The 288,358-nt window shown below is 33.7% G+C and overlaps 1 pseudogene; it reads right to left on the reverse strand.

Moving 5' to 3' along the window:
- Positions 1-23,018: 23,018 nt before the first annotated feature.
- LOC100617308 (phosducin-like protein 2) lies at positions 23,019-214,093 on the reverse strand (annotated as a pseudogene).
- Positions 214,094-288,358: the final 74,265 nt, after the last annotated feature.

A 288,358-nucleotide genomic window follows, 5' to 3' on the forward strand; every position in this document is an offset into this window, starting at 1 on the left:
TATTCATGGAAGCTTTTTTATGACAAAAAATTCAAAAATAACACAATGAAATGATTGGGAGAAATTACTATATAAATTGTGATATTTGAATGTAAGGTATTGCATTATGTTAATTTTGAAATGATAAATATTGGAAATGCAAATAAAATAAGGGAAACACGTGAAGATGAAAAGAAAAGAAAAAAGAATAAAAATAATACATACCATGACTACATTTAAAAATAGTCACAAAATAAAGAGAAAAAATCTCCAACTAAAATAAATCGATAAGGAACCCCAAAGCTGAGGATGTTTCTCTTCTCTTCGATTAGTTTATATAGTTTGTACTTTTGCACAAAATTTTAATGCATTCATTCAATTAAATAATTTGCTGGTGGTGATGATTACTAGGCATATAATAAAGAAAAGGGGATATGAAGTTATGAATGGACAACCAAGTTAATATAAGAGTATCAAAATAGGTCAAGCATCCTTGGTTTCATTCATTTATTCACAAGTCTCCAGAAACAAGAAGATGATAGATCCTCTTGAATCTGCCCTGTTTAGAAAACATCTAGAACTCTATATGCAGTTCTGAATGTCAGAGTGACAATGAGCAGAAAAAGAACAATTAATTTTGGAATGCCAGTATTATTTTTTATTAATGCTGTTTTAATAAAAAATTTTCCACCTAAGTTTTCCAAAATCATATGTCCCATATTGTCTCCCTCCCTTTTTTCTTCCCCCTCCTAAAGCTGAGAAGCAATTGTTATACATGTGCTAACATGCAAAAATAGTTCGATATTATTCATTTTTGTAAACAAATAATATTATAAAAGCAACCATCCCAAATAAACCCAAATAAACAAGGGATGAATCATGTTTTCATCTGCATTTCTACTCCCACAGTTCTTCCTTTGGAGGTAGATAGCATTCTTTTTCATAAGTTCTCAGAACTGTCCTGGATCATTGAATTGCTGTTAGTAGCAAAGTCTATCACATTTGATCATTCCACAATATTTTAGTTACTATGGATAGTGATACCCTGATTCTGCTTATTTCTCTCTGCATCAGTTCATGTAAATCTTCCCATCTCCTTCTGAAATAATTTTGTTTATTTTTCCCACAAGTACAATAATATTCCATTAGCATCACATAAAACAATTTGTTCAGCCATTCCCCAGTTGAGGGAAATCCCTTTAGTTTCCAGTTCTTTGCCACTAGAAAAAAAGCAACTATAAATACTTTTGTACAAATAAGTCTTTCCCTTTTTTTCATCTCTTTGGGATACTCAATAGTACTAGATCAAAAGTTATGCATTCTTTTATAGCCCTTTGGGCAGAATTCCAAATTGCTCTCCATAAGGGTTGGATCAGTTCACAATTGCACCAGCAATGCATTAATGCCCCATTTTTTGCCACATCCACTCCAGCATTCATCATTTTCCTTTACTGTCATATTGGCCAGTCTAATTGGGATGAGGTGATGCCTCACAGTTGTATTTTTATAAGACTTTTATAGGATTATTGATAGCTTTGGTAAACTGCCTAATAATATCCTTTGATGATTTATAAATTGTGGAATGATTTGACTTCTTATAAATTTAATTAAGTTCTTTTTATATTTGAGAAATGAGATATTTATCAGAGAAATTAGTTATAACTCCCTTCCCCCCAGTTTGTTGTTTCCCTTCTAATCTTGTTAGCTTTGGTTTTGTTTGTTTGTTCATTTGACATCTTGTAATGTTCTCTATCCCATTTGGTCATAAATTTGTCCCTTCTCCATAGATCTGACAGGTAAACTATTGTTTGTTTCCCTAATTTACTTAAAAGAATGCATAACTTAAATCACTCTTTAGGTTTAAATTATATACCCATTTTGACATTATCTTTGTATAGGGTTTGACACATTTATCTTAACATAACTTTTGCCAAATCATTTCCCAATTTTCACAAAAATTTTTTTGGTCAGATACTGAGTACTTATCCCCAAACCTAGGATCTTTGGATTCATTGAACCCTAGATTGCTAAAGTCATTTACCCATAGTCTATTCCATTGATCCACCCACCTATATCTCAGCCTGTACCAGATTGTTTTGACAATTACAGTTTTATAGTACAGTTTAAGATCTGGTACTGGAAGGTCACCATCTTTCACATATTTTTTTTCATTAATTTCCTTGATATTCCTCACCTTTTGTTCTTCTAGATGAATTTTTATGATTTTTTCTATTTCTATAAAGTAGATTTTTGGCAGTTTGATATGACACTGAGTAAATTTACATAGGATTGTCATTTTTTATCAAATTAGTTCAGCCTATTCATGAACAATTAATTTTTTTCTAATTGTTTACATCTAATTTTATTTGTGTGAATGTTGTTTTGTAATTGTGTTAATATAATTGCTGCATTTGTCTTGGCAAACATATTCCCAAGAATTTTACATTGTCTAGAGTGACTTTAAATGGAGTTTTTCTTCCAACCTTGCTGCTAAGTTTTGTTGGAAATATATAGAAATCCTGATGATTCATGTTAGTTTATTTTGTATTCTGCAATGTTGCTAAAATTATTAATTATTTCAAATAATTTTAGTTAATTTCCTAGGATTCTCTAAGTATACCATCATATCTTCTGAAAAGAGTAAAAATATATTTTCTTTATTGTCTATTTTAATTCTTTCAATTTGTCTTTCTTCTCTAATTGCTAAGGCTATAATTGTTATTACAATATTAAATAATAATGGTGATAATGGGCACCTTTGCTTCATTTCAGATCTTATTGGGAAGGCTTCTAAATTATCCCCATAGAAGATGATACTTGCTTATAGTTTTAAACAAATACTACTTATTATTTTAAAGAAAGGCTCTTTTATTCCTATGGTTTCTAGTGTTTACAATAGGAATTGGCGTTGCATTTTGTCAAAGGCTTTTTCTGTTATCTGTTGAGATAATTATACTATTTCTGTGAGTTTGATTATCAATATGGTCAATTATGCTGATTTTCCCCCAATATTAAACCATCCTTGCATTCCTGGTATAAGTTCCACTTGGTCATAGTGAATAATCCTTGTGATATATTTCTGTACTCTCTTCACTAACATTTCATTTAAAATTTTTTCAACAATGTTCATTAAAAAATTTGTTCTGTAATTTTCTTTCCATTTTTCATTTTCCTGGCTTGGGTATTAGCACTATATTTGTGTCATGAAAAAGAATTTAGTAGGATGTATTCTTTGTTTATTTTGTTATATAGTTTGTATACTATTGACATTCATTGTTATTTAAATGTTTGATTGAATTCATTTGTGAATTCATCTGGTCCTGGGGATTTTCCTTAGAGAATTCATGGATAGCTTACTCAACTTCTTTTTCTGACAGGGAATTATTTAAGCATTCTGTCTCTTGTCAGTTCAGGCAATTTTTATTTTTGTAAATATTCCTCCATTTCACCTAGATTATCAGATTTATTGTCATATAATTGGTCAAAATTGGTCTTAATTGTTGCTTTAATTTCCTTTTCATTTAAAGTGAAATAACTCTTTCCATCTTTGGTACTGGAAATTTGATTGTCTTTTATCTTTTTAAAATCAAATTAATCAATACTCTGTCATGGTCTTATTTGTTCAAAAGTTCTTATACTTTCAATTTTATGAATCACAGTTCATTTTTAGGATTTCCAATTTCGTCTTTAATTGAGGATTTCTTATTTGTTCTTTTTCTAGTCATTTTAAGTTGCATGCCCAATTCATTTATCTGCTTTTTCTCTATTTTATTGATATAAGCTCTCAAGGATATAAATTTCCCCTCGAGTAATGCTTTGGCTATATCCCATAAATGTTGATATATTGTTTTATTAGTGTCATTCTCTTCAATGAAATCAGTGTTTCTGTGATTTGTTCTTTGACTCACCCATTTTGGAAGATTAGATTAATTAGTCAAATTAATTTTAATTTGCCTTTCCATGAGTCCTTATTAATACTTTTTATTGCATTATGATTTGAAAAAGTTGCATCTATTATTTCTACTTTTATATATTTGGGTGTGAAGTTTTTATGCCATAATATTTGGTCAATTTTTATATATTTACCATTTGTTGTTGAAAGGAACATATATTTATTTTTATCCCTAATTTTCTCCAGATATCTATTAAATCTTACTTTTCTAAAATTTCATTCACTCTCTTTACTTCTTTCTTATTTATTTTTCTTTGATTTATTTAGTTGTCATAGGGGAAGCTTAAGGTCCCCCCACTAATGTAGATTTACTCTCTATTTCCTCTTTAAGCTCCTTTAGTTTGTCCTTTAAAAGTCCTGAATGCTGTACCATTTGGTGCATATATGTTAAGTACTGAAGTTTCCACATTGTCAATAATACCTCTTATCAAAATGTAATTACTTTCCTTATCTCTTTTAACAGATCTATTTTTTTTTTTTGCTTTTGCTTTATTGGAGATCATGATTGCTAATCCTACTTATTTTGTCTCAACTGAAGCCCAACAGAATTTCCTTCAGCCTCTTACCTTAATTCTTTGTTTCTCTGCCTCAAATGCGTTTCTTGTAAACACATAAAGTAGGATTTTGGTTTTTAATCTGCTTTGCTATTCTCTATATTTTTATGGATGAGTTCATCCCATTTATATTCACAATTAGGATGACTATCTATGTATTCCCCTCCATTTGATTTCCTCTTCAAATTCTGTCCTTTCTCTTTCTACTCTTTCCCTCTATACCTGTGTGTCGCTTTTAATAATTCCTCCCATTTTCTCTCCCTTATATTACTCTCCTTACTACCACCTCCCTTTTTATTCCCCTTCTACTTCTGTATAGGCTAAGATAGAATTTCATACTGTTCTTCCCTCTCTGAGCTAATTCTGATGAAAGGAATGATTAAGTTAAATATTAAGTATTATGTTTTAAATTTAAGTATTACCATAATCACGCTCATTCTCCCCACCACTATAATAGAGTCCCTCCTGTGCCTCTTTATGAGATATAATTTAGCACATTTTATTTCTCTCTTCTTATTTCTCTTAGTACAATTCTCTTATACACCCTAGATTTTTATATACCATCCTAAATAGCTTACTACCACACTCTCTATCTATATTTACTTCTTATAACTACTATGATAGTTATGACAATTTTTAAAACTTACATATATTATCTTTCCATATAGGAATATAAACAAGTTGACCTTATTGAAAGTGTTAATTTTTCTTCTCTTCCGTATTTACTTCATTTTTGCTTCCCCTGAGTTTTCTATTTGATCAAATTTTCTGTTTATATCTTGTATTTTACTCAGGAATACTTGGAAATCTATATTTTTTAAATGACCATACTTTCCCCTGAAAGAATTATACTCAGTTTTGATGGGTAGTTTATTCTTTGTAGTAAACCCAGTACTCTTGCATTCTGGAATATCATATTCCAAGTCTTCTGGTCCTTCAATGTGGAAGTTGCCAGATTCTATGCAATCTGGACTGGGTCTCCATGATATCTGAATTGTGTCTTTCTGGCTGTTTGAAATATTTTTTTCTTGGCCTGGGAGCTCTTAAACTTGGCTATAGTATTCCTGGGAATTGTTATTGGGGGATTTATTATAGAAGAAGTTTTTTCATGGGGGAGGGGGGCACTTAGTCCAAATCAGTGGATTTCAAGTCAGTTTTGGGGAATAAGCCTGCTTTTTCCTTCTTTATCTTGACCCAAGACACCAAGGAGGGATACTTTTTCTGTCATATGCAAATACACTCTTGGTGTCCCTCAAAGTTTTGTCCTTAGGAAAAGAGCACAGAAGAATAGCTCTTAAAAATAGCTCTTAAAAGCCTTTTAGCAAAAAGCCCTAAAAAGTCTCTTTACCTTCCAGTCAGGGTCTCCTTTTGTTTTACTATTATTTAAGTAGTAAACTTGTTACAAAGCATGGCTCACACTATGAAAGAACAATTCATTACCTATATCAAGTAGTTCAAAGTTTTGGAGTGTCTTTTCTTACTACTGTTCCTGGGTGCAGTGGTCCTTGCTCTTAGTTTGTATAATCTGAGATTCAGAGGGGAGATTCATCTTCCTACATACTTTTGGCATTTGGGCCTGCCCAACCTCTAATACATCCAATTTGAGATTCGTCAATACTATGTTCTTTGCAGAATTCTCCTTCACGATAAGAAACCTCAGAGCTCTGACAAATGAAATGTAAATGGAAGATAAATACTGGGAGAGGGGAAGGAAACTTTAAAATAGATCTGGAAGTTTATTTCTTGCTAACTATTTTGAGGTTATTTTTCTCCTTGATAGTAAACAAGTCTATTTGGAGAGGAATAAAGGATATTGACTGCACTGACATCCTGCACCCGGTCATTGGGTTATATTATTGTATTTCCTGATTGTTTTAAGATTTAATTTTCTTTTTAACTTCATATATTATTAATCTACTCAATACTGTTTTGTTACATGATTCTTTATTTTGTACGTTTGCTAAAGAACAAAATATTTTTGTATAAGCCCATGAATATCTATCATGCCCAAAACCTTTCCATTAGGTTCATCGAAGATCACATGTTGACATGTTGCCTTTTCTAATATTTTTGCCTTTGTAAATTGTCACATAGATGATGAAGGATGGACTTCATCATAACTGGTTACAACTTGTATAGAACCTTTGGAGAATTTAATGAGCTAAGAATTTAAAGTAATTTAATAGGTTTTTTGAAATGATTTTTAGATAACTAGTGGTTTCTGAATGGTTGTATTAAAGGTAGAGTACAAAATAGAATTTTGTGCTAGAGAAAAAAGCTTTATATACAACAGGAAGCCAAAAGGAGCTCCTGTATGCATACTCTTCAAATTAGTTTACTTCCACCAGAATAATCTAGACTTCCTGCTGATGTTCTAGACCTAAATAGATTTTCCTCAATAATACAGAGGTTGCTTTTTTTCTAGACTATTCTGCCAAATTTTGAAATCATGGCAGTAATATACTTTGTTTAAAAATATCTTTGCCAAGGTTGAAAGAATTGCTAAATCTGTAAAATTTGTGACAAATATTCATCAGTTAATAGGTATTTAAAAATTTCACATAGCAACTCATGTGAAATATGGTAGTGGATTTGTTTTCTATTGTAATTAACTGGGCTATTGTGAATTTTGGAGACTTTGGTACTTTCTTTGAATATGCATTATCTACTGTACTTGTACAGTACTATGTACTGTACTGTATTACTGTTTTATTTTGAAAATCATTTGCACTCACACAGTAGTTCATGACCAAGTTAAAAAGGAAATGGATCTTATTTTTTTAGTGAGGGACCTTTGAATTCTACCTCTCTGTGACTAACACAGTGTGTGACTGATTATAAGATATATATATATTTTTTTTTTATTTTAAGACATATTTAGTAATGTTTTTCCTTGCATATACAATATATTATTTGAGTTTTGTTTTTTCTCTCCTTTTTATATTTCAAACACATGCCAGCAGTATTGAGATTTTAATTAACTATTTTGATTTTGCAGTTATATAAGTTTAAAATATATTTGTCCTAATGTCAATGTGAACCCAAAAAGCTCTGGACAATAAAAATGATAACATTGATTGTTTTTTTTTTTAATTATGGGATTTTAGTTAATTTTTCTGTCAGATTCCAGAACAAAGTAATACAAAAAAAAAGCCACTCCATAGTGCCTATAGAGCACAAGGTCAAAGAGACCAAATCCCAGTGGGATTGACGAGATTTTGAGCCAAGATAAGAGGATTTTGACTTGTTTAGGGTTCGAGGTTGTGGCTGTTTTGACATACATCAGAATCAGGACTCCCTCTAAGCCCTAACAAACACCTCACTTTGACTTTCATTCTGACTCCTATAATGTAGTCCCTTTTCTGTCTTTCATAATGTGGGAAACTTTCTGTAGGCCTGGCTACTGATTGGGTAAATGCATTATTTCCTTAATTATTTTAATTGGGCCCTGATTCAAGTAACTGTTATAGGTTTATTTTTCCTTTACTTAGATTTTTAGCCTTAAGACTTTGATATTTCATATTTTATCCACGTGTTGTATGTTTTTATCTTTTTTCTTTTGGATTTTTTGATGTTTTTGATTTTCTTTTGCCAATTGATTCATATACCTCATAAGTCAGCAATGGATTCCTGAGTGAACCCTGAGTTTATCATCATCCACTTCAGGGGGACTGTGTTTTTGTTTTGAACTTTGATTTGAATTTGATAAATTTTAGCATAAGAAACTTGCTACCTCCTAGAAGGCGAACCTGTTTGGAGAAATCACTCTGAAGATACCTGCAAAGACTACACACTGGACCAGAAGATCCAAAGTGAACTTTGAGATATGGCAAATTTGATCTTTGGGGGTTGAATTTATTTGTTTTAAATGTATACTCTATGACAAAGGGATCTACCTCCCAATTGGCTTTTTGTAAACCTAGTAATCATTAATTTTGTTCTCTTTTCATTTTATCCACAAATTATTGCAATTTATAAGTTAGATATGTTTCCATGATCCTACTGGGGAGACTGATCTCCCAATAGCATCATAAGGGGTATGTAGAGTTGGAAATTTTTGAATGTCTAAACACTATATTAACTAGAATCCTTTTCCCTTTTCCTGTGTCCTCATATTTACATGATTTTATTTAAGTTTGCTCTGACTCCTCCCTCTCTTCTTTCTCACAGTCAAGTACTTTAGTTTTTTTATTTAAATAAATCTTATAAATGTAATACATTAGTTATTGTATATTAATTTAAAAACCCACAAAATAAAAATCTTTATTTTATTTTGATTTCATAAAATTTGACCCTTTTGAACTACACTTTTAAATTATAAATGGAATTTTTACAGTATATATATTAATATCATTTATATTGTATTGTATTTTTTATTTTGTTAAATATTTCTGAAGTACATTTTAGTCTGGTTATGCTGCACTGGAGAATATTGTGGTCTGAATTTTGCATCTGACACCTATACATAACTATTGAAGGAAATCTCATTGCTGAATAGGTCCTTTGTTTGCATTAAGAAAAATGTGAGTAAAGTTGGTAAAAGAGTGAAATTCAAAGTCAAGAGTTTGGTCCTAAAATCAATGAGGTGACACTAAATAGGCTAGATAGAATTGAGCCACGAGTAGTTTAATGAGAAATGTACCTCACTGACACATATAGTCTGTGCTTCATTTGTCAAATTGGTTATCCTCTCTGGGTTCTTTATATCAATTAAAATCCAGATCTGTATAAAGAATAGGAGACAGTAGTAACTAAATACAACTGAGATTAATGACAATCAGCAGTCAATTTGCACATATTAGGTGCTTAATATATGTAAATACTCTTTGAAGCCCTGGAAACACAAAGAAAAGCAAAAGTAAAGAGCTCATATGGTCACTTTTAGGATTCTTTAAGGCAAGGACCACAGGTAAATTAATAGGTAAATTAATAGCAGATGCTAAAGAGAGATAGCTATCTTTGTTGCTCAGAAGAAATTTAGTAACACTCCAATTACTCTATCTCTTAAATTACTCTGATTAGCCAAAATTGCATTACCAATTCTTGTTCCATAAGTTTACATTAGAAGGTGAAATCAAGATGGATGAATACAGGTAGTAAATCAGGTGAACTCTTTAAACATTGCCCTTGGGAAAAAGCTTTAAAACCATACCTTGTTGTTTGTAGTAACACATCATGTGACCTTGCTGCTGCTTACCATCAGTTGATCTTAGTCCCAGAGCCACAAATTGTCTGAGTAATATTAAGTGGAGTTTATAGGAGATCATTTGCTAGAAGTGGGTGTAGGACACAGTTGCATTGCCTCAGGTTTCATTTCTATGTAAAGAGTACTTCTGGTCACTCACAAGGTAGAAGTACTGTTCTAATTTCCAAGGTATAAAACAGTACTAGTTACACTTAGAGGGAACAGTGACAAACTGTATAGGATGAAAGGATAAGACATAAATAGGTACATATATACGTGTATATATATATGTATATATATATACATGCATGTATAAATACATATACATGTATATGTATATGAGCTAAAACTAGAGCTAAAAAGAGGTTAATACTAAAAGAAATGGGAAAAGAAACAAAAGAGGGTAAATTTATATGTGACAAAGAAGCTCATGGTGGGAAGGGGGAGAGCATCAATACACTGGAAAGGTAAAGAGGTTGGAGATAGGAAATATTCAACTCTTATGTCCTTTGAAATTGACCCAAAGAGGGAAGAAAAATCTAATCCATTGGGGCAGAGAATAGATTTGTGTCCTATAGGGGAGTAGAAGGGTAACAAATGGACTGGTGGGGAGGGAAGTAGTACAAGGGAAGGAGAGGGTGGGGAGTAGTTTTTGAAAGACTACAGGGAAAATAAGGGGGGAATAGGAAGGGATGGGGTTAGAAAGGGAAGTAAAATAAGGGTCGGAACTAGGGGGACTGATTAAAAAATAAGCATTGGTGTAGAAGGAAATAGTGAAAGAAGAAAAGGCAGGACCAGGCATACAAATCAAAATGCTGGGAAATACACAGCTAGGAATCATAACTCTGAAGGTGATTGTAATGAACTCACCCATAAAATGCAAGCAAATAACAGAGTGGATTAGAATCCAAAACCCTACCATATACTGTCTACAAGAAACACAAATGAGGAAGGTAGATACACATAGGGTGAAAGAAAGAGGATGGAGCCAAATCTATTGGGCATCAAATGATAAAAAGAAGGCAGGAGTCACAATAATGATATCTGACAAAACCAAAGTAAAATATATATCTAGTTAAAAGAATAGGGAAGGTAATTATATCCTGATTACATGCAGTATAGACAATGAGGAAATATCAGTACTCAACATATATGCACCAAGTGGCATAACATCCAAATTTCTAAAAGAGAAAATAGTGGTGCTCAAGGATGAAATAGATAGAAAAACTATACTAGTGGGAGACCTGAACATTCCTCTACCAGAACTAGATAAATCAAACCAAAAAATAAATAAGAAAGAGGTAAGAGAAGTGAATGAAATCATAGAAAAAATAGAGTGAGTAGACATGTGGATAAAAATAAATAGGGTCAAAAAGGAATACACCTTTTCAGCAGCACATGGTACATTCACAAAAATTGACCATGTATTAGGGCATAAAAACATTGTAAACAAGTGCAAAAGAGCAAAAATAATAAATGCAACCTTCTCAGATCACAATGCAATGAAAATAATAATTAGTAAGGGTACATGGAGTGGTAAATAAAAAATTAATTGGAAATTGAAAAATATGATTCTCCAAAACTGGTTAGTTAAAGAACAAATCATAGAAACAATTAATAACTTCCATTGAACAAAATGACAATGATGAGACATCCTTTCAAAACCTATGGGATGCAGTCAAAGCAGTGCTCAGGGGGAAATTTATATCCTTGAGTTCATATATAAACAAATTAAGAAGGACAGAGGTCAATGAATTGGGCATACAAATTAAAAAAAAACTTGAAAGCAAAGAAATTCAAAATCCTCAGATAAAGACTAAATTAGAGACCCTAAAAATCAGAGGAGAAATTAATAAAATTGAAAGTCATAGAACTATTGATTTAATAAATAAGACTCGAAGCTGGTATTTAAAAATAACAAATAAAATAGAAAAAGTACTGGTCAGTCTAATTAAAAAAAGGAAAGAAGAAAACCAAATGGACAATATCCAAGATGAAAAGGGAGACCTCACCTCTAATGAAGAGGAAATTAAGGCAGTAATTAGAAACCATAATGCCCAATTATATGCCACCAAATATGGCAGTCTAGGTGATATGGATGAATACTTACAAAAATATAAATTTCCTAGACTAAAAGAGGAAGGAATAAATTACCTAAACAACCCCATATCAGAAAAAAAATTGAACACACCATCAAAGAACTCCCTAAGAAAAAATGCCCAGGTGCAGATGGATTCACAAATGAATTCTATCAAACATTCAAAGAACAATTAATCCCAATATTATACAAACTATTTGACAGAATAAGCCAAGAAGGGGTTCTACCAAATTTTTTTTATGACAAAAACATGGTACTGATCCCAAAGCCAGTCAGATTAAAAACAGAGAAAGAAAAGTATAGACCAATATCCTTAATGAATTTAGATGCAAAAATCTTAAATAGGATAATAGCAAAAAGACTCCAGCAAGTCATCACAAGGGTTATTCACTATAACCAAGTAGGATTCATACCAGGAAGGAAGGATGGTTCAATATTAGGAAAACCATCCACATAATTGACAATATTAACAAGCAAACTGACAAAAATCATATGATTATCTCAATATATGCAGAAAAAGCCTTTGATAAAAAACAACACCCATTCCTATTTAAAACACTAGAAAGTATAGCAATCAAAGGGCCTTTCCTAAAAATAATAAACAGTATATATCTAAAACTATCAGCCAACATCATCTGCAATTGAGATAAATTAGGAGACTTCCCAATAAGATCAGGAGTGAAACAAGGATGCCCATTATCACCCCTATTATTTAACATTTTACTAGAAACACTAGCAGTAGTAATTAGAGAAGAAAAACAAATTGAAGGTATTGAAAAGGGCAGTGAGGAGACCAAAGTATCACTCATTGTAGATGACATTATGGTCTACTTAATGAATCCTAGAGAATCAACTAAAAAGCTACTAGAAATAACAAAAAAAACTTTAGCAAAATTTCAGGATATAAAATAAACCCACATAAGTCATCAGCAATTCTATATATTTCCAACACATCTAAGCCACAAGAATAAGAGAAATTCCATTTAAAATCACCCTACATAATATAAAATAATTAGGAATCTATCTGCCAAGATAAATACAGGAACTATATGAACACAAATACAAAGCACTCTCCTCACAATTAAAACTAGAAGTAAACAACTGGAAAAATAAACATTAGTTGCTCATGGGTAGGATGCACAAACATAATAAAAATGACAATCCTACCCAAACCAATTTACTTATTTAGTGCCATACCCATTGAACCACCAATAAACTTTTTACTGAACTAGAAAAAAAAACATAAGAAATTTCTTTTGGAAGAACAAAAGATCAAGCATATCCAGGGAAATCATGAAAAAAATACAAAGGAATTTGAACTTGCAGTCGCAGATCTCAAACTATACCATATAGCCTTGGTTATCAAAACAATTTGGTACTGGCTAGGAGACAGAAAGGAAGATCAATGGAATAGACTTTAGGTAAATGACCTCAGCAAGACAGTCTATGATAAACCCAAAGATCCCAGTTTTGGGGACCAAAACCCACTGTTTGATAAAAAACTGCTGTGAAAATTGGAAGACAGTATGGGAGAAATTAGGTTTGGATCAACATCTCAAAGATAACTCAGAATGGGTGAATGACCTGAATATAAAGAACGAAACTATAAGCAAATTGGCGAACACAGAATAGTATACTTGTCAGATCTTTGGGAAAGGAAAGATTTTAAAAACCACACGAGAGCTAGAAAAAAATCACAAATTAGAAGGGAAGCAACAAATTGGGAAACAATCTCCATTACAAAACCCTCTGACAAAGGTCTAATTACTCAAATTTATAAAGAGCTAAACCAATTGTACCAAAAATCAAGCCATTCTCCAATTGATAAGTGGGCAAAGGACATGAATAGACAATTTCCAGTTAAAGAAAACAAAACTATTAATAAGCACATGAGAAACTGTTCTAAATCTCTTATAATCAGAGAAATGCAAATCAAAACAACTCTGAGGTATCACCTCACACCTAGCAGATTGGCTAACATGACAGCAGAGGAAAGTAGTGAATGCTGGAGGGAATGTGGCAAAGTCAGGACATTAATTCATTGCTATTGGAGTTGTGAATTAATCCAACCATTCTGGAGGGCAATTTGGAACTATTCCCAAAGGGCGATAAAAGACTGTCTGCCCTTTTATCCAGCCATAGCACTGCTGGGTTTGTACCCCAAAGAGATAATAAGTAAAAAGACTTGTACAAAAATATTTATACCTGTGCTTTTTGTGGTGGCAAAAAATTGCAAATGAGGGGATGCCCTTCAATTGGGGAATGGCTGAACAAATTGTGGTATATGTTGGTAATGGAATACTATTGTGCTCCAAGGAATAATAAATAAATAAATAAAGTGGAGAAATTCTATGGGGACTGGAACTACCTCCATTAATTGATGCAGAGTGAGAGGAGCAGAACCAGGAAAACACTGTACCCAGAGACTGATACACTGTGGTCCAATTGAATGTAAAGGACTTCTCCATTAGTGGCAATGCAATGACCCTGAACAACTTGGAGGAATATACGAGAAAAACCACTATCCACATACAGAAGAAACACAGTGGGAGTAAAAACACTGAAGAAAAACAACTACTTGAATACATCGATCAAAGGGATATAGTTGGGCATGTAGACTCTAAATGAACATCCTAGTGCAAACAACAACATGGAAATAGGTTCTGATCAAGTATACAAGTAATACCCAATGAAATTTCAAGTTGGCTGTGGGAAGGCAGGGTGGAAGGGAGGGTGCGAAATAATGTGATTATTGTAACCAAGGAATAATGTTCTATGTTGACTAAATAAACAAATTCAAATAAAAAAAAGAAGAAAACAGCACTAGTACTTGCAGCTACAGAACAGGGTCCCTAGTCAAAGTTAAAGGGTCAATAGAATTCCTAGCACTTCTAGCTACTGAGTTGTAGAGACTTTTGTCATAATTCCAGAGCAAAGAAGAAAACTTAAAATTGTAATTGCATGAAAGTAGAAGATTTGGTCATAGTTATAAGGGGGAGATGAGTGCTTGTGGTCACTTACAAGGGAGCAGAGGCTCTTGTCTCAGTTCTAAGGCAAAATGGAACACTAGTGCCTAGAGATGAAGAACAGGGGACCTGATCTCAATTCCTGGGCCAAGGGGAGTACTAGCACATGAGACTGTAAGAGGGAAAATTCCATTCCTGGATAAAGACCAGAGTAGAGGTCAGAAGAGCTGTGACCACTATACATCATACCACCTTACAAGTACCCAAAACTTAAAGAACCCCAGAACTAGTCCTTAAAACAGCACCACAAAGTCCTGAAGCTTTGAACAGTATTCAATCCAAACTGGAAGAAGAGCTGAACTTTAGCATGAAATTAAAAGTCAAGAAATAAGATAGAAAAATGAATAAGCAGCACAAAAATAATCTAACCAGAAAATTTTATAATTATGGCAAAAAAGAAAGACACAAACTCAGAAGGCATCAATGTAAAAAAGGTGAGAGGGATCAACTGGGTGGCTGAGTAGATAGATTGCCAGATTTTGATAGAGGATATCCTGGGTTCAAATCTGGTCTTAGACTTCTAAGATGTACAACCCTGGGCAAGTCACTTAGCCCTAATTGCCTAGCCCTTACTTCTCTTCTGCCTTTGAACTGACATTTAGCCCTGATTCTCAGACAGAAGATAAAGGTTTAAAGAAATCATCAATGTCAAAACAACTACAAGAAAATATACAAGACCAAGTAATATATCTACTTGAGCTCAAAATGGATTTTGAAAATCAATAAAATAAAACAAAAAATAAAAAGGTAGAGGGAAAATAGGTGAAATACATCAAAGTGATGAAAGAAAATTATGACAAGAATCATCAAGTTAAGTAGAGGTAAAAAAATACTGAAATATATGGAAAATAGCACCTTAAAAAACAAAATTGACCAAATGGTAAAAGAGACACAAATATTAACAGATATGATGAACTTCTAAAAAAAAGCAGATTTTGCCAAAAGAAAACCAGGTACCAAACTTCACTGAAGAAAATAATTACTAAAAAATTAGAATTGGACAGGTAGAAGCTTTTCCCATTATATATGAAGAAACAATAACAAAGACAAAGAATAAAAACAAAATGAAAATGTGAAATACCTTATTAAAAATAAACAGAAATGACCTGAGAAATAAAGATGAGATCATTTAAAAACTATTGGTCTAACCAAAATCTATGAACTAAAAAAAAATCTAGACATCACATTTCAAGCAATCACCAAGAAAAGCTGCCCTCATATCTGAGAAACAGAAAGTATAATAGAAATTAAAAGATTCCACCAATTACCTCCTGAAAGGTATCTCAATATAAAAAGTCTTAACTGCTATTATAGACAAAACCCAGAGTTCTCAAGTCAAGGAGAAAATGTTTCAAACAGCCAATAAGAAAATTGCAAATATCATGGAACCATAGTCAGGATTACATAAAAAAGGGCAGTTTCCATTTTAAAGTAGAGGAGTGCTTGGAATGTGATCTTTTTTAAGGCAAAAACACAGGATTACAATGAAGAATAATCTAACTAGCAAAACTGATTATAATCTGTTGAGGGAGAAAATTGATATTTAATAAAATAGAGGACTTTCAAGGATTTCTGATGAGAAGACTGAAACATTTCAATCACATTTCAAGGGATCTTATGAGGAAATTGTCCATATGTCTTAGAAGCAGAGGGTAAAGTGAAAATAAAATCTACTTGTCAATTTTTAGAAGAAACTCCTAAATAAATACTCCCAGTTCCTTCATTAAAAAAAAAAATTCAGAGCTTCTAGGTCTAAAGAAAAATACTACAAGCAAAAAAAAAATTATTTATGGAGGAGCCACAATCACATGTGAAAGCATCTACACATCTTCTAGGACCAGCAGATTTGGAATATGATATTGAGAAGTAAAAAAAAAATGGTCTTACAGTCAGTCAATCATCATTTATCCAAGGAAAGGTCACTATATGACTACACAAGAAAAATAAACCTTTAATGAAATAAATGACTTATAAATGTTCTTGATGAAAAGACTAGGGAGAGCTTTGAATTGCAAACACATGAGTGAAGAGAAATATAAGGTAAATATGAATAAAAAACAAAAAAGCTCTAAATAAGGATAAACCTTTGACATTCAGATATGAAGAGGTAATGCATATGTCTTCCTTGAGCACTCTAACTCTGAAGGTCCTGTGAATCTTAAAAATTCTCAGACCCTACTTCATAAGATTTGGTTAAGACCATTCCCCATTTTTAAACAATGAAGGAACTTAGATCAGGAATGTGAAGACCTCTACTCCACCCCTACTTAAGCATGCTTTAGGGAAGAAACTCCTTGCTAAACAATGAAAAATACTTAAATCCATACTAATAGTAAGGCAAAAGTTCTTAAGCTGTGCCTATTTTTAGATCTAATACAAAAGGGTGCTAAGTACCTATAAAGGTCAGGCAATTTGTGAATTTACAAGGAGCAAAGAGGTGAGAACTTACTCAGAGGTTTTCTAGTGTGAACTTAATCAAAAGTTCAAGCCTTCTTAGGTGTGAATTAAGAATGGTCTGTCCTTTGGAAAACGTCTACTGTGATTGGTAGATGTGAGAACTTAGGGAGGTGACATAGGAGAAAATTCCCTTTAAAAGGAGACAGAAAGTTCTCTCTTGGGACAGTCAGCTGGGAAAGGCTGAATTGAAGGAGGCAGCTGGCCAAAGCTGCCTTGAAGGGTCTCTCTCGGGGCTCCCTCTCAGAGATCTTGTGGTGAGTTGATAAAAGACTGACTGATTCCTCCCTTAGGGAGTTTTAGCTTAGGCCGGCTCATGCTGGCCTAGGCTGGTATAGCCCTCTTTTCTCATTATTCCCTTTTTCTCTCTTTCTCTCTTTCTTTAATCCCTCATTTGTATTAATTAAAATCTCTATAAAAACCCAACTGACTTGGGTATATTTAATATTTGGGAATTTTTCCCTGGTGATCACCTTATATTTGATTTAAAAACAAGACACTGTCTTGAATACATATTTTCTGCGGTCATAATTTAAGCCAAACACTCTTTTAACTGTCACAGTTTAAGTCTTCCACTATTTTAATTATTATAGTTTATAGAAAGTATCTAATTTAAGAATGCCCGAAAGTGATTCTGTTATGTCTTGATGTTCTTGAGAAAGTAATGTAAAGAGAGAAGAAGAATGCATATTGGATCAGGAGAAGAAAGGAAGACTAGGAAAAATTATCTCATGTAGTCAGGGTGAACAAGTAGATATCTAAACAAAGAAGGAGGAGGGGATTAGGGGGAAGACCTGATATTTGAATCTCCTTTGAGCTGATTCAAAGAAGGAAAAACTGTATCTTTAGGCAGAAAAAGACATTTTACTTAATAGAGAAATATGAGGGAAAGTGGAGAGGAGAGCAGACAAACAGAGGGAGAATAGGAATTTTGTTGTTGTTGTTTTGTCATTTACAGTTTTATACAACTCTTCTTTGTGAAGTCTTATTGGAAGGGGATTTCTTGGCAAAGTTACTGGAGTGATTGCCATTTCCTTCTTAAGCTCATTTTATAGATATAGAACCTGAAGGAAATAGTTTAAGTGGCTTGTCCAGGGTCACTCATCTAGTAAGTATTTGAGACCTGATTTGAATTCAGATGTCCTAAGGGAGGGAGTAATCCTAAGAAAACAAACCCTAAGGATATATTTAAATATTTATATTTTTTCTGGGGCAAAAATGCAAATTTAAGCATGTGAAGGGTTAAGTTTTGGATAGGAATTTGAAAAAAGTATTGAGAGCAGTTTGGTAAAACACAAAACAGTTAGTTTATTTTGAGAAGTTTGGATTGGAAATAGGTGGGAGGAAAGTGGGAATATAGCAACCAAACTAGCAGCCTTAGAAGGACCTGAATTAATTTTGCCACTAACAGTTACTGATGATTTGGATCTATCCCTTTCCTATAATGACAAGGAAGTGGGAAAATATAAGCAAAAATTTAAAGCAAAACAGATTAATGGAGTGTCATCTGAAGGAAAACCCCTGATCCCTTGACATTTTTATCAACAAATTTACCAATCTATTCATTAAAATGGTCACTTTGGCACCCAGGGCAATGTGGACTCTGTTAAAAGGGTATGGATAGCCCCTAGTATAACCACTAGAGTCTCTAAAGTATTACAGCCTGCTCTACCTGCCAGGACTTTATTCAGCATGCTTTTTGTGGCAAAGCCTTTGGTGGACATCCTTTCACTTACAAATCATTTGAATGTTTACAGATCAGTTTTATCTCTTTGCCAAAAGCTGGACAGTATAAATTTTTTCTTTTCATAGTCGATCAGCTGATCAGGTGGACTGAAACATTCCCTACTGCTCAGGCCATATCTGCTTTTGTTGCCAAAGTCCTTTTAAAAGAAATTATTCCCTGTTTTGGCCTGCCAGCACGTATTGACTTGGATAGAGGAACTCATTTTACTGATTCAGTCTTATCAGAAATATTCATGTTTGGGGATAACTCCTAAATTTCATACACCATATCATCTGCAGAGCTCTGGCCAAGTTGAATGAATGAATAAATAACTTAAAACTATGATTGGCAAATTGTGCATGGAGACTCATTTAAAATGGGCTGAAATTCTAACTCTGGCCCTGTTTTGTCTCAGAAGCAGACCAAGAGGTGATTTACACATCTCACCTTTTGAGATACTATTTGGACATCTACCTATTTGGGCACAACCATTTACCCCTGCATATACCCCATTGTTTGGAGGGGATATAACCATTGCTACATATATCAGACAATTACAAACAAAATGGTGAGAACTCCACAACTCTGGAGCTGCTGTTCAAGCAGGCCCCATAGACTTCTCGCTTCATGATTTAAATCTAGGTTATAGTGTGTACATGAAGAATTTCAAATGTACTGTGTTGACTGAATCTGCTTATGATGAACCATTCAAAGTCTTATTAACTACACTGATAGCTATTAAAATTGGGGAGACGAACGTGTGGACTCATTGTATCCATGTAAAACAAATACTCTTTGTTGAAAATGAATAATTACTTGTACTGATTGTATTTGATCATTGATTATGAGACTTCCCTATTTATGGATCTATACTATTTTGTTGCATTTTACATGTGCCATACAGTATTTGATTGTTTTTTCTCTCATTTTTTTTGCATTTAAAGAATAGTTCACCAGTACTGAGAAGATTTTCTTTGAACTATTTTTGATTTTTCCAATAGAATAAGCTAATATGTCTATTTGCCTAGTATATAAATGCATACCCAAATCTTTAGACTATGAAAAACTGCCATTTATTGATAAATATTTTGGAACTATGATTAATGTTTGCATCTCATTCTAGGAAATGAGATAAAAAAGGAGGACAGACGTTATCTACTTAGTGCCATAGAAGCATATATTTAACACAAATAGTACCAAAAAGGGCACACAGGTCAAAAAAGAAACCAATAAAGGTGGGAGTGATGAATTTATATACCAATATGAAAGGACTTGAACCTAGTGTGAGAGTCGAGGTTGCAGTGCTTGATATATGTTAAGATGCATTTCTCCTTGAACCATACTCCTTGTGAAATAATTTTTATGATAGTATCTAACAATTGGCTATTCTGGCTCCCGTGTCCCCGAAAAATGATGAAAGATTACACCAGGGAATGACACTTCCCCTTTACACAAATATCTAGTCCTTTCTTTTTCTCTTATATTATGGCAAATTTCTGTAGCCCTGGCTTATATGAGTAAGTAAAATGTTATTTCAATTTTCCTTACAGATTTGTGGGACAGAAATTTACTTTAATTGGACCTTAATACAAGGGCCGATTATGAATTTATTCTTGTTTTATTCAGAAAGTTTTATATACATAATTTTTGATATTTTGATTCTGATTTTCAATTTTTATTTCTCCCAAAGCTTAATTTTTTTCTTCTATTTATTTTTCTTTTTATGTTTTTGGTTTTTCTTTTGATAATTGACTCATACACTCCATAACTCAACCACTTCTGAGTTGATCCAGGTGTTTGTGAATACCCTTTTCAGGGAGGATTGTATTTTATTTTCATAAAAATCCAAGATTTAAAATTTTGTTTGTCAAAAAATTTCAGGAAAAGAAATTTGCTAACTTCTTGAATCCAGAGAATGAACTATTTGGGGAAAGATGCCTGTGGAAACCTACACAGCATCAAGAAGAACCAGAATGAACTTTTGGATGCAATCAATTGAGCTAAAGGTCATTGAAAATTTATTGTAAATATAAGCTTTCATGCCAAAGGGGACTGCCCCCAATTGGCTTTTTGTAAATGCACCTAGCAAAACATTGGTTTTTCTCCCTCTCTCCTTCTTCTATTTCCTTCTTATCTCTATTATAGCTTTCTCTTAGATGGTTAAATATTGGATACATCTGTAGTTAGAAAATTTTGAGGGGTACAAGATGATTAAGTTAAATGATCAATAGGGAGACTAGTCTCCCAATGATCATCAGGGGGGACTGTGAAGATTAAATTTAACTCTCCCTTGATTGTGAAAATGAAATTAATTACCTCTCCCCTGATTGTGAAAATTAAATCAATTCCCCTGCCTATTTCTATATTTAATCATCAAAAGTGAAAACATCCTACTTAAAAGTTGAGTGGGGAGATCTCCCCATTTTTAGATTTAATTACCAAAGATGTAAACACTCCATTCACACTTGAGTGGGGGAGGTCTGTAACCCATGTGTGCTATCATGAGTGATGCATCAGAATTAAACTGACTGCCCCTGGGCAATCCTAAAGCAAAGCTTCAACTGTGATTGGTAGTTGTAAAATTATGAGAAGGCACAGAAGCAAAGAAAGTGTCTTTAAAAGGTAGTGACAGCTTCCTGAGTGAAGTTCAACCTGGAATTCAACTTCTTCTACAGTTCTGTGTTGAAAACTGGAAAAGAATCTGCTGATGAGACCTGAGACCCTGTTTATGGTGAGGCTATTTTTAAATCTCTTCTTTTGGACTGGTGTGGTTAGTGAAAAAGCTGATTCCTTTCCTGGATATTTTATGAATAAACTAGCCTCAGGAGACACCTACCTCTTGAGAGAGTTTTCCCCAGGTTCTCAGCTTTGCTAAGGCTGGCTGAACTAACTCTCCATGCCCAGGTTGAGCCAGGGGCCAGGAGTAAATTACTTAGTGCTTAGGCTAGATATCTTACCCTATCTTCTCTCTGTTTTCCTAATTCATTCTTTCTATATTTTGTAAACAAATTTTAAATAAATCTCTTTGGAATAAATTAAATTCCTGGTCACCCTATATTTAAATATAATTCAATTGAAACTTTTTAATAAATATCTCCTTTTTCCCCTACAAGCTGCAGGTTGACATCACATAGTCATTACATATTTTGGAATATAAACTAATATTACTACTTAAGTAGGAAAAAACTAATTAGGAAGGCCAGGTTGTTGGATAGTAGGTTTTTAATTTTGAGCAACATCAAAGAGAAAGCATATTTTTATTTGATGAATGCATTAGATTAGATGTATGATTGATTTTATTTCTTTACATAAATAATTGAAATAGGAAGAAAAGGAGCTTGTTTTATTTTCCATTTGTCATTTAAAAAATGAAACTGATATTTCTAGTACCCCATGGTCATTCATTTCAGTATTAATATTATGTGTGTACCCTCAAAAGCAAATTGCAACTGGAGGGTGGAGAGGGGCAATGAAACACAGGAAAGAAAAGTGGTTTGGAGGTTTATACAAACATATATACACATATGCACCCACTTACATACACACATGTATATATCCTGAATAGAAACTATTTTATAATTTTAATTATCTATTATATAATCAATTATATGAACATTATATAAGATAATATCTGTATATATAAAATTATACATATATACGATGAAAAGACTAGAGTTTGTTGATATATATTTTATAGCCTCCCAACACAGAAAGCATGGAACCTGATTTCCCTGGGCAAAGGAACCTGAAATGGTTGGGGTGTGGGGTGGAAAAGAGAATGAAAGAGTTATTTTTTGGAGGGGATTGCCTTTTGGTATTCTAATTATTCCACAGAGCTTTAATGGAACCCCTCCCACTTAAGATGGAGTCAACAACAGTGGCTTACTAGAAAATAACACCTTGGCATCATTGGGATAAGCCAAGAGGGAGTAATTGGTTCTCACCAAGCTTCCACCCTCTGCTCTATGTGTTTTTTTTTTAATTTAATTTATTTGCATTGCTTCACATTACTGATTTATAAAGACAATAACAACATGATTGGGCAAAATAAACAGTGGAAAGCCATTTATTAAATATTTCTAAGGACATTTGGTCTCATTGCTGTCACTGCTTGAACTATTACTGTCATCATAAATAGAAGTGTTTTTAATGGAAGATGCCATCATGTCTACAACCTGTTTTTTTAGGATTTTCTTCCAAGTCAGTTTATATAGCTCCAACTTCTGCTTGTTTCCATTCAAGTTCTTCTAACTTCAGATTTATTCCTCCACATTCAATAATTCCGATGAATTTTCCTTCTATCTGACCATTTTTATACACGAAAATTGTGGGTAAACACCTGTCATGGTAGTGTTGAATACAGCTATTTACAACAGCCTTAACAAATTTAGTTTCTGGAAATTTTCTTGCACTCAGATGCTGATTAAGCAGTAAACACATTTGGATGCTTGGTCTATATAAGTGAATTATAACCTAGACATCTTTTTCTGCATTTGTAACTTCTTTCACATATTGGTCACCAGAAATTTCTCTTAGTTCCCCAAATTTTTGTGTTTTCTGAAGAGCTTTCCATTCTTGTAAATGCTTTTGCTGGATAAATAATTTAATTTCCCAAATCCTGGAAGATGGAATATTTTCTTTTTGCCTTTTTTTAAAGAAATATAGAGAACCTGCATTTTTTAATCTTTTTTGCCTTTTTCACATACTGTTGCAACAAATTCTTCTTAGCTATCTCTCACTATGCCCTACTCACTTAATTTGTTCTCCATCCCCTGGAAGAATTTCGGACTCTATCTCTGGAAGCATCAGGGCTTTGATAGGACAAATTTGGCTTATTTTTTGTCTTTCTAGCCCTTGCTTGACATCATTCGGTATTACACTATGTATGTTACTTCCTCTTCCAGCTTTTTCTCTACATAAATTTTATTACTTAGGTAAAATATAAGCTCTTTGAGGGCAGAAATTATTTTGCTATTATTTATATTTATATTTCTTAGCATATTGTCTAGCTCAATGTAAGTACTTAGTAAGTGATTTGACTTTCTATCTATCTATATTTATAGATAAATATAGCATATATATAAATATAGCATATGCATATATAGATGAGAAATAGACAGGCCTATAGACATAGTCATATATACTCACATTTCAAATCTAAGCCCATCAGTCTTTTCAATAAGAATGAGTTGGAGTTTAGAAGTCTCATTTCTATCTCTCAATGTGCCGATTTCTATCAATATCTCTCTCATCTTTCTCTACTTTCTCTCTCAATATTAACCTACTGTCCTCTACTTTGTTGCTGTTGCTACAGATAATATGAACTAAATGATTTTGGACAAACAACTTTACTTTCCACTAACTCAAATTATTTACTTATAAAAGGAAAAATTTGGATAATATAATCTCAAAGGTCCCTTCCAGTTTTAAAGTTCCATGATGTTGACTCTATTTGCCTTTTAGGACTTGGGACTTCCCCTAGTTAAAGTAGCTCCATTTGGGACAAAAATAGATAGTAATAGAAGGAAGAACAGGGATATATATTGTGGTAATTTCTTTCTAATATTATTAGCTTTTAGACAACCATTTGAAAGAAGTTGGCACAGAGTCTGGCACATAGTAAGGATCATTTAAATATTGTCATTATCATCATAACATTATTGTTATATTAGGATGGCTCTATTAGGATTTTTATTATATATAGATATATATAATATATCTATTATATTAGGATATCCTCTAATAACACAGAAGTGAACCTGAGGTTTTGGAAGATATATCATTCATAACACAGGTACTGCAGATCATACCAGGATAGAAGATTAGAAGATTTTTGAGGCTAGATCTACCAATGAACTGTTTGTCCATTGTTGAAGGACAAACCTTGACTTGAAAAGTCAAATTCTCCTTAAAGCTAACTACTGGGTGATGAGTTCATTTGGCCATATCCACTCATGAAATCCATCTGAGAATCATAAATCTAGAGCTACAAAGGATTGCAGAGGTTATTTTAACTTTTTCATTTTACATACTTTAAAAATAATATTGTTAATATATGTTATGTGAATTTTCTTGGGTAACACAGGTAATAAATACCATAGTAGGAATTTGAATCTAGATTCTCATTCTGCAGATTTGATGAAAGCTCTTTTCAATATTCCAGAAATTCTCCATGAAGAAATATTTCCTGGTTTTGAACTCTCCTTATATCTTTGGAGAGAGACTATGACATTTATGAAATGAAGGTTCTTTTAAATTATTAAAAATGTAGAAAATTCAGGTTGTCTGATCTCTGAGTGGACTTATGCACCAAGATATCTGATATGCCAGATTCAAGTCCTGAAGAATATTTGGTTATAAATGTGAACCTTACTCTAGATTGAGACAATTTATTCTATGAAAAAATAATGTAAGAGTATTATAAAAGCTGGAGGAAGTTTTCAAAAAATCTGAAGCTCCAAATTTTATGAAGCAATAAAAAATGCTCACAGTCATTGGAGCAATTTCATATTTGCATATGAACTATGACCAATGAATCACTTGGAAAACAATGTGAAGATAAATTTACAATTTAGCTTATGGTCTGCATAGCTCAGTGTAAATGAATCAAACAATATGCAATAAATTTCATGGACAGTTAAGTTTTAGTTCTCATGGTGTAAATCACAGGTGGGCTCACAGTACAGATAGATATATTGGAAGGATGATAAAAAAAGTAAAGCAAAAAAAAATCTTATCTTGCTTTAAGTAGCTGAGCTTCAATAGAAAGTGAAACACAGTGGGGGAGATAACGAGTAGTGTTAGCAGAAGAAAAGAACTAATCCCAGAGCCTAAAATAAAAGGAGGAATCAAAGCCCAGGCACCTGTATGACCTAGCTGAAAAGTCCCACAGGGAAATAAATCATAAATCAATCCAAGTTCTAATGTCTGGCCAAGCTGTAGAAATGGGCCTGGACAAATCGAAGTGGGCTGTGGTGGGTGGGGATGGGGGTGGTAGTGAGAGGTTTGGGAGGAAGAAGAGAGAACCCACTGTGTAGCTATTATAAATCTGATTCAGTTCAATCTTATGCCATCAGATGTAGAAAAATCAAACCATTTTACTGTCTTGCAGTGCATCATTTGTGGGTTTTATTTCTATGGGAATTTGCAAGTTTCTTTTGGCCAAGCCTGGAGTCAGAGAAATCATATCACATAACAAATTCAGGTTTCAGTACTATTGCATTAAAGTCTACTGTTCCCACTGGCTTGAAGATAAATTCCAAATAAATTCATGAAGTTTAAAAAATAATGTGAATCATTGTGGGAACAGACCATGGAGTCCAGTGTATTTGAAATGAGGCTCCAAGGGTCAAAGAAACATTTAGATGCTGTTTCAAAAGCCAAAAGGGAAGTCTTCCATGGAAGGAAAGGAACTTAAAAATCTCTTGAGGAAAGCTGTAGTTCACTTTCATCTTCGCATGTTTATAAAACCTTTGGAATGTTGCAAAAGTGTAGATTTTAGTTAAATAAATGAAATACAATTCTAAGCTAATATGAAATGGTAAGATTAAGGCAACTCCATGATTAATTCTCAGAGTGTTAAAATATATATCTAGGTTTTCCTAATGAATCCCTTTTTCCTGTCCCCCCTCTATAATTCTATAACTAAGTTATTTTTCTCCTTTCCACCAAGAGAGTTACATGTGGCAGAGAAATTTCCCCTGCATTCTGTCAATTATTATAGTAGCTTCATTTGGCTTCATCTGTCGTTTTGGTATTGAATTTGTGGTTAGAGTGACTGGATTGTTAATTGAAGGTCACTCCCTATACATGTCCATGCACAACAACAACACATACACAGAGCCCCATTTTGTGTGTGATGATATAAGGAAGATACCTTGAGGTCCTGGGGAAATATTTTTTAGACTTTTTCAAGGAATTTATTTGTGGCAAGAGAATCATAAGTTAAACTTATGGGGGGATGAGGATGTTAAGGGGACAGAGACATAGCTTTATCAATCTCAAAGGGAAATAAGGAATCACCTAATTCCCAAACAATTTCTTTCTACAATCAATGCTACTCTCAGACAATCTCAAAAGATAATGCAAAACAATGATCAATTGACCATCAGCTGGCAAAGAATTTGGGCCCCCTAATGGGAGCAGAAGGGCAACATTCTATACCAAATTTTTTCCAGACTTTTCAATGAATTTATTACATTTGCACCCCATTCAGAACTGTTTCCTTCTTGTGCCCACTTTACCCACTGATATCTGTGAGTATTTAGGGATTGTGTGCCCCAAGTTTTGGGGAAATTGTTCTTTTGCCTTAAAAAATATTAGCATTTTCTTTTTAGGCCTTTGATTTGAACTGATTATGTCCTCTTACTAACTAGTAAAAGTGCATGCACATAGTAGATGCATAATAAATGCTATTTTACTGACTTATTGGCATTATACTAATGGACACTGGTATTGAGATGATGCATATATAGAGAATACTCCTAAGCTGGGGTAATTTTGTCAGGGAGATCCATTTCAAAAACTCTGGGAAGAGATCTCCATGTCCTCCCCACCACCCTGCCAAGCCCTGCCTCTGCTCCCTCTTATATAATAGTTCTCTGTTCTTAAAAAGATAAATAACAATAACATCTAGAAGTAATTATGCTGCATAAGCAAATTGAGTGAGCATGATTTCAGGCGATAATAGGGATGTTAAAAAATCTTTAAAAATTCCAGGTAAAATGCTGAGGCATACCTGGTAACTGACAGGAAAACCAGAGCAGCAGGCAGACCAGTTGGCTGAGCTATAGTCAGTGATGCAGTGACTTATTTTAGACTATGAGGTGAAGAGCCATAAATTAGAGGATAATAATGGTGCCTGGAGCTGAAGATCAAAGGACAGAATTCAGAGTTATGCGGGGACAAGGTGATCAGCTACACAGAGTTCTTACCAGCTATATCTGCACATACAGAGAATAATCCTCACTGTAAGTGTCATCATCACATATGAATCTATTAATTGCATTTGGGCACCAATTGTAATTTGTTTCCTGCATTTACTTTGTATTAACTTTATACACAGATAGATCGATAGATAGATAGATAGATAGATAGATAGATAGATAGATAGATAGATAGATAGACAGATAGACAGATATCCCTTAAACCCAAAGAATGTAAATTCCTCAGTGACATAGTTATGTTTGCTTTGTATCCCTGATATCTAGCACAGTTCCTAGCATATAGCAGACATTAAAGACTCTTTGATTGGAAACTTTTACGGACCATGTTAAGATTTATAAAATAATGGCACTTGATAACTAATGGCCCTCAGTTCTGGACCCAACTGATATCATACCTGCCATCTTGACCTGAAACATTTATGTCATCTCTACTTCCTTAACATCAAATGTCAGAACAACATCTTCAACAATGAACTCTCGGAATATGACTAATCCATTAGCAATGAAATTATTCCTATCATTAAATAAACTCTTGCAGCTTGTTTTGTCCCCAGGATAGATGACAATAGGTCAGAGAGATGTGTAAGTTGCCATATGATGTCACCTAAAGTGTGGCATTGACAAGCAATAAAGAGATCCCATTATAATGACAATAACTCTTTCTGAACAAAGGCCTTGAGCAGAATAAAAGGGTTAGAGGCAATCACACCAACAGAAGAAGGTTACAGATATTAAGAAAGAGAAACATTTCATGCATGGAAAGATCTATTGCTCTTCATTGGATTCTTTTAGGATGCTTTCATAGAGGATAGCAATCATTATCAAGTGAACTGGTTTTTCCATCTCTGTGCTCTCAGTTCTCCAGTTATGCATACTATTTCCAGCTTGATTTTAATCCACAGATAATGTTACATCTCTCCTCCACTCAAATACTGCAATGGTTATGAATTATATGACAAGTAATATTCCAACTTACTGGTCCAGCATTCAAGACTTTATCCCAATTGACACACCAGAACTTTCTAGCTTCTAACCAGTGATCTTCTATGATCTTGATTGTTTTTTATAAATAGTCCCATGTCCACACAATTTCTTTATGATTTCATTTAAACACTTCCCTTTATTCTCCTCGCTGTTGAAATCTAATTAATGCTTTAAAATAAGGTACAACACATTCCATTTCCTCAGACATTTCAAAATTTTCAGTGGGTAATTATCCTTCCTGACCTCAGGTCCAAAACATTTGGTTCATATCTCTGATAAATTCTTATTATACACCAATTTGTATTATGATCATTTGCATGTATAATATCATGTACTAAATACATATTCCAGAATTTTAAGCCCTGCAATTTATTTTTTTATATTTCTCCCACTACCTAGTACTTCACATATAAATTACTTAATAAATACAAAGTATATTTAATGTAAAACCATCCTAGAAAATAAAGGTACATATGTGTCATTTTGTTATAAGCTGAATTTTATTTATAATTACATTTGGTAGCAGTGTGAATATGTGTATAGTACAAAGGATTTTTTAATGAAATATATTCAGGGGAAATCGATCTCTATACACATCATGCCATTAGTTTCTTTTCCCCTACATTTATTCCAGTTGAAAACATTTCTTGCCCCCTTCTGCCATACTACTATAACATAAAAATAAAAACAAAACAAAACAAAACTTTTGTAACAAATATGTGGAGTTAAGTGAAACAAATTTCTCTGTTGTCAATACCTAGAAATGTATGTTCCATTCCCTATATTTAATTGATCTGTTCTCTGTCAGGAGCTAGGTAGTATATGATATCATTAATTCTTTGGAATCATGGCAGGTCATTGCATTGATAGATATCTTCAGTCTTTCCATGTTGTTTATTTTGATAATACAAGAATTCATTCCAAACATATGTTAAAATTTCTGTTCTTTGAAATATGAAAAAGTGAATGAGTTGATTTAAATGATTGTTTTAAAAGAAATAACTTCATTTCATAAACATAAACAATAATGTTGTCAACATTAAAATGTAAGGTTGAGTAATTTTTCGGTACAATTGTGAGCTTACGAGTCAATATCTATATGAATTTTCCTTGAGTTTTTTATTGACAGTGATCTTTTTTTTTACTGGGACACACACTCTCTCTATCTCTTAAATTATTTTAGTATTTACATATTTGTATAAAAATTGTATTCAACTCTCCTCCTACCCCATCCATAGAATGCAATATCCTTGAAGGCAAATACTGATTAAGTTTTCCTTTATTTTCAGTACCTAGTCACACAATTAGTAGTGTCTGGCATACAATTAATCACTGCTAGATTGAATTGAAATATGTTGAATACAGAAGTGCAAGTATCTATTCTGCATAGGGTATAAAGTGCTATACTTGGGGTAATGAAGACCTGAATTCAAATTCCTTCTAATATACTTAGTAGTTGTGTAGCCTTGGGCAAATCATTTAATCATTCCTTGGGTCAGCTTCCCCCTCAAAAAATTGGAATAATGATGACACCTAATTTATATAGTTTGTGAGATAATCAAAGGAGATAATTTTTGTAAAATATTATGCAAACCTTAAAGCATTATCAACATTGTAGGTATTTATATTTTAATTAATTAAAACATTTTCCATATCATATTGACCCAATTTTCAATAATTGTTTTCTGACATTTTGCAGTGCATGTCATCTCCATCTCTCCCATCCTTCTCCTATCCCAAGATAGCAGGTGATATGATATAGGTTGTATTTATGTTATCAAATAATACATTTTTCTATATTCATCATGTTGTAAATGAAGACACATATCACTTATATGAGAGAAAAATTCATGGAGGAAAGAAAGTGAAAAACTGCATTCTTCAATCTGCATTTAGACTCCATTAATTCCTTCTATACAAATAGATATATAGCCTTTATTTTGTTATTTGTATTATTAATATCATTATTTTCAGTTAATGATGGAGTAAGTCAGGTAAATTCACAAAACCACTTAAAATTAAGCATCTTAAAACCTCCTGGCATCAAATTCAGCATGTACATTGACAGTCTCCCAGATTTACCATTACAGGCAAATGTATGATTAAATTTTACTCTCAACCAGACACTGGTAAAAATAAGGACAATCAGAATTTTCTGCTCATGTTATAGTTTCTACTTACTTTCCCAGGACAAAAATGTAAAGAGAATGTAACTTACTGGGACACTAAGTAAAAAAAAATAATAATATACGATAACAATAACAAAGTATGATGATCAATGTGAAAGACTTTAACTCTTATTAGCAATGCAAAGATGCAGGACAATTCCAAGGGACCCAAGAGAAAAACCACTTTTCATAATGGTAGTGAAAATAAAACTAAGGGAGGGATCAGTTTGGGGAGAATTGAACAAATTTCTTATGGAAACATAAAGGAACATCATTGGTCCATAATAATGGATAAAAGAATTGGTTTCAAAGAAGTCTGGAAAGGCTTGTGAGAATTAATTCAGAATGATATGAGAGGAACCAGGATGAGGAGGAAAAATAAAATTGAAAGGAAAAAGGAAAAAAATGAATGAAAAAAGGGAAGGAAAAGGGGAACAGGAATGGAAGACAGAGAAATAAAATATTAGGAAAAGTAAAAGAGTTAGGAAAGTAGAAAGCAAGGGAGGAGCAGTGAATGAATAGAATGCAGGAAGCATATTTTTCCCATTCTCAAAATGGCAGAACCATTTTGAAAACCACATCTCATTTCTTTTAAAATGCATTCTGATGGATTTAAGTATAGTGATAGCATAAGAAATGAATGTGGTTAGAACAATATTTGCCCCAAGCAAAGCATATCCCTCTGCAGTTCTTCTCTAGTCTCATTTGTTTTTGTTTTGAAATTCATTTTCTATAAACATTTATTTTCTGCAAATCAATACAATGCCAATACAATGCTTTGTACCTCTTCTGTACCCATTGGAAATGGTCTTCATTTTAGTAAGGTGCAAATCATGCACAATTGTAGCATTTTTGATGGCCCATCAAGATTGTTAAATTGAGGTCATTTCAAAACTCACAATTCCCAAGTTCTGTGTAAGTCAGCATGGAAATAATGAAGGCTGGCAGGCTCAGAAAAGATAGATGATTGACAGACTGCTCTCCCTGAATAGGAAGTGTGTTGAAATTTAAAAGTCCTATTTGTCAGTTCACTATGTGCCTTTCTTAACATTAACTCACCTAGGCAGTTATGAATCAAAATAAGTGTATATTAGCAATGTTAAGATCTCAATAAGTGGTAATCTTTTGATTCAACTTCTTGTCTCCAAGCCTACAACAAAACCATACTATGATGATGAGTATTGATTCTTGGTCAAACATCTTCAGAGATTCTAAAACACACATTGCATGAAAATCATTCAAGAAAGGTGTACGTATGTGTGCATGTGTGTGTTGTATACTACCATGCCCTCAGAGAATGCAAACCTTTATTAGATCCTAGAGTTTAGGAAAGACCCCAGAGATCATCTAGTCCAGCATTTATGCAAAAGACCAATTTCTTGCACAGCATCTGTGGCATGTGTTCCTCTTGCCTCTGTTAAGAGGCAACTGTTAAATATCAAAATGCCCATAGAATCAAGGAATCTCAGATTTAGAAGAGACCTCAGAAGTGCAAGGGCCAAATTCATGCCTACGTAGTCATACTTCCTATGACACCCCTTGACAAAATGGTATTAGGCCTCTAATACTTGTTAAAGAAATCCATTCCAGTTCTGAACACCTCTTTTTAAGATGGTTTTCCTCCCTATATAAGGCTTCTAATTAACATCTTTCAGACAGATTCCAAGTGTGTTTTCTCATACTCCATTAGAATAGCTTCTGTAAAAATATTTAGCTATGTAATCTGAGGCAGATTATATAAACTCTAAACTTTATTTTATATATATGTATATATAAACAATTCTGATTTTATAGAATAATATATTTCCTGTATATTTCATATATAATTTTAGGAATTAATATATATAATATATATGTTATAATACATAGACAAAGTATATTTCTACATAGATATATAGACACTGTGACAAGGAAATCACTTTATTTGGCCCAGCCTAAACAGAAGGCTGGGCCAAAAGGCCCAAGCCCTTAGATAGCTGAGGCAAAGAAAGGAGATCAGTCCCTATCACTCACGTGACCAAAATGGAGAAACAGTCTCAGGGGCCTCCACCTCCAGCTTCCTTCAGAGGCAACTCTCAAAGCACCACCTCTCAGACCAAAAACCTCTCCAACCAACCACCCTCAGTCCTCAGACCCCTCTATCTTTAAGGAAACCATCCAAGTTCCCTCCCCTCAGTTCTCACATCTACCAATCACTGTCCATGTCTTCCCTGTGCCAATGGTGGCTCTAGCTTAACCCAGGACTGCCCAGAGGTCTGTGGCTTTGCACATGTCTGTTGAAGGTCATATTCTCAAATAATTAAATCTTGATCCTTTGCTGCAGCCCTTCCTAAATCCTGTTAGGACTGAGTGGGGTGGAAATTGTATTTTCCAAGACCTGGTTCTGTCATTCCAAGTATCTCTATTGTATCAATTCTAAAATCAATCATGACTCAAAGAAATTCCTGTTCTATGCTTAAGCATAGGTCAAAGCCCTTTCCATTGTTCAGTAAAAGGTTTCTGTCCTAAAGTAATCTTAAGAAGGGAGGAGGAGGAACCTCCCTTGCCAATGGGGTTCACATTCCAATAGAGTTCCCACTATCAATAGAAAATTTTTCAAGTATGAAATTTCCCAATGGTGAAATTTCCAACATTTATAAGTCTAAGAAATTTTAAGGTTTACAACACAGAGGTACATATATAAACATATGTGTAGTATTATGTTTTTATGGGTGTGGTGTACAAAAGGACTACCCCTTCATGACTCCATCATATGATTTCCTCTTTGAATCCTTTTTGCTTCCTTGAAGGCTGCATTAAAAATGCCTTTAGGTATTTCTTTTCTCATAGCTATAACATTGATTACAATCCAGTTCAATCCTTCCACAGTTCAATTGTTCAAGAGCAGGCTCTATCTTCTGATGAGAACAATGCAGTGAAAAAATGGAACAGTGATTCCAAAGCAAGGATAACTACAGTGGCAATAAAACAATATAATGATGCTGGGATATGACAAAAGAAAGACTTCAGTGATAGGGAGCCAGAGCAGTAGAGCTTTGATGCAGGAACAGAAAAAAAAAAAAGGAATTGATTACAAAGTCATAGGACACAAAGCTCCAGTGAGAAAGAGCAAACTTTGACCTTGCCCCCTGTTGGGTGCTTACCCAGAACAGGACTATAAATCAGGCAGATAGATTAGATTGCCAGTCAGGGCTGGCTCCCAAGAAGAAAATGAGACCTCCTGAATCTAGCCATCCTAGAGTTCTTTCCTCTTGTAGGGATGGAACTACTGAAGATAATATCATTACTTTGAAAGATTTGATAGTCCCTATTGGAAGATGGAGGCATGAAAGGAGTAAGATATGGTTTGATTCTCTCAAAAAACACTATTTTCTTTCACTTTTCTGATAAGATTCATGTATCATAGGATTATAAATTATGTGAATGGTAAAGGCATCTGAAGAGTGAGGAGGCAGAGGGCCAATAGAAAAGGAGAATTTAGTTTCTTAATTGTCTATGAGCTTGTGTATGTATTTTCTTTGTTTTTTTTTTACTCTATGCATTTTTGACCATTTCATATTTTATGCTGTATAAGTCTGAACATCTGTAAGGGAGAGTTGATGGTTACCCTTTAAGAAGTGTCAGATATTAATGTTGTAACATTTTACTTATGTGGTAAGAAATGAGAACAGGGATCCACAAGCTATACCCTTGACCTTTGTTTCAAAAAGTCTTCTGTAACATAATTGTGAGATAACTGTTCTATTTTGTCTTCATTTATTTACATCAAATGAATGCTACAAAGAAATACTTATGATAAACCTTACATACTTGAAATGTTTGTATTATCAGTAGTTGAGAATCCTCAGTATCTCTCCTGTAACTTAGTAGACAGTCTTCAAGAGTTGCTGTAATAGAAAAAAAAATCATCTCTGTGGTAACCTGTGATAACTCTCTCTCCTTTTCATTAAGCCAGTCATCTAATGACCCATACATAATCCATCCTTAAGCCTGAATTGGAAGTTTTTCAGCTTGAAAGGATTTGAAAGAGCTTCTATTCTACTAGCATAACCTTAAAGAAATCAAGGTTAACGTTAGCTGCATGTGATACTGAGGAATTTGAAGAAGACTTTTATGATGGAAGTGTCACAATAGCTTTTATTTATAACTCTCTCTGTCTCTCTCTCTCTGTCTCTCTCTCTGTCTCTCTCTGTCTCTGTCTCTGTCTCTCTCTCTGTCTCTCTCTGTCTCTGTCTGTCATTGTCTCTGTCTCTGTCTGTCTCTCTGTCTCTGTCTCTCTCTTTCTCCCCCTTTCCTCTCTCTCGCAGCATATCTGGATTCATAGTTAAAGCTCAAGTCTTGGACTCAGTAAGATTAAGGTTTGAATCTAACTTAACAAACTTATTAGCTGTGCAATCTTAGGAAAGTAATTTCATTTCTCTGTTCTTTAGTGTTTTCAGTTGTAAAATGACAAATTATCAGGTTATATTCACCATTAAATATGTTATCCTTTAATCTCGTTAAGAATAAAAAAAACCTTTTTTCTACATCTTATTTAATATAATTCTTACATCAACCTTGTTAGATATGTCATTCAACTATCACTGCTCTGATTTTACTCATGAGGAAATATTCAGATTTACCTAAGGTCACAAGGCTTAAATTTCTACTCAAATTTAGACAGAAATTTCATGAAATTTCATTTTCTTTCTCTCCTTCTTTCCAGAAGAATGGGTTTGAGTGCTTCCTGGGACTGATTAAATATGTAACCACATGGGAGATGTAGTTCATTATTACAAACACAGCATAGTTGTTGTCCACCACAAGCAGAGTGATCATTAACAATGAGAATGAAACACAAATCTGAGTGGTAGTGGGTTTTCTATCCTATGAAGCTAAATGACTGAGACATGTCTTCTTTCTCCTCTTCATTTGCCCCTTCCATCTTTCTATGTGAAGGTTAAAACTTAGAGTCATTTACAATTTTTTTCTGACTTTTCACTGGTACAGTATGTGTGGGTGCTGTGTGAATTTTTGAATGTGATTGTTAAGCTTGATGCATTTAGATGAAGAAAATTCATTCTCCATTTTTGACCAAGTCACTTTCTGTATACCAACCTCAATAAATGACAGTGACTTCTTATCACCTCCAGGCTCAGATATTAGAAAAAAAAAACAAACAAAAATTGTTTGGCATTAAAAGCCCTTCATCACCTGGGCAATAGCCTATATATCCAGGTATTTTTTCAACTTATTCTCCCCCCATACACTCTGTGATCCAGTAAAACCAACCTCATTTCTTTTTCTTGCACAAGGGATTCTCCTGAAGTCCTTCAATTTCTAGATAAAAATCCCACCCCCATAAGAAGCCTTTCTAGATCCTCCTTAATTTTAGTGTTTTTTCCTCTGTTGATCATTTCTGATTTATGCAGAATATATCTTATTTTAAATAGTTTTTTTTGCATTTTGTTTCTTTCATTAGACTATGAGTTCCATAAGAGCAAGGATTATCTTTTGCACTTGATAAATTACATGGAATGCAGTCATTACTTAATATAGATGTATTTATTGTCAAGTTAACAGGAATCTGTATCTCACAAATCTGGGTATTTTCACTGTCTCTATGTCCTAGTTTTCTCTCCTGCCTTATCTCTGCCTCTTGACTTCTTTCAATTTTTGGCTAAAACTGTACCTTATATTAGAATATTTTCTTGATTGCCAAAAATACTCCTTTCCCTCATTGATTATCTCCAATTAATGCTGTATTTGTAGATAATTCCCAACTCTCACAGAATGTAATGCAACTAGAAAATGATATGAAAGTAAAAAAATATGAAATACTGATTCATTGAACATATAGGAGTGATAGCCCCATGAACACCCAAAGTGGTAATCTTTTGCTAAAGATTGCTAAAAATATATTTTATGCATATAATTATCTTTAAAATTTTAAGTTTTAAATATCTTTAAATTTTTACATTATTCATTTTCTTTCCCTCCCCTTCTCCCTCCTCCCTCCCACTGGGTATACAAATTTTATCACTTGATACCTATTTCCATATTATTCTTTTTGCTATAGATCAATTTTTAAAGACTAAACCACAAATCACATACCCATATATACATCTGATAAGTGATGTCATATGTTCTTATTTTATATTTCTACACCCATAGCTCTTTTTTCTCAATGTGATTGGCATCCTTTCCCATAAGTCATTCAGGAGTGTCCTGGATTATTACATTGCTACTAGTAGCAAAGTCCATTATATTAGGTTGTTCCACAATTATTTAATTTCTGTGTACAATGTTCTTCTGGTTCTTCTCATTTCACTCTGCATCAATTCATTAAGGTTCTCCCAGTTCATATAGAAATCCTCCAGATAATCATTTTGTACAGCACAATAGTATTCCATCACCATCATATACCACAATTTTTTCAGCCATTCCCTAATCAAGGGACAACCATTCATTTTCCAAATTTTTGCCACCACAAAGAGCACAGTTAGAAATATTATGTACAAGTATTTTTCTTATAATTTATTTGGTGTACAAATCTAGTGGTGGTATTGCTGGATCAAATAATATGTATTCTTTTACAGCCCTTTGTGCATAATTCCAAATTGCCTTCCAGAAGAGCTGGATTAATTCACAACTCCAATAGCAATATATTAATGTCCTGATTTTGCCACCCCCCAATATTTATTATTTTCCTTTACTTCCTTATTGGCCAATCTGCTAGGTGTGAGGTGGTACTCAGCATTGTTTTGATTTGCATTTCTCTAATTATGAGAGATTTAGAACACTTTTTCAGGTGCTTATTGATAGTTTTGATTTCATTATCTGAAAATTGTCTATGTCCCTTGACCATTTGTCAATTAGTGAATGACTAGATTTTTTGTACAATTTACTTAGCTCCTTATAAATTTGAGAGATTGGACCTTTGTCAGATATTATTGTTATAAAATCCAACCCCCCAATTTGCTAGTTCTCTTCTAATTTTGGTTGCATTGGTTTTGTTTGTACAGAAACATTTTTAAATTTAATAAAATAAAAATTATTTATTTTACATTTTGTAGGGTTCTATATCTCCTTCTTGATCTAAAATTCCTTCCTTTCGCATAGATCTGACAAGTATAATATTCTATGTTCATGTAATTTGTTTATGATTTCCCTCTTTATATTTAAGTCATTTACTCATTCTTATTTATCCATTTGCCCATCCTTATCCCTACTGGAGATGATACTGCTTATTATTTGGAGAAAAGACTATTTTATTACTATATTTTCTAGTGTTTTGAATACGAATGGGTGTTATATTTCATCAAAAACAGTTTCTGTAACTATTGAGATAATCATGTGATTTCTATTAGTTTGGTTGTTGATATGGTTAATTATATGGATGGTTTTCCGTATATTAAACCATCCTTGCATTCCTTGTACAAATCCCATTTGGTAATAGTGGATAATACTTGTGATAACTTGCTACAGCCTTTTAGCTAGTGTTTTATTTAATATTTTCGCACCTATGTTCATAGAAGATATTGGTCTATAGTTTTCCTTCTCTGTTTTTGGTCTTTCTGGCTTGGGAATCAGTACCATATTTGTATCATAAAAAAATTTAGTAAGACTCCTTTGCCTATCTTGTTAAATAGTTTGTAGAGTATTGGGATTAATTTATTTTTAAATGTTTGATAGCATTCACTAGTGAATCCTTTTGACCCTGCTGATTTTTCTTAGGGAGTTCCTTGATGGTTTGTTCAATTTATTTTTCTCATATGGGATTATTTAAGTTTTCTATTTCCTCTTCTGTTAATCTAGATTGTCATATTTATTGTCATATAATTGGGTGAAATAGATCTTAATAATTGCCTTAATTTCCTATTCATTAGAGGTGAGACATCCTTTTGATTCTTGAAAATGTCAATTGGGTTATCTTCTTTCTTTTTTCTTAATTAAATTAATACTTTATTTTATTTTTTTAAATACTAGCTCCTACCTTTATTTATTAGTTCAATAGTTCTTTTTACTTTCAATTTTATTAATTTCTCCATTGATTTTTAGGATTTCCAATTTGGTCTTTATCTGAGAGTTTTTAATTTGTTCCTATTTTACTTTTGTTGTTGCAGGCCCAATTCTTTAATCTTCTTTTTCTCTTTTTTGTTAATATGGGCACTGAGGGATATAAATTTTTCCCCTGAGTACTGCTTTTGCTGTATTCCAAAAAATTTATGTGTTATTTCCTCATTATAATTCTTTTCAGTGAAATCAGTACTTGTTTTTATCATTTCTTCATTAACTAACCAGTTTTGAAGAATAAGATTATTTAATTTCCATTTAATTTTTAATTTGCCTTTATGTTTACCTTACTAGATATAATTTTATTGCATTATGATCTGAAAAAGTTAGGTGCCCATGAACATCAAAAATGGTAATCTTTTGGGAGAGAGATATTTAAAAATATACTTTTATGCATATATTTTAACACAACATTATCAAAATTTTAATTATCAGTACTTTTCCAAACCCAACACCTATAATATAACCATGATAATAAAAAATCCTCAAAAGTAAAATATAGGCACATGGTAGCCAGTCTGATGACAAACAGAATTGTGGAGGTGGACAAATTGATGGGATGTGAATCCTACTCTAGTGTTAAGGTGGCCAGATATAGTGAATCAGGTACTTTCCAAGACAGCTCATCTCCATATCAAGAGTTTGAAATTTTAATGAGTAAATTCCCCCAGGGATAGTACATATGGCATTTGGAGGTTTATTCTTGGAATTAGGCTAATCTAATGTAACTATTTAGTCCACCATGTTTCTATTATATCCAAGAACTGACAAGGGGTCTTCCTCTGTTCCAATTTTAACATTTAAAAATGGAGTTTTTAAACTATAGCCATAAGACCAAAATGTAGAAAAAAACAAAAACAAAAATAAAAAAAAAACAAAAGACAATAAAAGAACTGTTTTAAAATCAAAGTTCTTACAAAAACAGGTAGTGTTGGACTTGGCTGATAAACCATAGTTTTCTGACCCATGCTCTAAGCTAAACTATTCAACCTGGGATAAGAATTTATTAGTTTCAATCTGTGGTTAACTATGTTTCACATTTTTTTCCTAAAAGAATAACTGAAAGTATTTAAAATATAAACTAAACTATGCAGTGCTTTATTTCTACTATTGAGTTTAAAAGCAAAGTATTCATGTGTGAACCTGGGCAATTCACTTAACACGTTTTGCTTCAGTTTCCCAATTTGTAAAATGAGTTGGAGAATGAAATGATAAACCACTACAGTGTCTTTGCCAAGAGAACCTCAAATAAGATGAAGAAATGTTGGAAAATAAATTGAAGGGGGAAAATAATAGTTGGGCATAACTTAAAATGATTGAATAACAAAAAAAGCATAAGAAATATTGTAGTTAATGTTACTAACAAGATTACCTGTGACTAAATGCTGGATTGAGAATATATATATATATATATGAAACTTTCTCAAGAGACAAGCAGACAAGCATGGTAAAGATAATCTTCAATCATACCCATTTTTTCAGCCTATTATGTTTATTTTTGTAGTACAAATTATATATATTCAATTTTTTCTTTTTAGTAGCAAAGAAGCTTTTCATTAGGGCTGTGTAATGAAAGAAAGAAGGGTATTTTGCCTAATTTTGGGTCACCTATGTTATTTATTTGATTAAATTTATATGATGCACCATCTATTATCACACACATAACTACAAACTGTCTACTCTGAGAATGAGTGTAGGACAGATGGCTTTAATTGCCACTAAATTTTTTAAAGATGGACTTTGTTAATCCTGTAGCACAGCATTTCTCTCATATATTTTCTCCCTCACTATGGAGCAAAGACTAAGATGGCCTCATGTTTGCTGGCATAGATAAAGCACATTTCAACAACCTAATTGCTTCAGGTCATATCTCTAGAACATGCTCTACTCAAAACTCAAGTCTATTGGCTAAAATATAACTTTAAATATGGATTTTACATATTATTGTGATGATATCACAATAAAAAGGAAAGAACAATAATTTCTTTCATTCAGTAAAAAACAGACATAAAATTGGTTTTAAATACAAGGGTAGGGTTTTCTACCCCATCTCATTTAATGTAATTATAGAATACTGTCCCATTTTAAGTGAACTAATTTGGAATGAACATTTAATAAATGTGAAAGTATCATGAGTCAATGCTTATTGACTGAAAGAATAACATATCTTTGAGGTATGAATAAAACAGCAAGTTATCTCAAGAGTTCTATGGTTTCAACAGATTGTATTGGTGGTAGTGGTCAAATCCAAAGGGGAGGAGCTCCAGAGAAGGACTTGTTCTTGAGGGAGATGATAAATTGTTTTTCTTTTTTGTCCTTTCCTCCATAATTGTCCAGGTGATGAACTTATGAATGTCAATAGGTGGGAATTTGCAAAGGTATCTCTGATAATATACACTGGAGCTGGTAGGTCTACAATGTAGCAGTGGTTACTATCAGAGAATACCCTAGTTGATGAAGGATACATTGAGGATGAGCAAAAGACTGACCAAAAAAAAAAAAGGAAGCTTCAGAACTGTGCAATTTTAACTAATCTTGGAGCTTAGCAGGGAGTGATAAAGAAGAAATTCATGAGAAGTCCATGAAGGAAGAAAAAAATCTTCCAGTGAAGAGAAAATGTAAATTTACCTTATGACTACAAGTGCTTTCTGAGTTTTAGATCATTTTCCCCAACATCAAGGGAAAAATATGGTCACAGTTTTGTCCATGATTTATTGGATTAATGAATTTTTTTCCTAAAAGACTACTTAAGTTTGTCTAATACAACATCTTACCCTTTTACACAGCATTTCTCCATATAAACAATTAAAAGTATCTTCGAATTTCATGGGTTTCCATTCAATTTTGAGGGTCAAAATTCACATAAGACATAAATACTTTTAGTTGTGAAACAGTGGAGAAAAATATTCTGAAAAATGTCACTGACAGATTTTGCCTAAATATCAATCAGTCAAGATTTATTAATACTTACTATATGCCAAGTAATATGTCATGGGTGTGCACAACCATTCCAATAGAATTTTTTCTCGAATTTTTCAATCAATCCATTTATCTGTTGAAATAAGCGCAACTGATATGGTGGTGCATATTGTTAAAAAATATATTCATATGTATTCATATACATATGACAATAGAGAAACAGTGGGATTGTTCTGACCCTTGGTGGCTTATATTTTTACTCCTAATAATGAAATTGTCCAAAGAAAGAGAGAGAGAGAGAGAGAGAGAGAGAGAGAGAGAGAGAGAGAGAGAGAGAGGAGAGGAGAGGAGAGAAGAGGAGAGGAGAGGAGAGGAGAGGAGAGGAGAGGAGAGGAGAGGAGAGGAGAGGAGAGGAGAGGAGAGGAGAGGAGAGGAGAGTTGCTAAAAGGATAACTCATTTGACAAAGGTATTCTTTAATCAAGCTTCCTGGACAGAAAATTTTCTGAAATTCTGAGTTCTGGGACTTAGAAAAAATAGAACTAAGAAACAGTATGAATCATATTTTTCATATGGAGAAGTATACCTAGACTAGAACTTTTCTTTCATTACTACAAAATCCAGACAAAATTCAAATTCTAATGTTACCAAAGGAATTTGTGGTTGGCGAAATAAGCCAAACATAATGACTTTTGGTATGTTCAGTATTCAATTCCACCTATGTAAACCCAGAATTTATGTTCAGTAAAATAAATTGATTTTATTATAGCATTACATTTGAAAAGGGTTTTATGATTTCCAAAAGATTTTTAATTATTTAAACAATTGTCTTAGGGCTTCTTGTTATTTCCCTGCTCTCCCATATCTGTCTCTTCTCTCTTAAATGATTTCATATTTGCCCTTCTGTGAATAAAATTATTATTATAGTACTTATTGTGTATTAGAGATATATTGAAAGGAGAGAGCAATGAGTTGAATCCTGGAAAATTAAATTAAACAGAAGTATATACGAATATTATACCCAAATTTAAATTAACTTACTTAGTAATAATAGGGAGGAATATATATACATATATATATATAATAATCAGAAAACATTAGTGGGCTATAAGGTCAATAAGAATCAATTGCAAGACTGGATAGGAAAAAAGTGAAAAAAACTAATGTAAACTCAATACATACCAAGATATAGTTAGTATTTTTAGAGAGCCAGAATGCTATATGAAAAGAGACCTGGTCTCAGAATGAGAAAGAGTTGGATTCACAGGCCACCACTGATATATACTGGCTGAGAGAGTCAGAACAACACTCATTTTTTCAATTTCTAAGTACAATATACATTATAGGAAAGGTACTGATCTTTGTTAGTAAAAGTTCCTTTTTCTGAATTCCCCAAACCAATGAAATATGACATTCAGTCTTTCTTTTTTCCTATAGTCAATTCTTATGTGCCAAATCTTTCTGACTCCTCAAAGTAGGTTACCCTAAAACTTTTATCCATGGCTCCCTTGTCTTTTTCCATACACTTTCTTGTGGCAATAAATTGAAAAGAACCCTGAATATCTAATTAGATGACCCCAGTTCAAATTATATTTTAGATGCTTACTCCCTCTGTCACTTAATCTCACTCAATCTTAATTTCCTCATTTGTAGAATGAGATTAGAATAGATGACCTCTTCCAGCTCTAGATCAATGATCCTATTATCTCATTGACTTCCATGGATTTAAATGCCACTTTTAGTTCCTAATTCCCAAAGCTACATATTCAGCTTTGACATCTCTTCTGAGATCCAGATCTACATCTCAAACTTCTTACAGGATATCTCCATTTGGATGTTACCCTGGCATTTGAAACACTTGTCCCAAATTAAGTTTGTTTCTCTTTTCCCTTAAAACTGAATGTAGTATTTCTCTCAGGGGTGTTATAATGCACCTCCCAAGTCCCATCTTATAATTATTTAGAGTTATGTTAGTTTCTTTCTTCATTAATTTTCATAACACATGAGTGAACAAGTTATATTTATTTTAGATCTCCTCCATCTTACCCATTCCTCTTCTATTTATTCTCATTGCAACCAAGCTTGTAAAGACTCTCACTATAACTATATAGGACACTATATAGGAAAAATTGTAGCAGCTTTCAATCTTCCTTCCCAAGTATTCTTCATGCTCCCAGGCTTATATTCTTCAAACATATATTGTTTCATACAACTTCTTCATTTAAATCACTTTTGCCTGACATTTGATGACATTCTCGATATTCCTCTAGGAATAGCATTTCTCAAATGTTTTGGTTTAAGGATTCCTTTACAATTAAATAATTGAGAAACTAAAATAGTTTTTATTTGTATGGATTATATATATTGAGATTTAGCATACTCAAAGTTATAGTGGATAAAATTTAGAAAATATTAATTCATTAAAATTGTTACAATAAAACCATTTCATGATAACATATAGAACATTTTAATGAAAATAACTGTATTTCCTAATATGAAAAAGTGAGAAAAGTTGCATTGTTTCAATTTTTTTTGCTACTGTGATTTCTGGTTGAATAGAAGGTAGACAGATTCTCATGTCTGTTTCTGTATTCAATCTGTTGAGATATATTTTATTTTTGTTTGAAGTATATGAAAAAATGGCAAACCTGTTGGGAAAAAAGGAGTAGTATTTTAAGAGGTAAATAATATCTTAGTATTGTTATTAAAATAGCTCTGAGCTCTCATGGACTTCATGAAAGAGGCTTAGGGACCTCCAGGAATAAGCAGACCTGACTTTAAGAAACACTATTCTAAAACATACTTCAAGTTTTGTTCCTGGGCACTCTATAGGAGAGAGATAGAGACTGAAATTCACTCTAACAATGCAGGTTTGAAACTATTATGCAATTTGTAGTTACAGAAAGTTGTCTGAAAGCTTAAGTCACGTCAACAAGGGACATTGATAGGAATTTTATTCATTTATCTTTTTTTTTCCTCTCCTGATTCTGACCTCCAATAAATGGACTCTCTACCCTAGCTTATGTTCATGCACAAATTTGATCAAGATTTATCCCATTTATGACTTTATTCAGTCATTAATTTTTTACTCTCCCTTTTATCATTGCTATTTCTCTATATTACTGTCTTCCCTTATGAGGTTATAAGATTTAGAGTTGGTGAAGACCCCTGAGATCATGAAATCCTACCCCTTCATTTAACAACATTTTAGAAATAAGGACATTAGCCTCCAAAGAACTGATTTACTAGAGGCCATATAGATGTTCACTATTCAATAATAAATTGAGTGATAGACATGCCATTTCTCTTATTATATCATTAGGATATAACATGGTGATTTGTACATAAAGCATTACATAGCCAATATGCATCAGAGGTGGAACTGGAAGCCATGACTTCTTGACTTTGAAGCCAGCTCTATATCCAACTATACCATAATACTTAATGTTCTTGATAAGGTTATATTTAATGTGATTAGCCTTTTCTCATCTCTTTCTCTGTTTTCTGATGCCAGGAATGCCATTCTCCTTCTCTAACCCCAGCCAATTTTTCAGCATTCTTTAAAACCCAAGTTAGATTATATTCGCCCTCTGAAATTTTCCTTGAATCCCCATGTTGGCAGTGACTTTACTCCTCTGATCTCATATAGTAACAACAATAATAGTAAAAATAATAATAGTTAACATATATATTATATTTCAAGTTTGGAAAGCAATTAACGTGTTACCTCATTTGACTCTCATAACAAGTGTGTAGGTTAGCTGTTATTATTCCTCTTTTATAGAGGAGGAAATTGATTCTTAGAGACTATTACTTTTTCATAGGCACATAGCAAGTAAGGAGTGGATTATAAGGTCTTACTTTCAGACCTCACTTGGAGCTCTATAAGTTATACCCACCTAGCATAATATGAAATACAATATGATTCTATTATAAAGAACCTTATTTTACAAAGGATTATTTATGGCATGTATGTAGACTCAAGGGAATGCTAGTGACATGGAAGAAAGAAAAAATATTGTTTGCATTATCTGCTCACTATAATACTGACCTAGAAAGGTGATTTAATGTTTCTAGTAGGTTTTGGATTGAGCTGGAAAGATTTCTAGGTTATATTTGTTGGGATCATATCTTGGCCATTATCTCAGTATTTTCTATATCTACTTGGAAAATGGTTTTTCAATGATCACTTTCTTAGAGGACTCTGGAGCATGTAATGAAAGATCTTAAAAGTAAAATTAGTTTTCGATCCAATGGAAGATAATTGTTGGTATTTGACACTTGTCGGCATCTTTAAGAGCAAATGTGTATCTCTATGGAGAAATATTCTTATTGTTATTAAGGAAAGCAAACTTCTAAATTGACAGGTTGCAGATAAATCAGGAGTAATAACCAAAGCCCCTCAAATACTATTAAAGAGGAAAACCTTGGTCAGCCTTAGGTCATTCCAAATTGCTTCTAGATTCTCATGAAACTGTGAAAATGCTTTTATGATTTCCTTTGGATTGAGTTATTGCCTTCAATGATTTTTAGATTTCATTTTGATTGCATTCATGCCACAAGAAATGAGAATGTGAAACATGGGTTTGCTTATCCAAATAGTAAATTAAAAATCCCTCTGAAATAGTTATTGTAGTTAATATTATCTATAACATTTTTTATAGGGATTGGTTAACATAAATGCCAAAATGTTGTGGTGGATTAGAGTTGAATTGGCCTCTATAAAATGTGTAGTCAATCTGAATCAATTGTTTATTAGGTACTTATTATGTACTGGGCGCTGAGTTGAAGATACAATGACAGAAATGAGTCAAACTCTGTCTTCAAGGATTTTCTATTCTATCATCCAAAGATATTAAATGGCATGGCATGCCCAAAGTGAGTTTGAATATACTTTAGTGAATAGGATCATAGATTTGGAACTTATTTTTAGAATAGAAGGGCTCTAAATCAGTAGCCTGTAAACCACAAAACATAGCAAGATGTAGAAAAAGAATGTCAATATGTTGGTTGGATCATCAGTGTGGGAACAAGAGAGCCATATAATTCATATTCAAGGTACCTCAAAAGTTCAACTCCTTCACTTCATAGATGAGGAAAATGAGACCCAAGGAGTTTAAATGAGAACTAAAAAATCATGTAGTATTCATATTCTAATCTAGAAAATGGATGATATTCATTAATATTATTAGGTAATATCATTCATTGTTGAATCAAAATATGACACATTAAAACATTAAATTCAATGCCTGTTTTAGCTTTGAATTAGATTATTCAGGTCTCAGAAACAGGGAGATATATTTAATTATTTATACTGTTGTATATATTTTCTATTTTAAACCTACATATAAAAATCAATTAATGCTGAAGTGGCAGAAAAGTTTAGTTTAATTTCAAAGCTATATGATCTGTTCCATTACCAAAATATAACTGACTTGCACCTGCACATTCCACATTGTGTCTGATAACTTTGTTTTTATAGCACCTAGCAATACCTTGTGCCCAGAAATGTGCTTAATGAATATTTCAATAATGATGTAATGCGGCACATTCTCTGAGTAGAGAGTTTACATATTTGGATATTGGATTAAAGGTAGTGAAAACTAATTTTCACATTCTCAGCTTGTTTTTTAGGAGTCTAATGAGTTTAATATCTCAATATAAATATGATAGGGCAGACCTTTAAAGTTCTTGCGATCATTACATCATTGAGCCTTTTTTCATTCCCTGGTGCACAAACTTTATTCTTACATATTCTTATTCTCAGTGTTTCTCATGTAATCTCATTGAAAAACCTTGGCCTCAAAGTCTATTTTTCTTAATGAGGGGCATAATAGGAATAGATAAGTAGATATCAATTTTTAATAGTCTTTTCAGGACTTAATGGAGCAAAACAGTGAACACATCTGTGCATAGTAATTTTGAGGAACATGGATTATAGCAGGAAAAAGTGATTTTAAAAAATAAGCTTAGTTTCATTTAGTTAAATTCTTTTACTTAAATTGTATTTTAGATTTCACAATTTTTTCAAAAAAGATGAGTTCTAGTGTATATGGTAGGACAGAAACATCTGGTGTTTATGTATTTTCTGCAACATCACAGATGACTAATTATTTTCCAGGTGTCAAGAAAAAAATTGATTAATCACCCAGTCTCTTTAGCCTAATGTTCTGCAGCTAAGATCTGTTCTTTCAAGACTAGACTTCGTACATTTTGTGGGTTGACATGATTGCAGACATAGTTACTCCTCTACTAAGAAAAGCACATAGATTTTTAAAGGGCATTTAGGAGTATATATTCATGTCAACAACATATTCTCCCAAAGGTAGCTTTCCTAATACCTTCTGCACACAAGAAACATTCAAATGAATATTTTCATAGCTAATCCCAAAAACCTAGTCCACTTTTGTCTGAGGATATTTACATGAGCATTTCAGCTACTTCAAACTTGACCATGAGCAGACAAGTCCATTTATCTGATATTTCAAAAGAAGGCTTCCCAATTTATACACCCCAGTAACAATCTGACTTGTCTTTGTCTTCTAAGACATTAAATGCAAGAATTTCTGACTGATTCTCAATAACTGTCTTAGGTAATCTGGCTGCAGATCAGGCATGATACTCCATCTTTTGTCACTGTCCACAGTGTGCTAGTCCTCACCTCCCACTCTTATAATCTCCAGTTTATTTCAATGCTCAGATGAGATTCCATATTCTCTTTGAAGTCTTTCCTGTTCTCTGAATTATTAATGCTTCTCTCCCTTTCCACAAGCAAACAAATTGAAAATAATTCATATTTATTTTGTTTATATCTTAGCTGTATATTGTGTGCATACTATATTTTTGTATAGAGCCTCTATGACACATATATTTATATATTGTCTTTCCCTCTTTCTTTATACCATAATCCACATTTTTAGGAGGTCAGAACTTTTTCATTTCTTTTTTCATCTCTAGTGCTTAGAAGTTCATTACTTATAAGAACAATAGAAAACTAATTCAAAATGGATTTATAGAGAGGCACTATGGGAAGATGACATAAGACTTTTTCAACTTCCTAATATTCCCCATAAAGAGTCAAACACAACTCCATAGAACCAAAACTAAAAACAGCAAAAAACACCCAGGAGTCTAGAGTTCAGGTGAATAGCTAGGGAGGAAATTTTCTAACCATCTCAAGCTCTGGGGACAGAAAAAGAGCAGAGTTGAATCAATAAGGTAACTCCTGAGGCATAGGATAAGCAACTTCACCTGCATCTCTGAGGATACTAACAAAATCAGCAGGCAGAAGGACCTGAGATCAGTAGTATCTACTGTAGCCTCTACTTCTAAGATCCTTTGGAAACTGGGAACTGAAAAAGTGGCCACCATAGAGTCTGTAAGTGCTAGGTCCTAAGAACAGGAGCTCATGCAACACTTCTAGGGAAGAAAGCAGACTAGCTACTGAAAGAAGCAGTAGTAGAACTGCCTACCAGCACTTTATGAAACACCTGAGGTCAATCATGCACTGGGGCTTGAGTAGGGGAACTCAGGATTATATCAGACTCTGTACTATAAAAATTGAATAATTGAATAATACCCAGGTAAAAGCAAACCCCACAAAATCCTCAAGCCTGAGGTAATATGCCTAAGTACAATAGGAACCCTGAGAGTTCAGTAAAGTGCGAATAATTAAATCTATTGTCCAGACTGATTAAATTTTTAAAATAAATAGATAAAAATGAACAAGTAAAGGAGAAAGAACCTGATTATCAATACATACTATGGGGACAGAGAAGATCATGGCTCTAACTCAGAGGATAGTAAAATAAATATATCTACTTCAAAAACAGCAAAGAAATACAACAAATGGCCAGAAGCTCAGAAATTTTTGAGAAAAGCTTTTAAAAAAGAACTCAAAAACCAACTGAGATTGGGGTAAAATTTGGAAAAAATAGAGCAATGCAAGAAAATCAAGAAAATTATGAAAAAAAAATCAATGTAAAAAGAAATCCAGAAACTCATGGAAGAAAATAATGTATTATGAACTAGAATTAGACAAGGAGAGGCTAATGATTTTCTAAAACAAAAAGAAATAATAAATTGAAATCAAAATATGAAATATCTTATCACAAAAATAACTGACCTAGAAAATAGGTCAAGAGATAATATAAAAATAGTTAGATTCTCAGAAATTTATGACCAAAAAAATAAGAGTTTGGATACTATAATCTGAGAAATCATCAAAGAGATTCTAGAATCAGAGGGTAAAATAAAAGTTTAATGAATTCACCCATTACCACCTAAGAGAAACCCAAAGATTAAAATGTACAGGAACATCATTGCTAAATTCTGTAGTTCCAATATTAAGTAGAAAATACTACAGGCAATAAGGATAAAAACATAAATTTAATATGGGGAACTACAATAAGGATAACACATGATTTAGCAGCCACAATATTAAAAGAATCTAGGATATGGAGCTCTGCATTTCATAGCACAAAATAAATGGAATTACAACCAAGAATAATATTTCCAACATATCCAGCAAAGGTAAACATAATTACAAAAAGTAAGGAATAGACATTTAATTAACTAAATAAATTTCAACTATTCCTGGGGAAAAACCTAGAACTCAGCAAAAATTTTATCTCTAAGGAACATACAAAAGTAAGGAAGGACTAATCATTAGCAACTGAAAAAGTCAAAATTTTTTATTCTTTTATGAGATAATGTTATCTATAGTCCCTAGGAATGAATGGTATCATTGCCTTGGTTTTTTGAAGGGGTTTATATGGAAGGAAGACTTGAGATTAAGATGAATGTAATTGAATAAGCTGAAATGATAGTGGAAAAACCAAGGGGGAGGTAGAATAGAATGGCTAAAACAAAGTGAGTAGAGAAACTCTCATGGAGAAGGGGAGGAGAGGGTGGAGGGTGGGTAGTACTAGAAGCCTAGTATCATCAGATCTGGGATAAAGAGAAAACAGCATACACAATTAGAAGAGTAAAGATTTTCTGATTCTAAAAACACTTATGGAAGAGAGATGAGATAAGGGAGAGATTGGGGTAGGTTAAAAGAAAAGAGGAGAAGGGAATAAAAAACGGATGGAAGGGGAATGATATCTAGATGGAAGTACACATCAAGAGGTAGGGGGTTAAGTTGAGCAGATAAGGGAATAAAGAAGTAAGATCACTGGATTGGGGGGAGATAAGTAAGGGATTTAGGAAAAGTGGTGAGAATAAGAATTAAATGATTAATGTGGATATGAAAGTGACATTTGGAAAACTGGGCCAATTTGGAAGTAGCAGGCAAGGAGAAAGAATAAGGGAGGATTTGAAGGAAGAGATGTGAATAACAGAGGTATTGTCAAAGAAAATTGGACTTCTTAGGAAAGATAGAGCAGAAAGAAAGAGGGATAAAGACAGAAGGAATTGAACAAATGGAAATGCATAATTAGTAGCTATGACATTGAGGGTAAATGGCATGAATTCACCCATTGGAAGAAAATGGATAACACAAAAGATCAAAAAGCAAGACTTGACAATATATAGTTTAAAAGAATTACACTGAAAATGATACACACACATAGAATGAAGGTGAAAGGTTGGAGCAGAATATACTATGCTTCAGCTGATTCAGGGGTAGCAGTCATGATCTCTGACAGAGTTAGTAGTAAAATGGATAAAATTGGAAGGGAAGAGCAGGGTGAATATATTATGTTGGGGGGGTTATTTTGGCTAATGAAATATTATCAGTATTGTATTTTTCTGCAACAAGTGATAGAGCATTCAGAGTTTTAAAGAGAAAACTGAGGTACAGATGGCAATAAATAACAATAATAATGGGGATTTTCATTTTCCCCAGAGAACTAGGATACAAAATAGAAAAGAGGTTAAAGAGATGAATAGAAACTTAGATAAGCTAAATATGACAGATATATGGAGAGCTCCCACAAACCTACATGAGGTTAGTAGTAGATTGAAGCCCAAGCATATGCATAATGGTGGGACAAGGATAGTTTGGAGAACATAAATATTCTGCAAAAGTCTTACTTTAACATTCATCATGCTATGGAAGTAATTCTGTATTTCTGAGAGGTTGGGGTACTAGAACATTAGGTTTAACAAAGGTGGAGAAACTCAGTTTTAGAAAAACAATGGCCCTGGAAAGAGATTATGCCTGTGGCCTAAGGACAAATTTAACTAAATATAGTTCTGGTAAGGCATCAAACCAGATCTACTAAGCTGATAAAGTTAAATGTTGATAGGAACATGGATAAAGAGACCTAATATTACATTGCTAGAGCAGTTTTTTTTTTAAACAGGATGGAAATATATGTTAAGAATTGTTAAACTGTTCATGCTCATTGTCCTAAGGATCCCATTGCTAGGATTATTCCCAAGAGCATTATTAAGAGGGAAAAAACTGTGTATGTATGAAAATATTTATGGAAGCTTTGTTTGTAAGGAAAAAACCTAGAAACAACACAAATGCAATGATTGGGAGAAATGGCTGATTAGATTTTTATATTTGAATATAATATTAATAGAAGTGGCAAATATTGGAAATATAAAGAAATAAGGAAAATATATGAGGAGATTAACCAAGAAGAAAGAATAATAATAATACATACATACATACTATGGCTACATTTAAAAATAGAAGCCACAAAATTAAGAGAAAAATATCAAAGTATAATGAATCATAAGAGAAATAAAAATAATACATAGTTATTTTCCATACATAGGTAATTTATATATTTTTAAAAATTGAAAATAATGTGGGATTTGTGGTGTATCAAATCATTTTAATACATTTGTTTATTTGAATTTGAATATTTCTCATTGGTGGTGGTTATTAAAGAAAAAATAATAAAAAGAAATACAAATCAACTAGGGTCTGATAATTTATGTTACACAAGAAATCATCATGCAAACGCAAAAAAAATTCTCTAAATGAAGCCTATATTTAACCTGAGTTCATGAGTTCACTTGGACTGTCTTTGATCCAATGGATTGACCTCAAGTGGACCATTTTCTCATTTTGGCCCATTATGCCAACCTGGAATTATAAGGAAAATAAATTGTTGTCTCACTCTAGGTTTTCCCAGGTGGGAGTAGCAGGCATTCAAGGTAGGAATGTAATGAGGAAAGCTTTTATTTCACCTCAGAAATACCATAAGTTGCAGGAGACTTACAGAATCTCATATACACATATGACTTGCAAATATAACAATATTTTTCCTCAGAAGGAAATTGAACATGGAATTTCCATCAGGGTAATCTTTTGGGCATTCTGGTGTAGGATTCCAGGCATATATATCTGGAAAATGTAGCTGATGTATTGATATGATATTATACTTGGTCAGAGCAGTTAATGAGACAGATCAGAGGCCAGAAGTATCTCTAGGCCTGAGCCACAGAGGGCTCAGCTCTGGTCTGGTCAGACAGCATTCCAATGCATGATTTATGAGCCGGCCATGCAGTCTTTGTTCTGAGAGTTTGAAAAGAGCGGGCTTTTACCCATGCCCCTATTTTGTACGTCATTGATATGTCAAGCCAATGTAAATCCACTATGTGCTGTTGCATATGCATTATGTACCTCTTACCTCATTATCTCAATAAAAGGTCAGGAAGGGCACCATTCTTTCCCTTCTTCCTTTCTTCTCTCTCTCTCTCTCTAACCTGCCTGCTGGCCACATGGATCGCTCCTGCTATGGAGCTCCATTGTGTCTCTAAAGTCATCTTTCTTTATTCTTTTCTTCCCTTCTCACCTCACACCCGATTCCTTATCCTATCAAAGAAATCTACTTTCCATGCATTCTTGGTTAATTTTTATCTTTCTTCACTGTATGCCCTACAAAGAAAGATAACAGGAAGAAGCATCCTTCCTCCCTGCAATCTGATCTGTGTGTGTCTGCCTCAGTTATTGCCCTCCTTCCGGCTTCTTTCTCCTCCTCAAAATCATAATCCTATAGATATTTCCTTTTATGCAGTGGCTGCTGGCCAGCTTGCTATATTCTATTAAAGCCTAGTCTTCCCACAAAGTTCTATACAGTCCCTTTCAGATTTATAAGAAAAACTTTGAGCTATTGGACAAATAGTTGCTCTCCTTTTGGACTTGCCCTGCCTGAATAATTCACTGGCTTTTAGATCCAAGTAAGCTACTCTTCAATGACTATATCAATGAGTCTCTTCCATCTTCAAAGAACATAGTAATGTCTGTCTTTTATTCAAAGTACTGATCCCTAAACGTTTGAATTTAGAGACTCACTAACTTGTATCACTGTGATGTATACTCTTCTTGTCTTCTAAACAAGATGAGATGAAACAGAAGCCCCAAGAAGGAAAATTGAAGGGCAGGGCAGTCCAATTGCACAGACCATGGGAGGGACAGGTGATTCCTTTAGGAAAGTCCATTCTTCTGACTATCAGTCAGTCAATCATCTTGGAGGCAAATCCAATAACTAGGAACAAATCAAGAATTCTGAGCCCTAACAGCAAGGTGTCAGTAATCACTTTCCATGGGAATTTCTTTCTTAGGGGAAAAATACCTCCAGCTCTCTAATCTCAAGTTGACTGAAAATTTTAAATTAACCAACTATCTTTTCACATTTATTCAAAATAGAATTCAAACAAAAATTTACAAAAAGTTGATTTGCCATTCCATTCTTTTTGTTGGATAGTCCTAATTATTAGGTTTTCCTTTATATTCAATCACAATGTCTTCCCCTTTAACTTTGTTCCAATGGTCTTAAATATGCTTTTTAGGATCAAGAATTAAGATAGACTACTTCAGTGTAAAAAGCTCTGGGTTTTTAGTCAGAAAGCTTGATTTAAATCACAAAAGTCATTGAAAGTCAATTAATTTCTTTGGATGTCAATTTTTCTACTTGTAAAATGAGAAGATTCAATTAGAATAATTCTGAGGTACCCTCTAGTTGTACTCCATGATCCTAAGACTGATGACATATAGGCAGCCCATTAGATAGAGCACTAGACTTGGAGTCAGGAAGACTTGAGTTTAAATCAAGCCTCCAACTAAATGGGTAGCCCTGGATAAGTCATTTAAACCCTGCTTCAGTTTTCTCAATTATAAATGAGAGTGATAATAGGACCTACCTCACAAAGTACATCTTGTGAGAATCAAATGAGTTAATATAGATAAAACTGTCTAATGTCGTGCTTGGGGGCTTAATGAAAATTTATTTCCTTCCTTCTCTTCCTCATTCATTTTTATTAATGTCAATCTTTCTATATTCTCTACTTTTGGAACCATCAGTAATACTAAGAAATCTGGATGGAAGGGCAGGATTTAGGAGATGATTCTGAGTTCAGGTTTGGACTTCTTAAGCTGCAATAAGATATCTATGTAGAGCTTATAGGGCCAGTACAAGAATTTCAGAATTCTTATGGGCCTAATGATTCCTTGAGAAACATGAAGCCTCAGAATTGGGAAGTCTTAGGCTCAAATTCTGCCACTTATACACACATACATACAAACAATGAATAGAATAATTGACTAAGGAATGGCTAAGCAAATTGTTTTCGATAAATATAATAGAATTATTGATTTTTTAAGGAACAATGATTATAATAAATTCAGAGAAACAGGGACAGACACATAACTGAGTGAAGTGAAGAAAAAGAAATATATACTTAATTTCTCAAAAAGGTATGAAGAATAAATGCCTATAATGCCAATAATGCCAAATAGCAAGCATTCGTGTAGTATCTACCTTGTGCCATGCATTGTCTTAAGCACTTTTCACATATCTCACTCAATCCTCATAAATTTGATAGTGCGCTATTATCTTCATTTTACAGTTGAAGCAATTGAGTCAAACAGAAGTTAAATGACTTGCCCAATGTTACAGAGTGTAAAAATCTAAGACTTGAACTATTTAGTCCACAGTTACAGTTTAATAGGACAACCACAACAGAATATGTTGAAATCATAATGACCAAATCTTTCTATTCAAAGAGAATATGAGCATATAACAACCTCATTTCCTTGCAGAGTTGGTCAGCTATGGATCTGGAACATTTCTTTTGATGTTAGTTTTTTTGGATGAATTGGTTAATTTTGCTGAATATTTTCCCTTCACTTGTATTATTGTCATTAAGGTATGTTTGGGAAGGAGAGGCATGGAGATATATTGGAAAATGTAGACAATAAAATAACAAAGAGAAAAAAGAAAAGAATTTTAAAAATAAAATTTTTAAAATGAGAATAATGTTAAGGAAAGGGTTGGAATATTTTACAAGGATATTTTGAAGGCACAAAATAGAGATTTAACCTTCATTTTCTTCCTTTATCAAAGCAATATTTTCCTATTAAAAAGCTTTGAAGTAGCTTTGAAAATATACATTACACTCATTTTCCAGTGCAAACAATGATTTATATTAGAAGAGTAGCAAAGAATGCTGATATCTCTTTTTTCACCTTCATGCTTCTTAGTAACATAGAAGACTGATAATAATAATTCATGGTCTGATAATTTTTGTCCATATTTATAAGAGTGCTTTAGAGCACTGTAAATTAAGCATGACTTTATTTTAGGAAAAGTGGGAATAAAATATCATCTCACTGGTGATACTTAGAATGTAGACAAGATAGCCATATATCTATTGAATTGTTCTGTGAATACAGAATAATGGTGTGTGATGTTTAGTACTTTTAGTTAAGATCCCATTTTTATGGTTCAAAAAACGGTCTCTGACCCAGGCAGTATGTAATGATTTATCTACATTGTAGCTAGAGAACCTAAAACAGTTTTAAAAGACTTCTGAAGATGCCAGTGTGCATCTGATCATGCTTTATGATTTCTACATAAAAAGCCACATTGCAGACGAATTTTAAATTGTCCAAACTATAAAAGGATTATTTTTTCTAACAAGTGAACTTCTGTTCCATTGTTTGCAACCTCCCCAAATCCTGCCAGCTTTTCCTGACATTCAGAAACTTATGCTATCCATGCCCAGGCCATTAATTCTTTTTGCTTCAGGTCATGTGATCATCCTACCTCTACCACTCCACTGTAGTTCCCTCATTAGCTGTTGTGTACTGACTATGTTGATCCTAGATAGCCTTTGAAATCAATGAAGCAGTGTGATAGGAGAGATGGATAGTAAAGAATGTTAAATATTTTACCAAAACACCCAGAGAATATTGGAAGTGGAAGGGGATTTAACAAGCATTTAGTCTCAATTCCCTTACCTTACAGATAAGTAGGAAGTCATCCTTCAGAAAAAGTATGCTATTCATCCATTTAATGTACATTATCTCTAAAAGAAAATATGGACTTCCGGTCAAGATGGCCGCGTAGAGAAAGCTAAAGTTCAGAGATCCAGAAACCCTTCCTTACCAATCTCAAACTGAATGCTCCTGGGGCACCAGAATTCAAAACAAACAACAGAATAGACCCTGGGAACACTCCTCCTGGACTTGGATCAAAAGGTAAGGTCCCCCAAAAGCCAGAACCCGAGATAACTCGGATCTAAGGGGTAGGCAAAAGGAAGGTCCCAGGACCCATCCCCCCCAACCCAGAGCGCTGAATCTGAGGCAGCAGCAGGAACCTCAGGGGAGGCAAAAGGGCCTCGGGAGCTGGCTATTCTGAAGGCCACACCCTGAAAACAACATGAGCCAGTCGCGGGGGCACCCAGACAGCAAGGAAACAGAGAGAGAAATGGGGGGAGCCTTTAGCCCCCTGACCACATCCTTCCATCTGAGTCTCACCTAAGGTCCCTGCCTCAGGGCATACTCAGTCTGAGGTTAATCCTATCACCAGCCCTCAGAGCTCCAGGAAGCCATGGCCCCTCCCCCTCAGGGTGCAGGCTCCTCTGGCCAGCAAAGGCATTGAAATACATCTGAGAAATACATCAAGCCAGGCTCAGAGCATAGAAGTAAGGTAACAGAGAAGCATCGGGAGGGAACTGAGGAGGGTAGTAACACCGAAACACCGAAACCCCAGCAATTCCGGGATTCCTGGGGAAGACAGACAATTTCCCTGGGGCTAAAGCCACTGAACACCAGACAGATAACAGAAGAGCCAGCCCCCCTCACTCAGAGAGAGATGGGAAACAGACAGAAGCAAAAAAGCCTCAAAACAACAGGAAAAACAAGAAGGGGGTAACTTTGGATTAATTATTATTACAAAAATACAAAATACTGAGGAGATACAAGAGGAAACACAAGCAAATGCGCCAAAAACTTCCAAAGGAAATGGAAACTCTCCACAAACTTTTGAAGAATTTGAATCGAAAATGATCAAAAAGATGGAAGCCTTCTGGCAGTAAAAGTGGTAATTAATGCAAAAGAATTTCACACAACTACAAAACCGGTTTGACCAAACTGAAAAGGAAAAACCAGGCTTTAAAGGTCAGAATTATGCAACTGGAAGACAATGAGCAGGTAAAAGAGCTAGAATCAATAAAACAAAGCAAAAAGATCAAGAAATTAGAAGAGAACATAAAATATCTCACTGGCAAGGTGACAGACTTGGAAAATACAGGGAGAAGAGACAATTTAAGAATAATTGGACTACCAGAAAATCCAGAAATAAACAGCAAATTTGGCATCGTAATACAAGATATAATCAAAGAAAATTGCCCAGAGATTCTAGAACAAGGGGGCAATACAGCCACTTACAGAGCTCACAGAACACCCTCTACACTAAATCCCCAAAAGACAACTCCCAGGAATGTAATTGCCAAATTCCAAAGCTTTCAAGCAAAAGAAAAAATCCTACAAGAAGCCAGAAAAAGACAATTTAGATATTAAGGAATGCCAATCAGGGTCACACAAGACCTTGCAAGTTGCACCCTGAATGATTGTAAGGCATGGAACATGATTTTCAGAAAGGCAAGAGAGCTGGGTCTTCAACCAAGAATCAGCTATCCAGCAAAACTGACTATATATTTCCAAGGGAAAGTATGGGCATTCAACAAAATAAAAGATTTCCAAGTTTTTGCAAAGAAAAGACCAGAGCTCTGTGGAAAGTTCAATATCGAAAAACAAAGAGCATGGAATACCTGAAAAGGTAAATATGATGGAAAGGGAAAAGGAGAAAATTGTTATCTTTTCATTTATTCAAACTCTCTTCTATAAGGACTACATTTATATCAATCTATATATATTAATATATGGAAAATGTAATGTGTAAATAGGGGGAAAAGAAAAATCAAAATAGAATAATCTTTCTCACACAAAGATTCACACAGGAAGGGGAGGGGAAGAAAACTCCTATAAGAAGGAGAGGAAGAGAGTTTTTACTTAAACCTTACCCTCAGGGAAATCAACTCTGAGAGGGAAAAAAAATCCAGATCCATTGGGATCTTGAATTCTCTCTTACCCAACAAGAGTAGGGAGAAGGGAAAACCAAGGGGGGGGAGGGGAAGGAAAACAAAAGGGGGGGAAAGGTAGGGAACAAAAAGGGAGGGGCTAGAAAGGGAAACATATCAAGGGAGGGGACAAGGGGGACTGATTTAAAGTAAATCACTGGATTAAAAGGTTAGAGCTAAAGAAGAAAGGTTAGAATTAGGGAAGGATATCAAAATGCCAGAGAATTCACAAGTCACAATCATAACTTTGAATGTGAATGGGATGAACTCACCCATAAAACGTAGATGAATCGCAAAATGGGTTAGAATCCCAAACCCTCCCATATGTTGTCTTCAAGAAGCACACATGAGGTGGGTGACACCCACAAGGTCAGAATTAAAGGATGGAGTAAGACCTTCTTGACCTCAACTGACAGAAAGAAGGCAGGAGTGGTAATCATGATATCTGATAAAGCCAAAGCAAAAATAGACTTGATTAAAAGGGATAGGGAAGGTAATTATATTTTGTTAAAAGGGACTTTAGATGTTAAGGAAATATCACTAAAATCAACATGTATGCACCAAATAATATAGCACCCAAATTTCTAATGGAGAAACTAGGAGAATTGAAGGAAGAAATAGACAGTAAAACAATATTAGTGGGAGATTTGAACCAACCATTATCAAATTTAGATAAATCAAATCAAAAAATAAATAAGAAAGAGGTAAAAGAAGTGAATGAAATCTTGGAAAAATTAGAGTTAATAGTCATATGGAGAAAAATAAATAGGGATAAAAAGGAATACACCTTCTTCTCAGCACCACATGGCACATTCACAAAGATTGACCATATACTAGGTCACAGAAACATGGCATACAAATGCAGAAAAGCAGAAATAATAAATGCAGCCTTTTCAGATCACAAGGCAATAAAAATAATGAATAGTAACAGTACGTGGAAAACCAAATCAAAAATTAATTGGAAATTAAACAATATGATACTCCAAAATGGTTTAGTTAGAGAAGAAATCACAGAAATAATTAATAATTTCATCAAGGAAAATGACAATGCCGAGACATCCTTTCAAACATTTTGGGATGCAGCCAAAGCAGTGATCATATGTAAATTCATATCCCTGAGTGCATATATTAACAAACTAGAGAGAACAGAAATCAATCAATTGGAAATGCAAATAAAAAAAACTCAGAAGAGATCAAATTAAAAATCCCCAGCAGAAAACCAAACTAGAAATCCTAAAAATTAAGGGAGAAATTAATAAAATAGAAAGTGATAGAAACTGGTACTTTGAAAAAACAAACAAAATAGACAAAGTACTGGTCAATCTAATTAAAAAAAAGAGAGAAGAAAAGCAAATTAACAGCATCAAAGATGAAAAGAGGGACTTCACTTCCAATGAAGAGGAAATCAAGGCAATCATTAAAAATTACGTTGCCTAATTATATGGCAATAAATACACCAATCTAGGCAATATGGATGAATATATACAAAAATACAAACTGCCTAGACTAACAGAAGAAGAAATAGAATTCTTAAATAATCCCATATCAGAAAATGAAATCCAACAGGCCATCAAAGAACTACCTAAGAAAAAATCCCCAGGGCCCGACGGATTCACAAGTGAATTCTATCAAACATTCAGAGAACAGTTAATCCCAATACTATACAAAGTATTTGACATAATAAGCAAAGACGGAATTCTACCAAACTCCTTTTATGACACAAACATGGTACTGACTCCAAAAACAGGCAGATCAAAAACAGAGAAAGAAAATTATAGACCAATCTCCCTAATGAATATAGATGCAAAAATCTTAAATAGGATACTAACAAAAAGACTCTAGCAAGTGATCAGAAGGATCATTCACCATGATCAAGTAGGATTTATACCAGGGATGCAGGGCTGGTTCAATATTAGGAAAACTATCCACATAATTGACCATATCAACAAGCAAACCAACAAAAATCACATGATTATTTCAATAGACGCAGAAAAAGCCTTTGATAAAATACAACATCCATTCCCATTGAAAACACTAGAAAGCATAGGAATAGGAGGGTTGTTCCTAAAAATAATAAACAGTATATATCTAAAACCATCAGCCAATATCATCTGCAATGGGGATAAACTAAATGCATTCCCAATAAGATCAGGAGTGAAACAAGGGTGCCCATTATCATCTCTACTATTTGACATTGTACTAGAAACACTAGCAGTAGCAATTAGAGAAGAAAAAGAAACTGAAGGCATCAAAATAGGCAAGGAGGAGACTAAGCTATCTCTCTTTGCATATCACATGATGGTCTACTTAAAGAATCCTAGAGATTCAACCAAAAAGCTAATTGAAATAATCAACAACTTTAGCAAAATTGCAGGATACAAAATAAACCGGCATAAGTCATCAGCATTTCTATACATCTCCAACATAGTTCAGCAGCAAAAAATAGAAAGAGAAATCCCATTCAAAATCACCTTAGACAAAATAAAATACCTAGGAATCTCTGTCCTGAGACAAACACAGGAACTATATGAACACAACTACAAAACACTCTCCCCCAACTAAAACTAGACTTGAGTAATTGGAAAAACATTAACTGCTTATGGGTAGGACGAGCCAATATAGTAAAAATGATCATCCTACCCAAACTTATCTATCTATTTAGTGCCATACCCATAGAACTTCCAAAAAATTTCTTTACTGATTTAGAAAAAACCATAACAAAGTTCATTTAGAATAACAAAGGATCAAGGATATCCAGGGAAATAATGGAAAAAAAAAACAAAGGAAGGGGGCCTTTCAGTCCCAGATCTCAAACTATATTACAAAGCAGCAGTCATCAAAACAATTTGGTACTGGCTAAGAGACAGAAAGGAGGATCAATGGAATAGACTTGGGGCAAGTGACCTCAGCAAGACAATATATGATAAACCCAAAGATCCCAGCTTTTGGGACAAAAATCCACTATTCGATAAAAACTGCTGGTTAAACTGGAAGACAGTGTGGGAGAGATTAGGATTAGATCAACACCTCACAGCCTACACCAAGATAAATTCAAAATGGGTGACTGACATGAACATAAAGAAGGAAACTATAAGTAAATTAGGTAAACACAGAATAGTATACATGTCAGACCTTTCGTAAGGGAAAGACTTTAAAACCAAGCAAGACATAGAAAGAGTCACAAAATGAAAAATAAATAATTTTGACTATATCAAATTAAAAAGCTTTTGTACAAACAAAACAAATATAACTAAAATCAGAAGAAAAGCAACAAATTCGGAAGCAATCTTCATAAAAACCTATGACAAAGGTTTAATTACTCAAATTTACAAAGAACTATATCAATTGTACAAAAAATCAAGCCATTCTCCAATTGATAAATGGGCAAGGGATATGAACAGGCAGTTCTCAGCCAAAGAAATCAAAACTATTAATAAGCACATGAAAAAGTGCTCTACATCTCTTATAATCAGAGAGATGCAAATCAAAACAACTCTGAGATATCACCTCACACCTAGCAGATTGGCTAGCATGACAGCTATGGAAAGTAATGAATGCTGGAGGGGATGTGGCAAAGTAGGGACATTAATTCATTGCTGGTGGAGTTGTGAACTGATCCAACCTTTCTGGAGGGCAATTTGGAACTATGCCCAAAGGGCGATAAAAGACTGTCTGCCCTTTGATCCAGCCATAGCACTGCTGGGTTTGTACCCCAAAGAGATAATAAGGAAAAAGACCTGTACAAGAATATTCATAGCTGCACTCTTTTTGGTGGCCCAAAATTGGAAAACGAGGGGATGCCCATCAATTGGGGAATGGCTGAACAAATTGTGGTATATGTTCGTGATGGAATACTATTGTGCTAAAAGGAATAATAAAATGGAGGAATTCCACAGAGACTGGAACAACCTCCAGGAAGTGATGCAGAGCGAAAGGAGAAGAACCAGGAAAACATTGTACACAGAGACTGATACACTGTGGTACAATCGAAGGTAATGTACTCCTCCACTAGGGACAATGCAATGTCTCTGAACAATCTGCAGGGATCTAAAAAATACTATCCATAAGCAGAGGATAAACTGTGGGAGTAAAAACACTGATGAAAAGCAACTGCTTGACTACAGGGGCTGAGAGGAAATGACTGAGGAGAGACTCCAAATGAACACTCTAGTGTAAATACCAACAACATGGAAATGAGTTCAAACCAAGAACACATGTGAAACCCAGTGGAATTGTGTGCCGGCTATGGGAGAAGTGTTGGGATGTGGGCGGGGGGAGGAAAAGATAATGTTTATTGTTTCCAATGAATAATGTTTGTAAATAACCAAATAAAATAATCTTAAAAAGTAAAAAAAAAAGAAAAAAGAAAAGAAAATATGATTTGGTTCCCCAGAGGGTGAATTTATTTCATTTTATGTAATCAAATCCTCTCTCCAATGCAAACATACTTTGTTTTACTAAACCCTAACACTAGTCTAAATCTCTCCTTCTCTCTCTCTCTCTCTCTCTCTCTCTCTCTCTCTCTCTCTCTCTCTCTCTCTCTCTCTCTCTCTCTTTCCTGTCCTCCTCCTATATAACATATGTGTTTGTGTTTCTTGGCCTCTTACATACATGTAAATACAAAAAACACTAGGAAAGATATGGAAAGAATTTACAAGTCATATATTCCTCATCAATTCATTTTCTCATTCATTACAGATGAAGAAAATGAGACCCTACATGACTTGTCCAATTTCAGATAGGCAGTCAAGTATTTTAAAACACTTTGCTAGATTCTGGAGAATTCAAAGAAAGGCAAAAACACTATAACTGCCTTCAAGGAACTCACATATTAATGTGAGAAAATATATTTATTTATATATTATATATTTTATTTATATTTATATATAAGATATAGTATTCATGGCAAGTCATCACAAAAGAGAGGCAATAATGTTATGGGGAAGCAGGGAATGGAAAGATAAATAAAAGCCTTTTGTATAAGGCAGGATTTAAGCTAAGTCCTAAAAGCCTCCCAGAAAAACAAAACAAAACAAAACAAATCTAATTTCTCAAATATATATTTAACTAAGTAGAATATATGAAAATACAAATCATTCTCCAATTGATAATGGTCAAAGGAAATGAACAGGCAGTTTTCATATGAAGAAATCAAAGCCATCTTTAGTTATATAAAAATGCTAGTAATGACTGTTGATTAGAAAAAAGCAAATTAAAACAACTTTGATGGACCATCTCATACCTATCAGATTGGTTAATATGGCAAAAAAGAAAATAATAAATGTTGATGGGGATATTGGAAAATTGGTACACTCTTGGTAGAGTTGTGAACCCAACCATTTTGGAGAATAATTTGGGACTATACCTATTAGGATTAAATAGATTTGGAATTTAGTAAGATATGCCAGTTCACTCTTAAGTCCAAGTTTGAAATCTTGGGCAAAGTTCTTGCATGGAATGCTGAGAAACTTGAAGTTGCTGGAACTTCCAAATGCCAAGTGTCTATTTGAGGGAAGCTTTTCTTGGAGAGGCTGGCTATATCCTGTTCTCTGGATCTACTTTGAAAAACTGGGAAAACTGAGAGTGGCAGTTGAAGGAAGAGGCAGGTTGGAGTACTAGAAATAAGTTGTGTTGAAGATCAAGAGGAAGAAGAAAGAAACCATTGTTTTTCTACCTCTGTGTGGCTGAAGTCCTTTGAGGCCTACCAAGGTCTGGAAGCCTGACTTAGCCTGACTAGGCAGAAAAAATACTGGCAGTTAGAGGAGTGAGCTGAGCTAATACAAGGAGACAGTGAATATATAAGGGTTTTTTTTTGTTTTGTTTTGTTTGTTTGTTTGTTTTAGCATAGGTTATTTAGCATAGACCTGGGGATTTAGAATAGTGATAAAGAGTTATATTAGGCTTTGGGGAAACCCAAGAACAAAACAAATTCTTATAAATCAGAGGGGAATTGGGATAAGCTTAGACCTGTGTTAGATTTAGGGAATCAATCCTATCCTCAACCTTGTTATCTATCCTTATCTTTCCTAAACCCTTAAGAAATATTAAATAGAAGTTTAATAGAGGTTTTTTTCTTTACAAACTCTCCAAATTCTGTTACTATCAGCCATTTTTTCACTAGGCCCTAATCTGTTACACAGCTCAACTGCTGTAACATCTATAACAACCAGAGCCCTAAAGAAGATACACAGTATCCCAACTTATACTTTATATACTCAAAAGGCTATAAAATTGTTTCCACCCTTTTATCCAGTAATGCCATAACTAGGTCTATATGCCAAAAAGATTTTTAAAAATCTCATTTATAGTAGTACTTTTAGTGATGACAAAGAATTGGAGAATGGCTGAAAAAGTTATGATATATGCTTATAATGCCAAATTATCATTGTGCAATGAGAAATGATAAGCAGGATAATTTCTGAAAAACTTGGAAAGATTTACATGAACAAAGCAAAGGGAAGAACCAGAACACCGTGCACTATAATAGCAATATTGCACAATGATCAACTGTGACTGACAGATTTTCTTAGCAATACAATGACCTAAGACAATTCTGAAAGACTTATAGTGAAAAATGCTACCCATTGCAAGAGAAAAAATTGATGAAGTCTGAAATTAGATTGAAAATGGAAAGACAGAGAGAATTTGGAACTTAGCATTTTAGAAAACTAATATTAAAATTGTTTTTATGTGTAGTTGGGGAAAATAATATATTGAAAAATTGTAAACATCTAAAACTGCACAGAAAGCCAAGAGGTAGAGGGATCAATAAGGACAGAATTTATTTTTGGTATTTTAGGTGCCTATCAGAGATCCAGTTGGGGATAGATGTATCTAGATCTGGATATCAGTGGCTTAGAGGAGATAACTGAATTAATGGAAACTAATTTGACCACTGAGAGAGCCACTGAAGAGGGGAAAAAAGAAAAGAGCTCTGGACAGAGTCTTGGAGAACATCCATGATTGGGGAGTGTGACCTGGATTGTAACAATTAAAATTTAGTTTCTCTGCTAAAAGTGTTATATTTTTATGAGGTTTATTAAAGATTAAGAAATAAAAATACAAAATAAGAAAGTACATGCCTAGGCACAGAGCCCATTCACAACCACTTACTCTACATCTTGCCTGCTAGATAGAGAGCCGCATGAGCCTAGTAAGGGAAGCAGAGAGATCAGAAGTAGATGGAGAGTCAGTTTAAATACAATTTTTGTTCTTGGCCCAGGTGGGAATTCAGGTGATATTATAGGGAATTCTGGGAACTGCCAAGGACTTCTGGGAATTGACATCTGGGGTTCAAATCTCCATTTTTACAGGATAGAGATCCCACAAAAGAGAATGAGAAGGCAAGGTCAGTCAGTTAGAAGCAGAATATGGTTGGGGGTGGGGGTGGGGCAGAGGGGAGTAGTATTATGAAAACTTAGAAAGAATAAAGTGCCCAGGAGGAAGTACAACTTAAGAAGAATGATAATTGAAAAAAGTCTTTTAGATTGGGTAATTGAGAGATCACTAATGACATTAAAAAAGATATTTTTCAATCAATTGAAAAGTTTCAAGACCTGAATGCAAAGGGTTCAGAAATGAATTATGGGTGAAGTTTAGGGCAATGAGGATCTGAACTCACGTTCTTTTACTCATCATCTAGTCCTCTCACTGTTCACCAAATTGCCTTTCTTCATTTCCATTCTCCTGTAGAGTTTGGGCAAAGTAAGTACATCTTTGTCACTGATCAATATTTTGAGAATTCTTACATGTTCCAATATGGAAATGAGGAGAGAGAAGGGTGCTGTCTGTTGGAATTCACTCATGTTTAGCAAAGAAGTTGCTATGGATGCTTAAAAAGAAAAATTGGCCTTATGTAGGGTATAAGGAAGAAATACAATTAGTTATTTCCTGAAAGGCAGCTGAAAGTCCTATGATTAATTCAACAGGAGAAAAAAATAGCCTATAATCTGATAAACGTTAGAGTAACAGTGAACAAAACTAGCTCTTTTAGAGAGTGGAAATTGATTTACATTTATAGTATTTTATTTCATATTTTTCTCTGATATAACATTGAAATCTCATTTCTTCATACAACATGAATATTTTTAATGTTAGCCTTATTTAAGAATATGCAAACTTATCTGTCATATTCAGGGATTTAAATTTGCTCAAGGAACTCTTGATATTTAGCCTAAAATATCCTTAACAATGCCTACATCTGTCTTCATTGGATAATAAATTTAGTGTTGGTGGGGTTTTAAAGGTCATCTAGTCTAAGTCCTTCATTTTACAGATGAGGAATCTGAGTACCAAAGAGGTATCATGACTTGGTCAATGTTACACAGATATCAACTGGCAACATTAGACTTTGGACTGAGTTCCTCTGACTCAAAATTAAATGCACTCTATTAATTCTGATTAACATTAATGTGATACTTTAAAGGTTCTGAACTTTCCATGAATTTCCTCATTTAAACTTCACAATAATCTTGTGTGTTTTGCTTTTCATTTATTATTATCATTATTTTACTGATGAGAAAATTGAAGGTCAAAGAATTACTTGCCTATTGTCATGTAGTTAGTAGATATACAAAAAGGGATCCAAATCTGTTTTCTTGACTCTAAATTCATGCCTCTAAGCTAACAGAACATAACTAATTGAAAATCATGGTTTCTTTGGAAAATGTTTCAATTATTCTTTTGATAAAGTTTAAATACATTTTAAAAGTTTTTGAAGTTGTTTTCATAGAGCTTTGCAAAGTTTACAAAACTGAAATTTATTTTGTTTTACATATCCAGTTCAGAATTGAAGTAATTGCTATCAATCCATGAAAAATTGCCTTTAGCATGCACTCTTGGGCTACTTAATTTATGTTCTAATATCATTTGTACATCTAACATTATCTTGTGTATTTTGAATGAAGAGAATTATCATTTAAAACTAACTTACTCTTTTTGTGGTTCTCTAAAAGGATTTGTGTTGTAGTATCTCCAAAACTTCTTTGAACATTCTAAATGTAAAATGATTAGGGGTGTGTTGTGACCTTTAGTTCACCAAGTAAAATACATAAGATATAAAAGACTAATAGGTGCCCTTAAATAAATAGAGAAGTATAAAGTACTCATGTAGTCCATAAGCAACCCTAGAAAGGAACTGCACTGAGAGTTACTGTCAAGGCAACCCTGTTATCCCTTCTCTCATTCCAGTGAGTTCCTCTATCTCACAGAATTTTATTTATTTATTTTCCCTAAGATTCATAGAACTGTCCTGAAGTTTGAACTACATGCAAAAGATAAATGTGTTTTGGAGCTTTTTGAGGAAGCAAACCTTTTATCATCAGACCTACATTGTCTGACTAATTCACTGACAGCTCTTTAAGTTGAACTCTGTAATGGACTTACGTGGACTTCCTCCACCCTTCTATCTCTAGGTTCCTTTCCTTCCCTTTACAAATATGCTCAGATCTATTCTGATCTAAAAAATACAAAAAGATCCCAACAAAAAGCCCCTTTAATTTTATCCTGCTGTGTCCTCTGGCTGCAATAAATTCATGCCTATGCTGATTTTTTTTATAATAATGGGTACTAAATTTTATCAAAATATTTTTCTTTTTCTATTGATAAAAGCATATGATTATTGCTATGTAGGTTTGAAAGTGAAAGACAATCCATGCATATATATATATATATGCATATATATATATGTATATATTCAACAATGAATAATTCAATTCTATTCCATACTAACTTATTAAAAAACTTCTACATATACGACACTGTGGTACCTCCTAAAGACCCAAGTAAAGAACAAAACAACAGAAAGTTTATAATCTCTTGGGGATTTACAATGTATATAAATAGATAAACACTGAATATATTTACTATTATTATTATACTTATATTTTACAGTTTGTAAAGTGTTTTACAAATATACTTTCTACTACAAGAGACCCTGGGTTCAAATCTGGCCTAAGACACTTCCTAGCTGTGTGAACTTGGGCAAGTCACTCAATCCCAATTACTTAGCCCTTACCACTCTTCTGCCTTGGAACCAATAACCAGTATTCATTCCAAGACAGAAGGTAAAGGATTTTTTTTTAACTATTTACTAAAATTCAAATTCAAAATTTTCTCGTAAACTTTCTTAGATTTGGATGATCCAGAATTCAGTTTTGCAAAGCCTGATCCCTAATAGCATAAGTTTTTAATGAGATTATAACAACCTATTTGTTACATGGCAAAGTTTTGAACCAAGGTATTTTGACTCTCATCAGGACTCCATTTCATATAGTATATTTATTTCTTGAATTAAAATTCAGTGAACATTTTTATAGAGCTCTATAAGCAAAAACAAAATACATATGAATGTTTGTAGACATATCACTAAAATATCCCTTTTTCATGGTAATTACCTATTCATAAGACAATCAATAAATATTTATTAGGTTCTGGATGCTGAGAATTTCAACTGACCTCTCCCAAATCAACCCTCTAAAAACATTAAATAAAATCTCAAATCAAATTCTGAGTGGGATAAACAATAACAACAAAATATTCATACTATTCTATTTTTCCTGCCTAGGACAATTTAAGAGGTCTCTGTGAAGACCCTGGATGTGGGACCCGGATGAAGTAGCAGAAACAGCAATGATGACACCAAGGGCTCTCAATATCTAAGGATATTAAAGTTTCAAAACAACTAATAAAAAGATATTATAGAGGGTTCCTATTCTAGTATTGGGCAGAAGACCAGATACCAGTTGATAAGTCAATGTTTCAGGGAAGATAGGACTGGCTATGGTCTTCTGTCATGAGGTAGAAAAGATAGTACCTGGGTAAGGACCAGAGCACAGACAAGGATAATAGTGACCAGAGCTCTACCTGGCTAACTCTATGTTGGAAGCACTGAAAACTTAAAGCCTTCTAGACTTAGGCAAAAGCTCACGCAAGCCATCCACACTAGAAGCAAAAAGAGTCCTATTATATCTAATATAATAGAAAGGAGTATATCTATCTCTCTGCTGTATAAGGAACCTTCACACAAAAAATGACTATTACGAATTTAAAATTTCACAAATGTAAAAAATAAAATAAATATTAAATGTGCTTTTTTTGGACATTGATGCAATAAAAATTGCATTCAATCAAAGGCTGTATAAACATAATAAAATGAATTAGGTAATAAATAACTTAATAAAAGAATGAGATGGCCAATGAACAAATCACTGAAACAATGAAAAAATTCATTAAAGATAATGACAAGAATGAGGCAACAATATAACACAATTTGTGAGAGGCAGCAAAAATAGTACTTATGGGAAAATTTATATCCTTAAATCTGCACATCAGTAAAAGAGACCAAAAGCAGATAAATTAATTAACCATGAAACAAACAACCCCCCATATATAGAACAAGTTGAAAAACTCTATATTAAAATGTGAATTAAATTTAATGAATTTCATTTATAAAATGATTTTAATTAAATTCAATATTAAAATTAAAAATGGAACACTAAAATCAAAGGAAATATTATTAAAATAAAAATAAAAAGCATCAAACTAATAAATGAAACTAGGAACTGGTTTTATGGGGGGAAATAGTTAAACGACTGGCTCACTTGGGAAAATAATGAGAAGAAAACCAAATTATGTGTCTCAAAAATGAAGTGGCTGAATTCCCAAATATTGAAGATGAAATTAATACAATCAACAGAAGCTATTTTGCCCAATTTCATGCTAATAAAAGTGATCATCTAAATGAAATAGATGAATTTTTATAAAAATATAAATTGCCCTGATTAACAAAAAAGGACATAGATTAATTAAATGACCCCTTAATAAAAACTACAATTGAACAAGCCATAAATGAATTACCTGAGAGAAAAGAGAACAGGATGTACTAGGAAATTCTACCAAACACATAAGGTAACAATTAATAACAATAGTTTTCAAATTGTCAGGAAAAATAGGTAAAAGAGTTAAGCCAAATAATTTCTAGGACACTAATAGACCTGGGAAACCTAAACCAAGGATAGATAGCAAAAGGAGAGAAAAAAAGTATAAACATTTCTCTAATGAATACTGAAGCAAAATATATTTAAGTAAAATATTAGAAGAAACATTCCAGTGAATTATCACAAAGATCATACACTCTGACCAGGTGAAATTTACATGAGAGTAACTATGAGCATAGTTGACCATAATAATAACAAAATAGCAATAATCATATGCTTTTATCAATAGAAAAAGAAAAATATTTTGATAAAATTTAGTACCCATTATTATAAAAAAAAATCAGCATAGACATGAATGCAGTTTTTCTTAAAATAAGTAGAATCTATTTAAAACCAAGAGTATCTGCAATGAGGAAAAACTAGTCGTTTTTTAGTCAGATTCTGTGTACAATAGGTATGTTGATCATCACAATTATTATTTGATATTGTAATAGAAATACTAGATTTAACATAACCATTTAAGTAACCATTTACATAATGCCTTCTGCATGCTGCAAGGCAGTATTCTAAGTACTCATGATACAAAAAAGAAACAAAAGTTGATCAACACTCAAGTTTTTTTAAGCTACTTTTATCTTCTTAGAGGAAAGTATCAGAATTGTTTGAATTGATTTATTTCTTTTAGCACTAAATAAATTTTCTTCTCAGTAAACAATAAAATATTAATCTCACATGTTTATATAGCACTTGATAGTTTAAAATGTACTTTGTTCTGAATAACTATGAATTAGATAGCAAATACATCATTATGCTCATCATAATTAATAAAGAAATTGGATTCAAAGATATTAATTGACTTGTACAAAATCATAATTATAGTTTCAGAGCTGGAAGAGACCTTAGGATATTTATCATTCAACTTCCTTGTTTCATAGACAAGAAACAGAAACTGCGAATTATTGGTGACTTGCCCTGGTTCACAATGATAGTGGCTAAGGTTGGGTTCAAACTCAGGTCTTTCTCCTCAATTGAAGTGTTCTATTCAATACAGCCTAGAAACTACCTACAAAAGTGATTTATATAATAGATTTTTAGAAATGGAAGGAGGCCTAGAGATGATCAAATCTTACTCCTTCACTTTACAGGTGGGGAGCTGGAGCACAGAGTAGTTAAATTAGTTTCCCAAGACTCCACAGATGGTATATGTCTTAGGTAGACACTTCTAATCATCCTGAATCCAAATCTAGTACCCTTCTCATTACAACATGCAATTTCTCACATAGTTCATAAGCAGTATAAGCAGGATTTCAATTCAGTTCTTATGAATTTAAGGCCAATAATCATTTCAATCAACACTAAACTCTATTTCACTCCTAACATGGAAATTCACTAATGGGAGTGAAGAGAGGGGGAAAAACATTCTTTTCTTATTCTGCTTTTGGGTTGTGAATAGAAATGTATATTTTTAAAATTAAGTAATCACTGTTATCCCACCCCACTCACCCACTATCCCCTGAATGATCTATTTTTTAAAATCCTATACATGTATTCAATGCCACTGTATCCTTGTTCACCTTGTTCACAGGAACAACCTACTGTGTTCCATAGAAAGATGTTTATCCATTTCTCTGACATTTCTTCCTCAAATGAGGTTGTGTGAGCTGGGGCAGGTGAGGGAAGTGGTTAGATTGAGCAAGGGGCTATGAAGCAGGAATATAGAAGTATTCATTTACAGACTTTCTCCAATATCTTTTCAGGCTTAACTCTCTCCATCTGCCCAATGATTTCCTTTTCTCCATTGAACTCTGCCAATTGGTCCTTGGCACACTAATATTAAAATGGAATTAGTTATGTTACTAGCCAAATCTTTAATCTGGTCTCTGATTTTATACAGTTTTAAGATGATTAACTCAAAAACTTCTTCAAATACTCTTTTCATCAGATTTCAGGTATGCTTTGAAAAAAGATGCAATTCATTGTAGTTTGATTTTAAATTCTAATTAGACTAATATAATCTTGCTTGATCTTTTGAACCTCAAATACAGAAAGGAATAATGTTTTTTTTTAATTTAGAGCTATCCTCCAACCTTTCTGAACTTCTAATTGTTTGATAGTTGAGCCAGCTTGCTAAGTACATAACTAACATTCACTGATGGAAAGTATTTACCTTAAACACCTTAATTTGTCACTGAGCAATGTGGGCATCACTATTTTGTACCCAAAATTTTTTCTAATGTATTGACTTTGATCTTGCCCTTTAATATGCCAGTAAGTAGCTGCATATCTTGTGAAATCAGCACATTCAGAGAACCTGGGGATGTATTTTAGCAGTAGTTACATGATGTACATTGGCATCACCTGAATATAAAGGAGGGTGGAGGAAGTATAGTGGGGTTACAGTTTGAAATAAATCTTGCATCATATTTCAGTGAAATTGTATAGGGGCCCTTGCCTGAATGTTGTTTTCATTACAATTACTCATCCTGGGGCTACCTTTATTCTTCATTAAAACTCCATGTCCCCCAAATGTTATAGTTGACAAGCACATTTAGGAAGAAGACACTTGACTTTGGGGTGAGAGGAGAGAGAGAGAGAGAGAGAGAGAGAGAGAGAGAGAGAGAGAGAGAGAGAGAGAGAGAGAGAGAGAGAGAGAGAGAGAGAGAGAGAGAGAGAGAGAGAGAGTAGGACTCTATGAAATAAAATATTTTCCTATATACTGTTCTATAGTACTCTTCTGATTCCTCATCATGTCTACCATTGACTTTAGGAAGAGATGCTAGTTCCATCACGATGAAAAGACTTCCAGGCCAGGGATAAAGACCACTAGAGCTAAATTTGGGAAGACTGAGAGAACAAGGTTGAGGTCAAGATTATTAAGTTTTCAAAAACAACAATCTTAGAAAAGATAGCAAATGGCTCAAGTACTTAATGAGCATAAGCAGAGGAGTTCTCTCAGCTAAGAGATCCTGAATCCATAACACACAAGAAAGTTCAGAAAACAAAGAGGTTGTAAATGTATAGGATTTTTATTACATCTTCTACCAGAGAACAGAAATAGTTCTAAAGCACCTTTTCCTTGAACTTCAACCAAGTGAAAAAAGAAACTAACGATTAGACTCAGTGATGAGAGGATCATAGCTCTAGTAGGGCTAACTAATTCACACATACCCTCATTTTGTATATGAGAAAAAGAGGGCCCTAGAGGTTAGGCAATTAACAAGCCTCACTTATGTTCTAACCTTACAACATGAATCACTTGGACAAGGAGAAAGTATTTAGAAGTTTATTTTCATGGTCTTTTCCTACAATTTCAGATTGAGTTTATAATTCTAATTAAAGTTCCAAATTGTATGGTTAACTAAAAAGAAAAACACACTTGCTGCAAGATTACTTTTGAGTTCAGTGAGAGTACAAAAGCCAACATTTCTTTGGAGAGAAGGATTTAAAATCAATTAACTCTTGACAATATGCCATTATGTAATGTGTGTATGTTTGTGTTTCCTGTATTGTTATGGGGGAAGAAAAAATTAAATTTTGGTTTAATGAAAGATAAAGATGTAACAGAGTCATCTCAAGGGCAAGAGCCTTATTTGAGTTCTCCTGGTAAAAACTAAAAAAAGACTGAAGATCCTGATGAGGAATAGAATATGTTCTTGAACAAGGCAAATATCAAGTATTTGAAGTAGTCCCTGAGAAGCAAAAAAAAATTACCAAACTTAGAATAGGCTCTTATTCCATGAGTGCACAGAACTCCTTAATTTGTAGGTATTTATTTTGTTATGTCTGAGAAATTATGTGAAATCTAGTACATGTCTCTAACTGATTTTATTTAATTTATTCAATTTAGTTGCATTAAAAGTGGATCAACCTAAGGTTAAGTGTGGCCTTTCCTGACAAGAAGTCATTGCTGACCTCCAGCATCACATTTGGAAATTAAATGTAGGTGATATTAAATTAGACATTCTATTTTTTCTTCTATTCAACTGAATAAAATAATTTTGTTAGCATTGGAGATCTTTAATACTTTATATATTCTAACTGCACAATTTAAATAAATGCCTTGATCAGAATAATATGAGATCACTATTTATTTTAAAACTGATTCTTCTAGTTGTTTTCAGGTTTAAATACTTGATACATAGCAAAGTATGGTTAATACTAATCCTGGCCTACTTATGAATTTTTTTGGTTATGAGTATATTTCACTGAATATAATTTCCTAAAGTGTTATGGGATTTGGGACAGATGTTTGACACAAATACATGTAATTGAGATCATTACTAGATGAAAATATTTAGAAGGCTTTTTGTTGAGTTCAGTAGTATTCAGTAGTATAACATAGGAACATTAAAAAAAACATGATATTATACATATATTACTCTGGATCTGACTTAGTAACTACTTTGCAAATCTTCCTTCCTCCTTTTTCATGGAGAGAAGAACAGTTTTACTTGTTTGTCTTGGTAATAAAGATAAGAAATGTTTTTAAACCATGTTCCTCCAAATCAAACCCTTGTTCATTGTGAAATGTTAATTTAGGAAACTAGTGTAAGGAATCTTTATTTCACACCTTTGCTATTTCAAATAAATTATGTCCAAATTCCAGAGTTGGCTACTCCCAATTATTTCAAGGCAGGTGACCAAGAGTAATTCTCTTCTTAAAGCTACCTGAATGCCTAGATACTTTCTGTGCCCTCCCTCTTGTCCTTAAGACAAAATATTTTATTTTCTTCATTTATGTAAAGTTTACCAGTTCATATTTCTTCTTTTTACATGACTTTTTAATTTCTCACATTTTTCTTTGATTCCAATGCATTATTTTACTGGCATTAGTAATGACTAATCTTTAGGCAGGGAGTTATCCTTTTATTAAAAATAATAACATACTATTATTTTACAAATTTTTCTCTTCTGCAAACTATAAGATGATGACTTTGATTTTAAAATATATGAAATTACAGTAGATCATGTTTATATTATCCCAAATCAGTCAAAATAATATTTTACCTTTATATTAAAAATAAAATATATTATAAATTAATTGGATGTCCTATTGGTTATTTTCCTCTGAAATAAATTAGTCCTCAGATATATTTTTCTTACATGGTTTTATATATAAGTAATAATCTAAAATTCTAATGTCATGAGACATATAATAATAATAATAATAATAATAATAATAATAATAATAATAAAGATTTGTTTAGTTTCAGTCATATTTGTTTTTTGTGATTCCTTTTGGGGATTTTCTTGGCAGATGGACTGCAGTGATTTGCCATTTCCTCATCCATTTCATTTTCTAGAAAAGGACACTGAAGCAAACAGGGTTAAATGACTTGCCCAGGGTCACACAGCTAATAAGTGTCTTAGGTCAGATTTGAACCCAGGGAGGTTAATCTTCCTGATTCTAGTCCATAAATTCTATCTGCTACCACACCAACTGCCTATAGCATAAAGAGAGGAACTAAGAATTTAATTGGTAAAGGGAACTGCTAGGTGAATAAACTCTCCTTCCAATGGAGATCATGATATTCTTTTCAACTTTTGTATTAAAGTGTTTCAGTTATTGTCTTAAAAACTTCTGAACATTTAGGTGACTTGTTAAGGATCAAAAATAGGCAGTGGAATGTCTTGAACCTAGGTCTTCTTGGCTCTGAAGGCAGCTTTCTATCTACCAGGTCAGTATAAATCTTTATAATTATAATAGCTAACATTCACAAACTACTTTAAAGTCTGCAAGCCACTTTTATATTTTCTCATTTGGTCCTCACAATAACCTTAGCAAGTATGTGTTATTAACCTCATTTTATAGATGACTTAAGTGAAGCTAATAGAGGTTAAATGACTTAAATAGGGTCACAACATTGGTCAATGTCAGGGGCAGGATTTGATCTTAGACTTTCAGTCCAGTTCTCTATTCTTTATGCATAAGTGTCTCATTTAGCATTATCACATCAGACACTTAAATAGTGTTTTATACTTACAAAGAGCTCAACATCAGTAATCTTATTTGAGACATACAACAACCTAAATTAATTAGTGAAAGAATTATTATCCTAGGTTTCTAGAAGTGGCAACTGAAGCTTAGGATTTACAGAAGGTCAAACAGCTGTCAAGTGGCAGGGCTATTATTTGAACTTACGTCTCCTTACTTTAATTGACTGTTCATTCTATTATTCATTCTAAAACTAACAATTTATTTTGTTAAAATTTGTTTTAAATATGACCTGAGCTCCATACTCTCTTCTCTTTGTATTCCTGCTATACTGAAGAATGTTTCAAAGAGGTTTAAAAAAGGGGAAAGAAAAAAATATCTCTAAAATTGACCAGTGGATTGAAAATATCAGACAAATTTGAGATTGTCCACGCTTCTTGAAAACTCTGTCTTCCATAATTTCCTTAACTCTAATTTGTGGATAAGAATAACAACTACCACAGAGGATTGTAGTGAGGCTCAAATGAAATATTTGTCAAGTACTTAGCACAATGTCTGGCACAAAATAGATTCTGAATAAATGGCTTTCCTTCATGAGTTGTTTAAGGAATATTTTTTATTGAATCTAGGAAATCATGTTGTATACTTTGGTAATAGTCTCTCAGTGACCGAGAATGACAATTGGCTTTGTGCGTTTTCATCTACGGTGTACCCTCATATGGCTTTGAAGTCCAAAGACTGAGGCACAAAGTTTGTGGCACTTGGGGCATGGGAAGTCAGTTGTTACAGGAGGTGCAATTGTGGCAGGCTAATCACAAAATGTTAAATGAATTTTGAAGTCATTTTGAAGAAGCTTTTTTACCTTTTATTGCCTCTGAGATTTAATTTATTATTGATGTTCATATTATATCCTATAATATTATATAAAATGCTGATGTTTTAGGTTTTTTCTCCCTTTTTGATGGCCTGTAACTTTTGTAAAGCTGTTGTCTTAAATTTTATCTTTATTTTTACCCTAAGGTTTCAATGTGGTCAATAACAAACCTATAATGTTGTTTTTTCCTATTTGCTTACCTTGACACCTATAATTTTCTTTCTCTTGTCTTAATAGTTTTTTTTCAGAATTAAATTAAATTTTCAGTATTAAATCAAAATCATTAAATAGTACTGAAGAATTGGCATTCTTGCTTTAATCCTTTAAGTGTATCATCACCTTATCTGATGTTTGAATTTGCTTTTTATAGATACATATTGCAACATTTCTAAAAGTCCCTCTATGCCTATTCTTTGTATGTTTTTATTTTCTTTAATTAATCAGTTGGTAATTTACCACAGGCTTTTTTCTACATTTAATAATCATGTAGTTGTGAAAATATTCACATTCATTAACATTGTGTTGATTGTTTTCATAAAGCTGAATTATCTCTGAATTCCTGAAATTAATTCAATATTGTAATAATTAATTCTTTATTGGATAAACTGTGATTGTCTTTTTGGATGAATTTTTAATAAAAGTTTTGAATTGATATTTATTAATGCTTATTGTATTGCTTTTGCTGTCCTAATATAGACATCAGTATTTGTCTGATAAAAGGCATTTTTAAGAGCACCTTCTTTTTCAGTTTTTAAGAATAATTTGAGTAATACTAGTAGTATTTTTCTTAGAAAGTTTGATAGAATTCTCCTGAGAATCCATCAAGATCAACATACATCATCTCCCCCACCCTTTGACCATGCTTCCCCTCAATACTCTCTATAACTAGTCCTATTTTTTGTTCAAAGATTGGATTTTTTAAAGATCAGACATCAAAGTTTTCATTGTGTATCTTATTTACTTGAAGGTTTTCTTCTATTTGATGTTTTCACTTTTGTTAGCTTATATTTTCTGTATAGACATCATATTATTCTCTATTTCTTTGGCTTTTCTGTGATTTCAGTCTGTTTATATGCCATTTTGTAATTTGATTTTCTGCTCTCTTTTCTTCACATAGTCTAAATCTTTATCAATTTCAGCCTTTTCAAAGAACAAACTTATAGTTTTCATTGTTATTTCTTTCCTTATTGGTTTTTATTTTGGATATTTTCTTCCAATTTTTAATCCCTCCTTTTTGTGTTTATCTTGGAATTGTTTATTTGGTGGCTTTCTATTTTTAAATGCATATTTACTTCAGTAATATTCTCCTTTTCCATTTTGTTGCATAATTTTGGAATATAAAGTAGTTCTTCTGAGGACTAGTTTGGCTTCATCACAGAAATTCTACTACCTTTTATTTTCTATATTTTTTCATATAATTATTATTCTATACTTTGCTATTATTACATTTCTATTTGTATCCTTGTCTTTTGTTTGTGCTCTCTGAACTAATCATTGTTTTTATTTTATTATCAACTATAAGAATACATTGCTTATTTCTTCTTTTTGCTATTTGTTATATTTCTAAGTCTTACTATATGCCCAATTTTTAAATATAAGGCTGAGAATGATATATATTCATTTGCAATCTCATTTAGAAGGCACCTTGTTTTTCAGCTTTAGGGGTTCAGTTGTTTGTCTAATTTTATATTTCACTTTTGTTTATCTTTTTTGTTAAGTTCCTATATGATTGTGATACTATATTTTCTTGTAATGATGTTAACTTTTCCTTTATGACTAGATTCTAAGACATTAAGTGTACATTAGTGTCTTATTGGTAGTTGTTGTCTATAGTTCCTTTCAACATAAAATAATTTCCTTGCTTATCTCAATTTTTGTTGTGAATTTTTTGTTTTTGCTTTGTCTGATAGCATGGCTACATATCCTGTCTTTTGAGTTTATCAGAGACATAGTAAAGTTTGTTTGTAACCCTCATTTTTATTTTGTCCATCTTTGATTTCAGGTATATTTACCAAAAGCAACAGATTGGGGGTTTTATTTTCTTGTGAAATCTGTCACTCCTTTTCATTTTATTGGATTATTTAATTTTATCATGTTAAAATTATGAAGGCTAAGTTCATTTTTTCTTCTATTTGTCTCTCATATTACTGCAAGGTCAATTCTATCTCTTTCTGAGGAGTCTAGGCACATGCTGAGAAGTTTGGGGATGTCTCTTTTCTAATGCCATTGGCTTGAACTTCTATTGATTTTGTTCCTCTATATAGATTTTGTACCAGTGACTAAGGATAGAGTTCTACTTAACAACTTAATATAAATTAGCTCCTACAGGGAAATGTTTACTTCAGATATGTGTAATAATAACAGTACGAAAATTCCACAAAACCCTCCAGCATCTTGGGGGCACATTTCCCCAGGGTTGCATCTGTCTTTGTGGAGAATAGAAACAGATTTATGTCACTTCCTTCGTAGCACTGTTCACCACAAGCTCAATTCCAAATATGGTTGAATAAGAACTCAAAGGATCATTGCAAAAGGTCATTCCTTGATCCCCAGGGTGCCAGTACTTTCTGGATCTCAGAATTCAGATAGCTCCTGGAGGTCTATCTCTATCACCTCTCAAAACTCGTAAGGTCTTAACTATAATTCTGTCACAAAAAATAGAAAAAAATAATTCCAGAGGCAAAGTTCATGTTTAGAGGACCATATGTTAACCTCATTAGGGAGGCTACAAACATTCTCCCGTTGTCAGGGAAGGGAAGAGAATAAGCATTTGTTGAACACCTACTCTGTGCCAGATACTGTACTAACTTTTTTACAAATATTATCTCATTCAATTCTCATAAAGACCCCATAAATTATGTGCTGTTATTAGATCAATATTACAATTGTGAAAAATAAGCCAGATAATACTAAGTGACTTACCTAGGGTGACACAGCTAGGGAATTATCTATAATTGTATTTGAATTCATGTCTTCCTGACCCTAGGACCAGTGCTTTATGCTCTGTACCACTTAGTTTCTTTAGTTATGCAAAAAGTCATATACTTAGAGATAGGAGAGATATGGGCTCAAATTTCACCTTTTGTGGTTGTTGTCACCATGTGACTGAGAGATAAAACTTGGGAATAGCTGGTAATGCAGTGACTACAATACTGAATCTGGAAGACCTGAGTTCAAGCCCAGGCTCAAGTACTTACTGCGATATTGCTATGACTAAGATGTTAAAAAACAAAATCAAAAATAGGAAGCCCCAAAATAACATTATTTAATACTTTCAATGATTGAGTGAGACTTATTTTCTTGCTGCTCCTCAAAGGCAGTATTCAATTATTTCTCACTATGCCTCAGTATATGCAATTCCCTATGGCTAGAATACTTTTCTTCTTCAGCTCTGTACCAGATGCTTTTTTTTTGTCTACCTTCAGTGCTTAACTTAAATCTCCTTCATGAGGTCTTAATCACCTAAATTTCTATTAAGTTTATTCATTTAATTAATCAATTTAGAATGTTTTTCTATGATTACATGATTTGTGTTCTTTCCATCCCCTCCTCCCACACACGTCCTGTTGCCAATGCTCAGTTCCACTGGGTTTTACATGTGTTGTTGATCAAGAACTATTTTCATATTATTAATATTTGCACTAGGATGATCATTTAGAGTCAACATCTCCAATCATATCACCATTGAATCATGTGATCAAGCAGTTGTTTTTCTTCTGTGTTTCTAATCGGATAGCATTCTTTCTCAAAAGTCCCTCAGATTGTCCTGGATCATTGCATTTCTGCTAGTAGAGAAGTCCATTACATTAAATTGTGCCACAGTGTATCATTCTCTGTGTACAATGTTCTCATAGTTCTGCTCATTGCACTCTGCATCAATTCCTGGATGTTGTTCCAGTTCACATGGTATTCCTCCAGTCCATTTTTTCTCTTACTATACTATAATACTATAGTATTGCATCACCAACAGAAACCATAATTTGTTCAGTCATACCCCAATTGGAGGGCATCCCCTCATTTTCTAATTTTTTGCCACCACAAAGAGTGCAGCTATGGATATTCTTGTACAAATCTTTTTCCTTATTATCTCTTTGGGGTACAAACCCAGCAGTGCTATGGCTGGATCAAAGAGCAGACAGTCTTTTATCACCCTTTGGGCATAGTTCCAAATTGCCCTCCAGAATGGTTGGATCAGTTCACAACTCCACCAGCAATGCATTAATGTCCCGACTTTGCCACATCCCCTCCAGCATTCACTACTTTCCTCTGCTGTCATGTTAGCCAATCTGCTAGGTGTGAGGTGATACCTCAGAGTTGTTTAAATTTGCATCTCTCTGATTATAAGAGATTTAGAACACTTTTTCATGTGCTTATTAATAGTTTTGATTTCTTTATCTGAAAACTGCCTATTCATGTCCCTTGCCCCTTTATCAATTGGAGAATGGCTTGATTTTTGGTACAATTGATTTAGCTCTTTGTAAATTTGAGTAATTAAACCTTTGTCAGAGGCTTTTATGAAAATTGTTTCCCAATTTGTTGCTTCCCTTTTGATTTTGTTTGCATAAATTTTTTGATTTAATATAATCAAAATTATTAATTTTACCTTTTGCAATATTCTCTATCTCTTGCTTTATCCCCTAAACTTCTACTACCTCCCTCTGAAATTACTTTTCATGAACTTTTATATTATGTGTTTATTTATTTACATGAGTTTCCCTTGACAGAATACAATCTCCTTCATTGCAGGGAGTATTTTATTTTTGTTTTTTAATCAATATCAATGAGCATAGTACCTAGTATCAAGTACTAATAATTAATGCTTATTGATTGACTGACTGAATAACTCTTTTGAACTAAGACAGTTATTCAACAGGCTGATCAGTCAGGAGAGGAGAAATCAGCCCTGTTAGAAATGGTTTTTATCTAGATCTGATTCAGATCTATCAAAATCTTGAATAGTTCTGCTTGTAAATCTTGGAGTGAAGATAATCCAGGACATGAATTTCATTTTAATTCAATATAATTCAACAAATATTAATTAAATTTATTAAGTACAAACATTGTGCTGGATATTGGATATGCAAAAAAGTGAAAATATTTTTAAATATTCATCAATCATCCCTTTTTTTCAAGGACTTCACATACTAGAACCTGATCCCTAACAAGTATTTACAAGTTAATTTGAGGACAAAGAGAAAACAGTACTTTGGGAGAGAGTGATCAAAAATATTACTAGGAATAGGGAGGATCTTGAGCCTTGAAGTAAAATAGGAAGCTTGTAAGGCTAAGGAGGTAGAACATCAGGTATAAGAGGTGGCTTGTACAAATGTACAGACGTGGAAAGTGAAAGGTAAGATTTTGAAGGAATAATAACTCTAGTTAGAATTTAGAGTTCATGAAAGAGTCTAATGTCAACCAAAACTATAAATGTAGGTTACAGTTAGATCTTTTAACCTAAATCCACCACCATCCTTTAAGTCACTGTTTCACAGTTTTATTAACTTCTCACTCTCTTTGACACCATGAATCCAATAATTTCCCAGACCTTATGATTTCTCCCTCAACAACATCTATTATATTCCTTCCTCCACATTACTACAACCACCAACTCTAGTTCAGGCCCTAATTTTCTCAAATCTAGGCTACTAATAGAAATAGTGTTTCTATTAGTTTTACTCTCCCAAATCTATCTGTCTCTAATTTATCCTCTACATAGCTAACAATGAGATTTTCCCCTAAATATATATGTGTACTTTCCTTTTAAATAAATTTCAGTGTTTCCTTCTTCCCAATAAGAGAAATAAACTCTTTGCTTCTCCAGAATTATAGGATATTTTATTTGTAAGGAACCTCAGAGATCACCTGGTCTAGTATTTGAAGAAGTCAACTTTCCATCTCATATGATCTAGATTTAGCATTTCTTGTACAACTAAAATCCTGGAGCTGGAACATAAGAATTTTACCTCTCCTAGTAGATGATAAGATCAAACTTGCATTGTATGTCTGTATGCTCAATGACAAGGAACCAAAATTATCAGTGAAATGAATTAAGTTTTCATAAAGCTAAAAAAGTATAGTTATGATTTGAGGACTCATAGAAATATAATAATGTAATAAAATTTTGAAGCAACATAAGGTTCTCTCAGAAATGAATAGTATCATTTTAAGGACAATATATTTTAAAATTTATTAGTTTAAAGAAAATCAATAAGAACAATGCATTAATTTGAAATCTTACAAAACAGAGAATGAAATGTGTCAGAAACCCAGTGAATTTTGTTTATCTGCCAGACTTGTACCTCTATATAGGTTGATTGTTAGTATAGATCAAGAATTTTATAGAACAAAGGAAAAAGTTAGCCAAATAAATGACTTGAAAAAACATATACCTAGTATGTTTGCCATTATTTCTATCTGAAAAAGTGTTCAAGGTTGAATTCTTGTTATTTTTCCTTTGAAATAGCAGTATTATGTTCACCTTTGTTTAAACTCTTTTAAAAATCAGCCAGAGCTGCATAATTAATGTATTCTTTTCACAGGCTGCTGCTTGCATGAACAAAACCAATGTTAATTTTATTATATCTTCTATTCATTATATACACAAGTTAACAGAATCTCAGGAGGTAGAAAATACCTTGGAGCAGAGTCCATCTTATCTAAGCCTTACCTGAATAAAGAATACCCTTTACACCAGTAAGTGTTTATAGAAGCTTTTCTTAAAGACCTCCACTGAGGTGAAAAGAACTGATGCCTGGATTTGTCTCTTTCTGTTTTCCAATAATTGTTCCTCATTATCCTCAGGGACAAACAGTATCCGTCCTCCATGTAAAATTTCTTTATATACTTGAAGATTCCTATTCTATCTCTCTTAAATCTTCCCTGATAACTGCAACCAATCTTCATTTGTAAAGATCCTCTTCCCCTTCCCAATCTTGGTTGTCTATGCTGGGCACTACCTAATTTATCAAAAGCCTTACTAAAATATCAAACCCAAGCATCAAATATTATATGAGAGATTATGTGGAAAAAGAAATGACAAGATTTGACGACTGAGATTTGTCAGAGTATGGTTTTTCTATGCCTCCCTAGTCTTGAACAGTGTGCTTGGCTTCAATCAGCCTAAGATTGGATTAATTTTCACAGATACAGTATCATACTGAAGAATTCAAACCTTATTCATCTATTTAGACATAATTACATGCTACCATGGAATCTCAGAATATGAAGAGAACTAAGAAGCCATTGAGAAAAATCCATAAATAGAAAAAAAATAATCTCTACAATTATACAGACAAGTGATCATGCAGCCTTAATCTATTATTTCATCATTCTGATGTCCATTTTTAGATTAAAATACTCATATTCAAGATTATTAAGTTTAAAACTGAGCTTAAAACAAAACTAAGAGCTCTGGGACCCCACACATGCAATGGGACTAGAAATGCATAGAGCTTATCTGTCTGTCTGTCTGTGTATCTATTTATCTCTAACATAAACTGAAAATAGACACTTATAAAGTATAGAATTGAATAGGCTAGAGACAGCAGGCTTTGAAGAACTACAAAATTTTCTTAATGATCTGAAAATTCTCTTTGAAACGACACTTTTTAAAATCATCAAAACTCTTCTGGTGATACCATGGGTAAAATGAAGAAACACAACAAGCTTTGCAGAATCAAAGTTGAAGGACACTCAAAGGGCAATGAGGAAGTACATGGTAGATGCAGACATCTTGTAACATATTATTTAGAAAAGGGCAGTGGGAAAATATTTCATTAAAGAAATCCATGTTAAAAAAAAAACACCCAAAGTTTTTCTAATACAGCTTTTCTCCTTTCAACTATATCATGAGAGACTTTACCTGAAAATGTAAAGCTGCCCCTGGTGATCTGATTGGCTAAGACTCAGTGATGCCCTTTCCTGGTTTTCTAAAATACTCCAGGTAACTGGAGTTGGTGCCTTTCAGATCTAGTTTATTTCCAAAGATCATTTGTGTCTCCATATCCTTCAGCATATCCTGCCCCAATGCCTAGACACCTCCAATTGGAGATAAGAGGATTACATCTAGACAAGTTAAATGCCACTTTGTTCTTATCCTTGCTGTTTTAGGGCAAAATAAACTTCCTTTTATGAATCATTCAGTGGGCTGAGAATGCTTCATTTCATCCCAACACTGGACTTGAATGAATAGAATGCTGGCATTAAAGTTGTGCTTCATTTATACAAATAGATTGGTTTCCTCAGTGCTACACATTGAAGCTAAGGAATTCAGAAGGGGAAAGCAAAGAAACAAAAAATGATGCTAACTGGATCCAAAACAACTCCAAGAGACTTATGATGAAAAAAAAGCTATCTACCACCAGAGAAAGAACTGATGGAGTCTGAATACAGATTGAAGAATGCCACTTTTCACTTTCTTTCCTTCTTGAGTTTTTTTTCTTGTATAAGCAATATGTGTCTTATTTTATCACATGACAAACATAGGAATAATATATAGGTACATATATATTGCATGATAGTACATGTGTAACTTATATCATATTACCCGCTATCTGAAGGAGGGAGTAAGAGAGGAAGAGGAAAACATAATATAGATCTCAAAATGTTGTAAAACAAGTATTAAAATGGTATCAACATGCACAAAAATTTTTTTAAAATATCGATTTTAGGAAGTGAACAACTTTGAGGATTTATTTTAGTCCACGAATTTTATAATGATCATGTAGTGTTCTTCAAGGATGATAGACAATCTTCTTCAGTTATCCTGTTGAAAGACTTTAAAGTAAAAAATAATAGGGTCAAGAGACAGAGGTAAAAAACAAACAAACAAAACCCAGAAAATGGACGCTGCATTCCATGGTATAAACTAGCAATGTGAATTAGAAAACATAGCAGGAGTGGTGCCTAGACATTCTCAGTAAATAAAATTTCATAAAGGAACTAGACACCTTGGCCACAAGTATCTTTATCTTAAGTCCAGTATTATCTACCAGCAGAAACTTGAGTTCCATCTCTGTAACTATCCTGGTTCTGAGAGATCAAATTTTTGTTGCACCTCACTGGATCTAGGTCTCCATGTTAACTTACCAAAGGAGAATGTTTCCTTTTGGTCCCTCTCTCCCTTTGGCTTTTAATTTTTTTGCTCAATATTTTGTTATCTCTAACAATATTTTCATATTCCTTCTGTTAGCATCATTTGTGTCCATATGAATCATCTAGAAGTTAGTAAAAGCTTTTTATTTTGGTCTTCTAGTTTGACTTGGATCCATACTTCAGGAAAACAACAAATTCTCCATTATTGTTAACAGGTATCTCTGAACAGGAAATCATGATCCATAAAATCTTATTTTTCTTTCTCATACCTGGTTGGTATTGACTGTTTCTGAATTGCTTCCCTCTGACTGTGTGAATTTTAGAATTTCTCCACCCTGCTTAGTCTAGAATTTTAGCAACCAGGAATGTTTACACTCTCACTTAAGGAATAAGTGTGGGAGAGGATGGTCTGTGACCTGCATGTGCTAGCAAGTGACAAATCAGAAACAACTGCCTGGCCTTCTACTTCCCTATAGGGCTCAAATCAATTCTCTTCCCCAATGTATATGATTGTTATTCCCTCTTTGAGTCAATTTCAATGCACATAATAGATGCATATTTCCTATCTCTAACCTCTTTACCCTTCCAGTGTATTGATGTTCATCCCCCTCCTGACGTGAGCTTCTTTGTAACATATAAATATACCCCCTTTTGTTTCTTTTCCCATTTCTTTTAGCATTAACCACTTTTTAGCTCTAGTTATATATATATATATATATATATGTATTTATGCATACATGTATCTATATTCATATTTATGTCTTGGCATTTCATCCTAAACAGTTTGTCACTGTTCCCTCTAAGTGTAATTCTTCTAGCTGCCCAGGTGATACTAAAATTTTTTAAGAGTTACCAATGACCTCTTTTCTTATAGGGATACATATCATTTTAACTTATTGGGTCTCTTAAAAAAGTTTTTTCTTTTGGTTTTGTTTCTATTTTTCCCCTCTCTCTTAATTACCTTTTGATGATTCTCTTGAGTTCTATGCTTAGGCATCAAATTTTCTATTCAGGTCTGGACTTTTCTTTAAAAATGTTATTCTTCTATTTTGTTAAATGACCCTACTTTCCCCTTTAAGAATATAATCAGTTTTGCTGGGTAGTTGATTCTTGGTTGTAGACCTAGTTTCCTTGCTTTCCAGAATATCATATTCCATGCCTTTTGGTCCTTCAGTGTAGATGCAGCCAGATCCTGTGTTATCATCACTTTGGTTCCATGGTATCTGAATGACTTGTTCTTGGCAGATTGTAATATTTTTTCCTTGGTCTGATAGTTCTTGAATTTTTCTATAACATTCCTGGGTATTTTCAGTTGTGATTAAGTACAGGAGGTGATCTGTGGATTCTTTCAATCTCTACTTTTCCCTCTTGTTCTAGAATATTGGGGCAATTTTCTTGGATAATTTCCTGTAGTATGATATCCAGGCATTTTCTTTTGTCATGGTCTTCCTGTAGACCAATGATTCTTAAGTTGTCTCTCCTGAAACAATTTTCTATATCTTCTGTTTTGTGAAACAGGTGCTTCATATTTTCCTCAATATTTTCATTCTTTTGATTTTATTTTATAGTGTCCTGCTGCCTTGTGAAGTCATTTGCTTCTAATTTTTTTATTCTGGTTTTTAAAGACTGGATTTCATCCCTGGCTTTTTGGTCATCCTCCTTCTGGTATGATTTTCTTTGGAAGTCATCTTTCATCTTCTCTGCCTCATCTTTCATCTTCTCTGGCTCATCTTTCATTTTTTTACCTCATGTTTCATCTTCTTTGCCTCATGTTTCATCTCTTTTGCCTCATTTTCAAACTGATTAATTTTGGCTTTCAAGACACTGTTTTCTGTTTCAAGATGACTTGTCTAGATTTTTGAGTTCTTTTCCCAGTTGTCTTTAGTCTCCCTTAATTGTGTTTTGAATTGTATTTTGAATTCTTCCAACAAAGTCTGTATCCAGTTCTTTGGTGTTTCTGTTTTTTGTTTTTATTTTTGTTTTTGTTTTGTTTTGTTTTTTGCTTGGTGTTCCCTCATCCTTCTCTGTTTAATTTGGTCTTTTTTCATTGCCTTGATAGAAGCTATCAATTGTAATTTATTTTTTCTTTTTTTGTTCTTTGACCATATTTACCCTGTCTTTGCACCCTGCAAGTGCCTGTCCTCTTGCTCCTCTCATTTTTTTGTTGGATCGTTGGTGTTGGGCTTTTCTGTCAGCCTTCATCCTTGGAGCTTAGTCAGCAAATCTCTCAGCCCAGTCTGTGGGAGAGGGATATTGGAACTTGTGCTTCCCTGCCCTCTGAAGGCTTGGTTGGGATTAAGTCCAACTGGGTTGATCTGGATGTGCACTGAGGCCAAAACCTTGGAAAGTGGGGGGAAACAGGGAGTATCTCTTCTGCTGCAACTAGACTGACCAGTCTACGCTCTGTGCTCCTCACTCTGAGCTTCTTCTCTAACTGCTTCCCCAATACCCATGTTCGATGCACAGCTTTGCCCACAAGGTACTCCCTCCAGACCAGCACCCTTCCCCTTCTAGAGGTTCCAACTACCACTGGAGGCTTAGTGTCATAGGAGGGGGAGTGTTCCTGGGACCTTCCTTCTTCCTTCCCCCTTAAACCCAAGTGTTCTCAAATTCTGGCTTTTGGGGATGTGCCTTTTAAGTTAAGTCCAGCAGGCAGGTTCTTTGGATCTGTCTTTTGTTAGGTTTGATTTTCAGTCCCCTATGACCATTTAGTTTGTAATTGGTAAGGAAGGGTTTTCAGAGGTCTGAACTTTCGCTGCCTTTATGCTGCCATCTTGACCCTGCCTCCCTTACTCCTGGATACTTACTTTAAAGTGGGAATTCCAGGTGGAATGAACAAATCAGAAGGAGTAGTTGTAGAGATAGAGGATATTTCTATTTTGAGAAAGCTGCTTTTTAAAAAGATTGTTAATGAAAATTTTATTTCATTATTTTTTAAATTGATCAATTAAACAAGAATATTTTTCCATTGTTACATGATTTTCTTTCTCTCCCTCTCCTCTTTCCTTCCCACCTCTCAGAGCTGACAAGAAATTCCCCTGAATTATACATGTATTATTGCTCAAAACCTATTTCTATATTATTCATATTTATAATAGAGTGATCTTTTAAAACCCCAATCATATACCATAGAACCAAATGATAAATTATATGTTTTGTTTCTTCTGTTTTCTACTCCCATGGTTCTGTCTCTCAATCTGGATAGAATTCTTTCTCATAAATACCTCAGGATTGTCCTGGATCATTGCTTTGCTATTAGTAGCAGTCTATTTTATTTGATTGTGCCACAATGTTTCAGTTTCTATGTATAATGTACTTCTGGTTCTGCTCATTTCACTCTGTATAAGTTCATGAAGGTCTTTCCAGTTCATATAGAAATCAAGCAGTTCATCATTTCCTACAGCAAAATAGTATTTTATTATCATCATATACTACAATTTGTTCACTCATTCCCCAATCAATGGATACCCCCCTCATTTTCCAATTTTTTGCAACCACAAAAAACTCAGCTTTAAATATTTTTGAACAAACATTTTTCATTATCTCTTTGGAGTACAAACCAAGCAGTGGTATGGCTGGATCAAAGGGCATGCAGTCTATAAAAGCTCTTCTTGAATGATTCCAAATTGCCTTCCAGAATTGTTGTATCAATTCACAACTGTTCCAGCAATGCAATAGTGTCCCAATTTTTCTGCATCCCCTCCCAAATTTATTATTTTCTGCTACTGGCATATTGGGCAGTCTACTAGGTGTGAGAAAGCTACTTTAGCATGATGAAATTGTGGAGACTTAATAATGGAGTCTGGAGAGGAGAGTCATCACAGGAAAATTTCTTAATACCCAGAAACAGCTGTGTCAATTATTCAAAGAGAAGTTTCAATTATTCAAACATTTTCTGTTAAAAGAAGAGCTACTAGCAATTGTTTGATTTACCTTAGAGATAATATCACTCTTTTTTATTTTATTTAGTCAATTTAGAACATTATTCTTTCCCTTCCTCCCCTCCTCTCACCCCTTCCTGTAGCTGGCAGTAATTCCATTGGGCTTTACATGTGTCCTTGATCAGAACCTATTGCCATGTTGTTGATGTTTGCACTAGGATGATCATTTAAAGTACCCATCATCAGTCATATCCCCCTCAACTCATGTAATCAAGCAATTGTTTTTCCTTGGTGTTTCTATTCCCACAGTTTTTCCTCTGAATGTGGATAGTGTTCTTTCTCATAAATTCCTCCATGTTGTTCAGGATCACTTCATTGCCATTAATGGAGAAGTCCATTATATTCTATTGTACCACAGTGTATCTATCTCTGTGTACAATGTTCTCCTGGTTCTGCTCCTTTCACTCTGCATCAATTCCTGGAGGTCATTCCAGTTCCCATGTAATTCCAGTTTATTATTCCTTTGAGCACAATAGTATTCCATCACCAACATATATAACAATTTTTTCAGCCATTCAACATTTGAAGGGCATCCCCTGATTTTTGAATTTTTGCCACCACAAAGAGCGCAGCTATGAATATTCTTGTACAGGTCTTTTTCATTATTATATCTTTGGGGTACAAACCCAGCAGTTCTTTGGCTGGATCAAAGGACAGACAATCTTTTAGCACCCTTTGGGCCTAGTTCCAAATTGCCCTTCAGTATGGTTAAATGAATTCTCAACTCCAGCAGACATGCATTATTGTCCCAACTTTGCCAGCAAATGATATCAATCTTAAAAGAATAAATGAACCTAAAAAGAGAAATTCCATATTAGATGTAATTGTGACCAATAGGGATTTGATCCTGTAGTGAAAATAATGACATTATTGGAACTAAAAACTCCATTTTAGTGTTTGCAATAAATGAAAGAAATGCATTTTATAAATTTGAAAAAAGAAAGTTTCAAAGAGCTTACAGGGAATATACAGATCCATAACAGAAAATTCAGCTAGATAGATATGAGAAACTGAAAGAAAATTTGGAAGAAAGGAAAGAAATTCCAACAATGATCAAGAAATTTTGGAAGGTCCTGATATGGAAATTTCCTAAATTTTCTGATGTGAATGTGCTGGAAATTTACCCATCAACTCTTTTGGAAAAGATGGAAGCAGGAATTGGTAAAATAAAAAGGATGGAGAAGAATGTCTGTTGCTGTGTAGATTCGAATTAACTTAGCATAAGGAAATCATGTTTGCTTAGTTTTTAAGATACAAATAATGATGCTCAGCATGGCTGGGTCTTATGATTGCAGACAAGGAAGAGAGGGCAGAGCTACTCATTTTTCTTTCTTCTTTTTTTTTACTTCTCCTTTCTTTGATAAGGGTGACTATATTGAAAATGATTGGAAATTAATTACAAATAGTGAGTTAATAACCAAGATAAAGGGCATTGAGGTAGGAAAGTAGATAGAGTGTCAGACCTGTTGTCAGGAAGACTCATCATCTGAGTCTTACTCAGGCATTTTCTACCTGTGTAATGCTGAGCAAGTCAATTAACCTTGTTTATTTCAGATTCCCTTGTTATATATGGGCTAGAAGAAGAGATTCAAAACTAGCTATATATATGTGTGTGTGTGTGTGTGTGTGTGTGTGTGTGTGTGTGTGTGTGTGTGTGTGTGTGTGTACACAGTTTAATTAGCTAAAGGGATAAGGGAAGGGGATCAGGGAGTAACTTACTTCTAACCCACAACATATCTTTAAAACACTAAAACTTTCTATAATTATTCTAAACTAACTAATTTGAGTATTAATTAAACTTAGGGAGGGATTGGTAGGGGCAAGGACAAAAGGGCCCAAAGAATCTCACAACACAGGATTCCTCTTTGATTCAAACAGCAGTCCCAGAAAGATGTCACCAATAGCTGAAATATACTTCTCTGTAGCAGCATCAGTAGGAACCCTCAGAAATGTCAAGAAAACCAAAGAAGAGGGATTCACTGGCTCTCTGAGTCCACCCTAGAAATACCAGGCAGATACTCTCTGGGCTCTGCTGACTGCTGGAGAAAAGTAGCCTCTCCCTCCTCCAGGGTCCAGAAACTGCCTCTGTGTTCAGTTCCAGTTCCTGGGAGCCCAGAGTAGAATGTTGGTTTTCAGCATCTTTTGCATTCAGCTTGCCCTGATTAAATCCCTTACTATACCCTCACCACCATTATCTTTTCCAAAAGAACCCCAAATGGAGTCATGAAAAATTGGATACAATGAAAGAACTGAATAACAAAATCCAAGATAATTAAAAAGACAGTAAGAGAACAGGTCAGTGACATTAATGAACTAAAATCACCCAATTTGACTGAACCACATTCTCAAATACTAAAATAACTGGAATTAAATTCACAGATCTTCAAAAAATTGCAAAAAAATAAAGTCTCAACTTCATTCTTTAAAGAAAAGAATGAAATCTGCCTACTACAAAACAGGAATTTTGATTTTACTGCATTTCAAAATTCTAGGATGTATTATTAATTTAATGAGATGAATACTGGAAAAAGGAAGCATTGATCTCTAAGAACTTTGCAACAAAAGGAGCTTATATTTCACAACTTATTTTTCTTTTATTCTCTTAAGGTTTCTAAAGTGGTAGGCTGTAAAATGGTATAGTTTTATTAACTTTTATTTAAATAAAATTAAGTTTAAATTTTTTAAAGTGCATGATATTCCTTTATAAATTATACAGTGAGGTAGTCAAGATAATGTAGCATTTCTATAAATTCAGGGTGGTTATTTGTTAGTGGTGGCTCAATGTCACCTTGGAAATGGCTCACTGGTAGAGCAAACCAAGGATATGTGATTAATTTTATGAAACTTGATCTTTTTACTACAATGAGTGGGATAAAAGGATAGATGGCACTTTTCTCAGATTTCTTGATGTAACATAGTTTGTTGTAAAGCAAATAAACAGCAATTGATACTCAGAAATGGTTGCCTTCAAGAGTTCCAGAATATGAAGAGTGAAGAATCTTAGAGCAAGAAAGGACTTTTCTAAGGCCAACCAGTGTGATCACAGGTACAAAGCAGGAACAAGTCTCAACTATCCAGAATACCTGTTCATCTGTCCTCTTTAAGTGCCATATATAAACTCAGAAACTGAATAGGAGAGTTCTATCTTATATTTATTTATCCTTCTGCCTAAAACATTCTTTTATATCCTACTGAAATGTCTTCTTGATTAATGGAACTTCCCCTTTTCCCTCTTAAATTGTCTACAGAGATAGAGAACAGTATTCAGCTCATGGAAATCATTGATACATTTAAAGATTAGGATGAAGTCACTTTCTATATTTCTCTACTTTTGACTAAACAGTGCATTAAATATGTTTCTGTAAGTTTTGAAGCTTATCTGAATTAAATTCAGATTCTAGTCTTGTCAGCATTCACAAAGAAAGAAATCCTGCCAAGTTTCAGTGTGCCAACACATAATATGTAGCAAAAACTGCAAAATGTATCCATTGCCCACTTCCTCTATGTGAGGAAAATACAAGTCTATCATTTAGAAAGAAATCATAATAATGTGATTCCTTGGATATTTAAAGATAATTTATTTTTAAATGCTCAATTCACTTCAAATTTCCACTCAAAAGCTTATTTCTTTAACAGTATTAGTGACAGGAGAACTATTAATCTGATTTTTGGTCTATTGCAAACAGGCTTTTGAAAAATTTAATGGAAGTTGTGGAATGCAGAAGTTTTTCAAAGTAGATAGAAACAAAATTCTTGCATCAGTTGTGAAAGTATTGGCATTCCCCTATAGATTTCAAATAATTTTGTACATTTATGTGTAATTTTGAGGAAAGCATTTATAATAGAAATTTGAATTGTGACATATCTTCCCCTCCTGTTATCTTAATGGATCACAAACCACATAGATGCTTGAAGTTTGCCCACAAATACTTATGCAAAATATACTTTGACTCTTTCACTTCATTATACCCAACAATAGTGGGAGTTAAGGGGGTGGGAATAGGAAGAGAATACTCACAAAATAAAACTGATAGGACTAAGCTGGCTTCGTAAATAAAAGGTTTCAGTTGTGATCCAAAGAAATGTTATAATGATTATTATTATTATTATTAAAATTATAAAAAGAAAACTAAAACATTAAAGAAACAATGTTTTATAAAATTTATAAAAGAGATGTTATATATATACACACATATTTATAGTTCCATATGTTTTCCTATTATCTTGCAAAGAAACAAAAAACATAAGGAAAGTTTAGTAAAAACACAACCACTACTTGAATATATTATCCATATTGTGTCATAAAGACCATATGTTGACTAGCTACATCCACAGTCTGTTATTTTTATTCCGTCTCATTTATTAATTGGAGAGTTTACTATTTTCTTTATTTAAAGAAATAACATGAATCCAAATGTGTTTCAAAATTTCCATAAAACCCATATGTTCAGTAACTTTTTTTCCTATATAGGAATAAGTATGTGATATATATGTCAATGTGCACACATACATATATACATACACAAATACATATATACACACATGTGTACTTAGAAAGACACATATGAAAGTGAATGTTATTTATATTGTGTGGCCTACATGCAAATATAGCGTACATTTAGGCCAATGAATGCTGATGAATAAATAATAATTTACTTGAATTCTCTTGAGTATATTTCATTGTAGAATAGTATCTCAGGATCAGGAAATGTTTTATGCAATAATTTCTGTATAGAGGCTTATCACTTTAATTAAAATCATTACCTGTAAAATTAGAATTATAAACAGAAAGAATACAAGCCCACAGAGTTTCTATTTGTTTTTTGCTATTGACAGTTGATGTGTAGTCTCCAGTCATAGCATAGGGTTCTCTCTTTATTTTAGAAGAGAATTGGGTGACCCAAAATTTCCTGTATGAAGTAGACTTGACAAAAGGGAAAGAAAGTCATCAAATTTAATGCTGACATTATATTTTTCAGTATATTCATTGAGAGAAATGAGACTAAGACTAGGAAATGAAGCAACAGATCAGAATGGGTTCCAAGCTGTCACTTTAGTTCTCCATTACCCTGATATTTATGCTATCTGTAAACCCATTTAGAATTATCAATCTTCAGCTGTGTGCCACGGTCCATGGTAAGTGCTGGGACTACAAAGAAAAACAGAAAGTAATCTCTGTCCTTGAGGAGCTCATAATATAATAGGAGAGACAACATGCAAATAACTATGAATAAACAAGTTGTAGAGAGGATCAGTTAGAAATATTCAACAAGGGAAGGTTCTAGAATCAAGGTGAATCAGGTCAGGCATTTTTTGAAGATAAGATTTCAACTGGGACAAGAATCAGACCAGAGAAGTCAGAATGTGGATATAAGGATAGCATTAGAGACAAAGGGGAATACCAAATTTTGGATGCTATCAAAAGGATCTCATTGCAGGAAAATAAGCGAGAAGTAAAGTTAAAAGTTTGTCTTCTGCATAGTACATATAAAAACAATGTAAAAAAAGCAATGTTTCACTTGACTTGAATGATCTGGAGTTGATGTTTTCATTAGATGTTATGAGTTTCATATAAGTAATGCCAGTTGGTAACAATTTGAAATTTATGCATGAATCCATTTGGAGAAATAGAATTATATTTTCTATTGACATGTTATAGTTTCAAGAAATCTTTCATTTTTTCTGACTGATTTTCTACTGGCTTGGTTTCCTGATATTTTATCCATGAGTTTCATTGGTACTTTGTCTTTGTAGCAGTCCAGCCCATAGGTATTATGGAGAGACAAGGATTGTGAGTGAGCACATGGCCACCCTGCGCATGGCAATGAGCTCTATTCCCAGCGTGGCTGAAGTTAGGGCGCGAAACCTTGCTTCCCTTTGTCTCACTCACCCGAGGATAATAACCCCACCTTCACCTTGTCATAAGTTGCAATTAGCCAATGGCAATACACTAGGTAATTCATCCATATGTATTGAGGCATCATGTAACTGATCAATATGTATTGAGCTCATTTGTATATCAAAGAGAATAAAGAGGACAAGACACAGCCAGATCGCCCACTTGGAGGACATAGACAGGTTTGCAATGGAGCAACTTCTCCCCTTTCTCTCTCCTCTCTATCTTTCTCCCTGAGGCCTGGCCAGGCCTTCCTCTCTCTCTCTCTTCTAATGCTAATACCTAGCATTATCTACCTCCTTTAGTTTTTGATCTCCTTTCCTTCTGAGCTAGCATTATCCTCTGACCAGTGCAGTGTTAAATTGAGATCATTGGGTGCGATAGCCTGGATAGTAAGGCCCAGTGGTCGGAGCAGGCTGTGGCTCCCGAAAATCAATAATTGATTACTGACTCGATTATTTACATCTCTAAAGCTGGTTCGTTCACGCCCTTCGCGGGATCCAAAACTTCTATCCTGTTTCTATCTTCTCTCCTTGAAACCTCTCGCAGGCCAGGAGGTTTTAGTCTTTATTTTAAGAATTGCATAATCTGTAAAACATATAAAGATACCGGTTGAATTCCATATCTGAGGAACTCTATACTGTATTATTCTACAAATCAAATCATTTTCAGATTAATTTGTTTTTAATGTAATTGTGCCATAATTTCTTGTTGTAAACAATTAGGTTTCATAAAACTTAGAGGGGTAAGCAGCCCTAGAGATCATCTATCTATCTCCCACATTTTATGGATAAGGATAATGGAGTCCACAGAAGGGAAGTGATTTAGAATCGGTAATATAGGGAGCCAAAAATAAAACCAGAATTGTCAATTAACCCATATTATCCTGAATATTAATTAACCCAACAATTATTTATTAAGTGAAATTGTAGAGATATGGTGCTGAATATTGGGCACATAAATAGTAAGAATGAAACAATTCCTCTTCTCAAGCAATTTACATTCTATGGAGAAGCTAATATATACAAAAATAAGAATACAGATTCTATATGGATTGGAAAAGATTTATTTATATTTCAAAACTAGCAAAGGTAAATGATGATGGATCTTCAAATTTCGAATGGATATGCTCATAAACATGCCAGCATGGTTATGGTTAAGACTCTGCAAGGTAGGCTTCAGAAATATTTGAAACAAGAATTAATGGAAGGCAGACTGGTTTTCAATTGTAAAAAATAGACTCGAATACAGGACTACAATCCCCATGAGCCTTTGCTCCACTTCCCCAGAATGCCTTGTAATCTCACCTGGGCCGAGATCGAGAAGGTATTTAAGTTGATTCAAAGGCTTTTGAGGGGCTTGGCTCTTTTGGACTTCCGTTTTGGAGCAGAGGCGTCTCTTCCATGATGTGAGGTTATTTTGTCTAGGCTTCTGGCCTAGGCACATGTTTCTTACTTACATATTCTTAATCTTTAACCTTTAATAAACCTCTAAAAAATATAATACTCCTTGCAGAGAGAAACTAATTTCTACCTGCCTCAGTCTCCCCATCTCCCCTAAATTTTAATCTTTACAGATGGCGACCTAATGGGAAAAAAAAAAACTCAATCTTCTGATTTCTTTTCTGATCTTAAATTCAGTTTTAATAGCTAGTACCTAGAAATTTTTTTTTGAGCCATATCTCTCTGGCCAAGGTTTTCTACCCTCGCAAAGCTGCTACAGGCTCCGGACCTGCTGCCCACCCCACCTGGCTCGGTCCCGCGCCGCTTCCTGCCTCAGCCTGCAGCCCTGATTGTCCTCACCTGGTACCTGGTCCTGGCCTTGCCCACCCCCGCAGCCGCTCCAGCTCCTGGCCTCTCACCGGCCCGCTGCCTGCCTATTTCTGCGCCCCAGACCCAAGAGCGTGACCCCAGCCAGCTCATCACCCAGATCCTTGGAGCAGATCGCTCAGGAATCATTGCAACCAGCTGGTAACAGTATTGGCCACATGGGCGGAGGGGAGAGACCAGAGGGAAAGGAGACCGGGTAATTTTCCCTTAGGCTAAGCCTCCACGTGGCTGGGGTATTGGCCACAGGGGTATCTGAGAGGGGAAAGACAGAAAAGACTAGAGAGAAGAAACAGATCTTTTCAAACAGAAACTTAATAGCAATGGGCTGTTTATAAGGATTTTTTACTCTTCTGGCAATTTCATTGATTTTGCCTGCCTGTCTGGGAGCAGACTCAGCCCAAAGATTCAACTTTAACTTTGGGGAGGAAAATGGGTGGCCCAGCGAACTGGAAGCCAGGCCCAGAGACGGGAGGTCTCTAGTTAAAATCTGGCCTCCGATGCTTCCCAGCTATGGGGCCCTTGAACCCCGTAGCCTAGCCTTTACTACTCTACCTTCAGACAATAGACATTTAAATGGATAATTAAAAACAAACAAACAAACAAAAAAAACCCCAAGGAACTTTGAAGAGACTAAAGGCTATATTCTAAGGCATTTCAGACTCCAATGGTTTATAAAAATCTCTGTATTCTATTGCATTGTTTTGTTTAAGATATAACTTTGTGATTTTAAGTTAATATTCATATACTATTCTGTGAACTGAAGGTTGATTGAATTTATTTTGAATGTACTGAGTTTTGAAATTCTGTTGTTTTCCCCCTATAACTGTGTTGAACAAATAGTGTTGTGAATAAGCCCATATGTGAAAAAACAGCTTTTTTTTATTTTGCCGAGGATAGATGGACTTCAGAACTGGTTATAATTGTATTAACAACCTTTGGAAATTTAATGTGCTAAATACCTCAAATGATTTGATTTTAAGGGTTTTTTAAATATGATTTTTGGAATTTTTTTTAACAATCTAATTATTTTTGCCTGCCCCTATCACGAGGTAAGGCCCATTACAGTAGCTGAAGTGAAATGTATTTTATAACCCCCAGCCTTCCCACATGTGAATGGAAGTTGGGCAGTTAATCTCAGGGCATTTGTATCCCTATAAGCCTCCACGAAAAAGGAGCACCCCTTTATTTATGCTCTTCAGCTCACTATTTTACTTCTACCAGAATGATATATAGATTTATTGATTATCTTCTAAACCCAAGATGAGTTTTACTTTGTTTAAAAAAATATGTTTAAATACCAAGGTTGAAAGATTTCTATGTTTGTAAAAATTGTGACAAATGTCCATCAATTCATAGGTTTTAAAAATGTCATACAGCAACTTATGTGAAATATGAAAGTGTGTTTGTTTGCTATTGTAATTAATTGGGCTATTGAGAATTTTGGGGATTTTTATATCTACATATTTGTACTACTGTATTTTTAAAGATGAAAAAATTGTTAACCTTGTTCAATTCATTTGCCTTCTACTCACAGTGATCATGGCCAAATACAAAGAGGAAATGGATCTCATTTTTTGGTGAGAAAGCCTTGTATTTTATATTTTCTTAACTGACACAGAGTGTCAATGGCTATAAGCTATATTTTTGAATTTTTAAAGCTCTTTTATTATTATATTTTTCTTGCATGTGCAATATACTTTTTCAGTTTTTTTATTATTTTTTCTCTCCTTTTTATATTTGAAGCACATGTCACCAGTATTAAGATTTTCTTTAACCTTTTGATTTTTAAGTTTAAGATACATTTGCTAATACATGCCCTAAAAGGCTTGTGACTATAAAAATGATGCAACTAATTATTTAAATAAATTATGGGACTTTGCTTAATGATTCTGTCTGATTCCAGGACAAGAGATACACACAAGAGCCATTTCATAGGGCCAAAGAAAGGCCAATCTAGGATGGATTGATGCACTTCTAGGCCAATACAAAGGTCTTGAACCTAGTGTGAAGACTCGAGGTTACTATGTTTAACATGTGTTAAGACATAGGCTTTCCTTGTATCTACACTCACTCTGAAGATACTCACAGATGAGTATCCCCAAAACCTTGGCTCCTACTTGGCTTCTATAATCTGTTCCCTGTCTTTTCTGCCTTTCTGTAGTCCTGGCACTGACTGGGTAAATGCATCATTACTTAGATCATTTTGATTGGGCCCTGATTGAAGGACCTGTTATAGATTTATTTTTCTTCTACTTGGAATTTTTACACATAAGACTTTGATAGTCTATATTTTCATCCAGAAATTTTTCTTTTCTTTTGGATTTTCTGATGTCTTTTTAATATCTCTTGCCAATTGATTCATATACCTCATACCTCAGCCATGCATCCCTAAGTGATCCTTTTTTTTTATATCACCCTCTTAACGGGGGGAATGTAAAAAAATATCATTATTTAAATTGCAAAGTTTAATTCCTTTTGAGAAGAATTTTAGGTAAAGAAGATGCTACTTCCCTGAATTCAGAAACTGAACTGTTGGAGAAGCCATCATGAAGAAGCCTCCAGACCACGAACTGCACAAAATGAACTTTGGGTGTGGTTAATGAACATTTATTTGCATGCATACTTTCATGCCAAAGGGGACTGCCCCCTAACTGGCTTTCTGTCAATGCGTCCAGTAATTATTGGTTTTATTCTTTTCTTTCTCTTATCCTCAATTATTGTAATCTTTAAATTGATTATGTTTTCATGATCCTTTGGAAAAAAATTAATTTTTTGCAAATGATAAAAGGGGGGAATGTAAAAAATAGACTCGAATACAGGACTACAATCCCCATGAGCCTTTGCTCCACTTCCCCAGAATGCCTTGTAATCTCACCTGGGCCGAGATCGAGAAGGTATTTAAGTTGATTCAAAGGCTTTTGAGGGGCTTGGCTCTTTTGGACTTCCGTTTTGGAGCAGAGGCGTCTCTTCCATGATGTGAGGTTATTTTGTCTAGGCCTCTGGCCTAGGGACATGTTTCTTACTTGTATATTCTTAATCTTTAACCTTTAATAAACCTCTAAAAAAATATAATACTCCTTGCAGAGAGAAACTAATTTCTACCTGCCTCAGTCTCCCCATCTTCCCTAAATTTTAATCTTTACACAATGAAACAGAGGCCTAATTGCCATCATTCTTTGGAGAAAATAAGTGAGTTGCAAAAAATATCTACTGCTTTTTGCAGGAGACTAGTATAAAATCTTTTACTTTGTAGATTACAGCAAAATGTGGCAAATCCTTAAAGTTTTGAAAGTACCACATCATCTTATTTGTCTCCGGGGTAATCTGCACATGATTCTAGAAACTATTATTAGAATTCAATTGAATGATTCAAGATTGGGAAAGGAATATGACATGGCTGCAAATTATTACCTTATTTATTAAATTTATATGCAGAGTACATCATGCAAAATGTGAGATTGGATGAATCAAAAACCAGAATAAGATTACTGGGAGAAATATAAAAAATCTATAAAATGCATATGATACCATTTTGATGGTAGAAAGTGAAGAAGATTTAAGAGGTCTCTTAATGAGAATGAGAGAGGAGACAATAGAATTTGACTTGAAGCTCAAGAACAAAAAAATCTACAATTGTGGCAAATGTTCCCATTGCTTCTTTGAAAATAGGAGAAGAATGAAAGCACTGTTAGATTTTGCATTTTTGGGCTGAAAGATTACTGCAGATGGTGACTGCAATAGTGGAATTTAAAAATACTTGCTTCTTGGGAAGAAAATCATGGCAAATCTGGACAGTCATGCTAAAAATCAGAGCTGTCACCTTGCCTAGAAAAGTCTGTGTTCCCAACTTTATGATTTTTCCAGTAGCAATGTGAGAGTTGGACTATGAAGAAAACTGAGTACCATAAAAGTGATGCTTTAAAATTATGGCAATGGAGAAGACTTTTTAGAGTCCTTTGGACAGTGAGAAGATCAAGTCAATCAATACTTAAGGAAATTAATTCAGACTATTTATTGTAAAGCCAGATACTGAAGCTAAGCTGAAATATTTTGACCGCACAGTGAGAAGACAGGACTCACTGGAAAAGAACCTGATATGAAACAAAAGGAGAAAGGGATGAGATGGATAGATGGTATCATTGAAGCAAAAAAAAAAAAGATCTTAGAAAGACTTAGTGAGGTAATGGAGGATAGAAGGGTCTGGCATGCTATCATCCATGGTGTCACAAGGAGCCAGACTTGACTAAACAACTGGAATACAACAACAAAAACAACAACAAATACATATATACATTCACATATACAAAATAATAAATACAACTTAAGTACAATGTTGTTGAATATAAAAGTGGCAGCAAATAAAATATTTATAGAAACACTTTTTGTACTAGCAAAGAACTAGAAACTAAAGGAATGTCCACTGGGGAATGGCTGAACAAATTGATGTGTTTGGTTTTAATGGAATACTATTGTGTCATGAGATATGACAAATAAGATGAACACAAGAAGATCTGGAAAGATTTATATGAAGTGGTGCAAAGTGAAATGAGCAGAGAATTCAGTACCCAGTAATGACAATAATGTATAAGGATAAACTGAATGAACTCACTATTATCAAAAAAGCAAAAATCTAGGAAAATTCCAAGAGACACATGATAAAAAAGGCTATACACTGCCATAGAAGGAACAGTCTGAATGCAGATTGAAACATAACATTATTTTTCTCTAATGTAAGCAATGTGGGTCTTGTTTTACAACATGACGAACAGGGAAATAGGTATTTTGTGATACATATGTATACCGTATATTACCTGCCTTCTTATGGAGGGGATAAGGGTGTGTAGGAAGAGCTGAAAAGGAGAAGGGAAGTGTGGAAAGAACGGTAAAATAATGCAACAGATTTTTGGACATAACTAATATGGGAGTTTGTTTATCTTTGATAAGCATACTTATTCTAATTTATTCTATATTTATAATGAATGATTATATTTTCTTGTGTTATATTATCATTATGTTACATATTATGTTGTACAAAAAATAAAAATAGTCATTAAAAATCAGTGATATTTTTCCATTCACATGAACTTTGTCAGAGGAGAACTTTTTAGAAAGAAATATTTAAGTTTTAAAAAAATAACCCTGTAGTTAAGATTTTGTCCTATAATAAATAGGAAGTCACTGGAATTTATCGAGTTGACAAATGGAATGGGAAGATATGTGCTTGAGTAAGCTAATTTTGACAGCTGTGCAAAGCATGTATTGGAGTGGTATTGAATAGTCTAGGTAAGAAATAGTGAAGGTCTGTACATAGAAATCTTGTATTTGAATAGAGAGAAGAATTGAATGTGAGAAAAATGATAGAGATAAAAAGAGGGAAACATTTTAACCCATTAGAAATATAAGGAGACAGGATTTGAACAGAATGGTGAGGCTACAAACCTGGGAAGGAGAATAGTGATGCCTTCAAAAGAAATATGAAATTTGGAATAGCAGCATTATGGAAGAAAGATATATTAACTATTAAACTTTGGAGATATTGATTTTGAGATCTCTCTAGGACATCCATTTTGAAATGTACTTGGCAATGTGAAATTAAACCTCAGCACAAGATTGGATCCAGATGTGAAGATCTATGAGTCATCTGCTTAGAGGTGAAAATGAAATTACTGATACTCTTAAGAGGTAACATAAAAAGTAGAGAGATAAGAGGTCATAAAGTAGTACCCAGAGGATCAAAAAGGTGTACATATTTTATGGATTAGAGATTAACAGGGACTAAGGAAAATATTTAGACAATTTTTTGCTGTTCAGTCATTTCAGTTGCATATGACTGTTCAGGACCCAATTTGGTATTCTTGGCAAAGACAAAGGAACAGTTTCCCATTTCCTTCTCCAGATTATTTTATGGATGAGGAAAGTGAGGCAGCCAAGTTTTAGTGACTTGCCCAGGGTCAGAGTTTAATTGTCTGAGGTTACATTTGGACTCAGGAAGATGAGTCTTTCTACTTCAGGTCTAGTACTCTATCCACTGTGCACCTGGAGCTGCCCCATTCAGACAATTAGGAGGACAATTATAATCTGGAAATCTGGAAAATTTCTCACTAGAAGTTGAGAGTGGATCTTAAAATGTTTAAAAATGAAGTTCTTCTGCAAAATACATTTTATTAAAATGAGAACATTTCTTTGGGTTTTAAAACCTAAGTAATAACTAAGTTAATTTAAATCTTACACAAACTAGATGTCCAATTTCTTTTTTAAATATTAGAAAATATTTAGTCCATTCATCCTCAGTGCTAGGTTATGCCAATTCCTTGATAGCCATTGAATTGTTTGCTGATGTCTAGATCCTGTTCAAAAATGCTTCTCCAAATGTTTCCCATAGTAACCTCTACTGGGTGAATTCTGACAGAAGCTTCCAGGCTTGTGGTGCAGAGTTTATCAATGGATCACTTGTGTATTAATTCATTAATTCACATGTTCCATAATCAAAATGTTTATGGAAAATGATTGTAAGACTTTTTCTTGTCATTTTGGGGGCAAAGTTAACATTTTCTTGTCATTCAGGAGCTTAAAAATCTTATTAGGATAAAGATAGGTAAATATGCCTCTATAGATATTGCTTTCTGTAGACAGATTTGTGATCTAGATTGATGATCAGTATAAATGTTTTTCTTTGAATATTACCTTGCTTCACACTTTTCTGTTTTCATGATTTGGTCTAAGATATACTATTTAACTATTGTCTCTTCCTATTGAGCTCTGTCTGTTCAAATCTATCCATTACCCAAGGCCTAGCACCTTAATATCAAGTTCAAATTTAGGTATCTCATTTATTAAATCCCTCCTAATCCTAGAAGTAATCTTGATGCAAAATAGGCTATTATTCTCTTCACCCACCATAATATTTTATCCATTTATTATTATTTTTTCAATTGTATCTTTCATTAAATTTATTTGTGTGCATATTGTACCATTTTTATCAAACCATAAGTTCAATAAAAGAGGCAAAATGCTAAGAATAATAATGCACTGGGCTTGGTATAGTCCTATGATAAGTAAAGAGAGTTATCCTCTTCACTGTAATCTCTACCAGTGTCCCGACAGACACAGTCTCTATATTCCATATTAGCCAATTGAATGTTGAGTGAATTAACGCATTTGAAACAATTAATTATGCAAGATTGTATATATGAAGTTTTAAACTTAATGAGGATATAGAAATGAATCTGTTGTTATTTAAACCCAAAGAAATGCCAGACCATTATTCTGTTGCTCAAAAAGCTTACTAAAGAATATGCCCCAAAATATATCAATGTAGATTTTAAAGATTAAATATATACAAGAATGGACTCGCCATTCTTAAATTTATTCATTCCCTTTTACATCTACATGTTTTCGTTTTTGTTTTTTTTTTTTTGGTCAGGATCATCTTTTCTGAAAGAGATAATTTTATAGTGGATACTCCTCTTTTGGTACCTACAAGCATATTCCTACTATTATAGATCAATTTCACCGATAGAATGTGTTTCCTCTCCATTGGGGGAGCAGATGGGTTCCATTAAACAAAGGAAATTATATCTTGTATACTTCTTATAATTATTATCCCTTTTAGGAGATATCATTTCTTCTTATTTCTCCCCAATTTATCACACTCAATTTTTCAAGATTGCTTCTTTATATGTGTGTTTCAGGATTAAGTAAAGAAATTCTTCTTATTCATATAACCTATGTCACAGAAATTACTACTTGTGGCTATTTCCTATGGCTCTACTATTAGTTCTTTTCTCTTCTTTCTCAATTCTCCCATGCATCTGGTCCAGTGGATCATTTTGATCTAAAAGATTTACACAAATAGTTCTTTTACTCAAATCTTATCCCAATTCCTTCAAGCAAGTCAGATTTTAAGAAGATTAAAATTGCCTGTAAGAGGGTGAATAGTGTTTCACAAAATAGCTGTAATCTTATGAGCATCTCCCCAATATTCTAAAAAGACCACATACTTTTCTGGGTCCCAGATCAATCTACATGGGAACAAAGTTAACCCCTAATGTCGTAGATCTGCAACATAACTTTGTTTCTCACAACATAATGCACTGTTCTCATGGGTGATTAGCACACAACTTCCCATTTCTTTCAGTATCTTGGCCCACAATGGATCTTATATATTCTTCTGGGTTCCATTTTAACCTCTCTTTAGGAAATATCAAAATATGTAGCATTTATCATTCTCCATTTCTTAAAGTCTCATGACATGTTTCCAAATAACTTCTGGGAAATCACCAACTACTTAATTTGTTGCTAATTCAAACTTCACATTTTCAAAATTGCATTTGTCAGCTGCCCTAAACCTTCTTATCAGCTCAATTTCCCAATATCTCTTGGAATCATCACCATTCTTCCAATCACTAAGGCCCGCAACCTTGGAGAAATCTCCAAATCTCCCTTCTTTGCAACCAGTGAATCTAAGTAGTTGCCAAATTTTATGGTTTCTACCTTCAAATATTGTTTTTAGATCTTCCTCATCCTTATCCCTTTCACAGAAAACATCCTAGGGCAGGTCTTCAGATAACATAATAGAGAACAGACAATAAGGATTTGAACCTCAAAAATAAGCTTGTGAGTGGGGGAATAATGTGCGATGAAATTGAGTAGATGTTTTTTTTTTTTCCATAGGAACCCAAAGTGGAAAGGAAGGGATTGTTTTCTTAAGGTAGAATGACAAAACAAAGTACAATATGTGAACATAATTAAATATTGTGTCATAAGAAATGGCAAAAGGGACAGTTTCAGTGGCAATTTCAGAGATTTCAATGAACTTATACAGAAAAAAGTGAGTAAAACTAGAAGAACAATTTGTACTATGGTAATAAGTAACATTACAGAAAAATATTTTGAAAGACTCTAAAACTGAACAATGTAATGACAAATTATGAATCTAGAAAACTGAGGCTAAAATATACCACTTGTCTCTTCTTAGAGAGGTGATAGATTTACATTAATTATAGAGGCATCCATTTTTAGGCTTGGACTATATGAAAAAGCAAGAATGGGGTATATAAATTCATTTTAAAATAATATAGATGTGCGATCCTGGGCAAGACACTCACCCTTATTGCCTAGCTTTTGCCAAATTTCTGTCTTAGAATTGATATTAAGACAGAAGGTAACAATTAAAAAATAGCATTGGTACATTAGGTTATCCTTGAAAAACATAAGTGGAAGGCAAGGGGATGGTTTTCTATTTACTCTGTTTAAACCCAGAAATTTCATAAGCAAGCAGATCTTTTGTATATCTAGAGGGGATATCATTTGCTACCTTGTTACCTTTGTGCCATTCAAAATGAAGGTGAGTCCCAAACAGGAACCTTGGTTACTGTCATTGTGTCAATGGAAACTTTGGAAAGATGAGTACCCACAATCCCCTGCTTCAAATGCAACAATCTGCTGAGGCAATTTGATACATTGTAAAGAATTCTAGAACTGGAAGTCAAAAAGCTCAGTTCTACTTTTGAATTTGTAGTTTACAAGTTTTGTAGAAACTCCTTTCTGGGACTCAGTTCCCTCATCTGTAAAAAGCAGTCCTTGAATCTGGTATAGAGATCTTTTCTAATTTATCTTTTTTTGCGTGACTTTATAACAGTCATATCAGTGTGCCTCCACAAATGATTAGAATCACTCTATGCCTTAGGAAACTGTCTTCATTAGCAGCCATGAGGGAAATAAAGGAAAAAAAAAACCTCCTTGTGGCCAACTGTTTGGTGATAAGCCTCTTTAAACATAGCTGAGCTAGTGCTCAGATGAAAGGCATACAGTCTGAAGCCTTTTCAGCTTAATAAGACCTGCCAGAAATTGAACTACACTGAAGCATTCAGGTTAGCCTCCATAACACTATGAGAGAGAAGGATTTAGTGGATAATAGCTGACATTTAGATAGTACTTTATGGTTTAAAAATATCTCTATTGATCCTCACTTGAAGCCTGTGAAGTAGATAGTACAAGCATTATCGTCCACATTTGACAGACGATGACAGTGAAGCTTAAAGGGGTTAAGTGACTTACCCAAGATGACTTAACTAGTAAGTACCAGATGTACTGAAGCACAGTAAGGCTTTTAAGGGTTAAAAAAGTTGACAAGTGGCCATCCAACTTCCTGTTAAGCTTTTAAATGAAGGGAAATGATCAAGGTCTAGAGACAGTCCATTCTACTACATTTAGCTCTAATTGTTAGGAAACTTCAATGCAGCCACTAACCTCTTACTTCTGGTTCTGTTTCTCTTATCAAGCAGAAGAAGCCTAATCTTCCTCCCACCTGACATTATTTAAAATACTTTAGGAAAACAATTAGGTATAGCTCTCTTCTCAAGGCTTAGTCAGATTCTTACTTTTCTAGGCTAAATTCATTCATTCATTCAGTAAGCTATGTAATTGTTACTTAATCACTTAGTTTCCATTTCCTTATCTGTGAACAAGCAGGATTATCCCTTTTGGCCCTAAATATAGGATCCCCTGGTCTATTATCTTTACCTAGGATACCTTAGGCTCAATCCTCAAACAACTTTCATTCAATTGTGTGAATCCTGTACACATTTAAGTAATTTCAAAGTAAAATATAAGTAAATAAAAACTAAATAAAATTTACTAAATTCAAAGTAGAATTTAAATAAATGAATAGGGAAGTGGAACTAAGTAACTGAACACAGAATAAAAATCAGGTAGTAGGTGGCATTTCAACTGAACCTTTAAGGAAGCTAGAATTCTGTGGGGTGGAGTTTAAGAAGGAATACATTTAAAATATTGGAGACAGTCTATACAAAGAAATGAATACAGTTTGTATAGGAAAAAAGAAGACAGACTTATTTGTCTAGAACACAGAGTATGTAAGAGGTTTTACTATATTTTTATTTTTGAATTTGATAACCATTCATTTTTCCCTCCTCCAGAAGGATTCTAGTTTGTCAATACCCTTTCTAAAAGGTGAGAAAAACAAAATGAATGAAGTACCTGAAATATGGTCTGAGACAAGCCTATCCCTTTATTCTATATATTGAGATAATATTTTTCCCCTTGATACGTTATTGTCTTCTTGAAATCTTCATAATCTGCATATTCTGCATTCCTTTGATTAATCAATCTAGGAATGCTGAGCAAAGCAAGAAAAAAAGAGACAGACAGATGAAGACTGATTCAGAAGTGGGGAGTGGGGGCAAGACTGAAAGATAGGTACAGAAAGTTCATTTGGCATGACTTGTTCTAGGTGTAGTTATATTGGCTCTTAAAGAACACTGTCTTCCATTTTTAAAGTCTAGAAAACTATCCTCTTTATAATACATTTTGGAATTCAAAATCACGTCCACAGATCTTAAGTTGATATAACCTATCTTCTCTTTTTTTGAAAGGATAATTGTATGTGTCCAAGCCTGAAACATCTCTTATGAGTGAGTTTTCAAAGATCTTTGAGAGTGGTTCAGCAATAATATCAATCTGTTCTTTGAATATTTTTAGGTTTTTAAGACTAATTTTATAAGGGATATAATATGCTTAAATTGTTTACTTCTTAATGACATTTGTCAGTTTTAAAAATGCTATCATTACTATAATAGTCTGAAAGAATATACATAGGAAAAAAACTTTGGATTGATTTGATTATGATACGATGATCATAAAAAAGTAAAATAGGGTAGGGAAGTGAAATGGAGTAAATTAGCTCATACAAAAAAAAAACACAGGTAGAAAACTGTAAGAGTGGAAAAGAGGCTAGGGTATAAAAAGGTAGTATGGAAACCATAATTTAATAATAACTGGGTTAAAGGGGGAATAATATATACATATGGAAAGTAACAAAAGTCCTCATTACTGAAAGAGAAATAAGAAAAGGAAAAGGACAGTATAAAGGAGGGACTCAGTAGTAGTACATATTAGGAAATAATAGGGTAAGTGGATAAGATGAAGAGAAACTCTTAGAAAGACATACGGGTTAGAGAGGTAGTGAACTGAAAAAATTTTGACCTTTGGGGAGTGATAGGGTTAAAAGAGAGAACGATAAAGTGGGGAAAATAGGATGGAGGGAAAAACAGAACTAATACTTATAACTTTGAATATAAAAGGAATGAACACACATACAATTGAAATAGATGGTAGAATGGATTAAAAACAATATATTATTCGGTCTGTTGTGTTTTTTTTTTAATCCACTCGATATATTTTAAAAAGGAAAGACATACACGAGGTAAAGATCAAGGGCTGGTATAGAATTTAATTATGATTCAGATGATGTTAAAGAAAGGAGTAGCAATCAGGTTCTCAGACAAAGTCAAAGCTAGAATAAATTCAGTTAAAAGAGACAAACAAGGAAACTACCTTATGTTGGTACCATAACAAAGTCATATGAATACTAAATATATATGCATGATTGTTATAACATCCAAATTTTTAAAGGAAAGGTTAATGAATCACAAGTAGTAATATAAAACAAAATTATGATAATGGGCAATTTCAATTTTTCTCTTTTCAGAACTAGTTAAATATAACAAAAAAGAGATAAGAAAGAATTCAAGGAATGAAAAAAATCTGAAATAAGTTAGATATTATAGACATCTGGAAAGAATTGAATGGGAATAGAAAATAATAAACCTTTTTTTCCTCAGTATTATATGGTACCATTACAAAAACTAACCATATATTCGGCTATAAGTTCTTAATAGTTAAATATAGAAATAATAAATTCATCCTTTTCATATCACAATGCAATAAAAACCACATTCAAGAAAGGATGAGGAAAATGCAGAATAAAAATTATTGGGAAGCTAAATAATTTAATCTTAAAGAATGAGTAGGGCAAAGAAAAAGTCATTGAAAAAATTAGTATTTTTAAAAATTGAATGATAATAAACAATATATGATAAAAATCTATGGGATGGAAGAAAAGCAATAATCAGAGGAAATTTTATCTCTCAATAATTATAATAAAAAACATGCTAATAAATAATATGATATATAATAGAAAATATGTATACAAAAAAGAGAATATTAATGTATTGGGTATGTAATTTTTCAAAAATAGAAAAAGAACAAATTAAAAATCCCTAATTAAACACCAAATTCAAGTCCTGAAATGTAATGCTGAGATTAATAAAATGAAATGTAAGAAAAATCATTGAATTAATAAATAAATAAGAAGTTTGTTTTATAAAAAGTCTAGTCAAATAGATAAACCATTGGCAAATATTCTTTAAAAGGGGTAAACCAAATAACTACTGTCAAAAGTGAAGAAAAGATTAATATACCCCCATGAAGGTGAAATTAAAACAAATATTATGCATTATTTTGCCCAATTTTTTATAAATAAATTTAATGATTTAAGTGAAATAGAATAGCTATATAGTATATAAATAGTCCAAGTTAAGAGAAGAGGAAAAGAATATTTAAATTAACCTATTTTAGGAAAATAAATTGAACAAAACATAAATGAGTTTTCTAAGAAAAATGGCATCAAGGAGAAGTATAGGCTGGGAGCTAAGATGGCAGATACTTAAAAGATACATAACTTGTCCAAACCCTCCAAACACACAAAAATAGAGAACAAGTAACTCAGAACAAAGGAAAGCATCAGGGACATGCCTCAATATTGTTAGAGGGGAAAGTACACAGTAAGTATTGCATGAGGGCAAACTTGCAGACTACAACTGTGTAAACCTATTCTCTGTCAAGGAGTCAGAGGCAATCAAACAGGAGACAAGGAGGAGGCTAAGACCAGCCCTACAGGGGCTTGAAGTAAGGAAACTTCAGAGCCAGGATCAACCCAATACATTATTTGAGATAATGAAATTGACATAATGGGGGAGCAGACAAATGCCAATTATTGGCTTAAACATGGCTTGAGGTAATGACAAGGTAGAGCAGGAATTAGCTCTAGGAGTTGATAAATGATCTGAGGCAATAAACCAGCTGAGGGTGAAGGTATTTCCAAGAGGTCTCAGGTAAGGAAAAAGAAGATCTGGGAGCAGCATTACATAATTGCCAAAACTCATGAGGCAATGGGATTGCAGAGTGGAAGAGTGGAAGAGTAGCCTAATGCTAACCCTATCTACTTCCACCAATGCTGAATTAACAAAAGCAAAGAGCTGGGCACAGCTCAACACAGGAGACTACAGGGATATAAAAAGCAGGGGGCATAGAATTCAGCTGGAAAAAAAATCTGCTACAAGACTCCTTACAAGAATAGAGCTAGTCCACCTACTGGAAATACAAACTGAGAGACCCAAAGCCAACCAAACCTACTCCAAACACATGGTAACACTACACTACAAGCTATGGAAGAGTGAACCTCCAATCCATAAGCAAAACAGGGCCTCACTATAGATAAGGTAATAAGGGGAAATATTAAATAGAAAAATTAGCAAAACAAACAAATAAACAAAAAAAAAACCCTCACCTTAGAAAGGTACTTCAGTGACAGGAAAAATTAAAATATAAAGTTAGCAGTGAACAAAATGGCAAACTGAAAATGAAAAAGATGTAAGGCCCCAAAAATCATCATGGAAGAACTTGAAAAGAAGTTAGTAAGCCAATGACAAAAGAAGTGTTAGAAAAATTCAACAACTTTGAAAATAGAATGAGCCAAATGGAAAGACAGGTCTGAAAGACAAGTGAAGGGAAAGAAAATCTTGCTAAAATGAGAATGGGCCAAATGGGAAGGGAGGAAAAAAATAAAGAAAGAAACAATTCCCTAAAGAATAGACCACAGAGAAAAAAGAAACAAAAGCTAAAAAAAGAAAATAACTTCTTAAAAATTAGAATTAAACAAATGGAAACAACTGACTGCATAAGGCATCAGGAAGCAACAAGGCAAAATCAGAAGAATGAAAAAATAAAGAAAATCTGAAATACCTCCCTGAAATATAACTGACCTGGAAAATAGATCCCAGAGAGACAATCATTGGAATACCTGAAAGCTATATATTTTTTAAAAGTATATAAATATTGCAAGAAATTGTCAGAGAAAATATCCATAACATCCTTGATCAAGTGGGGAAAATAGAAATTGAAAGACTCTACCTATCACCTCCCAAACAAGGCCCTAATATAAAAAGATCCCAAGACTATTATAACAAAATTCAAATAACCACAGACCAAGAAAAAAATACAGCAAGCATCTGAGAGGAAATAATTCAAATATGGAGCCACAGACTGGATTATAAAATGCATGTCATTTCTACATTAAAGTATTGGAAAACATGAAATATGATACTCTGAAATGCAAAGGACTAAGGTCTACAACCAAGAATCATAATCCAGTGAAACTGAGCATAACCTGTCAGTGGGAAAAATTATATTTAATGAAATAGAGTACTTCCAGGTATTGCTGACAAAAAAGACAAAGCTGAAAAGAAAACCTGATCAGGAAATTCACTACTCAAGAGAAGCCTAAAAAAGTCAAAAGAAAATCAATAAAATTAAGAGTTTCATCATAAATGGGAAGGTAATAATTAAGGTACTTAAGATGCTTATATTACTTGAGTCACTTGAGATACTTAAAGTATTCAAGGTACTAAGTTACTTAAAATACTCAAGAACTTTATCATTCTTAATACAGTAAGAAAAAGTATACATAGAAAGAATATAGTAGAAGATAAGATGGGTGATATGGGCAATGCTTGAACTTTACACTCATTGGAAATAGTTCAAAGGAGGACTTAGGTTCTCTCTCTGTCTGTCTCTCTGTCTCTCTGTGTCTATATCTATGTCTCTCTTGATATGTAAACATAAATACACACATATTTATTTTTTATTTAATTTTTTACATGTTGAAATATTTTTTATATTTTTATTTTTATCTCTTTTTAATATAGTTTGAAGTTTAGTATTTCTAGGTTGCCTTCCTCACACTCTTTTCAAATATGCTTTATTTTCATTATCCTTCTATTCATCCAGAAGAATTTTTATTATTTTTCTAGCTCTACAAAATAATTTTTGGTACTGTGATTAGTATGGAAATGAATAAGTAAATTAAGTAGAATTGCCATTTACTTGCTTCTCCTACCCATTTGTAATTAAGTTGTTCCAGTGTTTAGATTCATCTTTATTTGTGTGAAAAATATTTTGTAATTGTATACATGAATTCCCTGGATTTGTCTTGACAAATATACTACCAAATATTATATATATATATATATGTATATATATATATATATATAGTCTGTAGTTATTTTAAGTTGGATTCTCTTTCTTTTTCTTTTTGATGGGTTTTGTTGGTAGCATCTAAAGATGTTGATGATATACATAGGTATATTTCATTTTGTAACTTTGTTAAAGTTGTATACTGTTTCAACTAACTTTTAATTTGATTTTCTAGGATTCTTTTAGAACACCAACATATCTGTAAAAAGTGAGCTTTGTTTTCTCCTTTCCCATTTTTATTCCTTCAATTTCTTTTTCATATTCTTATCACTATTATTAGCATTTTAATACAATTTTAATAATAATTTTCCAACATTTTACAATTCATATTCTCTTCCTTACTATCTTCCCAGCCTACCTTCAATCTAGAAGTGAATATGATATAGGTTGTACAGTTATTATCATATAATACATATTTCCACATTCATCATATTGTAAAATAAAATATGTCATTTACTCTAGAGAAAAATTCATTGAGGCACGTGAATAATGATATTCTTCAATCTGCATTCATACTCTGTCAAATCCTACAGTGGTGGTGGATAGCCTTTTTCATCAGGTGTCCTTTAGAGTTGTCTTGTATCCTTGCATTACTGATAATAGTTGTCATCCACATGATCATCATACATTATTGCTGTTACTATGCACAACATTCTCCTGGTTCTGTTTACTTTTCTTTGCATTGCTTCATATGGCTTTTCATGTTTGTGTGTATGTGTACATATTTATGTGTGGTATGTGATCTTGTTCATCATTTCTATGGTGCAAAAGTATTCCTTTACAATCGCATACCATGACTTATTCAGCCATTCCTTAATTGATGGATATCTCTTCAGTTTCTAGTTTTTTGCCAGGTTTTCTATATATTTAAGAATCAAGGCCTTTATCAGAGGAACTTGTTATAAGTTATCCCCAGTTTCCTGATTTCCTTCTAATTTTGGCTGTATTAATTTTGTTTGTGCAAAAGCTTTTTTAATTCAGGTAATCAAAAATTTACATTTTAATTCCTATGATCCTCTATGCCTCATTTGGTTATTAACACTTCACTTATACATAGATCTGACATGATCTCAATTTCTTTATGATATCACCCCTTTGGTGATATTTATCTTTTTTCCATATATAATCATTTATCCATTTTGACCTTATCTTGGTACATGTTGAGAGGTCTTGCTTTAAATCTAGTTTTTGCCAAATAGCTTTCTAGTTTTTCCAACAATGTTTTTTAAAAAATGGTGAGTTCTTACTCTGAAATCTTGGATTTCTGAATTTATCAAATATTACATTACTATAGTTATTTCTTACTATGCATTGTGTACCTGATAAACCCTATTGATCCACCGCTCTGTTTGTTAACTAGTACCAGATTGGTTTGATTATTACCTCATTTTAATAAAGTTTGGAATATAGTATTGCTAAACTGCCTTCCTTCACAGAACCCCACCTCCCCCATTGGCTTCTTTGATTTTCTTGAACTTTTGTTTTTCCAGCTGAATTTTATAATTTTTTCTAGATTGAGAAAATATTTTTGGTAGTCTGATTTAATAGATTGATATGGCACTGAATAAATGAATTAACTTGGGTATGCCACTTTTATTTTATTTTTTTATCCCTCCCTTGTGCATTCAATATGTCTCCAATAATTTAGACTTCTCTTCGTGTGAAAAAATGTTTTGTAATTGCAGTCATAAAGTCCCTTGGTTTCTCTTGGCAGGTAGACTACAAAGTTGTTGTTTTTTTTTTAATATTGCCTAAAGTTATTTTAATGGAAATTTCTCTATCTCTTGTTACTGGGTTTTGTTGGTACCATATAATAATTCTTTTGATTCATGTAGGTTAATTTTGTCTTACCATTTTATTAAAATTATAAATTGTTTCTTATCTACAAAGAGTGATAGATTTGTTTCCTCCATGCCGATTTTAATTTTTTCAATTTATTTTTTTCTGTTCTTATTGCTATTATTAGTATTTATAGTATAACATTGAATAATAGCACTAATAATCAGCATCATTGCTTTGTTTTACTGGGAAGGCTTCAAGTTTATCTCCTTTCAAACAATTCTTTCTCTTGAATGTTTTAATAGGAATAAGTGTTGTATTTTGTCAGAAGATTTTTTTCTGTCTCTATTAATATGATCATATGATTTTTGAGTTTTTATTATTGATATGGCCAATTCTGCTGAGAGTTTTCCTAATATTGAACCAGCCTTGCATTCTTGGCATTAATCACATTTTTCAGAGTATATGAATATTGCTCCATGCTAGTATTTTATTTTTTGCACTTATACTAATTTCTTGTTTTTTTTTAATTTTATGTAAAGAAATTTTATTTACCAATTACATGTAATAATTTTCTACTTAAGTTTCTTGAACTTATATGATCCAAATTGTCTCCCTCCTTCTACTCCCTCCATTTTCTCAGAGATAGTTACCAATTTGATCTTGGTTAAACAGGTATTATCATGCAATACATATTTCTATATTTTTCATTTTTGAAAGAGAATATTCATATAAAACCAAAACTCCAAAACAAAAACCCAAAGTAAAATGAAAAATAGTATGCTTTGATCTTCATTCCTATTCCAACAGTTCTTTCTCTGTAGGTTGATAGCATCCTTTGTCATAAGATCTTCAGAATTGTTCTGAATCACTCATTGTATTACTGAGAGTAGATAAATATTTTATAGTAGATCTTTCCACAATATTGCTGTTAGTATGTGCAGTATTTTCTTGGTTCTCTTTATTTCAATTTGCATCAGTTCATGGAGGTCTTTCCAGCTCTTTCTGACAACATCCACCTAATAATTTCTTATGGAACAGTAATTATCCATCACCATCATATACTACAATTTATTCAGCCATTCCCCAATTGATTGACATCCCCATACTTTCCAATTCTTTGCCAAAACACCACACACACACACACACACACACACACACACACACACACACACACACACCAAACAACCCAATAACAAACAAACAAGCAAACAACCATGGCTGCCATAAATATTTTTGTACAAATAGTCCCCTCCCTTTTTATCTTTCAAGACATAGATCTAGTAGTAGTATTACTGGATCAAAGAGAATCCACTGTTTTATAACCATTTGTCCATAGTTCCAAATTTCCCTCCAGAATGGTGAGATCAGTTCACAACTCCACCAAAATGCATGTGCCCCAATTTTTCCACATCCCCTCCAACATTTCTCATTTTCCTTTACCATAAAATTGGTCAATTTAATAAGTGTGAGGTGGTACCTCAGAGTAACTCCATTTTGTATTTCTCTAATCAAGAATGATTTCGGACATTTTTCATTTAATTATTGATAACTTTGATTTCTTCTTCTGAAAACTGTTGTTCAATTTGAACATATGTAAATTTGAGAATGTCTTGAATTCTTATTAATTTGTCTTTGTTCTCTATATATTTGAGAAGTGAGACCTTTATGAGAGAAATTTGTTATAAGTCCCCCTCCCCCACCAAGTTTGCTATTTCTCTTCTAATCTGGGTTACATTGGTTTTGTTTCTACAAAACCTTTTAAATTTAATGTAGACAAAATTATTGATTTTACATCTTGTAATATTCTCTATCTTTTGTTTGGTTGTAAATTCTTCCCTTTCCCATAGATTTGTCAAGTAAACTCTTCTATGTTCCCCTAATTTAGTTATGTTTTCACAATTTATATTTAAATCACAACCATTTTGATCTTTTCTTGGTATAGAGTGCCAAAGATATTGGCCTTTACATAGTTTCTGCCATGTTGTTTTCCAGTTCTCCCAGATGCATTGATATTCATTAAGTAAGTTGTTCTATAGTTTTCTTCATCTGTTTTGACTCTCTTTGGTTCAGTTATCAAAGTTATATTTGAATCTTAAAGGAATTGTGCAATACTTTTTATATCTCTTTATGTTGAACAGTATATAAAGTATTGATCCTCTATTAATTATTCCTTAAATGTTTGGTACTTTTCATTTGTACCCCACCTGGTCCTAGAGATTTTATCTTAGGGTGTTTACTTATGGCCTTATAAATTTCTTCTAAGATAGAGTTATTTATTATTTTATTTCACCTTCTTTCAGTCTTTTCAGTTTGTACTTTTGTAAATATTCTCCAATTTCACTTAAATTACCAATTTTACTGTCATATAATTGATCAAAATAACTCCTAATAATTGCCTTAACTTCCTTTCCATTGGTTGTAATTTCATCCTTTTCATTTTTAATATTGATAATTTTGTTTTCTCCTTTCTTTTTTTGGATGAAATTAAACAATTGTTTATCTATTTTATTATTTTCCTCTTAAAACCAAGTCCTTTCCTTATTTATTAGTTCAATGGTTTTCTTATTTTCAATGTAAGAAATTAATCAATGTAATCAATTAATAAATTAATCAATTAATCTCTCCTTTGATTTTAATATAACTTATTTGGTGTTTTTGAGGGTATTAATTTATTGCTTTTTCTAGTTTTATTTTCAATTCATTCATCTGCTCTATCTCTGTTTTATTTATTTTTAATTTATTTATTTTGGAATTTTAAAAATTAATTAATTTAAAATATTTTTTTCATGATTACAAGATTCATGTTCTTTCCCTCCCTTCCCCCCCCCCAACACACTCCCATAGCAAATGCACAACTCCACTGGGTTTTATATGTGTCATTGGTCAAGACCTATTTCCATACTATTGATATTTGCACTAGGGTGATCATTTAGATTCTACATCCCCAATCATATCTCCATTAATCCATGTGATCAAGCAGTTGTTTTTCTCTGAATGTGGATAGTGTTCTTTCTCATAAGTCCCTCAGAATTACCCTGTATCATTCCATTGCTGCTAGTAGAAAAGACCATTACATTCATCCATATCTGTTTTATTGATGAAAACATTTAGAGAAATAAATTATTAATTTATGACCAGTTTCATAGTTTTTACTCTTATAGTTCTGCCTCCTTTAGTTGACTTGGTCAGGATGAATGTGTCACTCTGACTTTTCTTGGTTCTGCCACTTCAGAATTCATTTTGAGGTGTTATTTATTTTAAGTGGTTTAAAGGGGAATGTTATTTGAACTCAACTGAATGCTTTCTCTACTCTGCCATCTTAGCTCTACCCCCATATATATATATATATATATATATATATATATATATATATATATATATATATATATATATATATATATATATATATATATATATTTTCTTCTAAATTTTTCCTGCTACTTTGTGTCATAGATATCTAACTTGTCTGGTATAAATGGGCATTTTCCTCTCCTTTCTTTCCTTTCCACATTCATTTCTAGTTTTAAACTATGATTGATAGATTTTCTCAATTATTTCTAAATATTTTTCCTAGGTCCCTCATTGAATGTTCTTGATCCTTGCCCATGATTCCCTCATTATTAGATTTTAAACCATAATTTTAATGATATTCTCAGTATACATTTACATACATCCACTTGAAAGCCCTACCATTCCATTTTACAACTTTTGCTTTTCTTTGCCAGCAAGGATGATAACTCTTTAGTCCAATACCAACAGGATCTTCAGTTTCTTACTCAGGACTTTTCAAATCCAGAAATTATTTCTTGGTTCCTTTCGTGGTAGTCATTCTGTTGATGTGAATCTTTTGAAATGCTTGTCATCTGGCAAATCTCAGTATAGTTTTCATTATGTTCCCACTACATGTTCTGGTAAAATAGACTACATTCCCATTATTTATGACAGGTTGACATGTCACAGAATCAGAGAATTTATATTGGAAAGAGACGCAGCAGTCATGTAGTTCAACTGGTACCCTAACAGTATTCCTATTATATTTCCTGTGCATGAATTAACCAAACACCCCTAAACATCATGACTAGGCTCTTTTAAGTTAGTTCTCAGTGTCTGTTTTCTGAATGTTTTTGTTTTGCTGTTCATGAAAATACCACCTGCAAATCATAAGTCTGTTGGGCTTATCAAGACTCCAATTATGTAAAAAATGAATACATGCAAGGAAGAGTAGCATGGAATAAAAGGTTAAATGATGCTTTCTATTCCTTTTCTTCTCCATTATATACTTTTTTATCTTCTAATCCATCTATACAGGCTACAATTGCTTTCACCTTTATATAAAGGGTTATCAGATCTGTGTGTGTATATACATGCTTATGTTTATTATGAAGTCTTCTGTAATTCTCATTAAGCCTATTGACTGACCCTTTGTAAAGATTTTTAAAATATTTGAAAAAAATACTAAATTTCAGTTAAGGTTATTACAAATTAAAGGTATATTTTTCCTTATCCAAGTTTATAAAAACCCCCAAAATCCATCCACAGATACTTCCCTTAGATTATCAGTGACTCTAAGTTAAACCCTCTGCTCTGTTCTAAATCTTCTTATCCTTTTGTATTTTGCCCTTGAAATTTGACAGTTATATGAGTTCAATCTTTGGAGTCCAAATCCAATACCCTTCGGTCAAAATGAAGTTGCCTCTCTAGGATTTTCCCATAGTAATCTTAGGCTTTCCTTACAGATGAGTAATACTATTTATTGGAATAGGAGTAATAATATTTAGCAATTATTTGCCCATTTTCATATTTTAAAATAATTCCCTCCCTTGAAATTCTAATACATTGACCATTATGCACCACAAAGGCACATTAATGAGTAAAATTACTTGCGTTCCTCCAAAATAGGCTAGAAGCACTTAGATGGTTTTCAAATCAAACCGCTTCTCTATTGGCATGCCCTTTCATTGTGAAGGTCCCACTACAGTGAAGTTCACTGTTGCTCTTTGTTGGATAAGTGCCTTAGTTTTCAAGAAATTAATTTTCTATAAAGTTAAAATACTTAGAAATGTCATTTGTGACTTCTGGTCAAGATGGCAGCTTAGAGAAAGCTAAAGTTCAGATCTCCAGAAAACCCTTCCAGACCGATCTCAAACTATAAGCTCCTAAGATGCTGAAATTCAAAACGATCAACAGCACAGACCCTGGGAATCCTCCTCCTGGACCTGGACCTGGATCAAAAGGTATGGCCCCCCTCAAAAGCCAGAACCCAAGATCAGCAAACCTCAGGGCCGGCAAGACAGCCTCATGGGCCAGATCCTTCTATCCAAGTCTCAGTGAAAGTCACTACCCTTGGAGCTCCGGGAAGCTGTGGCCACTCCCCCGCAGAGAGCAGGGTCCTCTGAAACAACAGCAACACTTAGGGCCCACAAAACAGCCTCAAGGCCAGCTATTCTGAAGGCAACTTCTGGAAAGCAACCCAACCCAGTCCAGTAGGGGGCAACTTAGGAGCAGGGAAACAGAGAGAACCGGGGGAGAGTGTGGCCCCCTGGTCCGACCCTTCCATTCCAGTTCCAGTTAAAGTCATTTCCTTAAGGCATACTCAGTTTAACCCAGGGAAAGCTCATAGAACCGACAATCAGCCCAGGACTAAAGCCTCTGAACACCAGACAGAGATAAGAAAAGCTAATCCTCCACATTCAGAGATGGCAAACTCCACAGAAGCACAGAAGCCCCAAAATACCAAGAAAAATAAGAAGAAAGGGGCTACTTTGGACACATTCTACAGAACCAAAATACAAAATACAGAGGAGATAGAAGAGGAAATACAAGAAAATGCTCCAAAACCTTCCAAAGGAAATGGAAACTCTCCACAAACCCATGAAGAATTTGAATCAGAAATGACCAAAAAGATGGAAGCCTTCTGGGAGGAAAAGTGGGAAATAATGCAAAAGTAATTCACGCATCTACAAAACCGTTGTGACCAAACTGAAAAGGAAAATCACGCTTTAAAGGCCAGAATCAGTCAACTGGAAGACAATGATTGTGTAAAAGAGCAAGAATTAATAAAGCAAAGCCAAAATACCAAGAAATTAGAAGAGAACATAAAATATCTCACCAACAAGGTGACAGATCTGGAAAATAGAGGGAGAAGAGATAATTTAAGAATAATTGGACTTCCAGAAAAGCCAGAAATAAACCCGAAACTCGACATCGTGATACAAGATATAATCAAAGAAAATTGCCCAGAGATTCTAGAACAAGGGGGGTAATACAGTCACTGACAGAGCTCACAGAACACCTTCTAAACTAAACCCCCAAAAGACAACTCCCAGGAATGTAATTACCAAATTCCAAAGCTCTCAAACAAAAGAAAAAATTCTACAGGAAGCCAGAAAAAGACAATTTAGATATAAAGGAATGCAAATCAGGGTCACACAAGACCTTGCAAGTTCTACTCTGAATGATCGTAAGGCATGGAACATGATCTTAAGAAAGGCAAGAGAGCTGGGTCTTCAAACAAGAATCAGCTACCCAGCAAAACTGACTATATACTTCCAAGGGAAAGTATGGGCATTAAACAAAATAGAAGACTTCCAACTTTTTGCAAAGAAAAGACTAGAGCTCTGTGGAAAGTTTGATACCAAAAAACAAAGAGCAAGTAATACCTGAAAAGGTAAATATTAAGGAAAGGGGAAAGGAGAAAAATGTTATCTTCTTCTTTTACTCAAACTCTCTTCTATAAGGACTACATTTATATCAATCTATGTATACTACAATGTGGGGAAAATGTAATGTGTAAATAGGGGGTAAAGAAAGACCAAATAGAATAATCTTTCTCACACAAATATTCACATGGGAAGGGGAGGGGAAGAAAACTCCTATAAGAAGGAGAGGAAGAGAGGGTTTTTTACTTAAACCTTAATCTCAGGGAAATGAACTCTGAAAGGGAAAAACACCCAGATCCATTGGGATCTTGAATTCTATCTTACCCAACAAGGGTAGGGAAAAGGGAAAACCAAGGGGGGGAGGGGGAGAGGGAAAACAAAAAGGGAGGGAAAAGGGAGGGAACAAAAAGGAGGGACTAAAAAGGGAAACATCAAGGGAGGGGACAAGGGGGACTGATTCAAAGTAAATCACTGGACTAAAAGGTAGAGCCGAAGAAGAAAAGGTTAGAATTAGGGAAGGCTATCAAAATGCCAGGGAGTCCACAAATGACAATCATAACTTTGAACGTGAATGGGATGAACTCACCCATAAAACGTAGACAAATAGCAGAATGGATTAGAATCCAAAACCCTACCATATGTTGTCTTCAAGAAACACACATGAGGTGGGTTGACACCCACAAGGTCAGAATTAAAGGATGGAGTAAGACCTTCTGGGCCTCAACTGACAGAAAGAAGGCAGGAGTGGTAATCATGATATCTGATAAAGCCAAAGCAAAAATAGACCTGATCAAAAGGGACAGGGAAGGTAATTATATTTTGTTAAAAGGGACTTTAGACAATGAGGAAATCTCATTAATCAACATGTATGCACCAAATAATATAGCACCCAAATTTCTAATGGAGAAACTAGGAGAATTGAAGGAAGAAATAGACAGTAAAACCATATTAGTGGGAGACTTAAACCAACCATTATCAAATTTAGATAAATCAAATAAAAAAATAAATAAGAAAGAGGTAAAAGAAGTAACTGAAATCTTAGAAAAATTAGAATTAATAGACATATGGAGAAAAATAAATAGGGATAAAAAGGAATACACCTTCTTCTCAGCACCACATGGCAAATTCACAAAAATTGACCATACATTAGGTCACAGAAACATAGCACACAAATGCAGAAAAGCATCAATAATGAATGCAGCCTTCTCAGATCACAAGGCAATAAAAATAATGATTAGTAATGGAACATGGAAAACCAAATCTAAAACCAATGTGAAATTAAACAATGTGATACTCCAAAATCATTTAGTTAAAAAAGAAATCATAGAAACAATTACTAATTACATCCAGGAAAATGACAATAGCGACACAACCTTTCAAACCTTTTGGGATGCAGCCAAAGCGGTAATCAGAGTTAAATTCATATCCCTGAATACTTATATTAACAAACTAGGGAGAGCACAGTTCAATCAATTGGAAATGCAAATGAAAAAACTTGAAAGCAATCAAATTAAAACCCCTCAGCAGAAAACCAAACTAGAAATCCTAAAAATTAAGGGAGAAAATAATAAAATAGAAAGTGATAGAACTATTGATTTAATAAATAAGACAAGAAGCTGGTACTTTGAAAAAACAAACAAAATAGACAAAGTACTGGTCAATCTAATTAAAAAAAGGAAGGAAGAAAAGCAAATTAACAGCATTAAAGATGAAAAGGGGGACAGCACCTCCGATGAAGAGGAAATTAAGGCAATCATTAGAAATTACTTTGCCCAATTATATGGCAATAAATACACCAATTTAGGGGATATGGATGAATATATACAAAAATACAAAATGCCTAGACTAACAGAAGAGGAAATAGAATTCTTAAATAATCCGATATCAGAAAATGAAATCCAACAAGCCATCAAAGAACTTCCTAAGAAAAAATCCCCAGGGCCTGATGGATTCACCAGTGAATTCTATCAAACATTCAGAGAACAGTTAATCCCAATACTATACAAACTATTTGACATAATAAGCAAAGAGGGAGTTCTACCAAACTCCTTTTACAACACAAACATGGTACTGATTCCAAAACCAGGCAGGTCAAAAACAGAGAAAGAAAACTATAGACCAATCTCCCTAATGAATATAGATGCAAAAATCTTAAATAGGATACTAGCAAAAAGACTCCAGCAAGTGATCAGAAGGATCATTCACCATGATCAAGTAGGATTCATACCAGGGATGCAGGGCTGGTTCAACATTAGGAAAACCATCCACATAATTGACCACATCAACAAGCAAACTAGCAAGAACCACATGATTATCTCAATTGATGCAGAAAAAGCATTTGATAAAATACAACACCCATTCCTATTAAAAACACTAGAAAGCATAGGAATAGAAGGGTCATTCCTAAAAATAATAAACAGTATATATCTAAAACCATCAGCTAATATCATCTGCAATGGGGATAAACTAGATCCATTCCCAATAAGATCAGGAGTGAAACAAGGATGCCCATTATCACCTCTACTATTTGACATTGTACTAGAAACACTAGCAGTAGCAATTAGAGAAGAAAAAGAAATTGAAGGCATCAAAATAGGCCAGGAGGAGACCAAGTTATCACTCTTTGTAGATGACATGATGGTCTACTTAAAGAATCGTAGAGATTCAACCAAAAAGCTAATTGAAATAATCAACAACTTTATCAAAGTTGCAGGATACAAAATAAACCCACATAAATCATCAGCTTTTCTATATATCTCCAACACAGCTCAGCAGCAAGAACTAGAAAGAGAAATCCCATTCAAAATCACCTTAGACAAAATAAAATACTTAGGAATCTATCTCCCGAGACAAACACAGGAACTATATGAACACAACTACAAAACACTCGCCACACAACTAAAACTAGACTTGAGCAATTGGAAAAACATTAACTGCTCATGGATAGGACGAGCCAATATAATATAAATGACCATCCTACCCAAACTTATTTATCTATTTAGTGCCATATCCATTGAACTACCAAAATACTTCTTCACTGATTTAGAAAAAAACCATAACAAAGTTCATTTGGAAGAACAAAAGATCAAGGATATCCAGGGAAATAATTAAAAAAAAAACACATATGATGAGGGCCTTGCAGTCCCAGACCTTAAACTATATTACAAAGCAGCAGTCATCAAAACAATTTGGTACTGGCTAAGAGACAGAAAGGAAGATCAGTGGAATAGACTGGTGGAAAGCGACCTCAGCAAGACAGTATATGATAAACCCAAAGATCCCAGCTTTTGGGACAAAAATCCACTATTCGATAAAAACTGTTGGGAAAATTGGAAGACAGTGTGGGAGAGACTAGGAATAGATCAACACCTCACACCCTACACCAAGATAAATTCAAAATGGGTGAGTGACTTAAACATAAAGAAGGAAACCATAAGTAAATTGGGTAAACACAGAATAGTATACATGTCAGACCTTTGGGAGGGGAAAGACTTTAAAACCAAGCAAGACATAGAAAGAATCACAAAATGTAAAATAAATAATTTTGACTACATCAAATTAAAAAGCTTTTGCACAAACAAAACCAATGTAACCAAAATCAGAAGGGAAACAACAAACTGGGAAAAAATCTTCATAGAAACCTCTGACAAATGTTTAATTACTCAAATTTATAAAGAGCTAAATCAACTGTACAAAAAATGAAGCCATTCTCCAATTGATAAATGGGCAACGGACATGGATAGGCAGTTCTCAGATAAAGAAATCAAAACTATTAATAATCTCATGAAGAAGTGTTCTAAATCTCTTATAATCAGAGAGATACAAATCAAAACAACTCTCAGGTATCACCTCACACCTAGCAGATTGGCTAACAGCAAAGGAAAGAAATGAATGCTGGAGGGGATGTGGCAAAGTAGGGACATTAATTCATTGCTGGTGGAGTTGTGAACTGATCTAACCATTCTGGAGGGCAATTTGGAACTATGCCCAAAGGGCAACAAAAGAATATCTACCCTTTGATCCAGCCATAGCACTGCTGGGTCTGTACCCCAAAGAGTTAATGGACAAAAAGACTTGTACAAAAATATTCATAGCTGTGCTCTTTGTGGTGGCCAAAAACTGGAAAACGAGGGGATGCCCATGAATTGGGGAGTGGCTGAGCAAATTGTGGTATATGTTGGTGATGGAATACTATTGTGCTAAAAGGAATAATAAAGTGGAGGAGTTCCTTGGAGACTGGAACAACCTCCAGGAAGTGATGCAGTGCGAGAGGAGCAGAACCAGGAGAACATTGTACACAGAGACTAATACACTGTGGTATAATCGAACGTAATGGACTTCTCCATTAGTGGTGGTGTAATGTCCCTGAACAATTTGCAGGGATCTAGGAGAAAAAAATACTATTCATAAGCAAGAGATAAACTATGGGAGTAGAAACACCGAGGTAAAGCAACTACCTGAATACAGCGGTTGAGGGGACATGACAGAAAGAGAGACTCTAAATGAACACTCTAATGCAAATATTATCAACATAGCAATGGGTTCAAATCAAGAAAACATGTAATGCCCAGTGGATTTACGTGTCGGCTATGGGGGTTTGGGGGAGGAAAAGAAAATGACCTATGTCTTTAACGAATAATGCTTGGAAATGATCAAATAAAATATTTTTTAAAAAAAAGAAAGAAAAAAAAGAAATGTCATTTGTGTCTTTTCCCCAAAAAAAGACAATGATGTTTTCACACATGTAAAATATGGTGACTGGAGTTGTTTTTCAAAAATTATAATAGGCTTCCTTAAAGAAAGAATATAAACAGGGAGATGGGGAAAATGCCTCTTTGTATTATCTGTTAATTAATCTGTTGCTTAAGAGAAAGATCTAGCTTAATTCCTTATTCCTCAGAATTCATAAATTCCTCAGAAAACAATTGTTAAGAATACACTGTTTAATTATATGTATATAGAACTATTTCCCAGGAATCTTTGCAAGTTAAACTATTTTGAACAGATTCCAGGTCACAATCTGAGCTCAGGGCCTGACATAGGAGAAAAGCCCAGAAGCTTGAAAGCAACAACAACAACAACAACAATAACAACAACAAAAATACTGCCAAATACTGATTTATTCTCACTGATCCTTCTGGGCCATGCCAACACAATACATTCTCCCAAACCAAGGACATAGTGAAAGGCTACTTAAATATTATAAGCATGTTGAAAAGTAACTTTTCCAGGTGAGGTCTTCATAATTGCTTTAACATTCCAGTGGATCTATGATCTACTTGTTAACATAAATCATGATTTAGGTGGCACATATTAACAATTAACAAGGATTATTAATTGTTAATATATTAACTATTAGTATTTTATATACAATATGTTAGATTCTTATGATACAAAGTGAACCAGTCCTGCTCTCAAGGAACTAATATTTTAGAAGGACTATAATAAGTATGGGGCAATGAGTCAAGGGATAGGAGATTTGTTTTTTGAAGTCACAGTGAGTGGGGGATTGTACAGGAAATTGCCATGCTATTCCCAGTAACAATAAGAAACTGAATTCATGAAAATTAAACTCATAAATACTGAGGATTGATTATACACATACACATATAAATACAAACAAATATGTGCCTTTTCATCCCACTACTCTAATTTGGAAGAAAAGCAAAAACAAAATTCAGTGTAAAAATGTCTACACTGGTCAAATATAAAAACAATGTTTCATTCTTCATTCTTGACCTTTACTATATGAATAGAATGTGATATCATTAATCCTCTGTATTCATGGTTGGTCATTATACTGATAGTAAATTCTAATTCTTTCAAAGTAGTTTGCTTTTGACAAATTGTTGACATAGCAAGAATTACTTTCCTGGTTCTAGTCATTCCATTATGTATGAACAACTGATCAAGACCCATTTCCACATCATCAATATTGGCACTAGGATAATTGTTTAGAGTCTATATCCCCAATTATATCCCCATCGACCCTTGTGATCAAGCAGTTGTTGTTCTTCTGTGTTTATATTCCCACAGTTCTTCCACTGAATGTAAATAGAATTCTTTATCATAAGTCCTTCAGAATTGTCTTTAGTCATTGCATTTCTGCTAGTAGAAAAGTCCATTACAATTGATTGTACCACAGTGAGTCACTCTCTGTGTATAATGTTCTCCTGGTTCTGCTCCTTTCACTCTGCACCGATTCCTGGAGTTTATTCCAGTTTACATGGAATTCCTTCAGTTCATTATTCCTTTGAGCACAATAGTATTCCATCACCAACAGATACCATAATTTGTTCAGTCATTCCCCAATTGAAGGTTCAGCCATTCCCTCATTGAATCATCCATTCCTTAGTTTATGAATACTCCTTCAGGATTCCTCTTTTTGATTTTTCAAAAATAAATTAAACATTTTATATCTAATTGAATCTTTTTATTTCAGATATTTAGTCATTTGTTATTTCTTTTGTTCTGTGCTCCTCCTCTTCTTTTTTCCTCCATTTTAAAAATGTATAATTTTTTCTCAAGTATGAAATTTTCATCTTGAGAAGCAAAATGTCAGAGTGGATTAAAGTCTATCTGATAAAGACTGGCCTTGTGTATCTCTGTAGTTACTAAATCTCAAGTTTTCCAATTAACTCACTAAAACTATAAAATATAGAACAATCACTAATGTGGATTTTAAATTGAAATTTCTCAATTTTTCAACAGAAATTGCTTGTATTGATACAATAAATATCTTGTATAATATGGACATACATAAATATATACATGTATACATAAATATATATATACGTGTTTATATTTATTATATGAAATATTTATATAAACATATGTATGTATATAGATGTGCTTACACACTTATACCTCCATAACTGGATATAATTTAATACCCAAACCAGCTAAATCTTTTTGATATGAGATAACAGCCAGTAAGTTTGCCATTCCTTTCAGGTTGGTGCCACCTACCAATCTGATAAGCGTGACATTTTTGCCTTTGTTAGGGGTAGAAATTGAGAGGGTTTATATAAATGGTTGGACTGGATTATTAAAGAATAGGGTCACCAGGAATTTAATTAAATTCCAAAGAGATTTTATTTTAATAATTTGTTTACAAAATATATAAAGAGTGAAAGTAAGAAAATCAGAGAGAGGATAGGGTAAGATATCTAGCCTATGCACTAAGTAGTTTGCTCTGGCCATTGGATCAACGTAGGTGGGCTAATTATCCTTTAGATGGAGAGGCCTTGGTTTTGAGCCAAGGACCTGCAAAAGTAGGGAGTCTCTCTCAAGAGAGTAGATCTCTTCTGAGGCTATTCCCTTCAGAAAATCCAAGGAAAGGAGTCAGTCTTTTTTCACTCATCACATGGCATTCGAAAGGGAGAGTTTTAAGAACAGTCACATTAAGTCCAAGTTCTCAGGTCCAGTAAGCAGATTCTTCACAAGGCTTCAACTCAAACTCTGAACTAGAGAAGAACCCCTACAGGAATTTATACCTCCTTTTTAAAGATACTTCTTTGTGTCACTTCCTGTGCCTTCCTCAATTTTTTACATGGACAAATTATAGTCTATAGTTTTTCTTATGACTGCTAGGGGGCAGTCAGTCAATTCTGATTTGTCACCCACTATCACACATGTGGGTCACAGACTTCCCCACTCAAGTGTAAATGGGCTGTTTATACTTCTGGTGATTAAATCTAAAAATGGGCAGGGGAGAGTTAATTTAATCTTCACACCTTTAATCAATTCATTTATGTAAATGTTAAGTAGCCCAGGTCAGAACACTTCTAAAGTATTTTATTTGATCCTAGAAGGCATGTTTCAGGGAGGACACGGATTAGACAGGATGATAAGGGACCTCAATACTATTTCATAAATAAATGGTTGAAGGATCTCAGATTTTTTGGTTGGGGAAGAAATCATAAGATGCATGTCTCTATACAATGACCCCTTTTATTTCCTACAAGATTGTCATCAAGGTCTAACAAATTACATCAATACACTGGAAGGGTAAAGAGGTTGGAGATAGGAAATGCTCAACTCTTATGTGCTTTGAAATTGATTCAAAGAGGGAAGAACAATCCAATCCATTGGGGCAGAGAATAGATTTGCACCCTATAGGGGAACAGAAGGTTAATAAACGGATTGGGGGGGAGGGAAACAGTACAAGGGAGGGAGAGGGTGGGGGGGTAATTTTAGAAGGACTACAGGGAAAATAAGGGAGTGGATAAGAAGGGAGGTGGGTAGAAAGGGAAGTAAGATGGACTCATTTTTGCCTGTGGTTAGAAAAAGAAAACATATTCATAGCAGTGAAAAAATATAGTGCAATAGGTAGAGCACTGGTCATACTCTCAGGAGATCTGGGTTTGAATAGTACCTCAAACACTTATTAGTTGTATTATTATGACCCAAAACATCAATTTATCATAGTCTCAGTTTCTTCATCAATAAATTTGGGATAATAATACTTACATATCTATTCTAATTAAATTGTAACCAAGATATCACTTTGCAAATTCAAATTGATATTAAATGTGGGTTATTTTTATGGTTAAGCAACAAATATAAAAAGAAATAGTATAATAATGAAATAAAACATGATCTATTATTCTCTGATTCTCATTCTATTGCACCTTACAGGTTCTTTTAATTTTAGTTTGGAAGATATGATACTGTTTATTTAGGCCAACATTTTCAGGTGGAGATACTTATCCCAAGAGATCTGAATGAGGATTATAGAATTGCTTTGTGTCTGTGAGGGAAAGAACTAAAGATTTTTGATTCTCTTCATAGTGTGATTTCCACTGTTTCATAAAGCCTTGACTTGTCATTCTTTTTTTGTCTGGTAGTGTTTCATATGTTGAGCCATGAGAAGCTACTTCATTTGGAAAATCTAGGGCAAAGGATGAGTCTGAAAGTGCTTAAAATAATTATGAGATGTTCCAATGGGCCACAGTTTCATACTGTGAGTAGAGTTGGCCCTGGAAACTCAGTTGTAATTTCTGAATTCATAGAGCAAGCTGCTTCTTCATAACCTGGTTGAAAGGTCTTAGTATAGAAAAGGTTTCTAAATCATATGATCATATACTGAAATATGCATTCTTACAGGAAGGACATCTTTTTATTATCTCACAAATTTATTCTTTCCAAGGTCATGGCAACTGCTTCACGGGAAAGAGGAATAGAAAAAGGAAAGAAAAATATAACCTCAGTAAAAAAATAAAAGAGACATCAAAATATAAGTTCATGGAAAGTTTTATGTTAAAAATATTTGGTAAATGTGAATGTCATAGCCCCTATAAAATATGGGAGGAGTTCTCAGATAGTTAATGTTGACAGTGCCCCTTCAGAGCAGGTTTGTCTCTCTACAGGCCATATAATTATGTTGACTATCACATCCTCCTCCCAACTCCATTCGCTTAGGCTACACGGCCAGTTGACAGTGGATAGCTGGCAGCCGTGGCCACATGAAACAGAACCAAACACTTTATTAGTTTTGCTGCCAAGAGGAAGAATGACTATCTAAGATACAGATGCATTGTTTTGGATTATTGTTTGCAAATATGTGGGCTGGTTTAGCATTGGACCTTAGATATAGCTGAGACCCCTTCAGAGAATGCTTCTACATTTAATCTATACTTCCTATCAGGAGTTGGTTTTAGTAGAGAAAATTCCCTTAAAATTCAATTGCCATCCTGATTATTTATGGTCAGAACACACTGTCAAGTCACTGGTTATTTTAGCCAAATCTAGCAAAATTAGCTGGTTTGGGCTCATCAACTGTACAATGTCCAAAGTAGCATATGCAGATGTGCCCAATCCTAAGAGCTCTTCTCCTCTTACCTCTCATTAGGTTATGCCTTTGAGAAAATCAAGCTCAATTACTCATCTGGAAAATGTAGTAATTGAACTTGATAATTTCATTCCCTTCCAGCTCTGATAATCTATAATTCTGAGATCAAAGGGAATCATAAAACCATTATGCAAGCATTTATGTAGAATCTAAAAGGTTGAAACTGGAAGAAAATGATCAAAATCATATTAGTTCTCATCTATATGAGACTTTTCAGTGATAGAGGCATTTACACAAATAATATGACAATGCTTTCAATTAAAATGATTATTCCCATTTTATAAGTGATGGACTAAATCTAAAAATGTTTATGGTTACTTACCTTCTAGTGAATATTTATACTGAAAATCTACACTGTTAGATATAACTGATTTCACAGAGACTTAATACCATATTTTAGCTGACCTTTCAGTCGTGTTTGCTATATCCTTACTAGTGTCAAATTTCTATACACATCTCATTTTTATCTCACTGAAAGTCTTTTTTAGCAGTTTGTTCATGGGTAATCGTTGAAATATAATACTTTATTAATATGTTATTTATGTTACTTTTAAGTTTTAAACATTATTTTATTTGGTCATTTCCAAACATTATTCACTGGAAACAAAGATCATTTTCTTTTCCTCCCCTCGCCCCTCCCACCACCTTTCCCTCTCCCATAGCCAACACACGATTCCACTGGTTATCACATGTGTTCTTGACTTGAACCCATTTCCCTGTTGTTGGTATTTGCATTAGAGTGTTCATTTAGAGTCTCTCTTCAGTCATATCCCCACAACCCCTGCAGTCAAGCAGTTGCTTTTCATTGGTGTTTTTACTTCCCCAGTTTATCCTCTGCTTGTGGATAGTATTTTTTAGATCCCTGCATATTGTTCAGGGACATTGCATTGTCCCTAATGGAGAAGTCCATAACCTTCAATTGTACCACAATGTATCAGTCTCTGTGTACAATGTTTTCCTGGTTCTGCTCCTTTCGCTCTGCATCACTTCCTCGAGGTTGTTCCAGTCTCCATGGAATTCCTCTACTTTATTATTCCTTTTAGCACAATAGTATTCCATCACCAACATATACCACAATTTGTTCAGCCATTTCCCAATTGATGGGCATCTCCTCATTTTCCAATTTTTGGCCACCACAAAGAGTGCAGCTATGAATATTCTTTTACAAGTCTTTTTCCTTATTATCTCTTTGGGGTACAAACCCAGCAGTGCTATATCTCCATCAAAGGGCAGACAGTCTTTTATCACTCTTTGGGCATAGTTGCAAATTGCCCTCCCGAATGGTTGGATCAATTCACAACTCCACCAGCAATGAGTTAGTGTCCCTACTTTGCCACATCCCCTCCAGCATTCATTACTTTCCATAGCTGTCATGTTAGCCAATCTGCTAGGTGTGAGGTGATACCTCAGAGTTGTTTTGATTTGCATCTCTCTGATTATAAGAGATGTAGAGCACTTTTTCATGTGCTTATTAATAATTTTTATTTCTTTGGCTGAGAACTGCCTGTTAATGTGTCTTGCCCATTTATACATCTTTGTAAATTTGAGTCATTAAACCATTGTCAGAGGTTTTTATGAAGATTGTTTCCCAATTTGTGGCTTCCCTTTTAATTTTAATTTTAATTACATTGGTTTTGTTTGTACAAAATCCTTTTAATTTGATGTATTCCAGATTATTTATTTTACATTTTGTGACTCTTTCTAAGTCTTGCTTGGTTTTAAAGTCTTTCCCTTCCCAAAGGTCTGACATGTGTGCTATTCTGTGTTCACCTAATTTTCTTATAGTTTCCTTCTTTATGTTCAAGTCATTCACCCATTTTGAATTTATCTTGGTGTAGGGTGTGAGGTGTTGATCTAAACCTAATCTTTCCCACACTGTCCTCCAAATTTCCCAGCAGTTTTTATGAAATAGTGGATTTTTGTCCCAAAAGCTGGGATCTTTGGGTTTGTCATATACTGTCTTGCTGAGGTCACTTACCCTGAGTCTATTCCACTGATCCTTCTTTTTGTCTCTTAGCCAGTACCAAATTGTTTTGATGACCACTGCTTTATATTATAGTCTGAGATCTGGGACTACAAGGCCCCTTCCTTTGTATTTTTTTTTCATTATTTCCCTGGATATCCTTGATCCTTTGTTCTTCCAAATGAACTTTGTTATGGTGTTTTCTAAAACAGTAAAAAAATTTTTTGCAAGTTCCATGGGTATGGCACTAAATAGATAGATGAGTTTGGGTAGGATGGTCATTTTTATTGTGTTAGCTCGTCCTACCCATGAGCAGTTAATGTTTTTCCAATTGCTCGGATTTCATTTTTGTTGTGTGGAAAGTGTTTTGTAATTTTGTTCATATATGTCCTGTGTTTCTCTCAGGAGATAGATTCCTAAGTATTTTATTTTGTCTAAGGTAATTTTGAATGGGATTTCTCTTTCTAGTTCTTGCTGCTGAGCTGTGTTGGAATTATATAGAAATGATGATGACTTATGTGGATTTATTTTGTATCCTGCAACTTTGCTAAAGTTATTGACTATTTCGATTAGCATTTTGGTTGAATCTCTACGATTCTTTAAGTAGACCATCATGTCATCTGCAAAGAGCAATAATTTGGTCTCCTCCTTGCCTATTTTAATACTTTCAATTTCTTTTTCTTCTCTAATTGCTACTGCTAGTGTTTCTAGTACAATGTCAAATAATAGAGGTGATAATGGGCATCCTTGTTTCACTCCTGGTCTTAATGGGAATGGATCTACTTTATCCCCATTGCAGATGATATTAGTTGATGGTTGTAGATATATACTGTTTATTATTTTTAGGAAAGGCCCTTCTATTCCTATACTTTTTAGTGTTTTTAATAGGAATGGGTTTTTATATGATTTGTCCTCTAACCAATGTTGGAGAATCATATTTTTTTAATTTCCAATTAATTTTTGATTTGACTATATACACTTACTGATCATTATTTTTATTGCCTTATGATCTGAAAAGGTTGCATTAATTATGTCTGCTTTTCTGCATTTGTATGCCATGTTTTTATGACCTACTTTATGGTTAATCTTTGTGAATTTACCATGTGCTTCTGAAAAGAAGTTGTATTCCTTTTTGTCTCTATTTATTTTTCTCCATATATCTATTAACTAATTTTTCTAAGATTTCATTCACCTCTTTTACCTCTTTCTTAATTATTTTTTGGTTTGATTTATCTAAATTTGATAGTTGTAGGTTCAGGTCTCCCACTAATATAGTTTTACTATCTATTTCCTCCTTCAATTCTACTAATTTCTCCATTAGAAATTTGGGTGCTATACCATTTGGTGCATACATGTTGATTAGTGATATTTCCTCATTGTCTATACTCCCTTTAATCAGGATATAGTTACCTTCTCTATCCCTTTTAATCAGGTCTATTTTTACTTTGGCTTTGTCATATATCATGATTGCAACTCCTGCCTTCTTTCTATCACTTGAGGCCCAATAGGTCTTGCTCCAACCTTTAATTCTGAGCTTGTGAGTATCTACCCACCTCAGGTGTGTTTATTGTGGACAACATATGGTAGGATTTTGGAAACTAATCCATTCTGCTATTCATCTACATTTTATGGGTGAGTTCATCCCATTCACGTTCAAAGTTATTATTTTCACTTGTGAATTCCCTAGCATTTTGATATCCTCTCCTAGTTCTGTCCTTTCTTATTTTGATATATCCTTTTCAACCAGTTGTTTACTTTTAATCAGTCCCTCTAATCCCCTCCCTTAATATGCTTCCCTTTATGGTCCCTCCCTTTTTGTTCCCTTCTTGTTGTTTTTAGGGACTGTTAAGTTCCCTCCCCCTCGCCTTCCCTCCCTTTTTGTATTCCCTACACTCTACCTCCTTTAGTTTCCCCTTCTCCCTTACCCTGTAGGATGAGATAGAATTCAGGATCCCAATGGATCTAGATGTGCTTCCCTCTTAGAGTTGATTTCACTGAGAGTGAGGTTTAAGTATTACCTAGTAACACTCTCTTCATTTTCTTCTCATAAGAGCATTCTAACCCTCACATTCCCATGTGTATATTTGTGTGAAAGAGATTATTCTATTTATTTCATTTCTATTTCTTCAAGTATCTCTTGGTACCAGCATCGATTACCACCCACCCTTTTTCATTTTTTGCATATAATCTTATAGCCCTTAATGCCCCAATCTTTTCCTATGAGTGATTCTTCTAATTACTATAATAATGAATATAATTTTTGAGAGTTACAAATAACATTTTCCCTATATATACACATATATAATTTGACCTAATTGTAGGCCTTAAAGAAGAGAGTTTGAATTAAAAAAAACATTTTTCTACTTTTCCATCTTTTTCATATTTACCTTGTCATGTTTCTCTTAATCTTTGTGTTTGAATATCAAACTTTCCACTTAGTTCTGGTCTTTTCTTTACAAATACTTGGAAATCTTGTATTTTGTTGAATGCCCATATTTTCCCCTGGAAGTATATAATCAGTTTTGATGGATAGGTGATTCTTGGTTGAAGACCCAGTTCTCTTGCCTTTCTGAATATTGTGTTCCAGGCCTTGGGTCCTTTATTGTGGAAGATGCCTGGTTTTTTGTGATCCTGATTGGTGCTCCTTGGTATCTGAATTGTCTCTTTTTGGCCTCTTGTATATATTTCTCCTTAGCTTGAAAGTTTTGGAATTTGGCAATTACATTCCTGGGAGTTGTCTTTTGGTGATTTACTGTAGAGGGTGTTCTATGAACTCTTCCAATGTCTATTTTGCCCCCTTATTCAAGAACATCAGGGCAGTTTTCTTGGATGATATCTTGTATTATGATGTGAAGATTTCTGTTCATTTCTGGCTTTTTCAGATAGACCAATGATTCTCAAATTTTCCCTCCTTCCTCTTTTTTCCTGATCTATCACCTTGTCAGTGAGATATTTTATATTTTCTTCCAATTTGCCAGTTTTTTGACTTTGCTTTATTAATTCTTGCTGTTTTGAAAGATCATTGTCTTACAGTTGCCTAATTCTGGTCTTTTAAGACTGGTTTTCCTTTTCAGTTTGGTCTATCCTGCCTTTTGTGACTTCCAGCTGTTTTTCCAATCGGGAGTTCTTGTCCCTATGACTATTGTTTTCTCCTTGAATTATTTCCCTCTTTTATTGCCAGAAGGCTTCCATCTTTTTGATAAGCTCCAATTTGAATTCTTCCAGAGCTTGTGGACAATTTCCATTTTTTTTTTGGAAAGTTTTGATTTTTGTTTGAATTTCTTCCTCTTTTTCATCTGTAGCCTGGGTTTTCCCTCCATGAAAATTTTCTAGGGTCAATGCCTTTTTCATATTTTTCTTGGAGGGTGCTTGTTGTTCCTGGGCACAATTAGCCATCCCTATGGTGGTTTTTCCTTCTGTTTTAGTCAGAAATCTGAGTGAGATGGGCAGGTTCTCTGTTTATGGAGTTAAAGAGCAAGGTTTTTGCCTGAGGTAAGTTCTCGAATCTCCTCAACCTCTGCTGTTCACAAGAACATCCATGTTCTGTACTCCCCAGTGCACAGGGGTTTCTGATGTAATTGCCCTCAGGGGTATGTCCCAGGCGGTCCTAGTCAGCTCCCAAGGACCTAAAGGTGCCCCTTATTCATTCCATAGGTGTCCCTCACTAATTTGCTGATTCTGGTGCATGCTCGATCTGACTCTGACTCTGTAGGTGGGGTGGGGGAGAGTAGATCAGCTCACATTTTGGTGGGAGCTTTTTCACCTTCTTATAGTGTGGATTGCTCAAACCCCACATACCTTCAATGCTGCACCCTACTGTTCAGTCCCTCCGTTCTTCTGAAAGTGGTTTTTATGGTCTCTTGAGGTAGTCTATTTCACTGGGAAGAGGAATCATCCTGCGTCCAGAATGCCGCCATGCTTACCCGGAAGTCTCTTTCTTTATATTTAATTGTGTGTGCATAAATAGTGATCACAGCAGAATATAATAGTACTGATTCTGTTTTACATACCATTCTAATATCTAATATAAACATGTCTAGGTTAAAGGATTTCTTATACATGTTTTCGGATTGTGTTGTATACATCCCTTACCTTGTTTTTTCCTTATTTCCCAAAGCTTGTTATGTGTTTTTAGATTATCAATGTATGAAGCCCTTTATGTCTTTATCTGTACAAACTGTTTTATCTTATGTTCTCTTATTATGTATCTGTATGCTTATTATATATAAGAGTAGAGTTGTGCTTTTAATATTGGACATGGATTTAAGGCTGTAATTGTACAGATAACCAAAGACTCTGAACTAAAACAGATGATAATATTAATGAAACAACAACTAGATCAAATGTAAACATGCTTGAAAGGAAAAATGTTTATTAATAATGATTATGATTTTAATTTAAATGAAAAAAATGGCATACCTAAGAATTTAAATAGGCTGAAAAAAAGAAGATGCTGGAGGCAAGGTTACCTTATCCCCTCTAAGAGAATTCCCTGTGGTTTCCCAGGATGAGATCCTTCAAGTGAAAATAGATAAGAGATTTACCCCAGAGAATTTAGAGTCAATAAAAAGGAGAACTCCTTCCTTTGTGGAATAACCAAAGAAGGTGATCAGGGAAATACAGAGAGACATTGATATTTTTTATCCAGACTATAATGATTTCTCTTTATTAATGAAAGAGCTTTTAAATAACAGGGAAAGTTATAAGTTTATAGAGGAGACAAGGAGTGATCCCCTATTAACACCTTGGCCAGAGGATTACCAAAACATGGATATGAACAACAAAGCACAATATGAATTAATGAAAGAAGCTAGACAATCAATAATAGATGTTATGAAAAAATACACATAAAGGCCAAATGAATGGTCTAAGTTTGAGCAAATTAAACAAAAGGAAAATAAAACACCTACTACATTCCTTGATCACATTACTGAATCTTCTAAAACATATTTAAACATGGATGTTTTAGAAAAGGGAAAACACAAAATTATATGAATAAGTTTATTAATAAGGGAAGGGAATGATGGGGGAAAAGGGGTTAATGAACCATCTAACTATTAAAACACCAGAAACTTATCCCAATATAATTTCTAATCTAAGCCGAACCTGTCTAAACTAAACTAAACTAAAAGTTAACTAATAGATTAAGTCTAAACAGAAAGTCCACATTCTCATTCTCTCCACAGTCCTTGGTGGATCATGCTGTAGTAATCCAGTTGTAAAATCATTATAAGATCTAGGAAAAAGAAGAAATTCTCTTCCAAAATCACTCTGTCCACCAGAATGATTGGAGATTTCCTTTCAACCTCTTCTTGATGATAATGTAAGGCAGGCAGCTTGAAAGATGAGTTTTCCAGGAAGAATCCCAGATTCACAGCTTCAATGATGAAATCCAACTTCAGACAGACAGTTGAAAGCTGTTCCTCCAACAGCTTAGAATCTTGACCCAGCCAGCTCTCTAACAGAATTCAGGCTTGAGTGCTGTCAATTGATCCTTGAACTCTACTTTGCACATTCCCTTGCTAAAAGTACTCTTATTAGGAATCTGTGGTATAATTTGCAAAAGTTTTTTCTTAACCTATTGAATTGGTCATTATTTTGTTTTTGTTTTTGTTTCTAAGGAAGTCAATTATGCTTACAGTTTTCTGAATATTGAACTAGCCTTTCATTTCTAGAATCAATCTAGTCTATTAATTGGGTATGATCTTTGTGATATATTTTTTCAATCTTCTTCATATTTTATGTATCATCAATATTCATTAGGAAAACTGTTCCATAGTTTTCTTTCTGTTTCAACATTCTGTGTTTGATGTGTGAAGACCACTTTTTTGATGTATGATGCTTGATGTATGAATACCATTCATAGTATGTAAGGAATTTTCAAGGAATCTTATAACTATATGGTCAAATAGTTTATCTTATATTAGAATTAACTGTGTTTTAAATGTATTGAAGAATTAATCTTTTAACTCATCTGGTATGTTTTTCTCAAAAAGATGATTTCTGACTTAGTCTTTCTAAGATTATTTGTTGTATTTCCTGTTTTGTTAACTCAAGCAATTTATACCGTTCATTTTTATAAACATTTATTTTCTTTTGATTGTCAATTTTAATGAAAGGTAATTGGGGGAAATGGCTCTTAATATTTTTTATCTCCCTTGAAAATGAATTTACAAATTTTGATTTTGATATTTTGGTTTTCTTGCTTGAAAAAATCAAATTAGCCAATTATTACTTTATTATATTGCTTTATTTTAAAAAATCATTGTTCTGAGTTTTATTTTAGTTCAATTTTTAATTTTCAGTTTTGTTACTATCTCCTTTGATTTGGAGTAGCTAGATTTTAGAGTGGTTTTAGTGATTTTACAGTCAGGCCTAGAGATAGAAGGTTCTGGGTTCTAATGTGACCTTAAACACACTGCATTGTCTAGCCCTTATTATTCTTCTGCCTAGGAACCAAGTTATAGTCCTGATTATAAAATGGAAGTTAAGTGTTAAAAAAAATTTTCTTTGATTTTCAGGACTCTAATTTTGGTCTTTTGGGGGTACGGTTTAATTTTTTTCAAATTTTTAGTTACGTGCCCTATTTGTTGATTTGCTCTTTTACTTTATGTAGATATAACTGTTTAAAGATATAAAATTGCCCCTAAGAACAACTTTAATTATATCAAATAATATTTTTATGATCTTATTGTGAATATTGACAAAAATGAAACTTTTATTTTTATTTCATAATTTGTGTTTTGCCACATCATGAATTTATGATTAGGCCATTTAGTTTCCAATTAAATTTGGAAACTGGTAAAGAGAATGGATTGCCTTACGTTCCTGTGGCCTTGCTCTTCAGAGTGGAGTTCAATGAAAAACTTAATGTCAACTTCCAAGGGCAGTGATAAAATAATTGGGTGGGGAAAAAAAGCTGAGTTTTCTCAATACTCCCCTCAAAATAACTTTAAAATACACCTCAAGTTGATATCTGGAGCAAAATAGCCATTAAGAAATTTGATTGAAATTTTCTCTTATCTAAACAAATTTTGGAGTTCAGATAGAGAGTTCTGTGACACAATGGCAGGTACTTGTACAGATACCACATAGTAGCAATGCCAGATATAAGCCTTGGAGGTGGGTGGCCTTAGAGGATAGTGTGTTTATGCACAACTCTACTGACTACCTACTCCAAAGTCATAGTTTATGGGTAGAGAGGAGAACTTGGAAAAAGAGTCCTAAGGAACAGTGTTACTTATTATGCCAGGTGATCAGGAGGCCTAGGGAGCAGTAAATAAACCTCTTTCTAGATCACATCCCCTAGGAAACACTGAAAAGTCTAAAGCTCAAGACCTAACTCTAAAAATAGAATGGAACCAATCCTGAAGCTATAGATAATCTCCTCACCCAAACTCAGGGAATAATGCCCAATTTTAACATAAATATCAAAGCCAAGAAATGGGTTAAAAATGACAAAATAAGAAAACAAGAACCTGATAATACAAAAGCAACTATAGTTGCATTTTTATTTTGGCAAAGAACTGGAAACTGAAGGGATGTATATCAACATAACAGGGAAGAGAAAAACATACAATAGTCCTCCTTTGTCTGTAATTTTATTTTCTACACTTTCAGCTACTCTTGGTCATTCCAGAGTAAGGTGTGTGGGCATATGGATTATTGATGGGGCTAGCACACAGCTCATGGTCAGAAGGTGTGCCTGTACAAAGTATTAATTCTATTTTCACTTAGAGAGTTTTTTTTAATCTGTGTGTGTGTGTGTGTGTGTGTGTGTGTGTGTGTGTGTGTGTGTGTGTGAATGGGAGGCCATGGAGCATGAGCCAAGGGGAAGAAGTAGAAAAAGAGAACAGTTAATATGATGTCAAAAATTAAAGCAGAACTGTCCATGCTTTCTGGAATCTCCTAAGGTTTTTAGAATGTATCTCTCCCGATAAAGGGGAATTATTATAGAGTACTAGATAATAATATATAACATACTTTATTATCAATGCATTTAATGTTGGTAATGTCTATGTGTTTAATTTGTCAATTAAATTTTATTATACTTAATAAGAAATAACATTTTATATATAGGGTAGCAGGTGTTCATTTTATCCACAATTTTAGCTATCCACTGTAGGACTTAGAACATATCCCCCACATATGTGGTGTCCCCTACTTTACCCAGAAGAAGACAGCAATGTCACAAGAAGTATAAGAAAAATCCTTAAAGGAAAAAAAAATTAATTGGACAAATGTCCAAAGAAAATTCCTAGAACAGCTAAAAACTATTTAAATCAAATAAGAGTAGTAGAGAAAAATTTGGGAAAAGAAATGAAAGTGATTAAAGAAAATTGTGAAAGATAATTAAGTTTTGTTTGAAAAAGACATAAAAATACTGAAGAAAATAATATTTTCTTCACAATACAACACAAAAAAGGAAAATGATGAATGGCAAAGGAAATATGGAAAAATTAGGACACTACATACTACTGATGGAGCTGTGTGTTGATAGAACTATATGGAATGCAATCTGAAATCATGTCCAAAGAGCCATAAAAATATGCATGCCCTCTGACCCACCCCTATTAGTTCTGTATTGCAAAGGGATTAAAGATAGAGAAAAAGAACCTATCTGCACATAAATATCTATACTAGCTCTTTTTGTGGTAACAAATAACTGGAAATTGGAGGGATGTCTATCAATTAAAGTATGACTGAAAAGCTAGTAATAGAGTACTATTTTGTCTTAAGAAATTACAAGCAAGATAATCACAAAAAAAAACCTGAAAAGACTTCTAAGTGATGCAAAGTAAAGTAAGCAGAACCATGAGAACATTGTACGCACTAACAATAATGTATTATAATCAACAGTGAATGACAAGGCAAGGATCCAGGACAACTCCATATATATGACTTTGTCTTTACTATAACCAAAATATGTCTTCCTTCACAACATACTGCACATGGAAATATGTATTATTTGATAATTATATATAATCTATATCATACTACCTATCTTCCTTGGGGAAAGGTTGGAGAGAGAAAGAGGACATGATTCCTGCTGTACTAGAAGATCTCTCTGTGACTTTCCAATTTACAAATTTTATAAACTTTTGATCTTTAGGGTTAACTGACTGATTCAATTAGGGCAGCTAGGTAGCACAATAGATAAAATTCTCAGACTGCAGTCAAGAAAAGTCATCTTCCTGATTTCTCGTCTGACTTCAGATACTAACTGTGTCACCCTGAGAAAGTCACTTAATTCTGACTTATTTTTCTCATCTTTAAAATGAGGTGGAAAAGGGAATGTGTATTTACCAAGAAAAACTCAAATGTAGTCACAGAGAGCTGGACAAGAGAAAAGCAGCTAAATGTCAATGAAAAGTTGAACACAAATGAACAAAAACAACATAATTCATTGGCTTTTTATTCTCCTTGTTTTCTCCAATCCAGCCTCTGTCACACTAATAAATTTCTAATATCTATTACCATTATTACCATCTATTAACCATTGAATGGAGAATGTGCTATAAGAATCTATGTCATCTGTGATTATTTAAAAAAATGTTCCTGAGCTATGGATGAAAATTTATGAGATTTAGCCCAGAAGGGTTAATTTTTTCTCCCTGCCAACTTACTTTTTACTGTTTACTTAAGAATAGGAAATAAAATTCCCATAACATCTGCTATATGATGAAAAACAAAAAGAAAAAAAAAGAATTCCTTACTAAACAGAAATGGTTTGAAAAGACCAGAAACTAAGAACAAAACAGAATACTAATTAGTAGTTACAATGCTTCAAATATGTTCTATTGTTCATTTTCATATTTGAAAAATAAAAGAATTAAAGAAGCATGTGAGCTATCAAGTTGTAACATTGCTTTTTTCTGGTAGTAAGATAGAAGATGAATGCAAAAAAGGATTTTTTTGTTATTTTGAATGAATTAAAAAGTTAGTTTCTTGGAACTTAACTGACAATTTATTTTAATGTGTCAAACTAAAATTTGTGACTTACTTTGAGTAGTTTTGTTTTCTCTTCCATATTAAAATCATCATACTCATTAGATTTTCCCACTGAGTAGTTAGATTTTTAAAATAAGTTTATTAGTACACAGTAACACTTGATGTGAAGGGGAAATGAGCTGCTTTCATGAATAATATGGTTTTTGAATAACTAAAAATTTGCTCATTTTATTTTAGGCATATATAATTATTTTGGGGATCAAAAGCATTGGTGAAAGTAGTTTTCAACTTTAAAAATCAATTTTGACAAAGCTAAAGTAATGGAATAAGAGGACAAAATGCAGCCAAATTTGTTCATCAACATCTAAAATATCCATTAAGTTGAGTTTTAATAAGAAGATCCAGTGTATTGTATGTCCAGTTAAGATCTGCACTGAGAGAAGACAGAGTTCTGTGAGTATAGGGAATAGTTTGGTCAGAAGAGTAAACACCCTAGTGTCTCAGGCCAAAAGAACTGAAAGAAGACTAAGGGGATGCACCAATGTTAGATGAGGTCCTAGACTTGTGATGGTGAACCTATGGTATGTGTGTCAAAGAAGGCATGCAGAGACCTTTCTGTGGGATGTGTATCATCTTCAGCAGAGTTAGTTACTAGAAAGGCAGAGTGACTCTGGTGGAGCTGTTCCTTTTCCCCTCTCCACTGAACCTCCTTGTCACTCTGTGCTTACTCCCTCCCTGAGTGTAGTACTTAGGCCACTCCCCTCTCTTTTTCCCTCCTCTTTCTGCTGTAAGGGATGGAGCATTTGGTCTTTGGGGAAATGAGTGACCACATGCAGTCTGGGAAGTGGGGCACAGCACATGGTCTCTAAAAGCTTCTAAATGGTTCTGAACATCACTGTCCTAGACTGATACAGGTTAAATTTTAACTTGTTTATAATGCCAGGTATTCAGCAACAGATAGTGCTGTTGTTTAATACTAGGAGAGGACTGGTACATGATGATATTTGCCAATGTGAGGAGCATACTGGACACTAAACTATTTTTTAAACAAGCCTAAGTTCAAATGTTAACAATAAGTCTACGGCTTTCAGCTGAGTTAGAAGCTTGCAGCAGAATAGTAATAGCAATAATCCTAGACCAAAGTGGAATCCATAGTTTAGTGACTCAGAACTAGCGGAGCTTTCCAGCTTTCCCATAGCCACTGAGTTCATGGGCAGTTTACTGGAACTTCCTACCAGGCACACACCAACAGGTCATAAATTTACTGAGCTCAAATCATAAAGAAAAGCAAAGATCAGACAGATAACATTGTGAATATTAAAATTTTGTATATCCTCAGACTGAACTATCATTAAGATTCAGAAACAACACAATACTCACAGACCAAGAGAGTAGTAGAAAGATCCATGAGAACAAAATCTCAGTCCATATTTTCTCAGAAGTGCACAAAGTGTAGCCCTATGTAAAGTCTCAATTCAAGAAATTGGTTCAAAGAATAAACAAAGGCCAACACAGAGCTATAATGAAAAAGATAGCAAAAACCCAGACCCAGAAAACATACCAGTGATGCAAGAGTTGCTCATATATTAGTAATATAAGTAAAATAATTGATATTAAAATATATGTAACAAAATAGATGATAATCTTAATAGATGCAGAAATAAAATGAGCTATCTTGGTAGGTAGTTGCTTTCAACTGGATATACTAAAGAATGCATTCAGAAAATGACTGAATCAATAAAATAGATAAACCATTGGTTAATTGGATTTTAAAAAAGAAAGAACATCAAATTACCAGTTTCATATATAAAAGGGGGCAAATTCACAAACAATGAATAGAAAATTATTAGGAGTTATTTTGCCCAAGTATATGGCAATAAATCTGATAATCTAAGCAAAATAGATGGAGGAGTGGAGAGATAGATAGATAGATATAGGTATAGATATACAGAGATAGACTGCTAATATTAACAGAAAAAGAAAGAGAATATTTAACCCAAAGCCAGCAAAAGAAAATTAAATAAGCCATTAATGAATTTTCTAAGAAAAAAGTTTCAGAGTCAGAGAGATCACAAGTGAATTCCATTAAACATTTAAGGAACAATAATTTCAAATACTATATAAAATAAAATATTTGAAAAAACATCTGAAGATGGAAATCTAAAAAATTCATTTTATGACACAAATATAGTTGGATACCTAAACCAGAAAAGAAAGGACAGAGAAAAAATTAGACCAATTTCCCTAACGAATATTGCTGCAAAAAATTTTAATAAAATACAAGCAAGGTGATTACATAAAAAATCCACAAGAAATATATATTCTGACCTGATAGTAAGAATGTAGGGATGGATCAGTATTACAAAAGCTATCAACATAATTGACCAAATCAATATGAAACCATTAATATCTCAACAAATGCAGAAAATATTTGGATAAATTATAGTATATATTCCTATTAAAAATAAAAGAAAACAGTGGAATGAGTGGAACATTCCTTAAAAAGATAAATATCATGTACTACCAAGCATTATAAGTAATGGGGATAAGCCTTTTATATGAGATCAGGAGTGAGACAAGGATGCCCAGTATCATCACTACTATTCAATATCATACTGGAAATGCCAGCTAGAGTAAAAAGAGAAGTGGAAAGTGAAACAATTAGAATAGGCAATTAGAAAATAAACCTATATCTCTTTGAAGATGATGTGATGGTATACTTAGAGAACCCTAGAGGATCAAACAAAAATGCTAATAAAAAAAATTAACAACTTTAGCAAAGTTTTAGGGTATCAAACAAACACAGAAATTATCAGCATTTCTTTGCATTGCCAATAAAATCCAATATCAAGAGAAAGAATGAAAAATCCCATTTGAAAATAGATAATATAAAATACTTGGAGATCTAACTTCCAAGGCAAAGTCAGAGACTATATGATCTCAGCTACTAATAAGCACTTTTCACACAAATAAAGTCAGACCTTAACAACTGGAAAAAAGTATTAGTTGTTAGAAGATAAGTTTAGGCCTGTCAAGATGGCAGCTTAGAGAAAGCTAAAGTCCAGATCTCCTGAAACCCTTCCTTACCGGTCTCAAACCGTATACTCTTAGGGCACCGAAATTCAAAACGATCAACAGCATAGACCCCCGGAGTCCTCCTCCTGGACCTGGACTTGGATCAAAAGGTAAGCTCTCCCCAAAAGCTAGAACCCGAGACCACTCGGACCTAAGGGGTAGGCAGAAGGAAGGTCCTAGGACCCATCCCCCCAACCCAGAGCACCAAGTCTGAGTCCAAGGCAGCAGAGGCAACCTCAGAGCCCCACGGCCTGCTATTCTGAAGGCCACATCCTGAAAACAACCTGACCCAGTCGAGGGGTCACCCAGACAGCAGGGAAACAGAGAGAGGGGGGAGCTTGTAAGCCCCTGGCTGGATCCTTCCATCAGAGTCTCATGAAAAAAGTCCCTGCCTCAAGGCATACTAAATTCAACCCAGGGAAAGCTAATCTCATTAGAAGCCCTCGGAGCTCCTGGAAGCCATGCCCCCCCCCCCCCCCGCAGAATGCTGGCGCTAGCCAGCTAAGGCACAGGAACAAGGGCCAAGCCAGGCTTAGAGCGTGGAAGTAAGGCAATGGAGAAGCATCAGGAGGGTGCCAAGGAGAGGAGGGCAGTAACAGGGACACACCAGCAATTCCTGGCTTCCCGGGAAGATAAAACAACAACTGCATAGAACGGACAATCTGCCTAGGGCTAAAACCTCTGAACTCCAGACAGAGATAAGAAACGCTAGTCCCCCCCACTTAGATAGAGATGGCAAACTCCACAGAAGCATAAAAGTCCCAAAATTAAAAAAAAAAAACAAGAAGGGGGCAACTTTGGACACATTTTATGGAGCAAAAATACAAAACACAGAGGAGATAGAAGAGGAAACACAAACAAATGCTTTGAAACCTTCCAAAGGAAATGGAAACTCTCCACAAACCCATGAAGAATTTGAATCTGAAATGATCAAAAAGATGGAAGCCTTCTAGGAGGAAAAGTAGGAAATAATGCAAAAGAAATTCACGCATCTACAAAACCAGTTTGACCAAACTGTAAAAGAAAACCAGGCTTTAAAGCAAGAACTAATAAAGCAAAGCCAAAAGACCAAGAAATTAGAGGAGAACATAAAATATCTCACTGACAAAGTGACAGATTTGGAAAATAGAGGGAGAAGAGATAATTTAAGAACAATTGGGCTTCCAGAAAAGCCAGAAATAGACACCAAACTCGACACCTTAATACAAGATATAATCAAAGAAAATTGCCCAGAGATTCTAGAAAAAGGGGGCAATACAGCCACTGACAGAGCTCACAGAACACCCTCTACACTAAACCCCCAAAAGACAACTCCCAGGAATGTAATTGCCAAATTCCAAAACTCTCAAACAAAAGAAAAAATCCTACAAGAAGCCAGAAAAAGACAATTTAGATATAAAGGAATGCCAATCAGGGTCACACAAGACCTTGCAAGCTCTACTCTAAATTATCGTTAGGCAAGGCACATGATCTTAAGAAAGGCAAGAGAGCTGGGTCTTCAACTAAGAATCAGCTATCCAGAAAAACTGACTATATACTTCCAAGGGAAAATATGGGCATTCAACAAAATAGAAGATTTCCAACTTTTTGCAATGAAAAGACCAGAGGTCTGTGGAAAGTTCGAGATTGAAAATCAAAGAGCATGGGATACCTGAAAAGGTAAATATGAAGGAAAGGGAAAGGGAGAAAAATGTTATCTTCTTCTTTTACTCAAACTCTCTTCTATAAGGACTACATTTATATCAATCTATGTATACTAACATGTGGGGAAAATGTAATGAAAAGAAAGACCAAATAGAATAATAGTTCTCACACAAAGATTCACATGGGAAGGGGAGGGGAAGAAAACTCCTATAAGAAGGAGAGGAAGAGAATTTTAACTTAAACCTTACTCTCAGGGAAATCAACTCTGAGCCAGAAAAACACCCACATCCATTGGGATCTTGAATTCTATCTTACCCAACAAGGGTAGGGAGAAGGGAAAACCAAGGGGGGGAGGGGGGGAGGGAAAACAAAAGGGGAGGGAAAGAGAGGGGGGAAGGAGAGGGAACAAAAATGGAGGGACTAAAAAGGGAAACATATCAAGGGAGGGGACAAGGGGGACCAATTTAAAATAAATCACTGGACTAAAAGGTAGAGCCAAAGAAGAAAAGGTTAGAACCAGGGAAGGATATGAAAATGCCAGGGAGTCCACAAATGACAGTCATAACGTTGAATGTGAATGGGATGAACTCACCCATAAAATGTACATGAATAGCAGAATGGGTTAGAATCCAAAACCCTACCATCTGTTGTCTTCAAGAAACATACATGAGGCGGGTTGACACCCAAAAGGTCAGAATTAAAGGATGGAGTAAGACCTTCTGGGCCTCAACAGACAGAAAGAAGGCAGGAGTGGTAATCATGATATCTGATAAAGCCAAAGCAAAAATAGACCTGATCAAAAGGGATAGGGAAGGTAATTATATTTTGTTAAAAGGGACTTTAGATAATGAGGAAATATCACTAATCAACATGTATGCACCAAATAATATAGCACCCAAATTTCTAATGGAGAAACTTGGAGAATTGAAGGAAGAAATAGACAGTAAAACCATATTAGTGGGAGACTTAAACTAACCATTATCAAATTTAGTTAAATCAAACCAAAAAAATTAATAAGAAAGAGGTAAAAGAAGTGAATGAAATCTTAGAAAAATTAGAATTAATAGACATATGGAGAAAAATAAATAGGGATAAAAAGGAATACACCTTCTTCTCAGCACCACATGGCACATTCACAAAAATTGACCATACATTAGGTCACAGAAACATAGCACACAAATGCAGAAAAGAAGAAATAATGAATGCAGCCTTCTCAGATCACAAGGCAATAAAAATAATGATCAGTAAAGGTACATGGAAAACCAAATAAAAACTAATTGGAAATTAAACAATATAATACTCCAAAATCATTTAGTTAGAGAAGAAATCATAGAAACAATTAATAATTTTATCAAGGAAAATGACAATGGCAAGACATCCTTTCAAACCTTTTGGGATGCAGCAAAAGAGGTAATAAGAGGTAAATTCATATCCCTGAGTGCATATATCAACAAATTAGGGAGAGCAGAGATCAATCAATTGGAAATGCAAATAAAAAACTCGAAAGCAATCAAATTAAAAACCCCCAGCAGAAAACCAAACTAGAAATCCTAAAAATTAAGGGAGAAATTAAATCGAGAGTGATAGAACCATTGATTTAATAAATAAGACAAGAAGCTGGTACTTTGAAAAAACAAACAAAATAGACAAAGTACTGGTCAATCTAATTTAAAAAAGGAACAAAGAAAAGCAAATTAACAGCATCAAAGATGAAAAGGGGGACAGCACCTCCGATGAAGATGAAATTAAGGCAATCATTAGAAATTACTTGGCCCAATTATATGGCAATAAATACACCAATTTAGGTGATATGGATGAATATATACAAAAATACAAACTGCCTAGACTAACAGAAGAGGAAATAGAATCATTAAATAATCCCGTATTAGAAAATGAAATTCAACAAGCCATCAAAGAACTTCCTAAGAAAATATCCCAAGGGCCTGATGGATTCACCAGTGAATTCTATCAAACATTCAGAGAACAGTTAATCCCAATACTATACAAATTATTTGACATAATAAGCAAAGAGGGAGTTCTACCAAACTCCTTTTATGACACAAACATGGAACTGATTCCAAAACCAGGCAGGTCAAAAACAGAGAAAGAAAACTATAGACCAAACTCCCTAATGAATATAGATGCAAAAATCTTAAATAGGATACTAGCAAAAAGACTCCAGCAAGTGATCAGAAGGATCATTCACCATGATCAAGTAGGATTCATACCAGGGATGCAGGGCTGGTTCAACATTAGGAAAACCATCCACATAATTGACCACATCAACAAGCAAACTAGCAAGAACCACATGATTATCTCAATTGATGCAGAAAAAGCATTTGATAAAATACAACACCCATTCCTATTAAAAACACTAGAAAGCATAGGAATAGAAGGGTCATTCCTAAAAATAATAAACAGTATATATCTAAAACCATCAGCTAATATCATCTGCAATGGGGATAAACTAGATCCATTCCCAATAAGATCAGGAGTGAAACAAGGATGCCCATTATCACCTCTACTATTTGACATTGTACTAGAAACACTAGCAGTAGCAATTAGAGAAGAAAAAGAAATTGAAGGCATCAAAATAGGCCAGGAGGAGACCAAGTTATCACTCTTTGTAGATGACATGATGGTCTACTTAAAGAATCGTAGAGATTCAACCAAAAAGCTAATTGAAATAATCAACAACTTTAGAAAAGTTGCAGGATACAAAATAAACCCACATAAGTCATCAGCTTTTCTATATATCTCCAACACAGCTCAGCAGCAAAAACTAGAAAGAAAAATCCCATTCAAAATCACCTTAGACAAAATAAAATACCTAGGAATCTATCTCCCGAGACAAACACAGGAACTATATGAACACAACTACAAAACACTCTCCACACAACTAAAACTAGACTTGAACAATTGGAAAAACATTAACTGCTCATGGATAGGACAAGACAATATAATAAAAATGACCATCCTACTCAAACTTATTTATCTATTTAGTGCCATACCCATTGAACTCTCAAAATATTTCTTTACTCATTTAGAAAAAAAACATAACAAAATTCATTTAGAATAACAAATGATCAAGGATATCCAGGGAAATAATGAAAAAAAAAACATATGATGGGGGCCTTGCAGTCCCAGACCTTAAACTATAATACAAAGCAGCAGTCATCAAAACAATTTGGTACTGGCTAAGAGACAGAAAGGAAGATCAGTGGAATAGACTGGTGGAAAGCGACCTCAGCAAGACAGTATACGATAAACCCAAAGAACCCAGCTTTTGGGACAAAAATCCACTATTCGATAAAAACTGCTGGGAAAATTGGAAGAGAGTATGGGAGAGATTAGGAATAGAACAACACCTCACACCCTACACCAAGATAAATTCAAAATGAGTGAATGACTTAAACATAAAGAAGGAAACCATAAGTAAATTGGGTAAACACAGAATAGTATACATGTCAGACCTTTGAGAGGGGAAAGACTTTAAAACCAAGCAAGACATAGAAAGAATCACAAAATGTAAAATAAATAATTTTGACTACATCAATTTAGAAAGCTTTTGTACAAACAAAACCAATGTAACTAAAATCAGAAGGGAAACAACAAATTGGGAAAAAATCTTCATAGAAACTGCTGACAAAGGTTTAATTACTCAAATTTATAAAGAGCTAAATCAATTGTAGAAAAAATGAAGGCATTCTCCAATTGATAAATGGGCAAGGGACATGAACAGGCAGTTCTCAGATAAAGAAATCAAAAATATTAATAAGCACATGAAGAAGTGTTCTAAATTTCTTATAATTAGAGAGATGCAAATCAAAGCAACTCGGGGGTATCACCTCACACCAAGCAGACTGGCTAGCATGATAGCAAAGGAAAGTAATGAATGCTGGAGATGATGTGGAAAAGTAGGAACATTAGTTCATTGCTGGTGGAGTTGTGAACTGATCCAACCATTCTGGAGGGCAATTTGGAACTATGCCCAAAGGGTGACAAAAGAATGTCTACCCTTTGATCCAGCCATAGCACTCCTGGGTCTGTACCCCAAAGAGATAATGGACAAAAAGACCTGTACAAAAATATTCATAGCTGCGCTCTTTGTGGTGGCCAAAAACTGGAAAACGAAGGGATGCCCATCAATTGGGGAATGGCTGAGCAAATTGTGGTATATGTAATGGACTTCTCCATTAGTAGTGGTGTAATGTCCCTGATCAATTTGCAGGGATCTAGGAGAAAAACACTATTCATAAGCAAAGGATAAACTATGGGAATAGAAACACCGAGGAAAAGCAACTGCCTGACTGCAGTGGTTGAGGGGACATGACAGAGGAGAGACTCTAAACGAAACTCTAATGCAAATATTAACAACATGCAAATGGGTTCAAATCAAGAACACATGTGACACCCAGTGGAATCATGTGTCAGCTATGAGGGTTTGGGGGGGAGGAAAAGAAAATGATCTTTGTCTTTAATGAATAATGCTTGGAAATGATCAAATAAAATATTATTTAAAAAAAAGAAGATAAGCTTAGTCAACAGAATAAAGATAATAATTCTGTCAAAATTAATTTACTTATTTAATGCCATACTAATCCAACTATGCAACTATTTTTTCATAGAAATAGAAAAAATAACAAAATTCACCTGGAAGAGCAAAACACAGGGAATATCAAGGGAATTAATGAAAAAATGAAAAAGAAGGAGACTATATTGTGCTGAATCTCAAACTTTATTATAAAGCAGCAAGGATAAAAATAAATCTTACAATTGTTAAGAAAAAGAGTAGAAGAAAAATGGAATAAATAAGGCACTCAGCATATAGTAGTAAACATACTAGCCTAGTTTGTTTGACAAACCCAAATATATCCAAGCTTCTGAAAGAACTCCCTATTTGACAAAAACTGTTGAGAAAACTGGAAAATAATGTGACAAGCAATAGTAGAAACCTGTAATGCAATTTTAAACTCAGCTTAATCAATAAAGTCTGACTGATCAAAGGAAATCATCTTATAATAATTAATGCTTCAATGAAAATGAATGCAGGATGCAATTATGACAATGCAATTTTTTCACTTGCTTTTTTACATAAGCCTTCTTTATTGATTATTTTGAAACATTTTAAAATAGTTTTAGCAGTATAAAAAACATAAATTTTTTTTTTGTCAAGAGGTGGATAAACAACCCTTGTTCATTATGAAAAAAGTATTCTATAATCTTACAAAGGAACATAATAATTGTGAATTTTTAAGGTCATTTTTTTTACCCTGGGCTGAATAATCTAAAAGAATATCTCTATTATAAAGTAGCAAATATTAAAAAAAAATAAAGGGCAGCTAGGTGGCACAATATTTAGAGTGCTAGGCCAAGAATTCAGATACCTGAGCTCAAATTGGGCCTGAAATACATCTTAGCTGTGTGATGCTTTGGGAAACCCTGTTTCAGTTTCTTCTCTAAAATGGGAATAATAACAGCAGTTGCCAACAAGGTTTTCAGGATGAAATGATATAATGATTGTAAAGTACTTACCACAGTTCATGATTTATAGTGCTATTATTATTTTCAATATAACATTTCCTTACCTCCTCTCTATGTAATATATGCTTTATAGACAAAATTAAAAGTTTAAAAACAACTATTTTGGGGTCAAGATGGCAGCATAGAGGCAGCAAAAGTTCATACCTCTGAAAACTCTTCCTTACCAATTACAAACTAAATGCTCATAGGGGACTAAAAATCAAACCTAACAAGACAGAGCCAAGGAACCCTCCTGCTGGACTCAACTTAAAAGGTACGTCCCTCAAAACCTGAATTCAAGAACACTTGGGTTTCAGGGGAAGACAGAAGGAAGGTCCCAGGACACCTGCCTCACCTCAGTGTGTGGAAGAGAGAAATTATAAGGCATGAAAAAGGACAGACACAGTGGCTGAATGGTAATAGGTCAATCAAATGAAGATTCTGATTTGGAAAGTTGACCGGGAAAGGCAGTTAGGAGCCAAAATCTTGACTTCACAGGGCAGCAGGACACAATAAAACAAAATCAAAAGAATGAAAATATTGAGGAAAACATGAAGCAACTCATTCACAAGACAGAATATTTAGAAAATCATTCCAGGAGAGACAACTTAAGTATCATTGGTCTACAGGAAGACCATGAAAAAAAAGAAAAAAAGCCTGGACATAATATTAGATGAAATTATCCAATAAAACTGCCCCAATATTCTAGAACAAGAGGGAAAAGTGGAGATTGAAAGAGTCCATACACCACGTTCTATACTAAATCCCTAACTGACAACACCCAGGAATGTTATAGCCAAATTCAAAAACTATCAGACCAAGGAAAAGATATTATAAGCTGCTAAGAAGAAGTCATTCAGATACCATGTAATCATAGTGAGGATAACACAGGATCTAGCTGCATCTACACTGAAGGACCAAAAAGCATGGAATATAATATTCCGGGAAGTAAGGGAACTAGATCTACAACCAAGAATCAACTACCCAGCAAAACTGACTATATTCTTAAAGGGGAAAGTATGGTCATTTAACAAAAGAGAAGAATTCCAAGCATTTTTAAATAAAAGTCCAGACCTGAACAGAAAAAGTTGATGCCCAAGCACAGAACTCAAGAGAATCATCAAAAGGCAATTAAGAAAGAGGGAAAAAATAAAAACAAACAAAAAAAACTTTTTAAGAGACCCAATAAGTTAAAATGATATGTATCCCTATAAGAAAAGAGGTCATTGCCACACTTAAAAATTGTGATTATCACCTGGGCAGCTATAAGAATTACACTTAGAGGGAACAGTGACAAACTATATAGGATGAAATGCCATGACATAAATATGAATATAGATCTATGTATGCATAAATACAGCTAAAAAAGAGGTAATCATAACTATGAATGTGAATGGAATGAACTCACCCATAAAACACAAGTGAATAGCAGAGTGTATTAGAAAAAAAAATCCTACAATATACTGTCTACAAGAAACACACATGAGAAAGTTAGACAAGCATAGAGTAAAAGTAAGAGGATGAAGCCAAATCTATTGGGTTTCAACTGATGAAAAGAAGGCAGGAATCACAATCATGATATTTGAGAAACCCAAAGTAAAAATAGATCTAGATAAAAGAGATAGGGAAAGTAATTATATCCTGATAAAAGGCAGTATAGACAATGAGGAAATATCAGTACTAAAAATGTATGCAACAAATGGCATAGCATCCGAATTTTTAAAGGAGAAACTAGTGGAGCTCAAGGAGGAAATAGATAGAAAAACTATACTAGTGGGAGACCTGAACCTTCTTCTATCTAAACTAGATAAATCAAACCAAAATATAAATGAAAAAGAGGTAAGAGAAGTGAATGAAATCTTAGAAAAATTAGAGTTGGAAGATATGTGGAATAATATAAATAAGGACAAAAAGATATATACCTTCTTTTCAGCAGCACATAGTACATTCACAAAGATTGACCATATACTAGGGCATAAAAACATTGAAAACAAGTGCAAAAGAACAACCTTCTCAAATCACAATTCAATGAAAATAATCATTAGTAAGGTTACATGGAGAGACAAATCAAAAATTAATTGGAAATTAAACAATATGATTCTCCAAAATCAGTTAAAGAACAAATCATTAAAAAAAATTAATAATTTTATTGAAGAAAATGAGATATCCTTTTAAAATCTATGGGACACAGCCAAAGCAGTATTCAGAGGGAAATTTATAACCCTGGGTTCATATATTAACAAATTAGAGAAAACAGAGATCAATGAATTGGGCATGTAAGTTTAAAAAAAATTGAAATTGAACAAATTAAAAACCCTCAGATGAAGACTAAATTAGAGATGCTAAAGATAAAAGGTGAAATTAATAAAATTGTAAGTCAAGGAACTATTGAACTAATAAATAAGACTAGAAGTTGGTACTTTAAAAAACAAATAAAATAGATAAATTACTGGTCAATCTAATTTAAAATAGGAAAGAAGAAAATCAAATTGGCAGTATCCAAGATGAAAAGGGAGACCTCACATCTAATGAAGAGGAAATTAAGGTAATCATTAAAAACTATTATCTCCAATTATATGGCAATAAATATGGCAATATAGGTGATATGGATGAACATTTACAAAAATATAAATAGCCTAGACTAACAGAGGAAGATATAGACTACCTAAACAACCCCATATCAGAAAAAGAAATTGAACAAACCATCAAAGAACTGTAAAGATTAAAATTTAGGAATATGGGGATACTGAGGCAGGTTGAAATTAGTTTCTCTCTGCAAGGAGTATTATATTTTTAGAGGTTTATTAAAGGTTAAAGATTAAAGAAAATAGAGAATAAGAAAAAAACACATGCCTAGGCCAGAGGCCTAGGCCAGATAACCTCATATCATGGAAGAGACGAGTCTGCTCCAAAATGGAAGTCCAAAAGAGAGCTCAAGAGCCTTTGTAAACAGCTTAAATACCTTCTCGATCTTGCCCACCTCAGAATTCCGTGGGATTACAAAGCATTTTGGGGAAGTGGAGCAAGGGCTTGTGGGGATTGAAGTCCAGAGTTCAAATCTCAATTTTACATTCCCCCATAGATCCTCTGGGAAGAAGTCCTTCCCCAAAAGATCATAAAAACATAATCAATTTAAAGATTACAATAATTTGAGGATGAGAAAAAAAGAACAAAACCAATAATTACTGGACACATTGACAGAAAGCCAGTTAGGGGACAGTCCCCTTTGGCATAAAAGTATACATACAAATAAATGTTCAATCAACTACACCCAAAGTTCAATTTTTGTGCAGCTTGTGGTCTGGAGGCTTCTTCATGGTGGCTTCTCCAACAGTTAGGTTCTGGATTCAGAGAGGTAGCTTCTTTTTTACCTAAAATTCTTCTCAAAAGGAATTTAAACTTTGTAATTTAAATAATGATATTTTTTACATTCCCCCCATTAAGAGGGTGATTGAAAAAAAAAACAGGATCACTTAGGGATGCATGGCTGAGGTATGAGGTATATGAATCAATTGGGAAGAGATATTAAAAAGATATCAGAAAAATCCAAAAAAAGAAAGATTCCTGGATGAAAATATAGGCTATCAAAGTCTTATGTGTAAAAATTCCTAGTAAAAGAAAAATAAATCTACAATAGGTCCTTCAATCAGGGCCCAATCAAAATGATCTAAGCAATGATGCATTTACCCAGTCAATAGCCAGGACTACAGAAAGTTACCACACTATTAGAGGCAGAAAAGGGGGCCAGGTTATAGGAGCCAAGGTTTTGGGGATACTCATCTGTGAGTATCTCAGAGTAAGTGTGGACACAAGGAAAGCCTATGTCTAACAATGTTAAACACAGTAACCTCGAGTCTTCACACTAGGTTCAAGACCTTTGTATTGGCCTAGAAGTGCATCAATCCATCCTGGATTGGCTTTTCTTTGGCTCTGTGCAATGGCTCTTTTGTGTATATCTTGTCCTGGAATCACACAGAATCATTAAGCAAAGTCCCATAATTTATTTAAATAATTAGTGGCATCATTTTTATACTCTTCTAGCTTTTTGGGTATGCATTAGCAAATGTATCTTACTGAAAAATCAAAAGGTTAAAGAAAATCTTAATGCTGGTGACATGTGCTTCAAAACTTAGCAGCCAGGGGCCAGGTGGGCGGCAAATACAACAGGTCTGGATCAGGGCCTGGAGATTATGGAAAGAGCCACGTCTGCCCCAAAACGGAAGTCCAAAAGAGAGCTCAAAAGCCTTTGTAATCAGCTTAAATACCTTCTCGATCTCGCCCACCTCAGAATTCCGTGGGATTACAAAGCATTTTGGGGAAGTGGAGCAAGGGCTTGTGGGGATTGAAGTCCAGAGTTCAAATCTCAATTTTACAGAACTACCTAAGAAAAAATTCCCAGGTCCAGATGCATTCACAAATGAATTCTATCAAACATTCAAAGAACAACTAATCCCAATATTATACAAACTATTTGAAAGAATAAGCAAAGAAGGAGTTCTACCAAATTCATTTTACAGTACAAGTATGGTACTGATACTAAAGCCAGGCAGGCCTAAAACAGAGAAAGAAAATTATAGACCAATCTCCCTAATGAATATAGATACAAAAATCTTAAATAGGATACTAGCAAAAAGACTCCAGCAAATGATCAGAAGAGTCATTCACCATGATCAAGTAGGATTTATACCAGGGATGCAGGGCTGGTTCAATATTAGGAAAACCATCCACATAATTGACCATATCAACAAGCAAACTAACAAAAATCACATGATTATTTCAATAGATGCAGAAAAAGCCTTTGATAAAATACAACATCCATTCCTATTAAAACACTAGAAAGCTTAGGAATAGAAGGGATTTCCTAAAAATAATAAATAGTATATATCTAAAACCATCAGCAAATATCATTGGCAAAGGGAATAAACTAGAAGCTTTCCCAGTAACATCAGGAGTGAAAGAAGGATGCCCATTATCACCTCTATTTTTAATGTTGTACTAGAAACACTAGCTATATCAATTAGAGAAGAAAAAGAAATGGAAGGTATTAAAATAGGCTATTAGGAAACCAAGCAATCACTCTGCAGATGATATGATGGTCTTCTTAAAGAATACTAGAGAATCAACTAAAAAGCTAGTTGAAATAATCAATAACTTTAGCAAAGTTGCAGGATACAAAATAAACCCACATAATTCATCAGCATTCCTATATATCTCCAACACATCTCTGAGCAAGAATTGGAAAGAAAATATAAAGACATTAAATTAGAAAATTAGAAAGACAATATAAAATTCTTAGGAATCTATCTGCGGAGACAAACAAAGGAAGTATATGAACACAACTAGAAAATACAATCTCCATAATTAAAACCAGATCTAAACCTTTGGAAAAACATAAATTGCTCATGGGTAGGATGAGCTAACATAGTAAAAATGACAATCCTACCCAAATTAATTTACTTATTTAGTGCCATACTCATTGAACTACCAAAAACACTTTTTTCCTGAATTAGAAAAAACCATAACAAAGTCCATTTGAAAGAATAAAAGATCAAAGATATCCAGGGAAATCATCAAAAAAAAATGAGAAGCAAGGAGGCCTTGTAGTCCCAGATTTCAAACTATACTATAAAGCCTTGGTCATCAAAACAATATGGTACTGGCTAAGAGACAGAAAGGAGCATCATTGGAAAATACTAGGGAAAGTGACCTCAGCAAGAGAGTATATGACAAGCCCAAAGATCCCAGCTTTGGGGACCAAAATCCACTATTGATAAAAACTGCTGGGGAAATTGAAAGACAGTATGAGAGAGATTAGGTTTGGATCAACATCTAGCCAAGATTAACTCAGAATAGGTAAATGACTTGAATACAAAGAAAGAAACTATAAGCAAATTAGGTGAATATAGAATAGGTGAACACAGAATAGTATACATGTCAGATCCTTGGGAAAGGAAAGATATTAAAACCAAGAAGAGCTAGAAAACATCACAAAATGTAAAATCAATAACTTTAATTACATCAAATTAAAAGGTTTTTATACAAACAATACCAATGCAACCAAAATTAGAAGGGAAGTAACAAATTGGGAAGCAATCTTCATAACAAAAACCTCTGACAAAGGTCTAATTATTCACATTTACAAAGAGCTAAATCAATTGTACAAAAAATTAAGCCATTCTTCAATTGATAAATTGGCAAGGAACGTGAATAGGCAATTTTCAGTCAAAGAAATAAAAACTATTAATAAGCACATGAAAAAGGGTTTTAAATCTCTTATAATCAGAGAGATGCAAATCAAAACAACTCTGAGGCATCACCTCACACCTAGCATTTTGGCTAACATGACAGCAATGGAAAGTAAATTATGCTGGAGGGGATGTAACTAAGTCGGGATATTAATGCATTGCTGGTGAAGTTGTGAACTGATCCAACCATTCTGGAGGGCAATTTGGAACTATGCCCGAAGAGTGATAAAAGACTGTCTGCCCTTTGATCCAGCTATAGCACTGCTGGGTTTGTACCCCAAAGAAATAATACGGAAAAAGACTTGTACAAAAATATTCATAGCTGTGCTCTTTGTGGTGACAAAAAATTGGAAAATGAGGGGATGCCCATCAATTGGGGAATGGCTGAACAAATTGTGGTATATGTTGGTGATGGAATACCATTGTGCTCAGAGGAATAATAAAGTGGAGGAATTCCATGGGAACTGGAACAACCTCCAGGAAGTGATGCAGAGTGAGAGGAGCAGAACCAGGAGAACAATGAACACAGATACTGATACACTGTGGTACAATCAAATGTAATAGACTCTTCCATTAGTGGTAATGCATTGATCCTGAACAACCTGGAGGGATATAGGACAAAAAACACTATCCACATTCAGAGGATAAACTATGGGAGTAGAAACACCAAAGAAAAACAAGTGCTAGAATACATGGGTCGAGGGGATATGATTGGGGATGTAGACTCTAAATGAATATTCTGGTGCAAACACCAACAGATGGGAATAAATTTTGATCATGGTCACATGTAATGCCTAGTGAAATTGTGTGTCAGCTACAGGAAGGGGAGAAGGGGGAAAGAATATGATTCTGGTAACCAAGGAATAATGTTCTAAATTTACTAAATAAATTAATTGAAAAGAACATTTTTGATTCTTCAAATGATATGGTTGTATTTTGAATTTACAGGCAACAATGTCTGTGATGATTTGAATCTCTATGTATGGCTGACTGTCTGTAAATGCATGAGAACTGGTTCTTTTAAAAATGTCAGTGAGGGGGCAGGTGGGTGTTTCAGTAGATTGAGAGCCAGGCACAGAGATGGGAGGTCCTGGGTTCAAATTTGACCTCAGTCACTTCCCAGCTGTATGACCCTGCTCAAATCATTTAACCCCTATTGCCTAGCCTTTAGCACTCTTCTTCCTTGGAACCAATGCACAGTATTGATTCTAAGATGGAAGATAAGGGTTTTTAAAAAATGTCCCAATGAGAACTGAAAAAAATAACTTTATTTTGTTGAATAGTTTTTATATTATTGGGTTTAAGGAAATAACTTTAAATAGGAAGTAAAGTGTATAAGAAATAAGAACAAAAATAATGTAAATATTTATTATTGGTTTTATAAATATTTCCTATCACCAGAAAATATAACAAAAATGTTAAGGTTAGCAGTTTTGAGTTCTGTGAAACTATGATTGATATCAATAATTTCCTTTAAAAATTTTTATATTACTACAAACTATTGCAAATTTGCAAACTATCAATTATTGCACTAGAGAAGGCTGTGGGTTTTGCTAATGTGAGGAACTATTGGTGTGTGAATTCTCTCTATGAGAACTCTTAGAAGTTTTCTAAGACTTAAAAATTTTTTTCTTTAGTTTTACAGAATCCTAAAATGAGTATGACATGCCCAGCTTCACATGCTTCATAACTTATCGAAATAAGTGCTTGTACTTGGGAACTCCTGAGTTCACACACCATACTTTATCCACACACACACAAAATTTCCATTGTATCAGAAACAAGAAAAAGAACAATGAAATCTTCTCTTCCTCCTTACTTTTATGTAAATTTGAAAAAAACAAAGTTAAAGTTATAAGATGGGTTATACAATTTTAATTTTAACATTAAATAATTGAATTATAGTCTTGTTATATAGGTGTTTGAGTTTATTATGAGATTTTAGTATTAGTAATTATTAGCAGTATTATTTTATTAATATCATTACTATTAAATATATTCTGCAAATGGATAGAATCTGAAGAATTATAAAATTAATGATGAAAATAGTTCTATTTCATAATATAATGATTCAAATTAGTTTTGGCATTCATGTATAAATCCCTGACCCCATATTTCATCATAAAGTCTTATATACAAAATAGCTAGTAGTTACATTTCTATCCAATATTTGTTTTGAAATACAGACAACTCTAATTACAAACTATGCCTAGCTTCTGCATAATGCTGATTCACACACACACACACACACACACACACACACACACATATTTATGATAGTCAGCACAGATGAGAAATGGGTTGTGCCCAGAATAGAATAAGAGTAATAAAGAGATCTAGAAAGGTCTTGTGAATTGCAGAGATACGTTAATAACTTCAAGCTCCCTATGAAAGAAAAATCTCATCATTTCTTAATCCAACATTCTACTTGTCTTGATGCATAGCACCAAAGCATGGAATATGAGGGTATGAAGAATCAGAAATTATTATCACACAGAAACTAGTGGAGATGCATATTGTAGGTGTAAGCAAGTTTTAGTATGTGACCATAAGGAAGGGAAAGGGAAAAAAGAAGAAGAAGAAGGAAGGGAGAAAGGGGGAGGGAAGGAGGAGCAGGTGGATTTCATATGTGTCACATTCTTAATCTATGCCAAAGGAAAATAAAGAGTAAATGTTTTGTGTCTTAGAATTAAGGTCAATTTAATGTTAATATTTACATATATCAATTCAGTATGACTTTCAAGGAGAAAGCTGTGAATGTCATGGGACTTAGGACCTGGTAACTAAAGCTCAATGAGAAGAACACATTAAAAGCAATTAACATCTATTCAAGACCAGTCTCTGATTATATGCCTATAAAAGAAACAATAACAAATTTGGAGAGTATACTATCAAACACTGAAGGCTACAAATGTAATATAGTGCTGAGAGCTCCAATAATATTAGTATAATGTTTCTTTTTTGAAAAATGATTTTATTAAAGATGTTTTCAGGGTACATGCTGTTATAAATTAATTGATTAGATAGCTGATTAACGACTACTGAAAAGTACCTTTGAAACAAACTGACAATTTATTGAACAGTTAGCTAGCCAATGTATTTGTTGAAGGAAACTAATCTAGTTTACCTCTAGATCAAACCATGAAATAACTGATGTCTAAAAGTGGAAACAAAAGTATTTCCTTTGGTTGCTTCTTCTTGAACTTGCCTGTCATTGTCAAAAAAGGACTTCACTAAATTATGTATATTTGTTTATAGAAATGGAAGGAAAAATGACAGCAATTCAAGATCAGGCCTTGAGCTCTCAGAAATTGCAGATGACATATTTTTAAGAAATCTGGATTTAGTCATCAATCGAAATTATGTAAAAAACACATTTCACAGCAGTATGAAAAATTTATCCCCTACTAAGAATCAATTGGTTTGGGGTAGCTAGATGGCAGAGTAGAGATAGCACAGAAATCTAGATTTCAGAAGGCCCAGGTTCAAATGTGACCTCAGACCCTTCCTAACCCTGGATAAATCACTTAACCCTGATTTCCAACTCTAGTCATTCTTTTATCTTCAAATTACTACAAAAAGACAAGGTAAGGTAAGGATTCTAAGGGGAAAAAGAAACAACTGGGTGGTTAGAAATCTACACAAAAAGATCAGTAATTTGCATGCCTTCACAAAGGACAAATGCCTGTATTGCAAACATGTCTCAAAATTTGAGAATTCAAAAAGTAAACTTTACTAGAAATAAATAAAGCAGAATGGTAAATGGAAAGACAAAATTTATCCATCAATAGCACCTTTAATAGTTTTTACATAAGAAATATTCACAACACCCTGGATGCTTTCAAGGAACCTCTAGTAAATGAACTGTCATCACAATACTCTTATTCAAATAAAAATAAGTCATTTTTCAATATAACATGTAAAACTCAGGGGAATTGCTTTTAGGCTATGGGAAGGGGGAGGGAGAAGGAGAGAGAAAATACATGAATCGTGTAACCATGGAAAATATTCTTAGTTAATTTAACTAATTAATTAATTTTTAAAAGAATTTTATATACCTGTGTAATATTCTTAGTATACATTAAATGTAAATGAGTAGTAGTGCACTATCAACTTGCCCCAAGATGAATTCTTTCTGAAATTATTTGAAAAATATGAAACAATAACCCACCATAGCAATAATAGCAACAGCAATTATGATGAGAACAGTGGATGATGGTGACAATGGAGCATGCCAAGGAAAAATGGGAACTGTTGTGTATGAGCCTAAATCAAGAAATCAAATATAATCAAATGAGTGAAAGTGATATGTACCCATAATTAACCTTCCCTGGGCAATGTTGCCAAATTATCCCTAAAGGCAGAGATTGCACATATTAAGAAATGTACTGGCATGCTGAAATAGGAACTCACAGGTTGGTGACAAAGAACTAGAAATTGAAGGGAGATCTATCACTTGGGGAAAGACTGAATAAGTTGTCATGTATGATTGTAATGGAATACTGTTATGCCATCAGCAATGAAAAAAAAAAAGATTAGCACCAAAAAGAAATGGAAAGCTTTATATGAAGTGAAACAGTGAAATGAGCAGAACAAGAACATTGTGCACAGTATCAACAATAGATTACAATGATCAGCTGTAAATGATTTAAGTATTATGCACAATGCAAGAATCCAGGACAACTTAAAGAAACTCATAATAAAAAAGGCTATCCACCAGCATTGAAGGAACTGACAGAGTCTGAAGAAAGATTGAAGCATATCATTTTTTACTTTATTTCCTTCATGAAATTTTCACTAGTGTAAATGATAGCAGTCTTGTTTCACAAAATAACAAACATGAAAATATGTATTGTATAAATAACACATGTATAACCTATATCTTATTACTTCCTATCTTGGGGAGGGGGAGAGGAATGGAACAGAGAGAGAGAGAGAGAATATGAATCAAAAAGTGTCAGAAAAGCATTATTAAGAATTTTATGCATATATAATCTGGAAAAATAATTTTAAAAATATAATAAAGAAGCTCAATGGGAAGAATGTTCTCAGAGGAATTACATTCACAACAGTCATTTTAATGAGTACACTAGAATAGAAAATAATTAATAAAATTTCAAATGACACTAAGAAAACAGGGCCCAATATCACAAAGAATTTATAGAAAAATTAACACTTTTCATTAGGAAGGAAGACAACAGTTTTTTTTTCAGACTTCACTCAGTTAAATAATTTTCAGAAATATTTCCCGAACAGATTGGCACTTCATATAGTAATTAAAGGGCAAAAATAGATAAATAGATAGATAGATAGATAGATAGATAGATAGATAGATAGATAGATAGATAGATAGGCATGCACATATATACTTACATACCTACATACACATATGCACATTTACATAAACAATATGGATATTAATTGAATTTATTAAATATAACTGATACTGATTTACTAATTGATGGAACTCATGAAACCATGATTACTCAAGAATGGAATAAGAAGATCCTTCATTTACAAGTGGTTTCAACATGAATGAAAACCAAATTACTTTGACAACTACAGAGGGAACACATGCCTGAATAAAGCAGCTTTTAAAAAGAAAAAGGTGTTCATGATAGTGACACAAATTAAGGTTATTGATACTTAAAAATATAAAAACTTATACTTGAAGGATCTTGATTTGTTGGTTCATACAGTATTTAATTTTTTAAATGCATAAAATATTATGCAAGGTATCACTGTAGACTACAAGAGATTAGTTTCTAATTTCTTCTAGGATACCCCAAATACCTGATTAAGTGAGCAGAATTATAAAACAGAAACTAACTACTCCTAAAAAACTGACATGATAAATCTTTGTACTAAAAAATACAAACTTCAAAACATTCTTAAGATTACAATATAAAATATGTATAGAAAATGGAAGATTATTTCCATTAGAAGTATCACCCATCATTGTTCATATGTGAAATGGGTGCATAACTATTTGAGAACATTTTAATAGATATGACTATACTAAATACTCATAATTTCCAAACTATTTGAACAGAAAAACTTCAAAAATCATAGGTTTGGGGGGAAGAAATAAAAACTTTGTGTTAAAAGAAATATATCCTTGTCATTCTACCACTGAATTCTTCTAATTCTTATTAATTCTCATAACTTTAGACTATAAAAGATAAACTTGAATCTCAATACTTTCATTCAGTTGCAAAAATCACTCAATTTATTAATCTGAAAAATTATTTACTGAACAATAAACACATACCAAAAAAACCTTTTCTAGTACTCTTTCCACTTCAATGAGCATAAAGATGATAAAAATATTAAAATTATTACAGAAGCAGCTGGGTGTTCCATTGGCTAGAACAGTGGACTCAGAATCAGGAAGACTCATCTTTATGAGTTCAAACTGGCCTCAGACGTATATTTGCTCTGTGACCCTGAACAAATCACTTAACTCTTTTTGCTTCAATTTCCTCATCTATAAAAATGATCTGGAGAAGGAAATGGCAAACCATTCCAGCATTTTTGCTAAGAAAACCCCAAATGATATTATGAAGTGTCATACATGATTGAAAATTACTAAACGGCTACAACAAAATTATCACATTTAAATAGCACTATATTCTTTGCAAAGCACTTGCCTCATAACAGCAGTATGGTACAGTAGCTAGCATGATGGACCTAAAGTAGGGAAGGCTTGAGATCAGATCACTACTATTAATGAATCATTAAAGCAGCTTCATGGTACAGTGGATAGAGAACTGGACTTTAGAGTAAGGAATATTAGATAAATCCCTTACTCATCCTCAGTTTTTATAAAATGGGAATAGTCATAATGTCCACTTCATAGGATTGTTTTGAGGAGCAAATTTGATGAAAATATTTTAAAATTCTTCAAATCTTATAAAATTTTTGAGTTGTTTTTGTTGTTACCTCTTTACAACTTAGTTAAATTCCTAAAATTTATGTTAGACAGTGTGGGCTGTCATAGCAATAATATCACACATCTTTGATCATAGTCTTCATAGCAATTGATACAAACATTGTCATTTCTATTTTAAATATGAAAAAATTAGATGCAGAAACATCTTGCATTATCTACGGTCGCCTCATCGATATGGAATTGGTGTCTGGGCTCTTGCCCTATGCTGCTTCTAATTGTGTTACCCTGAGAATGGTGTAATGTTAGATTTGAAAAGAACATCAGAAGCCATTTTGTCAAGCCTTCTCATTTTACTGACAAGGAAACTGAGGCCCAGGAAGGTACCTCAAGTTTAATCCTGGTAGCATCAAGAATAAGACACATATAATCTGACTCATGGTTTACTGCCATTTCTACTATTCCAAGATGCCTCTTTCTACTGTTGATCTTCGGCAAAATATATGTCAAAAGTAATATTATTCACTTTGGTTATAAAAGACAACATGTACATATCAGAAGATATTCTGGAAAGCAAGATAATGATTTCAATCTTATGAATGCTTCTCTACCTGTGCTCTCCCTCAGGCAACTGAGACTAACAAATTACTTTCTGCTGAGGATAAACTGATATGCATTTGCTCTATAGGCCAAAGGCAAAGTGTTTGAGGGGAAGGTCTATAGATCTAAAGTTTCATATTAATTTATGGGCTGATAGAGTGTGATCTTCTTTTCTCAAGGGGCTGCCAAAGACATTTACTTGGCTTTTGCATGGTTGTAAACTTATGTACTACTATTCATACATAAATTATTTTAGGATGAAAATTTTAACTGGAATACTGAAAAGATCATTTCTACTGCATTTTAATGAAATGGAAGAAATTTTTAGTTAGTATGTATATATATGGGGCAAAGGTGAATTTAAATTATTGAAGGCCTGAGGATTAATACCCAAAAGTTAACTGATGTTTATCTTTTTAAGTCTTTGGAGAGCGGGGGGATTATGATGGAAAAAGCTCACCTACCTTTCCCTAACTGAACCCTGAAGGAAGAGGGGAACAGTAGGAAATATATTGCAAGAGACACTCTAATGCAAGTCTGAGTCATACATGAGAGTAGAAGCAGGGGTCAGGCTTTTCTGTGATGTTGCATTGGTAAAGGCTGCAGAAACCATTTGATTGGTCCACTTATTCAATTTAGAAAAACCTATGACCACTTGGAAGGAAGTCAGAGAAAGCCTTGGCAAGACTACAGTATTGAAAGAAGTACCAGATATAGGACAGCTGGTAAGAGATGAGATAATTTTCTGGTTGCTTTAATTTTTATAGGGGCTGCCCCAAATCAGTGATTATATGCTTCTTCTCCTTTGTCTTTTTCTTTGAGAATCTATATTTGTTCTAAAGGTTTTCTATGTTTCTTTAGTCTATTTTGCATTTTTGACTAACTACTCTCTAAACTCCAGTATCAAGGTAAAACTGTGATTAATAAATACATTATTAGGTCTTTATTATTTGTAATTTTTCAGAAGCATCTGAGAGGGAGACTGATTACTTATACATACAGAAGGAAAGTCTCTTCTAATCTCTAGAATGTCAAGTTTGAGGCTCTAGCTAATAAGATAAATAGATAATGATGAACAATACACAAATATTTCTACATGTATATATTAAATGTACTTATGCATATTTATATAATGCATGTGCACATATGAATATGTATATGCAACCATATACAAAGGTATATGTGTATCCATATACATTTATGTGATTATAAACATAAATATGCAAATGCATAAAAACTATTTAATAATTATGTCTAATATTTTTATCATATAGCATACATTACATATCAACTTGGATATATATAGTACTTTATAATCATCATCTTTATCATTATCATTACTATCTTTCTCATCATTATTATAGAACAAGAGAATCTTGACTTGATAACAAAATGATCTGAGTAGTTTAGTGGTATATGAGTCTGAGATTCCAGATGCTCCTTAGACATTGTTCACCTTTCACATTGTTACATTCTGCAGCCATTTTAAATTAGGGAAGTCTATCCTTCCTAAGGGGCAAGGGACAAGGCATTTACCACACCAGCACCTGAATTGACTATGCATTATTTGAAACAAGTGAAAAGGGAGCACATCAAAGGAAGAAGAGACAGCCAATAAAAAGGTACAAATGTAGGAGTAGAAATAATGACCCTTGCAGAAAAGAAATTAGAATGTATGAGAGATAGCTATGTTCTTACATTGGTACATAATAATTATGGATGCCCATTTCCACCTCTTACTTCTGATCAATGCTACCATGTACATACTGACAAGTCATTTCTACTCAGGTACATTTTGGGAATATATTGAATAGATATAGCTGCTTCCTTTCATGAAGAAAGCAGAAATCCTTAATGGAAAAGGCATTAAAGTTGAGGTCATACAATGTGGATAAAATCTTGAATCTGCTCTTTATTACATGTATGAACTTGAAAAAATCACATAGTTTTAAAATGAGGAAGTTGCATATGATGTTCTTAATGTCCTTTCACCTCATAATCTAGCATCCTATTTTCCAGTTTCCATCTATTCTCCCTAAACATTTATTGAGCTGTGATCCTATGGGCCAGTTTTTCATTTTTCTGTGATTCAAGATAGCTTACTGCTTTTTGCAAGGAGAAGAAAAGTGGTCTTAGTGAGTGCTATTACTATTGATGTCCATAGTCCAAGTACATTATAAAACACCCCAGTAATTTTCTTGTCTCATTTTGAAAATTTGAAAATCTTATTTGATCATCTTCAAATAAGAACGGCAAAAAGATTTCTCCAATGATCCCTTATTTGCCAAGCACTTAGCTAAGGTTGTTTTCTTTTTGCTTAAAAATCATGCTAGGTAAAGTGATGATAATTAAAGAGTGTTCTTACTACTTTGGAATTCTACTTGAGCACTTCTCTGCTTCTTTTCCTTTAGATATTTCTCAACTTTATATATTTTTGGCTAGTATGCAGTTGTCAACTCTCAACTGTTGCCGTCTCCTATACTGTTTCTATTTTAATAACTATTCATTTCCTTATCTGAACACATAAATAAATAAAGAAGATGCCACTGAAAACACAATTTTTAAAATTTATTTTATATCAACATTGAAATCAATGAATAATCCAAAGATATAACCTGCACTATGAAGAAAATGTGAACAGAAAATGAAATGGATCATTTTGTTTGTGTTAAATTAGAAATTTCATGTATAAACAAAACCAATGCAAATAAGCTTAGAGCGAAAATGAAAATTTGAGAAAAAAGTTTTTATGGCAAGTGTCTCTGACAAAGACCTCATTTCTCAAATATATAGAGAATGGAATCAAATTTGTCATACAAAGCATTTTCCAATTGATAGGTGGTCAAAGGTTATGAATATGCAATTCTCAGATGAGGAAATTAAAACTATCTACAATTGTATGAGGAAATGCTCCAAATAGTTTATTGATTAGAGAGATGCAAATTAAAACAACTCTGAGATGACATTTCTGGGTGTCTAACATGACCAAAAAGGAAAGTGATAAATGTTGGAGGGGATGTGGGAAAATTGGGACACTAATACACTGTTGCTAGAGATGTGAACTGAAATCTCCATTCTGGAGAGGAATATGAAATCATAGCAAAAGGGCCATAAACTATGAATACCCTTTGATCAAGAAATACCATTACTGGTATTTGTATCCCCAAAAGAGTAGAGTTATGGGGAAAAGACTTATTTGTACAAAAATATTTTTAGCAGCTCTTTTTGTAGAGACAAAGAATAAAAACTGAGTGGGCATCCATCTGTCGAGGAATAGCCAAACAAGCTGTGGTACTTGGTTGAGATGTAATACTACTGTGCCATAAGAAATGATGAACAGAATGAGTTCAAAAAATAAAACAAGAAAGACATATATGAATTGCTTAAAGTGAAGTGAGCAGAACTAAGAGAATAATATCTACAGTAACAGAAATATGGTATTATGATCAGCTCTGAAAGACTAAACTATTTTTTGCAAAATGAGGTTTCAAGATAACCTCAAAGGATTCATGGTGAAAACAAATGCTATCCATAGCCAACAAAGGAAATATTGGAATTGAATTGCATATCAAAGTATGCCATTACTCACTATATATATATATATATATATATATATATCTCCATATATATATATACATACATATATATTTGTGTGTATGTATATATGTGTGTCTTTACTCAGAACATGGGGAATATGGAGATTCATATTGCATGAAAGAGCTAGTATAACCTGCATCAGACTATTTAATGCCATGGGGGAGAATTGATGTAGGAAGAGAATCTGAATAACAAAATATTAGAAAGCAATTGTCAAAAATTGTTTCTATATGTAATTGAAAAAAAGATTAGTAAAATCAGGAAAAACAATGTGGATTAAGAATTGATTTTAAGATATGGTAAGTACAAGTTGTATGAATGTGTTTCTATTTGATCCTTGGTTAAAGCCTTTGTATTACAACAGTCTCTGTGTCTCTCTGTCTCTCATTTGAAAAGTCTGATTATGGAAAGAAAAATACTTATGAATAGTTCTTTAATTATTAAAACTATTATCAAAGTAAGCCTAAGGGTATATCCAGGGCAAAGGGAAGGATTTAAATAACAATAATTTCTGGAATTAGAAAAATGTAGTTTGCCGTTTTAGGAGCTTTTTTTTTCTAATGTGAAGAGGGAACCTCAAGGGAAGAAGAACATTTTTATTACTATTTTAATATGATTTTTACAATATTAGAGAGATTGGTGTAGTGTTCATTCTTCCATTAAAGAGACAGAAGAGAAAAATACAAAGAAGAAAAGGTGAAGAGCAAATGAAATTAGGTTTCCTTTGCCACTTATTTTGCCAGAAGCAATCTTTTAACATAATTTTACCCTAAAAAGTGTTTCTTGGAAATATAAGTAGGTAAAATATTTCATAAAATATAACATTTAAGAATTTCACTTTGAGTAAAAAGAAAAAAGTACAAAATATGTAAAATTAACAAACATGACTAATATTTGTTATTGTTTCACAGACCAGTGAACCACCCCCAGAAACTTCAGAGAAGACTCATCTTGCATGTTGAACAACAGAAAATGTCTATTTAACTGTGCAATGAGAAGTAGATGTTGATATTTTATGTGTGAGTATAGGTAAGTCAGATACTTCTATAAAAGTCAGGACCGACATATAAAAGCATTCAAAGTGTGCCCTTGGGGGTTTAGTAAACCCCCTTCTAGACATCCATGAGGGTGGAGTTCTTTTCTTTCCTGATTCAGATCTTGGGCAGGTATTTTGTAAACAATTCCAGTCAATTAGCTATATGTGTGGTGAATGAAAGCTCTTTAGATGGAATCTGACTCAGAATTCAGTATTTACAAGACTCCAACTTATAGAATCTCTTTTCCCTGGTGAAGAGAAAGAAAAAAGCTACTATTGTGCTCTTGATTAATTGATTAAATATAAATCTATGGTTAGTGGCAACCACTAAATAGGAACCTATTTTTCCTGGGGGTCAAGGTGGTGGAGAATAGTATTCTCTCATTCTGGGCAATTTTACTTCAGTTATTGCTATAACTTAGCAAATATTCTTCTTTACAGTGAAATACAGAGGGTTAATTTTGCATGATTTTGCTGTTATTCATTAAGATTGAAGTTTCTCTAAACAAGAAGTCAATTTTTAAAAGTATTTTTGTTCAAAGCAGTATATAAGACAAATTAAAAAATGCTAGTTTTAGAATTTAAATCTAATAGTGCATATACAAACATTTTAAACTACACAACTATATCTGATCTTTGAACAGATTAACATTTTCTCCCAGACATTATGTAAAAATTTTGAAATATTTTGTTTTCCTCTTCAAAATTTTTGATGAATGTATGTTGAACTTTGAAAATGGAGTGAAGCAATTTATTTTTTTATATATTTTTTCAATTACATGTAAAGAAAATTTACAATTGTTTTCTGACATGTGATTCAGATTCTCTTTCTTCCTCCCTATCCCACACTACCCCAGGCAGTAAAGGGTCTATTATATATTATATCAATCCTTTCATGCAATACATATTTCCATATTTCCCATATTGTGGCTGATGACACATATCATGTACATAATAAAAAACTCTTACAGGAAAAAACAGTGAAAGATGGCATGCTTTATAATCAGATTCCCAATAATTTCTTCCATGGATTTGGATGGAATTTTATGTCATGAGTCCTCTGGTTGGGACCTTATTTTGCTGATAAAAAGTCTTTCATAGTTGATTATTGCACAATAATCTGTTATTTTATTTTTGTTCTGATTCTCCTTGCTTCACTTTGCAACACTTCATATATAAGCCTCTGTAGGTTTTTCTAAATACATCCTGTTCATTATTTCTTATGGCACAATATTATTCTATTATAAACATATATGCCTGCTTTTTTTATCCATTCCCCAGTTGTTGAGCAGCCTCTACGTTTCCAGTTCTTTGTCCAATGTATTTTTAAAATATTATTTAAAGATTGTTTTGAGATGAATTAAGGGAGCTGCTCTCTGGATGACAGCTTTGTCTAATATGAACGCATGGATGAGTAAATGTCTTTAGGATTTAGGGCAACACCTATATCATTAAAAATAATCTACCACAATCTACAAGGTTAAGGTCACTTCTACTCAAGGACTTTATGGCCAGTGGTGGCCTCTGCAATCCAAAACCTTTGTACATTTAGGAGTTCCAGTGTCCAAAAGATGGTCTTAAGGCTTCATGGAAATGAAAAAAATATTCCTCTTCTGATTCGGCCTGTAGTCTGATGAGAGAGGTCTGCACAATGAGAAGTTGAGGCCCTATTCTCTAGCAATGGTAAAGAAAAATAAGCTTTTCTGTAGTTTTTTTTTAAAGTCTGTCTATAGATTCTTTTTGTTTATCTGTTTTACCTTTTAAAAGAATTCTTTTTAATATGTGATTGTTTATGGAATAGTTTTTCTGGTATAGTTTTCCCTATGTGTTAGCCTAGGGAATAATTTCTACCTCCCTCTATTGTTCTCACTATATGCCAATTACATAAATCCTTCCTTAAACTACTCCATTTAAGTATCAGATAGAAAACAAGCTTATAAAATGAAATCCAAAGGTTGGTGAGGAAGCCCAGTGAATAGAAAGTCAGTCTTAGATTCAGAAGGTCCTGGGTTCAAATTTGACCTCAGACACTAGCTGTGTGACCTTGAGTGAGTCACTTAATCTTTTTTACCTTGAAATTGTCACTTTTCTGTCTCAGAATTAATACTAAGACAGAAGGTAAGGTGTTTGTTTCTTTTTTAAGGGTAGCTAGGTGGATAAAGTGTCAAAACTGAAGTCAGGAGGTGCTGGGTTCACAACTGGCCTCAGATACTTCTAGCTGTGTGGCCCAAGGCAAGTCATTTAATCACAATTACCTATCCCTTCATGCTTCTCTGTCTTGGAACCCGTATGCAGTATTGATCCTAAGATGGAAAGTAAATTTTGTTGTTTTTTTTAAGATTTTATCCAAAGTGAATTTTTCTAAGTGATGTTTTTTCTTTCCTTTGAATAGCCTGAAGATTTGATTAAATATCAGTTCACACAAGCAAAGAATGAAACTTTCTTTCTGTACGGACTTAGGTATCTCAAGAGGTTGTAGTTTTGTTTGAACATGATTGTATAAGCCATGAGGATCTGACAAGTTCTGTAGAAGAGTTAAATTAATTGAGGTTGCTTAGTTGTTTGAAAATTTAAAATAAATGATTTTTTATTTTCTAATCTCTTCTAATCTCTTATGTTTGCATAGTTAGCATTGCTCCAAAGAAAACTTTTCTTTTATGCATATTAACCTGGATTAGAGTCAAAAGTCCTAAGAAGTGATCATCTCTTGTCTAGACTATTTGAACAACCTCCCATTAAGTCTACCTGCCTTGCCTTTCTCTGTTCTAGTTCATCCAGAACACAGTGACCAAACGGTTCTTCTTAAAGTTCAGGCCTGACAAAGTCATTCATATATAGAATAAATAAGAGCTTCTCTACCATTTCTGAGACTGGATATTTAATCCTCTGTCATTTAAGGATAGTACTACAAAACTTGCCAGAAATATTTTCATTCACATTACACATTACTAACTTTCTCACACTCTACATTAGGCAGCTAGTGAATAGCTTACTAGGCCTGGAGTCAGGAAGACCTTAGTTTAAATCCCACCTCAGATATTTACCAGTTATGTGATCCTGGGCAAGTCACTTAACCCTTCTTGCCTCTATTTTCTCAACTGTAAAATGAGCTATAGAAGGAAATGGCAAACCCAAATGAGGTCACAGAGAGTTGGTCATGACTGAAATGACTAACCAATAAAATTATTACTCTTCTTTACATGATACTCCAGCTCCAACCTTTATGTATGCCTTCTCATATTGCCCCTCATTTGTAAAGTGCACTCAGAAATGCTGAATCTAAGAAGTTCAAATTTTCTTCATAATTCATATTAAGAACTATTTGAAACTTTTCTTTGAATTCCTAGCTGTGAATGCCCTTGCCCCAAGTGCATTGCTTTTATTTTGTGCATAACTTATTTTATTCTCTATACTGATTTATCCCCCATATCTCCCTTTATCCTTCCTTCTACTCACTAACTCTTATGTAAGCTCTTTGGTTGCAGGGACTGTTTGACTTTATATTTCTGTCCCCAGGGCCAAATAGAGTCCCTGACAAATATTAAGTACTTAATAAATGACCATTACTAAACTGATTAATATGAAGTTTAATTAGTCAACTTGAATGACATGAGACCAATCACGGAGAAGAAAATTACAAGTCAACAAAGCTTAATCTAAAACCTTTATTCATCTCTGATTTGCTATGAATTCAGCTTTGATTTGATTGTCTTATACAGCTGTACATAGAGAATTGATCAATTGTCCTGTGAATTACACTGATGGAAATATAAATAATCTCTCTCGGCATATCTTGGCACATATATTAAATATATATGTACACATTCATATATGTGTGTATATCTATAAATATGTATATAATATATTACATATGCAAGGTAAGGCAGGATTTATGCCAATTATTTATAAAATTGATGCCAAGGCAAATTTAATCCAATTTGATAAACTTAAATATTTACTCCAATTAAAATCTTTTGAAAGAACTCTATTACTCTTAAATACAAAATAAAAAGATCTTTTGTGATTTGGTAAAGTATTTATTCTTTCCCCAGTGAGTGTTAGTAAACTGAATCAAAGGCATAAATGAAAAGAGAAACAGCAAAGGAATTAACTTTGAATAATAAAAAATTATAATGAAAATATTTGTCCCCAAAGGGGAAAGAAAATGTGAGTAAACTGCATCTATTTCATTGAAATGGTGAGGAAACACAGGTATAACACACTGAATATAACATCATCCCTCTTTCATATGTTAATTAGTTTTGCTGAACTTTTTTCCTCCCATTCATTTTATCTTTATTTTAAAAGATGCTGTTCTGGCAGAATTCAGGGGAGGAATACAGTGAGGAATGTAAGTAAAGTAAGAAAAAAATTATTATTAAGACCATCTATTTTAAAAACAGGTTCTTGTTTTTGATAGTTTTGATTGACACATATGATTCTGATTCTGTATTTACATTAATTATTCTATTCATTTTACTAATATTCACTACAGGTAGATAAACCTTGAGGCTTTGGTGTTATGATTATCTTAGAAAACTCCCTATGAAGCAAATATGTATATGATGTAGTTGATGAACCTTAGGGAAGTAGATGTCAAGATCAATTGGGTGGTAAATAGATAAAAATAACATTTGAAACAATTTCTTCCTGAAGATGAGCTAAGCACTCTATTCTTACTTCCTTGCTACCTCCACGAGCAAAATAAATTTTGATTATTAAAAAGAAAACAAATTTTCCTCTCATTATAAGTGGTTTTTAATGCTTTGTGTCTTAAAGTTCAACTTTCACTTCAAATTTCTCTATATAGACAATAGGTCAGAAGTGGATCATTGTAATTTTTTCTTACACTGAACTTCTTAGTCTATATTTTTATTTGGTCATCTATATAAGATGGACTTTGATCACTATGTTTTATAAACTATCAGTTCTCGTTATTTTTAATTTTCTTGATAAAGACAAGTATTAGAATTCCAAAATATATAATCCATTCTTCTATGGGAAAGAATATAATTAAAATATGCAATTAAAAAACTTTTCAGATCATTACTTTAGAACAGATAAAATCCAAATTTGTGAAGGCTTAAAAATGAAATTTCACAACTGATTTATTATTTTCAATTTTCTGAAGGAGTAAGTCCTGAAGCCCTGATCCATAACAGTAGTGTCTTTAATATCCAGGGATCTTTACTGGAAGTGGGTCACTCTGAGGCCATGACTCAATGATGTAAGAAGATGAGAGAAAGTGGAGGAATCCAACAAGTAAGACAAATAAGTGAAGCAAGACCAAGAAGATGTTTAAAGGTCAAAAAGTAGAACTTAAATTCAGATATATCCTACTTTGAAAAGTAGCTCCTGCTCATGCATAAATGCCAACATTTGCAAGTCATTAACAGAAGCATCAGAGGTGGGGAAAGTGCATTATTTTACCCCTCAGAAAAAGAAAGAACCTTTGGGTGAGAATGAGAATGTAGTACATTTTTTTCACATGATAAAATTTGAAACCTTAATGTTGAAATGTAGACATGATGCTCCCATTTAATCACATATTAAATTCTTTTTCATGGCAGAGCTGACAAAGAGATACATTACTGATGACCATAGAATGCTTATCCTCAGATGGGATAGGGGAAAAATATGCATAATGTACCATCAAGTGTGCTTTTAAGAAAGAGTCAATTGATTTATTATGCACCATGCTCCTTGTTGACCAAGATTCCAGTCACATTCAGTGCCCATTCAATGGGACATATTCAAGATAGCTAGGTATTACTTTGGACGAATTAAATAAATTTGCCTTCCTTTGACAATTTTTCTCATATCTACATTTATAGAATCCCCGTTTGCCTGGACCATAAGCCCTGACTATACTGACCTAATAAAATATTTAAAGAGGAAATCTATTTAGGTTTTATTTGACCCAATTCTTTGTCAATGGAAGAAGCAATTCACCATATACATACCTTGGGTGTTCTAACCCCCAGTGTCAGGAGGGTGAAATTACATTGTCCAAATCATACATGGATGAATTTTTGAAGAATGAAAGATAGATAAGTGTCAGATGAGCTTTGGCCATGGGTCTGTACATGGGCAAATATGGGGAATAGGGTGGTCAGAGTTAGGGGGCACAGTAATAATCAATGTGGCAACTGTGTTTCTTTTTTCTGTCATAGATGTCATGAATGATTCCTCTATGGAGCAATTCTTCACTTAAAAGGCAGTTTCCTGGTACAGGAGAAAATACAAGCAGGATATAGGATACTTTTATCCTAATGATATATTATTTCTATGTAGCATTGTTCATAATGCAAATATTTACTATATATCTGTAATACATAAATCTCCTCAGCCTTTGGCAGAAATCTAAAAATGAAGGCATGACAAGAATTCCTCCTCTAGGAACTTAAATATAATAGAAGAAACAGCACTTTTGTTTAAATAATTATTCTACTAACTCAGAGATTTTTAACCTTTCTTTTATCCTGGATCCCTTTGGCAACCTAGGGAAACATTTTGACCCCTTTAAAAATAAAGTTTTTTAATGAATAAGATAAAATACACAGGACTAAAAGGAAAGCCAATTATATTGAAATAAACTTATCAAAATGATATAACTAAAATAAAATAAGTTAACATGGAACACAAAGAACTTCTGTACTAAATAGAATCTGATAAGTGTCATAGGTGACACATTAGGAGCATCTTATACAAAATCCAAGAAGAAAGATATTACTTCTATATTGGAGCAGGAAACAGAAATTTTCATGAAACTGGCATTTAAGCTGGCCAAAAAAGATGAATCAATCAATCCACCAATAAACATTTAACGAACTAGATAATATGATAGGTACTGAAGATAGAAAAATAAAAATCTAATACTCCCTTCCCTCAAGGAGTGAGAGATTCTATTGAGGAGAGAAGTACATATATAAGTATAAACAGAATATATACAAAGTCAATATGGGAGTGTTTTGTATCAAATGTACTAGCATTTAAGATAAGTGAATGATCATGAAAAGTATCCTGTAAGATTTTGTGCTTCAGCAGAGGTTTAAAACAAAATTGAAATTCTAATAGGTAGAGGTAAAGGTGAGTGTATTTCAGGCATGCATGGAAGTCTGTACTAAGGCATGAAGAGTAGATATGTTGCATTGTAGAGGAGGAATAAAAATAAAGCATATTTAGCTACATCAAAGATGCATGAAAGAGATGAATAACTATTAAATGTAGAAACTTGCATTGGGGTTTGGTTGGATAAGGTTTTAAATGCCAAATAGTAGTTTGCAGTTGATACTAGAAGTATTAGAGAACCATTAGAGTTTATCCATCATAGGAGTAACAAGGTCAGAAAAATGTCTTTGGAACATCATTTAATAACTATGTAGAGGAAAAAAGGGAAGAGAAAGAGAATCATGATGTAGGGAGATTTATTTAGGATACTATTTCAACAGTTTGGTGAAAGATGATAAAGGCCTAAACAAAATCCATGGTACTATGAATGGAGATAAAGAAAATGAATGGGAGAGATGCTATGAAAGAAGACGGCTTCCGATGGGAGGGGTAGAGTGAATGGAAAGTGAGGGATCCAGGATGACTCAAAGGTTGTTGACCTCAGTGATTTGACACTGATACTTTTGACAAAAAAATGAAGAAATTGGAAAGAGAAGCAGGTTGGGTTTTTTTGTTTGTTTTTTTTTTTGGCAAAAATAATGAGTTGTTTTGAATATATTTAGTTTGATGTATTTACAGGAAATCTTGTTCAAGGATGTGCAAGGATGAAAAATAATTTCAACAGGTGTCAGGTGAGGTTGTGTCTGGTTGGAGATGGCATGAATTGCAGATGGAAATGATGCACAAAATCAATTACTGAGAAGACGGAACAGATATGAAAAAACATGACAATATTTGGGTAACTTGAGACTCTTATTATTTACCCTTCCATGGATGTCACTCTCCTATTTTTCCTATGTAAAATTCTATAGGTATTTTAAGGTATATCTCCATCCATCTCTTCCATAATATTTAATATTAAAATTTTACTTCACATTTATTTATCTTACCTAGAGCCTAGAGTCTTTTTGTATTTTTCAAAAATGGTGTCGGGTTACAAAAATTTTATTAAGTATTTACTACATATCAGACTCAGAGTTGAAAGCTGAGAATACAAATACAGGAAGAGATTCTCTGCCAACAAGAAGCTTTCATTTTAATGAGGAAGATAAAACATAAAAGGGAACTGAAGCAAAGGTGTCTGAGAGTCAAGGGTGGAGCCTGGAAAGTAATGGTAGCATGTAGTAGTAGCATGGTTGGCCCTAGGACATTTCTTAAAATGGTGGTACTGGGAAGAACCTAATTGGTGGAAGAAGACATTAGGGTACATATACTCAGTATGAGAAGTTCAGGATTAAGATGAAATACTCAAGGTGAAGAAGTATCTGTGACAAGATAATGAAAGGCTAGAGAGGCAGATGTGAATTCCTGAAAATGACTTGTTGCTTTTCTTATCTCATATTTCAGTGTTCATAAATGCTGAAATATGAAATAAAAATCAACAAGAATTTTAGTTACATATCCAAAGATTTAAGAGTTATTTAACTTATATGAGTGGCATGTCAACTTCTCTACCAGCTTATTTCTCTCACTATAGCTTCTTTATTCCAAGATTTTATTGGTCCAAAAAAGGTTTTAGGCATTTAGGTGACTCAGTGGATAGATCATTGCAACTATAGTCAGGAACACTTGAGTTCAAATCCAGTCTCAGACAATTACTACCTGTAAGACCATGGGCAAATCACTTAACTATTTTTGCTTCAGTTTCCTCATATATAAAATGACTCATAGAAAGAAATGACAAACTGCTCCAGCATCATTTCCAAAAAAACCTAAACTAGAATCAGAAAGTGTTGGATCCAGTTCAAATGACTAAACAATAACAATCTTCCTTGGGTTGCTGTAAGGATAAAACATGATGATATTTTAAAAGCCCTTCAGAAATCTTAAAGCACTATATAAATGTTAGCTAGTTATTAATTATTAAGCTTATGTTCTCCTTGGCTACTTCATTTTAATCGACATGAAAATCATTTTCTGAAAAGGTACATTCTGAGTAATTTCAGCCTCTTTACCAATGCAATGTTTTGTATTATATTATCAAATTTTGTTTCTGATTTGACAATTTATAGTTGTTTCTCTCATATATGGTGTCTTCTTGCTTTTATATTTTCTTCAATTTGATATTGATGTTGAACATTATGTTAAGCAGTAAATGAAATGCCTGAATAAAGATAGACCATTCTGTAGGGTCCCTTGTTGTTAACTAATCAATTCCTGACTGTTAACATATAGTTGGTATGTGTGTATTTGAGACTTGTTTTTGTTCTCTCCATGTCTAATATCTTTGCACTCTCTATTAAAATCTGATGTACAGATATGAGGATTATGGATTTTGTTTTCAGCTTATATTTATGAATTGAGAATTGTATTTTCCAGACTATTTGTCACCTTCTTCCCAGCACACATTTTTTCACTGAAGTCTCCACATATCAGGACACATTTAACTAGTGTGTTGAATCTTATAAAATTTTTTATAGAATTACTCTACTTCTTCTTTCTCTGTAGCAGATGTGCATACATAAGCTTTGGTTATTTGCCTTGTGATAATTTTGCTGGTGTTCAGTGTATATGACACAGGAACAATTTTCTTATTTTGTTTACATGCATGATGAAATCTATAAAGAGATCATATAAAAAGTTCTTAACACTTCTTTATGGGTATCATTTTTCATTTATAGGAAAAAATGTAAATATAAATAGTATTTAATTTCTCCATTTGTGTATTTGCTTATTGCTCATTGATTGAATGAATGACACTTCATAAATCCTTAATATGTGCTCTAAACACTAGAGATAAAACTACAAAAATGTTATTTCTTTTCCATCGAGAAGTTTATATTTTATATTCTATAGAAAGGTAGCTAGTGACTAGGCGGGGGTCCTTCAGTGTGGAAAATTACTGGGAAAATGAATAATTCTTTTAATGTATAGTTTGACATAGCTCTATCAGGAACAATGGTAGAGTTGGTTTTGATCATGGTTCATAGTTTTCAATTTGGTGAGGGAGAGGTTGGGAAGAAAAGGTACTTGAGGCTCTGGACAAGACAGTGGGGTAGGTGTCTAGAGAGAAGGAAGTGAAGTGTAGCATATTGACTAGAGTGTTTTTGAAATAGAATTCCATGATGGATAGTCACTGATCAAATATAGTAGGATGACATGGCAGCATTCATTCCAGGACATGCCGTCTGGATTTGGTAATGAGATAATCAGCCACAAAACAGTGGGAGAGGTGGCTAGAGATGATACAGATAGTAAAATAACTGTATAGACTTTCTATTCATATATGCAGATAATAGAAAAAGTATTGGCCTTAGCATTTATGTACCCCTTTCCACCATTCAAGTATTGTAACTGGAGAAAAGATGTGGCCAATAGGGATAAAAGGAAGAAGGAAGGGAAAGCAATAAGCATTTATATTATGGTTACTATCTGCCAGGCAATGTGCTAAGTACATTTTACAAACATTATCTCATTTAATCCTTACAACTCTGTAAAGTAAGTGCTCCTATTATTCTCATTTGGTCATTTACATGGCACAATATTTAGAATACAAGGCTGGAAATCAGGAACATCTCAGATACTTAATAGCTATGTGAACCTTTGCAAGTCACTTAATCTTCTTTACCTCAGCTCCTCATCTGTAAAACAAACTGGAGAAGAAAATGGCAAAAGATTCTAGTATTTTTGAAAAGAGAACTCAAAATGGAGTCACTAAGATTTGTGCATGATTGAAGTGGCAAATGACAACAACTTATAGTTGAGGATACTAAGGCAAACAGATTAAATAACCTGCCCAGGATCACACAGCCTTCAAAAATATAAGACAAGATTTACACAGAGATCTTTCTTCATCTTGGCTCAGCCCATTATCCACCAAGTCACCCACTGCCACAGAATGAAGATCATTCTTCATTTTTATCTATTACACGGATCAGGATAGTCAATCATTTCATTATTGAGTAGTCAAACTTCTGGTATTGAACCTCAATACTCAGCAATATAAGTATGCTTGCAATGCCCATTATCTGTCACTGAACCCACACTCACAACCTCTCTGACTTCCTGATTTCTACGTTAGCCCAACTTTTGTGACTCCGGGGACATCATTGCATCAAGATGAATCAGTGAATAAGATTATTATTGTTATTTACTCATTACCTTTGCCATGTTTTCACCATGTGTGAAGCCCCAAGGAATATATTTTGACAAAGTAAAAGCTTTGCATTATTGTTTTTAAAGTTTCAGAGGTATTTAGGTTTTAGTTTTCTTAACATCTAATTAAGGACCATTTACTTAAAGGGTGATTTTATGATTCATTTTTATTCAATTAGTTCACAGAATAAACATAAGAATTGGCTTTTTTATGTTCCTGAAATAGAAGGTAGCCATATTACCTTATCATAAAAGGACTGATTCTTTTTGACAATGAGCTGATAGGATTTGAGAAAATTCACTTTTTCTACATTGTCATGTAAATTAGAATTGGCAAGAAATATCTGCCAATTAATCCATATATGAACAAATCATTTACTACCACAAAGGTAAAATGACTTTCATAATTAGTCCTTTGTGAAAATAACAGGATAGGACACCAGTTTATGAGATGACGGTGTGCTGTGAGCCTTGAAAATGGGTAGAATGCATGTCAAGTGCTCTCTGGTTTATACCATACAGCATTGTTTAAATGTTGATTTTTAAAGGATCTGCTTTAAATTTTGTTTCATTAACTACATCTATTAGACTTTAACAAATTACTAAATTTCTCAGCTGTTTTTTTTTTTGCTAACAAAATGAAAACATTGGATAAGCTGATATCTATCATTCCTTTTAGCTGAAAATTTTAATAAAACTATTTTTTGAAAAATGTATTTTAATTCCCTTTTATATTGATACATCATGTTATATCAATCTGCTGGCAAATTAAGACAATAACAGTTGATTTAAAATGTGTTCTTTTGAAAAATGGCAAAATTATTATGACTTTTTAAGAAGATAATTGAAAGGAATGATATATTAATATAGACATGGATAGACTGTATTCCAGAACATTGCTGGAATCAACCAATATTTTAAAAGTACTTGCTGAGTGCCAGCACTGAACAAGGGATTAAAAAATAAAGTTATTATTATTCCTAAGGAATTTAAACTCTTTGTAGGGAGATAGCAAGTATTTAATATTACTTTGTATTATAGATATGCCTTTGATTTCACCAATTAAAGGAACTCTTAGATAAAATAATTCTGAGTACCAATTAAAGTATCAATGAAGTTAACATCTTTCCAACCTATTATCTTATAAAGGCACTTGGAGCATTAAGAGATTGTTACTGAGGACCACGTTAAATATGTCTCAAAGGCAAGGCCAAAACTAAGTTTTAGGTTTTCCTGCATATGAAGCCAACACTCTATCCACTCTATTATATTGCATTTCAATTTTCAGATCAAGGATGTTAAAAATATATGTTCTATTTCATTTTCCAGATTACATTTAAATACAATTTCTTAATATTCATTTTACAATATTTTACAATCCATATTCTCTCTCCGCATCTCCCAACCACACAGGAAGGCATATAATATAATTTGTACATATATTGCCATATAATAAATATTTCCATATTTGACATTTTGTGAAAGAAGACACATTATTTATACTAGAGAAAAATTCATTGAGGAAATAAAGAATGGTATGTTTCAATTTGCATTTAGATTTCTTCTCTTTCTTTGGTGTTGAATATCCTTTTTTTTTGTCTTGAGTCTCTTTGAATTGTCCTTGATTGATAGCCATTAACAGATGATCATCACACATCATTATTATTGTATATAACATTCTCCTGATTCTGCTCATTTCATTTTGCATCACTTCATGGAAGTCTTTCCAGATACAGATATTTCATGATTATTTTCTTTGTTATTTCTTATTGCACAATAATATTCTATAACAACCATACACCACAATACATTCAGGCATTCCCCAAAAGATGGATATCCCTTAAGTTTCCAGTTCTTAATCACCCCCCAAAAAGAAGAGCTGCTATCTGTATTTTTGTGCTGGAAGATTTTTTTCCTCTGTCTAATCTCTTTAGGATCCAGACCTTGTAGTGGTATTGCTGAGTCAAAGGGTATGTACAGTTTGATGGCCCTTTAAGCATGGTTCCAGAGTGTACTCCAGAATGTTTGCTTGAGTGTGCAGCTCTACCAGCACTGGATTAGTATCCTGATTTTTTCCCACAATCCCTCCAGCACTTATCATTTTCCTTTTTGTCATTTTAACCAGACTTATGGGTAAGATATGAATTTTAAGAATTTTCTAATCAATAGTTATTTGGAGAAATTTTTCATGGAACTATACAGATAGATTTAATTTCTTCATCTAAGAATTGCCTACCTATTCATATCCTTTGACCATTTATTAATTAAGAAATGCTTTGTACTTTTATATATTTGACTCAGTTCACTAAATATTTGAGAAGTGAAGCTTTTTCCAGAAAGATTTATTATATTTTTTCCAGATTAGGGATTATTAATATGGTCTGATTAAACTTTAACATTATTTTTATAAATATGTTTATTTCAATATGATTCTTTTCCTTTGACATTCAAAGTATTTTGTGCATTCAAAAACATTATTTTAAGAAAAGATTCATGACAAAAACAAAAATTCAAGGTCATGTATTCTTGAAAAAATAAAGTCATTTACATTTGGGATAAAATAAAAACAAAAGTATCATCCTGAATCTGTTCTTAAATTCAGAGTATCTCAGAACTGGAAGGGACCTGACATACCATCTAGTAAAATCTATATCTCAACAGTAACTCCCTCTACAAAATACTAATCATAGGCTCATCTATCATTTGGTGAAGGACCTCCAATGTAGGGAAATCCAGTTTATCCCAGAGTATTCCATTCCACTTTGGGATAGCTCCTATTTTTCCAAAGATTTTTTTAATTTTCCCATATAGTCATCTAAGTCTACCTCTCTTCAATTTTCATTCATTGTTCCTAGAGATGTCATCTGGAACCAAGGAGAACAAGACTAATTCAAAAGCACAGAATTTGAAAGTTAGATGGGACCTTGGCAGCTATCTACTGCACTCCATATGTAAAAGGAATCCCTGTTATAATATATAAAATGAGTGGCATGTCTTCCACTTGACAGCCCTTCAAATACTACAAGACAGCGATGAAGCTCTTATCTTCTTCCCTTTTTCCTATCTGCTCTTCACTATTTTAAACATCTCATTTTCTTCTATAGATCTTTAAATGGAAGGTTCTATAGGCCCCTTGGCATCTTGGTTATCCCCCACATTCTTTCAAGTGAGATAGGTACTATTATTATTCCCAATTTAATAGTTGGGCAGATGGAGGTGAAGCAACTTGCCCAGTTCACACAACTAGGGAGTATCTACGACCCAGTACTCTTCATTGCACCACATTGCTGCTTCTAGGTTTAAACCATCTTTTTTATATTAACATTGTTGAGTTGGTCATATTTGCATTTGTATCTTTAGTTTATATATGAGTGTGTAGAATCTCAGAGAGGACAAATGATTTCCATTAGTCAAAAACTCAGATCAGCTCTGTCTGGGTACAGCACAACTTCTATACCACAATGCCTCATCATTATTTACTAAATTAGTAACATTGATGCACTCTAAAATTCCACATCACACTTCAAATTCTGCCTGTACATCCATTTGACTCATTAAGGTGTCTGCTAATATTTGTACCTGCATTAATTATCTCTCATTTCAGGAATTTTCCCACTAAAAGGAGAGTGGAATATGGGAGAAGTTTAAAAAGAAGTGAGATCATCAGAACCCTGTGAATTTCTCCTATACTTCCTAATACTTAAGTCTACTCTAGTCTCATTTGACTCATTTCTTCAGATTCCTTAACTCATCTTGACAGCTAGAGCTTAGATTGAATTTTCCGAATTGTTGTTGATCTGTCAGTTCTCATTCGTTGTTTCCTTTTATTCTTTAAAAGTTATTCTTTTGATGGAAACTCAATGTGTCTCTGTGTGTGTCTTTCAGTGTATTATGTCCCCTTGAGCCCCTTTGCAAAAAACATAAACATAATTACACAATTATAATAATCCTAAACATGGATAATCAGACAAATTTCTAATGGTAGTCAGTGGTACTTATCTATTACCCTTCATAGGGTAATAGGTAATAGGTAATAGGTAAAGGATTAAGCTAATTTGTAAAGAAAGTCCTACCCTGTTATATATAGAAAGCCACTTGGTAAATGATTATGTTAACCTGGCTGATAATGAGTTCTTCAAAACTTTAGATCTTTGAGCAACATCTTGTAGGCCACAAGTAAGGAAATTCTGTTTAGGTATTGTTTGGACTGGATAGCCTCTGAAATTACCCTGGGTGTTATGAAAAGACCATGGGTATTAAATTTAGAGTATGAAAAGTTCGTAGGATCTGATGATACTGGAAATATTATAAAGCAAGAAAGAAACAATGAGATCTCTTTGTTCAATCTTTTTAAATCTTTTATTCTTTTCTGGTAAGCATAACAAACAATCTCTGTCTCTTTGTCTCTATCTCTCTCTGTCTCTGTATTGCAGTCTAAACTTTTCTCTCTCACCCTTTATGTCTAACTCTTTCTGTCTCTGTCACAGTTGTGCTGTACCTAGACAGAGCTCTAACTTTCTGCCTGGCAAACATGAAGTTCTTAATTTAATAAATGCTGTTTACTTAACTTCACACACATACACATACAAATACAGATACAAACATAATGATATAAAATTTCATTTTTATTGAGTGCGTTTTAGTCAGAAATTATAAGAATAATAAAAAACTATAAAATATTTAATTATAGATCTTAAGAATTTGAGGGTTGCAGTATAGAAAAAGAAGTTAATTGCTCCCCCAAATTCCTTCCCTCATAAGTGCTGCTCATACCAGCACTGCCAGTCAGTAAATTGGGACTACAGTCTGGAGCTCTGCTGCTGGTAACTGCTGCAGCATTTCCACTAACTCTTATAGTCCCTTAACTGCTGATTCCAAGGAATACATCAGAAGAAGATGTACAAGAGAAGGCCTCAAAAGGTAATGTTTCTCATTGCCATCCTGGCACAGGGTCATCATTTCCCAATCCATTGGTTATATTTACTAAAGCAATTTATATTACAGTCCTGAGCACATGATTGCCCCTAAGGAACCACACATGCAACAGTGGAAAATACAAGTGAAGGCATGCAAGTTGCTCTCAGGTAATCAAACTTCCAAGTGCTGCATTGCTTACAATTATCTCAAAGCACTCTCATTAGCTCTGTGAATGCAAGTTTGTCAAAATACAACTGTGCTAACTCAAAACAGGGGTCAGTTGAAGGAATGCAAATCTAACCTGTTTGCTCTTAGAAAATCTGCTTATAGGCAGCCTCAAAATAAAGGACAAGCCGTACTCCCAGCACCAGGCTCCTTTCATGAGGATTGTTAATAGGTGCTCCCCTCTTCTTAATTGTGCCAGGAGCATAGAGTCACTATTCAGGGAACCAGCAGCTGCAGGAAATACGAGAGCATTTGTTCTTCAGTCATTTCAATCATGTCTGACTCTTCATGACTGTATTTGGGAGTTTCTGGCAAAAGTCCTGGAGTCTTTTGCCATTTCCTTCTCCAGATCATTTTACAGATGAGGTAACTGAAGCAAACCTGGTTAAGTGACTTGGCCAGGGTCACATAGCTAGTAAGTGACAGGAGTCAAATTTCAACTCAGGCCCACTGAACCACCTAGTTATCTTTTCATACATAAATATATAAACACAATAAATATATAAACAGAATACATAAACATATAAACACAATGACATGTTTACATACACACATGTACAGACACACACAAAACCTGAATAAATCTAATTCAGAATTTAGGAATAAGATGTACATGTGAATCAAAAATATCTCTGTAAACTATGGAAGTAAAATAGTTTTAAAATTCTGCCTATTTTTATAATCACCTTACAATTTTATTTGCTCTCTCTTCCTAACTATACATGTATGTACATATATTTTATATGCCTCCTTATTTGTTCATTTATATATTCATATAACCTATGGTATATGTGTGTATATGTATGAGTATGTATATACATGTTTATATATATTTATGTGTTAATAGATCTATTAGTATCTATCAATATATTATGCTATTTACCTCACTTGAGTCATCTAGTCTCTAGATCTTCCTGGTCAGTGGAGGTATTTAGATTTAATTATCAAGTCTGTATTTGGTTCTATTATAGGCTCTTTGTCTCATACTATTGTTGATTCCTGCCTCATAACATGCTGACTTATATAACACCCTCTGTTTCAACAAAAAAAGAGCAGGTGTTTTTAAGGATAGACTGAGCACAGCATCCCTTGAGCCATTTTAGAGTGTTTTGGGTACCATCTCAGCTGAACCATGAAGTGGCACAAATGAATGCACATTTATACACCTTTTGGTGTTTTCAACAATGATTGAATATCAGAGTTGTATATACCAGGGAGGATTTTGGACTGATGTGCCTGGGCACACAGTGTCTTAGTCAGTTTGAAAGATGATGAATTTATTTTCAGTTTTTTAAAAAATGCAACTTACTTTTAATACTTTTAATAACTGGAATCAATCATACTGAAGTATGATGTGAAAGTAAAAGACAATATACAGAAGTAAATTCATTATTTAAATGACTTTGGAAGATTCATGAACTATAAATTGCTGATTTTCTCTTTCAGTATTTGCCTTGGAGGATTAGAGGGGAGCAGGAATTATAAAAATCTTATCATATACTCTAGATTCTCACTGGGGATGGTATATACTGACAGAATTTCTTGGGCATTATTGTTACATTCACCCTGTTTGTCATGAGTGTCATGTGGTCATATTCTTATATCTGTGTTGCCACAGAGGGTCTATTTTGTTCTTTCTATGAATAAATGTTAATGTATTTGTTTACACTTATTGCCTTTATATCCTTAGACCTTGCACTCATTTTAGTCTCATAATTTAGAATAGATTTGTACTTTCACCAAATGTTTTCACAGGGTCTCCAACAACAAAACTGATACTTACTATTTATTTTTTACTTAAAATGTATTTGTTTATATTTGTTACATCAAAATATTCAGTTTACTTCCTGCCTCTTTCCCCTCCCCACACTATTAAACACATTATCTGATAGATATTTGATCTGATTTGAACTTATCTAACTAATAATAATTTAGAGAATTTCTCATATAGCTATATATATTTATAGCTTTTATTTCTTCATCTAAAAACTGTGCATATATTTTACTATTTATCAATTGGAAAATGGCTCCTATTATGCGTTTGTCCAAGTTCTCTATATATTTAGATACTACCTCTATGATTTCTAGAATGAAGAAGCATTCTTGATTAAAAAATAGAAAGTATTTCAAGGTATAAAAATATAATTTTAAATATGCTAAATTAAAAAGGTCTTGTACAAATAAAACTTATGTAGCTATTTTTAAAAGGTAGCATTGTCACTTTAACTATTTTAGCTTAGATTAGAAATGAAGTAGCAAGTTGAGAAAAAAAATTATAGACCATTTCTTGGATAGAGATCTCATATCTAAACATGAGACATTCTAAAATTGACAAATATATATATATGCACATACAAATACACACAAACATACATATGCATATAATGTTTTCTTAGTTCTGCTTGTTTCACTCTTTATAGGTCTTATAGGTTTTTCCATGTTTTCCAAAATTAACCTGCTCATCATTTTTTATGGTTCAGTAGTATTCTATCACAATCACATGCCACAACTTCTTTAGCCATTCCTAGACTGATGGGCTTCCTTTCAATTTTCAGGTACTTGCTATCACTCTTCATAACTAAATCATTTATTCATTTTGATCTTATTTTGGTAAACATTGTATACAAAGTTACTGTAATCTTTTAAACTCTTTGTTGTATTTCTGTTATGTCCAACTAATCTACTTTTCAAATTCTTAGTCAGAACCAGATAATTTTGATCATTATTTCTTTATGATATAGTTAAAATCTGGTACTGCTGGATCTCCTTTAACATTTTTAATTAATTACTGATATATATTTAATTTTTGTTTTTCCAAATTAATTTTATCATTTTTGTATTAAATGTAATATTTTGATAATTTGGGGGAGATAGAATAGAATAAATAGATTATTTTAGGTAGCAATGTCACTTTATTTTAGATCTGCTCACCTGTGAAAGAATAATATTTCTTCAATCATTTAAATCTGATTTTATTCATATAAATTGTTTTATAATTATGTTCACGTAGTTCCTGAGTTGGTTTTGACACATATTTACTCTTAGGTATTTTATTCTTTCTATGGTTATTTAAAGGGTTATCTTTTATTATCTCTTTCTGTATAGGATATTATTGATGATATATAAAAATGCAGATGATTTACATGTTTTTATTTTATATACTGCTTCTTGGATAAATTTATTGATAATTTCAACCAATTTTTGAGTTGCATCACTAGGAATATATATATATTTTTATATATAAATGTATATACATATATATGTGTGTATGTATTTCTATATCGTCTATGAAGATAGATAATTTTATTATTTGCCAATTTTGATTCCTTTAATGTTTTTACCATTATTGCTATTGTTAATATTTCTAATTTAATACAATATTAAATAATATTCTTGATAATGGTACATCTTTGCTTTACTCCTGATCTTATAATGGAAGCTTCTAATAACTCCATTAGATAATGTTTACTGATGGTTTTAAATATATACTTGTTATTTTAAGGAAAAAACAATTTATATCTTTTCTTTCAAGTGTTTTAAATAAAGATGACTGTTGTATTTTGTCAAAAGCTTTTTCTGCATTCATTGATATCATAAGAGAGTTTTTGTAATATTTGTTAATATGCTAATAGTTTTCTTTATATGAAATCATCCCTACCCACCTGATATAAATCCTGTTTGTCACAATGCATAATCTTTGTGAAATATGATTGTAGTTTCCTAGCAAATGTTTTATTTTGCATTTTTGCATTTATATTCATTAAAAAAGTTGGTCTATAATTTTCTGTCTCTGTGTTTACTCTTGTTGATTTAGGTATCAGCATCCATACTTTTTTGATAAAGGAGTTTGTAAGGATTTCCATCTCAATTATTCTACAAAATTAATTTAATATTAGAATTAGATTATCTCTAAATGTTTGGTAAATTTTCCCTGTGAATCCAGATGATCTTGATGTTTTTTCCTTAGGAAGTTCATCAATGGTCTGTTCAATTTCCTTTTCAAAACTGGGTATATTTAAATATTCTATTTCCTCTTTTTCTCTAGGCAACATATATTTTTGTAAGTATGGTTCTACTTCAATTGAATTGTTGAGTTTGTTGAAATATAATCTACAAAATAATTTCTAAAATTAATATAAATTTAAGAAAAATTACCATTCTATATGTATTATTCTCTATTTTACTCATATCTGATGAGATTAAGATACCATCATTATGGCCCTCCATTCCCTCATTTTCTAATGAAATAACTTTTTCCCAGTTCTCATCTTTTAGATTTGATTCCATTTGCTATTTTAAATAATATTTTAATTCCACCAATTACATGTAAAAACAATTTTAACATTCATTAAATTTTTTTTGGAATTACTAATTTTCTCCTTCCCACATTTCCCCTTTTACTCTCCCACTTCCCTTCTCCCTAATATAGTGAACAACTTGATATAGACTTTGTATGTGGAATCATGTAAAATATTTTTTCCATATTAATTATTTTATGGCAGCAATCTCAAAAAGAAAAAGAATGCAAGTGAAAGAGAGAGTATTTAGTCTCTATTCATAGACCATCATTTCTTTCTTTGAAGGAAGATGGCATTTTTAATTACCATCAGATATTTATTCTTTTTTTTAATTATCTACTTTGCTTTTTGTGGCATAGAATACAAATATTTGTCCTTTCATGTCTCTAATTCTTCTTTCCTCTCTCTCATTGTCATTAGTTCCTCCTTTCACTTACAGTTGGGCTTCTGTTATCTGTGGGAGACACATTACAAGACCTTTTGTGAATGACTGAAAACTTGAATATAAGTGAACCTCTCCTTACACTATATATAACATGATTTCCTTGTATATGTGTGTATACATAAATATATATGTATAGATAGATATAAATAGTAAAAGAGTAATAATAAGGTACATTGCAAATTATTATACAATACTATACATTTTTCTTGGAGTGTTTAGGTATTCAAGTCTGCCTGTTGTGATAGCTTGCTGAGCCCTTTTCAAAGTTCCTCAAGTATTTTGGGGGCCCCTTTGGCACACACCTATCACATGGCTCTGAGAAGCTTCACACTCTGGTCAAAATCTCTTGGCAGATTAAATAAACCAAGTTGAGACCAATGGACCATGAACTCCTTTTTGAGGTTTCAGTGGGGTGGTGATACCTCAATCATGTGAAGATTTATCCTGGTGGAATAGATGGATAAAAACAGTTTGTTCAAATAGTCATGAAGGATTTTAAAGTAGGAGATATGGAGAACTTAGAACCTGGTTTGACATCAAAGATGCCACAATCATCCATTGGATCCTGGGCAATCACCAGTTGTCCTAAATTTTGTCTTGCCACTCCACTTGTATAATTCTGAAAGAGAGAGTGAGGATGACAACTTTGGGCCAATTGAACCTCACTTAAATCCAAGCATGCACATGTTAAGATATCATTCCACAGAGCACAAAGGACTCTTTCTCTCCCTCTCTGTCTCTGTTTCTTTCTGTCTCTGTCTCTGTCTCTTTCTGTGTCTCCCTCACTGTCTCCCTGTCTCTGTATCCTTATCTCTCTGTCTCTCAGAGATGAGTCATATATTGGGCTGGTAGGCTTCCTGTTACAATCTGTATTCACTTGGTTGGCTGTCTGAAAATTGCAAACTTTCTTGTATTCTGGAATTTTCCAAATTTTCCAAGATTTTTTTTATTTTTTCCTCCAGGGTTAGCTGTAAGTAATCAGCAGATATGGAATCAGCAGATATGGCTGCCCTATTGTTTAAGCATGTAGGTTATAATGTTTATGCTTTTTTTTTTCTTAGAAGATTTCATTAAGACTTCATCAGTAACTTTGCTGAAAACAGTTTGGTTAAATAATGAGAATGAAAGTTAAACTACAATCAGTGAAGAACATCCTCATTATTTAAACAAAGCTGTTTTCAACAAAATTACTGATGATCTCTAATTGCCAAGTTGTGCTTTCCCCTGCCTTTATTTTATTTCTAACATTGATCTTGTTTCAGATTTTTAATTTAAAATACATTACCCCCTTTGCATTTCTTTCCCACCCACTAAGAAGACAATGTGATATTAATTATACCTGCCAAGTCACACAAAACATATTTCCATGTTAGCAATGTTGAAAAAAAAAAGAAAATCCAGAAACATTATGGAATATCAAAAAGCATATTGCTCTCGGTGTTGTCAGTTCTCTCTCTCTAACTGATAGCATTTTCCAACATGTGTCCTTTGTCATTGTCTTGGATCATTATATAGATCAGAGTTGCTAAATCTTCCATAGTTGCTTATGATTTAATATTGCTGTTACTGTATCTAATCTTCTCCTGCCTCTGCTCACTTCACTTTGCCTCAGTTCATATAAGTCATCTAAGGCTTTTCTGAAACCAATCTCTTAATCTTATTTTCCAGTACAATAGTATTCTACTATAATCATATGCCATAACTTCATAAGCCATTCCCCACTTGAAGAATATCCCCTATATTTCTAATTATTCATAATAAGCACAAAAACAACTGCTATATATTTGTAACTTTGTCTTTTTTTTTCCCTGTTGATTTCTTTGGATCACAGAGTATACCCAGTTTTATTGTCCTTTGGACAGAGTCCCAAATTGGAATGGTTGGAGCAGCTCATGCTTCACCAACAGCTAACTCCTACTCTATTTTTCCATTTCTCTCAAGTGTTTATCACTTTCTTTTCTGTCATGTTAACTATTCTGATAGGTGTGAGGTGGGGTCTTTGAGTAGTTTTAATTTCCATTTCTCTAGAATATTTTTATGTAGCTATTGATAATTTTGATTCTTCTTCTGAAAATTGACTTCATTTACTTTGACCATTTATCAGTTGAGGGAGGAATATTTTTTAAATATTTGAGAAATGAGGTCTTTACTAGAGAAACTTAATGAAATATTCTTCCCTCATTCAGCTTCCTGTTTTCCTCATAATTCTGGCATTGTTTCTGTTTGAGAAAAACTTTTTAATTTCATGTAATCTGCTGGGAGCCATCAGACCATGACACCTTGACAGAATCACACGTGGTAGCTGGGAAGACCACAGAGTGGTCCTTGGCGAGATGTGATTGCCCACCCAACCCCCTTTACATGACCTCTTTCATCAATGCCCCTTATTTATGAATTGGCATGATTATTATTCTCCCTAGTCTCAAAAGAAATAATGCAAAAGCAAAACACCTGTACCCTAATTCCCCAAAATATCACCAAAATATCAGACCCTTAAATCTAATCCCCAAAAGATTATCATGGGTTAACTTTTACTTAAGTACATAATTCCCAGCAAAACTGTAGCTATAGACCAAGCCCAAAACATTCCCACTCACAGAAGTTTATTCTCATGAAGTCAACACACAAATCAATCATAGAGGCCCAAGAGATAAGTACAAGTACATCAAGCTTCAGTATGGCTCAGTGAGTCGATTACATAAATCAGTAACTCAGGAATTCCCTAGTAAAGTACCCTGAGAAATGACCAGTCTAAATTTGAATTGTGTTCCCAATACCCCTCAGCCTCAATGGTATGATTGTTGAATTGTCTTCTAAGAACTGCTGATTAATTACTCCATTTTAAATAATTAAAATATTAAATTAAAGCAATACATAATTTTCCTTGATTGTTTGTAAGCTCAAAACATCTCACAGGGTAATGAGAAAATTAAGCCACCTATTATGAAATCATTTATCTTGTGTGCAAACTTTATTCTGTCTTTAATCACAATACAAAAATATAAAATGTTAATCAAGTGATTTGTTAAAAGTTAATGTATCAAATAGACAAAGTACTAGTCAGTCTAATTAAAAAAAGGAAAGAAAAAACCAAATTGACAGAATCCAACATGAAAAGGGAGACCTCACCTCTAATGAAGAGGAAATCAAAGCAATAATTAAAAACTACTATGCCCAATTATATGACAAAAAATATGGCAATCTAAGTGATATGGATGAATACTTACAAAAATATAAATTGCCTAGACTAAAAGAAGAAATAAATTACTTAAACAACCCCATATCAGAAAAAGAAATTGAACAAGCCATAAAAGAACTCCCTAAGAAAAAATCCCCAGAGCCTGATGGATTCACAAATGAATTCTATCAAACATTCAAAGAACAGCTAACTCCAATACTATACAAACTATTTGGAAGAATAAGCCAAGAAGGGGTTCTACCAAATTCTTTTTATGACACAAACATGGTACTGATCCCAAAGCCAGGAAGGTTAAAAACAGAGAAAGAAAACTATAGTCCAATCTCCCTAATGAATATAGATGCAAAAATATTAAATAGGATACTAGCAAAAAGACTGCAGCAAGTCATCACAAGGATTATCCACTACAATCAAGTAGGATTCATACCAGGAATGCAAGGATGGTTCAATATTAGGAAAATCATCCACATAATTGACCATATAAACAAGCAAACCGACAAAAATCACATGATTATCTCAATAGATGCAGAAAAAACCTTTGATAAAATACAACATCCATTCCTATTGAAAACAGTATAAAATATAGGAATAGAAGGGCCTTTCCTAAGAATAATAAATAGTATATACCTAAAACCATCAGCAAACATCATCTGCAATGGGGAAAAAATTCGAAGCCTTCCCAATAAGATCAGGAGTCAAGCAAGGATGCCCATTATCACCTTTATTTTTTAATATTGTACTAGAAACAATAGCAGTAGCAATTAGGGAAGAAAAAGAAATTGAAGGTATTAAAATTGGCAAGGAGGAGACCAAGCTGTCACTCTTTGTGGATGATATGATGATTTACTTAACAAATCCTAGGGAATCAACCAAAAAGCTAGTTGAAATAATCAACAACTTTAGCAAAGTTGCAGGATACAAAATAAACCCACATAAGTCATCAGCATTTCTATATATCTCCAACCCAGTTCAGCAGCAAGAATTAGAAAGAGAAATTCCATTTAAAGTCACCCGAGACAAAATAAAATACTTAGGAATCTATCTGCCGAGACAAACACAGGAACTATATGAACACAACTACAAAACACTCTCAACACAATTAAAACTAGATCGAAACAATTGGAAAAACATTGATTGCTCATGGGTGGGATGAGTTAACATAATAAAAATGACCATCCTACCCAAACTTATCTATCTATTTAGAGCCATACCCATTGAACAACCAAAAAACTATTTTACTGAATTAGAGAAAACCATAACAAAGTTCATTTGGAAGAATAAAGGATCAAAGTTATCCAGGGAAATAATGAAAAAAAAATACAAAGGAAGGTGGCCTTGCAGTCCCAGATTTAAACTATATTACAAAGCAGTGGTCATCAAAATAATTTGATACTGGCTAAGAGACAAAAAGGAAGATCAGTGGAATAGACTTGGGGCAAATGACCACAGCAAGACAGTCTATGACAAACCCAAAGACCCCAGCTTTTGGGACAAAAATCCACTATTCAATAAAAATGGCTGGGGAAATTGGAAGACAATGTGTGAGAGATTAGGTTTGGATCAACACCTCACACCCTACACCAAGATAAATTCAGAATGGGTGAATGACTTGAATATAAAGAAGGAAACTATAAGTAAATTAGGTGAACACAGAATAGTATACATCTCAGACCTTTAGGAAGGGAAAAATTTTAAAACCACCCAAGACTTAGAAAGAGTCACAAAATGCAAAATAAATAACTTTGACTACATCAAATTAAAAAGGTTTTGTACAAACGAAACCAATGTAAATAAAATTAGAAGGAAAGCAACAAATTGGGAAACAATCTTCATAACAAAAACCTCTGACAAAGGTCTAATTACTCAAATTTATAAAGAGCTAAACCAGTTGTACATAAAATCAAGCCATTGTCCAATTGAAAAATGGGCAAGGGACATGAATAGGCAATTTTCAGTTAAAGAAATCAAAACTATTAAGAGGCATATGAGAAAGTGTTCTAAATCTCTTATAATGAGAGAGATGCAAATTAAAACAACTCTGAGGTATCACCTCACACCTAGCAGATTGGTCAACATGACAGCAAAGAAAAGTAATGAATGCTGGAGGGGATGTGGCAAAGTAGAGACATTAAAGAATTGCTGGTGGAGTTGTGAATTGATTCAACCATTCTGGAGGGCCATTTGGAACTGTGCCCAAAGGGCGATAAAAGACTTTCTGCCCTTTGATCCAGCCATAGCACTGCTGGGTTTGTACCCCAAAGAGATAATAAGGAAAGTGACTTGTACAAGAATATTCATAGCTGCACTTTTTGTCGTGGCCAAAAATTGGAAAATGAGGCGATGCCCTTCAATTTGAGAATGGCTGAACAAATTGTGGTATATGTTGGTGATGGAATACTATTGTGCTAAAAGGAATAATAAAGTGGAGGAATGCCATGGAGACTGGAACAACCTCCAGGAAGTGATGCAGAGTGAGAGGAGAACCAGGAGAACATTGTACATAGAGACTGACACACTGTGGTACAAGAGAACATAATGGACTTCTCCATTAATGGCTTTACAATGTCACTGAACAATCTGCAGGGATCTACGAGAAAAAAAAAAACTATCCTCAAGCAGAGGACAAACTGAGGGAGTAAAAACACCGAGGAAAAGCAACTGCTTGACTACAGAGGTTGAGGGGACATGATTGAGGAGAGACGTTAAATGAGCACCCTAATTCAAATACCAACAACAAGGAAATGGGTTCAGAGCAAGGACACATGTGATACCCAGAAGAATCGCGTGTCAGCTAGGGAAGGGGGGAGGGGGGAGAGGAAAAGAAATGATCTGTTTCCAATAAATAATGTATGAAAATGACTAAATAAAATAATGTTTAAAAAAAATTAAAAAAATAAAAAAGTTCCCTGCCAAAAAAAAAAAAAAAGCTAATGTATCACTTTTCCAATTATCCCTCTTTGATTTTGTCTATCTGCATGCCAAGAAAATGGGTATAAAAATAATGATCAGACATCAGGATACCAGAGCAGATGTTAGGTGCAAAAAAATCCCATGGCTGTTATGATTAAGGTGTCTTCCTTTTGTTATTTTTGTTGACTTATTGTTCACCACCAGTTGAGAAACTCTGGAGTCATGGGTAAGGGTGGACTTGCCCATGGCAGTAATCAAAAATCTTTATAAAATCTTCCCTTAATGAAAGAGCTGAACCAAAGAATTTCTTTTAAACTTCTCTTTAGTTTTCTAAACACTTTTTGTCAAATGATTAATTCTTATTCCCAAAGCTTTTATTTTGAGGTTCATTAAATACTAGAATATTTTGGCCACATATGACTATATATTGTATATATAAACTATACCCTTGTTCTATTGGACTATTTCTTAGCCAGTTCTAGATTGTATTCATAATTACTTCTTTGTAATATAATTTGAAATCTGGTATTGCTAAGTCACATTTCTTCACATTATTTTCCACTTATTTCTTTGACATTCCTGGTCTCTTATTCACCTAAATGAATTTTTAAAGAATTTTTGAATTCTATGAAATAATTCTTTAGCAATATGATTAAATACTACTAAACATCGAATTAGTAAATTTATTTAGGGAGCAATTAAATTTTTATTATACTAGTTTGAAGTTCCCATGATCAGTTGTCTAGATCTTGTTTGCTTTTGTTTTGCTTTTTTATAATTATGTTCATATAGTCCCTACATTTGTCCTGGCAGATAAATTCCCAAGTATTTAAATTTTCTGCAGTTATTATAGAGTTTCATTGTATCTCTTTTCTGATGTACTTTTGGTAATATATAGAAATGCTGATGATTTATGTGAGCTTATTTTATTTCTTGATACTTGACTAAAATTGTTTATTTTTTTAACAAGACTTTAGTTGATCCTGTAAAGTTCTCTAAGGATATCATTATTTCATCTGCAAAGAGTGATCATTTTGTTTCCTCATATCATATTTTCTTTATACTTTCATTTTCTTATTTTATAGATAATATTTCTAATAGTGTATAGAATAATAATTTTGATCATGCACATTCTTGTTTCACTACTGAACTTATTAGAAAGGCTACTAGGTTATCTTTATTATAATAATGCTTGTTTTTGGTTTTAGATAGATACAATTTATCATATTAAGAAGAATTCCATTCATCCCTATGCTTTCTAGTGGTTAATAGGAATGTGTATTGTCTTTGTCAAAAGTTTTTTTTTTCTTCATCTACTAAAATAATAGTATGATTCTCTTAAGTTTTATTATAGAAATGGTAAATTATGCTGATAGATACCCCAATATTAAACCATTCTTCTGTTCTTAGTATAAATCCCAACTGGTCATAGTGTATCATCTTTGTGATATATCACTATAGTCTCCTTCCTAGCATTTTAATTTTTTTTTGTTTGAGTATTCATCAGGAAAATTAGCTTAGGGTTTACTTTCTTGGGGGCAGCTGGGTAGCTCAGTGGATTGAGAGCCAGGCCTAGAGATGGGAGGTCCTAGGCTCAAATCTGGCCTCAGACACTTCCCAGTTGTGTGACCCTGGGCAAGTCACTTGACCCCATTTGCCTAGCCCTTACCACTCTTCTGCCTTGGAGACAATACACAGTATTGACTTCAAGAGAGAAGGTAAGGGTTTAAAACAAACAAACAAACAAAAAAAAAAACCTATTGATGTATGAAAGGAATGTGGTAGGACCTTTTCTTTGTCTATTTTTGAAAAATATACATAGTTTCAATGATAAATCATCCTTAAATCAGTCTGGTCCTGGGATTTTATTATTAGGGAGCTCATTTAACCCTTTTTTTTCAATTCTTTTTCTAAGATAGGTTAATTTAAGAATTATTTTCCCTCTTTCCTCTTCTGTGCAATTTAATTTAAAAAAATTTAATCACTTTACCTGGATTGTCAGTTTTACTGACATATATTTGGGCAAAAAATCTTTTAAATAATTGCTTTAATTTCATTTTCACTGATAACACATTCAACTTTTTCATTTCTTTTGCATGTTTTCATTTTATAAATAATTGTTTCCAATTGTATGTCAATACAATTTCTCAATCCTTTCCTGATATTTTGCAATTTTTTTCTCTACCTTTTACTCTCCACTTTCACTAAGAAGGCAAGTAATATGAAAGAGATTGTATGTATATTATCATATAATACATATTGCTGTATTCATCATGTGAAAGAAGTTATATATTGTTTGCTCTACACAAAAATTCATGAAGGAAAAAAGGTAAAGAATGGTATGTTTCAATTTTCATCCAGACTATTTTTCTTTCTGTGAAGATGGACATTCATTTATCAGAAGACTTTTGGAGTTGTCCTGGATTCTTGCCTTGTTGTTAATATTTGTCATTCACAGATAATGGCCATACATTATTGTTATTACTGTGTACAATGCTCTCCTGGTTCTGCTCACTTTCACTTTGCATCACTTTATAAATTTTTTGATATTTTTTTCTGTGAGCATCTTTGTTTTCATTTCTTATGATATAGTAGTATACCCTTACAATCATATATCACAATTTGTTCAGCCATTCTCCAAGTAGTGGACATCCCTTCATTTTTCAGTTCTTTGCCTCCTCAAAAAGAGCTGCTATAAGTATTTTTATAAGTATTTTAATCTACTTGGGATTCAGAACTGGTAGTGGTGTTGCTGAGTCAAAGAGTATGCACAATTTTATTACGTTTTGGGCATGGTTCTAGATTGTTCTCCAGAATGATTATAATTTTGCAGGTCCATCAGCAGTGTTTTAGTGTCCTGATTTTTCCTCCAGTTTTTTTTTCATTTTTTTGGCACATTAGCCAGTCTAATAGGTATGAGATGTACTTCAGAGTTTCTTTCATTTGCATTTCTCTAATTAATAATAATTTGGACCATTTTTATATGACTAAGGCTAGTTTTAATTCCTTCATTTGACACATGCCTATATGTATCCATTCACAATTTGTTAATTGGATAATGCTTTGTATCCTTATAGATTTGACTCAGTTCTCTATATAGTCAAAAAATGAAACTTATGTCAGAGAGATTTACTATGAAGATTTTAGCCTATTTTTTATTTGCCTTTTAATATCTGTTGCATTTTGTGTAAAATCTTTTAAAATTTAAAATACTCAGTTATCTATTTTAAATCTCATAATGTTCCCAATGTCTTATTTGATCTAAATTCTTCCCTTATCCATAGGTCTGAGAGGTAAATTATTTTTTCTTCCTCTAATTTGTTTATGATATTAACTTTTATTTATAAATCATGTATTCATTTTAACTTTACTTTGGTATATAGTGTGATGGATTGGCCTAAATTCTATTATATTGTTTTCCAGTATTCACAGCAGTTTTTTTATCAAATAATGAGTTCTTCCAGAAGCTTGGATCTTTGAGTTTGCCAAATACTAGGTTACTCTGGTGATTTACCATTGGGTCTTGAGTGACTAGTATACTCCTTTGGTCCTCTGCTCTAATTATCAGTGCATATTTTTTTCTTTCTTTTTAATCAGATTAACCAATACTTTATCCATTGTATTGGGTTTTCCCTCATAAATCTATCTTCTATTTTTGTTTGTTATTTGAATAATTTTTATTTTCAATTTTATTAGTCTCTAATTTTCAGATTTTTATTTAGCATTTATTTAGAAATATTTAATGTGTTATTTTTATCATTTTTATTTAGTTGCATTCCCAATTCATTTATCTACTCTTCCTCTATTTTATTGATGGTTAATTCTGAGATATTAATCTTCACATAAATACTATATTGGCTGTGTCCCATAAATTTTGCTATATTACCTCATTGTTGTCATTTTCTTTAATGAAATTATCAATTTCTTTCATGATTTGTTCTTTGAACCTATCATTCTTCAGGATTAGAGTATTTCATTTCTAATTTATTTTTCTAACATTCCCTTATTCTAACATTATATAAATAATAATAATATATTTGTATATAACTATAAATTAGTATTTATAATAATTATAAAATTCATATAATTATAAATCTATTATATATGTATTTATAAATATAAATAAATTTATAGTTATGGATATATTATATATGAGTATAATATATAAATTGATAAATAAAAATAAATGAAAAATAATAAAATAACCATAAAATAGTGTCTCAAATTAAATTTTTCAGTGAGAGCATCAAATAAAAGCTTAGGGTAAAACATTTTTTCTACCCTAACACAATTTATGAAATCTGTAGAAGAAGTCTATGATACCAGAAATAATGTATACTAATAGTTTGGCAGTAACTTCAGCAATGGCCTTTGGAGGCAACCATAATTGAGCCACTGGTCAATTTCAATAAAAGTCTCTTCAATTTCAATAAATTCAAATGGGTCCCTATTACATCCACAATCAAATTTCAAAATGATCTTCTTGATGTTTGAAGCTCTATATAATTGAGAACCTTCCTAACTTTCTACCCTTTTTACATCTTACTCCTCACTATTTACTCTTCAGATCAGTAACAATATTCTCCTTCCTATTCCTTGAACAAGATACTCTGTCTGACTTAATAATTAACACAATTTCTAAGTAGTGTGGGTCCCCCCAATTTCACATTCAAATACTTCATTATGACTTGATGATACTTTGTTTGCCTAGATATGGCCAAAAGTTAGTCCTCCTTCCTTAGTGCCTTGAAGCTACACTGACTGACTACAAATTCTAGCACAGGCTACACTCCTTGGCTTGCCTTCCTGACCTTTCAAAACTTGTGGACTCCAAACCTCCTTCGTCTAAAATGAAAGTATAAGTGCTGAGGCAAATAACAGAGGTCTCACTCCTTAGAGCATTCTCTCTCCTCTGACCAGAAAACTGGCAGGTAGAGAAAAGTCATATAAAGAAAAAGGTCAGACTCTGAATAGCTAATGTCTTTTGGATTATACTTTCCCTCTCCTTCCCCTGTCCTGTTTCAGCTACTCAGTCATCTCAAAAAGGCTCTTATTTCCCACATATTAGCAGTCTAGAACCAATAACAGAATGTTTATACTTTTTTCAAAGTCCACTTAAGAACTGGATTAGCTGATTAGTCACCAAATGCTTATATAGGGACTAAACTCAGTTTTCTGTTAACACTCAATGTGTGTTTTCACACTCATACTAATTCAGGATGAAAGGGGTCCAGTTCCCCATTACTTTATATGATCTCATTTTATGAACCACATAGGCAACTGATAGCACAATGTAGAGAGTTCTGGGCCTCAAGTCACAAAGTCTTGATTTCGTATCTAGTCTCATAGACTAGCTATGTGACTTTCATTTAACAGCTTCACTTTCATAAACTGAAGAATGAGGAAAATAATTGCACCTACATCATAGAGTTGAGGATCAAATAAGTAGTATTTGTAAAATTGTTCAGCACGGTGTTTTGGCTAGCTATATATAAGTGCTTATTCTTAGTGTTAGCTAGTTTGCCTCTGTCCTTATTTTATATATCAGGAAACAGTGTTTCAAAGAGTTGGAGAAATGTGCTCAAGGTTGCATAGCTAGTAAATATCATAGCTTAGGCTCAAATTCAAGTCCTTGAAGGAAAAGATGTTGCTCCTTCAATTACAACTTGTTTTTCTTAACTCCTCAGAACAATAAAACAGTGAAACAAAATTACAAATGCACATTGTCCTTGGTTCTTCACCTCTTGAGATAGTGGCAGGCAAAAATTTCAAACAGTACATATATGACTTGCAAATATCACCTATATACTTTTTAGGGTAGAATTTTCCTTACATTTGCAAGGAAAACTTAGTTTCTACAAATTACTTTTAAAATACTTAGTTTTCAAAGTACAAGTTCTCTTGAATTAACTGTGAATAAAAACCTAAATTACTTGACAGTAAGGAATTATGGGTTTGTTTGTTTTTTTTGTATTTTTTTAACTGTGAGAAATTAAAAAGAAACCAGGTAAATTCTTTGATGTGTAGCTTTTATCACATTTTCCAGGCCTTGTTTAACTAGAGAAAATGTTGTCTAGCTTCTAAAAGTTCTTTTTTGGAAAAGCTACAGAACTGATGACCAACAGAAATGTCTACTTAGTTATTAACATTCATAAGTCCATTTTTTATTCTATCAAGAATTCAGAAAACTTGGTTTGCAAAAGAAAAGCATAGGTTTGTTAATTACAGTGATGATTCCCTGAATTTATTATACAGTCATTGAAATTGGCACTAGCACAATATTGCACATGGCAAATCTTTTTAGTATTTGTTACATCAAACTGACTTTTTTAAAGTAATAAAACCAGATTTAAAGCCATAGGACTAGGGTAAAAAAAGCATTTTCCTCTCTACCATATGCATGTCCTTAAGGTGTCACAAAATGAATCTGGGCCTCATTTTTCTCCACTGTAAAATGAAGTGATATAAATGGTGGTGCTTTCTCAGGTCTGATCTTTTAAAAGAAAATATTCCCTGTTTATGGAGTGTATGAACCCTTCTTTGGACAATCTTTGGGATGGGTACTACAATTGTGTCAGGATGTCCAGGCCTCAAATTTAGAGTCATACAGTGAGAAATTCAAGGAGTATTGTGAAGGATTTATGTAAACCAGTTTTTTTCTCTCTCCTGAACTCTGTCAGAAAGAGGTACACAAGTGAACTAGGACAGCATGTCTTTGTTTCTTATAAAAAAATCTGACAAGAACAGCAGCAAACCTTTTACATCATGAGAATGTGGTTTTGTTTTTAAGAGCTGTGATCTAGCCACTTCAACAGAATGTATTTTTTTTTCCTAGCAACAGTGTTCATATCTTATATTTCATGTGTCCCTGTTTCCTTAGGGACCAGGTTTTCACAAAGAACCAAACAATGTGCAAAGCAAATTTCTTTATCTTATTTTCTTTGCTAAACTTTGAGAAGTAGTGATTTAAGAGCAGAAATGAAACAATAGGGTGCTATGTACATGGGAAAAGATAAAGTGAAGGAAGAGAAATTGAGGGCATAGGATATCAACAGATTTCCAGCATCAAAGGGAATGATTATAAGCAAGACGTTAATCACTAGTTATTCACTACTGGGAGGGTAGTAATTAGTGTCCATCAGGTCAGCTTCAAGAGTTTCAGGTCTGATTTTTTAGGTCATTACAGGAAGAGGAAGAGTGATAGGAATTGTCATAGATATTTAATCAGGAAGGTTGTCATTTGACTTGCAAACCTAGTTCCAATACTTGTCCTATTTTATATGTATATCTGGATTCTTATACTTACCACAATACAGTAGTTCATGTCTCCATAATGATCATGAATTTTTAACAAGATATGCCATCAAATTTAGTCAAAAAGCATCTAATTCTCATTTATAACTTCATAAATAATGGGTAACTCATAATGGATTTCTATTAATTAATGATAGGTCATGAAAGATTGTGATTTGCAAAACTACAAAGGTCAAACAAATGAGTAAGAATAGGAGAGATATACAGTGTTCTCATTGTCTTATTACATTCTTTATTTTGAAAGTGTTGTTCTATGTGATAAAGAACATACTTGCACTGTGGGGTTTTTAATTCACTCTTTCCTACATGATCTCATAATTTTATGGGAGCATATAAATATAACCATTTATAAAATAGCTCAATATGTTGTCATGAGACAAGCAATGAATCAGGTCAGACTTTTGAGCAGCTCAGCAAACCTGGTGAGTTTAGCTCTATAAATGGCTTTCCCTAGGTTTCTATGTTTATGCTCCTAAATATTGTTTCTCTCTCTGGAGAAAGTCTTCTTTACTAGACTTCCCCCTTCTACTTTCTAATATTTTCATACCTTAGTCCCCACTACTTTTATATATATAGATACATTCACATGTACACACACACACACACACACACACACACACACACACACACACATTCTCTGTGATGCAATGGCACTGACTTCCTTGTTACTACCTTAACAAGATTTTTCATTTCCCAATCTGGTCATTTTCACTGGCTGCCCTCCATTCCTGGAATGCTCTCTCTCTTCATTTATACCCTCTTGATTCTCTGGCTTTCCAGAAATCCTATTTAAAACCTTATCCTCAGCAAAAAGTCTTTCTCAATCTCCTTTAATGGCATTGCCTTCTCTGTAGATATTTATCCTGTATGTCTTATTTATATGTAGTTATTTGCATGTTGTCTTCCCCATTAGATTCAAAACTCCTTAACAATAAGAATTTGTTTTTAGCCTTTCTTTTAATGTAGCCGGCCAGTTCAGTACATTTCCTGGTACTTAGTAGGCACATAGTAACATGCTTGTCTGCTTATTGATTAACTAGACCACATGTCAAATAGAGGTTGAAGGCACATTATATAGCAATATTCTGCCACTCTTTCAAAAGGGTAGTGACCCCTAAGTCTTTGATTAGACCTTTTGTTGTCATCTTCTTGGTTATAGTGGAGATTTTTTTTTAAATCCAGTCATAGAGAGGTCAGCACCAATATGTATTCCAAGTCAGCATTCTATGACTCAAAGAGCTCATGAAGCAAATTGCTAAATACATTGGTAATGAGAGCAAAAGAGATATAGGTTTAAAAAAAACAATGATCAATAAACAAGTTAACATATAAACATCAAATTAACTGGGCAACTACATTGTATAATTAATGGGATGTTAGATATATTTAGGAACACCTTTGTTCAATCTTGCCTCAGACATTAGCATTGTGACCATGAGGAAGACATTTAAATTGCTTCTGCTTCAGTTTCTTTATCTGTAAAATGGGGATAATATTAACAACTACTTCATGGAGTTGTCAAAATCAAATTAGAACATATATAACGTGTTTTATAATCTGTAAAGTACTAAATAGATGCTAACAATTACAATTTTAAGAATAAGTACTTAGACAAACCATTTATTAAGTGTTAAGTATGTGGTAGTGTTTATGGTCAATATTAGGGATATAATAAGGCAAAATAATCCAGGCCTTTAAAATTAAATTCTAATGGAGGAGAGAACATGTACATAGGTATCTACACAATAGATCCATTACAGAATATAACATAACCCTAGAATGGAAGGCTCATGTAGATTAATACATCTCTTATTTTGAAATCACTTCATGGCACATAGTATCAAAATACTTTCACCAAAATCTTACTCCAATATTTCACATAGTGTAAATCTGGTCCTATATTACTGACAATTGAATTGAAACAGAGAATCTCTTGCAAGTATGAAAGTCTTCAGGTCAGTAAATGACCATGGATGTATTATCTGAGGATTAGAGCAAATAAGTCCATAGACTCTCTATCCCAGACCAGTCATAGGTTGAGAAATATTTTGATCCCAATTAACTTTTGAATTTAGATAGAGGATCCATCAGTGGACAAACTGATAAAATCATACATCCACGATGCCTTGAAATATCACTTATAAAATTGAAGTATTTACATTATTGGTGAAAATACAAGCTTTTCCTAGCACACAGAATTATTAGTCTTTTCCACAAACACAATATTTTATTTGACCTAAATGAAATATAATAATAACACCTGTGTAGGTTCTAACCATGGCATATAGTAGGGTAAAATGTAATCTATGTTTAAAAGAGATTTATGAATGAACTTCTGGAACATTCTATTACTAATTTCAGGATTGTCCTTATTCAATTTACTGTTCTACTGAAAGCCTTACATATCCTGTTGCTCTAATATCCAATTTTATTTGCATTACATATAAACAATGCTTCAGATCACCAGACAAGATCTCCAATGCTGACTGTTGAAAGAATATGGAGCAACCTATAATAGTAATTTGCATTAACAGAACTTTTTTCTGGCATTCTTGCTCTTTTTAATTCATGAGGCCCCATAAAATATCTCTCATCTGTTACACAGATGTACTCCTTCACAAAGGGAATTAACTATGCTTAGATTTCTCCATTGCATTAACTAATGTAAAATGAAAGGTTTGGCCTGTCTTCTTTGTAAATATTCTTCTAACTTGAAATAAGTAGAATCTATATGACTAGAGAGAAGGAGGCAATATGTGAGAGATAATATGAAGAAATAAATTACAAAACTTGACAATTGAATATATATGTATATATAGTGAAGTGAGAGTAAAGATTTAAGGATGATATCAAAATTCTAAACCTTGGAGATGGGGAGAATTGACTATGATGCCATCAAAAGTAATAGGAAAGGGAATTGCGTGCTAACACATGAGGTAAAGATGCTTACTCCACCCATTCCCTCCACACAAACACACAATTTTTTTAAATGCCTCAAAACAAAAGGAAAGAGGAAGGGCATATGTCACAGTATTAGGGGGACCCTTCAGAAGAGAGAACAGCTCTAAGTGCTTCCACATAGCCTGAGGCAATGAAACAGCAGACAGGGGAGCAGGCCTATGCACTATCAAATGGTCTGAGGCAATAGAAGGGAAGAGCAAGAGGTGGCAGCCCTCCTCGTTTCTCCATGGTCTGAGATAATAAAAGCTCTTAGTGGAGAGAAACCCAAAGCAACAGCAAAGTGATAGAGAGGACCAACACCAGCCCTACCACTTTCATTTGGACTGAGGCAATAAAAGAGTGGAGGGAGTACAATCCAGCTAAACCAAAAAAATAAAACTTTCCCACAAAAAAACAAGGCAAGCTACTACCTCAGTATACAAACTGAAGGATGCAAAGACAATTGGGCCTACTGCAAGAACATAAGAAGGCTTAGAAAAGCATTCTCTCTACTACAGAATAGAGCAGAACCTCAATAGATGGTAAAGGTAATACAGGTGAAAAATTAATAAACAATTAGAAAAAAAAGAAAAAGATAAATAATAAAACCTACCTTTAAAAAGTTACTTCATTCACAAGGAAGATCAAAATGTTAACTCAGAAGAGAAAAATATTGGTAAAAAGAAGCATATAAAACCCTAAAAGAAAATGAAAGTGTCAAGCCCCAAAATAACTAAATGAAGAACTTGAAAAGATGTTTAAAAATAAAAAAATAAAAGAAATTATGGAAAGATTGAACAACTTGGAAACTAGAATAGACATAATAGAAATGGAGGCAAAAAACCCAAAACCAAACAAAAAAAATCCTGAAGAAAACAACTTCCTAAAGTCTAGAATAAGTCAAATCGAAAATGAGGTAAAAAGCACTGAAGAAAACAACTTTCATAAGATTAGACTGGGCAAAATGGAAAGGAAACACAAAAGTTCAAAGAAGAAAATAACTATCCAAAACAAGAATTGAGTGATTGGAAGCTATTGAGTCCATAAAGCATGAGGAAACAATGAGGCAAAATCAAAGAATGAAAAAATAGAAGAAATTCTGCAATACCTCTCTGGAAAAACAATTCACTTGAAAAAGATATCCAGGAGAGATAAACTAAGAATCATCATAATACTTGCAAATTATGATTTTAAAAAAAAACCCAAAATAAAACTCCTAGACACTATAAGAAAACATGAAATATTATTCTTATATCCTTGAACAAGAGGGGGGAAATAGATGGAATATACTAATTATATTTTGAAGGAGACCCTAAAATAAAACATGCCATAACTCTTTTAGAAAAAATTTAAAAAAAATCTCCCAGACCAAAGAAAAAGTACTAAAAATAGGTAGAAGGAAATAATTCCAATATTGTCAAGTCATAGCTAAGATTACATAAGACCTGATTGCTTCTATATTAAGGAACTGGAAAGCATGTTAATGCCTTCTGAATATTCTGAAAGGCAAAGTATCTAGACTTACAACCAAAAATTATATGTCCAGTGAAATTAAACATAATCCTCTCAATGGTGGGGGGGAATGATGTTTGATGAAATAGAGGGTTTCCAGATATTTCTGACAAAAAAAGAAAAAGAAATGAAAAGAAAATTTGATGACAAAATTTAACACTCAAAAAGAGCCTAGAAAAAGTAAAGAAAAAAAGTAAAACTTAAGGGCTTTAATAATTTTGAATTAAGCACATTTACACTAGGTAAGGTGATAATTTAAGATATCTATGAGACTTGAGAAAGTTAAAGTGCTTAAAGTATTCAAAAAACCTAGAGTATTTAAACTCATTAAGAAAAATTTTAATTATTAGGAAAGTATGAGGGGATACTTTCCTATATAAGGAAGGAAAGGAGTAAGTGGAATAGGATGGATTGAGAACTAAAAAAATCAAGTGACTAGAAAGAGGAACACATGGGGAGAAGAGAAAAGGAGAAATAGAAGGGAAAACATTATTTGCAAAACAGAGGTCCTTAATAGGCAATGAAGTGGAGAAGATAATGAGGGATTTAGGGTAGCAGTCAATATTTGAACTTTACTCTCAGCAGAATTAGTTCATAGTGGGAATAACACTCAGACTCATCCAGCTCTAGATACCTACTTTACCCTAAAAGGAAGCAGGAGACAATGGAGAATAAGAAAATGGGGAATTGGAGAAAAAAAAATATATGCTGGGAGAGAAGGTAGTCATTAGCAAAATAAAATGTCAGAAATCAATCAACAAAAATTTTTTCATATGTAATTAAAAAATAAAATAAAATAAAATAAATAATAAGGAATTTCTGAAGAAGGACACATTTCAGATTAAAAACAATAAGAATGTTTACCATATTATTAGCTCTTATCCTCTTTGGTTTTTGCCAAGATCATTGCCACATATTTCTAATTTCTTCATAATCCATCCATAATTCCCATTCAAATCCATCCTCCATATTGTTGCCAGAAATTTCCCCTAAGTATAAATCTGACCAAGTGACATTCCTATTCTTTCAACTTCAGTTGCTACTTAGCTATTAAGGCCCTTTCTGGTTCCAACTTACTTTTCCAATGATGTGGAACATATTTTCCTTTATAATAATTGTTGATCTAGTCAAAATAGGCTTTTCTCTCTTCCTTAAGGACATTCCATCTTCCATCTCCATACTTTTACACTTTTCAGTCTTCATGCTTCAAATTAAATTTTTTCAAATTAAATTTCACCCCATCTCTGCATCACAGAATACACGCACACGTGCATGTGCATGCACACACACACATACTTGTTTCCTCTGTTAGAATATAAATACCTAGAAAATAGGAATTGTTTCATGTTTTATATTTTTATTTCCTGAACATAGCTAGTACGGTACTTAGCATATAATAGAAATTTAATAAAAACTTTTTCATTGATTAATAGCTTGAATATCTAAAGTTTGAGATGCAAATAGGATACCTATTTGGATATGTCCAGTGAGTAATTCTCTCTTGGAATGTAGTTCTGTAGCTCAGGCTAGAGACTAGGGATATAAATTTGAATCATATGTTAAGATATAATATGAATCCATTCATATATAGGGATCAACACAGAGAGTACAGAGAGACAACATACAAGGGACCTCAAGGTGGTGTATTGAGGTATGTCCACATTTACTGGTCATAACCTGGATGATGAATAAAAGAGACTGTAAAAAAGACCATAGATAAGGCCAATTCTATTGGTTCCAAGTATTTTATTTATAGTGACATACTTAAATATGTCTCCACCATGGTTCAGATATCTACATAAGAAAAGAGTTTGCCTTGAACTCAAAGGAGCTTCCAAATTTAGAGAAAGTTCATTCTTAAGATATTCTTTGAAAGATGCTCCATTTGATTTGGTTAATAGGGAGGAAAAAATGAGATTTTTTTTTCACAATAGGAGAAAATTTTTGAAAGTTTTTCTTTAGACTTTTTATATACATTCTGAGTGGTCCCCAGAAGAGAGAATAAAGAGTCCATTCATAATATCTGTAATGGGGTGGGACTGACAAACGAGGGCTCTGCCCTAGAAGAAAGATTACAAATGCACTGGTTTGAAGGATTGGACCATCGGTTTGGCTAGTCATCAGGTTCATTCTTCATATATAAAGAATTATGTAGTTAGCATTCAAACACTACTTATTTTATTGAGTCAGGTAAGGGTCTTGTCAATGACTACATTTGTTCAGTAGAAGCTGTTAGCCAGAAAGAGCTCTAAAGTTGCCAGAGTTTCATTGTATTGAGAATAAATGTAAATAGAAACTAGCTATTAGCAGCCTCAATGGAAAAAAAAAATCTAACAAATCTTGAAACATTTCTAACCAAGATAACATATTTTCAAGGAAGTACAGGATTATCACAGCTCCAGCAATACATCTTAATATCCATAAATAATCTTGCAAACTACTTTCATCATATTCCTTCAGAACTTATGAGTTAGCTTTTCTATGGTAACAAACTTTGCCATTCATTAATAATTAAAAGAAACATATTGAGATTCAAGTTTGAGGTCTAATTAAAATTATTTTTTGTATTCACGTATTTTGATTTACTATCCTTATCTACATGTATCTAATATTCAGACTTCATATATAGTCAATAGTCTACCTCATTTGAGTATAAGCTTCTTAGAGTCCAGATTGCTTCTTGTGTTTACAACTCTTGTTTGAACATAATTGCTTTCATGTTCTGTCCCCCATTAGATTGTGAGGTCCTTGAGAAGAGATACTGTTCTTTGCCTTTCTTTATATAATCAATGCTTACTAAAAGTGCCTAGCACATGCTAAGTGCTAAGTAATCTAATTGCTTTTTGATTTGACTTGTTTCATTCTTTGTCCTACTATTCTTAGTACATGGCAGATGGTAGGTCCTTATTGAATTACTATTTACTTTTGAGACAGACTGTAGAAAGACAGACAGACAGATACACAGAGACAGAGACAGAGAGACAGAGATAGAAAATCATAAAGAGACACAGAGAATTTCTTTGAATATTTAAATTTGAGCTGTTTTCAAGGGGATTAATAATCTTCATGCCATTTAATTTCCCTAGAGAGCACAAAATTTAGTGAATAAAGCAATTTTCTATATAATAGTCACTGCTACATATAGCTTTTTTATCCTAGAAGATTATAAAAGGCACATAAATGAGCAGACTTACAAATGATGAAGGGCATTCTTATAAATTGCAGAGATTTAACACCTTGAGTAACTAGAGGAAGAAGTTTAAATTTTAATCAAGTGGGTTACCTTTAATATCTAAAGTGGGACATTGTTTTATGCAGTGTAAAGATGAATGCTCTGCAATGTGATTTGCAGACCACCTGCAGTCAGTCTCTTCAGAAGTCTGCATGTCTTCCAGAACAAGGATACTGTGATTGCAGAAAACTTCCTATTAAAGGATAAGGAAGAAATTGAAATATGAAAAATTTTAGGAGTGGCAAAATGGCAGACATAAACTGATCAATTAATCTTCAGTCCACCTCTGCCATGTAGGTTCCTTCTCCAAACACTTAGAAGGGAGATAAATCTAGCTTTTGATACTTTTACTAAATTACCAAAGTCCTATTGTGTCTTAAGATGAAACCCCTAAATGAAAACATTTTATCATTCCATTCCCTTTGCTTTCCTCATTTCTATAGATTGAATTAAGGAAAAAGATTGAATATTAATTGGAAATCAAATGTTTTCATTTGCAATTTCCCATTTCATATGATCTAAGAACTATGCATAATTTCAAATTAATATCATTTTCAAACAAAACCAATGCAACCAAAATCAGAAGGGAGGAAACAAATTGGGAAAAAAATCTTCATAACCAAAAACTCTGATGAAGGTCTAATTACTCAAATTTATTAAGAGATAAATTAATTGTACAAAAAAATCAAGTCATTCCCCAACTGATAAATAGGCAAGGGACATGAATAAGGTAATTTTGGATAAAGAAGTCAAAACTATCAATAAACACATAAAAAAGTTCTAAATCTCTTATAATCAGAAAAATGCAAATAAAAATCATTCTGAGGTACCACCTCACACCTAGCAAATTGGCTAACAATTTGATAGAAAAGGAGTGTAAGAAATGGTGGAGGGGATATGGCAAAATTGGAACATTAATGCATTGCTGGTGGAGTTGTGACTTGATCCAACAATTCTGGAAGGCAATTTGGAACTATGCCCAAAGGATGCTAAAAGACTGCCTACTCCTTGATCCAGTTATAGCACTGCTAGTTTTGTACCCCAAAGAAATAATAAGGAAAAAGACTTGTGCAAGAAAATTCATAACACTCTCCACACAATTAAAACTAGATCTAAACTATTGGAAAAACATTGATTGCTCATGGGTGGGATGAGCTAACATAATAAAAATGACAATCCTACCCAAATTAATTTACTTATTTAGTGCCATACCCATTGAACTACCAAAAATGTCTTTTTACTGAATTAGAAAAAAATAAAGTTCATTTGAAAGAAAAAAAGATCAAGGATATCCAGGGAAATCATGAAAAAAATGCAAAGGAAGATGGCCTTGCAGTACCAGATCTCAAATGATGTTATAAAGAAGTGGTTATCAAAACAATTTGGTACTGGCTAAGAGACAGAAAGGAGGATCAGTGGAATAGACATGGGGTGAATGACCTCAACAAAAAAGTGTATGATAAGACCAATGATCCCAGTTTTTGGGACCAAAACCCACTATTTGATGAAGATTAGAAGAAAGAATGAGAGAGATTAGGTTTGGATCAACACCTCACACCCTACACCAAAATAAACTCAGAATGGGTGAATGACGTGAATATAAAGAAGGAAACTAACTATAAGCAAATTAGGCAAACACAGAATGCTATACTTGTCAGATCTATGGGAAAGGAAAGACTTTAAAGCCAAGCAAGAGCTAGAAAAAATACAAAATATAAAATCAATAATTTTGATTAAATCAAATTAATAAGTTTTTGTACAAACTTGTACAAACAAAACTAATGCATCCAAAATTAGAAGGGAAGCAACAAATTGGTAAGCAATCTTCATTACAAAAACTTCTGACAAAGGTCTAAATACTCAGATTTATAAAGAACTAAACCAATTGTAGAAAAAATGAAGCCATTTTCCAATTGATAAATGGGCAAGGGACATTAACAGGGAGTTCTCAGCCAAAGAAATCAAAACTATTAATAAGCACATGAAAAAATGCTCTACATCTCTTATAATCAGAGAGATGCAAATCAAAACATCTCTGAGGTATCACATCACACCTAGCAAATTGGCTAACATAATAGCTATGAAAAGTAATGAATGCTGGAGGGAATGTGGCAAAGTAGGGACACTAATTCATTGCTGGTGGAGTTGTGAATTAATCCAACTATTCTGGAGGGCAATTTGGAACTATGCTCAAAGGGCGATAAAAGACTGTCTGCCCTTTGATCCAGCCATAGCACTACTGGGCTTGTACCCCAAAGAGATAATAAGGAAAAAGATTTGTACAAGAATATTCATAGCTGCACTCTTTGTGGTGGCCAAAAATTGGAAAATGAGGAGATGCCCATCAATTGGCGAATGGCTGAACAAATTTTGGTATGTGTTGGTGATGGAATACTATTATGCTAAAAGGAATAATAAAGTGGAGGAATTCCATGGAGACTGGAACAACCTCCAGGATGTGATGCAGAGTGAGAGGAGCAGAACCAGAAGAACATTGTACACAGACACTGATACACTGTGGTACAATCGAACATAATGGACTTCTCCATTAGGGTCAATGCAATGTCTCTGAACAATCTGCAGGGATCTAAGAAACACTATCCACAAGCAGAGGATAAACTGTGGGAGTAAAAACACCGATGAAAAGCAACTGCTTGACTACAGGGGTGGAGTGCATATGACTGAGGAGAGACTCTAAATGAACACTCTAATGCAAATACCAACAACATGGAAATGGGTTTGAATCAAGAACACATGTGATACCCAGTGGAATTGCGCGTGGGGTATGAGAGAGGTGGTTGGGGGGGGGGGGAGAGAAGAAAAGAAAATGATCTTTGTTTCCAATGAATAATGTTTGGAAATGACCAAATAAAAATTAAAAAATAAAATAAAAGACTGTCTGCCCTTTGATCCAGCCATAGCATGGCTAGGTTTGTACCCCAATGAGATAATAAAGAAAAATATGTGTACAAAAATTCATAGCTGAGCTCTTTGTGGTGGCAAAAATTGGAAAATGAGGGAATGCCCTTCATTTGGAGAATGGCTGAACCAATTGTGGTATATGTTGGTGATGGAATACTATTGTGCTCAAAAGAATAATAAAGTGAAATAACTCCGTGGGCACTGGAACAACCTCCAGGAATTGATGTAGAGTGAGAGGAGCAGAACCAGGAAAATGTTATACACAGAGACTGATACACTGTGGTACAATCGAATGTTATAGACCTTTCCATCAGTGGCAATGCAGTGATCCTGAACAACAAGGAGGAATCCACAAGAAAAACCATTATCCACATTCAGAGGAAACACTGTGGGAATAAAGACACAGGAGGAAAACAATTGCTTGAATAAATGGATTGAAGGGATATGGTTGGGGATGTAGACTAAATGAACATCCTAGTGCAAACATCAGCAACATGGAAATAGATTCTGATCAAGGACACAGCTAATACCCAATGCAATTGTGTATGGGCTACGGGAAGGGTGGGTGCAGGGGAAGGAGGGAAATAATGTGATTATTGTAACCAAGGAATAATGTTCTAAACTGACTAAATAACCTAATTCAAATGGAAAAAAAAGAATATTCATAGCTGTGTTCTTTGTGGTGGCAAAAAATTGGAAAATCAGGGGATGCCCTCCAATTGGGGAATGGCTGAACAAATTGTGGTATCTCTTGGTGATGGAATACTATTGTGTTCTAAGAAACAATGAACTGGAGGAATTCCATGTAAACTGGTACAATCTCCAGGAAGTGATGCAGAGTGAGAGGAGCAGAACCAGGAGAACATTGTACACAGAGACTGATACACTGTGGTACAATCGAATGTAATTGACTTCTCCATTAGTGGCAATGCAATGTTCAGGACATTTCTGAAGGACTAATAAGAAAGAACACTATCCACATTCAGAGGAAAATCTGTGGGAATAAAGGCACAGAAGAAAAACAAGTACTTGATCACATGTGTCAAAGGGGATATGATTGGGGTTGTAGACCTTAAATGATCACCCTATTGTAAATATCAATAATATGGAAATAGGTCTTGAACAATGACACATGTAAAACCCAGTAGGATTGTGCGTCAGCTATGGGAGGGGGTTGGGGGAGAGGAAAGAAAGAATATGACTTTTGTAATCCTGGGAATATACTCTAAACCAATCAATTAAGTAAAATTCTCAAAAAAATAAAAAAAAACAAAATTACATTTTTTCATTCCCATAAATATTAAAAGTTATATTGACCTTTGGTGTTGTTCAACTGGTAAATATCTTCTACCTTAAGAGAGTCCCAGAGTAATCTGAAAACAAAGGGAGTTGTAGCAAGCATTCACTAATGAATTGCTTGGAGCTCAAACCTGTACTTTCCATACCCAGTGGGTCTGTAATCTCTAACATGTAAGAGAGGGTCTTGATGATCTAACTCTCTGAAGGGTTTAGGGAGGGTATACAACGATGGTAGGGTTGTTAGATAAGTGGGGCAGGTAGAGATCAGCATGAGTGAAAAGACACAGGGGATTCTGTACAAGGCCAAGTAGGGCTGAACTAGCAATATGAAAGAGCATAAGGCAATGGAAAATGAACTAGCCCCACAGTTCTAATTTAGGAACTAAAGCTAGAATAGTGATTATATATATATATATATATATATTTATTTACATGTGCTAATTATCTATGGTTGACATATAATATATATATATATATACATGTACATATATAATAGACAAATAATGTGGAAGTAACAAAGTACAGGCATAAATATTTTATGCCCAGGCAAAGTATAAAAAAATGTGTGTACTCTTCATGTGAGGGAGGGGTCCCTTTTAGTCATCTTCTAATATTCAAATTTAAATAATTATTCTTACTAACTTTTTGGAAACTTAATTTTCCTTAACTATGAAAAATTCAGTTTATTTGTATTATCATAAGCAACATATACAATGGACATAGCAATGAATATGGAGTAAGTAAAATAGGAGGAAGTACCTTTGGACTAGATTAATTCTGGCACAATTTTTAAATTCTGGGTCCCTTGGATCTATCTACCCACATATACATGTGTGTATAATATATTTTATGTATAAAATGTCAACAATAGAGAAACTGAGGCACTATTTTGCCCTGAGCAAGAAAACTATATTCACAGCATTTATAGCTGTTAATAATGTGACAACATTGTGACACCTCTGTATAAACAGGGACTCACATGTTTCATAAAAAAAATAGAGAGAGATGCAGGAAAAGGGGTTGTTTTGAAGCCTTTTTCTTGTCGACCTGTGGGGAAAGTGGTTTAGCCTGCAGGTGTGGCCAATCACTTTCTGACAATTATGGATAGTTAAATGCTTTAGGGGCCCCAAATGATTCTAGTAATGTTCACTAGAAAAATCTGAGATATCCAAATCAGGAGCCCCAATTATTAGTCTCCATAGAGAAGATAAGATCACCTTTAGTTTTATAAGGTCTAGCAAAAACAGAAGAATGGTTTTTTGGGGGGAGAAGTTCAGCCTAAAATATTTTCTGTTTCTAGGTAAACAAAACAGAGGTCAGGTTATAAGTTAAAACTTGCCAGCAAACAAACTTGGTGGGAGAAATTAAGAGTAATGATATTTTAAATTATACCTTTAGTTCTTAACTGAGAAATAGGACTTAATAAAATGGATACTAGGATAAATTGCATAAGAGAAATGATTATTAAATGATATAGAATAATTATGTTTTCTTTACTTTGCATATACATACAAATGTGCATATATTCTTTATATTTATATGTGTAAAATATATAATTACATGTATTTCCTTTTTCACATGTTTCACGGAAAAAATTTAATAGTTAAATTTGCAACTATCTTTTAATTCTGGTCATTGCAACACTGTCTTATACTATTAACTTTCCTTATGTTATATCTGGCACTGTGGAGAACTAAATACAAATTGAACAAGAGCAGCATGGATAAATTTAACTGGAAACGTGTCTCTGAGAAAGAAAATACAATTTAGAAAAGAATACAAATTTGTTCAATAGAGATACAGGGGAAATATACACATCCTTTCTATCATAAGTATGGAAAATTTAGATATTAAGATAGTCATTTGTGTTACATGGGGGTGCTGAAAGATATGCCTTAAACTACAAACTTCCAACAGTGCATTTATATAAATCCTCAGTTGGTAAGGCAATAATCTATAACAACTGGGTAACCTACGGATCTTGTAATGCTATGCTATTAGAATTCTGTCCTGTGATTTTAAATCTAGTAATTTAAAAGAAATGCTGCTGAGATTTTCATAAATAAAAGTTACAAGGGAAGTGACACAAGAATCTTACTTTGATAATTTAATATATTCAGGTCAGGGACTATTCTAATTTATAAGCATAAAACTTTTGTGTTCTGGTTTTCCTTTCTTTTTATGTATGGCTAGTAATCAGTCTTTATGTCAAATATATTTTCCCTTTTTTGAATGAAGAATGCAACATACAAGGAACAAGATCACAATAATGAAGACTATTATAGAATAGAATGAATTAACACTGATACTTACAGAATTACCTTCCCAGGTAGCATTAAAACTTAAGAGTTTCTTGGATGGTTTAAGTGTGACTTCATGATTGAAATTACCAATATGGATTACTTTGTCTTTCAGTGTTTCAATTAGCCCTAAATTCCCATAAGTTCTGTTTCCTACCTTGTAAAGGTCATGGGGCTACCATTGTACACTGCTAGGAAAAAAATAAAAGCCATTTTTCTAGATGGTTGAATCCCTTTATAGTAGTACGCAAAAGATGTCTTCTTCTCATATATCCTGCTTCTGTACTCTTTCAGCTATAAGAACTCCAGAAAACATGTTTTGGGATACTTTATCCACTCATATTTATAATTCCTGCCCTGAGACTGATATACACTTATTGGCAGACTAATGACTAGAAACTAAAGTAGCCTATTATATCTCATTAGTCTGACAGATCAGACCATATTTCCATTCATGAGCTGTGGTCATCTTCTTGCCATCTGCCCAACTGCCTTGACTGTACTTCCCTGTATTCTATACACTGCTCCTATTTCCAAACACATTTTTCACCTATTGTTCTGGGAACTGTAATAAAATTAATCATGTCATCATTTCTAGAAAGGATCACTCAATTGACTTCACCATTATATTATTTACCATCCATTTTACTTTATAAAGGAAAACACCCTCCTTTGCTAGCACTTCCGTATGTGTGTGGATTCTAATAGAATATAAACTCCCAGAGGTAAGAGACCCTCTATCTTTTATATTTGTATCCCCCACACTTACAATAGTGTTTAGTACATAATAAATTCTTATTAAATGTCTTTATTTGTTTAGTTATAGATTGTTGTGTTATGGAACTGAGCTTCAGAACCACAACAGTATAAATGTATCAATGTGGTGTCTCTACCAATAACTCCATATACGTTAAACAGATTTTCTGTTAAGGGTGTGGTTTTATTTGAACTTCCTTTCTCTAACCATTTACTTGGATGGAGCATTTCCTGAGTGTGTTTTAGTTTTGTTCAATAGCTTCTCTTAAAATGTGCAGAAACATTCACTCTTGATTTAATCCCATCTGGGACATCTTATGCTTTGAGCAATGGTACACTTTAAATGTTACAATCTTGGAAAGCCTCAAAAGACTGTATAATTTGGCTTTATTTTAGAGTTGTAGGAAGCTTTCCATGTTATTTGTTGTATCTCCATACTTGAAAATGTCTATTTTCTCTTCTTTTTCATATTTTGTACTTTTCTATTGAAATAATTTATTCAATTAACAAATAATTATTGAATATCTATTATGAGAATTAGAAATTGAAGGGATGCCAAATAATTGGGGAATAACTTAATAAATTATGGTATATGATTGTGAGGGAATACTACTGTGCAAATAAAAGAAACTTAGAAATAATTGAGTCCTAAAATGTTTTCCTCCTTTTTATTTTTTATTTTATGGGATGGCTCTTAGAGAGTAGAAGAAAGGACACTGGAAAATGTGGGTGATTTATTCATATAAAAAATGATATAATTTTAAAAATATAAAGTATAAAATTAAATTAAAAAAGAAATAATTTTAAAAGTTGAATTAAAAAGGAAGTAATATAAGCCCTTCATTATACCAACAAGCTCAGGGAAGTTAAATACTCCAAAGTTACAGGATTAGTGGCAGAGAGGGACTACAAATTAGGTTTTCTGACTTCCAGTACATGAAATCACCTTATATTCTACCTTGTGCTAGAATTTGAGGGTGGTAGAGCTGGTTTACCTGACTTTGAGGGCTTAAAAACATATTGTAAAGGTTAGCATTTGTCAGTGTATTTGCTGACTTCTCTTGGCTTAGCTAGATGGAACATTTAACTGCTGAAGCATATTGCTGAGGCAATTGGAATTTATGATATTTTTGCAGGTCACCTTTAACATAATTAAACTGAAGTTAATTATACATATATTTTATTCTGCAGGTCATAAAGACAAGTAAAGAAGATAGTCAACTCAGTACACTTATAGGTTATTTTTAGCCTTATAATATTCTATGGGCACAGTACTTCTCATAGTCTGAATCACTTTTGGGTCTAGACTCGGCAAGTGACCAAATTGAATATAGCAAGGACTGTATGGAAAAAGCCATTGGATTCTCTCATTGCTAACTTTTTTTTAATTTTAGCATAACTAATAACCTCAGTTTAAAAACTTGTATGTGAGCCCAGTAAGCCAAAATTTTGCTAGCTGAAAAGGTCACCTTTGCTCCTGATCAGACAACTAAAATAAATGCATCAATGATTCCCTTTGCCACAATACCTAACTCATACTCTGAGAACTGATTAAGTGTACATGTGAACCTAACTTAGTTGCCTTTTTCCCCACTTAGGCTTTTTTTACAGAGGCATTTCTAGAACACAGAAACTAACTTTAGTTTTGAAAAAGTGACTTATTCCTGTGTTCATTATGCATCTATTTAATTTGATTTGAATTTTTCTTCTCCTTTTTTACTTTTCTTTACTCTGACCCAAAGAGTTCCAATATGTAGTACAACTTAAATTTATGGGATGTCTGGGACTTGTTATAATGGGTCTTAGAATATTTATGCACACCATGCATCATCATTTCAATTGTATTTAACTCTAACAAAATGTGTAAACTAGAAATATAACAAGGGAAACAAAACTTCTCTAGATTGAATATTTTTCACATAAATATATTGCTTTTTCCAAATGTATTTAGATTGTGAGATAGTCTATATAACTATATGTTTGCCCTTTATGATATTCCTCTTCCATGAATATAACTTTAAAAAAATATAATACTACATGTAATTACTTGTCCTGTATTCCCATCTGGTTGCAATTACTATTTAGATGAGGAAAAACACATCATCAAATGGTAATATTGGAAGCGTGATGTCAGCTGGGTTTGTGTGCTTATAGACTAAGAAAGTAGGAGGCTTGTTTGTCTGATCATATATGTTATCAATGGCATATGCATAGTAAAGTGGCAAGAGCATAGGTTTAGCAGAGTGTCTAAGTTCCACTCTTGACTTTACCATTGACCCATTGTGTGACCGGTGAAAAATGAAATATATTTGTCTGACACAATTTCCTCATTTCTAAAATAATGGGTTTCTGTTAACTGACTTTTTAAGGTCCCTTTTGACTCTCAGTCTATGATCCTAATTGTTAGTTTCCCCCATCACAATGTGATTTTGTTACAGGTGAGACCACAATTCATTACAACAAACTCCTGTCCCAGCAGGGGTAATGCTATGCTACAAAAAGTAGGGATGTTATCTATAGTTTCATTCACGGCAAAGGACTTAGTTGTTATTTTGTTCATGTTACCTAGAAAAGAGATCCTCATTTTGATCTCTCACTGATTCCAAACAGAGCTTTTTGCTTAGGACTGTTTTGTCTGGGCATAGAGCACTGTAAGAATTTGCTATAGGCATTGTTGAGATAATATGGCTGGACACTTTCTGATTTATTCATATTGTTATTTTATCTTCTGAAGAACCAGAACCATTAAATAGAAAATTAAAATGTCATGCTTAACTCTATTGATGCATATATAGATATTTAACCTATCATTTTCCCGCATGAATTCAGGGACTTCTTTTCTACTATCCTTCAGCAACTTTTCCATATATTTTATAATGAGAGTTAAGATCCCTTTCTGATATTTTTAGCCTCAAGAGAAATGGACACTGTATACTCTAGAGAAGTATCCCCCCATGGTTGTAAATAAAATAATAAACACTTTTTTAATGCTTCTCAATTTGCTAGCCACTTTACATCTATTATCGCTCTTGAGCCTCAATCTTATGAGGTAGATTCTTTGGGTGTTGTAATCTTTGTTTCTCAAATGGATCAGCTGAATTTCAGAGAAGACATGTGACATTGTCATGGTAACACAGCCAGGCACCTCTTCCTTACTGAAATTTCATTGTTCTATCTCCTATACTATGCTGGATCACCAAATAATATATATCATACTTTTTAGTATTGGTCATCTTTTTAGCTTATGGTTTAATACACTTTTTATTAAGTCTAAGGCCATTTTAAGTAATGTCAAAGATATTGATATGCTGAAGAGACAGACCACATCCAGGGAAGACCCCCAAAGTTAACTGATAGAAATTTGCAAAGTTTAACAGTGTTAACTTAATAGTTGTGCTTCCTGTGAATTTTATTGTCAGAAGTCATATAAATATTATGTAAATATATGGGTGTATATATGTACATATATATGTCTCTGAGTATATACACACATATATACATATAAGTAAACAGTACTATATATGTATATGCTTCTTTATGTTTGTAATATATATATATATATTTATATCATATATTTGTGTATGTGTAGGAATCCACACACATATTGTAACAAATAAAATGTTGGCTAGAAGCTCATTGCCAGGTTTGAGTACTAATAAGGACAGACAGACAGACAGACAGAGATTTCCCATAAAGTAAGATTGAATTCCAGATTTTAGTCTAGCATGTTCACCTCCATGCTGTGCTTCCCCTTGCCAAACATCAACCCAGAGAATCAGTATGTTCAAAAGTAGAAATAAAGAAATCTAGAGAACTCCCTGTCTCAGTTTAAGAATCTTTTTAGCCAACTTGCTTTCAACATCATGCAAGTGTGGTGACATTCTGCTGGCTCTTGCCCCTTCGCTAGGGACATCCAAGGTGACATTGGCTCTGCCATGTTTTGTCAGCTGACTCTCATGCTGACTCTGAGGGACACCAGGGTTTAGACTCTGAATGTGGAATCACTCTCCTCTAAATAATTTTCTTTACATAATCTATATTTATTTTTAAACAATTTCTGGTGTTCCAGAGTGTAATTATTAAGCATAAAATATTTAAGGGACCAGAAAGACAATCTAGAACAAAGGCTAGAATCAACTTCAGTAGAATTTGAGGAGGTATGAACTAGATATACCAGAGAATAGTCGCCAAGGGTTTTTAGTATACTTCCCCATCTCAATCTAAACATGCCCAATTTTTTGTTTATGAGAATGATCTAAGCTTAAGCTTATGTATCTACAAATTGAGGATTAAATTATCTAAATTCAGAGAAATCTTGCCCAGCATGTATATATATATATATATATATATGTATATATGTATATATATTTTTATACATAAGAACTCATAAACCAGTCTTAAAAAGAAAAAATGGGTTGCGATTTGCTTCAGTAATCAGGATATTGCCATCAATGAAATTCCACAGAAGACTCCTTTTGAACAAATGAATAAATGAAAGACAAAACATTTATTAAACATGTGATAGAGTATAATTTTTATCAAAAATAATAATTAAAAATAGATAAGGCAAAGCAATTTGATTTGTACTCTTTTAAACCTCATCTGTGTATATGTGTATTATTTGAATATGTATCTGCTCCTTTTTTAAAATGTTCATAAGGTCACAGTTTATTATAGTTTTGCCTTGTTTTTTATTCTGAAGTATTTGCATTTTTAAAGATAATAATTAAAACTATTTTTTAAAAAGGGAAGACTCCAAGTTCCCTCTCTCAGTCAAGGTAGAAGTTTCCTCTAGAAAAAATCTAATAGATCATCATCTACTTTCTTTTAAAATATTTTCAGTAATGGAATATTAAATTCACAGGATCAGAGCATTTTGAGCTAGAACAGGCTTAGAAAATGAGAAAGATATTTTTAAAGCATATTAGCCTTGGATACATTTGGATTTGAATCACAACTTTGAGATATATTAGCTGAATAATTATAGGAAAGTTATATTCTTTATATTCTGTGGTTTCTATAGTTCAAACAATTAGAACATCAGGTTTGAAAATGGCCTCAGATTCCATGAGGCCAATGGGTTCGCTGACCCCTGAGCAAATATCCCTGCTATATCATGGCCAGATTTCCTCTACACTGATAACACTACCCTGATCTACCTGATCTACTACCTGTGTTTTAAGTAATATTATTGAAAAAATAAAGATCAATTTGTTACGATAAGTAGTGAAATCATACTGATTCCTAATCAATTTAATTTTTTGTAAGTGAAGAGAATGGCAAAGGGTCCAAAAATGGCATATAAGTGACATATGTGTGCCTAATGAATGAGTTTTATGTGCCAGCATATGAGATATTTTCTCCTCAGGGCATGCCAGCATACCAGGACCTTGCTCTCATCATGCCTATGGTTGGATGTATGTTAAAAGGAGTTGAAGCTCAGGTTGGGGAATCATAAAAGGACTCTTCAAATATCCATAATGTCTTCATGTGGGAGAGGAATTAGGTTTCTTCTGTGTAGTTCTAGAGTTAAGAAGTTGGAGAAATGAGTCAAAGATAAAGTGACTCACAAGACTTGACTAATTTAAAGAACTTCCTAACAGAACTGTAGGATAATATTCTTTGATAAAGTGAGATCCCCATTACTAGAGCCCTTCAAGCAAAAGCTAAAATAATCTGAGTTGTATGGGTTATGAAAATAATTTTATATTTCATGTATAATTAGACTAGATAATCTCTAAGGTTTCTAGCAACCCTAAGATGAATGATTTTATGATATATGTGTATGGATACAGGAAGTACTTGATAAAATGGAAAGTTTGTTGGACATGGAATCAGAGAGACCTGAGGTGGAACACTATATATTACATTTAATAGCTGTGCTACATTGGCCAGGTTTCTTCATCTTTTAACATCTGTTTCCTCAACTATAAAATGGGAATACCATTCCCTATAATAACTTTGTGAGGTTAAAATTAGCTGGCATGTGAAATGTATTTGGCTGCAATATAAATGTCATTTAATAAATCTATCAATCAATAGTACATAAGGAATCAAAATATTCCAATGAATAATTTGAATGTAACATTCATGTAGCTAACAAAAACAAGATGATTTTTGTAATATGTATATGAATTGCCATACTTTGTGTAACTATCTCTTTAGATCACTGTTTTAATTATATGACTATGCTTTAGTTATTTTTATTATATTCCATGAAAGAGGAAAATGTTCATGTAAAATATTATGATTTCTCATGAAGTTCCTTCTCTTTTTGCTGAATTTGACTAATATCCCTTTCCAAGTCCCAAGTCTCCCAAGCACTCTTCCAACTGTGCTAACTCTTATCAGTACAAAGAAAATTGTTCTAATGTCATTTACTTCCTTTTTGAGAACAACCTTCAACTTGATCATTAACCTTCTCCCCCTTGAAAAAAAAGAAAGTGGAGATTCACAATCTGAAGCATAAATTTCACTTTAATTTTAGACCTTTGTGCTTTTCTTTTATCAGACTTTTTTTTCATTTTCACATGTTTAGTAGACTGTGTTGAAGGATAATTGTGTGCAAAAAAAACAAAGTGCAGACTTATAATTACAACTGCACCACTGCTTCCAACATAGCCCATTATATCTCTAAATGACAGAGGCATTGAAATAAATGTCTAAAAAAGTTGAACTCCTAACTTCATTTCTAGCAGTCAATAGATAGGCTTACAAAGAAATATATTTATCAACAGTGACGTTAATTATCCAGGAAGAAGAAAGTGATAACCTTTAACACGTCAAGCTGTTTAAACTTTTCAAACTTAAAAACATACAATTTGTGAGGTGCTGTCAAGTGCAGTTAACTAATAAGAGTCATAGAGCACACAGTGTGCTGACAGTATGATGACAAGCTCTAAGCCAGAATAAGATCGAGGCAGCTTAGAACCTTGTAGCAATTATCTATGTTGGATATATAATGGGCTCCCTAAATGTCATGTTTGCAGAAATAGGGAGAGAAGATGCCTTAATGAGCTATGAGGTGCCATGGTCTCTGGGGCTCTTGGATGGCTATTGCCATTTATATTTGGAGATGAACACTGTGAAACCTTTGTATTTTTTCTGTTTGGTTGGTTTTAATTTATATTTATGATTTGCTTTTGGTGAGGCACATTTACATTCTTTCTTTTTAAACACCCAAGGCACCTGGCTTACCATGTACAATGTTTTGTACTTCAAAACATTAGGCCTGCATTTTCAAAAATACTTTGATGATACCCAATGCTGAACTTGACATGCAGTAGAACAGATAGGAATACAAGCTGTCATTTCAGAAATTTATCCTCATGGCAAACAATGTAGCATGAGTTAGAAAGGAAGCAGAACACATTCCCTGTCAGCCAGCTGACAGAAAGTTTGTTTGTTTCTTTAACTAGTCCTTACATAATAACAGAGAGAGCATGCCTGCTTCCTCTGTATAGTTCTGGCTAATAAGGGATTTGGGAGAGCTATGCACACTTCCCATTTCCTCTCTATCAGCGAGCTCCTAACTGAGATCCTTTCACATTTTGACGAAGTCAGCTAAATGTTTTCTTAAATTATCCTGTTCTTCAAATTACTTTACTTTGAGTTGGCAGGAGGAATTCTGAAATACATTTCAATAGAACTGAATGAACAAAAGGCAATGTGAGAAATCTCATGAAAGATCCAATGTCATGCTTTCATGCCCCTGTGTTTTTCGACAAATTTTACATGAGGCAACTGGATGCCAGCACACCATGTCATTTGCCTGAAAATACCTTTTCCTCAGTGGGTTTTGGCAATTTTCCTGGCCCCTCAGTGACATGGATAAGAAAGAGAGCAGGTGGTTTGCTTGGCTCTAATGCTCTTAATGGTCCAAAGAGTAGGTGCAGGTATGAAAAAACCTCCAGAAAAAAAGTATGACCCTTCTCCTCAAAATATTAAGCAGGATTGTTGTGCATACTTATTATCTATATAGTACAGCACTAGATCTTGGCAGAAATGCAAGATTAGATGAGTCAAGTTTTACCCCTTTAAGAGCTTATATGATAGTAGCACCCGAAAACGAACACTGAAATCTCCTTTAGGATTCTATAATATAACCATACTTTCTCTCTCCTCCTGAACCTACCTATTCCCATTGTAAAAATTCTACTTTCTGAAGAATTTCATTAAATATCTCTTCCTGGATCAATGAATCCTTTCTTCAAATTGATGTAGATTGATTTGCATTTCCTACAGCTTAGCTTTGGGAATAGCTGATGATGTTGGCCATCGCCATGAGATTTGCTAAGTATTTTACATGTGTTGTTTTATTTCATTCTCACAATAACATTGAGATGGGTAATGTTATCATTTTATAGATGAGGAAACTGAGACTGAGAGAGGACAAATGATTTGTTCACTTAACATAGCAATATATATGTTTGAGTAAGTTTCAGAAGAAATTAGTTCTTCCGTAGTGCAAATCTATATGTGGTACCACCTAGCAACATCAAACAATTGCCTTCAGAGTCATATAGTTGATAGATGTTGCATTCATTTCATTTTGAGTACTTGAAGTTTTCTGTTTTAGAGTAATAAAAATATTTATCAATTATGACCCCTGAAATAAAGAAAATAAGGCCCATACAATATCTGAATTATTATTAAAATTGTTATCTACCTGGAAATGGGGAAACTACATATGAAATTATTAAATTTTTAAGATGGGAGAAGGCAGTATTGAGGGGTAATGTTGGGTAGTGAAAAGAACTAAATTTGGGGTGAGGAAGACTTCTGATGTATACTGGCTGTGCCACCATGTCATTTAACCTTTCAGTTGCTCAGGTGTCTAAGAGTAAAAGGGGTATTGCCATTGCAGTTCTTTATTGTAAAGAGAGTTTCCTAGGCAGGGAATTCCCTATACCATTGAAATTAGAGGTTCAGAAAAACAAGAAAATGACTATACTTGTAGGCATTTATTATTACCCCTCTAGGTAGTAGATAAATTTGGAATACAAAAATCCTTGACCTTAAAGAGCTTATGTAATATGCATTATATATGGTAATACATTAGAGAGGAACAAAACAAAATGCTATGTGTGCGCCAAGACATCAGCAAACAGGACAAGCTCCTTAGGCTTGCTTCTGATTTAGAACAGTGTCATCTCTTAATGGAGTAAAAGATGTATTCTCCTCTATTTATTGTGACGTTACAACTGAAGGGTTGGACTAGACTTTCATATCCCTCTTCCACATTGATCTGTTAAAATAATCAAACTCAACTGATGCATAACATTCTATAACTACTTCATTATAGGAATCTCAAGGTAGGAGCTATACATAGGTTGCTAAATTGCAGGCAAAGAGTCTAGCTACATAAATCACATTGGTTCAGTTTAATGCACAGTTCTCGCTTCTCTCCTGACCTCTACTATGCCCTACAACAGGTGTCTCAGTCACTTTTTCTGAATCCTTGAGGAAATATAATTCTGTTTGGTTTCCACATACCTGAACAAAATGTCAGTGGTAAATAATTTCCTTGAAAGATTCTGAATGTGACCTTATTAGTGAATCCTCCTCATTCATTCATACCACATTTTATCATCTTCCAGCAATGACCAAGTTTTATTGTTATTCTTTCTAGCCATTGTCCTGACTGAATTTTCACCTATTGATCAGTTCTTTCTCCCTTTTCCTTCATGTTATTATTTCTAAGAAAGTTCTCCATGAGGTACATTACAAATAGGAATAGTTCTGAAATAAAAGGTCCTAAGTTCAAATTTCACTTTAGCCAACTTATATGACACCGAAGAAGTCACTTAATCTTTCCATGTCTCCATTTCCTAATGTTTTGACTATGTACCCTCTGAAGTACTTCTTACTCTAGATCTGAAAACTTGTGAACCTATTAGAGCCTGTGAATATGTCTCTAAGAACATCTGCCTATGCTCTAATATACCCTTACGAGCCACAACCCAATCTGGACACAAGAAATCTTGGTCCATTATTTTTTTTGTATCTGAACATTACAATGGCAAAGTGACTTAATTTATATAAGATCAATTTTTCCAATGAGGAACACATATTCTGGAAGATAAGTTATTTAAAAATCTTATTTCTTTAGGAAGGGAATGTTTTCAGCATTTTGGTCACTATTTAATTTAACTCAAAAATATTTTTAAACACCTTCTACAGTACTCAAAATGTACTGAGCAACATATGAACAAAATCCAAAGTGTTCTTGCCCTATATGAGCTGACATTCTACTCAGAAATGTATTTTATTTTGTGGTATGGTTTGAAATCCAATGTGGCCAGGAGAAATTTTGTCCACTATGTTTTATAATTATTTCCTTTAAGATTCTTGATCTTTGGTTCCTCTATATGAATTCCGTCATATATCTGTTATATAGGTGTGTATAAGTATATGTATATGTTCATGAATGAATGTATACATGTGTATACATTTACATGTATACATATGTGTGTATAGAAATGCACGTATATATTTCTGCATGTATAGGTATGTATCTATTTCTATATGTATATATCTATATCTATCATCTATCTAGACAAAGTCAGAGACAGAGTGAATAAGAAAATTTTAAATGTTTTCCATATTTTATTTCTATTGATTCTCATAATTACTCTTATAAACAGTATTGTTATCCTTGATTTACACATGAGGAAACTGAGGCTGATAGAGAGTTTGAATCACTTAACCAATGTTTCTGAATATGGCTGTGGGACCTTAACTTCTGTTTGCCTTACTTTCCTCAACTGAAAAATGGAGTAATACCAGTATTTAACCAGGAAAGTAGTTAGGAATAAATGAGATTTGTAAAGTGCTTAGCTTAGTTCTTGACATATAATAGGTGCTAAATAAATGCTTATTCCCTCTACCTTTCCCCTGCCATTATCACATAGTTAAAAATTACAAGAAACACAATTCAAACATAGATTCTGGGTTTCCAAATCACATCACTTTCCATTATTTTATGCCACTTAGTGAAATTTTCATATCATATGTAAAGCATAAATAGATGATTCATAAGGTATATTGTTAACAAAAGATTCCGTAAAGAGCACCCCAGTAAATTAAGGAATCACATATAATCATAGAACTTGATGGTATTTTTGAAGCTATTTAATTTGACACTTTATATATTGGTAACAAGTAGTAATCAAATTTATACTTGAATACTTTCTGTGTTGCAAAACAGACTAATGTGATGAATTATGCTTTTATTTTTTCCCTTTAGAGAAGATAAAGTATTCATTTCCACAAAGAAAAGGCATAGTACATATTATTGCATTGGTATAACAAATCCCTGCATGACAAAATTCCTTCGAATGCAGGTCTGGAACTTGTGTTGCAATTTGAAGCTTTATGATTTGCCTAGAACTCTTAAAGGTTAAATGATTTGGCAAGGCTATCACAGCCATTATGTTTCAGAGGTGGGACCTGAACCCAAATCTTCCTGGCTTTAAGGCCAACTCTGTGAATTACTTTTTGGTCTACCTTTATATTTCACAGTGAAGTTTTATGATCTTTGAATATTCCACTTTTCCTATTCCACAATAATATGGAAGGGTAGTGAGATGCATCATTAGGACAAGCACTGAGAAGAAGAGTACTTTCACCAGGCATATTTCCAAGTACTCTTTTCCATTTTACAAAGATAATTTAAAAGTACATTGAAAGATCTAAGAACCAGATGATCATTTTAAAAAGGCCCATCTTTACCAATGGGTATAATTTTTCAAAAATATCCCATTTAGATGAAACATAGCTCCTTGACCTTGCTAAGTTTAAATTATAAACATATAGTTTGTGGAGTGATACTTTGAAAGAATTTTGGCAAAGTCATTGCTGTGCCCCTTTTCTAAAAGGTTGACATTTTCAGTAACAAAAATTACAGAAGACAGAAAAGGAGGAGGATGTCATTTATCAGAGAGACAGAGAACTTGGATGTACTTTGTAATCAGAAAAATTAGCTGAAGACACATTAGCATAAAATGTTATAAATTGAGACAATATACAGGGACTTGGGATTCACTGCTTTCCTATATTAAAGTAACACTTTGCTCTTATCTAGTAATTTTATCCTTATATGATCATATACTTTATAGGTAAAATTTTTCTATTATACTTATTCTCTAGCTATGACCCAGAAACACTGTGAAACTAGCTAGTACTTTTAAGGTTATAGAGGCAGTCAAAGGAATCTGGAAGAATGCTTAAGTACTTTGGAATTCAATCCTATCTCTAATTCAGAGACCAAGCTATATGACCCTTTAATTCAGTTATCTTTTCTTTTCCTCTTGATAAACTATATCAAACATTCTATCTAATTTATTTTTGAAAGCTTGCAGTAGACATTGTAACTCCTAGATACCATATTTCCTTATTCTTCTCCATTGATGGCAAAACAAAATGTTTCAAAAGCAAATTATACATTATTAAAATGTTATAAAAATCTATGTTACAGATAGAGCACTGTTTTATGATTTATAAAATCAAAGTTTTAGTTTTGACATTTCCACTTATAACTTATATGACTTAACTGATACAAGGAAACCCAACTTTTCTAAGCTTCAGTTTCTTCATCTGTAAAATTTAGAAAATTTTGCCCTGTCTGGAGCAGAAACTTGCAAAAAATCAAGAAGGATAACGTATGTAATCGGTCTTTGAAAAAGATAAAATCTTGACAAATATAAGTTTTTGTTACTATTTTTATGGAATTATAATTATCTCAGTTGCTATAGCAACAGTACAACCAAGTTTAAATCTAACTGGATTCCTTCTTTCCTTTATTTTTCAACATTCTCTATCATTAAGACATAAGAAAAAATCAAATTTAAAACTTAATGAAGATGATTATAAATCACATCTCACATTTATAATATTTATAAAGTACTAAAAGGTATGTGGATAACTTTATCAACTTCTTTATGGATTGCAATAAGAATTTTGTGAGGTTAAGTACAGAACAGTTATTCCTTCCATGTCATGACTTTCTTCAGTACATTTTCTTTTTATAATTTTTATTTAGAATATTTTTCCATGGTTGCATGATTCATGAGTTTTCGAATACCTCTTTGTTCCTCCTGGAGCTGACAGGCAACTCTACTGTGTTATACATGTATCATTGTTCAAAATCTATTTATATATTATTCATATTATTAAAGCCAATACTCCAATAATATCCCCATCGAATCATGTAATCAATAATACATTTTTCTTCTGCATTTCTACTTCCACAATTATTTCTCTGGATATGAATAGCATTCTTTCTCACAAGTTCCTCTGGATTGTCTAGGATCATTGCATTGCTACTAGTAGAAAAGTCTATTACATTTGATTGTGCCACAATGTTTCACTTTATGTGTACAATGTTCTCATGGTTCTGCTCCTTTCACTCTGCATTAATTTGTGGAGGTCTTTCCAGTTCACATAGAAATCTTCCAGTTCATTATGCAATTCAGCACAATTATATTCCATCACCATCAGAAAGCATCATTTGTTCAGCCAATCCATAATCAATAGACACCCACCTCATTTTCTAATTTTTTTTGCCACCACAAAGATCATAGCTATAAATATTTTTGTGCAAGTATTTTTCTTATTATCTCTAGAGTACAAACCCAGCAGTGGTATGACAGGATCAAAGGGCAGTTAATATTTAAAAATTCTTTGGCCATAGTTCCAAATAGCCTGCTAGAGTGGCCAGATCAATTCACAACTCCACCAGCAATGAATCATTGTGCAAATTTTGCCACATTTCCTCCAATATTTATTACTTTCCTTTATTGCCATATTGGCCAATCTGCTAGGTGTAAGTTAGTACCCCAGAATTGTTTTTATTTATACTTTTATAATTATGAGAAATTTAGAACACTTTTTTGTATGATTATTGATAGTTTTGATTTCTTCATCTGAGAACTACCTATTCATATTGCTTGACAGTGTGTTGATAGGGGAAAGCTTGATTTATTTTTTGTAAATTTCACTTAGTTACTTATATATGTGGAAAATTAAACCTTTGCCAAAGAGTTTTGTTATAAAAATGTTCTCCCAGTTTGTTGCTTCCCTTCTAACTTTGTTTACATTGATTTTATTTGCAAAAAGCATTTTAATTTGATATAATCAAAATCATTCATTTTACAGTTTGTAATGTTCTCTACCTCTTGCGTGGTCATAAATTCCTTACTTTCCCAAAGATCTGACATGTATACTATTCTGTGTTCACATAATTTATTTATAATTTTACTCTTTATATTAAGTCCTTTATCCACTTTGAGTTTATCTTGGTATAAGATGTTGATCTAAACTTAATTTTCCCCATACTGTTTTCTAATTTTCCCAGAAGATTTTGTCAAGTAGAGGATTTTTGTCCCCAAATCTGGGATTCTTTGGGTTTATCAAAAACTATCTTATTGAGGTAATTTGCCCCTAGACTATTCCATTGATCTACCCTTCTGTCTCTTAGCTTGTACCCTATTGTTTTGATGACTGCTGCTTTAGAGTACAGTTTAAGATCTGGTATTACTAGTCCCCCATCCTGTACATTTTTTTTATTATTCCCTTGATATTTTTCATCTTTTGTTCTTCCGGATGAACTTTGTTATGATATTTTTCTAATTCTATGAAAAAAAAATTTTGGTAGTTTGATAGATATGGTACTGAATACATAAGTTAATATGGGTAGGATTTTCATTTTTGTTATTAGCTGCTGAGTTATGTTGGAAATATATAGAAATGTTGATGATTTATGTGGGTTTATATTGTACCCTACAACTTTGCTAAAGTTGCTAATTATTTCCACTAGATTTTTAGCTGATTTTCTAGTGTTCTTTAAGTATATCATCATATGAACTGCAAAGAGTGATAGTTTAGTTTGTCATTGCCTACTTTAATCCCTTCAACTTTTCTTCTCTTAATTGCTACTGCTAGTATTTCTAGTACAATATTAAATAAATAAAGATTATAATGCACATCCTTTCTTCATTCCTGATCATATTGGAAAGGCTTCTAACTTGTCCCCATTGCAGATGATACTTGCTGATGGTTTTAGATATATACTGCTTATTATTTTAAAGAAGGGCCCTTTTATTCCTATACTTTCTAGTATTTTCCATAGGAATGAGTGTTGTATTTTGTTAAATGTTTTTCTTCATCTATTGAGATGATGGTGTAATTTCTGTTGGTTAGATTGTTTATATGGTCAATTACATGGATAGTTTTCCTAATATTAAAACATCTTTGCATTCCTGGTATAAATCCCACCTGTTCATAGTGAATAATCCTTGTGATAACTTGCTGGAGTCTTTTTGCTAGTATTCTATTTAAGATTTTTGCACCTGTGTTCATTAAGAAGATTGGCATGCAGTTTTCTTTCTCTTTTTGGTCTACCTTGCTTTAGAATCAGTATCATATTTGAGTGTACTTGTTTTACCTTCTCTGAATCAGTTAAGATTAAAGTTTAAACTTTGCCCATCACCACCCTTATCCTCCCTTCTCTATTATAATTTTTGACACCTCTTTATGTCTTATAATCTACTCCATTTTATCTATACCTTCCATTTTATCTCAGGGCAACCTTCTCTTTCAGTCTTGATTAATTTTTTTACATATCATTCACATGCATACATATTACATCATATATGCATATCATTTCAGGTCATCACATTTACATACAGATTATATCATCATATGTCATCATATACATCATATCATCAAAATCAGCTTACTTTTCCACTCTCTTTCTAAGTAAATTCATTCCACTTTCTCTACTATTAAGAATAATTTTTGAGAATTACAGAAATCCTCTTTCCATGTAGACATATAGCCATTTTGACCTTACTGAGTCCCTTACATTTTCCCTTTCTTATCTTTTTGGGCTTCTCTTATGTCTCGTGTTTGTACTTCAATTGTTTTGTTCAAGTCTGGCTTATTCTTCAGGAATGTTTGGAAATCTTCTATCTTATTGAATGATTTTTTCTCCTGAAATGAAAAAACCTTTCTGCATAGGTGATTCTGGGTTGTAAACAAAAATATTTTGTCTTCCTGAATATCATATTCCATTACTTACAACCTTTAAATATATTAATTGCTAGGACCTGTGTGATCCTGATTCTAGCTCCAAGATATTTCAATGCTTGCTTTCTGGCTGCTTCAAGAGTTTTCTCCTTAGCTTGGTGGCTCTTGAATTTAGCTAATACATTCTTTGAAGTTGTCATTTGAGGATTTCATTCAGGAGGCAATCTGTGAATTTTTTCAATTTCAATTTTTTTTTTTGAGGATCTCTGGGTAGTTATCTTTGATAATTTTGGTAGTGTGATGTCCAAAGTTTTTTTCTTGATCGTGGCATTCATGTAGTCCAATAATTCTCAAATTGTCTCTCCTAGATATGTTTCCAAGGTCATTTGTTTTTTTCAATAAAATGTTTCATGTTTTCCTCTGTTTCTTTGTTTCTTTGATTTTGCTTTATTGTTTAATGATCTCTCGTGAAAATATTTGTTTATAGATGAACAAGTCTGATTTTTAAGACATGATTTTCCTATTCAGTATTTCATTCTCCTTTTTCAATTAGCCCATTTCTTCTTACATCACTTTCATTTCTCTTCCTCAATTTTCTTTTGCATCTCTTAATTGGTTTTTGAAGTATTTTTTAGCTCTTTGAGAATTTGTGTCAAATCCATATTTTTCTTTTCAACTTTGTGCATGTTTCCTTTGCTTTCACTGTCCCCTTCTGAGTCTATACCTTGCTCTTTGTCTCCATAAAAATTCTTTAGAGTTAGGTGCTTTTTTGTTGTTTGCTTATCTTTCCTATCTAATTACAGGTAGAATCTGTTTTCTGGGAATTTGGGGTACCCTCTTAAACGTCAGTCCTTGCTTGATGTTATTCTTAGTTTATGTTATGGGTCTGAGGGCTGAGAGCTCTGGGAGCTGCCTTCCACCTGGTGATTCAATTGGTCCTTGAGATGTTGATGACTTAAGGACTTGCCTGAGGTTTAAGCTTTGATCTCACTCTAATCTTGATCAGGTCAGGGGTTGATCAAATTCTACCTCTAGGTTTAGGCTCAAGTTTTTGGTCTTGCTGTGCACTTGATCCAATCAGGCACACTGCTGATTGAACTGTCTTGGAGATCTACCCTGAGCTTTAGACCGAAAAGTCAGTATTTAGTACTTAGTTCTATCAGCCCCCCCCCCAAACTGTGTACTATGTCCTTATCCTAAACCAAGATTGGAAATTTTGGCTTCATTCTGGGCCTACATGGGTCAGCTCACTTGAGTCCAGAGTACCCTAGGCTGAGACTCCAGATTTCTCCACAGGTTTCAAATTTCAACAGCTATAGTTTGTCTTCTACCTCTATTTTCCCAGGCAGGATCTTAGGAATCCAAATGTTAACTTTGTCTTAGGTTCCAAATCTGCAACAGCAGATGTGGGGTGTGGGGGGAGGGTGGCTTGCTCTTTCCGTCTTGCTACAGCCTTTTGCTGGCTCTGCTTTCCTCTCAACCCAGTTCCTCAGAAGATCCCTGCCTACATTTTGGATTTTCAGTTCTGTATTTGTTTTGTGGAAATATTTTAATCTTGGTCAGAGAGATTTCAAGGTGAGAAGGAACAACTTTGGTTCACTCCTCCATCTTTACTCTGCCCCCAGAAGTATTTTCCATCTATTGTCTTCTATTAAATTGTATCCTCCTTGGGAGTATAATTTTCTTTTTTTCATTTGTGTCCTCAGGGTTTAGCACAATACGTGGAATATGATAAATATTTAATACAATTTTATAAATTATTTTAAAAATTTTAAATGAAAATTTTACTTAAGTAATTAATTTAGAATATTTTCCATGGTTACATGATTCTTGTTATTTCTCCATAACACCATAGCCAACAAGCAATTCTACTGGGTTTTACATATATCATTGATCAAGACCTATTTCCATATTATTGATATTTGCAGTAGTGATTGTTTAGAATCTACATTCCCAATCATATCCCCATCAAGCCATATAATCAAGCAGTTGTTTTCCTTCTGTGTTTCTGCTCTCCCACAGTTTTTTCTCTGAATGTTGATAATGTTCTTTGTTATAAGTCTCTCAGAATTGTCCTGCATCACTGCATTGCGGCTAGTATAGATCTCTATTACATTCGATTGCACCACAGTATATCAGTCACTGTGTACAATGTTCTCCTGGCTCTTCTCCTTTCACTCTGCATCAATTCCTAGAGGTCATTCCAGTTCATGTGGAATTCCTCCAGTTCATTATTCCTTTGAGCACAATAGTATTCCATTACCAATAGATGCCACAATTTGTTTAGCCATTCTCCAATTGAAGGGAATCCCCTCGTTTTCCATTTTTTTGTCACCACAAAAAGCACGGCTATAAATACTTTTGAACAAGCTTTTTTTCTCATGATGTCTTTGGGGTATAAGACCTTTGGACATAGTTCCAAATTGCCATCCAGAATGGTTGGATTCATTCACAACTCCACCCACAATGCATTAATATTGCTATTTTGCCCCATTCCCTCCGACATTTATTACTTCCTTTTGCTGTCATATTAAACATTCTGCTAGGTGTGAGGTGGTATCTCATAGTTGTTTTAATTTATATTTCCTAATTATAAGGGATTTAGAACACTTTTTCATGTACTTAATAGTTTTGATTTCTTTATCTGAAAATTACATATTTATGTCCCTTGCCCATTTATCAATTGGGGAATGGCTTGATTTTTTGTAAAATTGATTTAGTTCTTTGTATATTGGAGTAATTAGACCTTTATCAGTGTTTTTTGTTATAATGCTTTTTTCCCCAATTTGTTGCTTCCCTTCTAATTTTGGTTGCATTGGTTTTGTTTGTCCTCCCTTCTCTCTCTAAACCAATAAATTTTGTTTCTTATTGGACTTTTGGAAGATCATGAAAAAAGAAAAAGTCTGGACATCATTCTATAGGAAATTATCTAAGAAAACTAGCCCAAAATTCTAGAAAAAGAGAGAAAAGTGGAGTTTGAAAGAATCCACAGATCATCTCCTGCATTTAATTTCCAATTGACAATGCCCAGGAATGTTATAACCAAATTCAAGAACTACCAGATCAATGAAAAAATATTACAAGCTGCTAAGAAGAAGTCATTCAGATACCATGGAACCACAGTTAGGATAACACAGCATCTGGCTGCATCTACACTGAATAACCAAAAGGCATGGGATATGATATTCTGGAAAGCAAGGGAAGTGGGTCTACAATCAAGAATCAACTATCCAGAAAAACTGACTATATTCTTGCAGGGGAAAGTATGGTCATTTAATAAAATAGAAGACTTCCAAGCATTCATTAAAAAAAGACCAGACTTAAACAGAAAATTTGATGCCCAAACATAGATCTCAAGAGAATCACCAAAAGTTATTAAGAACGGGGGAAAACAAAAACAATCAAAAAAAACAAAAGGGGACCGAATAGGTTCAAATGATTTGTAGTCCTATAAGAAAAGATGATAACAAAGATTGGTAACTCTTAAAAATTGTTATTATCACCTGGGTAGGTAGAAGAAGTATACTTAGATAGGACATTGACAAACTGTATAGGATAAAATGTCAAGATATATGTAGGTATAAATATATATAAAACTAGAGGTAAAAAAGAGGATAATACTGAGAGAAATGGGAAAAGAGACAAAATGGGATAAATTCATGTTTCATAAAAAGCTCATGATGAGATCAGGAGAGAAGACCAATACAATGGAAGGGAAAAGAAATTGGAAACATGAAATGATTAATTCTTACATGCATTCAAATTGACTCAAAGAGGGAAGAACAATCAGATCCACTGGGGGCAGAGAAATGATTTGTGCCTTATAGAGAAGTTGAAGGGTAACAAATGGACTGGTGGGGAGAGAAGAAATATAAAGGAGGGATAGTGTCTGGGTAATTTAAAAAGACCCTAAAGAAAAATAAGAGGGGAATAAGAAGGGAGAGGGGAGAAAGGGAAGTAAAATAAGGGTGGCAACAAGGGGGACTTATTTAAAAAATTTATGAATTATTGACAAGGGAAAAGATACAAGGCTTTTCTGGGTCAATGGAGAAAATTAATTTGTATTTATTTAAAAGTGTAAAACTTTTTAAAAAGTAATATGTTGAATTCTTTAAGAATTTAAGAATCTCTTCTTATTTTTCTGAGGATCATTGGGACAAATGTCAAATAAAAATGTTTGGAATATAAACTCAAGATAAGAATTAGATTATTTCATCATACCTACAAGTAAAACTGGGTAAAATTATTAGTGGTCAAGTCACTGTTGCATTTCCAGTTTCTGAGCTGTTATTCTGTCTTTTTTCCTTGTTATGCCAGAGAATTTTGCTTGACTACATAACAACTGCCTTGATCTGATCAGTGTTAATACAGTGGTCAGTCTATGACTGATTTTTTCATAGGCAATTGAATTATTGAAGATGAACAGTTCAGTGAAAATCAGAAGGGTAAGTCTTGAAAACTGAAACCATATATGTCATCAGGTACATGAAGAGAGTTTTAGTTTTAAGGTTTGATTTTGAGCCAATTCTATGCCATTAACACAACTACTAGTTCCTTTTTTTTTAATTGAGGAGGGTCCCTTATACATAAAGGGATTTTTTTTCCTACTAATGAAAGGAAAGAATTCTTCTATTTGTATGTAACAACTTAAGATAGTTTGTACAGACTCTCCAGATCCAATTCTTGAATACAGAGTTTAAGCTTTTATATTTGAGTTTTAGCAAAAATTATAAATTAGCACTTGATTCATTTTTTAATCATCATGACTTAATAAAGTTATAATGCCTACTAAAATTAAGATTGTTTCCTGAATACCTTTTTTCAGAGAGTTAGTTTTTTTTTTTTTTTTAATATCATGTATATGTACATCCCTGGATGGGGCTGTAAGGGTGAAATTATGGTTGAGACTGAAAAAAATCCAAATGTAAGTGGTCACCAAGGGAAATCCCAAATAATAAAATACCCAAGTCAGCTGCCAAATTTTATGATGATTTAATTGATATAATAGAGAAGATTTTAAGAAGAAGGAGGAAGGAAAGGGCTAGTACCGGGCAGGAAGATAGGAGATCTAGAAAGTAAGGTTTTGAGTGTGAAGGAGGAAAGAATCAGCCTAACCTCCAAAGAGGATTAGCTAAGATGCTGGAACCTGAAATCAGCTCCAGGGCAAAACTCACTACTCAACACTCCAAGATGTTGAAATGCTTAGCATGCTGCCAGCCAGAGTCGTATCTCCAGGGAAAGAGAAAGAGGCAGAAACTGATGTGCCTTATATGGACATTTTTACATCACTTTTCTGTGTCTCATCTGTACCAATGATGACTTAGCTTGACTTAGGACAGCCCAGAGGTCTGTCCTTTTTTTGCACAAGTCTGTTGAAGGCCATCTCCTCAGATAATTAAATCTTGAGTTTGATGCAGACTTTTCAAAATCTTGTTAAACTGAGTAGGGTGGAGAATGTTGAGTTTCTAAGGCCTGATTCTGTTATTCCAAGTATCTCCATTGTTATTGATCAGGAAATAGCTAAATCAGATCTTCTAAAGAATGGTCTGATTAGGGTGGAATAGTTTTAAAATTCACAGGGCTGAGTACTTGATTAAAGCATTTATTCTGGTCCTTGCAGGTAAATGGGACCAGACTCTGTTCACCTGTTACTAATCTCATTATACTATCACACTGCTAATGTATGATAGAGCTGGGACTTCAATTCAAGCCTTCTTGACTAATACCAGCTTATTATTCATTATCCTAAAGACTTTCTCAAAATAACATTGTTTTACTCTGAATTTAGAAGAAATTAAAAAAAAATACTCAATTTCTAGATTATTTTTCTAAATAAAACAGAGAAACAACTCTAAGATAATTATTTATAGCTCTGACTACCCAATCAACTCCTAAAAACATATTCATCTTTTGCTCAGTAGCCTCCTCCCTCTCCTATTTGCTTCCATGTGGACAATGTAATTGCTGATATGCCAAGGGAAAAAATAGCCTCAAAGAAACTTGTCATCATAGATGTTAGGAGACAGAGAGCAACAGACATTTATTTACTATGTAGTTGGTAATAATTAATAGTACTTTATTTTTTGTATTGCCCCCTATCTCTCAGGAAGAGATTAGGAAATGCAAATTTGCTCTCAAGGTGGAAACAGCTTTTTAAAGGCTTAAATTCAGTTGGAAGAAGCATACAGATTCTTAGATCCAATCATTATTTTTACTAGCCAGAAAAAAGGGGGATAGAACACATATCTCTCTACCTAATGGAAACTCTAATACCATTAAAGAGTCACTGAATCCTTCAATAACAGTAATAAGATTGGCTTCAATGCATGACATAGTAAAAGAAGAGACCTTTTGCCAATTAGAGTGGGTGTCATATTTTGCAAATGCAGATCTCAGAAGTGTGGATAAATATCACACTTAACTTTGAGTTCTCAAGAACTCTTGAGCTGATAAGCCTGACCAGGGTTTGCTTTATAATTTAGCTGGAGAGTTTTCAAAATAATTGTGTGGAATTTCTTCAAAGCCAATCTAATTAGTACTCTTTTTAGCACATTTTCTACACTATGCTGAAATCCTGAAGTTATTTTTCTTGAGAAGTCCCCCCGCCCTTTTATTGTCTTTTTTCTCTCTCTCATTGTTTTTAAGTCATATCAGAAACCACTAATTTCCCATGTAAGATGAGAAACTACATCTTTAATTGTCAGAATAATAGATTCAAAAGGAAAAAAAGACACTAGTTAATAATTATAAAAATGGGGAACTCCCAGGTTAAGATGGCTACAGTGTAGAAGCAAGGATCATCCTATCCTCACCACTGAAACAATATAAAGTACCTCAAAAGGACAAAAAAAATCAGATGAGCAAAGGGGCTCCAATGTAGGACACAATCTTGAAGGTAGGTGGGATTTCAGCATTTCCGCACTACAAGTGGGTGAAATAACTCCCATAAATGTGTGAGCTGATCACTCTACCACCACTCCACCTATGGCACTAGTGTCAGAGCCAGCACACTAGAATCAGAGTGATCACTGGGCAATCTCAAGGTTCTTGAGAACTGGATGAAAACACCACAGATTTACCCCTGAGAGAAGCAAGTCTTGGGATTTCAGGAGGCTGAGGAACAAGGATTTTGGAATCAGAGATAGAGCAGAGAGGGGTAAACACACAGCAGATACTGGAGAGACTCAAAAACAAAACTCAGGACAAAAACTACTTCATAGCTTGATACACAGAGAGGCTGCCCTCCTCTCTCAGACTTCTGGCTAGGAGGGGAAGAAAAAACCAACAAAGCAATGGCCATCAATACCAATAACTAACATCTATAACTACCAAAAACAATAAGAAAAAGTCTTCCACTCTGGCCAATTTCTACTTAGAGAAATAACAGACTATGGAGGATGAGAAAGCAGTAAACACATCCAAAATTTACCCCCAATAAGGAAATTGGTCACAAGCTCTTTAAGAAATCAGACTGGAATTTGAGAACCATGTTAAAAAGATAGGAGAAACTTGGCAAGAAAGTGGGAAGTAGTTCAAAAAGAAAATAATGATTTAAACTACAGGATAGTCCACTTAGAAAAAGAAGCCCAGAAATCAAATGAATAGATAACCAAATTGAAGACCAGAAATTACCTGCTAGAAGCCAAGAAAAGTAGGATAGACCAAACTAGAAAAGGAAAATCAAAAGATCATAATGGAAACCAGTCTTTAAAGACCAGAAATGGGCAAGTAGAAGCTAATGATCTCACAAGACAGCAAGAAAAATAATAAAGCAAAGTCAAAAGAATGAAAAAAACATAGAAGAAAACATTAAATATCTCACTGAGAAAATGATTAATCTGGAAAACTGATCTAGAAGAGACAATTTGAGAATCATTGGTCTACCTGAATACTTAGAAATGAACAGAAACCTTGAAATCATGCTATAAGAAATTATCTAAGACAACTGCCCTGATGTTCTTCAACAAGAGGGGAAAATAAATATTGAAAGAATTCATAGATCACCCTGTACATTAATTCCTTGATAAACAACCCCAGGAATGTAATTGCCAAGTTCAAGAGCTTCCAAGCTAAGGAGAAAATAGTATAAGAAGTCAGAAAGAGAAAATTCAGATGTCAAGGATCACCAATCGGGATTACACAGGTTCAGGCAGCCTCCACACTAAAGGACCACAAGGCTTGGAATATAAAATTCATAAAGGCAAGATAATTGAACTTATAATCAAGAATCACCTACCCATCAAAATTGACTATATACTTCCAGGGGAAAGTATGGGCATACAATAAAATAGAAGATTTGTAAAGAAAAGAACTAAATGGAAAATCGATATCCAAATACAAAAATGAAGAGAAACATAAAAAGGTAAATAAGAGAGGGGAAAAATTCTTTTAAAATTATTTTCCTTAAGGGATTCAATTAGGTCAAATTGTTTATATTCCTATATGAAAAAATATTATTGTAACTCTCAAAAAATGTATTCACTATTATAGTAAGAATTATTCATAGGTAGAGGTTGGGGTACTAAGTGGTTTAAGATGATATGCAAAAAAAAGAAAGATAAAGAAAAGCAGGGGATAGAAGATAGCACCAAGCGAAACTTGAAGGAATAAGAAAAATAGAATAATCTATACCCCACAAAGAAGCACATGGGGGGGGAGAATATTATTATAAGAAGGAAAGAAAGAGAGTTCTAATAGGTAAACTCAAACATTACTTTCAGTGGAATCAATTCTGAGAGGGAAGGGCAGCTAGATCCAATGGGTTATAGAATTCTATCTTACACTACAGGGAAAGTGGGAAGGGAAAAACCAGGGGGGATGTATTAGGGGATACCAAAAGAAAAGGAAAGAGAGAGGGGAGGGAATTTAATAGCCCCTAAAAATAAGAGGTCAATTAAAATGGAGGGGGCAGAAAGATAAGTTAAATAAGGATGGGGATTAGGGGGACTGATTAAAAACAAACCACTGGTGTAGAAAGCAATAGTGAAAGAAGAGAGGGCAAGACTAGGAGAGGAAATCAAAATGTTGGATAATATACAGGTGATAATCATAACTCTGAACATGAATGGTATGAACTCACCCATAAAACAGAAGCAAATAACAGAGTGGATAAGAAACCAAAATCCTACCATATGTTGTCTACAAGAAACACACATGAGACAGGTAGACACACACAGTGTAAAGGTAAAGGACTGGAGGAAAATTTTATTGGGCTTCAAATGAGAAAAATAAGACAGGAGTTGTAATCATGATATCAGACAATGCCAAAGTAAAAATAGATCTCATTAATAGAGAAAGGGAAGGTAATTACATCCAGATAAAAGACAATATAGACAATGAAGAAATATCAGTACTCAACATGTATGCACCAAATGGTATAGCATCCAAACTTCTAAAGAAGATGCTAGTAGATCTTAAGGAGGAAACAGATAGTAAAACTATATTAGTAAGAGACCTGAAAATTCCTCTGTCTTGATATGTCAAACCCCAAAAAAGTAAATAATAAAGAGGTAAGAGATGTGAACAAAATCTTGGAATAAATAGAGTTAATAGATATGTGGAGAAAAATAAATAGGGCCAAAAAGAAATGTTAATGATTAATTTTAGGGTTAAGACTGAATATATTTTTATTGGTTGCCAGGGATTTAAATTCTAAATCCCAATAAAATATTCAAGTCAGAATGGAATTTTATGGTGGTTTATTTACAATAGAAGGAAAAAATTAAGAATGAGGGAGAAAGAGAGAGAAAGGGGAAAATCTGCTCCAGCTTGGAGTCAGGGGGAGTTCAGGGGCCTCCACCAAGGGGCCTTCCCAGAAGATTAAATCTAGCTGGGCTTCCAGTCACCAGGCCTCCTCTAAGATAAGGGGCCTCCTTGAAGGCTGGTGCCCTCAGAAAGGTCAAGGGAAAGGGGACTCAGACTTATCACTCACCACGTGGTCATTTCAAGGAAGAAGTCTGAGGTCCCATGCTCCACCAAGTCAAGTTCCAAAAAACCCTCTCATAGGAAGTGACATGAAATAGAAAAACAATACTTTGCACATCATTTCCTGTGTCTCACATGTACCAATGGTGGCTTAAATTTGGCTTAGGACAGCCCAAGGGGTCAGTAAGTTATTTCTGATTTGTCACTTGCTAGCACATGCAGGTAATAAACCTTCTTCCCTCCACAGCTAATCCTTAAGTGGGGGTGTATTCATTCGTGGTTGCTAAAATTCTAAAGACTAACCAGGGTGGAGTAAATCTAAAATTCACAGGAACATACCTTCTTTTCCACAGAACATGGTACATTCCCAAAGATTGACCATGTAATAGGCATAGATATATGGCAAACAAGTGAAAAAGAACAGAAATAGTAAATGCAATCCATTCATATCACAATGTAATAATAATAATAATTAGTCACAGAAAGGCAAATCAAAAATTAATTGGAAATTAAATAATATGATTCTCAAAAATAATTTAAAGAACAAATCATTGAAACAATGAATAATTTTATTAAAGAGAATGGCAATGATGAGACATCTTACCAAAATCTATAGGACAGAGTCAAAGCAGTATTCAGGGGGAAATTTATGTTCTTGAGTTCATATATTAACAAATTAGGGAGGGCAGAGGTCAATGAATTGGGCATCCAAATTTAAAAAAAAAATGAAAGAGAACTAATTAAAAATCCCCACATAAAAACTAAATTAGAAATCCTAAAAATTAAAGGAGAAATTAGTAAAGTTGAAAATGAAAAAAAAAATATTAAAGCTGGTATTTAAAAAAACAAATAAAATAGACAAAGTAATGATTAATCTAAACAAAAAAGGAAAGAAGAAAAACAAATGACTAGTATTACAGGTGAAAAGGGAGACCTCGCCTTTAATAAAGAGGAAATTAAGGCAATCATTAAGAACTATTATGTCTAATTATATGGTAATCGAGGGGATGTGTATGAATATTTACAAAAATTTAATTTGCCTAGATTAATAGAAGAAATAGAATACTTAAATAATCCCATAACAGTAAAGGAAATTGAACAAGCCATCAAAAAACTCCCAAAGAAAAAATCCCCAGGGCCAGATGGATTCACAAGTGAATTCTATCAAACATTTAAAGAACAACTAATCCCAATACTACACAAACTATTTGACAAAATAAGCAAAGAGGGAGTTCTACCAAATTCCTTTTACTACACAAATATGGTACTGATTCCAAAGCTAGGCAGGTCAAAAACAGAGAAAGAAAACTATAGACCAATCTCCTTAATGAACATAAATGCAAAAATCTTAAATATAATACTAGTAAAAAGACTCCAGCAAGTGATCACTAGGGTTATTCATGATGATCAGGTGAGATTTATACCAGGAATGCAAGGAGGTTTCAACATTAGGAAACATTCATATAATCGACCATATCAACAACCTGTAATATAAGGATTTGAGAGGGGGAAAGGGGGAAAGGAGAAAGAGAGAAATGGGGAGAAAGGGAGAGAGAAGATTCTTCTTCCCCTCTCTTTTCTGGGAGAGAGGTAGCCAAGTCTTGTCCCTCTGACAGAGGGAATATATCTCATCAAAGGATAGTTCTGGGAAATGGAGTATAAGAACTGGAGAGATTAGCTTTGGTAAGGTGACCCACTGCCTCCCCTTTGGTCCCAGCTATTGTTGAGAGGCAGGATGGATTCTTCTGCTTCTGGTATCCTTAGGGACACCCACTGTCACTTCCTTTCAGAAACATGGGGTCCACACCACTATTGAGGAGAGATGTTGTTCCTTGGGTTAGGCATTTTGGATCCCTGGGATCCTGAACTAACCTTCCCCTTTTGAGGAGAGATATGATTCTCCCCAAATCTTCTGTCCCCTTTCCTAGCATCAGAAACCAACCAAACCTAATTCTAAAGTAGTAAACAATTTATTTGGGTTCACACCAGGAAGGAGAGGTAGGGGTATCAGACAAAGAAAGTGGGGAGTAGGAAACCCTAACACTGGTCCTCTCTACCAAGCTGCCCCCCCAAGTTCTCAGGGTTCAAGGATGACTTCCTTGAACCCTCCTCCAGCCAGCTGCTGGTTGATCCCTATTCCTCAGCTAACTAACTTTTAATTCAGGAGTCTAGGAATAGGTCAGAGAGAGAGAGAAATATCAGGGAAAGGTCTGGATGGCTTTGGCCAGTGTGAGTCCAAAAAAAAAAAAAAAACTTGAGAATTCTGGTATCTGTTCTTGAGGAGTCTTAGTGGAGGTATTTTGGGGTTCCAAAGTGATGGGTGGGTTCTTTCTCAGCTTCCAGGAAAAGCTCCTTTTCCTCCTCCATCTCCCAGGCTGGAAGACAGTTGACAGGTGTCTCTTCTCTCTCTGCCCTTCCTACTCTGCTCCTCAGCTGATCTCTCTTTTAATTTGTCTTCCCATTGTAACCCTCTGGATGTCTCTTTCTTACATTATAAATCCCCCTTTTCATCTTGTGCATTGTTAACCAAGCAATGCACTAGGGTTTAACAAATATCTATTTTTCTATCCCACCCCCAAAAGAAAAAAAATACCTCTTTTCCTTCAAATATATATTACTGTTATCTTACCTTAGCTACCTAATCCTACACTAAGACAAGGTTCTGGAAAAAATATCCAGGGTAGGACTTGTTTTGTTACCAGGGGTTGATACAATTAAATAACATATTTTGGACTAACAGTATCCCAGAACAATATGCAACAATATTGATTTGAAACTATTTGGCAACAATATCTTAATGATCTCTAACCTATGGCAACATTTTTCTAACTCTTATGTTGTCCTATGTTTTCATACCTTCTCTAGCTCTTACAAATTCTTTAATTTTTAATTCCCTACCTCAAGTTATCCTATTCTTTCCCTGTTACTGGCTCCCTAAAATTTGAACTTCCCTTGTCATCCCTCTTTGTTCTCTCTCTGGCCTTGGCTTTGTTAAGAGTGTTAGTCTGATTCCTAATCTATGTTAGTATGTTAGTGACCTAAAATTTACATTATATATATGTGTGTTTACTGTACAATCATTACATAAGGTACGTACATATATACATATTACATATACACATGAGTTCTGCTTTGGAGTCAAGCAGACAGAAAAAGTTTTTTTTCTAGTTCTTTTCTACCTGTTTGAGTCTTACAAGAACTTTATTTACAAGTATATACATTTTTCATTATCATGGGTCTTGCTTATTTATGACAAGACCTCTCGATCAGTGTGTTTTATGGTTATGTTCTAAATATGTTGTGTGTCATGTACATACTTACTCTTTGCTGATGGATCCTCTTCCATATTGACTGATGTTTATATCTTCTATTTTATTCTGGGTTTATGTGCATTTTGCATGTGTGTCTATAATGTGAAATTAATATGTACAGCACTTCATTTTACATGACCTGTTCCTTGAAGTTCTTTGTTCTACATAGTTCATGGGTTAAAGTTCTTTTGTCTGTCTCTTATTTTTCATTTAAAGTCTATGATGGTCCTGGAAGTTTTCTTTTTGGTCTTGGTCTTTAGTTGACTCTTCGTCTGTGTGGGAAATATGCTTGACTGTTATCTCACCTTCATTGTAGATTCTTCTGTCTTCTTTTACAGGAGCATGTATATGAGTAAGATTTGTTCCAGTTGGGTGAGTGAGTGTGTAAGAGTGCTTAAGATTGTGGGAATATGAGTAAGAATGTGTGTAAAGTTTTATTGTTGTGTGTGTGTGTGTGCTGTCTTTCTTATTATAGAGAGATAGTGGGTGAGAGTGAGAGATAGAGAAATAGTGAGAGATTAGCTTTTAGGTTTATAATCAGTCTATCCTGTCATTATTGATGTTTCAGGATCTCTTTGTTCTGGGCTCTCAGTAGCTTGTTTTTCCTTATTCATGTCAGTTTCACTCTGGGTCTATATATCTTGTGTATGGTCTGGGCTGGTTACTGAGCTTTTATCTTTTGTGCTAGTTGAGTCAATTTGGTGTTTAATGTGTGAGGCATGATATCAATGTTATGTTTGTCCCTCTTTATCTCACAACAGTAGACAACATCTGATTTCCTAGGCATTGGTTCTTGAGGGTGACTTTTGCTCTCCTCTTTGGAAGCAGTTTGTAATAATCTTTCTGAGATCAAAGCATGGGTTTTTTCTTTTCAAAAGTCTTGGGCTGCCTCAATGGACATCCTCGGCATGGATGTTGTATTCATCTGGCTTTCCCTTGCGTCTACCCCTGCAGCTACAAGGTATATTCTTAGAGATCCTTCATTCCTGTATGTGGAGGTTGTTGGGCCTGTATCTCAGTGGGGTGCCATCCCTTCTGTCCTCCACCTGAGGAGAACTTGTTCTGGGTGGAGGATGAGGGAAACTGGTTACATTTGAGGTGTCTTTTTGTATATCCCTGGCTGAACTGTGCAAAGTGCCCCCTTGGAGTGTTGTAGGTTACTGCAGGTATGCTAGGTTGGAGTCTGGAAATTCCCAGTTAAAAAGGAATCTTCTAGGTATCTCAGGCTACAGTGTCAGAAATGTTAAGGATTTGTGATAATGTCTCTTTCTGACCTTTGGCCTGGACCTGGCTTTTGTTTCCTAGTTAAGTATCTTATTTTGCTTCATTTTGGGTACCCTAGAATTTCTCATATGGTATTAAACTGTTATGATTTTCTTTGCTGTCACCATGTGTTCTCCCCCAGCTTAGTTTCTCTTTCCCCATTTAAGCCTATGATCACTAGTTGACCTCCTGTGGTTCTCAGCTCATTGTTACAGTGTATGAAGAGATCATATCTTTCAGACTCAAAGTATACTTTAACTTTGCTATTTTCATACTTGTATAAAGGGAAATTGTGTGGCTGCGCTCCAATGGCATCTTTGGTATTGTTTGACTTTAGTGATTGAGGAATGATGGGGTAAATGATCATTCCTATCCTTCTGGTCACATATTTCTCATAATGTCTGAAAAACAGTTGACTCACTGGAGGTTTAAGGACATGTCTTGCTCTTGGCAGCTAGGGCTATTAACATGGATTTTGGGGTTGCAGGCCCTGGCATAGGCTTCTCTGCCATGCTTTGAGTCTCTCAGAACTTTGGTGACTTGCTCTGAAGAGAAGGATTATGAGGGAAGATGGATTGTTTTGGCACTATATCATCCCTGTCAACAGGGTTCTTTAGTCTGTTAGTCTGTGAAAAGTTCTGACATAGAGAAGGGAAGATGTAAAAACATCAAGAGAATCAGTGCCTCATTGTTTTCCAATTCTTGAATTAAGTCTACCTCTGTACCCTATATAAGATCACTTATGTGTAAATTGTTCAGTGTCAGGCCCTTCTGGCTTTCTGTCCCAGAGTATGATAAAGGTATTGTTTGCTTTTCAGTAAGTTCTAAGTTAGAGAAAGGACGATGAGATAGAAGCATCAAGGTATTTATTTCCTCATCAGTTTGTGTTCTAGGAACTGTGTAATTTTGTTTGTAGCTTTGTAATGCAAGCTCTGACATTGTTGCAATTTATTTTAATCCCAATCCAGTGTTTTCTGTGCCTTGTTTTTCATTCTAAATGGCAGATACCATGGCATTCAGTAATTCTGTGCTTTTCATGCCTTGAACTAACTCTTCCCAAATGATTTTTTGTTCTGGACTCATGCTTGCTGTTTGCCAATCTATTTCCCCTTCTGTGATATATTGATTCTCTACCCTGTTTTGTGAAGTTATTATGGTTTGGTTTTCTTTTGTGTAGAATGATGTTGTATCAGTTGATGTGATCAGTGGTGTGCAATCTTCTGCATCCATGTCTGTGCCCCTTGTAGGATCACTTGTGTGTAAATTGTCTAATCTTGGGTTTTTCTGGTTTCCTGTTGCAGATTGTAACACAGCTGATTCTTGATTTTGAATAAGCTCTTGGTTAGTTTTCTAGAGAAGATACAGCTGTTTTATCCTTTCTCTTTCCTCCTTTACCCATCTCCCTATAGTTTGTGGAAATTACTGGTTTATGGAAAAGCATGTGTTTTTGGTTTGGAGTTTTAACCATGCCCTCCCCTTTCCAGTTCTTTCTTTCAGTGGTCTCTTGTGTTGGTTTGAGATAACTGTCTGCTTCTGTGTTTTTACTTGAGGATCAGAGATCAATTGTTGTTTCGGTAAAGAAATCTTTTGGTTTAGCATCTAATTTGGATTTTTGTTCCCAGTCTTTTGGTTCTCTCTGTGTAGAAGCTTTCCCTTGCTCTTTAGGAAGTGGGGGTATGGAATTTCATATGCTATAATCTGTAACTCTGGGTTTTTCTTGTGCTGTCTCTTGCTTTTTGCATATTCCCTTCTTTTGGGGGTTTGGAGAATTAGTGAAAGGATTGGTTTTGTTCATGTTTCTGTTGTGATGCTGGATTTGACTTAAGGATTGTTAGGAGGCCTTGTGTTTCTTTTTCTAACCCATATTTCCATATAAGAAAATTATCTAGGTACCTTCTGATTTGCTCCTTATTTTTCCCATTACTCTCTGTGCCCTTGTATGTTTCAAATATTTTGTTTTTTATGTTTAATTTGTCCTTTTGCATCTCTTTCTCTTCCTTTTCCCATTCCCAATGTTTTGGGTTTCTGTTTTTGATCTCTTTATCCCCAGATTCTATCTCTTCCGCTAAAAATTCTCTCAGTATCTTACCTGCAATAGCCCCAGAGCTATACACCTGTACCATTTTTGGTGAAACAGCCCTTGTTGTGTGTCTTTGCACCCCTTTTGAACTAAGTGTTGCATATTCCTGGCATCATAAGGTATATTGTGAATTTCCCTTAGCCATTACGGTTGCATATTTGGGCTTTGTTCCATCATTGATTAGTCTTTTCATTGTTTTGAGATCTGGAACATTTTGATTTTTCAATCCAAAGTGTTCACAACACTTTGGTTTGTATGAATTGTAATATGTGTTTCCCTGGGATTATTCCTGTAGCTCCTATTCTGGTTGTAACAGTTGGTGTATTGTGATCCTCTATTGTTGTTCCCCTGCTCATATTGTGACTTCATCAGACAAAATTTGACTATGTGCCTGATTCTGTTGCAAATGAAGCATTTCCTAGCCTCCCCCGCCCTCTTTGTTGGTATTGGGGTCTTTGTTGTGGGAAAGTTCTAATGGTTGCTAAATTCTTGGCCTCCTCTATTTTCTTTTGTCTCAATCTCTCTTTTGTCTCCTCTAACTTTTGCTTTAAGTCTTCCTTCTCCCTCTGCTGTTCTGTGATTGTGTCATGGAAGTATATTGAAGAATCATGCAATTACTGCAGAGAAAGTGATTCAAACTGTGGAAGGAAGTGCTTATAGAAGTTGCTAAGTGTAGCACTACATCCCCTCTTAACATAGGAAATGGCTTGCTTGCTATCCTGTGGGAACCCTAAAATTGTTTCTGAATTTTCCAGCAACCTATCGAGGTAAACTGAGGGATGTTCTTTTTGTTCCTGACTAGTCCTTTCAAATTTCCCCCATGCATTTGGGTGAAGGAAGAATGATTTTATTGCCTAGAGATCTTCATGTGCTTTTCTTTAATCAGTTAGGTTCGGAAGCTGGGAATATTCTACGTCCCCATGAAATTCTGGCCAGCTCATCAAATTCTCATCTTCTCTGGCCTTTCTTAAAATTGGGCCTGTATTTGTGGGCTAAAAAGTTCCCCAAGTAAAATTTCTACTTCCTCAAAACTTGTTTCAGAAAGTTTGAATGCCTGTGTCAATTCACACAAACATTTCAAAGGTTCTGTGCAAAACCACGGCATTCTCTTTCATAAGGTCTCTAAATCCTGTGCTGTGAAAAGATTTATGGACCTTCATATATAGAATTCCTGAATCCTTTGTGAATTTAGCAAAATCTCTAAGAGACATGATTTTTTTGTGCCTCTGCAAGTCCCTTAGTCTGTATTGAGTCTGTATTAGTCTGCTTGTCTACCATCACTTTCTCTGTGCAAATTCCTATAGTCAGAGCTATTGTTACTGTCTCAGTGCCTTGTTCTTGTCTTTGTCATTGTCAATGTTAGTCTCTGTCATAGAAGCTTTCCCTATCCCAGTTTCTCCATCTTTGCCCTAAAGTCCTGGTATATTTCTATAATGGTTGCCATCTCTGAGAATACTTTGTCAAGTCTGTTATCTAAGTTGTTAAGTGTCACCCTTGCCCAAGATTACTTTAAGTCCTTTTCTAATTGTATCAAATTGCCAAGTAATCATGACAGATCCATAGACTGGTGGGAACATTTGCCATAAAGATATCATTTCTATTTTCATTTGTTCCAAATATTTAGTTATATTCATGACTTCCCCCAGGATATCATGCTATATAGTAGAAATTGCCCTGAAGATTGAGTAATACAAATGAGCCAGTATTACTAGCACCATGCTAGCCAACTGTATATTTTGGTACATTTTGATTTTCTCTGTACCCCATGTTCACCCCAATATCTGTCCAAACCTCCCCAAAGAAAAAAGTTGCCAGTTTAACTTTGCCTTCTGTAAAAGTTAAATTTAGTCTCTACTGATAAAAAGATTATATTTTATTAGGTTTATTAATGATTGTTAGAAATCAAGGATACAAAGTAATAAGCCTTATGCCATGGGCATGATTAGCCCATTCACAATCCACTTACATCTTGTTGCAATCTCTGAGTAGAGGAAGAGAGAGGTCAAAGTAAGCATTGCAGCCAGTTTAAATACAAATTGTGTTCTTACCCAGGTGGAGACTCAGGTGAGATTATAGGGAATTCTGGGAAGTACCAAGGACTTCTGGGGATTGAAGTCCAGTGTTCAAATCTCCATTTTCATTTTTCTCCTTTGATCATTTTTGGGAAACCAGCTCCCCAAAAGGATCATGAAAACATAATCAATTTAAAGATTACAATAATTTGAGGATAAGAGGAAAAAAGGAACAAAACCAATAAGTGCTAGACACATTGACAAAAAACCAATTAGGGGGCAGTCCCCTTTGGCATGAAAGTATACATAAAAATAAATGCTTAATCAACCACACCCAAAGTTCATTCTTGATCTTCTCGTGCAGCTTATGATCTGGAGGCATCTTCATGATGTCTTCTCCAAAGAGTTCAGTTTCTGAATTCAGAGAGGTAGCATGTTTCTTAACCTAAAATTCTGCTCAAAAGGAATTTAAATCTTGCAATTTGAAATAATAATATTTTTACATTCCTCCCTTGAAGAGGGTGATTGAAAAACATAGGGATCATTTAGGGATGCATGGCTGACTAATGAGGTATATGAATCAATTGGCAAGAGAAATTTAAAAGACATCAGAAAAATTAAAAAAAAGATAATTTCTGGATGAAAATATAGACTATCAAAGTCTTATGTGTAAAAATTCTAAGTAAAGGAAAAATAAATCTATAACAGGTGCTTGAATCAGGGCCCAATTAAAATGATATAAGCAATTAAGCATTTATCCAGTCAGTAGCCAGGACTACAGAAAGTTGCCACACTAGAAAAGACAGAAAAGTGACTAGATTATAGGAGTCATGTAGGAGCCAAATGTGAGATACTCATCTGTAAGTATTTTCAAGAAGAGTGTGGATACAAGGAAGTCCTATGTCTTAACATATATTAAGTTTCACAACCTCAAGTCCACATTAATATATCATGTGTGCTCTTTTTGGCACTAATCAGGTTTAGCTTTGTGTTTCTTTGGCCCTGTGCAATGGCTCTTTTTGTACATCTTGTCGTGGAATCAGACAGAATCATTAAGCAAAGTACCATGATTTTTTAAAAATAATTAGTGGCATCATTTTTACAGTCTAAAGCTTTTGGGGGCATGCATTGACATTATAACAAATGTATTTTAAACTTATATTACTGCTAAATCAAAAAGTTAAAGAAAATCTTAATACTGGTGACAGGTGCTTCAAAAATAAAAAGGAGATAAAAAAACCTGAAATAATATATTGCACCTACAAGAAAAATATAATAATAAAAGTTATAAAATTCAAAAATATAGCTTATAATCATTGACACACTGTGTCAGCTAAGAAAATATAGTATACAAGGCTTTCTCACCAAAAATGAAATTCATTTTCTCTTCATATCTGGCCATGATCCACTGTGAGTACAAACAAATGAATTTCACAGATGAACAATTGTTTATTTTTTATAAAGTACAGTAGTACAAATATGTAGGTATCAATATCCCCCAAATTCTCAATAGCCCAATTAATTACAATAGCAAAAAAAACCCACTCTCATATTTCACATGAGTTGCTGTATGGCATTTTTTTTAAAAATGGATACTTGTCACAAGGTTTTACAGACATAGCAAACCTTTCAACCTTGTAAACCTATTTAAACAAAGGGTCTAGAATATCATCAAGAAATCTAGATATCATTACAAAAATGTGGCAGAGGAGTCTAGGAAAAAACCCAAAACTCTATACTGTTGATGTTGGGTAAAGTGAGCTGAAGAGTTATGAATGAGAGATGCTTCTCTTTGGGGAGTGATTCAGGGGTACTATATGCCCTGGGATTAACTTCCCAGCTACTTGGTATGAGACTGTGATATCCCATCCATTCACATTTTTATAAATATGGGAGGTGGGGATTAAATTTGTATTTCACTTCAGCTACTAAAATGGACCTTACCTCCTGTTAGGGGGAGACAAAATGACCAGAGACTGTTAAAAGAAATTCTAAAAATCATGTCTAAAGACCTCTTAAAATCAATTTGAGATATTTACCTCATTAAAATTTCCAAAAGTTGGTATACAATTGTAGCAATGTTCTGATAAAGTCCATCTATCCTCTATGTGACAATTTACAAATTCAAAACAGAAAAAGGCTGTTTTTATATATGGGGTTATTCAATAATGTTTGTTCAGTATAGTTATAGGGGAAAAGCAACAGAATTTAATAGTATTTAAAACTCAGTACATTAAAATGATTCAGTGTAACAGAATAGTATTGAATGCATTAATATATGAACTTAGAACCAACAAAATTAAATCTTAAACAAAACAATCAGCAAAATGCAACAGAATGCAGAGATTTTTATAAAATATTGGAGTCTGAAATGCTTTAAAATATGACCTCCAGTCTCTTTAAAGTTCCTTGTTTTTTTTTTTTAATTATCCATTTAGATGGCTATTGTCAGAAGGCAGAAGATTGGTAAGGGATAGGCAATGGGGGTAAGGTGACTGCCCAGGGCTACAGAGCTAGGAAGTGTCTGAGGCCAGATTAGAACCCAGCACCCCCCCATCTCTAGGCCTGTCTCTTAAACCACTGAGCTGCTCCCCCATAGTGAGGATGGGTTTTAGGAATCTCAAATTGGGCCAAAGAGTTGCAGGGAGTTGAAATTCTCTCCTGAATCTCAGGTAAGATAAATAAAAGGATTGGTGCACTCAAAAGATATCCTTTGAAATACCCAATGCTTGTAATCAACTTCTCTTCCTTCTCTTCCACCCCCCACCCCCCGCTGTGATCCCCAGTCCATGTGGAGGCTAATTGTAGTCTAAAGAAAGAACATTGCTATTTTTACCAGTTGGTTTTTGGTCCTGAAGAAATTGGGGCAGCTACCAGAAGTGATCTGGGTCAGAGGACAGAGTTGCTGGGGCCAGGCCAGAGAATTCTGGAAAGTACCAAGGACTTCTGGGGATTGAATTCTAGGGTTCAAATCTTCATTTTTACACTTGCAAGGTCCTTCACTGCTGTGAGCTGGGCTCACAGAATTCTTATGTACAATATAGCTGTCCCTCCCCCCAGTCACTCTCAACTATCAGTAACTGTTGGTTGTAACTGCTAATGGTAGATTCTTTGTCCAACTATCTGGGGTCACCACTGTAATAGAAGGATCTAAGAGGGAAGGATTGAAAAGGGGAAAAAATCCTTTGACAAACTATAACACCCATTCCTATTGAAAACACTAGAAAACATAGGAATTGAAGAACCTTTCCTTAAAATGATGAACAGTATATACTTAAAACCATCAGCAAGTATCATCTGCAATGGCAATAAATTAGAAGGCTTCCCAATAATAATATCAGTAGTGAAACAAGGAGAAGTACTAGCAATAGCAATTAGAGAAAATAATTGAAGGTATATAAATAGGCAATGAGGAGACAAAGCTATCACTCTTTAAAGATGATATGATGGTCTACTTAAGGAATCCTAGAGAATCAACTAAAAAGTTAGTGGAAATAATCAATCACTTTGGCAAAATTTCAGGACACAAAATAAACCCACACAAATCATAAGCATTTCTATATATTTCCAACACATCTGAGCAGCAAGATTAGAAAGAGAAATTCCATTTAAAAACACCCTAGACAATATAAAATACTTAGGAATCTATTTGCCAAGACAAACATAGGAATTATATGAACACAATTAAAAAACACTTTCCACACAATTTAAACTAGATCTAAACAATTGAAAAAAACATTAATTGCTCATGGGTAGGATGAGCTAGCATACTAAAAATGACAATCCTATCCAAATTAATTTACCTTTTCAGTGCCATGCCTATCAAACTACCAAGAAACTTTTTTTACTGAATGAGAAAAAATTATGAAAAGTTCATTTGGAAGAAAAAAAAGATAAAGAATATAAAGGGAAATAATGAAAAAATGTTAAGGAGGGGAGTCTAGCAGATCTTAAACTGTACTATAAAGCAGTTGTCATTGAAACAATATGTTACTGATTAAGAGATAGAAAGGAGGATCAGTGAATAGACTTGGAGTAAATGACCTCAGTAAGACAGTGTATAATAAACCCAAAGATCCCAGTTTTGGGGACAAAAATCCACTATTTGGCAAAAACTGCTGGGAAAATTGGAAACAGTATTAGGGAGATTAGGTTTAGATCAGCATCTTACACCCTACACCAAGATGAATTCAGAATGGGTCAATGACTTGAATATAAAGAAAGAAACTATAAGTAAATGAGATGAACACAGAATAGAATACCTGTCAGATCTTTAGGAAAGGAAAGATTTTATACCAAGCAAGAGTTAGAAAAAAAATAAAAAAATGTAAAATAAATAATTTTGATTACATTATATTAAAAAGTTTTTTTGTACAAACAAAACCAATGCAACCAAAATTAGAAAGGAAGCAACAAATTGGGAACAAATCTTTATAACAAAACCTCTGACAAAGTTCTAATTACTCAATTGTACAGAAAATCAGGCCATTGCCCAATTGAAAATGGGCAAGGGACAAGAATAGCATAAAGAAATCAAAACTATCAATAAGCACATGAAAAGGTGTTCTTTAGAAAAATGCAAATCAAAACAACTCTTAGTTACCACCTCCCAATGAGCAGATTGATTAACAAGACAGAAAAGGAAAGTAATAAATGTTTGAGGGGATGTGACAAAATAGGGAAATTAATGCATTGCTGGTAGAGTTGTGAATTGATCCAACCATTCTGGAGGCAATTTGGAATTATACCCAAAGGACTTTAAAAGACTGCCTTCCATTTGATCCAACAATACCACTGCTGAGTTTATACTCTAAAGAGATTATGAGGAAAAAGATTTCTACAAAAATATGTATAGCTGTGCTTTTTGTAGTGGCAAAGAAATTGGAAAATTAAGGGATACCCTGCGATTGGGGAATGGCTAAACAAATTGTGGTCTCTGTTGGTGATGGAATTCTATTGTTCTAAAAGGAATAATAAACTAGAGGAATTCCATGTGAACTGGAATCACCTCCAGGAACTCATGTAGAGTGAAAGGAGCAGAACCAGGAGAACATTGTACATAGACACTGATATACTGTGGCACAATCTAATGTAATGGACTTCTCTACTAGAAACAATGCAATCATCCAAGACATTTCTGCAGGCCTTATGAGAAAGAATTTTATCCATATGCAGAGAAAGAACTGTGGGAGTAGAAACACAGAAGAAAAACAACTACTGGATCACATGGGTTGATGTGAATATGATTGGGGATGTAGAATCAAAATGATCACCCTAGTGCAAATATCAATATTAGGAAAATAGGTCTTGATAAATGACATATAAAAAAACCAGCAGAATTTTGCTTTAGCTAGTGGAGGGCCATCAGGGGAGGGGAGTGAAGGGAAAGAACATGAATCATGTAACCATGGAATATTTTTCTTAATTAATTAATTAAATAAATAAAATAAAATGTAGAAAATTATCAAAATTGGGGACAACGGGGTGTTTCAGTCAATTGAGAAACAGGTATAGAGATGGGAGATCCTGGGTTCAGATTTGACCTCACATTTTTCCTAGCTGTGTGACCCTGGACAAGTCATTTAATCACTCTTGTCTAGCCTTATAGCTCTTCTGCCTGAGAACCAATACAAAGTATTGATTCTAACATGGAAGGAAGGTAAGGGTTTAAAAAATGATTAAATTTTTTTTTCTAGCATGGAGCTCCAATCATACAATGATCCTTTATGATGAGAGAAGTAGAACCTTAGAGAAAGGTAGACATTTCCCAAGATCTTGAAAATATTTTGTAAGTTTTAAAGGTTTTGAAAGATGATTGACAGATTTAAATCTATTTCCTCTTTATTCAAATTGTATATATCTGATATTTCCCAAAAGAATATGCTCTTTGTTAAGGCAAGAATTATTTTGTTAGTTTGCCTGTTTGAGAGGGGAATGTCTTTTAATTTCTAATGTCTTAAATATTGTAGGCTCTTACTAAATTACTAGATTTTAAAAACTTTTTTTAATATGTAATTGGATTGGACTATCTCATTATTATTATACATATACAGATATTGGTAGGAAAATAGACTGCTCCTGTATCAACTGACATTACTAGATAGAATAACATCTAGCTAATTGTGGTGATGAATCAACTAGTATTTATTAAAGACATTATATATCAAACATTCTTCTAATCATGGGAGATTAAAAGGAAGCAGCAAATACAAAGATTCAGTCCTGAAGTGAGGAGGACGTAGGTTTAAATCTAGCCTCATATAGTTCCTAGCTGGTCATCCTGACAAGTCACTTGACCTCAATTGCCTAGCCCTTCTTGATTTTTGGTCTATGGCTTCTAAGATAGAAGATAAGGTTCAAAAAAATTAAAAGGATGTTTAGACTCCCCTTTTCCATTTTTTTGCATCCTTAGATTCTTTGAATAATTTTTCTGTGTTTTGTCCATGAGTAAAGCCCTGGACCCAGAATCAAGAAGACCTAAGTTCAAATCTGCATTCAGATCTTAACTTCTGTTTGTATCAGTTTCCTCAATGTATTAAAATTTTATCTTGTTTCCAGTCCTATCCCTTCTAGTCAGTATAATAAGTAAGTTTATTAGCAGCCAGCATAAAGGGGAAAGAGCAGAAAGTTAGATTACCTAAGGGAACTCAAAGGTATTATACAAACTATCCCAAAGATCAAAGGAGTAGGATATACAAATTGGATAATATATAAACCAAACTCACATCCTGATACTATATGCTAAATTAGGGCTAAGCATCCTTGTACTGAAATCAAAATTCTTAGTACTATTTTTGTGAATCGTAGACAAATCACAAATAACTGCAGTAAGACTAGCAGATAAATGAAAGGAGCTGATAATTTTGAGATGATATGGACATGATAACTTTAAAGTTTTACTGATAGCTTTGAGATGATTTGGAAAAATTAATGAACTAACCTCAAGATGGCACAGATAAGAGTTAATCTTCCCTCTTCAAAACCCTAAAATAACGAGACCTCAAACTTGAGCTTCTTAGACCCCAGCACTCTCTTATCTCCATTGGTCCATGATAGCTATTGCTTCTAATTCTAATCTATGGCTATAGTAGTAATGACATGCTCTACCTTTACTTTTCTCCATGCCTTGTCCCCAGCCCTTTTGTCTCTAGGCCCCTTTTGCCACTTGTCCCTGTAGTTTCTGTGCTTTTATTTACCCTAACATCTTCCACGGTTATTAAGGGATATTGCAGTGCCATTTTCCATAGGCTGTCATAGTCTTTCCCAGGTGCAAAGGTTAAAATTAAAGGTTGGACCAAGGTTATATGTAGTGGCCAGTATTTATTATATCTTGGGTCAGAAATTTATTTACAAATAGATATAAAGGTAGATAGATAGATAGATAGATAGATAGATAGATAGATAGATAGATAATGAAGAAACAATAAAGAAGAGAAATGTGATGGGGTTAGAAAGGTTATCTATTCTATTAACCTGAATGTTTTACTCTGGGTCTGCTTAATCCAGGAAGAGATTAATTAGCTCTCCAACAGGAAGGCTTGTAGTGAGTAACCACACATTCGCCTCTAAGATGAAAGCTAGTCTCTTAGAAAACCAAGAAAGGAGGCAGCCTTTCATTCACCCAGCAAAGTAGTCCAGGGGTCAGAGTCTAAGTTGAAGCCGAGCTCCAAGACCACAATTCAAGGCACAGACCCCTGCTCCCTCAAAGACTCTCACCATTCAGAATATTATCTCCAGAAGACAATCTCTTCAGACTATCTTCTCAAAGACAATCGGCTCTGCCTTTATAGTGACTTCTTCTCTCCTCCCCTTTTCACAGGGGCCAATCACAGTTGCCAAAATGTTTAGCACCCCCCTCAAGGGGCAATGTCTGTGGAATGGACCTTTTCATCTTCTGAAGGTTAAGTTCTCATCAAAAGGATTCACAGTTAAAGCTGTAAATTTTCTAAATCTCACCTACTACTAAGTAGGGTGTTCAAACTTTTGTTGATTCAATTTAAAAGTAGACAAAGGAGAGTTAATCCTATCTTCAGTCTAGTGAGGTACTAAGTAGGGGTACTTAAATTACTGTTAACCAAAGTGTTAACTCATAATAGACAAAGGGAATGAAGGATTCCCTTTCACAAGTGTTAACACAGAGAACAAAGAATTCCCTTTTACACAGAAAGTACTGAAAAAAACAAGGTATGTCTGCCTCCATTTCATAATTTCATAAACCAATGCACAATACATTCATCTGTAAAGTGAGGAAAATAATAGCACTACCTGAAATGGTTATAATGATGATCAAAATAAATAATTATAAATCACCCAGAACAGTGACTCACACATAGTAAGCACTATATAAAAGTTAACTATTATTATTACTAGAAATATAATCTTCAATTTTGTTTTCCTCCATTTCCCTAACTATAAAATGAAGATAATAATAGCACCTTCCTCATAGGGTTGTTGTGATGATAAAAAGAAATGCTATTTTGAAAATGTTTAGCACAACTCCTGGCACAAAATGGCTGCTGTATAGATAGAGTCATTATCAATTATTTTTATTTTAACCTGTTGAGATCTCTTGGGATTCTCATTGTTCCCTAATGTTAGCTGTTCCTTGAAGCTCTATGCCATATGTAAATTTAAGAAGCTTGCCATTTATGCCCTCATACATCTTTGAAAAACATATTGATTGATCACAATGAATGTAAATTATAGATTTATTAAAATGTCCTAGATGGTCATTAAATTATAGAAAATGAAGTGTTTATATTTTTAGAAGTCATTCATTGAGCCAGCCTGTATTGATTCATTACATACAGGCATATGATGCAAGAAAAGTCTGCCTATTACTATTCTTCACTGCCTAAGGCTATCTACTGCAAGAATAGATCAGCAGATAATTCTGAATTACATGAAACAATAAGAAGTCAGAAACCTGAAAGGAGAGTTATGTTTGTCAGTGTAGAACAATCCTACTTATGATATCAAAGGGAAAATCAGATAACAAACTATTAAGGTAAAGAACATCTTTCATTTCATTGAAAAATTTATCACATAGTGACTTTTCAGTATTAATGTAAAACTGTGTCCTTTTCAAGAAAGGTACCAAGGAATAGTTCAGTTACTTCAGTAATTACACAGTCACTCAATAAATAAGCCAAGATTAGCAGTTTGTTTGCTAATCTATGTATGGCAAGTGAAAGAAAATTGGAAATGAATCACTCAGTTGTTTTTTTTTAATGTGGCTGATATTTGTTTGCTTTTAAAATATAATCAATCATACATGTGTTTTTCTCCAGACTACTCAGTGATGGAAAGTCAACTAGCTAGCTGTCAAACTGAGTTCATGTTACTGAAGCAATATAAATTAATGTGTGTGTGTGTGAGAGAGAGAGAGAGACAGAGATAGACAGAGACAGACAGAGACAGAGAGACAGAGAAAAAGAGAGACAGAGACAGACAGAGATACACAGAGAAAGAACCACAAATGGAAAACAGCTGTCAGGCATAATTAAATTCATTATTGTTTAATATCATCTAGAGAGGTAGAATGTATGAAAAATTAATTTCACTAAAAATAAAAGTTTAACCATGGACCTTAGTCATTGTTATTGGCAGTACTGTGGGGAGTCATTATCAAGAAATTTGCTGGCAAAGGTTCTTGGGTGGGAGCTTCTATTTCAGCTCCTGACAGGCAGGGGATCAGAGAATGTCTATGAATTTGGAAACAACAATGGAAGCATTTTCTGTAAGGTTTTAAATGAGATAATTACTGTGGAGTACAAGATAAACTGTGTAATGAAAACCTCCAAGACATTGTGGCAGAGATGTATGAGAGTTTAAATTAATAATCAATCTTTAAAGAGAATCTGATTTTCTAAGTGTCCTGGGTCTTGTCAAGTTAACAAAGGGTTTACTTATTCTATAAATTAAACCCTGCCCAATAAGCCACCTAATTAACTACTACCACAGGTCAAGAGGGCAAATATTCCCAAAGAATATTGTCCCTGTGATGGGTACCATGTTCTGATAGAGCCTATGTATTTTCTGGCTTATAAGCAGAATGTCATACATTTGAGTGCTGAGATGGAATCATGACAGTTTATATGACTCACCTCTAGTCACTTTTCTGCCAATATGGCTTCATAGAAATAATATTGAGTTTATTAGATTGGAAAAGTCATATTGAAGTGGTGCACTTCATAAAGAGAGTCCAAAAACCCAGAATTTCAATTATTGGAACTGTGATTTATTAATAAAAGAACAAATAAAGAATCTACCAGCTGGGACAGATTTCCTAGTGGAAGCTGCATCAGACTGACATTACAGGATAGCTTATATAGGAAGCAAGATACAAAGTTGTTTCCTTTTACATATAGGTTCTTAATCAAACAAACCTTATCACCAACACAGGAATGTGAGGTCAGTGATGAGGGGACAATCCTCAGATTTATTTGGGGGTATTATTTAGGAGTTGTTTATTTTCACATGCACTTAGTCACCTAGTCCTATTTAGCCATATGTATCTTGCTTCCATCCTGACCTCTTTGATAATCCTGAAATTCCTTTGTTTCCTGCCCTTTCTAATTCTCATCCCCAAGCTAAGGAGAGCCTAGTCTGCTGTCTGCATAAGCAGCTCCACCACCTGGGAGGAGGGAAGCTGGGTCTATTCCCTAAAAAAGGCAGGCAGGGATTTATCTACTTCAATTTTATTGTCCTCCCCTTTAGGGACTATTTCAGTATGGAATACTTGACACTGTACTTGAGTCAGATTCAGGAAGACCTGGATTCAAATCTTAACTCATATATTACATGAAAAATAGGAAAAATAATAGCATCTGCCATCCAGAATTGTTGTAAGCATAATATACATGAAAAATATTTGCAAACCTAAATAGATTACCTCCCTTCCTCTAACTCCCAGATCTTTGAATTCATTGGTACAAGTAACTTTTGTTGAGGTAATTTCTCTGTCATTGTGGATCAGAATTTGCTTTCACTCATTGTTTTAAAGAGTTGCCTTGGGCACAGAAAGATTAAGTGTCATGTCCACATACATAGCCATTGTGAGTCAGAGACAATACTTGAACCAACCCTTTGTGAGTCTAATGCCAGTAATCTCTCCAGGCCACTAGGTGGTGAAGTTGCTAGAATGCTGGACTTGATGTCTGGAAAAGCTGAGTTCAAAGCTAGCATCAGACACTTAATTAGTTCAGTGACCCTGAACAAGTCAGTTTGTCTCTTCTGACTTCAGTTTATTCAAATTAAAAAGGGATATAATAATAGAGCTTGCCTGATAGGCTTGTTGTGAAAAGAAAATGAGAAAATATTTGTAAAGTCATAATTGTAAATTATACAAAAATTTTAAAAAATTATAAAGGGATTTGTGAAACTTAATAGTATGTATAATATTAATAATAATAATAAATATGTATTATACAAATGCTATTCATTTCAAGCTAAAACACTATAATATCAATAAATACTATGTTCCTAAGACTGTAGTAAGAGCTGCGAACATGAAGAAAAGGTAAAAAAAAAAAACTGTCCCTAACCTCCAGGAGCTTATATTCTAATTAGAGAGACTATATACTCATATAGAATAACTGAAGCAAAGTAAATTAATTCATAATGTAAATCACACAAAAACCAATTATCATAAATGCTCATTATCAATACATCTTTATTTATTCCCCATACATTTATATACTAGCTTATATACACTTTACTACTTCATTCTCTTCTGTCCTATATCAAATGTATGTATTATATACTGATGTATAACTCACTGTAACAGGTATTGGATATTCAAAGATTGAATAGTAGATTATTACTGACCTCAAGGACTTCATATGCTTTGTTTTTGTATTGCTTTCTTTTATTTGCTATATGTTTCTTTCCTCTCCAATAAAATTGTATGCTTTCTGAGACTAGAAACTCCTTCCATATCTCCCACAAGAAAGGACATGGCAGGGTCTCATTAAATATTTGATGTATTTAATTAAATTTAACCCTATGACCTATGTCTTTCTACATAATTAATCCTAAAGTATCAGACAAATTACCTCTCCTGTAGAGGAATCAATCAAAGCATTGAGTTTTGTGTAGACAAAATGACTGACTAATTGTAGTTTGGACTTTGAGGATATTTGCTGGGGAGCCAAGCTTTAAAAAGCAAAAAAAGAAAAGACTTTTTCTTTCAGAAAGAATTTACCTGCCTTGTAGTCTTTAATCTGATTAGTGAATATATATATTAAATTAACACCAATAGAAAAGCTCCAGCTATTGACAGAGGTTATAATTCAGCCTGTTTTGAGAGTTTGAATTGCCACTGTTACTGATAGACACATCTTCCACTATGGTAAATTTGGTGGGAATAACATGGAGGTGGAATGGCTTGGGGGTGATGACATGCTTTGTTAGTGAAATAATTGATCTTGCTTTCTCTCAAAGTGTTATATTGAGTAGGTTATACTGAATTTCTGGTATTGTAAGAGTTAATTTCACTGGTAATTGAGAGAGCAGGCTTCAATAGCAAATGGGCCCCAGGAGTTTGTTATAGACAATAGTACAGTTATTGAGTATATATGGAGAATGTCATAGAATAGTGTTTTGAGGCAAAGAAATCTATAGTGATGTCACTGTGTGAAACTGAGTGCTCATTAGTTGTTCTCTGTGTGTGTGTATGTGTATGTGTGGGGGAGCTGTATGCTTATCTGTAGGGTTGTTCTGATATAGATTCTTGGCCATTATGAAGATACAAATCCTCAGCAATTTATAGGTAATTAATCCATATTTGGATTCTGAGGAATGTTACATCTACCCAAAGAATGAGAATGAGCTTTAATTAATAAAAGCACGAGTAATTTAAAATGAACATCTCTTATGGTGCACTAAAATTGACCTTCACTTGAAGGACATGCTAAGGCTACATGCCAAATTCCACAAAGAAATTCCAGCATTTGGAGTCCCTGAGAACATGCTGCAATGGGACTTGGTTACCTCAGTGGCACAGTTCAGAGCCCTAGTTATCTCCATACAGAAAAGAGGCATAAAACATTTAGGAGGGGTGCGCACTTGGAGTACCAAGAATCAGACAAATAAAAGAAACTTTTGCAAATTATTTTTAGTGATGTGTGTGTGTGTGTGTGTGTGTGTGTGTGTGTGCGCGTGTGTGTATGAATTGGGGTCATTATCACAGTGTGACTGGAAAGCAGATTTGGGGATGGTATATTCAATGAAATATATGACTGTGCTTTTCTCCATTGGTACTGGTTCTTATTGTAGTACTCATCTACAAAACCATTTGCCTCCCAGGATTAGAAACAGTAACAACTGTAATAATGGAAAGATTGACATTTTCCATTTTAAAATAGCCTGCCTGAAAGCAAATGGTACATAAAGTTCCTCCTCTTCTATGGCAATTTCTTCCTGAGGAGCAGAGATATCATTCTCTGTAGTGTTGTTTTTGGTATTGCAAAAAAGAGGAAATTAAAGGTGCAATTATCTGCTTTTAGTCCCAAATTAACCTACCATAGGTGTAAAATTGGCAATTAGACAAATAACTGTACTTGGGACATTAGAGTTTTGATCTAATCTAATCCAGTGTCCTTGAAAATTGGATTCAGCTGCTTGTCATAAGGGAAACATGAAACATGTATAATCCTTTTTATTTTAGGTGTTGTGACTATTTTCTCTATTCAGATGTATTTAAGGAAGAAAGCTGTGTTTCTCATCTTTCATAACAGAGACTATTGGACTTTTCTGTGTACCAAACTCTCTGGGGCCTCACTAACATATTAGTTCAATACACTCTTTTTGTTTGGGGACAGCCAGGTCACAAATGAGTTTGGAGATTTCATACTACTTTTTGTTTCCCATCTTCCTAACATGAGTGCTTTTGAGACAAAGCTCTTTTAGAGTGATTCAGGTTTGAAGCTTAGATTTTTGAAGCTCAAATTTAATAGATTTTGCAAAAATAACTGTTATTGTATAATAAGAGCTGTGAGACAGTTAGGTGAGATCAAATATTTATTTAATAATGAAGTTAACACAATGCTAGATAAAAACAACAAATTGAACTAATCACAAAAATAAAACAGGCAAGTTCTAGTCAAAGAAATTATTGAAACTTATGTTTCTTCTGTGGCCACCCCTTTTCACAAACCATCAGGAAGAGTATGCCCTAGTTTTAAAATACTCTATGGGTCTTTAGTCATGTACCATTGTCAACTAGAAAAAACCCAGAACCATTAAATAGTCAAAATCACTCTTTAATCAAGGGCTAAAGGGGTTCAATGATAAAAGACCTCAGCACTAATAGGACAGGACAACAGAGCTGCTCCCTTCCCCATGACTGCACAGAGTCTGGATTGAACTCTGGCCTCTGGGAGTGCCACCAACTCAGGATGGACTCTGAGGAACAAAAGAATTTGGGGAACCTATATACCACTCTAGATGATCTGGGGGATTAGGGTGAGAGGGATAGTTGATTGATTTTACAATGGTAAGAAAGGAAAATGAGGAGTTTCAGACAGGAATAATAGTGAGGGGCTGATGCCCCACAATAGACACAAAAGGGAAAGACTCAGCCCAGGGCTGGGCCACCTTGGTAATGGACCTTAGCCTAAGGGGAGAAACCTTAGGGACAAAAGAGATACTTAATATTGAATGGGATTAGCTGCTCCCACCCAAAATACCAGGATGTCCATTGACTGGTGAAGTGGGACCTTCCTCAGGGGGAAAAATCCTGTGACAAGGTCAAAACCTGGGGTTTCTACGCTCAAACTAAATAAACTGGGGAGTTATAGATTTCCATGTTGACAACCTTAGTTCCTGAGACCACATTGATATATTTATCTTTAATACGTATTTAGAAGATATGATTGAGCCTGGACATTAGCATTTAAGAACATGGTATAGTATGAATGGCAATAGATATTTCTCACATAATCCTGAGCCACAATCTTTCAGAAATACTCATACATGTGTATGAAGCAAGCAGAAGGATATGCATAGAAAACATGCTTGACTAGAATGTACAATGAAGAGCACACATGTAGCCAGGATGAAAGTGTGGAGGGGTGCACATTTAGAGAACATGTGTGACGAATGGCATGGGCATTGTACCCCCAGAAACTCAGGCAAACTATTATCAGGGAAATTCCTTTGTTTTCTTAGGCCCTCTTGACTCCCAACCCAAAAACCCTGACCTTGAACAAGGGGCCTTAGAGATAACCCTCCTTTGATTGCCCCATTGAATTGAGAAGGACAAAGAGACACACCCCATTCATTCATCCTCCAAATCACTAGAACCACCCCCATGCCCTCGGGCTAACCCCCCCCCACCAACCACTTGCTCAAGAGTCAAGTCCTTACTGCTGTTGAAGAATATAAAAACCCAGAATGACCTCCCAGGTTGTTCCACTCATGCTGTCTTGCTGGCCGAAAATTCAACATTACTAATAAATCTCTCTCTTTACTTTTAAGCTAAGTTTCAGAGTCTTGCATTCTTGCAAAAAGTATCTTTCTTAAACCCCAGGGGTACATCTCTACACCGCACAACAACCAAGACACATGGGGGAGAGGGGAAAGTCACATACCTCATGCTGAATGACCAGAAGTCATTGTACTACTCTCATTGTACTCATTAGTACTATCTGAGTACTATTCATCTGCACTGGATGCGATTTATTAGACTTGTTTCAGGATGCCATTCCAACAGCTCCTAATCTGCAGACTTCCTAGGAATGTTACTATATTAGATGTCTCCTGGATACCACTCTATTGTGGGCTCTACCCTCCTATGTCCTCACCTTCTGGCTCAGATAAAATCCTACATTATCTCTTCCTGGGGAGGAGCTAATCCTGCCAAGCAGCCTTATTTTAGCTAAACCCCCTCTTCCTCACCACTCTTCTCTCTCACCTCCAGCTCATTTACAAAAGGAAAAAAAATGCTTGCCCTGGGCCATGCAGAAAACCTCCTTGGTCTTGAATTAGGGGGAAAAAAGCCAGAGAATGAGAAAATTTGCACACTCAAACACACACACACAGTTAAAACAGAGACATAGATCCTTATAAATCTTCATTCACATTGTTGTTTAGTCTTTTTTCAATACTGTCCAACTCTTCCAGACCCCATTCAGAGTTATCTTGCCAAAGACATTAGAATTGTTTGCTACTTCCCTCTTCAGCTCATGTTACAGATGTGGTAACTGAAGCAAAGCAGCTTAAGTGACTTGTCTAGGGCCTCATAGCTAGTAAGTGCTGAGATCAGACTTAAACCCAGGACTTCTTGACTCCAGGTCTAGTGTGTGAGATTTAAAATGGTTGAGGTCTTAAACTGTAGTGAGTTAAAATGGTGGAAGATATAAATTGTGATAGATATAAGAGAGAGTGAGTAATTTTGACTGCAGAAAAATATGTTTCACTACAGTGTCTTGGTTTTTAAATCAAATATAAGGTGGTCGCCAGGGAAGTATTCCCAATTATTCAAATACCCAAGTCAATTGGGTTTTATAGAGATTTTAATTAACAATACAATGAGTAATCAAAGAGAGAGAGAGAGAGAGTAAGAAAGGATTAAGTATGAAGGGCCTCAAGCCAATATGGCCTAGACCTGAGCCTTAAGAGAGGAATCAGTCAGTTTTTTTAACACTCACCACAAGGCCTGACTAAACAAGGATTTTAGTGACACCAGGCCAGCGTCCTTCCTCAAAGAGTCTTCCAGCCAGAGATTGTTTCAAAGGGCCTCTCTCAAGAGCCTCCAGAGCTCCTACCCCAGAGGGACAGAGCCCCTCAGAGGAGCTCCTCAAGGAGCTCTCCTTCAGAATGAGAATCAGAAACCAGAATCTTTTGCTCTTCTCTGAGCTCTTATTTTTAAGGGCAAAATTTCCTCTGTCACCTCCCCTAAGTCCTTACATCTACCAATCACTGTAGATATTTCTAAAGGACCGCCCATTCTTAGTCCACACCTAAGAAGGTGTGGATTTTTGAGTAATTCACACCAGGAAAGCTCTGAGTAAGTTTTCCAGTTCTTTGTTCCTTGTAAATTCACAAGTTGCTTGACCTTTATAGGTACTTAGCTGAAGAAAAGTATGGGTTTAAGTACTTTTCATTGTTCAGAAAAGAGTTTACAACTTTATCTTCCCCTTGGGCAGCCCAAGTAGGTAAAGTAGAATTCTCACATTCCTGCTTTAAGTAGAGTTCACTGCCCAAATGGGGAATGGTCTTAATCCAATCTTATAAAGTAGGGTCTGGGAAATTTTAAGGTTTACAAGTGCTCTACCTGCTGCACCAAGTTAATTGATGGTAATCTCAACAGTCCAGTGAATAAAATAATCAATGGACACTCTCTTGGAAGAACTGAATCCAGAGCCATTAAACAACAGCAGCAGCAACAACAACAGCAACAACAACAACTTCAGCTGGAACAAAATTGCAAATGGAGGAAAGGAGGCTTGTCTATAGTATGAAAATAGGATACCTTTAAAAAATTTTTCTGTACAGCTACAGACTGCTGTTTACTGGCTTAACAAAGATGGATAGGGACAGGAAGTATCTATTGGAAAGGGAAAAAAAAACCTAAGACATAAAACAACTAGACTACATTACAAAATCTGAGATTGAGAAAAGACCACAACATTCTTCTAGTCTAATTTTTATATGGAATCAATTTCCACAAAATTCTGCCTGACAAGTGCTTTATGCCCTATAGAAGCGGGAATAAATTACCTTCTGAGACACCCCATTGTGCTTCTGATAGCTCTAATTGTTAGAAGATATTGTTTGTTTTAATATCTTGTCTACATTGTCCTCTGTACCTCTTTTATCTGTTGTTCCAGATTCTAACTATGGGGTCACACCAAAGCAAATACTCCTCCAATTGGCAAGGGAATTATTCCCCCAGAAACTCAGACAAACTATTATCAGGGAAATTCCTTTGCTTTTTTAAGCCCTCAGGACTCCCAACCCAAAACATCTGACCTCGAAGATTACCCTCCTTTGATTGCCCCATTGAATTGAGATGGACAGAGACATCCCTCATTTATTCTTCCTCCAAATCTGGAGAACAACTCCCATGCCCTTGCAAACCTTCCCCTAATCTCTAGCTCCAGAGTCAACTCCTCCATGTTATAAAAGAGTATAAAATCCCTAGAATTGATGTCCTGGGGGGAGCAGCTTTTCCATCCATGCTGTCCTCCCAAGGAGCAGCATACCACCCATTTTGTTCCACGTAGGAGACAGGCTTTCACCTATGATGCCCTCCTGGCCAGATTCAACATTACTTTCGAAATTGTGAAATTTCTCTTTTTATTTTTGAGCTACATTTTGGTGTCTTGCATTCTTGCAAAAGATATCCTTCCCAAACCCCAGGGGTTCATCCTCTAGCACCCCACAACATTTGATAGCCTATTAAATACATAGAAATGATTATCATACCTGCCTTAAGTCTTTCCTTCTAGTGGCTAAAGATTTGTAATTCAACTGATTTTTATGGATTCAAACTTTCTCCATCCAGGTTGTTGTAAAAATTAAAATTAATATACAATAATTTCAAATATTTTTATAAGATTTATTAATAATCTCTAGAAGTGACAAAATAAAATGAAGTGCCCATGGCTAATTTACCTGCTCAAACAGCCCATTCCACCAATGTCCTGATCCAGGAAGGAAAGAAGGCTAGGCATGGAAGACCACCCAATTTAAGTCCTGTCTACATCAGCACATAAAGATAGGAAATCAGTGGCTAATGGGAAATGTAGTTGAAAGGAACAAGATTTCCAATTACACATTATCTTTTTTTGTTATTCTAAGCTTCCTTGACCTACCATAGCTCAGCTTAAAATTTATTATTCATGAAACTCTATTTTAATGGGCAATGCCATATTTTTCTCTTTATTCCTTTCATCTGGTATATACTTCAAGCTAATGTACATTTCTACAAAACAAAACCACAACAAAAAAAAATAAAGTTAGGTTGATATTTCCCTCTACATTTTCACTGATCTCTAGTTCAACTTAATTTTTCCTTCTTCTGTGAACTATTTCATCTTGTATATTAAGAGTTACATTCTTTAATATCTTTTTGCCTACCTATGCTGACTTGATATTTTAATTCACAAACTATTAACTATCTTTCCTCTGACTTATTGAAAATCTGCTGTCTCCAAATCTAGCATGTGGGTCAGATTATGCCCCAATTTTCTACCTTTTCTATTACAAAATCTATAATTCACTCCCATCTCCAGCATTCCTTTAATTCCCATACTCATGATTGGCTTTTCAGTATTAGTATGAGTCATAATGACTATTTAGTTTCTCCTTACTCTTTTCTCCACATTTTTCAGGATGCAATTATCACTAATATAAATTTTAAAAAGTTATTAATATCTCTCTTTTAGGAAGTGAGAAAGACAAAACAGATGTTTGGACTATTGAACTCTCCCATCTACCTCATCTCCTCTTTTTCTTCTCAGGTTGTTTAAAGTCCTCATCTATTTTCTCTTTCTCTCCAAGTGGAGAGAATATATTCAGATTTAAAAAAAATATCTTTTAGTTTTTTTCTTTCAATTGACCTTCATACAAATAACTCCTTCATGCTTCCCCCATCTGGCCTTTGCATTCCCTCTCATGAATACAACTTCTTAAAATGCAATACTACCCCACCCATTATTTTTTTTTGCCTATTCAATTTGATAAGTATTGCTATACAGAACCATGGCTCAATAATAGATTTCATGATATTTGACCTGTCAGCTCAAGTAGCTATATAATATCATTCTTTCAAAGACAAGTAGTTTCTTGCTCTTCAGAGCATTTAACTCTGTCCCCTTCAGGAGAATCAAATATTTAAAAGATGACATTATTGATATCTTTGGTTTTTATTTTGCCTAGATTTTTCTTGGTATCTTTTTTCTTCCCCTTTCCCTGATAGTCATCCCCACAAAGAAGTGCTTTTTAGGAGAATTTTCTTTAACAAAGTTTGCAAAACCAATTATTGCATAAAAATTTTGACCTTATATGCAACTTTCCACACCTAAGCACCCTTTTATTTTGAAAAGAAGCAAAGGGAGGTGTTTTATTATATGCTTTGTATATAACTGCTCCTTATAATTTTGCACATTTGTGGGATTTGGGGATGGTTTTATGGTTATTTTTCATTCTAATTATATCTCAGTCTTATATTGTATCCCTGTCTTTAATTCCTTTACTTTGAATCAGATTATACAAACTTTAATGCTTTTCTATATTCATTATATTTGCCATTTGTTAACACACAGTAATGATTGTTTGCATTTATTATGTGCAACAATCTTTTTAACCATTCCCAAATCAATGGATTCCTACTTTGCCCCTAGTATTTTTTTTTCTAAAACAGAAAATTCTACTATTAATATGTCTCACATAATGGATTGTTTTCTGTCAATTACTTCCTTGTGATACATGCTTTATAATGGAATCCTTGGATTAAAGGTTACAAAGATTTTAGACTCTTTATTTGCATAATTCTGAATGATTTACATTAATACTTTCACTAATTTATTGCCTCACCAACAATATATATGATCCTGTCTTTCATTAATACTCCATCAATAACTCTTCTTATATCAGTCTTATTTACCATTTGGTTGGTTATAAAGTGATACTTTAGAATTGTTTTGATTTGCATTTATTTTCATCCTTAAAAAAGATTTGTGCATATTTATGCCACTTCTAATAATCTGCTTAAAGATTTTATAAAAAAATAATTTAAAACATGTCACAATTCTTCACTTATTTCCCCTAGTCTCAACAATTCTGCAGTCATTCAGTACTTCCTCTTCAGTCTTGATTGTTAGATTTATTGGTTGGACTGAATATTTAATTGGTCACCAGAGATTTAATTTCTAAATCCCAAAAATGAATTACTAAAGTAAAATGGAATTTATGGTAGTTTATTTTTACAATAGAGGGAAGATATTAAGGAAGAGAGAAAAAGGGAGAGAGACAGAGAGAAAGAGAGAGCTCCGGCTTCTTCTGACCTAGGAAGCAATTCTAAGGCCCCAGCCAGGGGAGTCTCAAGACAATGGGCCTTTCCTGGAGGCTCACACCTTCAGAAAGGGCAAGGAAATCAGTCTTTATACTCAACACAGTGACTGTGTAAAAGGAAAGCAGTCTGAGGTCTCCTGCATGAGCCCCTCTAGAGTTGAGTTCCATAGCCAAGTCTGAGTTTCTCTCTGTGTGTGTCTCTCTTTCCACTTTTAAAGACCTTTTTCTCTTGTGTCACTTACCCTAAATTTTTATGTCTACCAATCACGGCCAATGCTCCACTCCATGACTGTTCACGCTTTCACATGTGGGTCACAGCCCTCACACTCAATGTATGAAATCGGTGTTCACACCTTTTTGTAGTTAAAATAAAAATGGGTAGATCTCTATACTCAACTTTAAGTACTATGCTTTATACTTTAGGGATTAATATCTAAAAATAGACAGGGGATTACAACTTAATCTTCAAAATCAAGGAAGAGCTAAGTACCTTCATTGTTCTAATCAGGGGAGAGCCAGACCTAGAGACAGGAGGTCCCAGGTTCAAATCTGGCCTCAGACACTTCCCAGCTGTGTGACCCTGGGCAAGTTACTTAACACCCATTGCCTAGCCTTTACCACTCTTCTGCCTTGGAACCAATACACAGTATTGCTATTAAGATGGAATGTAAGGGATTTTTTTTAAAAGAAAGAAAAACCTGTTTCTTGTAATTACTGCTATAGAGTACTGGGTCAGAATGTTTACATGCAACTTTCTTGGGGTTGCATTACCTAAACTCTTGAAAATAATCATCCAGGGTCAAAGGCTCAGTATCACCATTCTTATTAGTCAGTAAGTCAGTCAACTAGCATTTATTAACCACCTACTGTGTATCAGAGGGTATACAGAATATTCAGGGGAGACAAGAATATTTGATGAGAGGACTTTGCCAATTCCTATTCAGGCTTTATTACCCATCTTTGATGTCCACATATCACTTGACTGTCACCTCTGACATTAAGAAGTTGTAGCATATAGAGTAGGCCACACTCTGGTAAAATCATAGTGGCAAACCTGCTAAACCTGGTTGAAGGTAACCAACAGGCTTGAAACATTTTAGTGATCTGGAGGGATGTCTACCCTAAAAGGGTGAAGACTTGTCTAGGTAGAATGGATGGACAAGAACCATTTGTCCCTAATTGTTATGAAGGTGTCTAAAGAAAATGTTGTGGAATGCTTAGATCTTGGTAAAACATTAAAGATGACAAAGTCATCCACTGCATCCCAGACCATCATCAGTCATTCTGACTTTTGTCCTGCCACTTCGATTTAATGACTCTGGAAGAGAGACTGAGACTGATGATTTTGTAACTCGGCCTTACTAAAATCTAATGCACATGAAAGTCAAGACATTACTCCTCTCAGTGTTATTGGTTTTCATTGAAAATGAAGCATGAGGGGGCAATTATGGATCAGCAAATTGAGAGCTAGGCCTAGAGACAGGAAATCTTGGGTTCAAATGTGGCCTCAGCTACTTCCTGGCTGTGTGACCCTGGGCAAGTGACTTAACCTCAATTGCCTAGCCCTTACTCCTCTTCTGCCTTGATTCCAATGCATAGTATTGATTCTAAGATAGAAGTTAAGAGTATCAAAAAAAAAAAAGAAAATGAAAGATCAACAACAACTATGTACCAGGCATTATGTTAAGTACTGGGAATACAAAGAAAGGAGGAATAAACATGGCTTAAAGAATTCACAGCCTAATGAGACAGACAACATATAAACAGTGTACAAACAAAATATATATAGAAGAAATTGCACATAATCACAGAGAAAAGGCACTGAGATTAAGGAGGCCTGAGAAAGTTATCATGGAGAAATGTAACTTTTATTTGAGATCTGAGGGAAGCCAGGAGATGAGGAGGGAAAATATTCTAGGCATACTGTGAAAACGCTGAATGGCACCTCCACATTAGCATTTTCACAAGAAATTAATGTTACAGGCAAGGACATTACAAAAAATGATTATTTTCAACTTCTTCTTGTTCAGAGTTTGAAGAATATCACTAACCACAATTCTTATGCAAGAAGTTAAATGAATCCTATTACTAAAGATTTATGAGAATATACATGTATACATAATGTCATCAATTCAGCAAGATACTGGAGTAGAGACAACTAAGTGGTCCATTTGTACCTCCAAGATATGACAAGGATATAAGAAAGTTTTCCAGTCCACTGAAGAGATGTTTTATGGAAGATTTCTAATTAAGGAAAAAGTTGCAATCTGATTGGGTGGGTGAAATCATAATTCTTTCCAAAAATGGTTTCCGGAAAGCATTTGTTTGAACAGAATTTCTAGTTAAAAATTTCATAAATAACTCAAGATTTTTGATTCAAAAAGATATCTCTAGTGCTATAGCTTAAAATAAATCTTGATACTATTATTTTACTTTGAGCACAAAATTCTTTCATATGTGCTCTAACATGGACCTTACAGCAATGCTATTCAATGCATACTATAGCTATTGTAGACATTTAAAATATATGATTTGCAAAATATGAGTGACATAACTGTGTAACTAGTAAATGTCAGAAGTATCAACTAAATTATAGTCTGTCCTGGATCTAATTCCTGACCTTCTTTCTGAAACTCATAGAATTTCTGCTCCTTCCACCCCAAAAACCCTCCTTTCTATAAGTGATGGTCTATCAATAGAAGATACATTATAATGCTCACAAGGAAGAGTGCAATTAGGACTGGAGCTTTTTAGCCTTTAAGAGGAAAGAACCAAGGAGAACATGGTAGATCGCAAGTATTTTAAATGCTCCAATATTTAAGAGAAATTATCATTGTTCTGATTGTTTCTAAAACTGCTGAATGGATGAAAGTTATAGAGAAGGAGATATCAGCTTTAAGAAGAAAATTTTTTCTAAGAATTTTAAACCAATAACAAATTAGAATGGGCAGTTTATTTCTATCAAAAGTAACATACTTTTCCATTTTAATATTCCCTATAAGTGTTCATGGAATTTTTCCTAGAAATTGTTCACTGAAAAGGAACTTGTCACTTCCTGAGACCCATTCCATTTTTAGGCATGTCTAATTAGCAAGGTTTTTTTTTCCTTCATATTGAGCTAAAACATGTCACTGTATAATTTTTCACTAAGGCCTCTAATCCTGACTTTGGCCATCACATTAAAAAAATTTACCTCCTTTCCACATTGTAAACCTTAGATCACAGGATTACAGCATTCAGGAAAGTTCATGATCTAGATAGTGTTGGATCTGTAGTCAGACAGATTTTTTTTTTGAGTTCATGTTTGGTCTTAGACACTTACTAACATTGCTAATATTTTATTGCCTGTGTGACCTTAGGCAAGTCATTTAACCTTTGTCTGCCTCACTTTCTTCATTGATAAAATGGGAATGATGATAACATCTCTCTCCCAATGTTGTTGAGAGTGTCAACATGGAATTTAGGAATCCCAAACTTGTTACCTAGTGAGATCTGATGAACCCCAATTTTCAGATTTAGCTTGTAGATTGGAGACCCCAAAGGTTGTACTTGTTCCCTGTTCCCACGGGAATCTACCCTGAAGGGAATCCCAAGTTAGCAGTTTCAGACTGAGTGGGAGACCCTCAGGGGATTGACAATCCTGGTTGGGTGAGATAAGCATATGGTAAGGACTTTCTTTGTTTTAGGTAGCCTTTCCTAGGAAGATCCACACCTGAACAGGAATCATTCTTTAGTATCCATTGTGAGTAGCCCCTTCTCTTACACCCTAGCCTCTAGCTATGATTCTTTTTCCAAGCTTGATTGTGGGTCAGTGTAGTTTGAACACTCTCATTTCCTTGTAGCTATAGTGATGTCAATCATCTCTCCCTGACCCTGGATTTCCCAAAGGGTATATAAGATCCCCAAGTTCTTTTGTTCCCTGGAGTCCATCCTGAGTCCATGGCCCTCCCAGGGGCTGGTGACCAGGGCATCTTGCCTCTGTACAGTCTTGGGAAGCAGCTCTGTTGTTGTATTTAGTAGCACTAACCCCTTTCCCCTTGGTTAAAGAGTGATTTTGACTATTTAATAGTTCTGCGTTTTTTCTAGTTGACAAGAGTATAAAATGAGATATTGATTAGTGTTTTGCATATGTAAAACTATTACATAAAAGCTAATTATCATTATATATCATTATATATAATTATCATTATAAAATAAAATATAATAAAAGATAGACTATAATTCTAATAATGTTGTATTATGCTATTTTTATAATAAATTATGTTATCATTATAATACAATATGCGTTATGGCATATAATAAAAATATTGTTATATTAGAGGCAGCTAGGATAGAACATTGGCCTTGAAGACCTGAGTTCCAGTCCAGTTTCAGGTACTTACTACATATGTGATCCTGTTCAAGTCCCTTAACCTCTCTTTGCCTTAGTTTTCTTATCTATAAAATGAGGATGACTGCATTTATCTCATGGGATTATTATTTGAATCAAATGAAATAATATTTTTAACATTTTAACATGGTGTCAACATGGAAATCTAGGAGTCCCCCATTTATTTAGTTTGAGGGTAGAAACCTCAGGTTTTGATCTTGTCACAGGAGAGGTTCCCCCTGAGGGAAGGTTCCTCTTCACCAGACAACAAGACATCCACTTCAGCTTTGGTGCAGTAGGTAGTGCCTCAGTCTCCCAAGCTGAAGGTCCCTAGTTCTAGCCTCAGAAGGAGGGTGTGATATATACTGGGAAAGGCTTCTGGAGACAAAAGAGCTACTTGACTTCCAATAGGATCTGCCTCCCACCTGAAGTCGATGTCCCTTGTCTGCTGAAGTGGGACCTTCCTCAGGGGGAAAACTCCTGAGACAAGGTCAAAACCTGGGGTTTCTACTAACTAAACCTGGGGTTTCTCAAACTAAATAAACTGGGGATCTCTAGATTTCCATGTAATAGGAGCTATTCATATTCCTTCCCCCATTTAGAGAGATCTGAGAGAGGCCTCAGAAGCTGTATTAGGAAGCTAAGGTGTAGAAAAATTGAGTATCTGCTTAAGATACTACAAGTAATGCCTGAGAGAATTAGGATTTTCCCCCAGATCCTTTGACTCTGAATTCACTACCTTCCTATAGCACCACAATATTTGCAAAAAGGTTACATTATGCTTACAGATAAAGATAGGAGAATAAACCAAAGCTGACACAACCCCCTCCCACGCCCCACCACCTGGAAATGAGTGATGTGCTTTCTGTGGGAATACAATGACCACCAAGTCTAAGCTGAGGAGTATGGCTAGTGAATGGAAATTTTAAACATGTGGGAGGCAATGAGGTGCAGTAGAGAGCCTATTGCATCTGAGGTCATGCATGCCTGGAGCAAGTCATTTCAATTCTTTGTTTTAGTTTATTCAATTTTAAAAGGAGGTGATTGAACTAGTGGTCTTCTTATTACTCCTACAGTTCTATATCATATGAACAAGGATTGATATTTAAATATATTCTGGAATATTCTTGAATTAGTTACAAAAATCAATTATTTTCAATTAAATATTCATTGTTATTTTAAAGGTAATATTGTATTTTATGGTTTCTTAGGGGCAAGAGTGCAGTGGGGGTGGCATTAGATAAAACAAACAAACAAAAAAAGCCAAGACACCTATTATTTGCTATTGCTACCAACTGAACTAGCTTATACATCAAAGATGCTATTCTCCAAATTATTTATTTCAGTCATTAGAAAATGAAACCTATGATTCTGAAAGAAAAGAGAGCAAGTGTGAATCTTCTTTCATTTTAAATTAATCTGCTTATTTAAAGAACAGGATCAAAAATCAGCATCACTTTATTGAAAAAAAAGCTGCACACGGAGGCAACATATAGGAAAACTCCTGGTTTTCTTATTATGCTTGAAGACATCTTTGCAGAATAGCGAATAAGAGCATGAAATAGGCTTTAAATTTGAGATTTATACAATCTAACCCATAACTCTTAAGTAATACGTTGTGCCTAACTGATGGACTATCATGGGAAGGATAAGGAAAACTACAAAAGATATATGAGAAGCATAAGAAAGAATTACTTGTCATAAAGAAGTTTACCTTATTTCTGGATAGTTAAGGTGAGTAAAATTCTAAATAGAAATTCCTATTCAGACAATTTAGTTGGATAAGCTTGAAATTCAATAGTTTCTTAGAGAACCAGATCTCTATAAACAAACTCTTCTATTTTCCTGTAAGATGGAATGGGAAAATACAGGGCTTTGCTGCCTTATATGATATGACATGCTTTATTTGATACAAGCAAGAGAAAACCTTCACAAGACAGTAGTACAAGAATATGCAAATTAATTGGGTCAAAGAAAATCTATGTGAATAAGGCTTTTATATTCTAAAAGATGGGGGATAATGGTTAACAGTAAGGTTATGCTCATTATTAGTAAGGAGTTAATAAAAAAAGGAAATTCTTTGCTCTTGATTAATTCAATTAAGCTGGTTTAAATAAGCTGCATTCTCAGATTCTAGAAAAAATGACAAGCCAGATTTCTTAGCCAATTGCAGTGACCTAGTAATAGCGCCAAAAATTTAGAAAACAGGAAAGGTATTGTTGGACTGGAGAAGGTTTAGTGCTACTTTATTTTCCCATGTTTTAAGGAGACAAAAGTGAAATATGCTAGTAAGGAACCTGTAATTTTGACTGATTCCTGGTCAAAATCTAAGGTTCATTATATTATCATTCCTAATTAACAATAAAAAAGGGAAAGAATAAGGAGAAAAAGACAACTTGGATACACAAGAACAAATCATGGTATATTTTATTTCCTTTTTTATTGATGGTTTCTTCATGGATCAATCAAAATAATGTTTTGGTTCTCTTGACATAAATTGTAGCAGTTTCTCCTCATATTCTATTATAAACTAGGGGAATTTACTAGATGAGTGCTTGAACCCTGAAGTATTCATTAATGACATCAGAATGTATATAGATGGAGAATACTAGTGATATATTCTTTAGCCCTGTGCTTGGTAACATTCTTATCAGTGTTTTAAATTAGAGTATAGCCTACACATTTATCATTTTTGTTTTTTTTTTTAATAAGGGAGAGACAGGATGGCTGAATTATATATTACTTTAAGTTGAAATCCAGAAAGTCTTTGCTAATTTGAACTGAATACTGGGTTGTATATAATAAGATGATAGTCAATAGGGATAAATGTAAAGTTTATCCTTTGTCTTAAAAACATCAATGTCATTAGATTGGATAATTATAGTTAGCAATTTCTCTTAAAAATTCTTGAAATTTCACTATACTACAAGCTCTGCAATGTGATATAGAAAACAATAAATTTGAATGTAATCTGGCTGCTTTATTATACAAAGGGTCAAGTTGGTAATAGTTCCACTGTAATCTACTCTGATTAGACTAATGTGATATGCAGTTTGTTACTGAGCACCATCAAATCAGGAATGACATGTATTAATTGTAGAATAACAAGAGGAAAGTAGTCAGGAGGGGGGTAGGGCTTTTAGCTGATCTCATGATTATTCATTGAAAGAATGAATAATGTTTATTCAGGATTAAAAAAGAGTAGGAGATAATAAGTAACTGCTTTCAAAATGTGAAAGATATATTTGTTCTATTTGGCCATAGAACATAAAATATAAAGCAATTTTTAATGATTATAAAGAGGAAGATTTAGACTTGAAGAAATATTTTTTTTTAAATCTCTTAACAAATAAATCTATCCTTAAATAAAAATGCCTTCACTGTGAGGTAGTGAGTGAGTTACTTATCATTAGCTACCTTCCAGGAAAGGTTGTCTGACCCTTTTTCAAATATATTCTAATGGAAATCTTTTCTTCTAACATTAGACTAAATATTCAATGATGATAACTCTGAAATTCTGTGTTATTGTTATCTTCTATGAAGAAGGAATTTCATATGGATTCAGAGGCCAAGCTCTCCTTTTCCCCAAGTCTCCTTTCATCCCTCCATAATACTCCTAGGTATCACTCCTTCCCCATATTTTCTTATTGTTATTCAATTTTTCTTCAAGTATAACTCACCTAAGTTTTCCAGTCATTTTTCAGTCCTAACTTTCTCTTTGTGACTCTGTTTGGGGCCTTCTTGGAAAAGATACCAGAGCAATAGGCCATTTCCTTATCTAGCTCATTTACAGATGAGGAAACTGAGTTAAACAGGGTCAAGTGATTTGCTCAGAGTCACTTAGCTGATAAGAGTCTGAGATCAGATTTGAACTCACAAAAAAGAGTCTTTCTAAATCCTGGCTGGGCAATTTATCACTGTGCCCCCTAGGTGCCTCACCTCAGCTTATCTATTTAAACTTTTATTGTATTGTACTTGTTCATTACAAAAACCAACCTGATTTTGATTTGAAACTTCTGATATTGTAAAAGTATTATTATTTTAAATTGCAAAGTTTAAATTCCTTTTGAGAAGAATTTTAGGTTAAGAAACATGCTACCTCTCCAAATCCAGAAACTGAACTGTTTGGAGAAGATACCATGAAGATGTCTCCAGACCACAAGCTGCATGAAAAGATCAAGAATGAACTTTTGGTGTGGTTGATTGAAGATATTTATTTGTATGTATACTTTCATGCCAAATGGGACTTCCCCCTAATTGGATTTTTGTCAATGCATGTAGCAAATATTAGTTTTGTTCTTTTTTCCTCTTATCCTCAAATTATTGTAATTTCTATTATCTTGATTATGTTTTCATGATCCTTTTTGGGGAAACTTTTCCTAATAATACTCAAAGGCAGAATGTAAAAATGGAGATTTGAACCCCAGACTTCAATCCTCAGAATGCCCTATAATCTCACTTGAGATCCCCACCTGGGCCGAGAACAAAATTTGTATTTAAACTGACTCTCCACCTACTTCAGGTCTCTCTGCTTCTGCTTCAAAGCACATGCATTTCTCAAGATGTAGAGTAAATGAAATTGAATGGGCTTATAAGCCCTAGAAACATGGCTTATTGATTTGTATCTTTGATTTCTAATGATCTTTAATGAACCTCTAAAAATATACTTTTAATAGAGATACTAATTTAACTGTTATAATATACCTATACAACATAGATCCCTTTTATTTTTATTTCATCCTGATGTAATATTATGGCTAAATTATTTTGGCTTCTCTTGATGTTTTATTGCACTGGTGCTATTTGTGGCTGCCTCCTCATTATTATACTCCTTGTAGGTATCAGGTATAATTTATATGACATTTAAAAATTAAGATTTTATTCATGTTTCCTTATCCACTTACATATTAAAGTTATCTTAAATGAATACAATCTAAACAGATAAATAAC

Source organism: Monodelphis domestica, chromosome 3 (genome assembly GCF_027887165.1).
Source record: "Monodelphis domestica isolate mMonDom1 chromosome 3, mMonDom1.pri, whole genome shotgun sequence".
Taxonomy (NCBI): domain Eukaryota; kingdom Metazoa; phylum Chordata; class Mammalia; order Didelphimorphia; family Didelphidae; genus Monodelphis; species Monodelphis domestica.